This window comes from Phasianus colchicus, chromosome 2, assembly GCF_987193195.1.
Source record: "Phasianus colchicus chromosome 2, bPhaCol1.hap1.1, whole genome shotgun sequence".
NCBI lineage: Eukaryota > Metazoa > Chordata > Aves > Galliformes > Phasianidae > Phasianus > Phasianus colchicus.
This window is the reverse complement of record NC_143437.1, coordinates 9,921,083-10,205,727: the sequence shown is the minus strand read 5'-3', so window position 1 is coordinate 10,205,727 and position 284,645 is coordinate 9,921,083. Positions and strand designations below refer to the sequence as shown.

The 284,645-nt window shown below is 43.9% G+C and overlaps 8 protein-coding genes and 3 long non-coding RNA genes across 24 annotated transcripts in view; 6 read left to right on the top strand and 5 right to left on the bottom strand.

Annotated features, from left to right (window-relative positions):
- The window catches only part of LHCGR (luteinizing hormone/choriogonadotropin receptor), a 25,190-nt gene extending 1,836 nt beyond the window's left edge, over window positions 1-23,354 (top strand). The window contains exons 2-11 of the mRNA XM_090134757.1: window positions 4,555-4,626; window positions 7,496-7,570; window positions 9,310-9,384; window positions 9,913-9,987; window positions 10,076-10,153; window positions 12,119-12,187; window positions 12,671-12,745; window positions 13,712-13,897; window positions 15,590-15,670; window positions 17,636-23,354. Coding sequence (XP_089990883.1) covers window positions 4,555-4,626; window positions 7,496-7,570; window positions 9,310-9,384; window positions 9,913-9,987; window positions 10,076-10,153; window positions 12,119-12,187; window positions 12,671-12,745; window positions 13,712-13,897; window positions 15,590-15,670; window positions 17,636-18,890 — 2,041 coding nt within the window. The 3' untranslated portion in view covers window positions 18,891-23,354. The remainder of the gene's footprint in view (window positions 1-4,554; window positions 4,627-7,495; window positions 7,571-9,309; window positions 9,385-9,912; window positions 9,988-10,075; window positions 10,154-12,118; window positions 12,188-12,670; window positions 12,746-13,711; window positions 13,898-15,589; window positions 15,671-17,635) is intronic.
- On the bottom strand, window positions 3,647-10,512 carry LOC149918841 (uncharacterized). The gene is made up of 3 exons (XR_016463923.1): window positions 9,844-10,512; window positions 4,568-4,668; window positions 3,647-3,868 (listed from the first exon to the last, which is right to left on the bottom strand). It is a non-coding gene; the product is annotated as an uncharacterized LOC149918841 (long non-coding RNA).
- Window positions 23,355-23,443: 89 nt separating the features above from the next.
- Window positions 23,444-35,118, bottom strand: GTF2A1L (general transcription factor IIA subunit 1 like). 4 transcript variants are annotated; one of them, XM_031598521.2, is made up of 9 exons: window positions 35,009-35,118; window positions 34,164-34,265; window positions 33,501-33,624; window positions 31,916-31,971; window positions 30,638-30,731; window positions 28,349-28,953; window positions 26,598-26,879; window positions 25,588-25,677; window positions 23,444-23,720 (listed from the first exon to the last, which is right to left on the bottom strand). In XM_031598521.2, the coding sequence occupies exons 1-9, from the start codon at window positions 35,027-35,029 to the stop codon at window positions 23,613-23,615; spliced, it is 1,482 nt and encodes a 493-aa protein (XP_031454381.2). In that variant the 5' UTR covers window positions 35,030-35,118; the 3' UTR covers window positions 23,444-23,612. The 4 variants fall into 4 exon arrangements, 3 of the variants coding, with proteins under 3 accessions (XP_031454381.2, XP_031454394.2, XP_031454389.2); XM_031598534.2 differs by lacking the exon at window positions 35,009-35,118 and adding an exon at window positions 34,591-34,983; XR_016463920.1 differs by having other exon boundaries at window positions 23,633-23,720; window positions 25,588-25,690.
- Window positions 35,119-40,033: 4,915 nt separating this feature from the next.
- STON1 (stonin 1) lies at window positions 40,034-61,036 on the bottom strand. 3 transcript variants are annotated; one of them, XM_031598502.2, is made up of 4 exons: window positions 60,935-61,036; window positions 50,823-52,792; window positions 43,568-43,770; window positions 40,034-43,229 (listed from the first exon to the last, which is right to left on the bottom strand). In XM_031598502.2, the coding sequence occupies exons 2-4, from the start codon at window positions 52,741-52,743 to the stop codon at window positions 43,155-43,157; spliced, it is 2,199 nt and encodes a 732-aa protein (XP_031454362.1). In that variant the 5' UTR covers window positions 52,744-52,792; window positions 60,935-61,036; the 3' UTR covers window positions 40,034-43,154. The 3 variants fall into 3 exon arrangements, 2 of the variants coding, with proteins under 2 accessions (XP_031454362.1, XP_089990882.1); XR_016463919.1 differs by lacking the exons at window positions 40,034-43,229; window positions 43,568-43,770 and adding exons at window positions 43,777-46,526; window positions 46,679-49,205; XM_090134756.1 differs by lacking the exons at window positions 40,034-43,229; window positions 43,568-43,770 and adding an exon at window positions 43,777-49,205.
- A 66-nt stretch (window positions 61,037-61,102) lies between these two features.
- LOC149918840 (uncharacterized) lies at window positions 61,103-76,266 on the top strand. 2 transcript variants are annotated; one of them, XR_016463922.1, is made up of 10 exons: window positions 61,103-64,153; window positions 64,300-66,171; window positions 67,200-67,312; window positions 68,469-68,552; window positions 69,856-70,107; window positions 70,955-71,028; window positions 71,854-71,956; window positions 72,522-72,583; window positions 74,769-74,818; window positions 76,199-76,266. It is a non-coding gene; the product is annotated as an uncharacterized LOC149918840 (long non-coding RNA). The 2 variants fall into 2 exon arrangements; XR_016463921.1 differs by having other exon boundaries at window positions 61,103-66,171.
- Window positions 76,267-76,309: 43 nt separating this feature from the next.
- Window positions 76,310-79,075, bottom strand: LOC149918839 (carbohydrate sulfotransferase 9-like). Its single transcript, XM_090134758.1, has 2 exons — window positions 78,395-79,075; window positions 76,310-77,125 (listed from the first exon to the last, which is right to left on the bottom strand). Exons 1-2 carry the CDS (start codon window positions 78,477-78,479, stop codon window positions 76,317-76,319), a joined length of 894 nt encoding a protein of 297 aa, XP_089990884.1. The 5' UTR covers window positions 78,480-79,075; the 3' UTR covers window positions 76,310-76,316.
- LOC149918838 (uncharacterized) lies at window positions 76,630-79,157 on the top strand. Its single transcript, XR_016463924.1, has 3 exons — window positions 76,630-76,706; window positions 77,991-78,075; window positions 79,067-79,157. It is a non-coding gene; the product is annotated as an uncharacterized LOC149918838 (long non-coding RNA).
- Window positions 79,158-93,775: 14,618 nt separating this feature from the next.
- EHD3 (EH domain containing 3) lies at window positions 93,776-120,336 on the bottom strand. The gene is made up of 6 exons (XM_031598567.2): window positions 119,819-120,336; window positions 113,302-113,478; window positions 108,342-108,439; window positions 100,576-100,988; window positions 99,353-99,517; window positions 93,776-97,842 (listed from the first exon to the last, which is right to left on the bottom strand). The coding sequence occupies exons 1-6, from the start codon at window positions 120,043-120,045 to the stop codon at window positions 97,315-97,317; spliced, it is 1,608 nt and encodes a 535-aa protein (XP_031454427.1). The 5' UTR covers window positions 120,046-120,336; the 3' UTR covers window positions 93,776-97,314.
- A 403-nt stretch (window positions 120,337-120,739) lies between these two features.
- On the top strand, window positions 120,740-151,479 carry LOC116228122 (calpain-14). 6 transcript variants are annotated; one of them, XM_090134754.1, is made up of 23 exons: window positions 120,740-121,850; window positions 124,283-124,452; window positions 126,078-128,372; window positions 130,739-130,808; window positions 131,725-131,843; window positions 132,439-132,575; window positions 133,754-133,928; window positions 134,632-134,697; window positions 135,970-136,055; window positions 137,287-137,361; window positions 138,002-138,165; window positions 138,875-139,038; window positions 139,357-139,368; window positions 141,713-141,918; window positions 142,432-142,468; window positions 143,299-143,361; window positions 144,370-144,427; window positions 145,896-145,960; window positions 146,400-146,468; window positions 146,582-146,660; window positions 147,648-147,764; window positions 148,440-148,495; window positions 148,784-151,479. In XM_090134754.1, the coding sequence occupies exons 3-23, from the start codon at window positions 128,142-128,144 to the stop codon at window positions 148,808-148,810; spliced, it is 2,076 nt and encodes a 691-aa protein (XP_089990880.1). In that variant the 5' UTR covers window positions 120,740-121,850; window positions 124,283-124,452; window positions 126,078-128,141; the 3' UTR covers window positions 148,811-151,479. The 6 variants fall into 6 exon arrangements, 5 of the variants coding, with proteins under 5 accessions (XP_089990880.1, XP_089990879.1, XP_089990878.1 ...); XM_090134753.1 differs by having other exon boundaries at window positions 125,701-128,372; XM_090134752.1 differs by having other exon boundaries at window positions 124,283-126,286; window positions 128,039-128,372.
- Window positions 151,480-159,767: 8,288 nt separating this feature from the next.
- On the top strand, window positions 159,768-225,781 carry GALNT14 (polypeptide N-acetylgalactosaminyltransferase 14). 3 transcript variants are annotated; one of them, XM_031598579.2, is made up of 15 exons: window positions 159,768-160,225; window positions 182,344-182,513; window positions 196,195-196,293; window positions 203,927-203,994; window positions 205,735-205,800; window positions 207,663-207,784; window positions 211,752-211,839; window positions 212,492-212,576; window positions 213,386-213,489; window positions 215,818-215,944; window positions 217,816-217,908; window positions 219,157-219,240; window positions 220,400-220,544; window positions 224,058-224,177; window positions 224,751-225,781. In XM_031598579.2, exons 1-15 carry the CDS (start codon window positions 160,097-160,099, stop codon window positions 224,910-224,912), a joined length of 1,662 nt encoding a protein of 553 aa, XP_031454439.2. In that variant the 5' UTR covers window positions 159,768-160,096; the 3' UTR covers window positions 224,913-225,781. The 3 variants fall into 3 exon arrangements, with proteins under 3 accessions (XP_031454439.2, XP_031454449.2, XP_089990875.1); XM_031598589.2 differs by having other exon boundaries at window positions 159,771-160,225; window positions 224,754-225,780; XM_090134749.1 differs by lacking the exon at window positions 159,768-160,225 and adding an exon at window positions 174,909-175,059.
- Window positions 225,782-231,903: 6,122 nt separating this feature from the next.
- On the top strand, window positions 231,904-283,153 carry CAPN13 (calpain 13). The gene is made up of 25 exons (XM_090134741.1): window positions 231,904-232,002; window positions 243,635-243,810; window positions 243,894-244,048; window positions 246,094-246,929; window positions 251,150-251,398; window positions 255,332-255,401; window positions 256,236-256,354; window positions 258,836-258,969; window positions 260,566-260,740; window positions 261,697-261,765; window positions 262,777-262,862; window positions 263,494-263,568; window positions 264,352-264,518; window positions 265,765-265,913; window positions 268,150-268,310; window positions 269,916-269,952; window positions 271,293-271,355; window positions 272,334-272,391; window positions 272,800-272,867; window positions 274,298-274,366; window positions 275,142-275,220; window positions 277,057-277,173; window positions 279,984-280,039; window positions 280,950-281,001; window positions 282,889-283,153. The coding sequence occupies exons 5-24, from the start codon at window positions 251,162-251,164 to the stop codon at window positions 280,974-280,976; spliced, it is 2,016 nt and encodes a 671-aa protein (XP_089990867.1). The 5' UTR covers window positions 231,904-232,002; window positions 243,635-243,810; window positions 243,894-244,048; window positions 246,094-246,929; window positions 251,150-251,161; the 3' UTR covers window positions 280,977-281,001; window positions 282,889-283,153.
- The last annotated feature ends 1,492 nt before the right edge of the window (window positions 283,154-284,645 follow it).

Genomic DNA, 284,645 nt, shown 5'->3' with positions numbered 1-284,645 from the left:
CTCTCCCCCACCCTTTCGTGATATAACCCATCACAGAATCATACAGTCATTTAAATTGGAAGTCTTTCCCAGCTTTCTCATTGCACTGCCTCTGTCTTTTCATACTGTACCAATCTCTCTTTAGCTCTCTTCTCCCCCTGCACAGCTCTGTGTATGAGAGAAGAAGCCTCACAAGTTTACTTGTGTCACATTTGTACCTGCACCAGAGGAGCCGTGGTGTATCGTAGACTCATAGCTTGGTAGGGCTTGGGAGGAGCCTTAAAGATCTTTTTCCAAGTGTAGCACTTGCAAATACTTGCTATAATTTTGGGGGAAAAAAAACCCACACTGATCCAGATTGCTCCAGTATGGTGCCCCACCTCCTTATATTGGTCCCACTGTGTAGACCTCAGAGAAGTCGTGCTTCATACAAAGTCTAAATGGAGAAGCACCCAACTCTTCCTGTGCCATAATAGGTGTCGGATCCTTAATTCCTTTCTGCTCCTTTGAAAGCCCCCTTTTATAGTGAGGTTCACCTGGCTGTGTACCCCATGTGCAGGGCTTCTGCATTACAGTGAGCAGCACACGGTGAGTGCCAGGCACCCAACCCAAAGCTCTGGGCCAAGAGCTGAACAAGTGGATGTCTCTGTCATGTCTTCACCGGGGCATATTTGGCTTTGTAGGGACTGATACTGGAATTTAGTTTCAAGGCCAAAATGTCTTTGGTAGGATATAACGTGTCACCCATCATCACCTGAATGTACTCTTTGGCTGTTTGTGAGGTATATGCAGCATCTTAGCTCCCATTGCAGGTAGACAATGCCTGGTCTGCAGGACTTTAATAATCAGTGTCCATAATTTGCATTGCACCCAGAAGCTGATAAAAGTCCTGGGAAAATGGTGAGTTTTCAGTCTGATTTTCAATAAATACTCTCAATTCTTCTGAGTTAAGATCAAGAACACCACAGAATAAAATGTTTGTCACTCAGCAAAAATCCACCTTGTCAGTTCACCTCTGTGGCATTAGAAATATGGATAACCCTATGTGGTTGCATGCCACATGGTGTTTAGACACATGTATTTAGCCTGGCAATTTCATGCCTAGCTGCCTAGAAAACCCAGTGTGAGGCACTGCTCAGTGCCCAGCAGGCTGGCTGGCTCCCTGCTCCTTTCTGTGCACCTCATCTGGATGCCAAGGATAAAACACCTCATGGTTATCTGAAGTCACAATATTGCCAGCCACTGAATGCAATGAGCAAGTACCCATGAATTATTGTGTATTAAACATGAAAGAAACTGACTGGCTTTTCTTAAAAGTACAAAAGTTCTCATCCTTTAACTAACAGGACTCTTTCAAACTAGTGCTGGTAACATGCATTAAAAGGGATGCAGTCCTCCTTTCAAAGGCCATACAAGTCAGTTGAGAAAGCTGCAGGTATGAAAGCTTTATAAAACCCAGTTTGTTCTTTCTGTCAGCAGCTTCTCCAGCTCTGAGATGAATCACTGGTCACATCTGAGCATCACACTCTGAGTGCTATCCAAAATAAATCGATATATAATTCCTGCCAGCATCTGCTTGACTTTCATTCTGTGCTACCAACATCAGTCACGCTCAACAGCAGAGGCCCAGCAGAGGCCTTGCTTTACTCTGGGCTTTGGGCAGAATTAAGGCTGCACCAAACAGCCAAACTCTGCTAACTTAAATGTTTATACACACACACCGCTGGATTTTGCTCAGCAGCTAAAGGATCTTCTCCAGAGTGTCTGGGGTATGGAAAGAGCTATCTAAATGAATTTGTTTCGCTTAGCACAGACAGGGTTTGAGATGCAAGCAGAAAAACTAAAGCAGAAAAGTCTGAAAGCGTTTTTCACCTTTTTGTGAACGGAAGATCCTTGTCAATGCAGAACACTCTCTGTGTGCTACATCACTGTTACAAGGATTAAGAGGGAAGTCCAAATTGCCTTTTTCCTTTGTGCTTGCTGTTATGTGAGATGCTTAATGAGTCAAGGTAATACCAACGCAGATGAGTTCACAGTTTCAGCTATCAAAGTGAACTTGCAAGAATTCAAAACAAAATTAACTATAAATACAGAATGGATTAAGTGCTTTCATGCAATTTAACTACAGTACCTACCAAAGTGCTGGTTCATCCCACCTTGAATTCAGCTCATCAGTGTGGTGGCAAAGCCAGGAGCACTGTCCCAGAGGCTTTCTGCATGTGGGGGGACAGGCACTATGGGGTTTTTTTGCCTTTTTTTGTGTGTGTGCAGACATTGTCACAAATAGGTATGTTCTGTTTTCCAAGCAGCCCTAGCTGATGGTACAGCTCTGAAGAGGTTCTGGCTGCCACAGCTGCAATTTCTCATCTCCTACTTTTTGCTCCTTCCCAAAGGTACCTTCCTGTTGGCTCAGCCTGTTGATCCCTACTGCAGGATTCTCTGCAAATCTCTGTTCCCTCAGGGCAAATAATGTGTGCTCACACACATCACAGTATGGCAGCATCTGTGCAGGGACAGGTGGAGCCCAATCCCAGTAGCGTCAAAAACATCCATATTCTTATAGCACTGTTCCCCTACCTGTTTTACTTGCAGGAAATCAGGGTGAAAAGAAAAGAAGTGACTTGCTAAAGATCATGTTGTATTGCAGCAAGGAATTGGTACCAGTCTCCATAACACATCTAGACTGATTTAACCCCAAACATTACATACGTGTGACAGCCTGCCACGATAGTGTGTAAATCATAGGATGGATTGGGTAGGAAGGGACCTCAAGGATCATCAAGTTCCAACCCCCTGTTGCAGGCAGGGTTGCCAGCCACTACATCAAGTATTAGGTCAGATTGCCCAGGGCCCACCCTACCCAGCCTTAAACACCTCCAGGGTCCAGGCATCCCCTACCTCTCTGGGCAGCCTGTTCCAGCACCTCACTTCTCTCTCAGTGAAAAATGTGCCACTGACATCTAAAACTCCCTTCCTTTAGGATAGAATCTACCCATGTAAAAAAGTTGACTTCTCTCCTGTTTTTAATCTCCCTTAAAATATTGGAAGGCTATAATAGTCTTCACATAGCCTTCTCTTCTCCAGGCTGAGCAAACCCAGCTTTCTCAGCATGTCTCCAAAGATGTGCGCCAGCCCACTGAGCATCACTGTGGCCCTCCTTGGGATGCTCTCAAGCAGCTCCACACCCTTGCTATGCTGGGCGCCCCAGACTTGGATGCAGTATTTCAGATGGGGCCTCACGAGGGCAGAGTAGAGATGGATGATCGCCTCTCTGTCCCTGCTGCCACTCTTCTTCCGATGGAGCCCAGGATACCATTGGTCTTCTGGGCTGCAAGCACACACTGCTAGCCCATACTGCTTTTCATCTACCATACCCTAAGTCCTCCACAGGGCTGCTCCCAAGGAGTTCTTCCTGTCTGTGTTCATATCTGGGATTACTCTGATCCAAGTGCAAAGCCTTGCACTTTGCTATGTTGAACCTCAAGGTCCCTCTGGATGACATCTTCCTTCTGCTGTACCATCTGACCAGGCAGCTTGGTGTCATCAGCAAACTTGCTGAGGGTGCACACAATCCCATTGTTTATGTCACTGATAAAGATGTTAAGGAGTACAGTCCCAAAATGGACCCCTGGGGGACCCTGCTCATCACCAATCTCCACCCGAACATAGAGCCATTGACCACAACCCTCTGGCTGTGACCTTTCAACCAATTCCTTATCCACCAAATTGTCCAGTAAAGTTCTTAAACATTTTAAATTGTCTTTATACAAAGAATTATGACAACAATAACAAAAACAAAAAATAGGTTTTATGAATAGCAAGGGAACATTTCAAAAAACCCTGACAGCAAGTTTTTGAGGATGGCAAGCAGATGTCCCTGTCTAGCTATCTGTAATTTAAAAAACAAAAGAGAGCAATTATCTGTTTGCACAGAGATAATGTCCTGAAGTATGTTAAATATTTTCCTGTGGCTATTATCAGGGAGAGCATGGCCATGGCTGTATGAATTGGCACCACAGTTCAGATGCAGAGCAGGATGGTAAAATGCAGATCTGTCTCCCACAGGACCATTAACATCTCAGTGAGTGTAATTAAAGAATTAAAAAGGGAAACGCACACTTGCTTTTAATCGGCAAATCAGTCTGCTGCAATTTAATGTAAATAATTAAAACATCAGGCTAAACTCAGATCTCCTTTAGCACTTGCACACACAGCAAGTGAGACCTGAAACAAATGTTGTATAGCCTTATGTGAAAGCCACTTATTCCAAAGGAAACAACCTTAAATAGCCCGTAGCTTCACTTGACTGTGAATATAGCAGCCCATTTCCATCAGGTTATACATTTGTTTAATAGTTTATGATTATTATTGATTTGACCATACTCATCTCAAATTTGCTATTAAAGAACTGAGCCAGTAGCCCTCACATTTGTTTCACTAGGATCAATGGTAGGTGGGTCAGGCCCCAGATGTACAAAGATATGCAGGTAAAATAAAGGGGCCCTTTGCTTTATTGTGCTCAGGCTGTAAATAAGGAAATCCCCTGCCTTAAAACCCTTTCTGCTCCTTTCTCAGGTCATTCACTCACCTTCCTGTGAAAGTGATCCCATCACACGCATTCGAAGGACTTCGAGATGCCTTCATCATGTAAGTTGGCAACATTTTCCATAGACTCTTTATAATGTCTTGCTAGAAGTTTTAACAAAACAAAAACAGAAGTCTCTATTTACATTATTGTAAAATAAAATAAAAAAATAAAAATGTGTTGCTAAAAAATGCATTCATAGAAAAGAAAAAAAGCTACCCACACACTCTAGGAAAGAATAAGCTGTTCTTATATACCAGTCATCTCTCGTCAACAATCTTTAAAACATGATTTGAGAAGGTATTGCTTTTTGACAGGGGTTTAACAGATCATGTAATGAAACATTAATCACCTTGGAGAGAACTAGATACAGCTAGATAACTGATGAAAGGCATTTTTGACTGACAAAGGAGGAAGAAAGCTATCATAAAATGTTATCTCTGCAATGATAGCTGTGGTATTCTGTGATTATACAGTTCTGTAGTGCTCAAATAAGACTCTTTTTTTGCTGTTTTGCACTGAGACATAAGCATGGAAGAGGATCTATAGGACTGAACCCTTTCTTGGCTATTACCATTTACAAGCATGGCAACTTTGTACATCAGATTGGCATTGCTTCTCCTTGCTTAACTTTGCATCAGTTTTATAGCAAGGGCTCAACCAGAAGGTTGGGCTGACCAGTCCCACCCTTATCTCAGTCATTATTCCAACTAAAAGATGGCAAGTTTGATTCTCCATTACTTTTTGTTTTATCTGTATAAAGTATTCATTGAAAGGCAAATGATGCACCTGTGCAATTCAGAAGCAATCCCCCCAGTAACTAAAAGCAGCAGCACAGATAATGCCACCTACTACTATTCTAGGTGCACATTTCAAACTTGTCTTCTTCATCTATAAAAACTATAGTATATCAGATATTAAAATACACATTAGATGTTAAAACAGCTATTTTCCAGGAGACAAAAAGAGAATATAAGAAACCCTTTCACAGTGCATTCACAAAGACAAAGAATTGAAGGATAAGGGTGATGCAAATGCCTAAATCCTCAGTTGGACTGGTTTCACTTTTAGTGCTCACTGGTTAAACAGTTTCAGCCAAATTATAAACTTTTGTGTTTCTGCAGCTCTGTGTAGAAAAACTAAACCTAACCTATGTCCATGTCTGTTCAATTAGAACAGAGCATTACAGTTTGAGCTAATGGCACTGCATCTTGCATTCACTTGCTTCTTAATGAGTAATAAGCACTTAGCATTTTTAGATGGGAGATCAACTTAAATCTAATGACTGTCTCCTACCTATATGATTTGCTCCTAATTTTTCCCAGACTGCATGCATAACCCATTCTTCAAGAGGCCGTTTTGTTCATTGACATTTTTCTCTTCCGTAAGAGAATCGACTTGTGTCCTTTTAATACATCTCTCAAAATTAACAGCACAGAAATCAATGTGTTTGTCTGACGTAAATCTATACAGCACTACACAGTTTTATTGAGATTCAGTGTTACTTTGAAAAATGCATATTTTTAAATTGAAAATCTCTAAATCATCAATTTGGCAACTCATCACCAGCTGCAAATCAAATGATAAATTATTGGCACAGTCATAACTTTTTTAGACATATGTAAATGGAAAGCCAGTGGAGAGGAGGAAGGATCTCAGGGAAGAGCCATGAGATCTGGGGTCTCATAATTCAGAGCGTGGACTCGAAAGAGCCTTTTATTTCAAGTCCTACAAATAGTCCCTGATCCAACCCAGTGCATGCAGCTAAGCCCTGAGTCTCTTTGGATCAGGCCATCAAGAGACCACTTGACCTGCATCCATCTTTTATTCATGAGTAACCATTGCACTATCAAAAAAATAACTATCTCACCGAATTCTGATGATGGAGGAAATCATGAGTATTTTTGTAGGAAATATACTGAACGTATAGTTTTTGGTATGCGCTCCCCTTTGCCACTTCAAATAAAAAAAGGTCATTGTGGTCTAAGGGTTTTTATATTAATATCCATAGGAATTGTTTTATTGTAATCACACTTCAAATAAGATAACTTTCAGAGCTGTGACAACAGTGACTCCAATTCTATAGGCATGTTCCAGTTGTTTAGAAAAAGTATTTATGCTTTACTGACAGGGTATAATCTTCAGTATAGCTTCTGTGCTGTTCCAGTCAATTCTGTCAAGAGAAAATGCTGTTCTGAAGACCTTTCCCCTCTCTATGCATTAATATATACTATTTACTTTCAGGAGTCAATTTTGTGTCACTCTCTGAAACTTAATCTAGCAGGCATTTGGCAGGCATCACCAAAGTGATTTTTTTTCTCTGTATGCAACATTCTTAACTGTATGTGTGGAACAGGAGCACTGGTATGTGAAAATCATGTAATGCCTATGAAAACAGTCATGTTGGTCTGTGTAATGATGGAAAAAAGCCACTTCCACAACTTTCCACAATGTAATGAAAACAGCATTTAAGTCCAACAATTTGTGTTTGTACTTATGTGCATTAGATGACCATCACCACGACTTTATGTTTACAGGGCTTCATACAGTTATTATCTACATCCTTGTCCATGCAAACAAACACATTAAGTGGGACCAAAAGGCTCATAGACTTGAGCTGACTTCATTTGAATTAGTTCAGCCTTCAGTCACGGCCTTATCTACAGTGTACTGAGAAAGTGGAGATTGGCTGCTCTGGAGATCCTTACTCCAGAAGGTTGCCATACCCTTTTGCCAAGGCAGCAAAACACTGCACTTTCATGAACCTTACTGGCTTAGTGTTTGGAGGCAAGGCAAGGACATTGCTGCACAACAAAAAATTGATTGGATGCTTAAACAGCCACATACAAAAGAAGCAAATGTAAGTAGAAACTTGGTTTCTGCTATCTCCTCTGTTAATGTATTGCTTTGTGTCTGTCTTTTTCATTACAGTGAAATCTCTCAGAGTGACTCCCTAGAGAGAATAGAAGCAAGTGCGTTCGACAGCCTTCCTGCTTTGTCTGAAATGTAAGCCGTGGTGGAAAAAAGGCATCCACCTTGTGATACAGGATCATCAAGGAGCAGCCAACAGAAGAGTATCCCTAAGCCAAATCTTCCTATGTTACTCTGATTGGCTTTGGATGAGATCTGTGCTGACTAACATTTCTGTATAAAGTGCTGTATAAAGTAACAAGCTCTACGTTGGCTCTAGCCTTGGAGATCTGAATCATGCAAAGACATCTATGTATATGAAGCCCAGTTCCTTTCAGTACCTCAATGACACGATTGGAACTCTGTGTTTACTTCTACCACAGTGCTGAGCTTTCTAAGCAGAGAAATCAGTCAATAAGAAAACAAAATCTTCCTTTTTGTAGATGCAGTTTTCAAAACCAAGTATTTGAATATGCTTAGTATGCAGCTCTTCTTTCGAGCACTGAAATATTACTCAAACAGAACATGTACTAATTTTAAACTTGACCTGCCTAGCACAGGCATCTGAGAGAGCATGTGATTTAAAGCAATTGCTAGGAGAATGCTCTGAAATATTTAGTGAAATTGGGAACTATAAATTTGATTCAATACCTCATCACTGCGTTCTTCCCCACAGCATGATCAGTGAGTGTTTCAACTACAGCGCAACTGAACGAGGACAAATTCATGGGATTTTTTTTTCCCACTTATGTGAATTCCATCAGAGCAAGATACTTGTTCAAAGAAGCAGGAGACAGATTTGTCCACCTCCTACTGGGTCAGATTTCCACTAGAATCAGTGGTGGGTTTAAGTAAGAAATAAAAGATTGAGCTGATGCATTCACCTACAAGTTATGCATAGCTCATCATCTGCCTGTCTGCCAAAAGAAGAAAGCTAAGAAAGACTATTACAGAGCTGCAGGAGAGTAGCAGGAAAACCTGTTTGAATCCTGAACACTCTGCAGGTCTCATGCTGCGAAGGCTTGTTGTCTAAGCTGCAGTCAAGGCCATTTTCATTGGAAGAGCAGGGGCAGTGTGTTCAGTGCAGCTCTTGGCTTTGAACTCTCCTTGCAAATTCATATGCTAAACGACCTCACAGCTGCTCAGTTAGGGTTTGCTCATCTTTGGCAGCCTGGAGACTCAGGTTATTAATGCTAATGATATCTCATTGTGTATGTAGATATAGAAGAGTAAGTTACAAAACAGCAGTCAGTGCATTTGGCCATCAGGTAAGTAATGAAGTCCTGCATTCCCACCTAGTCCCAAGCTGTATTCATATCCAGTGAGGCTCCTCCTAAAACACACGCCCTAAATTGTACCTAATAACAATCCAGTCCAATAGGTCTTAATACTGGGTTGGCCTGAATTTGGTAGGTTATTTAACTGTGCATAGAATGCCAGTGGTAAAGCAGAAGCTTTCTCGGTAAGTTGTTGTGAGCCCAGCATGGATCCCTAAGAAGCAAGAGAACACCAACCCACACCAACAACCAGGATATCAAATCAAGAAAACTCAGTGCAGTGAGCTATGCAAACTCAGGAGACCGTTGGTTTTTGTTTTTTTTTTTTCTAGCTACCTAGCCATTATAACCTTTTGTTATTATTATTATTATTATTATTATTATTATTATTATTATTAGTGCATTTGTAGTGCACTTCTAGAATGTCTGTTCACATCCTGAGAGCTTTCCATCACATTCCACATATGGCAGTTCTCCAGCAAGGTCAACCACCAGCCACACTCGGTCCTTCCAAGTATGTAACAGTTATAACACTAGCATATCTTTCCCTCATTACAGATTAATCCTGAACACAAAAAATCTTTTGCACATTGAGGACGGAGCATTCAGAAACCTTCCAAGGCTAAAATATCTGTAAGAAAGTATTTAATTTCTTTTCTGTTTTATTTTTTTCTCTTTCTATGAGGAAGTGGACAAATCGCAGAAATAAATTATAAGCAAGTTTTTCACACACTGCAGCACATCAAAAGTTCATATATCATTTAAAATAGCCTTAATATGCAGCTTACCAGCAGTAAAGTCTTTTAAAAGGCAAGAAAATAAACTAACGTAAGGCAGAGCAGCAATGGATAAAACAATATCAAAGTCTGTTAATGAGCTCTGTTAAGTGCTTATAAGAGTAAAACTTTCATTCCGATGAGATACAAAAGGGGTAACTAAGACATCTTCTGTACCCTTAATGTGGAAATATGTTGCTTCTCCAGGATGCTGCTTGAGAATGCTATATGTGGTTTTCACAGATCTTAAAAGCACTGTTAGAACTAATTAAAAATTATGTTTACCATTCATTTTAACATACTGTTACATTCGTACCTTTGGGGTTGGCCTCTCCTTGCAACCAGCCTGTTAACCTTCCCTCCTGTAAATTGTGCTTTCCTCTAGGAGCATCTGTAACACCGGAATAATAGAATTCCCAGACTTGACGCAGATCTTCTCCTCAGAAGCTCATTTTATTTTGTAAGTGAAGGCCCACCCCTCCCCACCTGTGAATCATCCCATCTTGCTCCCGTACCTCTGGCAGGTAACTTCTTTTTCCCACCCAAAGGGAGCTGTGTGACAACCTGCATATGACAACCATACCACAAAATGCCTTCCAGGGGATGAGCAATGAATCGCTGACACTGTGAGTAAAGCAGTCCCAGCTCCTTCTGTGAGGGTAATACTGTTGTTCCAGCAGAGCAGCCTCACTTGGAAAAGAATCTTGAAATTAAGCCCCATATGTCTGTACTGTCTCCATACCAAGGCTTTTCTTCTAGCATGCTACAGCCACCTGTGAGATGAGTGGGTTTAATGCCAGGTGAGATGCTCCACCCAAGGAGGGCCAGAATCATAGAATCACTAAGGTTGGAAAAGACCTCCAAGATCACCCAGTCCAATATTTCCCCACTAAACCATGTCCCTTGGTACTACTTACACATTGCTTGAATACCTCCATAGATGGCAGCAGCAGCCCCATCCCTGGCCATGAGGCACAAACACGGCTCTATAAGCACATAAAGCCAAACTTCTGTGCAACACTCCATAAATATTCGTGCCAGCAAATGTTCTTGGCTTCGCAGCTGGCTGGGTTAGGGCCTTCATATCTTCAACACAGATTTGGTGTATTCAGAAACTGATAGGGGAGCTATACATAAATATGACCAAAAACAACCACCATGTGGTATTAAAGGGGAGCAATGGCTTAGCTTACAGCATCATTTCATCTTGTGGGCCTCCTTCCTACCGATCAATTCACAAAATAACTTCAGCAAAATTATGATTCTGTGAATGGTGCAAAAAAAATGAACGTGTCAGAAATTCTACTGTATTCCTAAACTATTAAATGGAACAAAGTCTAACTCACAGTCAGGAAACAACCAACAACAGCTTTTCTCCTGTCCTTTTGTGATGGGAGAGAAAAGAATTACCTTATCAGCAACTTCCTAATTGCAGAGCTACACTGTAACTCCACCCCATGGAATTAACTGCAATTAGCTGAAATAATTTGAATTGTTGCAGCATGGTTTGGTGAAACACGAGTAATTTGTGAGGGTGTAAATTCAGCCTGTGCTGATACTTTGCATTTCAAACAGCTAATTCAGGCTGTTCGTGCCACATGAGGATGGGGATCGATACTATAAACGTGGCTGTGTTTTTTAAGGAAATTGTTAATTTCAGCATTGTGCCAACACAGACTCATATCAAATGTAGCCAGGCACTGCCCAGCTTTTCTCAGGAGCAGGTTCACAGCCCATTTCTGATGCCCCAAAAACAAATGGAAAATGAAAAGTAAAACTTGGAGAGATAAAGAGTCCTCCACAAAAGGCACCAAATTTTATGTTAGGGCTTAATATTAAAGAACATTATATATAAATGATTATATACAAGTGATACTGGAAACATTAACCTATATCACAACTCTTTCTCCATGAAATCATACCCATAAGTTAGATAGCTTAATGAAGGAAGATCCTGGACTGCAGGTGTGGCATGGTCCAACTTTTTAATATCTGGCCCCAGTGTGGGAATCAAAAACCTTGGGCTGGCAGCTAGTGTCCCTGGGCAAGGCATCCATGGCACAGGTCAGGGCTTGCTGACCACTGGATGATGCAAGGCTTTTTCCTACCTCTCTGCACTGCCCTCTTGGGCTCTTGGAAGATATATGTCCACAGAGAACATGCAATTCAGCAGCACCCTCTGGACTTCACAATTGCTTTTCACACTACACTTCTACGAGCCTTGCATCTGTACGTGCTTAAACCACAAAATCCAGGTCTTCTGCCTGCAGGTTGTTGTCCCAGGGCCAAGGCCCTACCTAGAATCACATCTTGTTTCTGGGTCTCATCCCAAGGTGGGCACAGAGATCCACAGAGCAAGGAGAATCTGCACATAAGAAGATGATTTTTTGAATGCTGAACAGGAAGGTGTTCAGGGAATTTAAACTTCAATTTTATGACAATTTCTGAGCTAATGTCAGTTATACTATAGGTATCTATATTCTTTATAAACCAGACAATATAATAATTGAGTACAGCATTAAGATTTAAAACTTGTAGTAAAATAACAATCTTATTTTTTCTTGAATTTATGCATTTTTGTTAACCCTCAGCAAACTCTATAAAAATGGATTTGAAGATATCCACAGCCATGCCTTCAATGGGACCAAGCTAAATCAATTGTGAGTATGTCATATAGAACCATAGACAAGATCAGGTTGGAAGAGACCTCAGGGATCACCTGCTCCAACCTTTCATCCAGACAATACACTCCTGAAGTCAGCAGCAGGGTGGAAAGCGTAAACGTGTAGAGCAAATTCAGGAAACTGCATTTTAAACTGGGATGTGTCAGTAGTTTCTAAATCAATCATGCATGCTTTGGGCCTAACCCTGTGGTTTGGCAAAACTTTTGCTGCATTTGTGTACACGGGTCCTGCTGCAAAGGAACCAGAGTTGCTGTTCCTTGTTTAAATCAGAAGAAATTGGAAACAATCAGAATTAAAAGTAGATGCTAGCAGCCTGATGGCATCAATGGAAGGAGCGGCATAAGAAATATAAGCTATCTCAGACCAGATGCTGGAATAATGGGAGGAAGCTTGAGTGGAGATAGATTGGAAGGAGGTATTTCAAAGGCAGATGTAAAGACCTGACGTTTGACCCCACAGGATTCTGAAGGACAACAAAAACCTGAGGCGGATACACAATGATGCCCTGAGAGGGGCCACCGGGCCAGACGTCCTGTAAGCATCAAGCCACTCTTTACCTGGTTTTGTAGACATCCCATATGAACTGTGTAATGCTAGTGGGCAGCATGTTTGATCTGCTATCACATACATGTAAAATAGAAACATATCAATGAGGTGCCATGAAATTGCAGGGCACAAAGCTCAGCCTGCATCATGACAAATAAACTTACAGCCAGTTTTAGCCTTGGCATTGACCTCTGCCCCTTAGGTATCCAGGTGATTTTAGTTGTATTTGTGTCAGAGCCTACTGATCCTATCTCTGCACTGTATATCCTGGCACTGCAGAATAAGTTGTATTTCGGTAGGATGAGCATGTTCTTACAATGCACTATTTTAGAATCTGGTTATGAAAGTGAACTGGTTGACAACAAGCTATAAGCCAGTGCTGAACAAAACATTATTAGCATCCTTATGCTTCATTCATCAAGTTCATACTAAGGGCTACACTGGTTGTAACTACATGCAATAAAGCCAATGAGTGGCTCTGTAAATAACACTCTGTGCCACACGTGCCATTGTATTCCTTTCCCTGGTGCTTTGCATTGCATAGCCTTACTAGCAACACTCACATAGTTGTAGCCTTTTATTTTTCCATGTTTAATGGCCTAACTCTGAAATGTTTGATCCTATACATGGCCTTTCCTAAAGTTACTAAGCCAAAATACTGAAGTTAGTCCTGGCAAAAACAAGTGGATTCTATTGTGGGTTTTGATAAAATATTCAATCAGTGCATTAGTTGAAACACCTAGAACGAACCCCAGCACAGTGGGTTTTGATTTTCACCACGCTAAAACCAGCTCCTAGCCTGCCTGGGGCTCCTGGGTTGCAGGGAAGGACTCTGCAGCATCACAGAGTACATCTCTGAGATGGATACTGAGTCACTACTGCAATTTATCTTCATGCTTTGGTGAGGCTTATATTTGTATGAAAGGAAATGAAAGCACTCTTTTGGTTTTTCAGGGACATTTCTTCAACGGCACTGGAGTCCTTGCCTAGCTATGGGCTGGAGGCCATCCAGGTCCTCAACGCAGTGTCATCATACTCACTGAAGAGACTGCCACCTCTGGATAAATTCACCAATCTGCTGGAAGCTGTTCTGACCTACCCCAGCCACTGCTGTGCTTTTCGAAACCTGAAGACAGAAAAGTAAGTCCAAATGTCATGCTGTTGTATTGCAGGACTTCAGAAACTCCAAAATGGCAGTTCTACTGTGTTCAGCTGGCCTGTCCTGGTTGGGTAGACGTACCCTTCTTTCAGGGGCAAGGAAACTGTGGAATGCAGCAAAACTTCACTCTAAGCAACAGATCTCTACTGAATCCAGGAGAGGTATTTCCACTCTTATGGAAAGAGAAATTTCTCACATCCTGGGTCTAGGATCAGCCCGCCAAGATATTACATTAAGTTTGCTGAAAACTTACATTTTTCTTGATATCTCAATAAAGTAGCAGTCTGGATATCTTTCCAGCACTTGGAAGGTATATTTACATCAATAGCACTTTGTCCTAAAAAAAAAACGAACAAAAAAACCTTGCAATTTTAGTTATGCAGCATATTTAATGCAAGTGCTACGATAACCTTGTAGCTGGGTTATTCAGCTTAGTACCTTTCAGATGATAGTAGACAGGGTTGTTCTCCACAATTCACAATTGGAAACTGACACACAGAGCAACTTCCATCCACTGATTTGTATGAGTCAATATGGGATAGCTGGAGCTAATTTCTCACCATCTTTTCTTCAACTCTCAGTTGGCTGTAGTCAGCCAAAGCAAATCCTAAAGAGTTTAGTTGAAGTTAGGAGAATTCCACACTTCTCACCTACCCCAGATAAGGCCTACAGAAAAGATGTACTAAGCAGCTGTTTGTGGGACACCTGATCAACATGACTTGATACCATCGCATCAGGACTGTGCTGCAAGGCAGGAATATAATCCCATCCTTCAGCATAGAATAGGTGGTGATGATCTGCTTTCTCTTCATCTTAATAAGTGGTTCCTACTTCTGCAGGAGTTAAGGAAAGACCTCACAGTCAAGTATTTCTATTGCTGTCTCCTCGTACCTCCTTGAACTCTGTCACCCGCCCCATATATTTTCTGTTTTTACTTCCCCTCCCTCCTTACATCCCATTCCTTATCACCTATAAACCGCACCAGATGATCATGGTGGCATGGTCTTAAATATATCTGACCAGGCACGTCTTAAGGCAAATACAGTCTTCAAACCAAATATTCTTGAGATTTGAGTGTGTCATGAGCCATGTAAGAGAGATGGATGGTAGCATTCAGTCCATAAAACTTTCCTGCACTGGACTGAATGTGGGCGGAAAAAAAAGCATGCTATAGCAACTTTTGTTGCCATCCCATTATTGATAAGCATTACAATGGTGCTTAGATTGGCATCTTGAAACTTAATTTCTCTTGTTATAAGTAAAACTTTCTGTAAGTTTCCAGGTGTCTCATTCTCTTAAGAGTACACAGTATTTAGCCCATACCTTTAAAGCCTCAAAACCAAAGTCTTCCCAAATATATGGTCTTGCAATGCGTACTTTTCAAATAGCTTTTCTTTCAGCATGAAATATCTACCTGCAGATCCCCAACAGCTCAAGTTATTTCAGTATAATGAGTACCTCATAAACAACTGAGATGAAGGACAACCTCATATGGTATCGTACGCTGTCAGAACATTTTAAGCTTTCCTACCCCAGCTTTCAAAGTCCTGCATGAGTATCTGCACTGCCAATTCCAGCTCACCTTACATGCCTGTGAAGATCACTTGCAAAGAAGATGAGAATTTGGTCAAAATCCAGATTGAAACTCAACTTTCTTTTCCTTCTTATTTCAGGCAAAATTCCTTGCTTTCCATTTTTGACAACTTCTCCAAACAGTGTGAAAACATAGTGAGGAAAACAACTAGTGAAATATAGTAAGTACCGCATACAGAGGCTGGAAATAGCAAATATGGACTCCCCTCTTGCTACGTGTATGCTTTTTCCAAAACACCATGCCTTCTTTTTTGGTTAATTTAGTCACCCTTACAAGTGGCACAGTGGTAATTTTACTATCACTAAACCAAGATTTGTGATTTTTATGTTCAAAAGGGGAAAAAACACCAAACACAATTCCATGGGCCTCCCTCACTACAGCTTCTCTTCTAAATTCTTGAAATGCTTTCAAAACAGTGACTTAACAAACTTAAGGGCTACCTGGAGAGTTTTCAGAGACAACTGCAGGAGTTTGACTGAATCAAAGAGCTGCCATTGTTAATATGTTTTGCCTATAGATCAAATAATTAGAAGTCTGCAATGTCATCATTTGTGCTAATAGAAAATGGCACAAAGAGTATCCCTGACTTAGAAATTTGGTCAGCCCATGCAGTTTGCATACCTCTTCTGAGATATCTTTTCATATCACCCTGCAGTTCTGTATGAGCTGCATCCAGTGGGATGATGAAAAAGTCTGATATCAAAACTGGTGGGTTAGCAGTGTTGGATATCACAAGCCCTGCAAATGTTATTTCATGGATGAGTTGAAGGATTTGCAAATATTCACACCCCCCTTGCTAAATGGGAGACCTGAAGGCTTCTCTTTAACCATGAAGTCAAATCATAACAAAGTCTTGAAAAACAAAATGCCAACACATGCAGTACAGCTGAAATGTGATTGATTCATTGGGATCCAGATGAACACAGGGTTATGATTCTTAGGCTAAAAGGCTGCAAATTCTAAAGCTTAGGAACCACAACAGAAACTGACTGAAAACCCAGAGTTCTTATTACAAGGAGAACTTGCACATGGTAGCATGTTTACATGGTCTCTCAGAAAAATCACAATTATTTTTTATTAATAAATCAAACATTCACCGCTCTTCCAGTTTAAGCCAGAAAAGCAAAAGTAAGATATTGGGCAATTTTTCATGAAAGAAGAGTTAAGGTAACAAGTTTGGCAATTTACTTAACAAGAACAGCTGAAAAGCAGCCCAGCTTTATCTGCCAGTTACAAACCTGCTCCAGAAAGAAAGAGATTAACATACAGGCTTCAAGAACTGCAGAAGGTTAAGCATGTATTTCAGTTATCCTAAACCTCTGACTTCTCTAAACCACTGTCCTCAATAGGGATGTTTTCCACGTCTCACATCAAAGACTGAGTGCCCACCAAACACTCACAGTTGTGATTACTGTGATACTGGTAGCTATTCTGGCAGGGAATCAGAGGGGACAGCACCTGCTTTTAAAATGTTTCTTCTGTGATAGGCTTACTGACACTTTGATAGGTTTATAGATGACCTGGAGATAAGAGATCACTTTAGAACACCTAAAACATTTACAGTTAGGCATTTTTCCAGTCAAAATTTCATGTATTCCTAGCTGTTGCCATACTCTTATCAAGTTAATGATGCACTCCTCACTTTATAACGCTGCAATCAAGTTTCTCAGCACTTTTCAAGCCACATGTAGTCTCAGGACTTTGTTGAGTGTTTCCTAGGGGAGGCAAGGGAGCAGAACCAAAATCCTTCAGTTATTTTAGTCTCTATAACAATCTGATAAACCCATACACATAAAATCTACGATCCATCCATTCAAGTGTTACTAGGATTTGAACTGCAGTCTACTGGCATACTGAGAAAGATGGCTCAATTACAAAGCAGTCAAGATAAAGTGCTTACAAATAGGTAAGCTGGGTAAGAAAGCATTTCTGTGGATGTAACCTCAACCCAAGTTTACTACCACCAGCAAAAAGCATCCTTACAGGGGCTCTGATGCTTGTAAACACTCAGAAACAAATACAGAAAGTGCTTTAAAACAACTGTCATCTGTTGTATCTTATAAAGAGTGCAAGCAACATGTAACAGATAGCTCACTTCTATTTGGGTGGGTTGTTATTTTAATAGTTACAGAGATGCTTCTATCAACACATCGCTGTGGCCAGCAGAAAAGCACATGTACCCACTTGGAACAGGTGAAGAAACCTTTCCTTATGGCTACTCAACTGTTTTTTATGAGGATGAAACGACTGGCTTTGACTTTGAGTATGACTTCTGTCAGCCCAAGGTACTGACGTGTACTCCAGAACCAGATGCTTTTAACCCCTGTGAAGACATCCTGGGATACAGCTTTCTCAGGGTTGTGATCTGGTTCATAAACATCCTTGCCATCGCTGGCAACTTCATTGTGCTCCTCGTCCTCATAACCAGCCACTACAAGCTCACGGTTCCTCGCTTCCTCATGTGCAACCTCTCCTTTGCTGATTTTTGCATGGGGGTTTACTTGCTGCTCATTGCTTCGGTGGATGTTCAGACGAGCGGGCAGTACTACAACCACGCCATAGACTGGCAAACAGGCAGCGGCTGCAGCACTGCTGGCTTTTTCACTGTGTTTGCAAGTGAGCTCTCCGTGTACACACTAACAGTGATCACCATAGAAAGGTGGCATACCATCACCTACGCCATGCAGCTGGACCGAAAGCTACGGCTGCGGCACGCCGTGCCCATCATGCTTGGTGGCTGGGTGTTCTCCATCCTGATAGCGGTGCTGCCGCTGCTGGGGGTCAGCAGCTACATGAAGGTCAGCATCTGTTTGCCCATGGATATTGAAACAGGGCTTTCCCAAGCCTACATATTGCTGATCTTAGTGCTCAACGTTGCAGCCTTCATTGTCATTTGCGCTTGTTACATCAAGATATACATCGCTGTGCAGAACCCTGAGCTGGTAGCTGCCAATAAAGATACCAAGATTGCCAAGAGAATGGCCGTACTGATCTTCACAGATTTTACCTGCATGGCCCCCATCTCCTTCTTTGCCATATCTGCTGCCTTTAAGGTGCCTCTCATCACAGTGACAAACTCCAAGATTCTGCTGGTTTTATTTTACCCAGTCAATTCCTGCGCAAACCCGTTTCTGTATGCAATTTTCACTAAAGCATTCCAAAGAGATTTCTTTCTGCTGATGAGCAAGCTAGGTTGCTGTAAGAGCCGAGCAGAGCTCTGTCGAATGAACTACTTCTCCGCTTACACCTCCAACTGCAAAAATGGCAGCTCAGCCCCAGGTCCCAGTAAAGCCTCACAGGCATTGCTGCTTTTGTCAGCATCAGAGAAGCTGTGCAAAACAAGATGCTCTACAAAGAAAAGTCAGCCGGAGTGCCAGTAGGTGCTGAGCTCTACGGTGCCAGCTGCACCAAGTAGGGATTGTTTCATATTTTGAACATCTCACAGTAAATAAAGTCATGAGTCAATGCTTCTTACGCAGCATTACTGTTCTGAAGTTCAAAGCGATGTTTTCCCTTTTCTTCTCTAGTAACAATAGGCACAGAAGGAGATTAGGTGAATTAGGTGAAATACTTCTTCAGGGAGAACCAAGGGAGTCCAGGAGTAGTCAAGGTGCTCTTCATATTAATGGGTGCTGTAGTGACTGCAGATCTGCTTCCCTGCAGTAGTGCCTATCTGCCACCCCTCATTCTTTCTTCTCCACTCCTGCCAGCTTTGCTGTCATGTTGGGGGGGGGGGGGGGGGGAATTAAAGAAAGAAGCACTAAAGTAGATGCCTCCTATATTTCATCAACAGAAGCATCCAATTACACAGCCACCTGGTTAAGAACCAGTGAACAAGTTCACCAAGACAACTGGACCTGTTGAGTCTTTGCTGCTAGCAAAGTCACAGTTTACATTAGATCTCACTTGGAGCATACAGGTAATTATTTTTTAAAAAAGTTAACCCACATGCAACCACATATGATCCAGAAATGGAAAGAAAAGAAATGCAATAGCTGCAGAAAGCTGAGTGCTCTACACAGTAGTGTATTCTATGTATCAAACACACCCACACTGGCCATCTAAGCTGTTAAGGGTCTCTATAAGCTCAGCTGCAGGATAGGTGCTGCCTTGTTTTCTCTCCAAGGACAATATAGTGCCCTATTCACATCTGCCCTGTCTCCAGTGTCACTGATGCCAATAGTATTCAGGATGCCCTGGGAACTCCTCAGCCCTCACATTCCAACCTCACTCCCAGCTGACAGAGCAGAGTAGTTACTTTGCAGCAACTGTGTTTTCCCATTGAAAATTATCATTTTTTTCTCCACAGGTTTTCTGAGGCTAATGAGATCCAGATTTGTGGCTGCATTCCCAATTTAAATAGAGTTCCTTTGTTACTGCAGCATAACAAAGGGACTTAGTTATTGGCCTCTAGAAAAGCTCATAGTCCTGTGGACAGAAAGGTATACAATAGCCAGGGTCTGCAGATCAAGTCTCTTCACCAATTAATTACTCTTGACAGGTTGGTTGGATTCACCATCTCTCATGTGAAGAACAGAGAGTGCTCAGTCACCAAACCAAGCTTGTAGCTTAAGACCTCTACACAGTGGCAGTTTGTTTCACAGAATGAAAAGCAAACATTTTATCCAGTTTTGAAGTTTTAGAGTATTAGATAATATTCTGTAGATAAAACTTAAAATACCTAAGGACAGATCCTCAGTGGATCAGTACTTCCTCCAGAACAAATGTAGCCTAACAGCTCCTTGAAAGGGCAGACTGTAGTTGCCAAAACACAGCACTGCAAATTAGATTTGCTTCACACTAATGACAGTGATTCTTTGTTCTACTGACTGGTTTAGCATTAACTTATAATTGTGTTAATTAGAAATAACATCTCCAACCCTCCCTAACCTTCTGCTTAATGCCGTGCTTTCAATCAGTGTAACAGCTCAGGAACAAGTGACATACACATGGGGAACAAAGCAGGACTGAAAAGCAGAGGAGACTATTAGATCTGTGGTTTAGCTAGTAGTAAGAATTCCAAATGAGACACCTCTTTATAGGTATCAGATCCTGAGCTTAGCAGAGATGGAAACAGGACTACCTATAAAAGGAACTGGGGAAAAAACACAAGACATGACAAAACTGTGTGTCCAGTAGACACCAAATGATTTACTTACATTGCAGTTATCACGGTGAAAAGCTCACTCATCTCAAATTTTTTGATACACAAAAATGAACAAGTAAATTATTGGTTTAGTGATTTACTAGTGGTTTAGATTCACACTAAGCTTCTCATATAAGTTACATGTTATTCTATGTCATTATTCCTGGTAAGCTTTCTTTTGTAATGTGAAGTTTTAGACAGCCATTAATTGAAGCATCTTCAATGGTCACAACTGATATTGTGGACACACCATGTCACATTTGCAGCGACGCATTTGCTAGACTGCAAACAGTGACAATCAAAAGCATTAGAGCAAAATACTGAGATCAAAAACACTCTGATCTGATCACTGCTTAAGGCATTGGTTAAAGTAATCAGCAAACTGAACTTACATTTTAATAAGGAACATCTTTTTCCAGTCTAAAAAAATCCCTAACTTCTGATATTTTGAGTTAGCTTTAAGTGTTCACATTCAAAGTTGTCTTTGAATTCATTCAAGAACACTTTAAACAAAACATAAAGGCAATTCTTGTGTGCTTCAATGAAAGAAAATGGAAGTCATCCCTAGTGTAGGAGTACAAGACACCCACATATGCAGTCTACAGCTCTGGACTGGAAAAATCATCACAGGAACCCCTAAGGAACATCTGCAGAGCAGTTTTGTAGGAGCCAAAAGATCTGCTGCTAAAATATGCAATTAGCTGCCATTTTCTCAAATATGTCAAAGGCTCAAAAAATAGAATGAAAAATATCACCAACCCATAAGTCTTACCAGCAGTTTGGAGAGAAAGCAGTATTAAAAATATATCTTGTAATCCAGATGAAAAGTTTCTATAATGAACACACATGGACTACACAGAGTTCACAGCAAGCCGTGGGAAAAAAACAGAAGCACCTCACAGCACATTAAAGCATGAGAAATGTTTCAAGAAAAAAAAATACAAAGGCAGATCAGGCATATAATAATTATGAATTAGGACAGCTTAGAAGAGAAAAAAAAAAAATCATTTCCTACTCCAGTACTTTTATGTCATATCTCAGCACCCAAGCACAGATGAACAAACTGAAAATAGACAAGGAGAGGCAAGATGAGGTATCACAAAGATGCTCATAACACTGACTCCTCACCTTCACTTAGAAGCAGTCTTTAACGCTGTAACCAGAAAGATGCATCAGTTCATTTTTAGAACTAGCTGATAATCCGGTGCTCTTTAGCCAGTTAATCTGTGACTAGCAAAAAGAGGCTCTGTTCTCAGTAGAATCATTCAGAGAGTGAATGGTACATCCAGTCATGCCCTGAAAATTCATCTTTCCTGTGCTGCACTCTTCCTGCTTCCAGGCTTACTCAGCCTGGAGAAGAAAAGGTTCCTGGGAGACTTTTTTGACTTTCCATACCAGACGGAGGCCTACAGGAAAGCTGGAGAGGTGCTCTTTATCAGGGAACATAGTGATAGGATTAGAATGGCTTTAAACTAAAAAGAGGTAGGAAAGAGATATCTCAGTGTCATTTGCACAGTGCTTCACATCATTATGAGCAAAGTTTGGTTTTCTTTTATTTCTTCCCCATATTCCTTCTCTCAAGCTTTCTCATTAGTTTCCTCCTTAAGGCTACAGCATCCTCCCAGAGAGCAGAGAAAATCAGAATCACAGAACGGCTTGGGTTGAAAAGGACCACAATGATCATGTAGTTTCAACCCCCTTCTATGTGCAGGGTCATCAACCACCAGACCAGGCTGCCCAGAGCCACATCCAGCCTGGCTTTGAATACCTCCAGGAATAGGGCATCCACAACCTCCTTGGGCAACGTATTCCATTGTCTCATTACTGTCTTCCTTCAGCAGATGCAGCCAGGACAGAGGGTTGCCAGACCCAGTGAGTGACACTGCCACTGCTCTTCTAGCAGACTGATCCCATTCCAAGTCAGCCTGGCATTTAACTTCTAACATTGCCCCACAAGAAACATGAGTTATCTAGGAGAAAGCTACAGCTATGAAGAGATAGGGCCTGGACCTAAGGGCACAGAGCTGTATATTTTTAGAAGAACAAACAGGAAGCTAATGTTTAGTACTGCTGGGAATGCAATGCCCATGGCAGGGTGAGCTACTGTCACATACACATTTCTCTAAAGACAGTAAAAAAAACCCTCACTGCTAGAAGACTATACGAGATGACTTTTTTTTTTTATTATGCACAATTTGCATCATTCACAGCCTACTGGTCTGTAGTCAGAGAATGTAGTTGATACATGCAGAACCAAAGTTAAATGATTTCACACTGACAGTGAAAATAAATCACATTCCAATGTTAAAAAAACACACTATTCATTGCATCCCAGCAGACAGAGAAGGTATAGAATAAGCAATAATAGTTCTCATATATTGAACTCAAGGATCTTCCACCCAGGTTTCCCAACTTGCATGTAAAATACCTGCCTGTATGCTGAAGTCACAATAACAACAGCAACAAAAAAAAGCAAGGGAGAAGAAAGAAAGGGGAGAAAAATACTCAGCTAAAACAGCCACAAGTTTCATACTTGCACAGACGTTAAATCTCAGTCTCTGAAAATAAGTATCACTTATAACTGTGTAGTTTTATACTTCAGGTCATACTCCAGCTCTTATTTAAGAAAAAAATAAGGAAACTAAATCACAGTTTACTTACATACAGTCACTTAGTATTCTGTGGCTTTCTTGAATTACTAACAAACACAACATTCTAGTCTTTAAAGCTATTCAATTCAACAATGCTTTCTGACTGGAAAAGTAATGAAATAATCAGAAAAGAATATTTAGTAATTAACAGTACTATTTTAATTTGCATGTATTAACACCAAGAGTTTTACATATGTTAGCTAATTGTATGGGTTTTTATGGCAAAAATATAGAAAGTTTAGTTGTTTCACAGATAGTCTGTAAAGGAACAATGCCAGTCTTAACATACATACAACAGTGAGGTTTCACCACTCTGCATCTCCAACAGCTTTTGCAAAAACATAGTCTTTACCATCAAAGGACATCACTCCATCTTTTAAGAAGAACTTCCATTTGTTTTTACTTCTATGTATCTGAAAACACACACACAAAAAAAAAAATTACACCATCCATTAAGAAAAGGATTTTTTAAAGCACGAATTGGTATGCAAAATTTGGTTTTATTTTAAAACAGCTCCAAACATGCAAGATACTCTTTGAAAATGCCACAGATATTCAATAAAGGCAGCGGACATCAATTGTTCATCCCAAATTCCTTGCCCTCTCCAGGGAACGACTGCCTGAAACTTCCAATTTTCCCATCTCCCTTTGAGAACCACTAATTATAAAACAATCCTCTTACCCCCTCATCTACACCATCCAATATAGAGAAAGGAAACTGTGTGAAAGCAGGAAAAAAAATAAAAAGCAACATAACCATTGTACCACTCCCCAATATACTGCACCTTCCAAACAAGTACAGCTTAACTACAATGCAGTCATTTCCTTTTCCCAAGTGCACGACAAAGCAATACTGAATGCACAAAGGAGTAGGGTAAAAACAAAAGGATGTTGCTCAAAAAGCAAAAACTGCCATACAAAACAGCAAGATAGACTTTGCATGTTATTTCTTATTAAAGACCTGCAAGAAGATCCGCACTACAGGATGTTTATGTTTGATAGCAAAGAAGGAATTTTAAACATCTCTAAAAGTTTCCTGTGTTGTTAGCATCAGCTTATCTTCAAACTCAGGACACGTGGGAATGGGAGGAGAAAAGACAGACATTTTGCTTTTGGCATTCTCTTACAGGTAACAAGATAATTTCATAGGTAACTGTTTCCATCCACTTTCTATTGCATCTATATGTTTTATTAAATCTGTGTTGGTAACTTTGTCTTTTCCAACACCTCCCTCAACTTCCCTAACTGCCAATTTCCAGTGACATCTGATATTACATTTCTTACAGATTTACCTAGTGCTGAACTTCATACCAGTTTAAGAAAAATCACTGAACCAATTTTTCAACTCATTACAGACAAAACTTGCTATAGATGTGAAATCCACTACCTGTAGCATTCGTGGTATCAAATTAAGTTATGGTGCTTCAAACCTTTGTGTACTGGTATCTCTGCAACAACACAGGCTCAATTTCCGATGCCTTCTCCACACACATCCCTGCAGCTACATCTTCCAAAATAGCTACCTTCAGAAGCTCAATCTGTTACACTTTAGTCAAGACAGTTTTCTTAGCAGCCCAATGTTTCCTAGAACACAGATCCCTTTAAGGCAGACCTAGCTGAACATACAAGAATTATCACAAGTCTCTTATGAAAGCATAAAAGCAAAGTCAACTTTTGCAAACTATTGGAATCTTATTCCATATTTGCTTTCAAAATAAGATACATACTTTGCTTTGTCAGCCTTTAAGCTATAGAATGTAAATGTCCAAAACAAACCAAGTACTTCATTTGATCTCTGAAAATTCAAAATAAGGCTCTATTTTCAATATTAAAATAGGGCAAAATGGCCCTTAGCAACTGTTTTGTTTTTCAGACAACAGAATTCTTGTACTAAAATCTTTCAAGAAGCACTTCAAAGTGAGAACTAGGAGCAGTACACACACTTGTTTTCTGTTACACATTTCAAAATCTTAATCCATGGCTAAAGTGCAGCCATGCATCCATGGAACTGTTTGTTTTACTTAGAAGTTAAGGAAGCACATAAGCTTTAGCAGGTTTACAAGTCTTAATTTTGTAATATTCGACCTTCTTCTCTTTCCCCCTGATAGGCCTTTATTAACAATTTGATTATCCTCATTTCAGAAAACAGCACACAAATCTTCAGACTACTGTCAGCTAATTGATCTATTACATTCGTTTTTCTTTAAAAGGCACCAAAAGCAGGCCAGATATGAAGATATTTAAAGCAAGTAAGGGACAAAGAAAAAAAAAATACCATACCTTCTCATACTGACAAACTATCACATTGTTGGTGTCAAACAAGTCCGCAATGTCCAGGTCACTGACATCATCATCAGAATTTAATGGGTCCTAGAGAATAAGACTGCATTTAAGTAGAACTTTACACATATTTGCAAATTAGTGTTGAATATACTTGACATTATACACAACAAGAACAGTGAAGTTTAACACTCAAAGAAAGACAGACTTAGAAGCTATGAAAAATTATGCTGTACAAAGCTCATTTATAAGCATCTTCACATGTCTATGTTCTCAAAACAACAGGAAAAAAAACCATGGCAAAACAAACAAAGTAAAACAAAGCAGAGTTGCTAAATGCCAAAGCTGCACCTGGCAACTCATCAATTGATGCATATTGCCCAGTGTTGTGGTTGATGCCTAATCCCTGGAGACTTTCAAGGGGAGGCTGGATCAGACCCTGGGCAACCTGACTTAGCTGTAGTGTCCCTATTGATTGCAGGGAAGTTGGACTAGATGGTCCTCAGAGGTCCCTTCCAACTCTAAGGATTTTAAGATTCTATGATATATTTTAGATCAGATTCTGCAAGTTAATGCTCTTGTAAATCTCAAGAACACATACACACAACAGCTTCTCCTGAGAAACAAATACACTTGTATTACTGTTCTCTATCCAATTCTCTGTAGCTCTCCAGAAGGAAAAATAAAAATATATTATTTTCCTAATCTTACTTCAAACTGAAAGAAGTCAATTCCAGTGAGGGCAGGCTTTCACCAGAGAGTTTTAATTCTGCTAATCAAGTATTTTAACTGATCCAGTAAACATATGACTTCTCAACACCTTGCATTTGTTCACAGTCCTCCTAACAAGCTCTCTAGAAATTCCTCAGCAGCACCTCCTCTTGAGAAGAAGCACCTAACTATGCACTCTCTGCACTGTACTCCACAGGAGCTGTTGTATCCACCTCAAACACTGAGTTACTGGACCTACTCTATTGTAACATCCTTCACAAGGCTTGAAAGTAAATTACCTCCTCAACAATGTCTGTTTGGGGCTCTTCATTGTCACAGCTGCTGCTAGACTCAGAGTTTGAAATACTGTCAGCTTCTTCATCTTCTTCACCCTCCAGAATCTTCAGATCCTCTGATTCAATAATGTCAATGAACTCATTCTCTTCTGTATCTTTTGTATGTAGTCCTTCTTTCTTGGGAGAACCATCACAAGTTCCATCTAGCTGAATTATGCCTTCAGTGTCACTGCAGATACCCCCCTCTGATTGTAAATCAGATTCCACCTGCTCAGTAGGTTCCATCTGAAAAGAATAAAAAAAGACCAGAGACAGCCTCTGAATTAGCACCACATAGCTTTCATTGTTCAACATAAAGCCTAAGATTTTTGTTTAATAAGTGCCCTAAATCTCATTGCTTTAAGTGGGAGCTTTGAGTCCCAGCCTACTTGTAAACCCCAAGTATGTTTGAAAAACCTTGTTCTTACGTCTACCTCAAATGGAATCAATGTCAAATATTCCCTTAGTAACATAGAAATACATTTTCTTAGACTTTTCTTTAAACTCCATTGTAGTCAAACAACTTAAGCTTCTTCAGAAAAAAAGATACTCATGCTGGCCTCTAGAATTTCTACTGCAAAGAAAATTCCAATAACTTAAAGTATTTCTTATTTTCAAGAAAAGCCAAGATGTATTCATCCCTTTCCCTCATTTCAAAATGCATTTTTAAATAAGATATAAAAAGATGAGAGAGTAAATACTTCAGTTCTTCAAGTTACTGCACATAAAACATTAGAATTTCTGAACAGGGAACTCACAGGACTGTAAAAGGGTTTTAACATCTCAATGATCTTTGGTTTCACATTCAATTTTTACTGTAGCACTAAACTGACATCCACATAAGTTTCTAAATCAAGAAAGTAAGACTACATGTTGACCTTCAGTTCTTCCTCCAGTCTTCATCAACTTGCCCAAGTGTAGATGAGCAAAATAAGATGCTTTCTATTTACTGACATTTTTTGTTACTGTCTATTCAATTTGTATTTAATAGATTTGCCTCAATCTCATATAAACAGTACAACTCAAAGTCAGCACACCAGCCTGAACTTGTAATATTTGCAAATGATTGCTGGAACAAAGACTAATGAAGTCAGGACAGAGGCTTGTTAATTAAAATCATTTAAGTTTTCCAACACAGCTCTAGCTGGATTCTAACTTGTCAGGATTTTTTCCCGCCTTGAAAATACATTTCCTTACTGCAGATTTTCACTTATGAAATCTGACTTTTCATACTTCGCATGGACTCTCAAAGTAACTTAATTGCCCTTCATACATTATGAGTTAAAACTAAACTCTGCTGACATTCCAAAAGCAATTTGACTACAACTGGCCACTCTCCACAAGCAGATTCAGCATCACAAAGACACAGTAGTTCTAAAACCATCATTCACATCTGCTCAGAGACCAGAAAAATCTCAAAAAATAGTCTATAAATCTATGAATGCATTACAACTACCTAACACTTCAGTCTTTCAAATTGATATTCTATGCAATCCAATTTTTTTTCAGTACTATTAGTAACCAAAGTTCTAAACGTAATAAGCAGTCAACTACTCTGTTCAAAACAGGCTCAATAGCAAACTTAAAAATTACACATTTTGTTACTGTTCAGCTGCTTACAGATGCATTTGATCACACCTCATTCAAAGCTCGTTCTTCACACAACCATTTACAACAGATGCATTTTCACCACCTTAGAAATAAAAGGCTCCTACCTTGTCTGTGGGAGCCTCGCTGTCCTGGTCTTTCAGAGCAGTGTTATCATCTAAACTTTTGCCCTTTATAATCAGCTCAATGATATCATCAGACACCTGCTGTTGCACTGATTCCTGAGGCTTCATATCTAACTGCCCCTCCACATCTGGCAGCAGCACACTGCCTGGGTCATTTGCCAAGGATTCAGCGGGAGAAAACACTACAGAGGATCCTGAAGTAAACACAGCTGTATGAACATTGCTGTATTGGGATTTTTCTGTTAACTCTGCACACTGATTCAACACTGCATTAGTTGCAATCTCCTGCTGACTCACTGCAGGCTGCTGAAACAGCACAATATTGGTTGAGTTCTCTGGGTGTTTATTCTGTAAGGCACTTGGTTGAAATACCACAGTCTGTTGGACTTCAGTCTTCTGGGTTTGCAATGTTTCAGCAGTTGCCTGGACAGACGATGTTCTCACTGGAGCAACACTAGCAACATTTGTTTTCAGAACTGAAGGTTGGCCAATGGGCTGAAAAATCTGCTGAAGAGGATGTTGCAGAATACTTGCATCTCCTTGGCCATGTGCAACCATAACAGGCATATTTACTTTATAAAGCTGCCCTACAAAGAGAAGGGTAAAGATCTGCTTCATAAAGTTTAACTACAGAGACAGTAGCAAATACCCAGGTGTTTTGGTTTAACCCAGCAGTAGCTAAGCATAACAATCATTCATTCACTCTCCACCTTCCTGGTGGAATGGGGGAAAAAAATAGGAAGGAGAAAAAAAAAAAATCAAGTAGAACATGTGGGTTGAGATAAAAACTATTTAATAAGATAATGAAAAGGAAGAGTGGAAAAGGATCGTAGTTACGATAATTACATATTGAAAATAAGTGATGCACAAGCAATCACTCATCACCTGCCAATCAATATGCAGCCACTCCCCAAACAGCAGCCCACCTGATGAACCCCCCCTTTTTTTTTCCCCCTCCTTAAACTTTCCTTCTGCATGATGCTACATAGTACAGAATATCTCTTTGACCAGTTTAGGTCAGCTGCCCTGGTTCTGTCCCCTCCCTACAGTTTGTATCCCCTAACCACCTTCCTAGCAGGGCAATAGGAGAACCTGAGAAAAATGAAACATCCTTAGCTCTGGGCAGCACTGCTCAGCACCAGAAACATCAGTGTGTTATCAACATTGATTTTCTCCTAAAACAAAAAATGTAGCATCATACCAGATTCTATGAAGAAAAATAACTGTCCCAGCTGAAACTAAGACACTAGGCAAAAAAAAAAAAAAAAAAAAAAAAAAAAAAAAGGAAGACAGAAGGTATACAAAGTAGTACTTTCCCAAGCACAGTTTGACCCAATTAAGAGCTTAGAAGCTTTCTGAATCAAAGCTTCCATCTAGACTACCATGCTTAATACCCATTTATGGTTTGTGCCTCCACAGTACCCTACGGAAGCAAGCTCAATAATTTTAATGAAACAGTAAACTGATCCTTATGTACAGAGATAGTTCATTCTTTTAAGGCCCTTTCAGCATCCCCACAAAAAGAAAAAAAAAGAAAAAACAATGTACAACCACAAAGCACAGAAAGCTTCTAGTTTATCTGTCTTCCCCTTGTATGTCCTTGTATGAAAACTACCCTAAATGTTGAATGCCTTGTTATGATCAGTGTTAGAATTAAGATGCCAGAACTAAGTTCCCAATTTAATTTATACTTGAAATAGACATCAAGTAGCATTACTGCTGGAAGAATGGCTGTTTAAGAAAAAAGTCAACCCATGAAGTTACCTTCCCACTTATCACAACTTAAGCAGTACAAGTAGATTTTGTACAGCACTACAGATGACTTCATCAGTAAAAGAGAGTGACTAAGAAAAAGGGGTAATGGGTGCTAAGATTTCATTTGAATAAGAAATCAATTCAATTCTGAAACACCAAAACACCATTACTAGTTTAAAACAGAAAGAATGCCCCTCATACAGAACACAACTATTTATGCCCAGACTGACAAAGGCATACATTTATCCGCAGCTGTAAAACAAGCAAACAAAAAAATGGCATCACCTGGCAGCTCATCTTAACTGATGTTACAAGTATACACAACTGACACACCAACTAATCAACGTAATTACTTCCTCCATGCAGCAATTACAAGCTACAAAGGAAGAGGAGGATAACTGGCTCTACCCATCTATACTTTAACTTCACATTTATTTTATCTACTGCACTCAGGACCATCTATATCCATATACGGTCAATGCACTCTAATGTATTAGATCTCCTCTTTAATCTTACCAGATGCTGTCTGCAGAGTCAGTCCAGCTGGTACATGGATGGGATAAGCAACACTGGAAGGGAGAGTAAGAGTTGCACCTTTTTGTGAAGCACCCTAAGAAATGCAATAGGTTTATTAAGTAACAGCACATACTTTATTCTCTTAGAGCCCTAGATGTCACAATTCACATGCCCAAAGGAAAAAACAAGTGACAGCCTTTTTGTAATTACCTTTACTGAAGAGTTGCTTCAGATTTTTGATATATAGGCAGATAGTATTAACTGCAAAGATAATGGCTTGCCCCAAGTTCTTCCATTTATCATATACTGAAAATTAACAAGCCACCGGCAGACCCTCAATGAACACATCATCCAGAACGATACCTTCCAACTCACAGCCTTTTACCTAAGCTTATGCACACTGTACAGGCTTTTCACCTAGGCCTATGAGGACACTCGACATCGTTCTCTTTTCTCCTGGAAAGAGTTGGATATAAAGTTCCTTTTCAAACTAGCTGTTCATGGGAAATGCACATTTTAAATCATGGAACTCACATGTTACACAAACATCTTCCCAGTACTGTTTTTCAGCTTGGCAAGCTCATTAGCTGGAGGTTCAGGAGGCACTCAATACATTCATCATGCTCTGAATGATGATAGGGCATCCTCCCCTACCCTAACAAGTTCTGCTGTGCCAAGAGGTCAGAGTTTATCACTCCAAAAACACTCACTTTTGTCCAATTTCTACACCTCACAGATAACACAGCTTCCAACTTGACTAGTGGCAGCATCTCCCAAGCACACATTACTTTTAACACACTCAGTAATAAGAAAATTGTTGCACACATGTACATTTTCAGTACTACCAATCTGTGGGCTAAATCTGTGCAGTACGTTTTCCAGCACACTTCTGGCTCCACTGCTTGCAAAGCCAACTGCTACATCTCTATCCTTTTTCCACTGCTTAGACAGCAAATGAGCCCTCCCTCCATGAGCTCTTAGCTTTTGTATGGTTTTCATCAAAAATAAAAGAGAGCTAGACATGACACACTGAGTTTCTTCAGCTATGGATTCTCTGCCAGTAAGATTCCTGTTTCCTTGCCTATCATTCCAGGTTGTACAGATAAAACAGTTATTAGAAATGCTAACTTCTTCAGCTCCTAAATATTGCCCTAAGGCATCTATGCAGGGGAAATGCTTCATGTTTGCCTTCCCACCAGCCTGTTAACAACTGACAAACTTAAGTATTTAGATTTCAGAATAATCAAAACAGAAGAAAAGTCACTACAGCTACATTACCAGGTCTGCTGCCATGAAATGCTGAAAGCCTCCTCCAGTTGGAATAACTAAAGAAGCTATTAAAAGGGAAAAGAAAAAGAAAAAAAGCTTATTTAGACAGAATGTCTCAGAAACAGTTGAACATTCAGTTATTTACAGCATGAAGCCTAAAACTAAAGCAATCTAACTTCAGTTCATACACATTAGATCAACAAATAAGCACATCTAGATGAAGCTGCTAGATATACTTCCTTTTACATTTCTTCAAGCTTATGCTGTACTCAGAGCATCAGGTTATACCTTGATATGGGAAACTTGAATTTTATTAAAAGTTCATCCTGGAGATTTTGTTGTAAAGATATTTCTATTCAATGAACTTAAGAAGCTGCAGTGTAAAAGCTAAGTATGCCATTTCTATTTATTAATACAATCAACATACATAAAATGCACTGCCTTGGCAACATGAAGAAAATGTATAAGTTGTTTTCTGCTCCAGCAAATATCCAATGGTGCTAACAGTAACATGGGTATACAAAAGCATTAATACTGACTTAAAAAACAAATCAAAGGGAAAACTTTTGCAAACTTTAGGCACAGAACAATCTATGCATCCCTAATTAGTTTGAAAACATAGGACAATTCAAATCCTACTGAAAATAGACAAAAAAAAAAAAAAGTTCCCTCAATTCAACAGATTTGATTGTGCCTTTCCAAAACATAGGATTAATGAAGTTAATTAAAAGTAAAGCTTCCAATAACAAAAAAAGCCCAAATCTATTTCCCCTTTAATAATGTGGGATAAATAAAGTATCTGACTCCAAAAACAGTTCTTTCAAATAAGACTGTAAAAAATAAACAGATGAAAGGTACCCTAACCTTGAAAGGTTCTCCATGAGCACAAGCACTATGACACATTTTCATTAAACAATCACATATGATTTCTGTTCTTTGTCAGGAAAGGTCTTTGCCCGCTCTCTCAGCTGAGTGTTCCATTCTACCATGAGATTACCATATTGGTCAGGTGAACCACTGAAGCCTTAATCAAGGGGAGTTAAGTCCTGCTGGCTGAGCCTGTGTAAAAGGCACATTCTTTTGTGCATTGTGAATGCTGTTTCTAGTACAACTAACTGAAATGACAAACCAAAAACCTGCACTCTCTTTGAGTAAGGGCTTGAATTTTAAGATGTTCAGAACTAGACTCAACTCCAGCATGACAGAAGAGCTCCAGGGCACAAGCATGTCACATAACCCCCAGCACACATCGTGCCATACATTATAAGGGATGCAAAATCTTAACACATCTGGTGAATTTGCAACTGAAGCTTTACATTTCTAGACTAGAAGCAAGAAGACAAAAATTCTCTTCATGTTTCCCTGTTAGAAATAAATGGCAGATAAAAGTGCAGCTAGACATACCTTTACAACTTTAATCAAAGTTTATTTTTCTCCCTTACTGGTTAAGCTCTGATTTCAGAGCGAGACATACTGTCCTGTGTTACACTAGATATATAAAAAAACATGGCAAAGACCATTCCAGCATCTTCAGGTCTTCCAAAAGATACTTAAAACACTGAGCTATACTTAGACTGCATTTGCAGAGTCTGACCTGCTGGAGCCTGCAAAACATGATGAAAATTCTGTGGAACCTGTAGAGTTAAGTGTGAAGAATGGTGTCTGTGTTTGAAGAGGCCTTCTGTTGCTTTAGACTGCATAACCTTGGTTTCCCAGAGCTGCAAAGAGAATATTAAAGTCAACTGACATCAGTTTTAAAACCACTTATCTTATATATGAATCAGGTATTTCTAGATTTTCCAAAAGTAGAGAATCATAGAACATGCTAAGGTAGAAGCTACACAATAGGATCACTGAGTCCAATTCTGGGCTCCACATCATCCACAACCCAAGCCCTATTTCTCATAGCACTGTCCAAATGCTCCCTGAACTCTGGCAGTTCAGGGCCATGCTCACTGCCCTGGACCACCTGCTCCATGCCCACCACCCTCTGGAGCAGAGCCTTTCCCAACTCCCCAACCCTCCCCTGACACTGTTCAAGGTGAGGCTGCACAGCGGAGCAATCCCTTCCTTCAGCCAACTAGCAGTGCTGTAAACCAGTTCTATACAATAAACATGGCTACAATCACTACTAGATTCTGACTTCCAGAAGCCCAGTACAGCATTTACAAAATATTTATAAATCTAAAAACAGTAAACTGACACACTTTTGAAGACAGAGGAACAGTATTTATTAATAAATGGAAAACCAACAAACCTCCTTCAGGTTTCTTAAAACCTGTTTATCTATTCCCTCTTCTGCAAAGAGGTCCTGAATACTTTCAATCACATCGTCAATAATGGACTTGTAGAGTTTAGGCTATGCCAAAAGAAAATAAAAAAAATTAAATTAGGATGAACAGTAATATTTGTAGTGATAGCATAAAGCCTAATCTGGCCACGTTACAAACTGCACAACATGAATCAAGCACTTCAATACAAGTATTCTGCCAGGTGTCTGCAAGTCTACCAAAAACACAGCCCACTTGTTCTTTTAAGCCTATATGACCCAAGATTGTTCACATTGTTTGAGACAACAGCCACGATGCTATACAGCTGCTAAGTTACGGTAATTTTAACTCTTTAGCTATCAGTATATATCATTCAACTTATACTAATAGGGCTGTAACGCAACATTTTATTACTTCATCCCCGTTGTCTTGGAGAGCAGACCAGCCATAACAAACTTGAAGACGTAGCCATTCAGATCAGAATGGAAGTTAACGAGCTTTGGGCAGCGTAAGGCTTACTAATCACAGCAATCACTACCACCTCAACAGCATACTGATACAAAGGGAAAGATGAAGCTAAGGCAGGACTTGCACTAAGCACAGCTTTAGAGCAAGCACAGCTATTTACTACGCTATATACTAGGCAACAACTCTATAAAGCAACTGAAAAACACAATCATTGCCTTCAAATCAACAAAAATAAAGCAGCGACCACGAGGAGAGCACCCTAGGCAGCCCCTGCTCAGCTCCCTAGTGAACACCCGCCCCGGCAGGCCGGGGGCAGCCGCTTCTCCCCATCCCCCCGCTCAAAGGAGCGGCTGCAGCCCCTCACCACGGGGTTGCCGTGAGCCATGGCGGCAGCCTCCCATAACCGCCCCTTCCGCCTTTAAGGCGCCGTTGCCATGGCGACGCGGCCTGGTTGCCGCCGGCCCCACCCGAAGCTGGAGATATGGCGGGAGAAGCTGAGCTGAGCAGCACGTAGGGACCTGCTTTCTGCAAGGTGGAAAGCTAGAAGTGACTGTGACCACCCACTGCCATTAGCTCCTCTCAAAGGAGGAATTAGTAGCATCTCCGGTAACTGCTGGCTGGAGTAATTACTGTTTTGTGAAGCTGTGCTGCTCTTCGGTTATTATTTTCTCTGGCCTTTGGGGAGGGCTTTATGGGTTTTCTCGTGCTTTTGGCTCCTGTTGATAGTCTCACAGTAATCGTGGCAGTGTGGACCAATAGCTAAAGTGCCGATGCAAAAGCAGCCAAGAAACTAAAGCTTTTGTCTGAGCCTTTTCGGTGGCCTAGAGCAGGTCATCTTGCTGCTCTTTGTCTCCATTTCCTCGCCTGCAAAAAAAGCAGTGCTATTGTAAGATTGCTCCCATTGCCTACTGATGAAAAGTGCACTAGCAAAGCTACAAACTGTTATTAGCAATAGCATCAACTGGAGAAGAAAGTGTTTTCAAAAAACCATGCTTTCCTCTGCTCCCATTGAGCTTCTCTTTTCCTCCCTATCCCTGAAACAGCACATAAATTGCCACACACTGGGTTTCAGCTGAGCACTGGTTACCAAACCCAAGTTTCTTCTTTCAGCTTTAGAGGCCAAAGACTGACCAACACCTGGACTGTACAAGGCAGCAGAGGTGCCCAGTTTGGACCCAGAGCTCTAGCAGAACCTTAATGCAGTCAGAAAACCCAGTTTTTGTTCATGGTGGAAAGGAGGCTTAGTTTGGAGAAGTACGGTTGCCCCTGTGGTGCAAAAGTATACCCAGGAAAGCTGGCTATAAAAGCATATTATCTTGCTCTAATAAACTCTGAAGTCATTCTTACCTCATAAACAGGGAGAAAGCTGAAGCTGTTGGTTAAGTAGCAGCAGTCTGGTACAACTACAGAAATTATTGCTTACATTTGCTGCAATCTGTTCACATGTTAATACAGAGATTTACCAATTTAGCAGTTACATCTGGGAAAACGTTCATTATAATCATGTATGTAGCAGAGCATATATTCCAATCTTCCTTTGCATACCTTCCATCCATACCTATGTTGGTGTTATTCTCCTGATCCTGAGAACCTAGAAACATCTTTTTTCTTTTTCCTTTTTCCTTTTTCTATATTTAGGTAGGTACGTAGTGCTGCCTGACTTGTAAAGAGAAGACTTGCTCTTAAGCGCTGATCTTAAGGCTGGCTTACACAATCTGAAGAATGAAAATATTGTAACGAAAATCCTGACAGACCCTTAATTATAAAGCTAGACTAACACCCACAACATAAAAAAAGAAGCAACAGCCATAATCATATTCTAAGTTGCATTTTTACAAATGAGACAAAGAACAAGTGCTATTTGCTATTGAAGTAATTTTGCTTTGTAACAGAAATGTTTAATGATACTGTCTAGATCTTGAATCAAATGACAATTGCATATTCAGCTGTTCTCTACACCCTGCCATCAACACAAGAAAAAGGCAAGCCACGTTGCTTTGCTTATAGAATAATTTGAATAATAGAATGTATTTTTAAAGCATAGTGTTCATTTGAAACTGTCTGGGAGAGCGCATACCAAGAGAGCCATTATTCTCCTGTCTGATTAGCCCTGTTGTGTTAGCAGAAATAGCAAGAAGCCTTTAGGATCTCACTGGGCCCTGAAGATTGCAGATGGTGATCCTGCAGCTGGTTGCAGCTTATTCATGAGACAGATAAACCTGATACATAGCCATCTATCTGCCAGCATTACCATACGGCAGTTTTATAAAGGTGAAAAACATGCAGAAAGAAAAACGTTTATAAATGAGTTTCTCGCTTACTATGATCTTTCATTTATCCAGGGTGTTACAGAGTTCCTTGAACTTGGAACAGTTTGCATATATGACTTCAAAAAGAGGCGCAGACCGGGGAGCTTGGTTCTGAAGGACTTCTCAGCTGTCTCAAATGGGGGCCAGGTTACTTTGGATACACCCACAAGGACATTTGCAGACCATGGCAAATGAGCTTCACCTGCACTTCAGGTTAACAGTGTGTCTCTGTATGTTTATGTGTCTAACAAATCTCACCAGCACAAGGCACTGTAGCCATATCCTGTGTGTTGTAAATACTTCCTTTATATTGCTGGTAAATACCAAAGCCCCACCACCAAATCAGTGTGTGAATTCCCTTCATGCAGGAACAGCACTCTACACCTACCCATAGTATACAGGTATTGCTTAGGAGAAAGTAAAAATAGAGGGTGGGGATACAACTTTCCAAGACACACAGAAAGGTTGCAGTGGGCATTGCATGCTAATCAAGGCACTTGGTTATCACCTGAGGTCTGGCAACTACCTGATAAAATTTCTGTGAGAAATTACTAGAGGAGATACCTTCTCGCTCAAGTGCTGTGATCAGTGTGTCCATTGGGCAAGCATGAAAAAAAGCCTGGTTAATTACATCCTTAAATTAAATCTTTGAATAAGAAAATCTATGAAAACACCCAATAATAGCAGTACTTAATACTAATTAGCTACTTTTGATGTTGCTGATCTTAACACGGTACCAGTGTCCTGCAACATAAAATGCAAGCCTGTCATGATTTTCATGCTTATGCATTTTCTTAACATTTAACCCCACTCTTAAGTGAAGAAATGCACCAGATATTTTGCCCAAGCTCTCATAAAGCGGTTGGGAACAGTATCTACGTTTCATCCATCTTAATTCAGCTTTCAGTCCAGCCCTCCCCACTGCAGTTTCTTTAACAGCTCTCAAGTGTTTTAGAAGCCGGGCTATCAAAAAGATTAGTATGCTGTTCAGATCCTCCTGATTTTTCAGGGTTTTGTCAGCATTTGGGATAGTGATGCTTAAGGGCACCTCAAACATTCATTTACTGGACAGGTTTTAATTTGTAATTATTTATACTCCTCTTGATACGTGACGTCTAGGGAAGATTTAATTTCGGATGATGAATCTTTATTATTCATTTTAAAAAATACTGTTTTCCAATGCATTACCACTTGAAACACTGTCCTCGGCGAACTCAGATGCTTGGTAGAGAATGCCCTCTGCTGTTAAAAATCAGTATTGCTGCTCTTGAGGAACATAACTGCAGCTCTATGAGAATGTTTCTTAAGTTATTATTTTACAACTGCCATCTCGCTCCTCTTGCCAAGTAAAAGTAATCATTCTTAGAAGAAAGTGGCTGCAGAATCTGGGCAGTCCTTATGCAGCAGCCTTGACATGGGCAGAATTATAATTTCATTTTAAAGATATTGTCTAACACGCTGCCTTTGTTTTCAGTTGTTGATTTAGAGACATGGTGCTCTGGTATCATAACCAATTTTATTAATAGTGTGGTTTTATTATGAGCTTCATCATTCTTTTGGAGATCTGAGACAGATAAAGCTGGGACCTGTGATTTGTTCCTCTCCCATTTATGATGTGTGACTCCTGTTTCCTCAGATGACTCTTCTGTTTTTTACCTGATTCAAATCACTTTATCTGAACTGTAGGAAAGACTTTCCCTGAATTCAATTTAATGATAAATTTTCTGGATATTGGGGAGCATAAGAAGAGCTCTGATCTGTAAAACAGCTGTATAAAAATGGCACTCCTGGTAGACTGATTACACCAAATAGCAGCATACAGCTCTGCTCCCTAAAACACCCAGAAACTCATGCAGCATAAGTAATCCTAATTAAGGATGAGATAAGCCTTGCCTTTCCTGAATACTCAACCTCCCTTCTTGTATCATCTTGAAGAAAGATGATAGCTCTGCTCCAAGGCTTCCCAACTCCACTGTGCTAAGAGGTGATTCTTCTAAAAAATTACAGTTAACTTTTTTATTAATTTTACTAATGAAAGAGCTGTAAAATGGCTGAACGTAGCACATGCTAGGAATAAAGGTTTACATGTTTTCACCTGATAAACAGGATAAGTGGCATGGTTATTTTATACTTTAAGGCAATTCCTTGAAGTGCTGCCCCACAGATCTCTGCCTTACTCATGTATTTCCTCACTGCGACTTCACCACTTCACTATGAATTGCAGCTCATTTCAAGAACAGACTTTGAAATTTCTGAAGGTCTTCAATGATTGTCGCTAGGTTATATTCCAACATCCCAGGGAGTTTGGAGAAGCACTGGATAGGAAAAAAAACGTGGTATTCATTGGCTTACTATTGTTATGTGAATGAGGCAAAAAGCCTGCAGTATACGATCATTACTAGAATATGTAGTTCAGCTTTCTGCGACCAGCATCATTTGAGACTAGGATGACATCCCCCACTCATACACACAGTGCAATTCCTTTTTCTAATGAACTGCAGTACTCGCCACTACAAGATCAACCAGTTAATTACAGTAAATGTAAAACAAGCTTGATAAATTTTTAGTGAGGGGACAAGAAACGGCAAGTTTGAAATACAACTTTATTTTTTTAATCAATATGCAATCTACAAAACGTTATTACAAGATCATCAGCGTGATCTTTTTACAGTTAAACTGACAAAAATAAAATTATATTTTCCATTAAGAATAACAGCACTGCTTCAGAGTTATCAAAATTACAGCTAAGAATTACTAACTGCAGCAGTTAGTTACCGTGTTTAGTCAACAAAAAGACAAATAAATGTGAAATAGAGATGTGGACACCAGTACTGCAGCTAAGAAGTCTGTCAAACAAAATAAATGCAACTAGAAACAACGTGTGAAAATACATTTTCAGATGTAGAGTACTTTTGGACAATTAATACAGAGCATAAGGATGATCGTGGCTTGGCATCACATTCAATGGAGCGCACCACAACCCTCATTTCTAAGAGCTGCTGCCCAGGGGCAGCCAGAGCATCATTCCCCATCACTGCAAGGCTTCAGCTTTGACACCCAGTTATGCATCCTTTCCTCTCTTTTGTTCTCTCTTCTGGTTGGAATAAGCACGCGTTGCAGGTTGCTTATTGACCAGCATCAAGAATATTCTACAGTGTTTTCTTTTCCTGCCCATTACAACTATTCATGTCTTTTTTTTTCTTTTTACCACTCCTTTATTCTTGCAGACTTTGATGCAGATTCCATTTTGTCAGTTAAAAGACTTCCATTGACTTCAATGGGTGTTTTTGTATCCAAAATTATATCAAGTATTATCTACGGTAACACAACTAGTATAAGAAACATTAATGCAAAGACATTTGTCAGTTTGAGCAAATACAATACTTTGTAAATAAAGAAAACGCTTTAAAAATAGCTGTTCTCATTGATTTCCATTTAAAATATAAAACATCCCAAGCTCTGCTTCTCCTCTGGGAAAGAAACACAGGTAACATCTAAATACTGCCCTGCAGTAAATTTTAGTGAAGTGTACGCATCTGAAGAGAGCAGAACAGTTGGAAGAATTTCAGTGAGTGCAGGTGCTAGCTGCAGGCATACACACAAACCCTGCTTCCTTGCACCATGCCAGCATACCTCATGGGCTATGTAAAGCTCCAGTCCTCTGCCAGCTGGACACTGAGTACCTCGACATGTTATAGCAACTGTTCTTCACCTCATTCCTCCCCCCCCAGAATAGTTAGACAATTTACTGCCCAGATTTCTAAACAATAAAGACCAGTATGTTTACTTACCATCAGCTACTATAGCATTCATAGAAAATGTGAGCAATTAAGTGTTAAACACTGAGAATATTTGTTCAACTGGTTATATTCAACAGTATCAGAGCACGCAAAAGAAATATCAGAAAAGGGAAGCCAGTGTTTCTGCTTTAGATTGTTGCTATAGAATGGGAAGTTAGAATTTGATGGGTAGAATAAGGTCAACCCAAACTTTTTTTTATTAACTGCCTTATATGTTTCAATGTTTTGACAGTAAGGCATACAATCACCTTTTGAGGTGATTCAGTTTGAGACTGAAGAGGGTAGTTTTTCAGCCTTAGACTTGTTGTGAAAACTATGAATGTAACAGTAACTTTCTTTCATTCCATCTCCGTGGAATGGATTCCCTGTGACCCTGATCCCATTCCTGCTAAAGTGAACAGAGAGTCTGGCAAGCCTTAGATGGAAATTCACAATTGTGCCATGTGGATAAAGCTGTAGCTTGACCTATCTCTGTTAATGAGCTCAATAAGGCGGAATGATCACTTGCACCATACCAGATAGAATTAGGACTGATTACCAGGAAAGGCAAATTTATAATGCAGCTTTGCAGCTCTAGCATATCCATGGACCTAAATGAATCACTGAGCTCTGCCATGGTGCTAAGTATAAAAGTGTTGCCCCAGCATGCGCTTGTAACACTCAGTTCAGTTTGGAAGTAATAAACCAAAATTAAATTTGAATACAATAAAACAGACATGATTTGAAGATGCCAATGGCTACCAAAGTCAAAGGAGGAATGGATGACACAATATCTGAGACATATTTTGGATCCCTACTGTACTCAGATGCTTGCTTAGATTTATGATATCACATCTGCCAATAAAAAGGGATAATATATAAAGATGACAAAATAGCATAATAGTCTTTTTGGGGCTTTGGCAGTGCAATACCCATAAAATCCTGCTCCCAGGACTTACTACAGAATCTATTACCCATCTCATTCTCAGCTTCCAAACAGGGAGAAAAGTTTATCGTGGTGAACTACGTTCACATTACGGCCTTCTGTTTCCTCCGACTGGTAATTTCCTCAATGCATATCTCACATTTTTCTGCTCTGGTGGAATAACATTTTTTTTGTATTTTTACAGTGGTCATATAGACGGTTACAAGCTGTAGAAAAATATAAAGTGAAACTTCGTGCATTACTGTATTTTTGTTCTCGAAACATGTCTGTTCCAAGTAAGGATTACTTTAGGAAAAAATAAAAACATACTAAGAATATTTTTTCAATTTACTGTATTTCTTTTCTTCGAGTGGGAGAAAAGAGCCTGCATAAAATGATTAAGGGAATAAAGGCTGTAAGGAAGTGGAAAAACTCTTCCTAAATTACAATGATAGGACATTAATATATTAATAAAATGTTAGTAGCTATTTGGTGAAGTGACACAGCTTCACTTCCCTTGAAATAGTCTATTCCTGCACTGTTTCCTTCCAGAAAGGCCTTCAGCCAGTGGCATGGTGAAACCTCACTTCCCATGCATGGGAAGACATGCTCTGTGTCTTGAGGCTCCTTCAAGCAGAAGCTCCTGCAGTTTCCAGAGCAACATCTGGACCCTGCATCCTAAAGGAGCAATTGGTAGCAAGTCGCCATTTTTTTCAATCTGTGGGCAAAGCCCTCTGCTGGTGTAAATTATCAGAGCTTCATCAAATGAAACGGGACTGGGCTGCTTTATGCTTGCTGAGGATCTGCCCCCTCACTTGCTGCAGCAGTGGAAAAAAAAGTCTAATGCTGACACAGACAGAAGTGCTGGGAAGGAAACGCTCACTGCCACAGAAAAATGAGGAATATTACTGCAGAAGAACTTTTCCCATTTTACCAATGAAATCACCCTGGTTCTAACTCATTAGTCGAAGCTCTCATAGAGAATAATATTACAATTTGTTCTGCTCACATAAATTGTGGAGAACAGAAATATGGGGGATGGAGGATTTCAAGCGTCACTAAAAAAAATGTAATTGGTCCTGCTGGACCCTACACAGATGCTGGTCTGCATGTAAGAGCCCTGGCAGGTTTTATTGCTGAGTATTATATGTCCAAGTGCTCAAACTCTTTGAGTAGTGCCGTTAGGTTTCAATGTGGAATATGAGATTGTTCCCAAGTCATAGATATGCAAGAGGAAAAAAATATATTATGATCAGTCAAAGAAGTGCTCATAGCTTGCAAACCTTTACAAGCAGACCTTGCCCATATCAGTTTTCCCATGACAGGAAAGTGACTTGAACACAAGCCAATAGAATGAGTGCTGATTTGCAGAATCAAACCCAAAAGCACTTAAAAATATATTCAGTGACTTCTTTTATGTGAAAGTAGGCCATTGCGCTGTTTCTAACAATAGAATTTCCTGTGTAAATACCCTACAATGATGCCCGCTGTTCTCTTTCACTGCATTAAGCAGTTGCCAGCCTTATCTGGATCTTCTCCATCAAGCGTAATCCACTTCTTTTCAATTTCAACCTGTAGTTAGAAAACAAAAGGCAGGTAGAATTAGCTGGAAGCATGATCTGCAGCAATGGCACAAATAAGAGCTTCAGTGCAGAATTAAGACGTTTCCAGATCCAACAGATTTCAAAACCACTGCTCTCAAAAGTAGCTCACTGAGGAAAAACAAGGCTGCATTTACAGTTCTGTTTTTCAACATCATCTTTGATCGGACAAGGAATTATTTTTTAATGATGCCTTTGCTTGAAGCCATTATCTCAAGCAAATGAAAGGTTAGAATACTGCATGGAGGGAGTTGGGCAAAGGAAGAAAAGGGGAAAAAAAAAAAAAAGGAAACACAGAACTGAAGATACCTGGCAATGGTAAAAAGCTTTCTGAATCACATGCTTCTGGGGCTGCACATCACTCTCTAAGCCCAGTGACTTCACTTCTGCTCCTGAGGCACAGGTATCGTGAATGACGAACTGCACAGTGGCGAATGGATACCAGTCAGAAGGTATTTCCTGGTCTGATCCTAGCTCTAGTTTGTAGGACAGGCTGTGTGGATGATCTGCACCTTGAGAAAGGAAGTAACAGACAAACAGAAAAAAAACGTCAGTGAATTATCTTTTTCTTTGTTTGTAATGCACGGTTAATCTGCTGGTAGGAGATCACAGCTCCATCTTTTAGTAATGCAAAGCTATTATGTTGTACATTATCCTATCAACTTTTGCTACTTGGACATATGGAGGCACCTTACTCACTTTTTTCTCTTCAGCACACTTTTCACTGCAGTTCTACAAATTAATTTACATACAATTTATTAGATCTTCCCAGCTTCTGATTAAGAAGAGAGCAGTAAAAATGGCTGCTAAATTCAGACTACGAGGGAAGAATCTCAATTTACACTCAAAAATACATGTCTTACTTTAAATCTCATAGAAGAATGAAAACTGGAAGACCGCAGCTTAGCCAAGGCAGAGATACCTCCCTGTGCCCAACAACCACGTTTTTCAGAGCTTTCTGCTGTAGGAATTTCACTGGGATGTTGATTGCAAGAAATACAGCTATCTTACATACAATCATTTATTACTGGAGGTCTATGGTAGGAAGGTAAGGCACAGCTCAGACTGCAGCTCAATCAAGATGTGGTGCAGCTGCCAGGATACGAGCTGCCTGCACGCCTTTTCTAGTTTTGCTTCTGCTATGGGAAAAGAACGTTTCTACTTCTCCCCAGCGAAGACACTGCAGAATTAACAGCCCTGTTGTAATGTGGGAATGGTAAAGGAAACCATTTCTTTCACCTGGTACACAGGAACACCAGGTTGAAATGCCAGCCTTCCAAATAAGCTGAGATCAGCAGGACCACTGGGCAGGAAAGCAGTATAACATAATGAAAAGAACCCTTTCTATCACATCTGCATTGTCAAATTCTTCAGGGCATAAAGGAGCGATTCTGCCTTTCCTTTCTTCTCCAGCATCAGAATAAACAACCAACTTCCATTTGGCCTCAGGCCAAGAAAAGCAAAGAAAGGATTGGTCGTATTTTGTGAAAGATGGGCTTCACACTGTATATTTGGCTTTTATTCATTATACTGACCGGCACTCAAAGTTTAAGCAAAAAAGTCTCATTCTTTCTTCTACCAGTTCCAGCAATTTTGCACCCAAATGAAGGAAATACTAAAGACAGAAGTAACATACACCAAGCTTTATCCATTCCATCCCATGGGAATCATCAACATAGCACTCCGTATGTAAAGGCCCAACAATGGCCTTTACAACACCCACCACTGATTAAGGGAAACCCAACAGAGCAGCACAGGTAGAAAAACCTCCTTGTAAACTTTTCAATCCACCTACAGCCCCAGTCAAGGTAGATGCTTCACATCCCCTGCACACTTAAGAAACAACAATCACCCCCAAACTGCGGCCCATGATCAAAAGCAGCAGAGCTGTCATCTCCTTTTTGTGTAACAAGTCAACTGCTCAGTTCACTTGTGCACAAACCAAGCTCAGAGTTGTCCATGCAGCCATAAGGCAAGGTTGTTATGGTTGTTAAGTAGGAGTCACTGACTGTGACTTCTGCTAAATTTGGTGCTCCTCACATGTGTGAGACATCACTGACACCTATGAGTACACTATGGGACTGTGTCCTTCACAGCACTAAAGAACATTGATACCCAGTTTACATAAAGGTCTTAGGCAAAGAAATGCAATGCCAGGGGCATGCAGCATGTGGTTAAAGTCTCGGGACAAAAAGACATTACGCAGATAGATAAAACTGTAATTTCAGGTACTTTATTATAGAAATGAAGGAAGGAACACAGTCGGAAGCAAGTATTCTAGCTCCTTGAGAAGAAAGCTGGAGGAGGTCTAAGAAACTGTGAGGAGATGACAGCTGGTCACTTGTACAGTGACAGGCAGGTCTGTCTCCCGCTGTGATGTAGGTCTTGTCCATGATTTCTGCTGGTAATCCCTTCCTGTGGCCATTTCTCCTGTGCTAGCACTCTCTTGGTCCATAATCACTCTTCCAGACTGCCCAGACATGACAAAGCAATCCACTGCTGTGCTAAGCCTTTCCACTCTTCAATCTGCTCTTGTTCCAGCAGTAGTTGTGACAGCAACACCAACAGTGAAGGAGACCAGAAGTAGCACTCCATTCCAAAGCTAAATTGCTGGCTGCCAACTTGTATCTGGCACTGCAATCCACCTGAGCTGTACTCCTCATGGTTTCAAGGACCTGCTGAGTTGAGATGTGCTAACTGCTCAACAGCCACAGGCAAAGAATCCCAGGCAAAACAGCAGTGGCTGCAACACTAAGATGGCACATCATGTTCTCTCTCAGTCTCTTGAGGCTACAGTTGATAACAATCTGAGGAGAAAGAGTTTGTCCAGCAGCATCTTTTTTGGAGTTCATTTATGATGGAAAGAAGAGTATACATCTAGGGCTTTTTGGAAATCAAATTCTTCCTGTTGCGGGAGGGAGGCCTGTGAAGAAACAAGTAGTAATGGGAGTTGTCTGGAAGAGTATTTCGTCTTCTGAGAATGGCAATCTGTGAAATAACTACTGCTTGAAATTTTTCTGGATGAATACATGTCTGATGGTAGATGTCCACATCATCTCAGATGAAGATATAAATGGGCTGTTCCTCTTCTAACTAGAGGATGCAAGAGGATCCTCTTATAGACAAGGCACAGTTGTGGTTCAGATACCACATAGCACCTAGGCTTCTATTCCAGGTAACACACTGTGACAGGCAGAGTGCGCTTGATGCGATCTCGGTGTTGGGGTCTGGTAGGTTCTAGGGCTCTTTCTTTCTGCTAGGTTATAGCCTGCAAAAGTAAAGATCACAGTTTTGGGATCTGGTTAAGGCTTCTGCCCCAAGTCCTCTGGAGCAGCATCCACTTGGCCCTTTTACTTACTCCCAAAACACAGGAATTCCCCCAACACCTACTGCAACAACATCAATGCCAGAGGTACTCACCGTTTGTAGACAAGTTCCTCTGCCTGCTGGTGGGCGCTGGTAGGAGCATCAGCTGTTGGATGTGAAGTGATCAACCAGCACAGCACTCAGAAGATGCTGAGCATTACTTCAGTTTTCACCTAAAATTTGCCAGTCCTCATCAGCTCTGCTCCATTAAACTGATGTTTCCCAGCATAGTACAACACTGGAGTTAGAAGAAAGAGAGGCTGCGTGTACAATACCTTTTTGCAAAAGAAACAGTAATGCTAAATAAACTAGATGTTGGCCAGAAACAGAGAAAATGTGGGTAAAACAAGCAAGCACAATGTAAGCCTGTAAAGTTGCCCAGTGGAAGCTAAGAGAACGTGTTATTCAGATGCTTGTCTAGCTGTGCAAAACATGTCCTTCAGACATCATGGAGACATGGCCATCTGGCCTGATGGACACAAATCACTTCTGAAAGGTAACTGGATAATCTGGGGAGAAAATGGAGCTTTTACTGGCTATCTTAGGAGACAGAAATCCTGGGTCTGAGGTGATCAGACAACTTGTTATAAGTTTTTTGAACTAAGAGACTTAAATCCTACTGTACATCTGACAATCTGGTTCTTATCTCCAAAAAATATTCCAAACTCTTGCTCCAATCCTTTAAAGAATTACAAACAAAAACAAACAAACGATTGTCTTTGAAAAGAGATTCAAACTGTCATCTGGCATTCAGATAGCGCTTCACAGGCTATTATTAATCTAACTTTGCTGCCTTTACTCACGCTACTTAGCACCCAGTCACCCAAGGTAGCATTCAAGCAACCTTGATCTGAGAAAGGCTCATGAATTCAGACAATTCAGGCTACATGCAAGGGTCCAAAGACAGATCTGGCATTGCAGGAAATACCACAGGCAGAAATTTACATAGCAAGAGATTAAAACACAGCAATTGCAAGTGTAGTGTCTCCCAGGCTCCCCAGGCAACAAATGTGCATGGCTTCTCCAGTGCAAAGACCAGCACCAGCACTGTGCTGAAATCACTGAATGTTCTACATTTCTATATATAAAGTTCTGATTTCACAAACAGCAGATTCACTCAATATGCAGAAACTTAACTGGATTGACCTGTCCAAGGCCAAGGATTTTTAACCTTTTGTCAATCTATGCTAACACTCAGGCTCCAAACTCTCCATTTATACATCTAAATAAGCACAGGCATCTTCAAAAATCTGTGGTATCTCAGAGCTAACATAGTGTTCGCTTCACCAGCAGCCCTCTACTGAAGCAATTTAGTAGAACCCAGTGAATACTAATGCATTTCAGTGTCTATAAATGGAATTACAACATGACTGCAAGCAATCTTTCCCTCCTCCCCCCCCCCCTCCACCTTTTTTAAAGCCTTGAACAAAAGCTTTTTGAAAGCAAAAACCTCGGCATATTTTTTCTTGCTGCAATAAACACATTAGGAATGTTTACATATTTCTATTAGTTTGATTTTTAGCACGCCTTGGGACAGTTCTATTTTTAAAATCTTCACTGTGTACAGAATACTTGATAATAAGCTTTAAAATTTGACTGGGCAGAACTACTATTGAAATGTTTTCTCAAACACACGAGCATTCCAAGAATACAGATGATTTTGCAGATCTCAGCCAGAGGAATTATTCAGATGTCCAAGGTTTAAAATACTCCTGAACAACAATGTAAAGCTGTAGGATGCTACAAAAAGAAGGTGCTTATTTTCAAACACCAGAAATCTGAGTTTAATTGTGCACATCTAATCTTACGGTGAACGAACTGCAGGGAATTAAAGACTTAAGAAAACTCATAATCTTCTTTAAAACTGCCTGACTAAAGCTGCTGACTTGATTTTGCAGAAGCAAACCAACACTAAAGGAATATCAAAAGGAATATTGAAGGAATATTAAAAGTGATCCAAAAAGGTAGTCCTGTAAGTCTTGAGAAAACATCCCCCACCCCATTTTTGCTGCTGCGTAGAGCCAAGGGTTGGACTCGATGATCCTTATGGGTCCTTTCTAACTCAGGATATTCTGTGATTCTATGGTCACCTCCTCTCCAAGCAGTCACTCAGATGGGGAGGGAATTGGGACTAACCATATGGCCACAGGTCAAGGCAAAGGAAGAGGAAGAAGTGAGATGGTGTTAACACAGTGCCCTTTCTGAATTTGACCCCTGAAGCATTTGTGTCCTCCCTTCCACTGTTTAGGTCAATAGAAATGGAAAGGCAAAATTGCTTGAGGTTCAGAAGACCTGAATGCCTAAACACGTACAACACAAAAGGCACCAGTACCGCAACACAATGCCATTAGTAAAACTACTAGTTCTAGCCTGCCAACAGCTACATAACACTTATTGCTCACAGCCACCACATCAGCGTGTTGATGCAGGATGCTGTGGAATGGTATTTTAGCACCAAAAGCTATCTAGTTCATCTACAGACTGAGGATACTATTCTTATTTCATGTGCTCCTGCTTCAGTTCTTCTGATGATGAGATAGTACAGTCACATAGTAACAATAAGAAGTATTCGAATATAGAACTGTAAATTAAAAACAAAAAAAACATAATTAATCAACTAAGCAGACTGAACACAATTTACAGTTAGTTAAAATAGAGAAAAAAGTAATCCATGGTAGCATTTTTGCCTTTACTTTTTTTTAAAATTGCTTTGAATATGAAGTCTTGCCTGCTTACACATCCAGTTGTCAGGTGGTCATGTCAAATTAATACTAGCATACCTGAAACCAGGTATTTCAAAGACTAAACCTTCTCTGAACATTTTAAAGTGGTAATTACTCCAGACAGCTAGGATATTACAAAACTAGCCCAATACCATACATATATCCCCTTTTTAGAAGTAGAGATTTCACCCATATTTTAGGTAATTGCTTTAATAATCTTACAGATTCTCAAAGTCTCAAATACATATAAATACCTATCCAAGGAAAGGACCAAGTGCCTTCACTCGGCAGAACTTAAAGCAGAATAATATACTCTTCAAGAGTTTGTATACCTTTAGACAATGACTACTTAAGCCTAGTAATCTCACAGTGTCATAGAATGGCCTGGGTTGAAAAGGACCACAATGATCATGTAGTTTCAACCCTCCTGCTATGTGCAGGGTCACCAACCAGCAGACCAGGCTGCCCAGAGCCACATCCAGCCTGGCCTTGAATGCCTGCAGGGATGGGGCATCCACAACCTCCTTGGGCAACTGTTCCAGTGTGTCACCACCCTCTGTGGGAAAAAATTCCTCCTAATATCTAACCTAAACCTCCCCTGTCTCAATTTAAAACCATTCCCCCTCGTCCTATCAGAAGCCACCCTCGTAAACAGCCATTCCCCTTCCTGTTTATACACTCCTTTCAAGCATTGGAAGGCCACAATGAGGCCTCCCCAGATCCTTCTATTCTCAAGCTAAGCCCAGTTCCCTCAATCTTTCTTCATAGGACAGGAGCTTGAGCCCACTGTCGTCAGTATGACAAAAAATAGGAATTTAAAAACCATATATTTCTATGTTACTGTGTCTCTAAATCATATATTTTTTTTGGCAACTAAAGGGAGCCAACTATTTTATTTAGTGAAATATTAATAATTCCCATGTCCATGACTATAAATCTAGCTGGCTTTATTGCTGCAAATATCTACTGAGGTATCACCATCAGAGAGCAACCAGAATGAAGTGGGAGGCATTCTTTGGCAGTGCAGCTATTGCCACAAACATACCACCTCAATCCACAAACCCATAAAGGAGGCAGTAGATAACAGCCTTTGCAGAAGCACAGTCAAGCTGCTCCAAGTTTGACCATGGCACTTTCTAGTTAAAGATTCTATCTTCCATTTATTAAAAGAGGCTAGAAAGCCACAATGCAGCAGTTCCAATACCACCCTTTCTATTAACTGTGTGGCACTGTGTTGGCAGCACTGTCCAGCAGAAATCTGCGAAGCTTAAACCCTTCCATCTTTTCTTACTCCAGGCTTGAGGTTTACTCAAAATGATGAGATTCACTTCCATGCTACTGTAACCTTATAATTACTGACGCCACTGAATTGGGAAAATGCCCTTAAAAAATTATGCAGACAAGTGTAAGAACAATGCAAAAACCCTGAGAAGACGTGCACCCAAGCCCATCAATTTATAGAGCAAATTATTTACTTGAGTTCTTATCTGGAAGCCTGTCTATCTTCCACACAACAGCCCTGTAGGCACTCTCATATTTTGCCGTTCCAACTGAGACTTGTATTACAGGATCAGATTCGATCTCATGTAAAGAGCCAAGGCACGTTCTTCTATTCATTTTTGCTTTTAGGGACTTCTGCCTTTGCAAGTTCATGGTCCAAAGTGCTTTAACCCACTGTGCAGGAACTGGAAAGTGTATCATAACATTTTCACAGCATTTCACAGAGGGCAACCGTGTTGGGATCAGAGCAGTTGAAGACATATTTATAAAAGCCTGAAGTTCTACATATGCCCCTTGAACCACTACCATTGCCTTCAGAGAAAATGGAAGGTCTTCTCCATGATACTGTGTCCTGAAACGCATTAGCTCCAGCCTACAGGCATCAGGGGGTGTAAACTTGATAATTCGCAATTGCTCAAATTCCTGTATTTTGACACAGTTGTGGAAATGGCAATCAAGAATATTGATCCATTTCTTCTCCACCTCCTTCTCAAAGTAACGCTCATCCCTCTTCTGGAGTTCCAGGTCATTTAGAGTTAGAAAGCAGTCAGTACCTCCATTCACAAAACACAAACAGTAAACATGTGTGATAACAGCACTTTCTACAAGCTTTCCTTCTCCCTTAGTGACTTTTCCCCAGAAGTTATCCACTATTTCCAGAGTCATTTCTTGCTCTTCATAATTTCTCCTTTGTTTAGAAGTAGTAGGAAGCTTCATAAGCTCTTCTTCAACTGTTACAAGGAAATCAGTGAAGTCATTATAATCTGTGGTTCCCAGCTTTAACATCTGCTCAACCTCTGGCTCATGGATCACTTCTACCTTAGGATGATACCTCCTTTTCTCTGTGTAAGATACACATTCAATCTTCACGGTGTGAATTTTTCCTGAAACATTATAGCTCTCCAATTTGGGTTCAGATAGCTTACAGTGTGGCTGAAGCTGGAATTCTTTGAAAGGTTTTTCCAGTCCTTTTTCATAGTACATCTGTAATATTCCTCCAGCTAGGACCCTAAGGTAAATAGGGCCCCATTGCCGAGATGACATCATATTCTTCTTTTCAGGAATCCTCAGCATGAATGGCCATCCATCAGCTTTCCGGCTCCTGAACAGGCTGTGAGGAACAGCTGGGGGATCTTTGTGCCATTCATGAGAACTGGAGATGGGCAGAGTTCCCACAGCATCAGAGCCATCAGCTTGCAGGTGTTCAAGCCTCTCACAGATGTAGCTGAAGGAGCCCTGGTTAAGGCTCTTCTGATCATGGCAAATCTCTTTTTCTTTAGAATGACAAGTGCCTTTATCAAGCACTTTATCCTTCCCGTACACATTAATGTCAGCTGGTGATGTGCTGAGTGAGCATCCTTCCTTCCAAAAGGGACTGGAAAAACCACAGTCGGTCTGGAAGTATGGGAACTGCCCCACTACTGATGACTCTTCTGACTTGTCACAGCTTCCCTGCAGATCAGTGTTTCCTTCATCTACTGATTTGGAGACTGAAGTCTTAACTGAACCATCATTAGTCAAAAGAAGGCTGCTGGGTTTCTGCAAGGCTAGGGAAGAGCAAACCCCAGGTGATGGAGGGTTAGCATTTGGTGGCCATTCAGGAATAGGATAAAGGACATGAATCCCGTGCTTCTGGATGCCTGGGTATTCTCTGGTAGGTGTAGTAAGTGGAGAGTTACTGGGTGGGCCAGGACTCAGGTAGAAGTCAACTACAGGAGATGAGAGTGGAGTGCTACCTGTAGAAGATGATCGACTTGAAGATTCATGCACAGTAGATAGATTGAGTTTCAGTCCATTTGCTTTACAACTGTTCTGATTATGAACCAGTTTCTGAGGTGACTGGAAGAGTGGTTCATCATCAAAGGTAACCCAGTTGGCTGGATTTGTGGAACACATCTTGTAGGAGAAATCTGAAGCACTCGCAGATGTATCACCCACAAACCATCTATGAAGAAACAACAGACATAATCAGAAATCAATTCTCTTGAAAGAAAAAATGTGAGAAATCCAAACCTTACAAATACTCAAACCACACAAAGCTTAAAAATCATGTGCAGTTTACAAGCCATATAGAATCATGAAGTGATTTGAGTTGGAAGGGACCTTATAGACCATCCGGTCACAACCCCTCTGCTTTTGGCAGGAACACCTCCCACTAGATCAGGCTGCCAAGTCCCATCCAGCCTGGCCTCAAACACCTCCAGGGATGGGGCAACCACAGTTTCTCTGGGCAGTGCATCACCACCCTCATTAAAGAAGAATTTCTTCTTTTCATCCAATCTAGACATACCTTCTTTTAGTTTAAAATCTAATGTATTTTGTGTATTACATGTCTTTGCTCTTGTCATAGACAGTATGATATCCCATGGGTGTCAAGGATCACATAAAAAAAATATTTTCTACCGTACAGTTTAGCTGCATAATACAGGCAGAGATTTTTCTATACTATGCCTCTGCTTCCAATGAGGTTTCTTATCTTTCTGTCCATTAACAAACAGTGTTTTACTCAGAATGGTGCAGCTGTCTCCAAGAACAAATCTGGTGCTACACTGAGCTGTAGCAACTCAGTGCTGATGGAAAAGGAGCACATATTACTGCAGTCACGATAAAACCAGTCCACCAAGCTAACTCATGCAATGAACAGCCACTGCAGGGCAGACACTCTCACTGTGTGACAGGCACAGGTGACAGCGCCCATATGAGCATCTGCAGGTGAGAGGCTGCAGAGAGGATGCTGCCAACATCAGAAGCAACCCGTGGCCCACAGCCTGCTCCATGCTCATACCTGAGATGCCTCCTGGATCCAGACAGTTATCATGTCAGTTCTTTCACTTCTGGACTAATACATTAAAGATCACATGTGTCACAGTGAAGTTAGAGAGGGGATGTGGAAATGCTCAAGAATGAGCTAGCCATAAGAGAGCCCTCGTGAGACCTCACCTGCAGCAGTGTCCAGGCCTGAAGCCCCCAACACAATGAAGATGAGGAATTATTGGAATGGCTGCAGAGGAGGGCCATGAAGATGTTTAGAGGGCTGAAGCACCTCTCCTATGAAGAAAGGTTGAGAAAGCTGGACTTGTTCTGCCTGGAGAAGAGAATGCTCTAGGGAGACCTCACTGCATCCAGAGGAAGCTTATAAAAAGAAGGAGACCAATGTTCTATATGATCTAGTAGTGAAAAGACAAGGTGGAATTGTTTTAAATTAAAAGAAGGGAAACTGAGGTTAGACCTTGGGGAAAATTCTACATCAGAGGTTGGTGAGGCCCTGGCACTGCTGCCCAGAGCTGTGGTGCCCCATCCCTGGAGGTGCCCAAGGCTGGGTTTGATGGGCCCTGGGCAGCCTCAGCTGGTGGGGGCAGCCCTGCCCACAGCAGGGGTTGGGGCTGGGTGGGCTGTAGGGTCCCTTCAACCTGAGCCATTCTGTGATTCTGTGATGATACGAATACAATACACCTCTGCTGAAGTGCAGACTAAAAGCCTTCAGGAGAGACACAATGCTGCCAGTCAAGGCCAAGTAAGTAACAACATATGCTATGTACTGAATTGGCAGGCGTCCTGGAAAAAGCACCAGGCTTCAAATCAATTAATAAAACCACACTTCATCAAACAGATTAACTTTGGTAAAGCGCACAGCTAGATGTCCTCTAAGCAGGACATCTATTTACTGGTATTAATTATGCTTGCCTTTGCTGTTTTCAATAATTCACTGAAATATAAACTCATCGTAGGATGCATAATCCCCAGAGTTCTTCCTCCTCACTGCTCCTGACTGGATGCAGAAGTAAGAAATAAATTGCTGATGACTGCAAAGGAATCCACTACAATGAAGCACCACTGGGCCTATATAAACACTGTTCATGTGAGAAACATACTCTTATTGTGTCAGAATGCATTCACATTTGCCTGAAAGCACAAGGAAGGCAGAGTTCATTTACACAAAGCCACCTGCACACGCATTACTCTGTTAATTACACTTAGATAACAATGGCTTAGAGCCATTCTCCTTCATGTACAAACAGACATAGGCTATTTTCTAATTGCAAGGCAAGGATGTGTGCATATAATCATGTAACCACAAAAGCCATTCCTCATCTGTAGTGTTTGGAGAATAATCTGTTTCTAAAGACAACAAACTTCAGCCAAGTTAAATCTTACGCCATAAGTCATTATTGCTTAAAATTTCTCCCTTATTTCTTGGCTAGTTAATAGCCTTGAAGAAATCAAACCGTGACACGAAGCACTCAATCTACTGCTGAACAAATACATGCTTGGCACGGAGACACTCTGGGCCTTCATTATTTTTCTGACCTCTCGGCTTTCTTGTTCAGTAAAAATATTTACGCTATGCCAGTTATTTTATAAGCATTCTCCTGTCCACAGATAGAGAGGGGGAGGAAAAGAGCAAACAAGTTACAAATGGCTATCATAGCTCAGACACACAGCTACTACTGTATCCTTCACCCACTCCACCCCTTCAGCAAAGTCAAGGGGAAGGAAAATCACAGCGGCTTGTTCTCTAGTTTGGTCGTCATTTTCCCTCCTGTTTCACGCTCCCCTCCTCTGTCCCTTCTGTGGCATTAACGACTATTTCTACACATAGCAAGCTTCAATGCTTTCAGCCTTGCTCCATCCGCATCTGGCATTTACAAAAAGCAAGCGACTGCCAGAGAGAGAAGAGCACAGCCGACAGCAAGCTCTTCTTGCCGCACGGGCTCTGGGAGAGATGCACAGGCACAGCCTGACGGAAATGACGGCGAGCTCAGCAGGCTGCCAAACCCAGCCTTGCCTCCCACTGCCGTGTGCTGAGGGGCAAACCACCAACTACTAAAGCTGCATGAACAAACAAGACAAGATTAAGTGGAAATGTAAGCAAAGATGAATGCAGTTTACAGGAAAAAAAACCATGTGTTTTGCATCCTAATTCCTTCTCACACGACAAATGAAGTTTTTCGGTGCCCTGTAATATTTCCAGATGTTATTTCTTTTCCCAGCTCCTATTGCTACTCAGACTTTGTAAAACGTGATGTTGCAGATTATTGAGCGTGCTTTTTCCTGTTGCAAAACACACTCATGAAGTTGTTTGGAGCACACCTGCCAAAGATTTAACTTCAGTCACCACACGTCTGTGAGAAAAATACTCAGGTAGATGGAGCTCTCCTCTGCACTGACAACAGCATTCGTGTTCCTCTCAAAGACTGCAGCTTTCACCTTTTATTACTTTTTCAGAACAAAAAAAAAAAAAAAAAAAAAGGAATACTGTGAAAGAAAGCAAACAAAAACCCCAACACATGCACAAGAAGCAAATGTTGCAATAGAATCATAGAATGGCCTGGGTTGAAAGGGACCACAATGATCATCAAGTTTCAACCCCCTGCTACGTGCAGGGTCACCAACCAGCAGCCCAGGCTGCCCAGAGCCACATCCAGCCTGGCCTTGAATGCCTCCAGGGATGGGGCACCACAACCTCCTTGGGCAACATGTCCCACTGTGTCACCACCCTCTGGGTGAAAAACTTCCTCCTAATATCTAACCTAAACCTCCCCTGTCTCAGTTTAAAACCATTCCCCCTTGTCCTACCACTATCCACCCTCGTAAACAGCCATTCCCCCTCCTGTTTATACACTCCTTTCAAGCATTGGAAGGCCACAATGTGGTCTCCCCAGAGCCTTCTCTTCTCCAAGCTAAACAAGCCCAGTTCCCTCAACCTTTCCTCATAGGAGAGGTGCTCCAGCCCTCTGATCATCTTAATGCTCCTCCTCTGGACCCACTCCAAGATATAGATAGCAGTTCCACTGCTACTGGTCCCTGTTCACCACAACAACCATGGGGAGTGGAGAAAAAAAAATCCAAACAGGTCCTTAAGGGCTATTTTTGTGATGTCATGTTAATACGATGACACGCACCCTCTCCACTGTCACAGGCAGCACCATCCACAGAGCACTTAAATATTTACAGCCTTACCTACTTCACACAGTTTGTTCTCTGATGCCGTTACAATAAGTTAATCTTGTCTCTCGAGTTCTAAAAAGTGCTTCAAATTCCTTCTTAAGAATTAAGGCATTCTTCCTTTAAAAGGCAGTAGAGTCAAGCTGCAAAACAGATTCGTCTGGGCTCCAAAAAGCTCCCCTGGGATGCGTGTAAGCTTAACCCAAGCACTTTAGGCAAAAGGAAAACAGTATGAGACGCCATTGATCTCTATGACCACGTATGCTATGCAGCCCATAACATCTGAATTACGTGCACGTATAGCATCTCATTCAGATATGTGACAGGAAATGCCCTTTTTAGAGTACTAGGATTACAGACAAAGCAGCCAGTTGAAATGACAGTTGATCCTAAATTAGACTCCAGCAAACCCAAAAGCTGAGACTTATTTCAGCTCATCCCATTCTATCCAAAATCATTCTTTCTGTTTATCAGATGAACTCAGTCTCTCAGCATCTAATAAACAGAGGTTGCAGTTTAATTTCTTCATTTTATTACCTCAAGGACATAAGGAAGAGGTCCCCTGTACCAATATTGTGAGATTTCACAGGCTGTAGCTATTAGCAAGTCCTTTACTGCTTCTAAAATCCCAGATCAAATTTGCAGCTAAAATACTGCTCAACTACTGTCAATCTGCTGCTGCAGTGCAAGCATAAAGCTTGCTTGCTGCAAGGGGCAACTCAAAGCATTGGTATGTTTCATCCTTGTTCCTCAGCCACTTGAGGTCAGCAGCCTCCTCCAGCTTTGTCTGCACTGCCCTCATGCACTATGACCCCCATACATCAGCACATGGACATTTCCAGGAACATCTTCATCCACTCTTCACATGCTAACTGGAAATATAACACAAAACTCTCCCTAGTATGCACTGTCCCATAACAACACCATATGAGTTTTCACTGTTTGTTGTACAAATATGCAGACAATTCTTAAAGCGTTTTGCCATAAAGTGTAATGGTTTCATGGGGAGGTACAAATTCTCTGCAGATTAAGCAGATAACACACATATGGTATATAAAATACCCTAACATTCTAAGTCCTTGTAATAGTCAACAAAAATATGACAATTTTATCTCTGAACGTTATAGCCATCTTCCTTGTATTGCTGTGTTGTTTATCACATAACTACACTGAAAAAAAAAAGACAACAAAAGCTTGAAGTACACCTATGAAAAACAGGTTGATTTACGCCGATTTGCCTCAAGTTTTGTTATAAGACTGCATATGGCTGCACTTTTATTTAACTCTGCTCCACATCTCCGAGACATAAAAACATCTTCGACCTATACTGCAGCAAACAAAAGCAAATGGCAAAGCTGACTGGAAACAGGAATTTCTTGGCTTTCGTTTGTGTTTTGGATGTACACATGGAGTCTCCCGCTGCATTACTCATGTGGTAACTTCTCAAAAACAAACTTCTGCTGTAAGGGTCAGCAATACTTCAAAGCGTGACAAAAACTGGCGCTCACATTGCTGGCTCTGCAGGGCACAGGCACAGCTGGGAGAAGCTGTCAGGGTGGAATTCCCTGCTCCCAGCCCCAGCAGCGCATCCTCACATCCTCAGCATGAGGCAGGAGCAGCTCGCTCCATCCCGAGTCATGCAGTTTATTGATACAGCAGCTGAAATCACACCCAGAGGTGTGAAAATATTAACACTCTTAATGGCATCAGCACAGTGTAGCTCCAGCAGAGCTTATGCTTGCGCTGGGAATAAAGCAAACCTCACAGCTGGATATTGTCTGTGCTGGGGGGAAAAAAATAAGGTAGCAAACATACAAACACTGCAACAAGCAGGGGGTAATAAGCTACTGTGTCATTAAAATGTCATGTCTGTTTACTGGCCCAAATGCTTTGTCCCTAGAGAGTACCCAGAGCAGAAGGCAAACACTAGAGTGCTGCAGAGCAAAACACAACTTCTCTGCACAGCCAGACAGGGATGGCCTATCTTTCTGTATATACTAGAAGTCCAGCTGGAAGGGACCTTCAGAGATCATCTCCTCCCACTGCCCAACCACCTCAGGGCCAGCCAAAAGTTACAGCACTCAATGAGGGCATTGTCCAAGTGCCTCCAGAACACTAAGAGCTGCAGGGCACCAGCTGCCTTGCTATGCTGCCCCTTCCAGTGTCTGACCACCCTCAGGGTGAAGAAAAAAACTGCCTCAGAAAGACAACAAAACCACACATGTGACTGGTCCTGCTTAGGCAGAGCTCCCTGTGTGGCACACCATGCTCCAGCCAGCTCATCCTTGTCACAGACAGGATGCCACAGTCAGCATTGAATGAAAAAACTAAATTCAGGGCCTCTTTCCAACATTATGTATCATACTGTGTGCTGGAGATAGAGGTGGGAGACACATTCTGACAGTTTTACATCAGCATTTAAAGCCTCACCATGCTTGGGTGGCTTATAGGCAGCACTGGCCCCTTCCTCAAGAGCAGCACAGCACAGCCAGCAGAGCCCTCTGACACAGCACTGCTGCTAGCAGAGCCACCATCTGCCAACACTGCACCTCTCCCTGTCACAGGGCTTGGGGACTCACACCAACACATCTCCACCGTGTTACTGAATTGGCCCACAGCATCAGAGGTGAATGCTGGTGAAACTGCAGCAGAGGTTGAGCTCTCCTTCCTACCAACATCCTTCTGCATTTATTGCTGTGGGACAAATGGCAGCAGAGGAGCAGTCTGACACTGTGGCATCTGACACATAAGTGCAGATGGAGCAAAGGTGAGTCACTGAATTGCTCCTTGCAGAAAATATGGCACCCACTGACATTCATGGATGCTTGATGAAAGTTTATGGAGACCCGACAGTGAACATGAGCAGAGTGAGGCTGTGGGTGGTGTTTCAGCAGTGGCAACAGCAATTACCTCCACTGGTACAGATTTGCACAAGCGCAGCATGCAGGCTCTTGTTCATCGCTAGCAAAAATGCAGAGCTAACGGCAGAGCTGGAAAATAGTGTTTTGTAGCTGAGAATCTGCTCTATCAAAAAGTGTTCTAGCAGTCTTTGTAGTTTCCACGCAAATAAATAGGAGGCATTACTTTCAGAGCAACCCACGTGCAATTCCTATCAGTCATACAGGAATCCTCATCCAGATTCCTCTCCAGAAGTTCCTCTACGACAGACGTGAGAACAGCCAACTCCCTGAAGCAAAATACTTCAGCTCTCACTCAATACCAATCAGAACCATGAGGCAAGGATGGGAAACAAGAGCAGCCGTGCCCTCCGGCACCACCCGCTGCGCTGCCGTGTCAGAGGTGACAGCCACACGCACAAACACGGCCTTAATTTGCCTCAATTAGCGATCTGGACACGGGTAGCAATGCGAGAAAGCTGCCCCGTTACACTTACACACATCCCATTGTTTTCCCGAGTGAGAGAAAATAACTTTGTGCGGAAGGAGGGGGAGAGGAGAACAACGAGACCCGAGCGCGTAGCCAGGCCCCAACACGGCTTCTGATCAGAGCAAAGCCCAGCACGGCTGCCTCCGTTTCTCCCTCTGTTAGGCACGCAGGAGAGCAGCGGCCTCCAGACGGGGACCAGGGAGCCGGCAGGGAGATGAGCGGTTCCGATGTAAGATCCTCAGCCATCGCCTCGCTCCCGCACCGAGCGGCTCCGGGCGCCCCGCGGCGGGGAGAGAACATCCCAACCCGGCCGAGTTTAACGCAGCCGGCTGCGCTGCTAAAAACCGCGAGAGAGCCTCCAGGAATTCATCCCGCTTCCGTGCTGTACGAAAACAAACCGAGAGCCCAAACTAAGGAAGAATCAGCCCCCGCCGTCCGGCGCAACGCCCGACCCAAACGCAGCCCTGCGGCCGCTCCCGACGGCGGCTCGGGGCTCCCGGCACCCCCAGCCGCGCCCCTAAGCACCGCTTCGCCGCCAGCTAACGCTTACGGACGGAAAAACAGAGCCAAATGTTTTTCAACTCGCCCAAAACAAGAAGCCCACCCACCGGCTCGCCCTCGAGCCCCCAGCTGCACTTTCACGCCAAACTCCACTTTTGGCGCAGACGCTGCCGCCCGGCCCCGACTGCCCGCGCCCCGCTGTGCCCCCCCCCATCCCGGCATCGCTCCAGCGGCCCCGGGAGCAACTCCTTACCCGGCCGCCCAGGACGGAGACGCCGCCGGCAGGAGACGCGGCAGCAACGGCCGGCACCGGCCGGACAGGAGGCGCTGTCGTCCTGCAGGCGGGGCCAGGATCCGCCTCGCAGCCCCGCCCCGGCACGGCTCGGGTGGGGTCGGGTCGGGTCGGATCGGTTGGAATTGGAGTGGCTTCGATGGGAAAGATTGGTCCGGCATGACACGGCGTGGCACGGCTCGGCAAAGTTCGGCTTGACACAGCACGGCGCAGTTCGGCACAGCGCCTCTCGGCTCAGCCCAGCATGGCGCAGCACAGTTTGGCACGGTTCAGCATGGCTAGGTATGGTTTAGCACAGCTCAGCGAGGTTCAGCTCGGCATGGCTCAGCACAGCTCTGCAAGGTTTGGCTCGACACAGCATGGCACGGTTTGGCATGGCTCTTAGCAGCACAGCTCAGCATGGTTTAGCATGGCTCGGCACGGCTCAGCACGGCTCAGCACAGTTAGGCACATTTTGACACGGCTCAATGTGGATTCACACAACTCAGCTTGGCCCAGCAGGGCTGAGTTTGGTTTAGCACAGCTCACTTCGTCATGACCTAGCACAGTTCAGCTCAGAACAGCTCAGCACAGCACATTTCAGGTTGACCTGGCAGGGCTCAGGTTTGGTGGGGATGCTTCAGCCTGGCACGGAACAGGAACTGGAATGAGCCCAAAACCGGAGGTGAACTGAGAAATGGAACCAGAAATACAAATGTAACCAGAAGCAGGCTGCGAACTGGAAGTGGTCACTGAGCCAGAAGTAAAACTGCAGCTGGAAGGAGATGTGGAACCTAAAGAAAACACGGGACTGGAAGCGGAACCAAACCCTGATTGAAGGAGTGGCAGTGAATGGCTAACTGGAAGTGAACGCAGAGCCGAAGTTGAACCAGAAGTGAACACAGGACAAAAGAGGAAGTACAGATGCAATGGAAGCAGACATGAAACAAGAAGTGGAAATGTAACCGGAAGTAAAACTGCAACCAGAAGTGATCATGGAACTGGAAGTGGAAAGGAAACCAGAAGTGAAAGGGGAAGGAAACGCAGAACCAGAATTGGAACCACAATTGGAAGTGGAAGTAAATGAGAAACTGGAATTGAAAGTGGAACCAGGAGTAAAAGCGGATCGGAGCAGAAACGAATCCAAACCCATAAGTGGAACATGAAGCCAAAAGTAGAAGATGAACCAGAAGTGGAAATTAAACCAAAAGAGGAAGTATAACCCGAACTGGAAATGGAACGGGAAGTTGAAGTGGAATCAGGAGTTAAAATATATTGCCCGTGTCATGCAGGCAGTGAGCTCTGGGCTGAGCGAGGTGGCTGCCTGAGGCCTCGATAGGTGTGCCCTAGAGATGCTGGAGTGCACAGTGCATTGTGCATCCACTGTCTCCATGCACAAGCTGGTGTGGAGGCTGTTGCCAAGGCACCAAGCACACCTCACAGCCTGTGGCAGAACTGGAGCAGAGAAAGCTCCTCAAAACACAGGGCAGCACTATGGGTTTGGATGTTCCTCCAGTGTCCCCAGTCAATATGGGGTGCCCCTCTCACTGAGTCATGCACAGATATCGCCATTAGCCCCTCCACAGGCTGACCATCCTGCCATGAATTTTTGGCAGGACACTCCATTCTTGCAGCTTTACCAGGATTCTTCCCAGGCATGAAGACCAATGTTATAAAGCAGGCCGGGTTATTTTTCAAGGAGCCAGCTCCACATACATAGTTCAGGCTCACTGCTCAAACTCAACACACAAGGAGTTGTAAAGGCTGTTTATAAAAAGCAAGGGGATTTCTTTATTTTGGTGCAGTGATGAGGACCTGAGACAGCATGCAGGGGCTGGCAGTGAGTTGGCAACAGCCCTTGAATGAGCAGCCTGGGTGGCTGTGCTTGTTGCAGAGTCATCTTGCTCCAGTTATTGCAGGGGAGGTGATTAATGATATATGGATGTATACATGTATATATATATACCCACAGTGAGATTAAGGCTCACAAGTCAGTATTGCCCAAACAGTTTATCATATGTTCCTGGTTAGTTAGGCTTGGGGATGGGGCAGGAAGAAGAAAGTGATAGTAAAAAGACAGAAAATAAAAGCAAGGGTTCGTTACAGGAATGCAGAGATAGCAACCACTGCAGTTTCACAACATTCCACGAATCTGGGAGGCAGCAGGGATGGGGAATGCAACTTCTCAGTCAGTGATGGGATGTTCTGAGCAAAAAGGCAAGCAACGAAAAAAGGCACAAAAGGATTCAGACAAAAAAGGCGTAAGAAGGCAGCAGTCCTTTGTTTGCAAAGTCCTTATAAATAAATGATCCAGTCTTTCTCTGGTTTCACAAGATAACAACACATTTTGCACATTCGACACTACTGTGCAGCCTTATCTACCCCTGCACAGCCAGGGCCCCTCATCTTAGGGTCATTTCCGTCCACCTCAGAAGCAGAACATGAGCTGGGATCCTCCCCTTATCTTTGTTGCCACTGGCAACCACGTGTAGGCAGCAGGGAGTCCTTTAGAGTCTCCCACAGGCTTCTCAAGCAACTTCTGAGACAAAAAACTTCTTTGTGTACACTCACAGGAGTGCAACACCATCCTCATGCAACAGCAGGCATTGGTTTCTGTAAAACTCAGAGCTGTAGGAACTTGGGCCAAATCTATCTTTGTTTGTTTAGAAATTACCCTGCATTTTTGAAAACAGCATCCCTGCCTATTAAAGTGAGAATGTGATCACTGGAGTGTATTATATGTAAAGAAAAAGCACGTTTTCTAAAAAAAGGAAAGGTTCCATTTTACTTTTAGATAGAAACAAAATTCTTTGATTCAGCTAGATGGAGCAAGGGAGCAAGCAGAATATTAATTGTCTGGCAAATTGTATGTTAAATTGTAATGCTTTGTACTGGTGAGCATTTCACATTTTATCATCATGGCGGTAGGAGATGGAGATCCCTTCTCTAAGCCTGAACTTGGAGTCTTTCCAAGAGAAGGGAGACCCGGGCTGGGGGTAAGCTCTGGGTTTCCCTGGGCAGATTCATTTCTCAGCAGATCCCTTCACGTCCACCTGAGGCAGTCTGCATTTGCTAGGCTGGCAAGCGTAGATATTGCAGCGCTGCTTCCATGTGGTAAGGCCAGCTGGCAAGGGGCTTCAGTGACTTAATGCAACCTTAGTCCTCTGCAGAATAAAAAAGGTGCTCTGCTAAAACCCTGAGGTGAGTAAGCAGGAGGTAAGTGAACTGCTTGGTGTTTTGGGAAGCATCAAGAACATCCTTTTTCCTCCGAAAAATATCCGATTTCTTGAGAAAGTCTGTAAGCAACACATCCCCTTCTCCAAATCTTTTTCTCCAAATCTTTATAGCCAGAAGCTGTTGCTGCTGCCTAGAAGAGATGTGAAAGTGACAACAGGAGCTCTGAGCAGCAGAAGAACAAGAGTGGAACACGTGGTCTCAATCATTTACTGGTCTGTACAACGTGCATCTTCATAGTGCTGTGACTGTGGAATGGAGTTCCACCTGTCACACTGAGGTTATGTGACAAAGCACTATGTAGAGCCATGTGGTTGTTGTAAGGAGGATCATATATTTCAATATGCATTGTACAGAGCTGGTGAGTGCTACTTGGGGGGACATAGAGGTGTTTGGGCTCTATAGTGTAGGTGGGTGTATCTTGTAGGATTATTTACAGAGGCATGACTTTGTCTATGCATAGGACATGCTTAAAACAATTTGGCATACAGAACAATTATGGTCAGATGTGCATCGGTGTGACTCTTGTTTGGAGCAATGGGAGTGTATTTTTGGAGGGTGGTGAGGTGCTGCTGTCTCAGTTCAGCATGGGGCTGTAAAATGAGGCTCTTCATTCATGGTGTGCTTCTTCAGAAAAGATTCTTGTGCATGGAGGTAATATGGGGGGCAGTGTAATATCAGAGTAGCCATGTGCAGTACATAGATTACATGGGAGATGTTACATAGGAGAGAGAGGCAAGCACGGGGGGGCACTGTATGGTGTGGAAGAGTTTTCAATGGTCATTGCCACAGCCATGGGGAAAAAAACTCAGTTGGTGGCGAGGATAACTGCTGGGGAAAGCTTGTGATGTGCCTGTGCCCATTTTCCAAGAGGATAGTAACCACAGATTGTTGGGTTGTTGTTTGGTTGGTTTTTTTTTGTTGTGGTGATGGGGAAATTACACACCTATTTGCCAAACCACTGCAGAGGAACCTTTATACTTCATCTGAGCCAACTTGCCAAAAGAAGGCCAACATGTTTAAAGAGTTTTCTGCCCAAAGCACTTGAGCTGCTTGCTATGTCATTCAGCAATCTGGATGTTTCTGAGTAGGTAGTAGCCAATAATTTGATTATCTTGCATTGTGCTTATTATAGGTGAGGTGAGGATGATTTGTGGATGTACACTTGGAGGCACAGGTTTGTCATGTATTATGGGTGTGTTTATGTGAGTGGATGTACCAGTCACATTTGAGTACTGTGTGAAGCTGGTTGCATGCCAGTGAGCTTTGTTTTGGGAGCTGGGTAGCTATTGCCATGCTTACTAGATGGGCTGTGCTAGACCTAGTTCAGTGAGTAGCATCATGCCATGTTTAATGAGACTTTGTCTGAACCAGCTGGGAGTGGACATACTATGGAGTGTTCGTATTAGTGTTGGTATACTCCTTAAAAAGAATTGTGTGTACTTATTTCACCTTTGCTGCTACATCTGGAGTTGGAGATAAGAATATATAGGATATAAATCATGCTCCTCTTTGAGGTTTCCAGGAGAACTATCAGCAGCCCTACTTTGACTGTATCTTGCGTAGATCAAGTTGATGAGGAAAAACAAATGGCCTGTCTCTTCTGCCAATGTCTGCTTCTCACTGCTAGACCTTTGCCTAAGCTTGCTAATACTGAATATAAATATTGTCAGAGGAGGTAATCAGGAGACCTTGAAATGTTCTGGGATGTAGATCTCAAAAATCACGTGTCAGCATTTAAGACTTCGCCTATATTAAATTATTTATTGAGCAGGAAAAATGAGTGCTTGGTTTCCAGAAAGAAATGTTTGTGAAGACTTGATTGACAACTGTTTGAGCAGGCTTCTGCCAACATTTTTCATGGTTTCCTTGATTTCTGTATTCTCAATGGGCCTACATGGAACCAAACTGGGCTGTGGGGAAGGCGGATGTGTTCCTTGTGCTGTTATGATATCCAAGTATGATCCCTTCCAGAAGAAAATCCTGTATCCTTTGCAATCTGACAGAGTGTGTAACAAAACAGGGATAGATCTAGGTTCTTGATGTGCCAGATGTTGCTTTACATGATTTTTTTAATGTATGTTTCTGCCAAAGCATAAGTTGTCATTTTCAGAATATGTACTCAGATGGCTAAGACACGAAGTTAAGTAAAGTGAACTCTTATGCCTTGAAATCTGGTGTGTTTTCCCCCTGAATTTATACTTCCTCAAGCATGAGGAGTGAGAGAGAGCTAAGACACATGGAATAATTCTATTATTCTGAACAATTGATTCAGGAGACTGTCCCTCAGCTTTGTCTTGTTTGTTATACTAATTCTTTCCTGAAGGAAAATGTATATCAATAGCCAGGTCACACAAGTACTAAATAGCCTCAAAAAAATGTATCTAGAATTTCCCTGTGAAAATTCTGGTATTAGTGGAAAACAGATTTCACTTTGGTATCTTCGTACATTCTCCATATGTTAGGTGGTCAATGAACTGACTTACTGGCAGTTCACTGCCACTTCATTGGGAAACGGCTGACTTAGGCTCTCTGTCACCTACATGTAACTGAAGGAGTCTTACTTTTCGTTAAGGTATTGAGATGATGTTAAAAGACATGTTGTATCCAGTGATACTAGCACCAGCTTGGATCCCTGGAATGAGTGCTGTTCAACACACTGACAGAGGTGAGCAGAATACCTGCTAAGTGAGTGGGGACTCCAATATAATAATAAAGATGGTATGAGGGAAAAAAATCTAGATTAAAGATTATTTTCTATATCCATTAATTCCTCTCCCATGTAGGTAATCAAGTGAGTGATGTGTATAAAAAAAATTATTTCCAATTCTTAATTTTCTAGAATACAGATTATGTAGAAGAGAAAGTGACTCTTGTAAATTATCTTCAGACCTTTCCAGGCTTTGGCAGTTAGTTGGAAGCCTGTCATATAATTCATGTAAAATGTGTACACCTCCATGGATAGAGCCCTGTTTTACCTGGATAATTCCTACCACATCCTCAATGTCAGCAGCAAGGGCTTTGGTCTGAAAGACCAACTTGCCATCCAGCACAGCTTTCCGTGGCTTTGGAGGTCCCCAGGGAATGATGATTGCTCAGAAGTGTGACCTGCCTTCTGAGGAGGAGGTACAGATTCACTGATACGTTTCAGATCAGTCCTGCCTTTGAACGTGTTCTGAGAACTGAACAAAATTCCAGAAAATTATGGAGCATAAGAACTCTTATGTCATTTTTGCTAAACCCTCAGCAGAATCTCCAACTTGTTCTGTGGCTGTCCTATTGTAACATGGATTGTCTTCTGCTTTCTGAAATTCTCTTGATAGCTTCAATTGTGTAACACCTGTTTTACAACTAGATATTCAGAAAAAGCCCAAAGGCTCTAGACAACCTCATCTTATTTCTTACAGTCTCTTGAAAATTCCTGGCCTTCATGACAAATGTCCCTATTTCCTGTAAATGGATTTATACCTCTTAATTCTACTGCTCTGCAGGCTGAACAGAAAAGTAATACAAGGAACCAGTGTGCTTTTGGGTCATCTTTTAAATGGACCTAGTCTACAGCATTAAATTTGGCATGTCTTTTATATGTTTCTTTGGGAAGGTACAGCAACTCGATCTTTATAATGAAGACCTAATTCATTTCAACCAAATATTGGAGGGATCTACTCCATCGCAATGTCAGGATGAGTGTTTGACAGGCTCTAGCTGTCACATCAGGAAGAAACTAATTGGAATTCTGACTTTTGGAGTTGTCTTAGCAGCTTGAGTGATGTGAAGTTAGTCCATATATTTGCAAAACAACTTCCAAACATTTCTTTTAAATAAATTTCTTCAGGCCCACTGTGTGAAGAAACCTCTCTCAGCGACCTGGTATCTTAAATAAGGCAGGAATTAGCATAATGTTATCTTTTAAGGGAAATGTAGTAGAGGAGAAGGGTCTGTAAAATATAGTCTTTGCTTGAATTTTTATATGACTATCAGGACAGTTTGTGTAGGCTTTCCATCTCTTTAACATCTTTTTGAGTTGGCTTATATTCACAATTGAGTATCTAATAGCCAGGCAATTGCTTCTCTAATACCTAGGGGGCATCTTCGATTCAGATTTTTTCTTGCAGAGCCTCATAAACAAAACCATTCTTTTTTAAAAATTAGTGATTAATGCACTCAGTCTGTACTGCATTCACATATTTCACTTCTGCTTTGATACCTAATCTGTCAGAGGGAAGCGTGGCACTGAGCTGCAATGAAAGCTTCATGAGAACACAAATGTTTTTCTTTGCAGGCAGAATTGCTGGAAAAAGAGGGATGTGTATTATTCCCACCAAATTTGGCACCAGCCCCACTGTCCCATTTCTGAACCAGGAAGGTAAATCATCTTTTCAGATGCTGCCTCTCTGACTTTCCTCTCTTTGTCCAGAAAAAAACCCCAAACACAATGCAGTAAAGTTTTCATCATTTGTATTGCGTTTATTTCCCTGTATATTCCCTCTTCATCAGTAGTAGAAATACTGTGACGTTGAAAAATGGACATCTTTGTTCCTATGTTTTAACCTGACTTGATGGAGTGTCAGTGGCATTGCAAGTTCAGATGAATAGTGCATCTCTGTTTCAGAGGCATATTTGGGTTACTTCACCTACATTCTCAGCTGAAAATATTGGCTGAGGTTTGCCATGTCAACTACTATTGAGTTGCAGACACTGAACCAAATTCACCTCACTTGTACACTAGTGGCTAAAGCCACTAGGTACACCAAAGAACATTCATTCTCTCTGTAATTTGTAAGCAAGGTCTGCTAGACACTTCACTGGTTTGTTTATGATTAATTGGATTAATATTCCCTTTTATACGCTGGAGCTCTGGTTCATATATATATACATATGTATGTATACATGCACACAGATGGCTCTGTGTCATTTAACATGTGGTGGGACTGAGATGGGTCAAGGACTTCACACTAAAATGATCCAGGTAGTAATGAGCTTGGACTTTACCAAATGAAGCATTTTTTAAGGCAAATTACACTCAATCTGTAGCATTGTCTCAGGCAGCTTGACACTGCTGCTGGGTGCACATCTAGGGTAACAAATCATAATTAATTCCTCTTAACTGTTTCAGCAGCTGGTTTTCAAAGTACTACTGCATCTGAGCAGGAGAATTAGAATTCTCATCTTTACTTGCAGGTAGATAATGCAGGTTATGGTTACAGTCTAACCTTACAGCAATTTATTGTCGTCCCCTGAAAACACAGTTTGTACATTTGGGTATATTTGTCACATTGCCTTTATCTGTGTACTTTAATATCTTAATAGGTAAAAAGGCCTAAGAACAACCATGCTTTTTCATGGCAATAAAAGGGAAATCTAATGGGGCTCTTAATCCTCTGATACTCTTGTAATTGAAAGAAGAACTTGGTCTCACAATAATGAAGTGAATGGCTGTTGTTTTGGCAAAAGTGTGCACATGTATTCATGTAGTGCTTGAGAACTAGCCAGAAAATTGCTAAGTTTGCCCCATATAGACATGAGGTCAACTGAGTCTCCAAGGAAAGAGAAACTTTTCACTGGAAGAGGGTGGAAGTTGCAGTGTGAACCCTGGCAGTGTAGGCAGTGAATGATCATGCTCCTCTACAAGAAGAGCCACTTATCAATTGTTCTTCTTTGCTCTGCAGATTGCCAGCAGGTTGCTGAGAATCTCCACCTTCAAAATTTACATCAGTTAGACCATCATGAACGCTATACCAAATACCCCCCCAACAGCTGGATCTGTCAGCGTGGATATCAATGGAGTGACCATCCATGTACTGATACCAAGTTATTAAGGCTCCTGGATCATAAGCTGGGGCTCAAGAAGATGATAACTTGCTGTGTATTTATCTATTGCTGAAGGAAAACAACTTTAACAAGGGCTTTGCAGGCAAAGGGTATCTCACAACTTCTGTAACTATCAGGGGGTGTTAGATAACAAATGGCCATATTTTGTTCTAGTATTTTTTCTTTTTCATTCAATCTTTTTGTAGTCATAAAATTGAATCTTTGTGATTGTTCGGAATGAACAGAACAAATTATCTATTTAAATGGCTGACTGTCTTAGTAATTAACAAGATCTTACACTTGAAGCACAATATATTGTTACTCGCAGGTGGTTTGTGGCCTATGCTGTGGAGCCAAAGACTTCTGGGTGTTATATGCTTAGAGCAAACATCTCTGTAGCAATGGCATCATCACAGTTGTCTCTGACATGGGGTGGAGTTATCGAGGCATCTATTTATAGGGCATATGACATTTCCATTGAAAAGGAGAACTTAGTCCTGGTCATTCTCAGGTTAGAAGCAAAAGTAAAAAATTGAAGTACTTCAGGCTGGTTTTATTTTCTGCACAGCTTGATTGAGTAGGCTGAATTTCAGTAAGGATTTTGTTCAGTGTTAGGAGCTCACCTTGCTACACATTAGGGTGACCCACTGCTAGTTGGTAAAGTTACTGTATAAACAAGTGGACTTAAGGTATTCTTTGGAATGGTCTGGGAACTTCTATGCTGTATTTGGGATTCCTCTCTTCTATCAGCATAATCTGTTTTAAAATTCTTTTCAGTTTATGTTTCTCCTACTCAGCAAGCCATCTGCTAGTGAACTTTGTTCCTTTATATATGTGCCAAAGTCCTAAAGGAAATATTGACTTAAACAGAAAATTCTTTGGGACTTTAAACTGTTCTTAATACTACATGCTGTCTTTTCAAGCCTTATAATATTGCTGTTCTCTATTTGTTTTTAGAAGCACGTCAGAGCATCTTAAAAAGACTTGAGCTGATGAAACAGTCCAATCCCAAAGGATCCTGGGACTACCAGGTAAGTAATCTGTCTCTGTCACCAGACAAATGAGCATTGTCAGACTGTTTTCATTGGCACCCCCTGAATGCAGATATATCTTTCTGCATCTCGTTAGCAGAGGTTTGAGGCAAGAGCAAGTGAAACAGACAAAGCTTGCAAGGACTTGTCTCCAAAGCCTAAGTTATGACTGATCCTGGGGCCTGCCTATGACAAACTTTACCAAATAAGTCTGAATTGGTTACCTATATTTCTGTAGATAGGCTCCAGTCCTGGTCAGAAAGAAGTCTAATTGTTTTCAAATTCTTATTCACTTTGGCAGATTAAAATTTCCTGTGAGATCTGTGTTAGCCTGTCAGCAATGGGGTTGGGTTCTATAGAGGAGTGAGTATTCATACTACAGAGGGTTCTCATTTGCATTGACTGCATCCAGGGAGATTCTGGGAGGATTTATAGCCCCAGTCTCTTTGTTGCTCTAATTCAGGGCTATGTGTTCTTTCCTACCTAGAAACATTACACATGACCTCCAAGAAATATTTAAGTGCATTCAAAAAAGCAAAGGATTTGCTACTGGATTTGTAAGAGTGATTCCATAATAGTCACCATCAGCCCTGAGATTCACTGGAAAATAAAAACAACAGAAATAGTTTCAATTGGGTTTGGGAATATAGGGCAGTTTTATCAGATTTCTATTCATAGCTATTCATGCTTTTCATTTCTGCATGGGCTTGATGAAGGGGATAAAACATAAGAGCATTAAGATTTTGATAAGTTGCGATGTGGTGGTTTTTCTTTTGACTATTTGTGGAATGAAATCTGATTTTGTTGTTTGTTTTTCCTGTCTAGAATTCTTGACCTTGGCTATTACTTCAAACTAAGAAAGAGAAGCCATTCTGCTGCTTCAGTTATGGTGCTGCTTGCTCTCAGGTTGAGATGGATTGCCTGACAGGTGACCACAAGATGAGGGGGTCAGCAGGGAAATGGCCATCTGTTTGGGTAAAGAGAACATTCATAGGGAGTGAGCACTGGCTGTCAGCCTGTCCCTAGCTCTATCATTGGTCCAGTGTGGCCTTCTGTCCATTTCCTAGTTATGGGATTTGCTTATGTGAGAGATAACAGCACTGCCTTAGCAGAAAGGAGCAGCAATGTATCAGAATTAAGTAAAAATAGTACTGGAATCTTTTAGAAAGGATGAAGAAATAAGACAATTCATTAGAATCTGACCTTATGCCCTAATGGCTTATGCTCAGGTACAGAGCATTGCTCCTGGCAGCTTGGACCCAATCTGTGCTGGTTCCAATTGAACTCCAGGGAAACTGCAGTGAGTTACTTTGTTTTACGTTAGGGATGAACTCAGTTTAAAAGATAACATGAGCAATTGAGGTTGACATAAGTTGTTGAGCACTGGCCAAGTGTAGGTAGTGGTGGATAGATATATTACTCCTCCTTATATGAAACCACAGTGCACCAGTTTCATCAGCTGTGCTGATTTATTCTTTATTTCTGTCTCTCAGTACATTCATGCATTGTTATGGATTCTGGCACCAGTCTGAATGCAGCCACAGATACAGGACAGGTATGTGAAGCAGTATTACTGATTTCACCATGTTAGAGATCACACTTCTCTCAGGCTTTTCTAAATGAACCATTAATCCTCTTTAGCTTGTGCATTTGCAGATTTTAATTGTGTACCCAGAGAGAAATTTTAGGCTGCCTATGAAAACCAGTTTGACCCGCAGTTAACTGTGCAACAGGCACAGGGTTGTGAATCCAGAGGAAACTAGTACAAAGAACTTATGTATTTTGTGCACTAACAATCACAAAGACGTTGTTCTGCAAATAAAGGTAATAAACACAGGGATGTCTGATATACTGAGATGTCTCGTTAGACATCTGCACGTCCTTACCTAGCAATGCAGTACTGTTCCTTTGCTAACTCTAGGTGTCAGTATAATGCAACTCCAGTGATGCTGCCATAGGATTTAATTCCCTAAGACGAGGTACAGAGTCTACTATCACTGAAATGAGACTTCTTTGAAAGTGATGTTTTCTGAAAGAGATGTTTTCTTAGTAGTGGCCAAAGGGAAAGGGAGCCTTTGTCTTCTCAGCCTGTCAGATTGGGGCTGGGACTCAAGATATGGGTTATATGGAGCCCATCGATGAGACAGCAGTTTCTTGTGTCCTTCTATGAATTGCTGCAGAAGATCTGGGCTGGGAAAAAGAGAAAAGGGAGTAATATAGCTGTGAGAGCATGGAGGTGGCTTAAGGAATGTTTGTGGAGAATCTTCAGAGCAGTCAGTCGAATATCTGTCTCTGTGAGCATAGAGTACAGAGCCTCTTCATGTAGGACTGTGTACGTGCTCCTCACAGCTGCTTTATCAACAAATTCATGTCCTCACTTAACAGCACATGCATTTGTCTGTATGGGTAAATTGCTTCATCTACCAGGAAATACAGTTACGCCACACTGTGAACACAGGAGTTGTACAAAGATGCCAAGTTGTACTCAATAGAAAGGTGAAGGGTTTAGAGATGAAAAGTAAGGATTTAGCCAGGAATGGAGGACTGAGAACTCTGAAGTCATCACTATTTGTTTGTTCTTGTGCAGAAAAGAATAAAAATGCGTGATGAATGTAACCTTCTTTGGATGTTTTTGTGGATAAGAGCATTTGTCCAAGGCCTTGGGCTCTTCATCGTGAAGGATCTGTGCTGCTCACCTGAAGGGAACTTGTACACTTGAGAGCCTGAGATGTACAGAATCCCCATGTTTGGAGACATCCCAACAGGATTCTGTGTGTTCTCTTTGTGACTGCCCAAAGAACAAGGCCACTTATTCATCCAGGATATACCTGGAAGATCTGCAGGCCTTTAACTGCTCGATGCTTGTGTGAATGTGTGATAAAGAAATAGTGCATGCAAACAGAGTAGTTGATTTTTGTCACTCTGGCTTTATTCTGGGTTCAGGATGCTTTTCTGTTCTTTCCCAGAAACATGAGTACTGCTCCTTATTGTAAACAGGAACAGAAGTAGCCTGCACAATGCCACTCTGTTCAGTAGAGAGAACTGAAATAACTTTGCATTGCCAAAAGCTCTACCTCTAACAGAGGCTGCAAGCCTCCCTCTGCATACTGTCTTCTCCTGAAGTTCTCGTTGCCTTTCCTTGGCAGTAGGGACACTACTATGGTTGACACTTTCAGCAGTGTTATTTCCCCAGATCTGAAGTACCAAGATCTTGCATCTGAACTTTCATGTTTTGCTTCCTTTGCTGTTTTATTCTGCCTTTAAACATAATTATGAAATATAATAATTTAACAATAATTAATAATTTATGAAGTAATTATTAATCTAATATTATATTAATAATTTAATATTAAGATATTGTAGTATTAAATCAATGTGTTCCTCAGCTGCTTCAATCAGTGCTGTTCTCTGCAGTTATATACTCATGTATGTATTTACATAGCAGGCCTGCATATACAGCATGAGTTCACTATACTTAAGGCTAAACAGAGTTGCTTACTGCAACTTTTTTCTCCTCTTTACAGTGCCCTTCTGTAGTGCCAGTGATCTTTAAGCCATATTCTGTGCGTGTGTGAAAGGAAAGCTTGAGGAACAAACACGCCCTGTGAAACTAGGCTTATAGCAGAGGGACTACAAGGCAGTAGGACTATAATGGAAGAAAATAATCCATGTTCAGGTGGCTCAATTACTGTGATTCATAGAATTTTCACATTTAATTTCTCAATCTCTGTTTCCTCTAGGAAGGAAGATTGCTGCCAGACTATAGCTGTGCTGTAGATTCAAATGAAGAGTAAGTGGAAAATAATGTTATCTAGATGTAATTGAAAATCCTACAAATTTCATTTAGAATTGCTGCAGGGATGGGAGACACTCATTGCAAGACAGTATGAAATTGCATGGTTATTGTATTGGGGTTGTTGTTTTTTTTAAACAAACAAACAAAACTTGGGAGAGAATTATCACCTTATCACCTATTCTTAGTCCAAAAAGGACTTAAAAGCACTGAACCTGGACAAACAGAGATGCAAAAAGGCATGAGAGACACTGAGGGCTGGACCCTCCTATGACCCCTCAGCACACACCACTACAAAGAGGAAGATAAGCAGGAATTTTGACATTAGCTAACTGTGATGAAGGTCTTACATATGTAATGGCAGTGGTTCAGAGGGAGATCTTAAAATGTGACCAATAGTTGATTTATCCTAAATTAAAGAGGATTGCTTTCTCTACAGCAATCCTAGGGCTATGCCAGGGATTTGATGGAATTTTAGTTGATGTGCTATCTTGTCTTCTCTGATTAAACATGAAAGCTGGAGATGCTAAGGTTTCTAGCAAGATACTGATTCATTTGACACATTCAGCCTATTTCCTTCATCTTTCTCTCATCTTTTGAACACCAGAGGACATCAGAGAAAGGACCTGGGAGGAATGAAATGTTACTGATTGTTATTCCTGAGGTGATTTATACCAGCTTGGGTGAGGGACAGGACAAGGGCAAAGCTGAGGGATAGGTTGGCTCTGGGTGCTCCCTAGGTTCATAATGTTATGGCCTTGCTACCTTTTCAAGGCAACACTTAGTTCTGCTGAAAGTAAGGGAATTGTATATGTTTGGGAACTTGTGGAAAGGTGAAAGGGCCGTTGTTGGCTGGTGAGGATGGACCAGCACTGTGATTGAGGCTGAAGAAGACAAGTGGCTGCTCAGGGCTCCCCAGCAGTGTGACTGAATCTTGGAGCAGACCTGGCCTTCTCAGAGCACAGCAGGGTTGGGAACACCATCAGCAGTTCCCTAGCAGGTCTGACACAGTGCCATCTCACCGGTTTGCGTAGAGTAGGCAGATGCTGGCTGTGCTGCTTTAGGAGTTTTCATTTGTGTGAGCAGGCTTGTCACAAAGAAGCCATTGCCAATGCTTTTGGCCCAAAAGGAAGAGAGTGCCCAGTGTACAAATAGGGAGTGCATTCAGTGCCCATGAGGATGCCCCCAAATGCTGGGTTTGTTGAAAGCTATTCAATCCACCACAATGGATGTGCAGTTTTCTATGCTCCAATGCCATCCCAAAGCCGTGTGTTTCTCCAGGGCTTGGTTCTGCATTTTGTAATGCAACTCAGCAGTGTAAAGGGCCTTGACACCTTGTCCCCAGCAGTGGTCAATCTCAATTCTCTTCCCTTTCAGTTGGAGCTATGGCATGGACAATCACACAGCACAGAGCAAGGGTCTTCAAGAGTTCATCTAGTTCACAGCACTTGAATGAATGCTCTCTGAAATGGTCCCTCCAGATGGAGCATTCCTATCAGCTCTCTGGGGTGCTGAGATGGTCCAACAGCAAGCTATGAGAAAACGGGAAAGCAGAAAGATCCCAGCGGTAGATATGAGCCAGCTGCTGCTTCTGCTGGAGGGACAGCTCGCTGAGCAGCTTCTTGGACAGCCAGCTGTAAGTCCACAGCACGTGTTGATCAGTGAGCTTGGAGAGGTGGCTGTTGGCCTTCAGCCTGGTGTGCTGCAGCAGGTGGCCCAGCTCCTGCCTAAGGAAGCCAAACATCAGCACGTAGTCGTACTGAATGAGGCAGGGCAGGCACAGGCTGACAAGTGGTTTCCAGGCTGTGCCGGCGTTTTGCAGCCCCGTGTCTAAAGCTTCCTGGACAAAATTGCTGAAGGAAGAGCTGCTGTGCATGCTTTGCAGGTAAGCAGTGACCAGCCTCTGGAAGGGATCCCTGACAAAGAGCACTTTGGTGTAGGACCCTATCACAGCTTCTATCGTGCTCAGGTTGAGGTTGCCCAGCTCTGTCTGCAGAGTGTGCTGCTGAGGGTAGGGAAGCAGTGCCGGGAGCGTCCCATTTTCTTTCTCTTCCAGCTCTTCCAGCAGCTCCTGCCATCCCTCCACCCCTGTTGCTGGCACCTGGCAGTAGAGGAAGTTCAGCTTGGTGCTCACCCTCATCCTGGAGAGCAGATGAGCTCTCTCCTCCTGGCTTGTCTGGAGCATGGTGGCTTTGCCTGAATGGCTGCAGAAAGCTCTCAGGCTTTTCTTCCTGAGCTGCTGAACATGGAGGAAGGTGTCCAGTGTCAGAATGAAATCTTCCTTTGCCTTGGGGGCCAGGTCACCTGGGGAACACCATACAAATATAGGAGGTGAGGGAGGCCTTGCTGTGACCCTGAGCCAGCACCCCAGATGCTGTGGGCAGGCTCTCTTCCAGTTAGTGCTGTCATCTCATGGGGTTAGAAGAGGTGGTGGATTCTGTTCCTGAGCTTTCTGATCAGCTCCCAATGACTGTGAGAGCTCACAGATACCCAGACTGTGCTTTTCCCAAGCTACAGATTTTGAGTGGTAATCAAAGCAGTTGCTTTGTGCTACAGATCTGGTTCTCTGGTAAATCCGTATTTTTGTTTTTAACTCCTCTCTTTCAACAGAGATGAGCTTGCCTAAGAGCAAGTAGAATCAGAAGTGTTCAGAGAGATGAAGGAGTCGTGAATTGATTTGTAAATATAAATACACGCCCCCCTAGAATCCACTTTGGATCTATTAAGAGTTAAACATTGGATATTAAACATATGCCAAAATAAGAGATCATTCTCTGTAGCTAGAGGTGATTTAGAACCTTAGCTTCTCGCATCACTTTGGCATATAAAGTTCTTTCTCCTGAAGATGAAAAGGAAAAAGCAAATAGAAAGCTAAAAGCATACATGAAGAGTGAAAGCAAATAAAAGGACAGTTGACAGTTGCTTTGAATTTGTCAAATTTCAGCTTTGCTCCTTACTTTTTATCTTCTTATTGTCAATGTGATGAGGCCATTGCAGGCTTAAGGCTCACATCAAGGCAGAGATTAATATGTTCCTTGTGATGTATGTTTAGCACCAGCACAGCTGCCTGGTGCAAGCATTTGGCAGCCCTGAGGGGAACATTATTTTGATGGTTTCTCCTGGGTCCTTGTTAAATATTTTCCTCTGATTTGGGGATGTTTTTGGACAGGGAAGATAAACCCTTCTCAAAACTACGGAAAAAGGACTCCAGGAATGAAGGAAAAGAATGCAGCAATGCTTGGAGCTACCTTGAGGTAATCTTCAATGCAGACAGACCCAAAACACTCGCAAAATACAGCCATGGCTTTGCCCAGGGTTGGCAGGGACTGGATATGCAGGCAGCAGATGCATTGTCCAGTTCATCCAGCCCCCTCCAGCTTCCCCCAAGAAGCACAGCCTCCTTCCCTCCCATTTCCCCATAGCACAGCTTTCTTGAGTTACTTCCATGAGCCTGACACTTTGTTCCCCCTGACCCTGAGATAAAGATCCCCTCTGGGGACATAAAGCCACAGGGCCCCACGGTTAGAGCTGTTCCTGTGGTGTGGAGCAGCTCGGCCTCGCTGTGAGCATTACCTCCTGGGGTCCAGAGAATCCTCCAGGTCACAAGGATGGTGATGACCAGGGTGGCTACAATGACGATGCGGAGAAGGAAGCGCATGGCAGAGCTGTACCTCAATACCAAGCGGGTGCAGACATGGAGGACGGGTGTCAGGAGCTTCCCGTGTTGATTTAAAGCAAAACACGCTCAGAGCCTGGGTTAAAGTACTGTTTGGGCAGCTGTTTGGCTAAGGGGCAGGGAACACACAGCACAAACACACTTCTGCTTTGCATTTACAAGAATAAATCTGCTTTTTAAATCAATATTTGAACCATCCCCAGCACTCAGCCACGCTGCCCATGCCACATCACTGCAGTCCCCATCAGAAAGGAGCCACAAGCCGGCATCCCCATGCAGAGCCAGGTGGGGTGAGACATCCACAGATTTGTCATTTTCTGTCAGTATAGCTGTTTGGTGAAATGCTGTTTGGGGTGTCGGCAGCACTGGCTATAGGGAGCTGCACAGCTCAGGAGAAGGGTTGTACAGGTGAGTGCAGGGCTGCACGTCCTGCCATGCTAAAAGGGGAACACACACAGGCGCACCTTCTCTTTCTCCCATTCCCTGAGAAGCCTGACTTGTGAAGATGACATCCAAGATGAGGCTGGATGGGGCTCTGACCTGCTCATAGTTGTCTCTGTTCATTGCAGGGGAGTTGGACCACGTGGCCTTCAAGAGTTCCTTCCAACTCAAGTGGTTCTATGATTCCATGAAGACGAATAGGAAAGGGGCTGCAGCAGTATGGAGGTGCCATATGGGTGCATTTGCCTTCCTTGGGAAAATGGAGCTGAGATTTTCCCAACAGAGGGAGCTCTGGGATCCCCGTATCTCTTGCTCAGGAGATCAAGCCTTGTGTCCCTGCAAGCTGTCCCACAAAACTCAGAAGCACAGCATAGCCTGATGCTGGGGAGTCAGTGTGCAGGGCCAGAGAGGAAGGGCCGTCTTCTTCCTTCCCAGCTGAAAAGGTGCATTTAAGCTCAGCTGTTGTGTACACTCCTCCTAGTGCAATGGGTAGACAGAACAGCAAGGTTTGCAGTAAGATTAAATAACAGAAGGGCAGAAGGAACCTGTTCTCTTAGCAAACAGCTGGCAGTTGCACTTGTCTTCCTGCACTAAACCACAGCATTTCGGCAGGGTCTGCCCCAGCTGCAGCCCTGGTGAGTGAAAGTGCTTGAGAGAAGGGCAATTTATTTTTAAACGGACTTGTCATGCATGCAGTCACCAGGCAAAAGCAAAGCAATGTTCTCTGTCTGTAGAAAGCATCCTACCTTTCTGAATGCATGAAGAACAAGCAGCACTTATAACGGTTTGTTAGTATGGATCTCCTAAGAGGAGCACAGGACACAAATGATGCTTGCCATTCTGCAGCTGTGTGCTCACTCCTAGCTCCAAGGGTAGGTGTGAGCATCCTAGCACCATTCAGAGGCCTGCACAAAAGTCATTTGGTGCCTTTCTCCTCACCAGCAGCAGACCACATGCACAGCAGCATTAATCTTGTGTTATTCCAGCAGCTGCAGAGCTGCCTCTTGCATACAGCTGAGACTGCTGTGAAGGTAGGTTTGGGACACAGAGAAGAAAGGAGCCTCTTGTCTCTCCCTCTAACTCGGGCTAGCTATTTATATGCTTAGTACAGTGATTTTTTGTCCCCAAGGCTTTTCTGTTTCTTTTGGATATTTGTTTTGGTGCTGGAAACTTTGCTCAAATGTCTGCTGACACTTCAGACTGGAACTTAGAGGTGGGCTTTCCTCACTCATCTTCCATAGACCTCTTAGAGGCGGCCAACAGACCTCAATCTGAAAGGCTTCCTGCCCCATGTTGTAGAGGGCAGCATTGTTTTCAGACTGGAGTTTGAGCCAGACAGGAAAACATATCCTGCTATGAAACACAGCTGTACAAGGGAATTAGGGAATTCATTTGAAGCTTTACCTGCAAATCTTTATTTAAGAAAACTCCTGCTACTATTAACGTGAGAAAAAAGTTTCCTGATACTTTAAACAAGTGAAAAGATCACCTGAGTAAGGATTTCCAGATTTAGCCTAACCAGTTGCTCAAGCTGTGTTGCCTTGGGCTCACTTTTTTTCTCATAGGACTCAAACCCTTTGGAGATATTCTTCTGTGTCAATAAACATCCTTGTCCTGAGCCTTCTCACATTCCTCCCACACTTCAGAATTTTGCAGAGCATTGTTTTGTGTGACCATGACCTACCCAAAGCACTGTTCCTCCTGATGCTGGCCTTCGTGGCACGCACATGTGAGCGGAGGAAGGCAGGTCCCACTGCCTGCTTGTGGGAAAGTGAGCTTTTCTAGGTGATGACAAATACTGCTGTATTCAGCAAGGGATATTTTTACCTTGGGGATAAAGGAAAAGCAGATTGGAGGCCTTCTTTTTCTCTTGCTTCTTGTTTGGAAGGCTACCATTTGGAAATTCGGAGACAACATCCATGTTTTGCTCATCTCAGAGCAGCAAACAGTGTGAAGTTGGACCAGACACTGCAGAAATGTGGCAGCAGCCAGGGGAGAACAAGCTGCCCTGCTCCCAGAGCATCACTTGGAATGGGATGAGTCTTTTACACTTGGTCACGAGGGGAACAGACTTACTGCAGGTCGTAATGCACACTCATGAGATTGCCCTAATTGCATGGGGCAACTCAGGACAAGGTTTAGCTCTTCACCACCTTGAGCTGGAGCACTTTGACAACACCAGCTCCTTTAGACTTCTGGTAATTTAAAAGTTATAGCCAAGAGCATCCATTTTTGGCAGCTTCAAGTATGAGTGTCTCTTGGTGGGGAGGATTTGGGATGTTTCTCTGCCTTGCTTCCACCAGGCAGGGGTGCACTAGGTCTGTATCTGTATCTTGCAGAACTTATATCCAGTCCTACTGCTAAACCACAGGAAAGGAAAGGGGAGAGGAAAAAGTTTGCGTTGCGTTTGAGGAATGGAGCAGGTAGGACAGTGTTTAGAGGGGTTGTACAACTCCAGCTTCCTGTTTTCCTGCAGCAGGAGCTGTGATTGTCACTTATTATTCAGCTCCTCATCCTGGGAGGAAGACAGTATCAGGCTGCTCGGGGGCAGCAGGATGTTTATGTGATAGGCTGAGTCAGGGTACTGCTTTTAGTACTCTCTGGAGCAGAGTAATTGGGGGAAACATACATTTTAGATTATATTCTCTTTTAAATAAGGGTCATAAATACCTGAAGACCTTTGCATTTGCCATGCAGTATTGCCAGGGCCAAGTACCTGTTCTTTCTAAGGTTATTATGCAAGAATTTCACAAGGTATCATTAACTGTTGGTAATGTAGTGATGGTTCATGTGATTAGCCATGCTAATTGAGTCCATCAGCTGTTAAACTGAGTACTGGCTACACTTACATCAGCACTCATGGTGGTGAGGAGTGGCTGAGGCAGAACCAGGCCTGATTTAACTGCACACTGCTTGGCTGTAAAACACCAGAGCACATTGAGCCTGACAAGTCTCTGAGCTTCCTGGCAAGGAGATGGTGGGGGAGAAAAACATAGAGGTGTTGGGAAGGACATGTAGGATGTAAAACTTGTAGCCAGGCTTTGCTCTTCCCACTGTGGGCCTCAGGGATGGGGAGATGTGGGCTGAGAGGAAGGCAGTGACGTGGAGCAGGGCATCTTGCACATCCTGTGATCCCCCTTTCTCTGAGTCATGGCATTCCTGTCAGCCTGGCATTTCTCTGCCCATGTCAAGACTTAGAGCTGGGGCTCAAATCAGCTGCTCCCTGTTCAACACTTGTGCTGTCAGCTCAGCTTTTCACACCCAGCACTGCCCTTGCCTGAGGTATTGGCTTTGGTCTAGCTGTGGCTGCTCCAGATTCACCCTGATGGACACTGCAGTGCAGGGGAAGAGCTGGGACTGTGAGGCTGAAATACAACTTTGCAACTTTGCAGGAGGCTGCAGCGAACCCTGGACAATTTTAGCACTAGAATGCACACTGAGGGATGTGCTGAGATGCCTGCCCATTGCTCCTCATATTTCCCAAGGGAATGATGCCAAGCTCAGGCTTTGAGATTTATCTTGGAGGCTGTTTGTTTCCATTACTCCTACAACATCTTCTCAAATGCTTGGAGATCTTGGCCTTTGCAGTGGTTTTTAGGGAGGGGCAGCCAGGCATGCTTGGGCTACTCCACATCAGGCTTCGTGGGATGTTTTTGCTGATAGATGAGTAACATTTTTTGGGAACTTGGGAGACTGATCCCAAATATGTTGCTGTCCCAGAAATGGCAGGGGAAAACACATTTAAGATCTGTTTGCTTTACTTTTTTTTTTTTTACCCAGACAATAATTCCCCACGTATTCCCAGGTTGTTTATATTTAGATAAGGCTGTGCAGCATCCTGTGAAAGGAAAATGACACACATCTACCCCTCTGGGGGCAAGGCAGCGTGGAACAAGTAGACCTGACTAAAGCAAAGCACAGCCACCATATAAACTGATGTCACTGATGCTGTGGGTGCAAAAACAGAATCCCCATCCTTAGGCTGGGTTTGTAGGGTGGGAGCTCTCTCCCACTTGACTGTGAAACCATGGGATGCTTTGCACTCCCCCTATTATATGATGCCACCCTTCTGGAAACCAAATGCATACTTGAAATGTCTTTGTGGAAGCTTTATGGGAGCAGCCCACTGTTGCTAGGCACAAGCAGGAAAGTTATTAAAACAAATCTTTTTTTTTTTTTATTATTTTTTAAACTACTCAGAGAGTAATTGCAGAGCCCTTTGCTTGACAAGGGAGAGGTTATGTGGGGAGAAAAATGCATCACCCAGAGGCCCAACAGCCCCTCCATAGCTGGGATGTCTTAAGGGATAGGAATATTCTTGGCACGGGGGGGGGAAGGCAAGCACTGCTCCTTCATTGCCTGGTTCAGCATCACCCAGGAAGCTCTGCTGGGTTCACCCTGGGACAGGAGCTTTGGTAAAGCGTCAGAAGCTTCAGCTGCATCCAGCATCCTCCTCCCTGATCTCAACATGGGACAAGAATGTTCTCCTTGCTATTTTTTTTTTTTTTTTAAATTTCCTCTGGGTTATTTTTATCAAAAAGTGAAGAAAAGAGAAACTTCTCCTCCTATTGTTTTTTTACTATTATTACTATCATTTGGGAAGGAGGAAGAGGGGAAATGATTTTCCTCTCTCATTCAAAGCTAGCAAACGCAGCCAAAAATTACCACCTCCCCCCATTATTTGTTTGATTGGTCCTAATTGTCTGTAAATTGGACATTTCAGTGGACAGTCAGACTTTTAGATGCCCAACTCTGGATACTCGTAAGCCACAGCTTGTGGGGGCTGCCAGGGTCCCTGGGAGCTGCTGGTTCTCATCCACTGCTTTCCTGGGAAGTTGTTGTTAGTCAGAAATAGAGAGGGGATCCAGGGCCTTTTGTGTGACCTCATAGCATTCATTGCTTTGATTTGAATGTGATTTCTTTCTGGTGTAATCAATGCAGTATTCAGTTCTTAGATGACTGTGATAATGTTTGGTGGGATTGCATTTGTCTCCCTGCAGGTGCTGAGGTGCATTTCGTTTACAGTTCTCCCAACAGACTGTGGACAGGCAGCTGTTTCTCATTACTCTGTAGCACTATGGATCCTAAAGGCAAAGAAGTCTGAGTCTGAAAAAGCCCAAATATTTCAGGTGTGCTTATAAGCAGCGATCTGGTGCTCCATGTGCCTGGTGTTGTGCATTCAAAGGCAGGCAATGAATCATAGAATATCCTGGGTTGGAAGGGATCCGCAAGGGTTGTGGGCACATCCTGGGGCTGTGAGCACTGCCACAAGAGAAACAGCTATGACAAACCTTACGTTGTGATTTTCATTTTATTCATGAAAGTAATGCAGTGGCAACTCTGCTACAGCAGCATTACCGCTCCCTTGGTGCTATTTAAGTCAACTGTTTTAATTTTTGTAGTGGGAAAGCCTGTTTATAGAAAGCAGAATAGCAGCTACAGGCTCGGTGGCAATGAGCTGGGTCAGCATAGGGGTCAGCTCTGCGGGTTTTTGTGTCATCATTTTGTGGAGAAGTGATGGGTTTCCATCAGTGTGCAACTTCCCACAGCAGCAGGATGCTTCCTCCTACTTTGAAGGCTTGGATTTTCTCTGAGAGTGGATTCAGTTGAGAGAACTGAGAGGTATTTTTCCTCTTCTCAGGGAAAAACTATGAAAATGTCCCCTGTATGCCACGAGGGAACTAAAAATGTGGTTTTGATGGAAATAGAAACAGCAGGGTAGGGGGAGAGTAGGCAAATCTGTGCTCACTGCACAGCACCAGTTGTCACTGTGTGTGGGAGAGCAAAAGCCCACGCTGGTGCTGTTTGCAGGTTGGATATTAGGAAGATCTTCTCCAAAAGAGCAGTGAGGCATTGGCGCAGGGAAGTGGTGGAGTCACCATCCATGGAGGTGTTCAGGATCCATGGAGATGTGGCACTGAGGGACGTGGTCAGTGGGCACAGTGGGGTTGGGTTGGTGGTTGGGCATGACGATCTTAGTGGTCTTTTCCAACCTTAATGGTTCTATGATTCTCCTGCGCTGCAGGGGCTGTGCCAAGCTGCCAGCTGAGTTTCCCTGCACACTTCACAGGAGTTTGGTTTTTCCAGGGTGTTTCACAAAGCAGCAGAAGGACAGGAATGTGGGAGCTGTCATGGGGAGTGGGAAGAGTGGGAGGGATATCTCTTCTCTAGACCTTGTGTTTATCTCCTCCTTGATGATCCGGCTCAGAGGGCAAGGATGTACCTCCTCCGAGCCTGAGGACTTTGCTGTTTTTTTGCAAACATATACCTGGGAAGGATGCAAAGCCAAATGCCACTACTAAAAATATTTAGGCAAAACAGAGATTTTCCAAAACAGAGTTCCGGAAATGCTAAATTTGGTTGTATTTTATCTGGGGAGTGGGGGGTACAACTGCTTTATATATATATTTTTTCCCCTAAGGCAAAGCAGGAACAATGTCAATGCTGAGCACTGTTGATCCTGTCCTCTCTGCTGCTGCACTTTGAAGAGCCATCAATAACCCCTCAGCTACCGGCTTCCCAAGGAGGTGGCCCCACAGAAAAACAGGAATCCCTTATCGGGCGGCAGGAAATTCTATTTTTATGTGGAGTTCAGAATAAAAATAAGAAGGAAAGATACACACAGGACTTGTGGGCTAAAATTAAACCCTTGTCTTCTCCCCTGCTTCTCCTGCTTCTCTCCATATGGAGAAATCAGTGATGTATGCCAAGAAGGAGCTCACAGTGCTTGGAGGGGTTTGCCCTGCTCATCTCTTTGTGAGTGTGGATTAATTAAAGCACTTTGGATCCCTGCTATGGCCATGCTGTACACCTTGGGTAAACAAGATGTTTTTTTTTTCCTCATCTTAATCGCATGGTTCTCTTTGAGCAGAGAGAGGTCTGGTACCTGACCACCATTTGAGCAGCCTGAACCCAGAGCCAGCCTTCCAAGCATTTCTGTGGCCAGGTGCTCCAATATTTCAGTAGCCATAAGGATGGATGAATGCACCTTTAGAGTCTATCTTGTCCAAGTGCCCACCACTGACAGCTTTAGTTCTGTAGCAGACAGACCAGCATATCAGGGTGAGGTCTGGGTTTTGAGGACTATGACCCATAGCAATAATGTAAGCCCTGAGCCACAATTACCAAATCTATTTCCTTTCATTATTCCAACACTGACAAGTGTTCCCCCAGACCAGGCCAGGCCAAGTTTTACAGCTCTGACATGGTAACAGTGCTGCATATGCAGCACTGCAGATGCACATGCAGTTAGCACAGTGACAGTGCTGCACCACCACTGGCAATGGGCATCCCTGGTGGCACCTTGTTATCCATGTCAGGAGGCAGCTGGCCTGTTTCAGGCTTGTCTACAGTGGCTCTATGGGATTGGGACCTGGAGCTGAAAGACTTCTTGCTTGGCTTGCAAAAATAGATCCAGAAAAGTCACCCAGAAGAACAAAAGCACAGGATAAACATCTCCTGATTGGCCATGCTGGTGGTTTTTGTGTGTTCACATCTATGCTTTAGGAACATGTGCAATCCACTACTCGCCTGGTAAAAGTCCCTGCAAATGGGAAGCAGGACAGCTTCTGAGGTCATCTGGGGGCTTGTTGCTCTACCAGGGAGTTTCCAGCTGTGTGAGATGCTGTAACCAGCTGCCTGGGGGACAGAAAAAGGCTTTGGCAGAAACCCACGGCTTGCTTTATCAGTACGTGGTCAGGAATGTGCATTTTAAGATTTGCACCACAGCATGTTTTGTTGACAGCCTAGAAAACTAAGAAGTGACCAAATAGCAGAGAGGAATGTAGATGTCATTCATCCAGGTGTGTACAGGTTGGGGGTCCTGGAGCTCCCCAGGAACGTGCACATGGAGCCTGGGAGGGCCTGCCTTTGCTTGCCTGGTCCTGCCACCAGCTCTACACATGCACAGCCTTTACACAACTCTTCTGATGCCCTCCTGAGAAGGAAAAAGCAAAAGTTCCTCTATGCACAAAGACCAGGAAGCAGTTTTCTGCAGCGAAGCTTTGCTCTGAGTCTTTGGTTATGAAAGATCCCAGCCTTGCTCAGAGAAGGAAAACACAGGCCAAGCACAATGCTTAATGGGGCTGCCCAAACTATGTGAGACCCTACAGCTACCAGTCAGTGACCTGGCTTACCAAGTAAACGAGGATTTGAGAGCAGAATTGCCTTCAATGGAGCTGGTCTTCTCATTAACACAATTAGAGGCAGGTTTGAAAAGCTGAGAGAGGGTTGCTGGGTTGTGTCGGGTTGTGTTGGTAGCCTGGACAGCAAAGGCACAGAGAACAGGTAGGAAAAGTGGTTGGTCGTGAAGGGGGTGGGTGATGAGAAGGTGTTTGGTGCTGGGTTTGGTTGTAGTTGACAGCCTCAAGCTGGAGGGGCTGCATGGGTTGTTGGTTGCCTCCCTGGTGTGGTGTTTGCCATACTATTATTCCTAGAAGATGGCTCTTTGATACCAGGAGATGGATGGCTGCAGCATCTGTGGTTGCTCTGTTTGTGACTAGCCTTTGCAGTGCTGTCTCTTGAATTTTGATATCACAGCATCAGATGCTTCACCTGTTTTCTTGCCTGCTGAGTCATGTATGTGGCAAGAGCTACTGCCAGCTTGGCTAGCCAATATGGACAAAGAATTAAATTGTGCTGGGCAAGCCTATGTGTGAATAACTGTGTGAGGCTGACACTCAGGGGAATATGAAAACATAAAAAATGCAAGTCAAAGGTCTCTGCTGTATTGTGCAAGTTCTTCTTGCTTCTGCTCTTTACAGTAAGATAAGGTGGTGAAACTTGGTTTAAAGAAGTGATGCAAAACCATGTCTGGCTTGCTTTTGAAAAAGCACTGATCAGAAGAGTGTTCTTCCCCTGTAGGGCATGGTCTCTTTCAAATTTCACAGTTGAAAATTAGCTTGCTTGTGCATAATTTTTTTTTTCCTTTGCAAAACATCTCCTTTCAGTTTTGCCTACATGAAATCAGTTTCAGGCTGTCCAGACTGCTTCTGGGCCTAGAGGGGCTGGGAGGGAGTTTCTGCCTTTGCTTTCTGAGGGGCAGAGGACATGGGCTGCAGGACAAGCTACTCTTACATCCCTTCCTAGAATGGGCTGAATTGCAAGCTGATTATTTTAATGAGATGACTTTAGGGGATTAAATGTTAAAATCCAGGACGTGAATCTGCTAATCCAAGGGGGGTATTATTCATCAGTACTTGATAGTGAACCAAATGTATGTAACGTTTTTCCTTTTTTTCTTGGAATAAGTGAGGTTTGTGTGTCCATTTAACACAGGTGGGTCAGGGGCTGAGTCCTCCATCAAAAGCACCTTGGGCGGGTCAGAATGGGAAGGGTTCAGCTTCAATATGTTCCTGTCCCCTGCTGGAGACAGAGCTGGGTATGCATCTATGCTGAGGCAGCATAAAAGTGAAGCGTGTGAGGAGACAGATCAGGACAGGGCTTGTGGTGTGTGCAGAAGTGAACCCAGCATCCTCAAGCAGTGATGGATTCCAGCCATACCTCCTTCCCAAGTAGGCATGCTTGTCGTTTTGGACTTGGTCCCTTCTTCTCTTTCAGAAGAACAGAATATTTTGCAACACAACTCATTTGGAAGTGGAAAAAAAGATAATCTGATGGCCCTTTCTTTTCCGAGATGCTCGAGAGAGTTGATTTTCATTAAGAAAAAAAAAAAAAAAACTGCACAAAAAAAAAAAAAACAAAACCAAAAAGAATTCAAAACAGGAAACTCTTATCAGCTTGCCAGGAAGCTCTATTGCTCCGTGGAAGTGTTACTGGACGGTCATTGCTACATTCAGTAGCTGTTTGGGAGTAATTTATGGCTTTCTTATGGGCGTCAAATCTTCCATGCAAGCAGGGGAGAGGCCCTAAAGCTGGAAAGGGTAGTGGTAGGAGAAGGAGGGTGGAGGGGAAATACCAGGGAACAGGATTTGTATTATCTCACTCCATATATTTACAATGATAAGAACTTCATTGTTTTCTGTAGTAAATTATGATCCTGGGTTTGTTCTTTATTCAGATCAGGAAACAACAAAGCAAAGTCTTAACCAAGAAAAAAAATAGCAAAAAAAAAAAGCTTAATCTTCAGTGGCTTTTGTTATTCAGCAGAAGTAATCAAGGGAGTCGGTGTGATAGGTGACTTCTTGGAAGGATCATTTCTAACTATTTACCCTATGAACTGGTGCACTCCTATGCCAAATGTCTCTGTGTGTAAAGCTATAACCAACCAGTAAAACCCGCCAGAGGGGCTTGGCTGGCTCTTTTTCATGACCCATTTCTGGTGTGCCCATTGCTTGTGGAGGGCTTGCTCACACCCACAGGGCACGCACTTAAGAACTGTCTTTGGATTAAAGAAAAAAAAAGCGTTCTGCAGTGTAATAAAATATATCTGATTACTCAGTGTGTGTGTTTTACTAAATAGATCTGGAGCTTGCAGTGCAGCTCTGTCAGATGGCTGTGTTGAGCAGCGCTGGCTCCTTGCCCAGAATTTGCTTTTTTTTCTCCTCTGGTGCATCTGTTTGAGTATCTGTGGGTGGCTGTCATCCCTGCAGCCGTGTGACGTTACAGCAGTCCTCACCACGGAGATATCTGGTGTCCAGTCAGCTGCCTTGGGCACGAACAGTGCAGAGAAGGAAGCGTGATGCTACTGCCAGGTTATCGTCTTCATAGCGCTGACTGAAGCACTTGTTTGCTTATCTTTCATTTCTGCTGGCAAATCTCTTTTTAAAAAATAAATAAAACGGAACTTTTGCCTAGAAATCTGAGCTTATGGATGTTTGAGTGGAAAAGTATTTCAGGCAAGCACTGCTTCACAGCTCCTTCTCCCCCATTCCTACGTGCCATTTCTGGTGAAACAGCAGATGGTCCTCATGCAAGTAAAGTGCTTTATGCACCATTGGCTTGGCAGTAGTGGGGCTGGTTCAGTCCTGCAACAGGTAATGTGAATGCAATTGGAAAGCCAGACTTCCAATCTGAATCCCCTTTTGGAAAAGGTTTTGGAACAAATGCAAAGATAAAATTATTCCCTACTTAAAAGGGAGGGCTTAAACCCGGAGCTCTGTCCTAAGATGTGAACACGCTGGTGTTCAGCACTTCTGGAAGATGAGGCAGTTTTGTGATCACTTGAAGCCTTTGGTTAAGTGTAGTTGGAGCAATGATATCAAGAAGTACAATGAAACACCTGCACTCACATGTGAATCCATTATGTCCTCTTTATATGCACTTATCTCTAACAGGGTGTTTAAAGAAATTTCTACAAAACACAGTAAACAGTCAGTAGCCTTTTTATACTTCTTGGACTGCATTCAGGGTTTGCACTTGGACTTAAGTAGGAAGTAAACCGCTTTTTGCTGTGGCTTTAAGAATCCTCTTCCTCCCCTTGTACCTTACAATTTTTTTTCAACTGGCTGTGTTCAGAGCCTTCCCTGTCCCCTAACCTCTCCCCTTTTGGGTATGTAGTTGAATACAAAGGTTGCAATATGCTACGTGTTTTGCATGCTTGTCTCTGGTGAGCTGATAAGAGCAGCCTACCTGTTTCTCCAGTAAAAGAGCCATTGGCTCTGTCTTGCTGAAGTCAGCAGTGGTCAGAGGACAGCTGTGGAACGAGCCTAGTGGGATGTCCCCAGCAGGTCCTGCTGTGGGGCAGTGCTGACCTAGCTGTGCACTGGCTCAGATGGTGCCTGATGCTGATTATCTGAGGTTCCTCAAGAATAATTAAGGCTGTAAGTTAATTGGCATGTCTGGTGGCTTAATTTCAAGTCTCTAGACAGGGTGGCAGAGTTTGTTTGTTTAGCTGGAGAAATGGGCTGAGAACAGGTCTGGCTAGCCCTGAAAATGTGGGAAGCCAGAACTGATAGCTGGAAGAAAGTAGTGAAATGCTGTCAGTCTGCCTTTGTTTGTGTAAAATGATTTGAATGAGTGAGGCAGGCTATCAGAAGCAGATAATTAGAAATATTTGTGACCTTGGATGATCCCTTAGAGGGTTGGGATGAGAAGGTGGCTGGAAAGGGCAATGTGTCCTCATTTGTCACATTAGCAGTTCATCATTTCCTGGCTTATTTATCTTGCTCATGGAGAAGATGTTTGTGTTTCCTGCTGGGTGGGGGACAGCCAGCAGTTGCAGGATGGCCAGGTCCACTTTGTATGGAAGCATGAACTGCTGCCACAAAGCTCTGCTTGCAACAAGCCTGCGCAAGTGTTGCAGTTTTCCTGATCTCCACTAAGTTTCCCTCCTGTCTACTCATCCCCCCTACAAGTGATTGATCCCTTTATGCCTTTGGCAGGTCTTTTCCAAGTCTGGGTTATGAGCAGCTTTTGCTGTGTTGTTTCTGAGGTACTGACAGGGATTGGCTTTCTCCTGGGAGGGAGCACAGGACAAAAGTCCATCATTTCTGTCTCTGTGGTTGTGCAGGGTGGATGGAGGGCTATGCTTCCCCAGCTCCCTCGTGGGAGGAGGATGGTAGAATGTCCTGAAGAGATGCATTGCTATGAACAACTACAAGCACAGGTTGTGACTACTACTTCCAGAGCTGGGAAACTGACAGGTAGAGAAATGCTGCCAAGATTGAGATAATGTGGTGTTTTGAGGTTGAATTGAAATGTAGAGAGTAGAAGGGGAGGGTGAAGCTGTTCAGGCCCAGCATTTGCCAGTCCACAGCAGCATGTGATCTCTACTCTCTTCTGCTCACGTGTACTAAGGTCTGACCACGCATCCTCCCCAGCATCTTCTCTCAGACAGGGAACACAGATGGTAAGACTGGAGAAGTGCTGCAGGCAAAGAACTGGAGTGATTGAATCAGCAGAGCTTGAAGACAAGCACTGTGACCAAACCTCACTGGCCCTGTTCCTGTGAGGTGTTCACTGGAAAAAAAAAAAAAAAAGTACCATAAAAGTTTCATAGTTGCACAGGCAGCTGTAGGCCATGTTTTGTGGCCATTGAGACAAATGGTCCATGACTATGGCTTAATTACCATGGGTCTGGATGCCTACAAGAAATTCAACTACATCTGTTGGGTAGCATTGCTGTTTTTGATGGGTGCAGTTGGCAAGATAGAGAGCACGTATGGCTTAGTCAATAAATGATTACTGGTCAAGTGTGTACTGCCTGCCATAAGCATTGGGCTGAAGCAGGTTGGAAATGGGAGAAAAAAATAAAATAGGGCCCAGTGTATCATCAGTGTTTGACCCACGGCACTGGTGACTGCTGATGGGACCCTGGGAAGCACATGGCTATTTTTGTCGTTTAGTTTGAAGAGTGATTTATTGGAAGAAAGGATGCCCACCAGCCTTCTTGTAGCCTTTGGAAGGATTCACCAAATATGTTATTAATTGAAGGACTAATCTTCCTTGTGGTAAATAGGCTGAGTTTCCTAATTTGCAAGAGGTTTGCTTCGTGCTATAACTGGATCACTGGGTGCTAGTTATTTTTTACGGATGTTTAGACTGCTTAATGATCTTTCTAGATGTATACAGGAATTAACTCTTGATTGCTACATGAAATAAATCTTCACTTAGAGACTGGGTCCTTCTGTCCAGCCAGAACAACTGCTTTTGGGAATTTTACACATTGCTGCCAGCTGGGACTGCAGTCACTCTTCTTTGGTACAAATCAGAGATGCTTGTGCTGGTTGATAAAGAAACCTTAAAGATGGCTGGATGTGAATGCTGATGCTCATTGACACAATGTGTAACGTGTTTGCCATTGAAAATTTCAACAACTTGTACAGGTGTTTATGCTCCTGACTAGCAAAGGAAGCAGTGGGTGTGCCATGGCGAATGTGAGCTGTACTGCTTGGGCTTTCCTCCCCTTTGGGCAATGAGGGACTGTTTCAAATCAGGTTCATCCCACCTTAAATACCGACTTTGTTACTCTATCTGCATTGCCTGAGGGAGCTGGAAAGCTACACAGTAATTGACCTGCATGGATTAGCCTTGAACTTAGCAAGTCAAGTTTCTAAACCAAGGCTTGTTTACTTCAGTCTGTGCAAGGGGAGTGAAGAGGGAAAGGCTTTTATGCACAAGGAAGGAAAGTGTGTGGGGGGAATCTATGTTGTAAAACACCACAAAAGCAGCTTGGATGTTATTATAGTCAAGCTGCTACTTTGGAATAACAGTGCTGTTCTCCTTGGGTGTTTCCAAACACACACCTCAAGCTTTCAAGGACGTGAGGGCTTAGACAAGCCGAAGAAGAGGTTAATCAGTCATGTTCCTTGATTTGCATGTATGTGGAGTCACCTAAACCCTCTTTCTGCAGCCGACCCCATAAGGGGAACACTGAAATAACCCCACAGGAGAAAGTTACCATTGATAACACTGATGCAAGACATGTAGCACGTTCTTAGATGAAATTTGTAGAAGCTCCTCTCCAGTTCTTGCTGGGCGTTGTCAAAACATCATTCTATGGAAGGTCAAATTGTTTGTAACTCTGTGTTCCCCAACCAAAGGCTGTCATATGGATAAAGCATTAAGGAATAATGAGACTAAGTTAAAAGAACAGTTTCCAGACATGAATCTGAATGTCATTGTTGTATGATGTTTACATCAGAACTTCTGATGATGGAAAAACTGATTCTACCTTTTTGTCCGATTCAAAATCCTTCTGAATTCCAACATGCTGGCTAAGTTCCAGCACACAGAGGTAATTGCTTCTAGCTAAACTACACCCCTCCTTAAATTTTATTCAGGGAACTTAGTGTAACTACTGCCTTCCGCTCACGTAAGTGGCTGCATACTGCTGTTGATCCAAACTCTTGGCATTATCCGCAGTGGAGAACTTCATTTTAATGGAGCCCACATATTATCCCTTATACCATGGAGGTTCAGATATTTTTATTAAAAAAAAAAAAAAAAAAAAATCCTTCCCAATAAGGGGAAAGACAAAGTACACTTCCTATCAAGATACAATGGTTTTTTTTTATCCGAGGATGGGAAGAGAGAGGCATGAGAACATCAGAAGAGTGATACCTGTGTATCCATGTGATACAATCTGCCAACCACACCCAATAGCAAATGAATAGGTTCCTCTGTGTAATTTCCTGGGGAAACTTGTTTCAGTGACTGAGAAATGCTCCTAAGAAAAGAAATGCTATTGATATACAGTGGTTTTCAGGAGCATGGTTCTACGAACTGACAAAGAGAACATTCCAAAGGTGAAAAGCCCATGTAGCTGGGGTTACCCAAATAGTCATAACCCCAAGTAAGAAAAAGATGGGGGGAGTGATGGCAGCAGCAGATGCTGTCTTGGAGAAGGAAATGGAGAAATATGTTGCTTTTGATGGCCATACTGAAGGCTTCTAATTTTTATACGGAGAAACTCAGGATGCTTACGTTTCCTCTCACTTCCTGGAGCATTTAATAAGAGTGAAATATGCTGCATGAACTTGTCTGAATATGGAACTGTACATAAACTGCCTCTCTGAAAACAGAGCCTTTCAAGTTGCTGTCTTGATCCTTCCTATAAGAGTTGTTTCTTCTCCTGCACTGCTGTTGAATCACAAAGCAATCATCTAGTAGCTGTTCGTCAGTAAAATGCTTTCACTGGTTTTCCCCTTCAACAGCACCGGGGAAGTTCCGCTCTGACAGTGCAAGTGGCTTTGAGTACATGTTGAAAGAGCAGTGCTGTGGTTTCATTTTGTGTGCTTGACCTGTCCTGGCTGAGTTGTTTGTGCTGTTGTAACTGCTGTGTCTGTGTCCCAGCAGATGCAAAGAGCAGAAACAGGGGCACCTGATGTAGAGCTAATGTGGTGGTGTGGGGCTTACAGCTGCTACAAGCAAGAGAATCTTTCCATTTTCTGTTTAATGGCAGAATTTTCAAGATGGCTAAAACACAGTCAATACAATGAAAAATGTTTATTCCAAGTGTTTTTAACCACTGAGGCTAGTGGTGCCCAGAAAAGCATGGAAAGGCTTGTTTCCTGAAAGCCATCTGATATATGGGATGGATTTTTGGCCTTCTGGACACCTTGCAGGTGTATATTAGAAAAAGACTGAAATACCTCACCCTCTCCTGTCTCCCAAGAGAACCACTCAGCTCCTGCTTCTTAAATGTTTAATTTCAGCACAAAACAATTGGTATAATGCTCTGTTTGAGAGGTTAATAGAAAACCAGCTAGGACTGACCTGAGGTCTTTCAGCTGTTCCTTGTCCCTCGATCTGGAGTCAGATGGATGCAAATCCCACAGAAAAACGTGGACTAGTGCTCCCAGATAAGCATGCTGTAACAACAGTTGGCCACTGGGTAGCTGAAGTGGATTGAAAAGATTGAGTGAAACTGGCAGACTAAATCTGTTTGTTTGCTTCTTGCTCTCCACCCTACGATTTCCTCCCTCTCATCCTGTATAAACATTGAATGGAAACTCTGCCAATCAGTAATGCTCATGCCCTTTTTCTAAGTGCTTCCCCAGGACTATCTCAACTGCTCTCTCATATTCAGTGCACCTCAGTGTTCTAAGCTGGGGATAATGACCACTGTAATAAACATGTCAAGAAAGAGTAATGAAGACAGAAATAAAATGAGAGCCAGCAAGATTTGTTTGTCATCTTGGTGTTGATTCTAGGTCTTGATGAATCTGCAGCATTTTCATCTGTGACTAGCAGGAGGAAACCGTTTCACTGTATTTCTGTTCCTACTGAAGTACTTACTGGAATGTTACTCCTAACAACAAGATGAACATGAACAAGATGAATCTTGAGTGTGATTCTACTAGCTTCAGTGAGCGCAGCGCACAGTTGCAATCAGACTGCCAGAAAAGAGAGAACTGCTAGAGATGTTAGCCAGTCATTCAGCAGTGCACGAGTCCAGCACGGCAGATCTGCACGAGAACGTTTGGGAATGTGGTGATTTACTCATTCTGTTGTTGCATATAGCTGCAAAGACAAAACTGATTTCTATATTTAAGTTTGCCGTGTAAAGAAATAGACAGATCTAGCCTTTCTTTTTAATAATGTTTTAGGACCAGGGTACAAAAAAGGTTAATGCATTCATTTTTAAGACAAGTGATAAATGTAATGCAATAAGCACATCCTACATACACAATATATTTCTCTATATAATATGAACACAGATATAAAATAAGTTATACTTGTCTTGGTTTTTTTATCACAGTAGGAACTCAGCTTATATAAAGTGACAACAGGAATTGGAACAAAATGCTGCGTTAAAGCAACAACAAAAACCAAAAGAGTGCATGTGTGAGTGACTGTGGGGGGGGGGGGAGGGATAAAAAAGGAAATTGAGGGATTTCTGTCAAAATCAAGTCTTGAAAACAGAAATTTTATGAAGTATTAAAAAGAGGAAGGTCTCTAGACTCAGGGTAGAGGTTCTGGAGGGCTTTCAGTATTACTGTGTGGTAAGGAGGAGGGTAGGTGAAGGCTGTCAACATCTAGGTTATAATTGTGGGGGCACAGACAGCGGAACAAGCTCTGTTCTGTGTTCTCTGCTCTTTCAATAGACCATCTATGTGACAGTACTGCATTCTTGGCTTTGTAGTAAGAATGGGACCTCGTAACTTTCACGTATCGCTTCACAGGAATGATGAATACCACCACTGTTTAAAGGTGTTTCAAAGAGAAAATGCTATGCACTTCTGAAATGATCAGAGAGCCTGGGTGTTCTTCCTTTCCAGCCCATCTAAAGTCTGCCTCTAGTGCCTCTTCCTTCTGTTTCCTTTGGGATGATTGATTCCTTGGCCATACTTGGGAAAACTGACCTCCCCCAGAGAATGAATAGGAGGCAGAGGTGCTTGGGAATTCTTAGTGCCTATTCCACAGTCAATAATGAGGAACTCCAGATGCACAGTTCAGAGCTGTTTCTTTTTTTTATTATTATTTTAAGGACTTGCATCTAACAATGAACCAGATTCCTAAAATTTTTAACCGAGGGACTTAGAATTTGGTATTTCTTATTATTAGGAGGTATTCCTTAATTTGGTCAACAGCTTGGAGATCTTTCTGTGATTTCCTCTTCACTGTCAAGAATCTCAGCCCCCTGAGGTTTGCAATACCAGTAAAGAACACAATGTGTGGCCAAAGCTCAGGAGTGGCACCGGTAGCTAGCAGATTTCTATTAGCGCTTACTCAGAGAAGATACAGCCCACTTGAGTTTTCCTTCTATTTTTGCTACTCAATTTCTTCTAATCTCAAGATCCTTTCTTTACCTCCATGTTTACAAACTACACATTAGAAATCGGGGACATTACACTGGAAGAATTAATTGCATATTATCACGAAGATTTGAACTTTTGCTCTGCTTTAGTTTTTTTCTTCATACAGCAGAATAGGTATACATTGAAAGGCAATCTCACATCTAAAGGTATAATTTAAGTAAACATTTCTCTAGATCTTTCTCCCCTCCATTTCCCTGTCCCCTGTAACCTTCCTTTCATTCTGTTATTTTCCTTTTGGATGGAGGGAGGAGATGGGAAGGGAGCTCATTTGGCAGCTCGTGACCCTCCAACTTGACTTTAATGAGATGATTTGCCAAGGCAAACTCCTCATCATCCAGCATGCCATCTTTGTCGATGTCAGCCAGTTTCCAGATCTTGCCCAGCACTGTGTTAGGCAGCTTAGACCTTACCATCTCCTTCTTTGCATTGGCACCAGTTATTTTACCATCGACAGGTGACAGTGTGTAGAAGATCTCATCATACATGGGCTTGTCTCTGGCCACCACCCACTCAGCATCATCGATCCCTTCGCCAGCACCTTCACCATAGCCGTGGCCAAATGGACCATGCAGGGTGCCCTCAAAGGCTCCTCCCTTCACCATCTGGGTAGGCCGCTGTGATTCCTCCTGGCGTACAAGCACCATGAGCTGGGCGATGTCATTAGCCAGCATGTCTTCCACAGTCTCCAGCAGCTTGCTCTTCAGAGGCTGGAACTTGCTAAAATCCTGGGCCTGCAACTGATCCTTAAAGCAGGACAATGGAGCAAGAAGTGAGTGACATGGCTGCGCTCAGGGCAGTAACAGTGCAGAGTCCACTCCCTATCTGCAGTTTGGCTCAAAAACTCCTTGTGTAGAGGAAGAGCAGGTAGAATAGCACTCTCTCCTCCAACAGTCCTGCTCCTTGGCATGTGATAGGGTTTCCCTGGCTAGTCTTGCTCTTACATCCTTTTTAAGCCCTGAAGAGAATAGTCTTCCTAGCTAACAGAGGGGCTGATATGGTACAGAAAGATTGGGGTTTTACCCAAAGGGCTAGATGATGGCAGTAAGAAAGTAAAATAAGACTTCCTTTCCAAACTAAGCTGAAGTCCTCAGCTTGAGGACCAAACTGTTCAAGGCAAACTGTTTGTGCAGTTCTTGCTATGTCTTCTAGCTGGTGCTCTGCATTCCCTATCCTTCTGCACTCTGGTAAGGAGTTGTCACTTTGGCAAAAGACTATTTCACTGATAAATCCTTTGTTATCATCCTGTGCGTCTCTCAGACGCCATAAAGATACTAGATCTTCACAGCATAGCTCAATTTTGGTAATTTTCACAGCTAAGCAAAAGTGATTTGAGCAGGGACTGCAGAAATCTCTTAAGAATGAGAAACAACATACAGCTTTATCTCTTACCTGCTATCATTAAATCCAATGTATTCACTCCTACCGGAGTGGCATAGCTATTTTTGAACATTTAATTGCACACTGTAACAAGCAGTGAATGGGATCTTCTATTGGGTATACTCTATAGATTTCATTCTTAAGAACTTACGGAAAATACACTGTTCTACTAAAAAGATGAGCAGCTGCTGTGTCTTCCACAGGGAGCCAGTAATGACTTCAACAGCTAGTAACTGTGAAGAAGCTTCTGCTTGGATTGAAGCCACACATCAATGTAGCCATGCCCTGCATTGTTCAATTATACAATACAAGGCTCTGATCCAAGGTCCTTCAAGTCTTTGACTTGGATGAACACTGGGTCAGGTCCTAGCTCTGCAGCTCAGCAAACTTGCTTCACTGCTTAAAATAGATAAGGGGCTTTAAGTTTTCAATGCTTCCTTCTGGTTCTTGCTAGAACCAGAGTGAAGTAGAGGGAAAAAAAATACAGCTCCTGAGGAGATGTATATATGTAGGTTTTCTGGGAGATGTGCCTTTTTAATATAGTTTAGCACTTTTCTGAGGCCTGGAGAATCTAAAAATGGAACATGGAATTAAAAACTGACAACATAGGATTTCATCCATTTTCTTAAGGGCTACTTAGGCAAAGACTTCAGAAACTAAGGTAGAGGTAGCTTCACATGACCTTGATGTGCAAAAAGTACTTACGCTCAAACATAGCCTGCACACAGTTTGAGGTTTGCTTCAAGACTGCAACAGGCCTTTTGCATAGGCAACAATAATCAAGGTCTGCATTGTGGCTTCTGTCCTATTTCCCGCAGTTACTCTAACACTTTTTCCTTGTGTGTCTGATGCTTGGGACAAGATGCCACTACTTACCTGCATCTTTCTCAGATTAGGGAAGTCTCCTGGCGAGATCTGATGCTCCCGTTCAATGCGGGCATAAATCTCTCCCAAGTTGTTAATAAGCTCTTTCTTTTTATTGTCTTTCCCAAACACTGAGGGCATTTCCTTCTTTAAGGAACTGATGATGTAGGCATGGACCTGAAGGGCATTAAATGACACAGAATGAAGAAGACATACCAAAGAATTCACCACAAATTTTCTTTCCCAGTGGACAGTGTGTGTGCCTAGGAGCCAACTCACATCACCCCATCCTGAAGAAGTTTAGCTCCTCAGTTTGCACCTATCTGCTGTTTATCACTCCAGCACTGAAGGCTATGCAGAAACAAGACGAGGGCAGTGTAGGATTCTTGGGTATGCAGAGAGTAATATAGCCACTTTCTGGGCATGTGTTTTCCTTCTATTCCACAGGCCACTTCCCAAACCAAACATACAGGTTTTGAAGCTCTCTAGACTCTGTTTAATATTTTACCATGAATGAGTTTTTGACTTGCACGACACTATGATATTGTGTACTCTGTATGTGAGGAATGTACAGACTTGAACAACTATTTTCATAAAACTAAGTTTGTGTTTCTAGTTGGCACTGGTCATTCCAGAAGGCAGAACCTATTCTACTTTCCCCAACAGAAGTAATTAACCGCAGTGGATTTTAAATGAAATATTCTTGCTTTTGTTTTTTAATGGTGTAAGAAGTTTTTTCCCTCACAGTATTCTGAAGAACTTCATTCAGCTTCTTTTAAATAATAAGAGATGGAACTTCTGGCAGTGCCCATAATAGTTATTTTTCCCATGCTTGTGGTAGGCTTATCTGCCATTCTTGTCAGTCTCCACCTCTTCCACATCCATCTGAGGCAGATTTATCTCCTTAAGGCAAAAGACCTACAGACTCCTACTTCCTTGGTGTGTGATTCTCACATATTTTATTTGTCTGAATTCTCAATTTGCTAGCACAGTCTAGCTGCTTTCCACATTTCCCCAAGAGCTACCTTCTTTGACCTGTGGCAGAGGCAGTAGGCTCTTCCTCAAAGTGCATAGGACGAATATGCTAGGCCTCTGAGTGAAATAAGAAAAGAGGAAGGAAAAGAGGCAGGATCCACCAGCTACATGAGCTAGACCAGCAAAAACCACTTCCCCATACTGTGCATACTGTGGATAGCCCAAACTGAATGCCTGAGCTCCTTTATGCTAACACTCACCTTGGCCAGCCGTGCTCGCTTAATAAGATCATTCAGCTTCCTTAGGGCTGCGTTGCGGGGGAGGCTCTGGATATCCCTGAACAGGTCCTGCTCCTCTGCCTCAAACAACTTGCGGTTATCAGGGATGAGCAACGGATGGGACCAGAAGGAGCCAATATAGACTCTGATGACCTCTGGAGTGTTGACAATCTTTCCCAGGGACCACATGAGAGCACCGTACACCCTCATCAGTTGCTGGGTCTCTATCTGGTCAGCTTTGTTGAGAACAACTCTCATCTTGTCCTCGTGGTTCTTCAGGGCCTTGATGACCTCTGAGAATTCATCAGAGATGTCCAGCTTGTGCGCATCAAAAAGGAGAATGATGCGGTCAACCCGCTCTGCAAACCACTCCAATACAGCAGCAAAGTCATAACCTGCAAGGGATGGAAGAAGAGTAGAGATGTACAAGCAAGCCTGGCTGTTGTTTCTGTTTCCTATTCATAGTCAAAAAAGTTGCCCTACCCAACAGGAAAAGGGAATTAATACCTGCTGGGATCTTGGTACATTCCTTGCTGCTATGGTAATGTATCACGTGTTTAGAACATCCCTATGGATTTCATTACACCTACAGATCGATTAGCAGTGTCTGTCTTTCCCAGCTTCTCTGTGCGTTGGGAGATAATCTACTGACAGCTGTCCTTCACTAAAGAGAAAACAAAGCCCTGGAATAACAGTTGGTGATGTTTCAGAGCACTCACAGCAACACAGACTGGAATACATCCTGTGCTGAGAAAAAAACCTGATCCACATGCTTCTCTCACTGGGGGCTCTTAAGTGAATGTATGAGACCTTTCCTTTATGTACTGAGAAATATTTCTCTGTGTGCAGTTCTACCAAGTGCTGATTACACCTGTCCTTACTTTCCTGTATGGAAGTAGCAGGAAAATTAAGGTTTATGTTTTTAAGTGACAGAATTATTTAGAGGAGAAGAGGAAAAACATTGAGTGTACTTTCCCTTTACATATGGTGTGACATGTGGAAAGGGCACGTGGGACAGACCTCTGTTGACAGCTGTTGACTTGGAATCACTGACAGAGCTCTGTGATGGTGTTTTCCCACACACATGCCCAGAGAATTCCCACGCAGAAAATCCACAGGGTTGACTTTTTAGTTTTGCTTTTAGCATATAAAAGAGTAGACTACTATTAAAGCATTTGAATAGCAGAGCAACAGGGTACAGAACTCTTAAGGGAAAGCTATTAGCGTAGATATTAAAAAAAAATAAGATGAAATTAATATTTAAATTTTAGTTCAGAGCTCATTTTTAGAAGACTTTTCTATAGTGTAGAGAACACGGGATGTTTTGTCTAACTTCAGCCAGAGCTGGAGGTGTTCCACACCTGAAAACATACAAAGCTTATTTCATAATTAAATTCAGCCTTACTTCAACATTCTTTTTACCTGGTTTTTATTTCACAGGTTCTTCTGCCACTTTATTTCAGTGTGACATTACATCAAAAACTGATCCTGACCTACTCTCAAATTAGGTGTTCTCGGTCTGAAGTGTCCTCCTCGCTCATTCCACGGTAATGTGTTGTTTCTTTACACCCTGTCTTAGTGTTGTGGAGGGTTGCTAAGGGCTCTGACAAAAGGAGCCAGATTTGGCAGTGTTTCACTGATGAGTGAAGCTATCCACATATTGTAGCACAGTTTATTGTAAAGCTACAGAGCATTTGCAAAGCCATCTGCCAAAGCTGCATACAAGTAAAACCATTATTACAGGGACATTCAGGCAAATGTGAAGGGGAACATTTTCTCTCCAGTGATTCCTGGCTGTATTTCTATTGAAAAACATGCCTATTTTAAACAGTTTGCTATTACTGATGTGGATTCTTTCACAACTTCCAGATAAGGTTGTGAAAGAAGAACAGATCAGAACATGGATAGAAAATGAATCTCTGTAAACTATACAGTACTTTAAGAAAATAGCCAAGACGAATACGATAAAAATTTCCTTCTATTAGACTTTTTTTTTTTCATGGGGACAGATTTCGTTCTAATCGCATGAAAAGCATTTGACAGATTTAACACAAAGCTGACAAGCTAGCAGGGTTGTCAGTAAACTCAGCCCACAGAGGAAATGACCTTCTTGCAAACATCTTGCCATCCAGACTCCCTAAGGCAGGCTGTGGCTTAATGAATACTTATCCGTGAGCTCCCAGTATACCTGGCAGCACATATTTAGTTAAGATATGGCAGGATTATGCAATTACTTTTTGTCAAGCCAGACCAAAAATGACACAGTCTTTATGCTGACTGTGGGAAGATGGATGATACCTGACACAGCATAAAATCTGCCTGACTGTAATGTCTTGAAGCCAGTGAGGGTGCACGCAGTGGTTCAGCATTTCTCACCATCTAGCTATACTGGTTGTTTCTTGTTTCTGGTTTGTTTGCTTCTGTCTGATAGTGAGCATGTTCTACTGGATTTCTCATCTTGGGGAACTGTGTCCACAGACCCAGTGCTTGCAATCAGGTGGGACACAAAGCTCCTGCTTTATAGCAGTTATGTTACAGCTTGCTATTAGAAGTGTTTTACACTGGGCAGCTGTTGTTCTCCTCCCTCTTGCTCAGTTTTAGCCACTGGGAGTTCTCTTCACACCATTTTTTTAACAAAAGCCAGTGTAATCTACAGAACAAAAACCTACCAGGATCACTGTCCATCCCTATGTATCAATGGATAGGTTGGCATTGTGTGACAAGTGCCTGAAGACACCATCAGCAGAAGACAAGGTAGTTAGAAACAGCAAACACTGGCTACCTAGAGAGGGAGCAGCTCTGGCAGATGAGTGCCTATTCCAGACAGATGATTACTTAATCTGTATTTTTAAAGTGAAAAAGAGAGTCTGAAGGCGAATTCTAGATGAGTGACAGCAATGCCCTTCTGAAAGCACTTCAGGGAAGATCCCAAGCAGGCTAAACAAGCAGGTAATCTACACTAGAGAAGAAGAATGTAGCAGGAGGGAGGAACAGCTGCCACCTGAGTTTGGCAAATGGCTGTAAAGGAAGGAAAAGTAACATGGAAATATTACATGGGTTTTGGAAACTTAAAAGATTTCCAAAGCAAAGGTAAAGGGATTCAACTCTACAGCAAATCTGCATAGTGTTCTCAGCTAGGAAAGACAAGCTGGTGTCAGATTTGTAATGCTAACATAGACATGAATGAGTACCTGGAGAGGCACACCATGGCCTTTTGCTTTCATGTTGTTTAGTGCAATGGTTTCATGGTTGGGAAGCAACTGGGAGCCTGATAGAGTTCTTACTTCATGTCACTGGAAGCAAAGGGAGATCTTCCTAGACAAGTTCAGTTCAGGTGAAGTAAAACTGATGAAAGTATTGTCCAGAGCCAAGTCTCCTTACGAAAGCCTGTTTAGCTTCTACTCACACACAGTGGAATTTTTCCTTTCTACTTGTTACATGTTTAGATCATTGTCATTTGCAACAGATGGACTGAGTATTTCCTGGTAACTTGGCCAATCCTCAAAACAGTCCATAGTCAGACTTTGAGACTTCAGAAGGTATCTGAATCCAGGCCAAGGTTTTCAGAGCAGTGCTGATGTACAGACAGAAGTTCCAAGAGGTTTTTCATATAGTGTCCAAACACAAACTGAGCTCTCCCAGTAAATGTAATTTGAATCACAGAACTATAGAATGGTTTGGGTTGGAAGGGACATTTAAGATGATGTAGTTTCAACTCCCTGCTATAGGCAGGGACACTTCCCTCTAGACCAGGTGGTTCAAAGCCCCATCCAGCCTTGGATAGGAGAATCTTGAGTTGATGCTTGAGAATCAGACCTGTGATGGCCATGAGAATTAAGAATCTCCAGATGGCAGACAGCTGCTACCAGGACTGGGAAACACAGTCCTTCCCCATTTTTACTCAGGACAGCAAAAGAGTATACAGCGTGTATAAATTATGCAAACTGAGATACTGATGGGCATGGATGTCCTTCCTTAATGAAGGAGATACATAGGAGATAAGTAGGAAACTTATGGAGTGCAGAGGACAGACAACAGAATGTATAAATGTAACAATTGTAAAAGAAATCAAACTTGTTCAGTAACAAGAATTAAGTTCTTGCCATATATTAACAGGAATACAATGAAAAAAATTCCATCCCTCTTCCCTAAAAACAAACAAAAAACCCATAAACTTTTTTGTTTGTTTGTTTGTTTGTTTGTTTGCATTCTGCTTTCAGGTCAGAAGAGTTAACCAGGCTCATGACATCAAATATTTCTACAAATAAAAGGGGCTTAAATTGTGCAGGTTTTCTGCTCTTTTGCTTTGTTCTTAGAGGAAGCTGGCAGAGTGGCTATTGCACCGCAGTAATGGTAGTGAAATTGCAAGTCACGATTAACTGCTGCCCTTCAGACCTCTCAGGTGGAGTGAAATACAAAATGCAAGCAAACATAATTGCAGGGAACTGTTACAGCAAGAATACGAAACGTCTCCTTTTTAGATGCTTAGAGGTTGTGTCATATTGTTGTCAAAGCATGTGACAAAACTCTTTGGAAAAAGATGTTTTCTTACTGCCATTGTACCCTAAACATTTAATGAAGCGGGGGGAATATTGATTCTCTCAGTACTTGCCTTTCTCCTCCAAACACAGCTGTTTGAAATTCAGTCAGAGAGCTCTGCAATTGCCTAAAACTGATACCTCCTATCATTTTTTCTTTCACTTTCACAGATAGGAGTAACTATCAATTTGAAGTACTGAAGTGACCCAGTGAATACTTCTGGTCACTGGGTTCTTGCTTCTCCCTCCCTTCCCAGAATAGCAAGCAAGGCTAGCATGTTTTTCCCTTGACTATGGGAAGCCCGGGCTGCACTGCAGCCAGCTGAATAAAACGGGGTGGAAGACTGGAATAGTGTGTACTGGAAAGAAAGCTGATGGGGAATGATACTGCCAGTCCTCATCTCCTTGTGTTGTGTTGCTATGACCTTGTGTTCATTGCTAAAGAGGAAAGGGAGGAGGTGACATACATCAGATGAAGATGAAGCAAGTGTTCAGCATGTATTCAGGAAGCATGACCCTGAAATAGCGGTCAAATGCTACTTGGCTATAGCATTGCTGAACTTGGCAGATTTGGATTTGCTTAGGTCTGTGCACGTGTAAGGGACTGATAGCTAGTGGAGTGTGTAAGGATCATTATCCAGGGATGCACTGCTACTGAAGTGCATGAGTTGCTGCTAGGTGGTAAGAGCAGACTACACCAAATGATAAATTATGAGTAAGTCCTAGCTTCTATTTTGGCTCTGCTTTACTACATGACCTGATCTGTGGTCCTCCCCTTTGTCCCTGTTTATTTCACTACAGTTCCACCTTTTCTCATCTTCCGTTGTTGCAGGTGCTGGACTGTCATGTGACATATGTACAGTGCTTTGCAAACCGATAGCATCCATACTGTTACCAAACTGTCAAAGCAGCTGACACTGTGCTGCTTTGGTACAAATACAGCAGTCTGTTGCTGTATGATGCATAGCTGGAGGCAATAAATAAAAACTAATAAATGTAAAAAAAAAAAAAAAAAAGCAGAGTGAGGGATGGAGCAGTGTGATGAGTAATTCTTCACACATGACAGTTAGGAAAAAGACCAGAGGAAAAATGGCTGTTTTCCAAGTAAGAACAATAGAGAAAATAGTGGGCAGGATGCTTTGGGAATACTTCTCACCAGGCTTTTAAATGAAACCTGTATATCCTAGGCACCTAGTTACCACATACCTGCAATACCACCTGCCATGGAGGAGTCCACAAGTCAGAGTTGCTCAGTATGACATATCAGTGCAGACTACAATTACTATTTTATTTATTTTTAACAAGAGTCTAAATGTAGCAGCAGCTGTACCAAGTGCTGGTGATTTCACTGCATGCACAGGGGATGTGGACTTCAGATATGACAGACTACATCAGCCTTTCCTGCTTGACAGGCCTACTTCAGTAGGCAGTGAATTTAAGAATTCAGACAGATGAGAAGCTTCAGAACCTGGTCTCGGGCCTCTGAATCATTCCTCAAAAGGCAGTTTCCTTGCTATTGGTCCCTGAAGTATAACAGTGCACATGATGAGCCCTGATGGAGTGCTAAGCTGGCACTGGGGGTAAGCAGAGCTATCCTGTTTCAGCAGTTAAAGAATTCGAAATTCTCTGGGGAAACCTCTCCCAGCTTTTGCTTCATTCCCAAGTGAAAGCTGAGCAGGCTGGAAAAGTACAGAAAGACAGAAGTATTTTGTTGTATAAGCAGTTTTGGCACTGTCATGTTTTTTTGCCTAGAAACTGCATCGTTGCTCTGTCTGCCTCCAAAACCAACCCACTAATCATGGCAGCTGGCTTGCGAGCTTGGTGGCAAAGGCACCAGCCTCACCGCTTTTTCCTATTTCTCTGCCACGAAAGCCAGGAGGTAAGCATTCCCTTTCAAACACTGGCTTCCCATAAGCCAATGCCTGGCAGCAGCCCTTCCTAAACATAAGCACTTCAGCCCTCTTCAGACTCTTCTTGCTCCCTGGGCTGGGTACCCTGCAGACAGAAATCACTGAAGCTCTTCCAACATCAACAAAGCTATGCTGATCTAAACTGGATGAGGTGCTTGTCCTGTAGCTATTGACAAGCAAACTGGTGTGGCTCATGTGACCAGCTGTCCTTGGTCTACGTGACTATGTAGTGAGATCCCAAACAATCTGTACTTTCGGTTTCTCCCAGATGTTTGGGGAGGTGTTTGCTGGCTTGGGGGCAAAGTGCACCAGTGACTTTCCTAACAGCGTTGCATGCGTGCTCTGGCACTGTTGGCATACACTAGCCTAGCTATAGGATTGGGACACCAAGTCCCCTGGGAGGCTGATGGAGAAAATCTGCAAAACAAGGAGCAAGAAGTGCCAGTACATTTTGCAGAAGGATATTTTTAGTAACAGAAAGAGATGGAAAAATCTTGCAATATATGTCAGGATTTGAAGTGATGAGGAGAGAGATATGGGAAAGCTTTTTTGTGCCTTAAAAAGGTTCAATTTTAACTCATATTTTATTATTTTTTTTAAAGAACAAACATGTTTTATCCATAGCAAATGTTCATCACAATGACTGTTCCAGAAGAGAACTGAGTTCTTTTAGTGTTGTTTTGTTGTTGGCTTTTTTGTTGGCTGAAAAATGTTTACGTAATTCAAGATTTTGTTTAACTCCATTCTAAAGCACTTTCTGCTGAAGGGAGGAATGCTTGCACAGCACGTTTTTTAATCAGATGAAGGTGTGTGCATTTTGCTACCATTTGTAAACTGCTTGGAAGGAATTCATGGGGTCATCCTGAGATACTAAGAAGCTCATAAGAGACTTTGTGTATTCATCAGATCTATTTAGTATCCAGATATGCCGAAAAATTGTCGATGTCTGTGTTTCTCACACCTCATCCAGTCCAGCTTAGATTTAGGAAGCCTGGAAGCAATTGTTTGTACAATACAGACAGATGGTTGACTGACACTTTCTGATGGAAATCTGTTCTGCTGGGGAATACTGGACTGATACAGACATTACTGACACTGTGAGCAACCTTCCCCAAATAGTATTCAAATTCTCTTTAGCAAATAGCAAATCAAGCTGAAGGGGCGTCAGTAGTTGTGCAGCATGTCTGAGAGGCCCCTGCTAGTCTTTCTGTCTAAAACATGTACAGCTTGAGAGGAAACTCATACAGTCCATTTGGTTTTAATTATTATCATTTGGAAGAGAACTGAACCTGGCACTTACCTCTGCTAATTCTCTGCTTTTCTCCAGAAAGGATTCCTGGTGTATCAATGACACTGATGCTCTCTAATACAGGATTAGGTAGCTGGGCACATACAAACCTGTGCAAAAATAAATGTTTAAAATAAAATTGAAAGGTTCTTGTGATACATTGAACATTACAGGCAGTATGGGAAAGTCAGGGCTCTGATATCCCTTAAAACAAGTTTTCAGTTGAGGTTTGGAGCTACTCTTCATTTAAAGAATTGAGCACTTTCTCTGATTTTTTTGGTTCTTCCAGAACATGAGTTTCAGTTATGACCTATGATGTGGGTCATTTTGTGTGTGTGTGTGTGTGGCTCCTATATCATGAATTATTAATGAAAAACAATGTAGAAATCCAAACGTTTTTATTTTCCATTCAGATTTTAGTGAGAAGTGGTATTTCTTTTTTGTCATTTGAGCATTCCCCTGCAGGGACCTGAATTCAAGTGAATTGAAATAACTTCAGTAAATCAACAATGTTGTAAGCTTTTCATCTACTTTTACATCTAGTCTTAAACAGAAAGCATGCTATCTGTGCTGTTCTCACACCATGGAAATCCTAAGTCTGAGCAACGTGAGTTCTCAAGAATTGACTTAGTCTATCCTCCTGCCTTAAGGCAGGACAAATCAGATGTTTATCTGAAGTGTTCTTCAAACCTATAAGGATGTACATTCAATATTCTCAGAATTTTGCTGAGAGTCTACTTATTCTTGAAGAAAAAGCTTATTCTTAATGTCTTATCTAAATCTCCCATGCTACAACGCGTTTTAGTCCAAAACACAGTAGACATGGAAAATGGTTTATATTCTCTCAATTCTGACAAAAGACTCTCTGTTGTCAGTGTATCTCCCCTCGGTGTTTCCTCTAGAGAAAGCTAGATTTTCTTAAATACCTTTCATTCTTTCCAGCTGCTGTTCTAGTTCATTTTCTAAGTTACCAAAGACCTTTGCCAGTTTTCCTTTCAATTCCTCTCAAATTGTTCTACGTATTTCTCCAGGCATAATGCCCCAAATGATGTGGTTTTCCAGCCACAACCTTGTCAGTGATGAACAGAGTGGATAGATTTGTACCTTACATGTGACAATACTGTTTATATCCCTAAGGAAGAAGTTTGCTTTTTTCCTTGCTTGCAATGTGACACTGCTGATTGACACTAGGTTTGTAATTCATTCATTTCACTCCCCTCAACAGCTTGATTTCTGTGTAATTCCTGTGCACTTAGTTGTTCACCATCTACACAAATCACTAGCTAACAAGAGTATCTTATGCCTGTTCTTAGAGGGATGCAGATCTTCAGTTTCAGTTGCTGATAACAGCAAAGCACAGCAAAATCCTATCTATTTACACGGTTCTTGGTTGCATTTCATGGATAGTCTTTTTCTGATGATATTCCAGGCAGCTTTAAATGCGTGCCTACGTATGTGTATTAATAGGCTGCTAAGATGTTGATGCATTAAAAAAATGTTACTGTGGGAAAAAGCAGAACCACATACAGGACCGAGCTGCCACAAAGGCCACTGCATGCAGTGAAGGCAGACAGATTCTCTGATGAATAGCTGATTCTGATGAAGTCCCACAGCTACAAACTCCTGCAGACTATGCTACAGCCTTATTCTCTTTTGTTTTCTTCTGATGAGTAAATCATTATGGGTTAGATAAGCGTCTTCATGCCTTAGCTGTCAGGTATTTTAGCCCAATATTTCTGCTTCTTTCCTCTATCCACAGCCTGGTAGGTGGCAACAGAGCATTTCTGAATGAATGCATAACGCCTCATGCAGAAGAGGGGAGCTAGCTTGACTCTCCTGATGTGTGCCAGGCATAGCAGCAGAGAACAAATGCTCAGGAGGTCATGTTATTCCCTTTCCTGCCAGCCCAGGTTTGCTCCCCATTGTTACAGCCCTAAGCATTTCTTGTAGTCTGACATTTAAATGGCTCAGGCAAGGGGATTTTCCATCAGTTTCTCCAAGGAAAGTACTCCGCAGGAAATTTTAGATAGAAGGTTAGGGGCCAACATGAATAAGTGCTTTCTGGCTCTATGGCAAGGTTGTTAAGGATGCTGCCTTCCTGTTGTCCCAGCAGAACTCCAGTACCTCAGGGAGCACTATTTAGTTCTGTCCTGAACCACACAAAGGAAAGAGGTGTGATGCCAAACCGGACTTTTACTAACCTTAAGGGTAGAGCATGGGTTTGAAAATGGAACCTACTATTCATGATGTCTTCTGTTGATAACAAAAAGGCACTTCTACCTTAAGTTTCCCAAGACAGATCTAAAGGGGTAGGAGGAATCTTGCAATCATCGATCAAGCCAAAGTGATATGAAAGTAATGGCTGAGATTCTTGATTTTATGCCAGGCTCTTGGTGCCAAATAAGCCCTCTGAGGTGCTGCCTGTAATCTCTCTGCTGGGATCCCTCCAAAGCTGGGGTACTGCCAGCAGAGTTGGAGAGTGGAAAACAAGCCCCACTCTTGATACTCAAGAAGTACCTGATACAAGGACAGTGGGAAAAGAGACAAGTTCTGAGCAGAGTACTGCAGAGCTGCCTTCTCCTTTCAGCCCAGGGCAGCTTGTCAGCCCCACCTCTGGCCTTAACCAGGAAGGTATGCATAGGCACTCCATCTCTTGGAAATGGAGAAAGGAGAGGGGCTCTGAGCAGCAAAATTAGTTGTCTCCCAGACAAATCCTGACTCTTTCCTTGCTTCCTGGAAGGTGGCAGACCATAATCTCTACTGGGAGGGGGGCACCAGCTGAGGCAGGATGCTTACTGCTTTTGCACCCCTATTTAGCTCACCAAGAGCAGTAGGCTGTGCACCACACTAGACGCAGTGCTGCAGGCTGCCACCTCTCATACGAGATGAGCATGGTCTGTGCAAACACTGCTGCCTTGTGCTGCTCTGTTGCTTTCCACTGGTTTTCTCACCCAGAGGTGAAATGACCTGCCCATGGTTGCTCTCTCATCTCAGTTCAGAAGAGTGGCTGCTAGAGGTCACTTCCCCTCTCTAAATTTCCAGCTCACAACTTCCTATCTGAGGGCAGTGCCTTAGCACTCACACAGCAGCACGAAGGCAGAGACATCTTTGCACTGTCTGTTGGTGAGAAGATGGGTCTACAACATGAATAAGCATGGGTGACTTGATTAAGCTCAGTGGCTGTACGCTTACATCAGCTACATTTCCAGCCCTCTCTGAGTTACTTCTTGGTTAAGCTCAGTTTCCTAATTGGCTGGGCATTACCATCTGCATCTTCAGCACTGAGATGCTAATACTGTTGAGCTACTCCCTTTTAGTGCGTCATCTTCTGCCAGTCCAGAAATCTTTTTTTAAAATGTGTTTTCAGGAAGAAGGTTAATTAGCTATCCTGACTACCCTCTGCATTGCCAGCAGTACTGCATTTCAGCTGCTGCTGAATCACTGCTGTGCCTCTCTGCCCTCCTGTCCAAGCAGGAACACGCTTGATGCTTTCTTCCCAAGAGAAGAGCAGGAGGAGAGAGTAATACCACAGCATGATGCGGTGAACTAGGCTAACGGACACTTAGCAACAGTAGAAATACCTTGCTGTAATAAAAGCAAATTGTATTTGGAACATATCAGTCAGCCCAGCTGAGCTTGCTTTTTGCCCTCTATGCCTGGCTTTGCTACTCTTACTGTTGCTTCTCTTCAGCAGTGGACTGTTAGCCAGTTGTGGCTGTTACTGCCTATTAGCAGAGCTCTTTTGGATGACATTCTCCACATTTACCATCCCTGTTCTTTAGACAGGAAGCTTGTTGCACCTTCCCATGTAGGGTGTGGGCAGCTACTTGACCTGTCAGCTAGGTATGGATGTTCTGGGCTCTCCAAGATTTTGAAACATATCAAGTCTGTCTAACAGAGGACCATGCTGCTGTTATGTGAGCTTGTGTTCTGAACAGATATTGCTACCACTGTGAGGTTCTCTGAATAAGCAGTGATGAGAGAAGAACCTATTCAAGCTTCTCCCCATGCTTCTCCTTCCCTTGCCTGTCTCACTTCAGTCTACACTAGCATGCCCATGGACAGTGCTGATAGGAGATGCTGCACTCTACAACTCGAAACTCTCAAAGCCTGGAAGTCTAAAATGGAGTCAAAGTCCACCTTTCCTGGTTGTTTGGCTGAGTAGCTGCCATGTTTGCAGTGTCTCCCACACTGTGTTAACATGGATGGGTGTAGTTGGACAGTTTGTTCCCATCTGCCTGGTGGAGCACAGTTTGTGCTCATCTAGGATATGGGTGTGTGCTGCTAGCTTCCTGCAAGCCTAAATCCAAAACTCAGGATGGCTGGAGTACATTTAGGGAATGGAAAGGGTACAGTGATGGTGTCCCAGAGCTGCTGTTTAAAGCCCCAACACTTCAAGACAGTTTCATACGGTAACGTAGTATCTTCTCAGCTGTTTTTTGTTAGTATTTGAGGCTGTATGTATAAGGCCTCAGAATGGAGGAACATCCAAGTAACGTTTAAAAAAAAAATAATGGAGGGGGCAGCTGGGCAAGAAAGCAGAGATGGGGACATTGTGCCAGTTCTGCCCTAGTGACTTCAGGAGTTGTATCTGGTTGGAATACTTATCTTCAGAGAACTGAGCTGACTGCTCAGAAGTAGCAAGGAATATTAATGCAAGGGAAAGTGAAGTATAATTATAATTTATGTCTGGACTCCTACAGCATGAGTATGACAGACTGTGCTTTGTTCTTTGTTTTCTTTGTTCAAGTAAAATTAAGGTTTGACCCACCTGACTTTATTAATCTGCCCTTCAGTGAATGATTGATGTGTACGTGGAAGGACTGGAATGGCTTTGCATCAGCCATGTGGATGGGAGTGGTGAGGAAGGACAGAAGAGCAGTGTCATGCCTTATCCTTTAAAATTGCTAGCTATGCTGCTCATTACATTCTCACTTTATACGCCAGAGCAAATAAGTTCTTGAGTACTGACCTGTTCAAAAAGGCATTGCCAAAGGCATTAAGTTTCCTGAATGGTTTTTTGGGATCCACCACCAGTGCATTTCCAGGAACAATTCCTTCCACATCTCCTTGCATAACAGCTATAAAGGAGTCAGTTGTAGGCTCTGGTCCAATCCTCATTCCCGGGAAATCCTGCTCCAACAGGTACCTATAGGTGAAAAAACAGGGTGCAGGCATGAGACTTGAGCTGCCTAAGTCCTAAGTGAGCCATACTGGAGATCCCAGAGAAATTATGTAGCTTGAGAGTATGAGTCCTTCCAGGGCTATTTTTAGTACTGTCACTGTATCATTTGATTAATGTAGCAGTAGTTTTTCTACTTGGGATCTCCACATTTAAAGCCTCTGCATTTCAGGTGGATTAAAAAAAAATGAGAAAGTTGTACAGCAAGCAATTTTTATCATGTTTTGATAATTTTGTATACTTTAATCCTTAAGACATTTGGAACAGATTTAGCACAGCAAAGTGAAAACAGCAGCACACTGCTATCACAGAGTTAATCCTGAAACCTTACTGGCCTTTGGTGCCAATATCAATTACTTCACTGCAGCTCATTTCAGCAGGCTCATCCAACTAATGTGCTTAGCCCTCAGTCCAAATCAGTCACTTAAATGCCAGCTTCTTCTGTACTTGGCTTTTGAAGTCTCCAGTTTCCCTTCCCGTGCTTCTGCAGCGCAGTAACAAGTTTGCTATATAAACCATTCAAGCATATTGAGCACTAAGCACGTGCATGGCAGAGCGCATCTCAGTATTTGTTACAAAGCTAAATGGAACAATAAGCACGGCATTCCTTATTATTTCTTAAGCTTCTGACAGCCTCTCTGTACAGTTTAGCAAGTTTCAGGGAAAGATAAGTCACCTGTACGCCCACAGGACTTTGAATAGGACCCTGGCAGCACATTCTGACTTGAAATTCATAATAGGTCAATGGTGTGTGCGTGAGATAGTTTCCTTTGGTTTATAAAGGAGCCAAATGCCATCACTGGCAGCAAGGCTGCCTTTGTGTGTGCAGGTGCAGAAAACATGTCTCTCTGTGCCAAGAACTGAGACTGTTTTGTCTATATTGCTTGCAGGAGGGAGCTAGAACTAGTTCAGCCCTCTGTATGGGATGACATTGGCCCACCTGGCCTGGTGACAAGCTCTGGGCTGTTATATGAGGAATATATAACTGTCAGGCTATGGAAGTTAGTACAGTATTGTGTTGCTTATTGACAGTAAACGCTGGCACTTCCTCTTCGGTTCCTTTAATCTAGTTTTTATGATGAAACTAAAAGATAAATACAGAACCACAGTAATGTTAAAAATACGTTCATGGGGTAGAAAAAAAGAAGAGGAAGGAAGAGGTGGGGACTTCTAATGTCTGAGATAAGAACTAGCACTAGTTCACACAAGTGAGTCTTTAGTGAATAAGTGAGTAAGTCTTGAGAGAATAAGACTTCTTATGTGAAGCACTACAGGACAGCTAGCATGAAGGCTTGTGATTACTTTTCCTGCTTTAACCATCACTTCAAAAGAGGTTCTCAGTCCAGTGCTTTAGGAACAACAAAAGCTTTTTGTGCTCATCCAGCAGAGCCATTTACTGACACTATGTCAGTAAACACACCTTTATTTCCCAATGAGCAAGGCAAAAGGAAATGGATCTAAAGATAAAATAAGCAAGTGTACGGTCAAGATAAATTGCAAGTCATCTCTGACTTGATGTGCATTAATGAAGACAATGGCTGCAGCAAGAACAACTGGAGCAATGATGCCCATAATTCCCTCAGTAGTTGACCACCCCTTTATTAACACACTATCATGCATTGTCTTACCTTCCTAAAGTAATTTCCAAGTACTATGCTTACCATACCATCACCAGAAATAACTTCTAATGAGATCAACTCTGAGGTGGAACAGAAGCTGTTTGTTCCCATAAAACTGAAATACTTAACGAAGGGAAGGAAATAGCCCTTCTACCTCCTTATACTGGGGAGGGTATGCCTTATGTAAAACCTACCTGGGGGGTTCTTCAAACTTTCCTATACAAGTAGGTCACTGCTTAACAGAGTCAGTTGGCAGCTAATGCTGCAGAGTGCCAACTCCCTTACTGATAATCACAAAATGCCTTCCTGGCAGCTGCTGTAACCATTCTAGTTTGAAGGAGAAGACACTTCCCTCTTCTCTCCCCCACAACCAAGGGCACTGTAGATTGTGATGCGAATGTGCTCGGCTGAGATCCCTGGAAAGCTCTTCACACTTGAAACAACTGTTTGCTAGGTCAGAAGCTGTTTAGCCAGACGCTGAAAACTAAGCTTAGGTCTCTTGGATGGCAGTACAAAGTGTTACTACCTGATGGACATCTCTGCCATGTTAGTCACTGCTACTGGCTTTCTTCTGCTCAGGCTTTGTACTTTGCTTTTGTTCTGACATTAAATATTTAAGAGTGATACAAAAACAGGCTTCACTGCACATATAGCAATAAATCCTTGAGTTCTCCCCTTGCAAATGCTAGAGATAAAAGAAACAGAAATATTAATAGCCAAGTGCAACAAATGAGGTGCATTTAGAAGCAGATCTTACCCCATGTGCTAGATCTCAGCCTTGCTGAGACAATAACTTGCTTCTTTTATATTGGTTGTGCATGCAATATGGTAGCACTCAAAGTGCCAAGGGAACACAAAAAGCCTGGGCTTTTTGTTTGTTGTTGTTTATAGGCAAGACTTCTGAGAAAGTCTAAGCAAAAGCCCTCTATATTATACAACATTCCTCATCCAGCCAGGCTGCTTGAAATAATTTTATCACAGCTCCACTGAGCTAAGGTTTCAAAGCACTTCTGTGTTTATTTCTTGTAAAAGACGGAAGAAAAATCTCAACAAAAGCCCTCTCATGGAGAAGAAATTATGAGATGTTAATTGACTTAATGCGCAGCAAGCAGTGTGAGACCAGAGATGATGATTTGCACCGTATTTTAAGTAAAGCTTCTCTGGAAGACTTGGATACACTGTGCAGCAGGGTGTCTGTATTACTGATTTCACTGCACACAGGACAAATACAAGAGGATTTATTGACACTTGTCTGGGGGTGGGAGGAGGCTTTTTCTAGGCAGTGACACAAGCTGCCTCTGCTAACAGAGGAAAGATGAACACATGCAATTGTTAAATCAGTGGGGCTCTCTGAGAGAGGACAGCAAACAATGGCTGGAGACACCAACTGCTAAGAAGCAGCAGCTGTAAGACTATTTCCCCTGCGAGAACAGCGTGCTGAGCTACTGGACACCTTCCAGGGCCTGGGGAGTGTCCTCATACCAGGTTGGGAAGCCTGCAGAAAGCACCAGGCAAGAATTGCATATTTATTTCTAGCCTTCCACTTCTTGGAGTTGATATCTGGTTAAGAGCATTGTATTGCCTGCCACCTTTCAAAGCTGTCCTTGTACCTAGTGAAGATGAGGTGTGGACAGAAAAACTGCACAAGGGCAGAGCTGGCTTGACCAGGTATGGTGTGGCATAGAAGCCAGGCAAGGAGATCCCAGCTCTCCAGGCAGGAATGCCTCACAGGATGTGGGGGAGGGAGCCATTTGCTAGTGATGAGTCATGCACGAGCCCTGCAGGATGCTGTGGCAGCAGAGGTGATGCAGGCTGGAGAGGATGAGGAAAGGGAAGGAGGGCAGTAGGAGGAAATGGTGAGAAAGGCCTGGTGGAAGCAGAGATGAAAGGTTCAGGGCCACATGTGGAGGTCACAGAAGGGCTGCCTGGCATAGCTTGTGACAAGTGGTCCAGAGAGGCCAGAACATGTAAATGATTAGCTATTAGGGGAAAGAGTGGCTACACCAGAAAAGCAAGCCATGCTGACAGTCAGTAGGGCTCTGGCTGGCTTGTTTATTTTATTAACAGGATAGCTATACAGAAGCCAGGATTATTTTTAGAAAAGACTACAGAATCTAAGTTAATTAGGAGAGTAATGTTCTATCCCGCATTCCCATCCTCTTACAGGAAACATTAAAAGCAATAACATTAGATGCAGGCTTCAGCAGCATCATCCTGTCCTAAGGAAGTTAACTGCTGTGGCTGTTGGTCACAGGTAGAGGTGGTGCCTTGCCTCCAACATTCAGACCTTTCAGATCCCAGCCCTGCAGAAAGCCAAATGGATGCAGACAGAAACTTCAGTGAGGAAAGAAGATGCAATAGGAAGCAGGAATACAAAAATCACTTGGTGATGCTGCATTTTTTTTTTTTTTTTTTTTTGTATAGCAAAGAAGAAAAGGGCTCAGTTCTCTACATTTCTGAAAGCAGGAGAGAGAATAGCATGGTTTAGCCAATGCTTTGGTCTTGCTTTGCTGACTTTGACCCACACAGTTCACCTCACTCCTCCTCCAGGAACATTTCTGTGTCCTTGACTGCCTTGCTTTTGCCTACTGATAAGAGAGCAGTTTCACTTCAAGACACTGGGTGCTCTCCTCAGAGAGATTCTTTTTTTTTTTTTCCTTCACAGCTTTTCATTTCTTCTTTGCTTTGCCTCAATAAGAAGAAAAGGAGACAAATTCATCTGTAAGGTAGGTGAACAAATTCATGTTTTTGGACACATCTTGTTTCATGCTAACATCAAGACATAATAGTGGTTTCTCTTTCTACTTCTCCCTCCCATTTAATTCTGCCCTGCTTTCTGTTGCTATCTCCCACTCACCTTCCCACAATAACTGGAAGCTAATCCAGTGCTTGTCCCAGATCTCTAACTACCAGTGCCTGCAAGCTCATGTTGGAAGCAGCAGCACAAGCAGCACAGTTTCCTGGAATTCTCTTACTTGGTTCTTGAACAGTTCAACTTTCACCTTCCATGCAATTTTAAGTAGAGAAACTTTTGCTTTCTAACTCATCCCAGGCTTGTGCAAAGAGGACTGAGAGAAGAGGACATAAGCATGAAATGCACTGGTTGAAGAGAGGTTCAGATCACCTTGCTGACCTCAGGGGTTTCTTGCCTTCCCACAGAAGAGAAGAAACATCTCTTCCTTTTGCCTGGAACATGCTTTAAGCACAAAGACTTGCACAGAAGGAGCTCAAACTTACAGAAAAAGGAACACAATTGAGCAAAGGCAGGAATGACTGCCAACCACAGTACCCAGGTGTGAGTGCAGAGAAAAGCTGATGCTGCTGATCCAGATAAGCATTAGGAAGAGATGCTCTAGTTTTATAGCCAACAGCATCCTCACATTTCAGGAAAGTTCTGCTCTGAGGCATTGGTAACTGGGAAGGTAGAAAGAGCCTCTCAGATGCATTTGGTATGAAGTCACAGAACAAAGATCTGAGACGGAATCAGACAGTTGTCCTATACAAGTCAGCCTCTCATTTTTCAGAAGAGCAACGCCCATTCCAACCACATGCCAAATGCTTCTCAGGGTCATTCACATCCCTTCATCATCTACCTGACCTACTCACGTGAGAAAGGCTTCTTCCACTGTTAAATTTTACTTGTCAGATGCATGCCTGACAATACATTCTTTCTTGGCTCCTGCATTACTAGCAAGAATACTACAACACACAAACACCCTGCATTCCTCAAGGTCACTCCTGAGAGGCACAGTCAATTTGATTCACTTCTCTCTACTCTGCGCAGCTCCCTCCTCCACCAATTCATACCGGTAGAACAAAGGCCTGGCTGCTTGTGGCCTCTGTCCAGATATACACTGGGGTAATTCCACAGATTTCAACACAGCCACACCAGAGTAATGCTGGAATTTAATGCTAAGCTCATGAATCACGTAGGAAATGCAGACAGCACAGCTTCAGCTATGATCCCAAGAGAAAGGCTGCTGCAAGCTGAACTAGCAGTGTCTGAACAGAGATCTCTGCAACAAAGTCCAGCTGGAAAAATTTAACCCTCTCCGTGCAGGTTTTGTATCGAGCCTGCTGCTGGCAATTGCTCTCCTTTGCGGTCAGGAATGAACGTGCTTCTGGCACTGCAGCAGGATGCATTGTAACAGAACTCAATTTCAGAGCCCTTACGACTGGTAAGTCCCTCGCGCATGCACACACCTAAACACATGCTAGGCTCTGCGTGTTGCCTCGGGGCACAGAGGCACCAAGGTGAGGCACAGAGCATTACAAACCCAAGAACCCACCCTAACTTCACCTAGGCCCGTGGCTGCCCTACCACCCAAGCACTACGATAAGATGGAAAGAATGAGTCCCATCACGGAAAGAACGGTCTGCCCCGACCCGAGCAGTCACAGGGATTCCCCTCCGCGAGGCTTTCTGCGCTCTGACCGAGCAAGAAGGCTACAAATGACTCACCGCTCCCTGCTAATGCCCTGCCCTGAGCTCTATTCGCCACGTTGGTGTTCTACCAGCTACCCCAGCTGTACCGTGCTGCTGGAGTCCAGCCTGGGAGCTGCTGCCCGGCACCAGGGACGCCGAGAGGGGAGCCGGCTGCGGACGGCACACGGGTACAAAAGACCCCCAGGCAGGGGCGCTCCCTGGCCGCCGCTCGGCCACCGAGGGGCTGGGCGGCCCCGTCGTACCTGATGAAGGTGGTCTTCCCGGTGGAGTACTGCCCCACCAGCAGCACCATGGGCTTGTTGTCGAAGTCGGCATCCTCCAGGGCGGGCGAGTGGAACTCGTGGAACTTGTAGTGCTCCTCCAGGGGCAGCAGTTTGGTTTTGTAGAGCTTCTTCAGACCCTCGCTGACCGTCTGGAACACCTCGGGGTCCTTCCTCCGGCGGTCGTCAGTGCCCAGCCAGCTGAACATCTTCGGGCCGCCTGAAGCCAGCTCCGCTGCGAGCGCCGCGGTCGGGCGAGGGGCGGTGCGAGGGGCTGCGGCCGGGGCTACCCCCGCATGCTCCCTCTGGGGCCGCTGTCCGCCGCGCGATCGGCAACGGCGGTTTCGGTCAGCAAACGCTCCTCGCGGCCAACCGGCGCCGGGAGACGCCGCTTCCCTTCACGCCGCCGGCTGCCGGCGCGGGCATACCGCGGTGGAACGGCGCGAGGGGCGGGCGGAGGCGGCAGCGCCCTCGGAGCGCGACGTTTAAGGGTTGGCCCTGCAGGAAATGGGCAGGAGCCGGAAGTCGGAACTCCTGGCAGCGCCGCCCGTTCTGCCCGGTGAATGAAGCCGCGCCGGGCGGCGCCATGTTGAGGAGGTGTGCGGAGACAGAGAGGGGCTGCGGCTGCACGGCGCGGCGGGGTCCTCCAGCCCTGCCGCCATCTTATCCCGCCCTGAAACAAACTGTGTGTGCGAGCTCGGCAGGGAACCGGGCTCCTTCTGAACGATGCCATCCCAAAGCCAATGGCTGAAGTGGGAGCCCTGTCAGTCTACAGCTCTGCACCAGAGCAGCTTCCTCAGTGGGAGGCTTGGTGATGAGGCACGGAGCTCACCGGGGTGGCTCGGCTGCGAGTCACGTTCAGTCACTGCTATCTGAGCACAGCAGCTTGTGCCTGGAGTGATTTACTGCTTAACTTGGTCGTTGGCTGTGCTTTTATTCCTTCCGCAGTTTGGGCAGCAGGAGGGATGGAGAGCAGGGGTTGGCAGTGCCCATCTATGGCCAGGCCTGCCTGCAATGCCACCCTGCCGGTCTGCTGACTGCAGCTGAGTGGCTCGGACCGAGCGTTTCCTTAAGTGTCGCTAAACAGCTTTTTCCTTTGACTTTCTTCACCAAGAAATGTGGCAAGAAGCAGTCTTGGAAGAGGTCCCGTTGTGTCGTGGGTGCCTGCCCTTTCCCAGCTGTCCGCGTCCAGCACTATTTCAGGCTGGAGAAGTTAGATTTGTTGCAGAAGGAGATGCAGTGAAAGCAGTTGATTTTCACAGAGGAAGACCGAGGTGCACGTGGTCCCGTGTGCCTGGATCTTACTGTTGAATGAGAACAAAGAATAATAAAGTTGTTTGCACTGAATGTGTTTTGCCTTTGTTGGCAGCCAGGGACTCTCCTGGGAACGCACTGGAGGATTTGGGGATCGTTTTCTATGTATTTGACTGTGGATGAATTTTCCTGATTCTACAATTGGGTGTGTTTGCACAGACAGCTTTTCCATGCAGCCTGACCAAGAGGTGGAAGCAATGAGTCCAGGGACAGGCTTTGTTTTTCTGGAAGGAAATAACAAGTTGACTGTATGTTCTGAAAGTCAGGCTCCCCTACTTTGCTGCCAATGCCTAAAGCTGGTCTGAAATGGGAACTGATGTTTTTAAACCTTTTTAAGATTCATTTCCCTTGTTGCTTTAGTTCTTATAAATAGAGTGAGATTTTGGCTCTAGGAATTAATTATTTCCAGTAAATATTCCTGAAAAAAGAAGGACCCTGTAGAAATCAACAAAGTTTGGCAAGAATTCCTTGTTTTGTAAGAAAAACTCGCTTTCATCTTCTAGATAGCTCTCCATTTAAGGACTGCGCTCCTCAGAGGCCATTCTGGTATTTCTCTGGCTATATATGGAGCCTGCTACTCCTCAGTGGTTCCTTGTGATAGTCTCAGGGCTGAGTAAAGGTCAGGCCAGGAAGTCTTTGATGGCAAATCTCCCCAGACCACCTTGATACCCTTCCTGAGTGCCACAAATGGGAGAGAAACGTGAGTAAGCCTTGTGTTGTGCAACTTCTGGGAACTAGTTGCTGCAGGTACAGCAGAAGCACCATTGTTCCACATCTACAAGATGAAGATAAATATTAATGATTAAGCTGCGTTTATTATAAGTATTTATGCCAAAAGGCCAAAAAACATCCTCACAGTCTCTGAAGACAGTCCTTTCCATTTGCATTCATTATTGTCATGGCAGATTGTACCAAACTTCACAGTTTTTATAGACTTTCTTTAGGTGACTCACACAAGTTGCACAATTTTATTTGCTTTTTTGGTCTGTTTTCTTGGCTGATTCTCTCAGAGAGGCTGACTTCCTCAGGGGCTCTCCTTACCTTAGATGTGTAGAGCTTGTCAAAAACAATGGAAAGTAAAATTAGGAAAGGAAGTTTAGAGTACAGTCAGTTTTTATATCTTCTTTTCCTGGTTTCAAACTGAAAATTTTGATTTGTTTTCTTTATTTATTCTTTTTTATTTCTTAAACAGACTTGTTTTAATGTAGAGTTTTCTGTTGGACAGATTGGTCTCACAATGCAGAGTTGTTTTTTTTTAATTCCACATATATATGCTTAAAAATTTTGAAAGCAGAAAAAGAACTAAAGCAATGAATTTTTTAGGTTTTTTTTTTTTTTTTTTTCCCAGACAATGTTTTTTTCCTATAAAAAGTCTCTGCTGGAAGAAGAGCTGTTTTTTGTTTAAAGTCCCTGAGCATTTCAAACCCAAACTCACTCATTTTAATGTCCTGCACATTAAATGCTGTACTGCAGTGCTCAAGATGTGCTGGTACTGATGGGACATTCTGCTGGTGTCCTCTGTTCATGAATTTGTCTTCCTCTCTCTATATAGAAAGATTAAACTTCCATTGGTTTTCAGTTTCAGTTGCTGGTGACATGTGAACCGAACTGGGTGTTCTCCTTTTCCAACAGAGAGACTTTGCTAGAGATGATGCTGCTGGAAGTGAATGGGACTAGACTCCAGTCACGTTGTGTTTGTCTTCAAAACGAAACCTAATGTGTGGGGGCAAAATACGGTGCTGTGTAACTGAAACTTGCTTCACATGAAATCATTACTGTGATGTGTGTTTGCTTATCGCCCCGCCTTAGACTAGACAGGTTTGCTTCCTGTGAAAATCATCTGGGAATGGAGAGATGGGCAAATCTCCGTGTTTGAAAGGAGGTTGTGACTCAGTCAGCGCTGTGAAACTTTTGACAGTCTGAAGAAGGTTATGAGAACGGTGTAGTTCAGTAAAATTCACTTCCTGCCAGGGCAGTTGTTGTCACTGTTTGTTTATCACCAAGTCTGAAAGCCAAAAAGCAGTGTCAAAAGTTCAGTTGATTATGGGTGCAAGAGTGAGTAGCAGAGTTTGTGTGAAAGGCACAAGGGGAGATGGATGTGCAGCAGCCTAGAATTAAACCAAAACCACTAAAATTTGGTAAGGGAAGGAGACTTTTCTCTGGTTCAGCATGATCAGATTTCTCAACTGCCTCTTGCTGTCATGTGGCCTTGGTATTGTCTCCAGGGTGGTCTGTCCCTTTCCTACTCATTGCTTTGTCTTTAGAGCCGAGAAAGCTGCTGCTTTCCTTTCCTACCCTCACTGCTCTCCATGAGAAATACTTCTCATGATGTTTTTCCTGCTGTTGTTCTCAAATGGATGGGTACACCTATGCTGTCTTTTGTCCTGCCCAGTACAAACAACTTTTATTCCCTCATTGCTTGGCGTGGAACCAAGTGCTTGGTACCCAGAAGTGCCACCAGAAATGGGAAATACGGGCTTGGATAATGTATGTTAATGGGAAGCATCCTTGCTTCAAGATGGTTCACTCTTTACCAGATGTAAAGCAAAGAAAGCGTTGTAGGCTACTAAGGGACCTGATCAATATGATACCTGTAATAGTGCCAGAATGAAAAATCCCAAGCCCTTCTCCATACGTAGCCGTCCTTACAGTGCAGAATCTTGGAGATTTCTCATATTCTCTTCGATGGTTTTGACTGACTCTGCCATAGGACATACAGTTTATTTGAACTTACATGTATATTCTTTATAGAAATTGTTCTGATTTGGTGATGGATTAAGTGGAGAGGTGCTCATGGCCCCAGCTGTTCTGAGAGTATGTATTTTTTAAGGGTATTTCCTTTCTGAACATTTCCCTACCTGAGCAGAAATTACGTTTAAATGTATTCAGACACGGTTGAATGCATCCTCCTGTTCTGCTTTGCCAGTGATGCATGGAGTGTTGCAGAGTTTTGTGCTTTGAATAATCAAACAGCATACTAAACAAGGAAGCTGCCTTCTACTTGAAGGGATGAGTCAAACATTAGATGGACTGACCTTTTATTTTATGTCTTATGTGAGATATTTTACACTAGGGTTCTCAGAAATGTTCTGGCATTACTCAATTTGTTTTTTTCCCCGCCTTCTTCTGCAGTGCTTGTTGGATGAGTACTAGCCCTCGGTGTTACGTAGGCAAGGCATATATATATACACACATGCACACAAATGTTCGGAAGTAAGGATAGCATATATGCCGTTTATGAGCAGAGTTCATCACTGCCAGAGGAACAATTATCCTTTGCTGTGAGGACACACCTGGAGAAGGTAGGACATTAAATGCCAAGTGCTACATCTAGAGCTTTGGTGCTAGCATTATTAACCAGTATCCATGTGGGTGGCACAGAGTTAGGATGTCCCAAAGGGTTGAAAGGAGTAGAACTCTGTCAGCACTTGCCAGAGGCATGCTGCTGAGAGGAAGCTGTCCTCTAGGATCAAAAGAGTGTATTAGTTACATGATGCCGCTAGCCACGCTGAACAGCAGCTGCTGCTGTACTTTTCTATGGAAGTGTTAAAGGCAAAAGCAGAAAGTCTGTGTCAGCAAACATGAGAATAATGGGTGTGATATAAAGCAACTAGATGAGCTGGGTCAGCTGCTCTGCATGTCACAGTTCCAAAGCTCCCTGGAAGCATGGTTGGGAACACAGGCTGGTGTTGCAGCAAACCAAAATTTTGTTCACCTTTCTGCTCTCAGCTTTGCTGTTTACAGAAGATTTTGCTGATATTTGGCCACAGAAGTTAAAAGTTTCTTCTGAGATTCAGCTAAAGTTGTGGGCGGTCAGGATCTCTGATAGTTAGGATGATTATGAATATGGATGTTGTAACCTTAAGTGCTAAAGGACAGATCCCAAGAAAATGGGAAATTCGTGCTTCCACTGCTTTTACAGAGCTTGGACAATCTTCAGAGTAAAGAATATATCTTTTAAATTCTCAGCCAGAGTCTTTAAAAAAAGTGTTTTTTCAGGGAGGTATTGGCTGAAGCTCTGAGTGCCGTCCAGGCATATTCCCTATAGGCTTATTGTTAACTTCAGTGGGAGACTCTGGGGCAAGTTCCCTGCATGGCCTTGAAAATTTCAGTGCCAGAAGATGTTCGTGACCTTTTGGGCCAAGAATCTAAGCACTGGAAATTCAGGGCAAGGCTCTCCACCTAACAGTACTTTCATTTATTTTGTGAGAAAACACACGTACGTACTTCTTTTCAGGATATTGTTGTTTGCTAAAGCACCCCCAGAAAAACAGGAGTCAGCATTGAGTTTTTATTTCTGAAATACACTTCGGTGTTTAATTAAAGACTCGAGCTTGTACCTGCAAGTGCAGTTTTCGTAATGTATGTTAAGAGACTAACAAACATTAACAGTGCCCAATACAGTCACTTGTTCATTTTGACTGTTTATTTGTCTACTTAAAGTTCTGTTGTATTACAAGAATGGCTGTAAAAGATGTCCTGGCATCATTTGTTCTGCTCACCCTAAAATGTACTATTTTGCATGCAAACATTTGTTTTATTCCACGCAGGAGTAGCTCCATATAGATACTAGCTCATGAAATCAGGAGAGCTGGACAATGTTGTCCAAGATTAATCCTCTCTTAGGGAAAGAGGCTCTCGGGGAATCCTTTGATGGTCCAGTTACTTGTACTGAAAGTGAAGAATTTTCTGCAGCTTCTTCAGATTTTTATTTTAAGATTGAGGAACCAGACCACTTCATGGCATCTAACATGATGAGCAGGAGAGCACAGGATGCTAATTTAGTGGAAAGAGGTACATCAGATGGCAAATATGCTGACAAGGGTAACGTGCAAAGAATAGAGGATCAAATCCATCCAGCCTGCACGTTCACAACTTCCATCTACAGCTTTTAACCTGTCTGCTATGCTTGGCTCCTTTCCACTAGAAATCATAATGACTGGAAGAGACGTGCACAGACTACTCTCCATCCATACCAAAAGACACGGTGGGACGCACTGATTGCTGACAGTCTAGTTCAGTAACATTGCTGAGTGGAGTACAGGTGATGTATTGTCATATACAGCTGTGTCTGGCTCCTGCTCATACACAGGACTGAGGTCAAACAGCAGGCAGAAGGTGGAACAAGATTTCCAGGTAATTTGGGAAAGAGTTTAAAACAATACAGCTACAGGTAGGGTCAGATGGGAGGTTTTCAAACTGCCCCACCAACTCACAACAGTGTTACAAGTATGGCTGCTGACTGGCTGCTGACTCAGCTTCTTGGGAATAAGGCTGTGTATTCAGGAGATTTAAACCTCCAGTTTTGAAAGCACTTTCTTTTTCATACTGTTTTTTAGTTTCAAAGCCTATTGAAAAGGTTTGGTTGTTTTTAAAATAAAAATCAGACAGGTGTGAACAGGTGAAAGGGTTATAATGATTTGATCAAGTATTAAGGAAGTTCAGCACATGCAATAATCAGTTCTCAGATATTTGCTTTTCACCATAGCTCTGAGTATTTCAATTGCTCACCAGTTCTTCTCCTGCGGAGCAGCGAAATGAGAATTTCTGCTTCATACATGAATACTGAACACAATTGTGTCTCCAAACCATTTTCTGCATTAAATCTGTGTCTCTGTCCATTGTTCATATTCTTGTAGTGAAGGTCAGTGACTGCAAAAAAGACAAGGTTTGTAGGGAGAGCCAATATTTTTCATCTGGAGAAAAAGTAGAGAAGTTGTTAGGCACTTACATCCTAGGTTTGAAATGTACCATGATAATGTCCAGTGGGAAATTGTATTTTTGTTTCCAAGGCTATCGTTTGAAGATTTTTCTTTCATTTGCCCTTGAGAAGCAAGCCTTGTAGATCAATTGTAGAGCAGTTTTAAAACAACTAAGGAGGGCTCCGTGCGGGAGGACAGTGTAATCTGTGTTTGTTTGGTTTCTCACAGGGAATGCTGATGACCTACAACTTTAATGAGAGTAACAATCAATGGTTCCTAATTGAGATCAGTTTCCTAGTGTGCCTGAGGCAGTGACTTGCAGTCTCAGAAGGGAAGGCTTCCAAATACTGTCATTTCAGCATGGGAACCATTTATTGAACTTAGTAGCATGATAAACTTTTTCAGTCAACCTTGTTACTGTTTATGGGCATGATCTGTCTTCTGAGTTTCTTAATCATTTTTTTATTTCTCCATGCAAAAGATGCTCACCTTGTAGCAAAAGGTGATGGCTGCTAATATTTAGCATAACTACTGACATACATGTATGAGGCATGAAAAATGGGTTGTGTGATCACTTTTTGCTGTTTTCAGTGGGAGGATGAGAAACATCTGTCTTGAATGTTCCAAGAAAAAAAAAATCTCAGTATGCAGTTTCATGTGTGAATCTGTGGTCATCAGCAAGATGGAATGTGATCTCTTGGGGATGATTGTATCATTTTTCAGAGTGAGGCAAAGAGGGCAATGACTATTGGAGGGTTTTGAGTAATGGCTTTGTAACGCTTAATGCATTCCATGTTTTGTTAGCTTTTGGTTTGTCTTAATGTTTTTCCTGCTTAGGGAGGGGAAATATTCACATGCCAGAATGTCATTCATGTTTTAGCATGTTATGAAAAGACTGTCATTCATGTTCTAGCATGTTATGAAAACACCCTGGAGAGCCTAGAATAGCCTGGAGAGAGACTCAGAATAGCTGTATATAGCTTTTAAGCCCAGGTAAAAGTCAGTTGGTAACTCATTTTGACATAAATTTGCAGAATGTAAAGCCTTGAAAACACAGTGACAGATATCAGATTAGAATCAGAGGTGGGTCCACTCCTCCTGTGAGTGCCGTCCCCCTCTGCTGGTTAAAGAAAAACGTTAAAAGCTGAGATTCAATTTAGTTTTTACATTTATTTTAATGATCCAGAACTCTTCTGGAGAAGACATACCTCATCCCAATATACAAGGAATTTCTAACAGGACTGGGCAGGGCAAGATCCCTGTAAGCTCCTCAGAGGAAGAATATCGCCATGCCTTTGTTGCCATGCCTGAAAAAAAAGAAGCCACTTGGGTCTTTGGGAAAGAGTATCTTTCAAAAACACAACCCACCTGTCCAGCAGAACTACCAGGCCTTGCTGGAGACGTGCTTGAGGAATAAACAACTGTTCACTGATGAGAGTTTCCCTGCTGACATCAGCTCTATTGGAACGGGAGCAATAGTGAAGAAACTCCCCCGAAATGTACAGTGGAAGAGGCCACATGTAAGTGATTTTTAGTGAATATTCTCATGTAAGAGAGTGATTAGAGTTCATAGACAGCAAGTAGCGATAACATCAAGTGGACTTACTCCTAGACTTTGTGTGCCTTAATGCCTTCAGAAGTGATACTTACTGTAGCAGCTGTCATGTCAGAAGCTTGTGTACATATAGTTTCATAATTGCCTTTAAAGCATTTATTGCCAGAAATCATAACCAACTTTATTCAGTTTATATCCAATAACACTTAGAACAGGCAGAGAAAGCAAATGAAGGGGGTGAGTGGAAGCTAGTGCCCTTGAAACAAGTAGCATGCTGGCAGATGTGATGATTCTGTGGGGATTCTGTGATGTCAGTTCTCGTGGTGACAGCCTCTCTCCCCAGAATTGAGAATCTTAATGTTCTAGAAGATTTCTGAATTTTCAGACCATTCCTAGCCTTTGGCCCCCATCCCATGGACCACATACTATTGTGATGCTGAAAGCTGTTACTTTCCTGGACAGTGGCAGGTGCCTTATCTTCTTGCTGGTCTGTGCTTTTTTTTTGCTTTTTTTTTTCTCTTTTCTTAACTGTTTAGTCTATTCTCTACTGTATTTGTGCTCAAGGTTGAGCTTCTGCCATGACTGCTAACTGATCATCAGTGGGTTGTTTTCAGTTCTGAAGCATTTTATTTGTGCTCGTATTTCCAAGGTCCTTGCTGCTTGCTACCCCACGCTTAAATGGAATGAACAAGACTCCTGGGACCAAGCTGTGATCCCAGAGCAAGTTCCCATAACAAATTGATAGCAAGTCTTGCTGGCCAAGACGGGGTTCTGGCACAGTTAGAGAAGGCCTGTTAGCTCTTTTGCTAGCAGTGACAATTCTGTTCTTACTGAGTCATCGAGGAGCACATTGATACTCTGATCTTCCTAAAAGCAGTCATCTGGGAGATTCAGTCCCACAGACTCCTTACCTGCAGGTAATAGCACATAGCGTCTCCTAGTGAAGTTATTTTCTAGCCATCAGATTTTGTTAAATTTAACCAATTTCTTAGAAGAGCCACGTTTCTGCAAAACTCAAGAAAATCAGCAGGAAAGTAGAGGCACTTCTCAAAAACAAGCAGGAGGCCTTGGAAATAGCAGCCCTGCTTCTAGGGGTTTCATACGTAATTCCATCGCACAGGTAGTCTGTATTGTCAGGATCTGGCAGAGCACAAATGCCATGCTTAGGGGCCTGAGCTGGACTCTGAGAATGAGACAGCTCTATCAGCATAGATGCATTTGAAAGGGAAAGTGATACAAGTCCTGGTCTCTACAAAGCTCTTCAGGTCTGTAATTTCTCTCCACTTCAGCGGAATGGCACTGAAACTTCATCTTTCTCTCAGTCCACACTAAAGCTACTCCAAAGCTTCCTGAAGAAGGTTGCCATTTGCTCTGATGCCAAACTTAGCTCAACAAAGACTCTCTGAGGAAGGATGCTGTGTATTCTTCAGTCCCTTGGCTGCAGAAGAAATGCTAAGATTGTGCCTTCAGTCTTGTAGCTTGCTGTATCTATGCCTGATGGCCTGCAAAATTATGAACATCCAAATTCACCACGGATGGGAGCTGATGTCTAATTACTGTAACAGCCTTTTCAGGATTTGCCTTTTCTCTGCTACTGCCTGAAGGGATAGCCAACAGTGTGAAAATAAACCTCAGCAATTTGTGGGTCATAAGAGTGAAACAAAAGTTTGGCACTTAAGTTATTGAGTTATGCCCCGAAGCATTCGTGAGAAGAAAAGAGTAACAGCATAATTTCTTTCTGGATGGTTAGTCAAGAATCATGTTCTTGTCACATCACCAGAAACTTCTTTAGCAGATATTAGTTAGTCTGTAGCTTGATTGTCAGTCAAATCATGGTGACATTAGCTATGTTAGCTGAAAGTTTAACAGTTCTGCTCTGCCACTGTAGCCTCTTTTGCTGAAACTTGTCAGCAGTTATAGAGGAGGTGGGCTGGCAGGTCTGAAGAGTTGTCTCCTCAAAGAGATATTTGTGAATAACCATACTGATGAGTCTGAGCAGTGCTAGTTTATCTCTGGGACTGCATTTCGTGTAGGCAAAATTTGGTATGCCTAGGCTTGTGTCAGAGTAGCCTGGGTACCTGACAACACTGGCATTACATCTGAACTAGAATAATGTCTTCTTGGAGAAAGCTACTTTAATTATTCTGAAATCAGGCCGAGGGAGTTTTTGTCATATATCCATGAGTTTTTTACATTCCAAATGATGAACTCACTGCATCTCTGATCTCATGAGATTGCAGCTTTGCAGGCAAAGTTCTTGACTTCAAGCTAAAATAGCTCATGTTAGTAACTTGGCTGTCCTCCTCTTCTCTTTGGCTATGTGCTTCCCAGGCTTTGCACAGAACTCCAGTATTTTATGCTGCGAACAGAAAGCAACTTGACCTCTGCCAAGGATTAGTGGGTAAGGAAAAATTCCTTTGTATAACTATATAAGTGGCTTTATACAAAATAACATTTTATATGGGATTTTGACTGAGTCAAATTGAGATAGAATAGGTGTACATGCCTATGTTGCTTCACTTAGCATGGTGTGGTTTAAGCAATTGTTAAGGTGGGACAGGCTCAGTAAAAACCTGGAAAGGGTCAGGGTGGAATTTCAAGCGTGACAGTTGTCTCCACAAGCTGAAATTGCTGCTCTCTGTGTTGCTTTTGTGCCTGCTGCTGTTGCAGTGAGAAGTTACTGTGTGCACTTAGTGGTCTTTAGTGGTGCTGCTTGACAACTGAGCAGAGACCACAGAAGCAGGAAAATCTGAGACTTCTGCTATCTTCATACCTAAGTGCCGGAGAGAATGCATTCTCTTCTCAGCTTTGAAGTTGAAAAAATCATTTTTATACCATGTTACCTGAGGTAGAAGGGTATATTAGCATCTGCAAAACAGGAAATTAATTTTTATTAAGTGCCATAAGCCCTTAAACACAAGGTACAACTTTGCCTGGGAGATCCACTGGAAATAATTTTCCTCTTCTGAAAAAGTTAGTATTTTCAAAGAAAAAGGGAAAGGTTTTGTAATAGTGTGTTTGTACAAAAATGTGTAATGCCAGTAAAAAACAGAATGTTTACACTGACAGCTATTTCTTGTTAAATTTGTCATTGGACCAAACAATATCTAAAGGAAAAGATCATGGGAGAACAATTATCAAACAATCACGGTTTAGTTAAATGAAGCACTTGTCTGGCCTAATTTTCTGTGTATTGTTTGTTATAATTTTAAAGACATTAGCACAACAGCTCTTCTAGGATCTTCATGGAGCTCCTGAATTTGGCTGATAGGTCTTGCTTTTCAGCCAACCACATGTGTCCGTTTGTCTTGGTGCAGGGAACTGCTGGTTCCTGGCTGCTCTGCAAGCCCTAACATTCCACCAGGACATCTTAGCTGCAGTCGTGCCACAAAACCAGAGCTTTGAGAGGAAATATGCTGGCATTTTCCACTTCCGGGTATGTTTGATCCACAGGAGCGAGGGAGGTCTTCAGAAATCCCCTGTCATGTTTTATGTCAAATCCTTGGATAATTTCTACAAGGTTTCCCTTGACCAAGGGCAAGCGGCCAGGGGGTATCCTGGCCTGGAAGGCAGCCCATCACTACTTCCGCAGAGTAATGCAGGAAGGGGGTGAACCTGTCTGGGAATATGCCTCGGTTTGTCCCTTCTCCCCAGCTGGGCCCTATCCAATATTTTAATCAAGACATATGTCTTAACACAGCAGCAGCAGTCATAAAGGCCCTGAGTTTTCACTCTGCTCTTGCTGCAGCTCTGCCACCCTGCAATTGGGAACGCCTTCCCCCAAAGCTCAACTGTTCCTCATTTCCCTATTTAATCCCTCCTTTACACCTGACACACTGTTTTCTCCTTTGTCTGGGTAAGGCTGATGAGTTGAAATCTTTGGATGAGTCAGCACCTCCCACTGAGCTAGTACAGTCCGTAACCCAAGGCAGCTCATCCTGAGCCCGCAGCTAAGCAATCCTGCCTTTGCCCTTGCTTTAAAGGGAGGATCCTTCTGAGGAAAATATCAGTTCATTCCTTTCCCCTGACAGTTCTGGCACTTTGGTGAATGGGTTGACGTGGTGGTTGATGATCGCCTGCTTGTGAACGAGGCGGGGGAGCTGGTCTTTGTTTCTTCAGTCTATAAGAATGTGTTCTGGGGAGCCCTTTTGGAGAAGGCGTATGCTAAGTAAGTGACTCATTCTAAGTTATTAAAATAGTCTCTCTGAAACACGTTGGCTTGTGCCTGTGCAGTTTGTACTTGTTTATAAATGCATCTCCTAGGCCTTGCCACATTTGGAGTGTGGTAAATGGTTCTCATCTCTATTTTTAAAGAGTAAAATCTCCCATTGCAGTAGCTCCTGCCAATTCAGGCCCTTGAGTATAAATCCAAAGGTTTAGGATATGAAATGAAAACAAACGTATTCTAGGGGATTATTCCTTAAGTGGTTTCCTTATATGGTTGGCCAAGGTGATAGCTTAGTGGGTTGGCCAAGGTGATAGCTTCTTTGCAAACACTGCAGAGGAATGGAAGGCCAAAGGTAGAGATTTTCAAAGGTGAATGATTGCTGATGCTCCTCTTGGTCTATTACCAATTTGAGAAACCTCCAAGGAGTTTCATTTTGGGAGTCTGTTGATGAGTTCTACTTTGGTCTTGATAGAAGTTCCTGCTCTGAGATATTACAAAGCCCACAGCTTGTTAAAGCATTCAACAAGTCACATGACATACTGAAAATATTGGCTTCTCTCTTTGGGTTGTTTTGTCTAGGGTGGTTTGTTGGGACTAAGAAGAAGGCAACAAGTCATAACTGATGAGGTTTGTTATTCTTGGGTTAAAATAATCTGAGCTGGGAAAAATAAGCAGAGCAGGAAAAAATCTAGCTAGTACTGGGAAAAAGATCATCCAGAAGGAGAGAAAGCTCAGCTATATTCATTTGGTGGTAGCACTAGAACAAAAAGAGAAAGTTATTCTTCAGTAGTGAAGAAAATCAGATTGGAGGCTGAACTGTTAAGGAGTATCAGATATGGTACAGTGTTTGGTGAGATATTCAGGCAAAATTTGCTAAGGCAGAGTTATCAAAAAAGCAGTGATGAGCATGTTCTTGGTACTGCTTAGTGAGGAGATCAGTAATGAGTGAAGCAGTTTTTTTCAGCCTATGGCCAGTCTTGGACACAATGTGCTAGATTCTCTTCTTTCTACATGCCAAATATTTTCCTAACATTAAACGTGAATTATAGCATACTTAAAAAAAAAAAAAAAAAAAAAAAAGTTGATGCCCCTTATTATATGCTTTCATTGGCACGTACTTCTCAACCTATTGTCTGTGGCTATAAATCCAAGAGTATACTCATGTCTTTTTTTGCTAGACTTTATGGCTCCTATGAAGATCTACAGATTGGGCAAGTTTCAGAAGCCTTGGTGGATTTCACAGGTGGTGTTAATATAAGGATCCAGCTTCCAGCAGCTCCTCCTGATCTGTGGGATATCCTGACAAGAGCAACCTACAGCAGATCTCTCATGTGCTGTCAGACACAGTTAGGGGTGAGACTAATGGTTTCACAGCTACAAGTCTTTCCAGTCAAGTTTTCCTTTGCTCAGCTAGAAGCTGTGATTCCTAGAAAGAAAGCTGACACATATGACTTGCTGTAAAAATCATGTTCTTAAGCTTAAAGATTGCACATGGATTTCTTCCCCCCTGCTGCTCTTCAGCTCCCTTTTGTGTTTGGGATCTTCCCTATTGTGCTTTATCTATCAAAAAGTCTCTATTGAATAAGGACCTGGCATTTTTCAATTTTTATTAAACAACTATTCCATTTTTACAGATGGTGACTCTCAAAAGCAAACGGAGAATGGTTTGAAAGGGGAAAAAAAAAATTGAGCTCCTAATAGCCACATTTTTCCTAACAGCCATACTTTGCTGTATGTTTGGAATTGGGAGTGATTACCCAAGTTCCCTCATAAATTGTGGATCATTGGCTAGATCCACAGTTCACTCTCACTTCTAAAAAGTCCAAGTTAGGTTTTCATTTCATTAGAACACTAGGGTTTTCCAACAGCTGAAGTATTAGCATGAGGTTTGGGAGCCACAATTTGAACTCATGTTCTAAACTACAACCCTCTCCATTTGCTTTTGAGAGTCACTGCTTGCACAGGCGTATGTTTCTGGTATTGGTATAAGCCTGCTGTGTAGGTAGGTTTGAAATAAAAGGCTTATTTTCCTTTTGTTTCTCTTCCCTGTATACAGGCAGCAAAGGTCTTGAAGAATGGACTTGTTGCTGGCCATGCTTACACAGTAACTGGTATTAGAAAGGTAAGAATAGCCCTACTATCCTGGGTCAAGATTTCTTTGGATTTCAGAATTTTTATTGCAAACTTAGGTTAAGCCCTCCATCATGGCAGCTGTGATATCTTCTTAATATTTTCTCTTAGTCTAAGGTTAAAAGAGATGGGACTTGGTAAAGATTCACTTTCAAGTATGTCTGGTTTAGTATGTGACTTTCACAGTGGTCATAGATCAGCATATCTTTAAGAGTGGGAATGAGTCATAGGGCATCACTTACAAACAGCATTTCTGTATGCTGGGAGGATGAGCTGAAGCCTCAGAGTAAAAAGCCTTCTTCTGCAGTCAGAACAGGACCCATAGAGAAGAAAAGGTAATTGAATACAAGGGTCAAAACATGATAAACTGGAAAAGGAGACGTGCCTGAGGGAAGGCAACCAAACAGAGCTCCTGTACAGAGTAGCAGATGGACCCCACTGATTTGTATAAGTGTCTTCGGGGATGCCCTAAAGATATCTGCCTAATGGAATTCGACAGTAAAATAATAGATCCTAAGGAATCCAGCACAAGCTTTCTCCTGCTGGATTCATGGCAGACTCCTCTTGTCCAGCTTCAAAAACAGATTGGCAAGGATTTTCTGAGACTTCAGACAGTGGTATGGATATGGGGGAAAGCAGTGTTTAGCATTTCTTCAATAGGTGCTTGGAAAGCTGGAAGAAATGTTATGAGCTGGATGCTGCATGCCTATGTCTCCCAGATAGAGCAGGAAGGTTTTAAGTACAAGCCTTATTGATGTTTGATGTTTGATGTGTCTGTCAGTTTGGCTAGCTGTGCTCGTGGGATGAAGGGACAGGCAGGAGTTAGAGACCAGCTGAGCTTGTTGGTCTGATCTGAAGTCTCCATTCTGCTGTACACTGCCCACGTAACTCCTAGCAAACCTGCCTCCGTCTTCTCCCACCACAGCATTTAAGTTCAAGAGGCAGTGCTCCATATGGCCACCACATAGGCATAATCTCCCATTGCACTGTGATAGGATTTAGCTTCACAGTAGTAGAGTTCTGCTTCCATGAAACCACAAAATGAACAGATGTTGGAAAGGAGGATTGAGCCTCCAAGTTAGGAATCTGTGAGGTCTCTGGTTTCACTTAGAAAAGGTAAGATAAAGCATCTTAATTTCTTCATGCTTGCATTCAGAGATGTATGTTTGTAGTTTTTATTATCATGCTTGTTAGCATCTGTGATATGAAAAAGATGACAACTGCTGAGATGTTGGCAAGCATAGTGTTATTGTATGTTCTGCAGGTGACCTGCCAATATGGACCAGAAAACCTAGTGAGACTGAGAAATCCATGGGGGAAAATTGAATGGAACGGAGACTGGAGTGACAGGTGGGTTTGAAAAATGGAAGGTTCGATGCTCAATGTGAGGGAAAGTTTCTTAGAGGAAGGATGCTGCCATCTTCAGACTCAAATTAGGAGCTTTAAGGTATGTAGCTGTTGCTTGCCCAGGCTCTCTGGTTTCAAAACAACGATTTGGGAGATTTATGTTTCTCCAACAGTCAGTGCTTGTGTAGATGGCCTCACTTCACACATGCAGCTTCAATAAGACTTGATTCTGCTTTTCAATTCTTTGAAGTGCCAGAGGAAACATACTTGGAAATCAGATGCTGTGTGTGTTGTTTTGATCTAGACGGCATGTAAAGTGACAGATTATAGCTTAACAATTCAGGAGGCTTTAAACAGGATATTTAAGGGACACTCAGCCCTTTATCACAAGTGAGACCAGGCCAAGACCTCCATGTGCTGTGAAGTGTTGGAGTTGGGTGACTGAAGGAGTCCTTCATCCTGGCTGCTTGGGGAAGCATGTAACTATTGAGGCAAATGGGCCATATATTTAATCTGCCTTGACTTTTTTGATGTGAAGGACAGTGGTTTATATTCCAGACCATAAGCAACTGTAGATTTCTAGCCCGATTCTCTATGAATGAGAGTGTGTTCCTTCTGTCCCAACTTCTTTTTTTTTTCATTTGCTGCACAGGCCCCATTTGCTGAGGCTTGGGGATGGGGAAGGGGGAGATGAGCACAGAGAGGTGTTGGGAATATGAGTGACTTTCACCTTGTCTGCGGAGCAGTACTTTCTCTGCATGTCTGCCACATAATGACAACATAACAGCTGTTGCTGGTATGAGAGTATAATGAACAGCATACCATAGGCTTGCCTTTTAAATTACTCCCAGCTGTCTTTTTTGCTGTCCCTTTCATTTGTTATGCCAAGCACTCTTCCTATTATGTCTCTTTTGACAGAAAATTAATCAGCAACACAGGTCTAGATATTTTTATCTTAACTATTAGGAATCTGTGTGTGCAAGTGAATGGGCCAGCTGATGGAAGTGGAGCCCTTCTACTGGAGAGAACTGGAGCTGTTTAGCTATCTCATACCCTGCATACTTGTGCAGAGTCTGAAATGGCTAAAATCAGGGGGGGCCTGTGTTCAGCAAGGGTTAAACATGGAGATCTGTGGGGACAAGGGTTTTGGCATCCTTTTATAGAGGAGACCTATGTTTTCTGTATTGAATTTCAGGCTGCATTTGCTTAGTCACTCCATACTTTTTGCCCTCAGCTCTTACAAGTGGGAGTTGCTGAGCCCAAAGGAGAAAATTTTGCTGAGGAAAAAGAAGGAAGATGGAGAGTTCTGGTAACAGCTCTGTCTTGCCTATCCTCTCTCTGATGGTAGCTCTGGGGCTGTGTCTGCAGACAAAGCAGTACTTTGTTTTCTCCTTATGCCAGCTAATTTATGGTATATGTGACCTGTTTTCTAGCAGACCTGGCTTGCTTGCTCTCCATCTCTGCTTGATTATGTGAGAGGCAGTGCTCTTCTTAAAAAAGGCAGGAGTGAGGGAGAAGTGGGGCACTGCCAGATCTCCTAGGGCTGCTGGGAGACACGGCAACTTTCAAGAGCTGTTGTCTTACCTCTTGTTTTTAAGGTAACTTTAAGAAGCTCCTGCTTGTTTTGCTTGTCGTTTCTCTACAGCTTGTGCCACGAGGTGGCAATGTTGTCACTCGTGTAATTTCACTGCGGTCCCTTCGGTGGCAACATTACTTCAATCTCTGCCGCTGTCTTTTGCAGAAACTTGAGTCGTGAGTTTGCTACTGATAGATGCTGCTGTTGGAGCAGATGCTTGCTTCTTTACTACATAATAAAATTTGAGCATTACCATATGTAACACAGAATGGCGTGGCTTTGAAGTTCCCCGCTCCCTTTCCTTTTCTTTTAGTGAGCCATATGGACTAAACTAAACTGCTGACAAGATGTCTTTTGGCACTCTTTTTCCCAGGATGTCTCTGCAAGATTTTAAGATTCATTTTGTAGACGTTGTGATCTGTAAATTAACTCCAGACCTGGTGAGCCAGGAAGATGGGAAAAAGTGGATGTATTCCCTGAAGAATGGGAGATGGGTTAAAGGAAGCACAGCAGGAGGAAGTCTGGGATTCTCCAAGGGTGAGGGGTGCTTAGCACTCTTTTGGGTGCTCTGTGGTATGACTCTTCTTTGTTGACTTGATTATTAGCACCCTTATACTCCTTAACACAAATGTGACAACAGAACGTTCTCTTATTTCTTAACTCACCACAGAAATCACTCACATCAGAAATAAGCAGCAATAAGATCATTGTCTAGTTTCTGCCATCACAGAAGCTGCATTACTTGCAGACATAGGGCAGAAGGCTGGTTATGATATGAAATAAGCTGCAGGAGTCTTAGGATCAGTTGCCAGTCGGCTTCTTCAGAGCATTAGATTTGTCTGTTAAAATTAACTCTTTGGAGATCATGAGGATGCAGTATTTTAAGTAAAGTGATTAGGAGACACAGAGGCTCAGAAGCCTTCTGGAAGCAGGTTAGGTGGGTTCTGAAGTCAGTTATCCCATATATAGTACATGATAGAGAAATAATCATACATTTATAAACAAAATAAATTTTAACAGCAGTTGGGCAGAAATGAAGCTCCTTGTTCTTGAGCTTTCCTTCAGTCTTATAGGGATTTTACCACTAAACTTGTAAATTGCACCCTAAGATCAAATCCCAGTGAATTCTGGAGGCCCAGACAACTTGGGATTCATTCAGTCTGAGCCCAGGCATCAAATGGGAAGCTAGGAATCCAATCTTGAGATGGAAAATAATGTCTAAGTGTTTTTCTTTTTTACTACTTAGGCATGTTTTGGATGAACCCCCAGTACTGGTTGAATATTTTAGCCAGTGAAGACAGTAAGAGAAACCTGGGTTCCTGCAGTGTGGTTATATCCCTGATGCAGAAACACAGCAGCAAACACCGGAACCGAGCTCCTCACCTCTTCATTGGCTTTTCACTCTACAAGGTGTGAAATATAGCAGGTTCCCTATATATCCAGGAATAAATGGCTGTCACTAGGAAGAGTGAGAGCTTCCCCAACCAATTCTCTGGTTATCTGAGGGTCTTGCAGAACTCCCCTCTTACTTTGAATGGAGCTAGAGCTTTTGTTGCTACTATGAGGTTGAAGTTATTGACAGATGACCATGAGGAAAGACTGAGGTTTCTAAGGGCAAAGGCCCCAGCTGCACCTGCATTGCTACTCCCCACCACAGATACAGCCTTGTTGTGTGTGTGACTAAGAGGTCCCTGTCTGATATGTCCTCTATTTCTTTTCTCCTTGCAGGTGGCCCTACAGGTGAGTGCTTTGTCACCACTACTGGATGTTTGCTGAGAGATCTGTTCTGACAGCATTGAAGGTGTTGTGTTTGCCTTTGCTTTTTTAGCTGACAGCTAATGGCAGTATGTTCAAGCTCACTGGGTCATTACAGTAAGTCACTATTAATGCAGAACTATCAACCTACTCTTTTGAAGAGTAGCCATGTCAGGAGGTCTCAGCGATCTTGAAAAGGGTCATTAATTGCTTAGCATCTGCACTAGGTCTTTGAAGGTGTTGAAAGTGGCATCAGTGTTTATTGGATCAGCAGTATCCCTCCCACCATTTTGGGATGTTATTCCAGTCCTTAGCTGTGTTTGAGCTCCTCTCAGAGGAGCTAGTATCACCTTTTTGCTGCTTCCCAGTCTTGAGGCAGGAACTGAGCCTGTGTCCCACGTAGGCCAGGGATCTTGTAGGGTAGCTCAGCTTCCTTCTTGCCTGAGGATGCTCTGGAGCTGACACTGCCGGTGTTTGCTGTTTGTCCTGCTGTATTTCCCGTATTTTCTCTTAAAAGTATCTTTTTTATCTAAGAAAAAGTTCTGGAAGGTAAACTCTGTTGCATGTCCCAGTTTTTAAACAAATCTCAGAGGATTATTCAAAACAGGGAAAGGCTTAGTGTCTTTTATTTTGAAAGGGCACACTTTCCCCTAAATTACTACTCAAAACACCACTTAAGTTATAATTTCTTTGAATTTTGAGCTGGCAAAGGACTAGTTGGGCTACGATCAGAACAGTGCAGTTGTATTCCAAGTTACTCTATTTCCAGCATGGTAATCACAAGGTAAGAATCCACTCCTTTCTGACTTAAATGTTTTGGGCACTCTCAGGGTTACAAGTGAATTAAATTTCCTGGCAGAGGGAGCCTGAGCATAGCCCTAGCATGCTGCTTTGCTGTACCCAGGGGGAGCTGGTGGCAGCCAGGTGTTTAATTTCAAATTTGTAGTGGTTGCCAAGATCAATATAGAGAGACTGCAAACTGAGAGCATCTAAGGACGCTCCAAGGAACATTGTGAATTCTGGAGCACATCTGAAATGCTTGTATACCAGTGGATGCTTCAGTCCTTTCCCAGGGCTATGATATGGTTGATATCAGCAAGACTTGGTGGGCTGAGTCCCACATCTCAAGTGCTGCTCTTCAGTAGGGTAGGCAAGGCAGGAGAGGTGGTGATGTTACTCTGTATGTAAGGGAGAGATCAGGCATACAGCCCATGCATTTCGGGATGACATGGTAGAGAGTCTCTGGGTGAGGATGAAGGGGATGGATGGCAAAGCCACTATCATTGTGGATGTCCACTACTGTACACCCACCCAAGGTGTTCTATTGACAAGTAGGGGAAATCTTGGAATCAATTGCCCTTGTCCTTATGGGAGACTTGAACTTCTCAGATGTAAACTGAGACTATTGTGACCAGCAAGTCTGTGAACTTCCTAAGAACATGTTGAAAATAAGTTCTTGTTACAAGTTATGAGTGAGACATCTAGGAAAGGTGCCCTGTGAAATCCGTTGCTTGAGAAAAGGGAAGGCCTTTTAGGAGAGGTGACAGTAGGTGGCTGTCTTGGCCACAGTGACTGTGCATTAGTTGAGTTCAAAATTGTAGGTACTGGTCAAAGAAGAGGAATGGCATCTGCATTACTAGGTGGGGAGTAAAATGGCTAAATGTAAAGAACAGCCAAGACTGGAAGGTGACAGTGGTCTTTGCTGGTGGGGATATTTATTTGGCATTCCACTAGGCCCCCAGTGTTATTAATCTCATTTATAATGTTGCCTAGATAAACACTTATCCATCCTTCTTTTGTAGAAAAGTGCCTGTGGAGTGAAACGTCTGCAAGAGCCAGGAATGACAAGTAGTTCGTTGACACAGGCTAGGGATTAAGTTGCTCTTGCACTACATTCAGATCCCAGGTGCTCTGCTACTAGATACCTAGTGCAAAGAACAAACTGAGGACAGAGTGCATGGTACTTATGAGATAAGGGGAGTGCTCTGGATTGTGAGGAGCAGTCTTTAGAGCATTTCCTGCCTGCAGTCTTTTCTGCCAGTATGCAAATTACTTCAGCAGTAACTTAAAGTGGCAGAAGCCACATCTTTTCCCAGTCCTTGCTCTGTTCCTTGCAAGTAGTATTATAATGTTGATAAGGGTGTAGGAAGCACCATTCTTTGTCACTTTAATATTGGGCAGATTGGATGTAGAGTCTTATGGACCATCTTAGCTGCTTTTGCTATAGAGATCTGAAGGCAAGCAACCTCTGTGCCATGAATTTCCTGTGTGTCGTTTGTTCCATTGTTCAGCTGGTGCAGAACACATTTATTCTGTATTTCTTCCCTAGCAAGAGGAAATCAATCAAAAGCTGCCTCCAGCATTCTTCACCCGGCACCAGCCTGTGAACAAGCGCCAGGTCTTCCTTGATGAACGGGAAGTGACTTGTGACTTCCACCTGGAGCCTGGTGTCTATGTGATTGTGCCATCCACTCTGGAGCCTCAGCAGGAGTCTGAATTCATTCTACGTGTCTTTTCCAGGAAGCACATCCTTCGGTGAGATGCTGCGGCCCCTCTGTCAGCACCCAGTTCTCTTGCATGGTGGGACAATCTGGACTTTCTAGTTTAGTGGGGCCTCATAAGAACTGAAGCATGCAGCACATTACCTCTTGGAGAGCCTGATTCTCTCCCAGCTCAGGATGCTCAGTGTCTGAAGTATTGCTTTTTGGTCTTGTCCTTTTGAGAAGCATTGAGCTAGGCCCACAGAAATGATTCTTAAAGCATGCTTATGTTTAAGACTGGAGAAGCACTTAAATGTAGTTTTGCCAGGGGTCTCTGCTCATAGTGGTGGAGGTGTTATATCATGCTTTGGAGACTTTGAATGCCAATAGCCACTGGAGAGCCATATAGACATGGTGGGTTTACCCTAGTGCAGCTGTAACGCTGGGGAAAATACATATGGCAGAGCAGTGGCATGGGGGTCTCTACTTGGGGGTGGGGGATGTCACTTGTGATCAAGACAGACAACTCTGCAGTATCTCCCTAATGTTTTCTCTTTCACATCCGCAGGGAAATGGGTGGGAACACCAGTTTCATCCTCTCCAAGGTGAGTGGATACAGGGGGAGTGGAAGGCCCATGGTTTCAGCTCTTGGATGTTAGTTTTTTCCTGTCACTCTGAACTATGAAAAGGGAGAGTGAGAATGCGAGTGTTCATGCTGCAGCACTTCACAAATTGTAGCTTGGGTTTACAGGCAGATTCTTGGACCTTGTGAACAATCAAGGCAAATTTTTAGACACCATTTTAGTTACTGTTTCACAGCTGTTCTTTTTTCTTTCACTGACACAATCTTACTCTGCAGTCTTTCCTGTTCACAGCTTTTAGAAAACTTCATGTATTCCTCCCCACTTCTTTCAGGCCTTGACAGGCTTGAAGATGCTGTGGGGTCAGAATGTGATTCCCCTATCACAATACAGTGATCCATAGGTTGTTTTAAGAAGAGCGAGGCTCAGTGGCCATATATGTGTGACTGTATCTTGTGCAGGGAGGCTTTATAGCGTAGTCCATTCCCTTGGCATAAACAGGGCCATTCCTTCTTTTGTCCCTTCCATTCTCCTAAATGTATATACTATCTCTTTGGCATGGATTGAACCCTATCCTTTTTCTTCTTTCACAGCTTGGAGTGGAAGAGAAATGTTTTTCTACACTGAGTGTTATCTGAAATTTTATTTCCAAGAGTTACTGTTTTTATGGGGTAGGGAGCTATCTAAGCAGTGAGTTGCATTAGTGATGCAAGACTGATGGCAGTGGGAGGACATGGAAGGAGAGCAGAGCTCAGGAAAAGCATCTTCAAATAAGTGTATCTTGAATGGCCACATTTTTCTTCCTTAAGCATTTTTATTTAATTAATTAATTTATTTTATTTAATATCCTGAAGGAAATTGTTGATAGGTATGAAGGCAAGATCTGGGAGGACTTCTTCACAAAACATTTTGAACAGGTAGGTGTGTGCATGCACCACCAGGGGAAGCAGTGTTATTATGTAGTTCTGTGATAGCAAAAACATCTAACTCTGCAAGGGATGTTTGGATATAGAAGCATGGGGGACAGAGAGAGGCTGTGAGAGGCTGGGCTATGTGTACAGTGCTGATTTCGTGCAGCAGTTTTGAATACAAAGCTTTAGAAATATGTTAACACTGAGACAGGTAAATTCCTGGAACTTACTGCTATGGGACATTGTGGATGTGACAGTATCAACATGCTCAGAAGGCATTAGCAAACTGATGGAAAGCAGATCCATAAACAGATACTAAAGGACTAAGCATGTATGTAACCTTTAACATCTTTATTTCAACAGCCATGGGTGCCAGGGAAATGAGAATAGAGTGTGGATGCTGATCAGACTCACATGCTCTCCTTAAGCATAAACTCCTGTCCCCAGTATCAGGGACAGAACAGTGGGATGCATTAACCAATCCTATTCTATTGGGAATTTCTGCTCTCACTGGGGCAAGTCAGCTGTTAGAAGACAACATGCCCTGAGAAACTTGAGACTTGTCTCCTACTCATTCATCCCACGTTGATAGCAGCTACCTTGCTTTTAGAGCTGAAATACAGTTCTCCTTTCAGAGGGGTGGCTGCATTTGTTCGGTAGCATACCCTGCATTTAGCAAGCACATTTTCTCCAAAACATATTAGCATTTCTGTTAGCAATATTTTGACAGAAGCTTGTCCTAACAAGAAGCAAATGCTTTTGCTTCTTGAACGTGTAGAATTTTGATTCTGAGAGTGGTATGGCTTTCAGATGTGCCCTGAGAACTTAACCAGGAGCAGACTGCAGCTCCTGCAGGCTGAGAATCTTGTCGTATTCAAAGGAAGCCTTTCCTATTGATTTTCACAGTGACGGGAGTGGGGCCAGAAAATTGGGAATTAAGATGAGACATGCTGGGAAGACAAAAGAGGGAGAAAAGAGATTTAATGATTAAAGTAATTCTCCTTTGTATCACAGAATCCTGAAATAAATGCTGTTCAGCTCCAGAGGATCCTGAATAATGTATCTTGGAGACGTAAGTGCTGAGAAATAATTTTTCTGTGAAACAAACCTTTCTAGAGAAAGTCTTCAGCTCCGATATCTGAAAATGAAGATATTGTGAGCAGATTCAAACTCTGAATCTGATCTCCAAACCCAACATGACCTCAGCATTGATTCTGAAACCATCTCTCATTTCATCCTGTGCTACTGCCACAGTGTTGGCAATGCCTCTGCTAGAAAGTGAGCCTGGTCTGTAGGCAGCCGTGCGGTGCAAGGGAATTTATCTTGATGGCTGTGGTTCATATCTGCTGTTCCTATGCTTGCTTACTTTTTTTGTGTGCACAGGACTGTTCCTTGCTTTGTCTTAGTGTTTGGGAGACAGGTAGCCTGTCTTACTCATGTTTGGGACTGTCTTTGTCCTGAGGTCTGTGACACCTGCTCTGTGCCGGTAGCTGTTCAGCAGTGGCTGCTTCCCCTGAGCAACAGTAATGGTGTTACAGATACAGTGATGGATCCAGTTTCCTTTCCCCGTTTCTTCAGTGGTATCAACCCATGCACAACACAAAAATACACCATTCAGTCATTATGGGCAACAAGATGAATAAGAGACTGATGTGGTGACAATTTCACTTAGATCTGCCCTCTTTTCTGCAGAGGTGTACTAAGATAGCTCTCTGTCTTGGCAGAGTGACCCATCAGGCCCTGTCTTATCTGTGAGAAGACTGTGTTGAACGGTCTATTTTTTGTGTGTGATCAAGGTTAAGACATGAAAAATGTTACATTACTTAATTCATATTTAATAAACAGGGCTATTAACAAGATTAAAACATCTTCACTTTCTGCAGAGAAGGCACTGGTGAGTTATGGTTCTGTCTCTTGCTCCGTGGAAGTCTGCATATGATCTAAAGTCACAATTTGGAGTGAGATTAGAGTCTCTTTCTGCTATTCTTCATTTAATTTATGTATGAACCAGGAATGCTAAGCTTGGATGCAACATCATGTTTTTTGGTGATGTCTGTACTTTTAATCATATTAACAGAGCTGGCAGTGCCTCTGCGAGAGAGGGAAGAAAGGATGCTTAGCATGAGGCAGGGAAAGCAAGAGAGAGATGTTTAGTGCAAGGGCTTCAATTAATGTGCAGTACAACTCCCCAGAGCTCTTCAGGTCAAGTGACTTTGCTCGTGATCCTGCAGTTTGGCATTACAGGTTTGGAAGTCCTTTCCTTCCATTTTCTTTAATAGCTGGAGACAGTGTGCTATGTTTTACTCTGTATTACATGCCTGCAGGGAGCTCATGTTGGGTTTTGTGAGACTAGCAGAATCCATCCTGTTGCATCATATTTTAATCATCATAAATGATGCGTTTTCTCAAGCGGCTGAAAAGTTACACAAGGGCTTTGGGGCCCGAGCCATCTCAAATGAGAACAAATTCTGTCAGAGTCCATTTTTCTTAGTGATATTCAATGTGCTCTCAAAATAGTCTTTTTTTTTTATCCTCTCCAGATTTTTGGAGTTTTCACCTGAATTTCAGTCTGGACGCCTGCCAGAGTATCCTGGCACTCCTGGATGTATCCTCCTTAGCGTGAATGATGCTTCTGGCTCATTTAATACTTCACCGGAGCATTATTTCTTAGGGCAGATTGAGTGTCACTTTGGTTTCTTAATGACTGGAACATGGCCGTGCTTTTCGAACTTCTCATCTTCCATAATAACACTTCCATTGTAGCAGAATGGGATGGGTTTGAGAAAGGGTTGTTTCCTCCAGCTTCTGATATCAGCAGCCAGGCTTCCATTGATTTTAGGGGGAGGAGAATCAAGTCTATGAGCTAAGGTTTGTTGGTTAAGAAGTCGTTATCTTCTTCACATTAAAACTGTGTGAATATTACAGTGGCTATGAATTTTCAGTCAGTATTTTTTTTCTTATTTTGTGTTATTATTTGTACTTAGTTTTATGTAATGTACATTCTCTCATGTTTAAGATATTCTGACCTTAATTATTCCATGAAGCTGAATGCCACTGGCACGCTGAGTATCCAGGAGTTCCGAGTCCTGTGGAAAAGGCTGCTTTTCTACATGGTATAGCAATCATTTCTGTGTACCACTGCAATATTCTTCTACTCACAGTGCTTTTGTTGTCCTCTGCTGTTGTTTAAATATTTGGCTTTTGTTTGTTTGCTTGTTTCCACCAGGAAGTTTTCCAGAAAAGAGACACTAACAGATCAGGAAAGCTAGACCTGGTAGAACTGCGTGCAGCTGTACAGGAGACAGGTGCGTGCCACAGCACATCTTGGTGAGGCTCATCCTCTTCCTCAAAAAGGGAAAAAATTGAACAGGAAAAAATCTTGACTTGTTGGCAGAGCCCGGAGAGAGTGGGAATTATCACAGGCTGCATGGTATTAGCCATCTCTGCTTTCCTTTTTAGCTAGGTAAAAATATCTGAGAAGTATTTTGCTGTGTGGTAGACTGCTTAATCTTTGCCTTTATCTTTGGTATTGTACTGATGACATGTCAGGGACTGAATCTGGAAGTCTGGGACTTGCACAGAGGCAATACCAGTGCCAGGCTTCACTAATACATCATCTTGAGCTTAAAATAGAAATGAAGAACATACACAAAGGTCCAAATACCTGGACCAAGGTCTGTTGTGCTCACCATACTTTGAGTAAGGGTTGGTGCTCAGTCTTTTACCTCCTTTTGCAGTTTTAGAGCTTAAATGTCACTCATCTTTTTGATGTGTGGTTCACCCTGTTCATCTGTGTTAAGAAAAGCACAGTTAGAAACCCATGCAGACCTCTACTAAAGCAAATTAAACTACCAGGCCATGAGTAGGAAATACTCCTAGCAAATTGCCTGCAAATGTTGCTTGACATGCTTTCTTTATCGGCTTCCTCTGGATTTTCTTTGTCGTTTCCTCTCCTACCCTCTTAAACACAGCTGCTGTTACTGCCTTCCATTCACTCATGAGTGAATGATGCCCGTTTGTGTTTTATTACAGCTCTAACAGGAACAGGAGTATAGGTGACCAGATTTGACCCCTTTAGAGTTTGAAAGAGCTGTCTGCACCTGAGGGGCTGGTTTGGGCTCGTTAACACTTGACAAACGTAGGGGAGGTTTGAAAAAGCAAATGACTGGGAAAGGGACTGAGATCAATGAGTCATGTAGACACAGAAGCATATACATTTAGCTGCCCACAACTGGGACTTGCCCTCTCATAATATTTTTCATGTTTTTATTTTTTTTCCCCCTCTCCTGAAGGCATTTCACTCAGCAATGAAGTCTGTAATTTGATGGCAATCAGATATGGTGACCCTGACTTGAAGATCAGTTTTGAGAGCTTCATGTGTTTCATGCTTCGAGTAGAGATCATGGGAGGTGAGGCTCATGCTATGCAACTGGCCAGGGAAAGCTCTGCTGCCCAACTAAGCGCTGGCCCTTCCAAGACTGTTCCAGCTGGCAGTAGCTAAGTGAAAACAGAAGGGTTGGGTTTCTTCTCAGAATACACAAAGGAATTTGTTTAAAGCAAGGGACAGAGGAAATTGAGCTCTATATCTGTACCTTTTTGCCAGTCTTTTTCTACAGAAATCAAGACTGTACGTATCAGAGTGATTTAGCTCCCTGCAGAGAGCAGCTCTGCACCAGTCTCTGTAGGAGGCAGGAAAATTACAAATGGAAGCTGCTTATTTTCCATATACCTTTGGTTGGACTAATTGTGGTGGTGAGACAGGTGATACTTTGGTCTGTGAGTTCATGCTGCGGACACCTCCCACGTGTCTGAAACTGGAGCTTGTGAGGCTTGGGACATCATGCTTTTGGAGACACAATAGCAGCAGAAGACAAGTAGATGGACAGAAAGTAATGTGCCTGTCTTTATTCAGGATTCCTGGTGTTCCAGTGCTCAGGGATCTTCCAGTGAGAATGGGGGCTTACATGCATTTGTGAATAGATTATAAACTCCTTCTTTTCAAGTCTTTCGTAGGACAAGGGGTCACAAGGTAGTGCTGATCTCTTGGCTGTCAGGTTAACACTCCTCACTTCCTTTTTTCACAGAGGCCTTTCGCAACTTAACACAAGATGGTAAAGGGATATACCTGCGGGAATCTGAGGTAAAGCCTTTCCTGACTGACAAATGCAGCTTCTTTTATTGCAAGCAGCACTGTATGGTTTGTTCTCCAGCCTTAAAAAAGGTATCTCTATCTGATCACTTAAAGAGTAGGTTAGAAACAAAAAGGAACACAGGCTCTTAAGTCCTGTGCCTCCATGTGGCTTCTACTCCTTCTACAGACAAAAAAAAAAAAAAATCTCCAATATTCTGTAGTTTGGTTCAGTTCTGGATATCACAGGGCACTCTTAGGAATGGGTGAGTTTATCCTACTTTCCTCATTATTTTACAGTGGATGATGATGACACTGTATTCCTGAAGGAGTTCTGCAAAGGAGGGGACAGCAAGACCTGTACTGCAATAGGAAAGGCTACTTTCTATCAACTTGCTGTGTACGTTGGAGTCTGGGCTCTTCTCTGCAGTTTACTTCATAAGCAGTCTTCCCCTCAAGCAGACTTGACCTACTGACCACAGACCTGTTGCACTGATATTTTTGTAATGAATACGTTTATTTGAGTCCTATTGCACTTCAGACAACCCTTCTGAGAAGAGACTGCTGGATGCCAACTGCTATGGGTGCACCATGGAGCATAGAGGCTGAGTTGTTGGAATCACCTATTTAATGCTAATGTTACTGTGTTACTATTATAATTTGACATGTGCTGTGGCAGTATCCAAAGGCTGTGCTTGATGATGCAGCTTTGTTGGGGCATGTAACTCTGAATCTAGGAGAGAAACAGCCCCTGCCTGAACTGTGTTGTCATTTAATAGAGAAAATCCATATTCTGTAGTTGCTTGACCCATGATAGAGAGCTGGAGTCTGTGTGCTTGTCAGGGCAAGGGGTTGGGGAACTCTTCCTTGGCCATGACTTGGAAAGATCATTTGCAAGCATTCAAATCATCTCTTTTGCTTTCATGCATCAGCATAGCTCTATTGAAGTGAACCTAAGGTGATCTGACCAGTTTGTGGATCAAGCCTCCAGCTCTTAGTTGAGATGGAGCTTGTGATGTTTGCAGATTTAGTTAAGAGCAGGGGGTTATCTCCACGAGTTGGAAAGCACAATACAGTGAGAAATAAATGAATCCAATGTTATCTTTAAATCACTGGAGACTGGCGGGGAATAGATGTTCACTGTAGCATAATACAGACAGGAGCAGTCTGGCAAACAGACTGGTAAACCATTTGGGTGTTTGTTGGTTCTTTTTGTGAAGCAGAATGAGAGAGTGTTTATGTGTGAGTTGTTAACTGATTCAGGCACATACAGGCTGTAGTGTTAGAGAACACACTTGAGGCTATTCCCACCAGACTCTGTGTTGAAGTTAGTTGATGCATCTCTCTGTAGGACCCTTCTTCATTTTCTTACTATTTATTTATTTGGCCTGGAAATTTCCACAGTAAGTGCCTGTTACAGGTTGCTGCTTTGGCTTTTGCATTCCAACGGACAGCGCAATTGTTCTTTCACTTGTGCACAGTCTCCTTAGACCACTGAATGCAACAGGGTTCTAAGCAGGAATTATTATATAATGGAAGAAGATACTGTAGTGCCTTTGTGGGAAGGAGTTGTAACAAGTTTGCATAGGCTTATGCCTATACATGAACCTGAGCTCAGGGATGTGCTTCCTACTGCACTGAAGCCTGTGCAACAAGCGTATTTAGAGAGAAACTCCATTGTCTATGTGTTCCAAATCAGGAGGCATTAAACAGCACAAACAACAGTGTGCTCTTTATTCGCCAGAACAACCTGTTCCTAAGAGTATTATTTTCATGCTCTTTTTATGAGAAAACTGTTAGAACCAGATAAATAGCTGTATTTTTCGCTGTTTATAACATGGCGTATTTACCACTTATTGTGCTGTGTTATTGTCTGTCACTGGAGCCCAAGGGTTCAGAACTGTGGGGCATAACAAGTCAGAAGGAGCAGGGACATCCAGGATCCTTGAGCACATGTCATGGTGCTATCATCTTGCTGGGCTTGCAAAGAGGCTATTACATTACAAAGCAATGCCCTTTCCCAGTTGCCATGCCTCTGTTCCCTTTTGTGACTTGCAGCTGAACACAATGGAGCAAACTAAATAAGCCTGATTTAATTTGCACTCAGCTCAGTGGGTGATGTTATAAACACTGATTTACTACATGTAGGAACAGCACTAGAAGAACCAAAAAGGTTGTAGGAGAGAACATAGGTCTTGCTCTATCAGCGTGCTCTGAAGGAGATGAACCCAATGAGGGTGGCCCTAGGCTGACATGAGTGTCAGCGTGCAGAGTTCTCAGCAGTGCTCTGCTGGACATGATGAGAAGTAAATCTGTCAGTCCCAACTGGGTTTGCAACACAGTGCTTGTTGTCAGTGCTGCAGGAAGCATTCGTGGCCAGAAGGATGCTGGACAAAGCTTCAGTAGCCACTGCCCCCAGCCTTGTGCAGAACTGTGGTGCAGGACACCCAGTTTCACATGACAGTTCATTTCAATTCTGTACACATTGTTTTCTATATATATATATATATTTATATATAAGATTTTGTACTTATTTGCTTCATACCTATTCAATGCAGAGCAAGGAGATTATTTTGCTATTGATTACTTGATCCGGGAAAGAAGCAGAATTTGTGCCATGCCATGAATCACTAAGCACTTGCAGCAATAAACTTTATTGAGCCACGTGACTTGCTGTTACAGAATTATAAAGAATGCTTTACTGGAATGATTATACCAAACCCTGTACAATTCAAACTGAATTATCTGGCTCACAATAAAAATGTTTTTGGCAATGGCACCTACTCAGACACTGTGAGGCTTTTATATTGCTAACAGAGTAACGTTTGCTGGGCAATTCTGAAGATATATTACTCTTCATTTACAATGTGCGTTGTAGGAAAGAGTGGTTTAAAAGGCTGCTGAAGGATGCATTCGTTTGTAACCACTGTATTTATAGAGATGCTGAGCTATGCAGTGGGTGGCATTGCTCGAGCAAAAATAGAAGAAAAGTGAGGCTGGTATTGCTAATAGAGGCTTTTTTGGAGGGAAAGACAGGCGCAAGTAACAGGAATAGCAAACAATGGCTGAAATGCGAAGAGGAGCTGAATAACAAGGCATGCTGCAACAGTAAGACTGATGTGAAATTGAAAAGAACTCTGCAGACAAAATACTCGGAGCAGGATACACGCTGCTGCACACAGCAGAGGTTTCCTGGATGAACTTGGTGCAGCTGGGGCAGGGGCTGGTCATCCTCACTGCGCATGTCCTGCATTTTTAGGACTTCTCTCCAGATGAGAACAAGCTCTAATCTCAAGCCTAACAAGATTTAAAACAGGTGAACGCTGAGAGCTGTGTGACGAGCCTGGCTGGAGTCACTGTAAAATGTGGTCTCAGTGGAAAGCTGTGGCAGAGACCTGACATTTGACTTCAGGGAAAAGAGAGACCATCCTGAATCAAAGCCACTGCCACATCCAAGTGTTCACCTGCTGCACCTTTACTAGGAAGCTGAAGTAATGTAATAGGATTCCAAGTCCTAAACACAAGGTCTTTTATCTCTCTGTGAGCTTTTCAGGCTGCTTCTAGGCTTTCCATCCAAGCAGGTAAGGCTGGAAGACTCTTCTCACTCCTGTAGAAGAGGGGTGAAAGGCCCTTGCAGGTATGATGCTTACATCCTGACTCAGGACATGAATGATGTGCTACGATACCCTTTGTTCTATTTAAATTGCTATGGTCCTTCCCATAGCCACCCTCTTCCCATACCCACACGCCCCATGACAACTTGATTCTATGATTCTATGAACTTCCTCAAAAATAGTTGAAATATTGTACTGAGAAAGAGAAAAATATATTTTGTTTTTTTTTTTTTTTTCCTCTGGTCCTCACGAAACGAAATGCTGATGATTGCCTTTGCCTTTCCTTCCTGCTGTGTCTTACACTGGATTAGACCTGAAAAGCCGTATCACCAAGCTTGAAGTTCAATTTATCAGTGCAGTCAGGATTGATTTGTTACACTACCTATTCTGGGGAAACAAATGTCTCCATCGCTCTCCATTCCAATCCGGGCAGACCTTTGTTTTGCTCAGATCAGCTGTATAATGTAGGAAGCTGATGTTCCATAGATAAAGGCAAAAAGCCTTGCAGAATCCTGACTAATCCTACCCAGCCTGGCAGTGCCAGAGACTGGTGCTGCTTGCAAAGTTCTCCCTTGTCATGCTGGTGGCTGCAGATATTGGGCAGGATGAATGCTCTTTGCCTGCACTTGTCCCCTGCTTTGTTGTTGTTGTTGAACAAGTAGCAGAAAGTCATAGACAATGATTCTTGGGTGAATTACGTGTCCCTTTCATCACTAATAATGCTGTAACCAGACAGTCAGCTTCGTCCTTGGAGCCCAATTTCATAGCCAGAGTCACAGTGAAGACAGTTGGTTTTTGTACAAATTTTCAGCTGCTTTGTGAGACAATGGAAACAGACTTTGCTGCTGCTATTGAGGTTAATAAGTTTTTCAACAGGAATTTGCACCTGTAATCTAGCACAGGAACTCTCAATTAAAAGAGCATGCAGTTAAAAAGTCACTTTTTTCCCCAGACTCGCTGGGATGGAATATTTGGAGCTAATCAGGTAGAAGTGTGAGAATTACATTTTCAGGTTCAAAAGACCCAGAAGGTGATCAATAGGGAGAGTCGTGTTCGAGCTGGACCTCGTTTTTTCTTTTCATATGTTATGTTTGTGTCACGTTGAGGAAGGGTTAATGCTGAGCAGTCCTGCAGATGTGCTGTGAGAACAGCAGTGTCTACTGCTGGTGCTCATTCTGTGAGATAAAATGAAAGAAGTCATTGCTCTGAAGGAGCTTTATTTCCTCAGGTAAAAGCAGGATTTCTTTCTCATAAATATGCTGCAGCTAGACACGAAGCACTCACTGCCTGAAAGCAGCTCTGCTCTCAGCAGCTGAAGCTCACAGGTAAGAACTGGGGCCTCTGCAGCCCTGGCTTGGGTGCTGGCAGCTTTGAAGCTGCTTGTTGTCTGGGCTGAGGCTGTGAAAGACTCTTAGCTCTGAATTTGTTTGGGGAACAAAGCTGTGTTTGGGTTAGGCTCCTTACCAGCCTCCCTCTTCCTGCTGCTGCCTTCTAAACCAAAGTGCGATCTAGGAATTCAGCTCTCAGAATCAAAGGGCTGCAGCACTTTGGGTGTGAGATTTTACGTTGTCCCCTTCTCTGTAACCTGACAAAATATATTGTCATGAAGTTTCTTTTAAAAGGAAAAAGAGAACAAGCTCAAAGTTGCACGCTTCCTACCTGAAGTAACCCTGAGCATGTCGGGAGCAGCGTGACCTGAGAACTTCCCCATTCCTGAGCATTGCTGACAACTCGATTTCTAATCAGGCTGCCTTTCTGCCCCCTGGCAGGGCACAACGCAGAAGTAAGGCTGGATCAGTGTTTTCAAATGTTCAACTTTCCAGCAGTTTAAATTGCTGAGTTTTGCAGAGCTTTAATTGCATCAAATGCAAAAAGAATGGGACGCTATATCAAACTAACACGTAGCTAAGCACATAAAGAATGTAGGGGCTGAATTAACAGAAAATAATTCATATGATGCAAGCATAAATTGCTGAGTGCAGCGGAAGAGAATCCCTATTTCTTCTTCATCTTGTTTCTTAATGGTGAGCAGTGCCTGGAAATATAAAATTGCAGAAGTGTGGTGGGCTATGTGCAGGGTCACCAACCACCAGACCAGGCTGCCCAGAGCCACATCCAGCCTGGCCTTGAATGCCTCCAGGGATGGGGCATCCACAACCTCCTTGGGCAACCTGTTCAGTTTGTCACCACCCTCTGTGTGAAAAACTTCCTCCTAATATCTAACCTAAACCTCCCCTGTCTCAGTTTAAAACCATTCCCCCTTGTCCTATCACTGTCCACCCTCGTAGAAACCCAGTTGTCACTGGAGGTCTTACCCTGGCAGTAGATCTACAACAGATGAATTATTTAAAGCAAATAGTGGCAACAAGTCCTTGTGTGGCCCCACAGTGCTTCCTGCCTGTGGAAGCTGGGATCAACTGGGGATGTTTCCCTTGGCTTACAAGAAAAGCTGAGCTGCTCCTGGCCCTCCTGGGACCTGTCCTGGTGAGAGGTCCTCCATGTCCCCGTGGGGAGGGACTGAGGAAGGCTCATTGCTCCAGCAAAATGAAGTGATGAGAAAAACAAAGCTATACCCACTAGAAAAATGTGATAAGGCCAAGGACAGTGGGCATGAGGAGCGGGCAAGAGTGAGCTGTTACATGCAGCCATGTTCTAGGTCTTTAGGCAAAGCTTGATCTTTTCTATAAACAAATAACGCACTTATTTACATGAATAATCCCCATTTCTCATGCAAATGATTTCCCTACTGCCACTTCTGCCGCAAATAATTTTCAGCATAATTACCACATTTATGTAGTGAACGTGCATTCCCAGGGTAGCTAGTGCTCTGTCCATGGATGCTCCTCACCAGCTTGAGCCGCCAGCACTGTGCACCCTCCTCTTTCTGTTTTTGTTCTGATAATGCATTTGGGGACAATTTTAGTTGTCTCAGCAAGAGCAGAAGGGTGCCAGCATCATGCCTCCATCCCAGGGAGAGGACCTACTTCTGCAGGAGGCAGCCCCCCAGCCCCCACCAGCTAGCCTGCTGCTTGGGCTTGAGCTGACTGTAACGAGGCAAGGCACTCTGAACAGCAGCTTTCCTTTGGGGATAAGGCTATCTTAATTTTTTTTGTGTGTTTAAGTTGGTAATTGCTAAGGAATTTGAAAATCTTCCAGGTTTTACCACTCTTAATTATGTTCTCATGCATATGCATCATCTACTTGCATGCTCATTACTGCAAAGAGATCAGAGCCTGGAACTTTGGAACAGTTTCCTTCAATTATCTCCCATACACCATTTTTTCAGTGAAATATCCTTCTTGCATGGGACAGCCTGATCTGTTCAGAGCCTGTCTTGCTGTCCAGAGCTGTATGCAGTTAAATCAAGATGCATTTCTTCCTTTGTGTTTGCCTTGCTCCTGCATGGAGCTTCCCCTTGCTCCTACCACCATCTGTTCATACTCCCATTTGGCAGGAGGCATTATGGTATCCCAATGGAAATATTTCCACTTTTTAGGACTCTGACTGATTATTTACCTGCTCTGTTTGCATCAATTGATTGTTCTGGTCCAACAAGAGCCTCTGGCATGGACAAATTCTAACATATTTGAAGGCATTAATGAGGTGTTTCGTTGGGAAGAAAAAATAATGCTGTTGGGCTTCAAACTTGTTCTTGCTCAATAACAGTAGAATAAATGCATGTAATTAAGTAGTGGGAAAACCAAGCCACTGCTTTGCTTTCCAACCAGCAACAATGGTGATGGGAAATGAGATATTTAATCCACCTGAGTGCATTCAGTGCACAGGATTGTTCCTCCTGCAGGATTCCTAGCACTGTGTGTCTACAGAGTAAGCAAGGACCTTCAGGTTATGTCTGCTTTCTGCACAGTGTAGCTGCTCTCTTTTCCCTGTTTTTCAAAGAGATAAGGAGCTAGTTGTTTGCATGTTTTGCTTTGAGAACAGGAGATGGCCTGATCAAATAGCAGTCACTGTCTTTATACTTAAAGCATTTGATTCTGTATAGAAGAAACATCTATTCCTGCACAAATAATGGGGTTGAAATCTACAGAAGTTAGGTGATGTGTGGCTCATTCTTTCTGATTTTAAATCCCTTGGGGAAGAGAGGGCTTAATAGTCAGGGATTTTTTTCCTATGTAAATCTTTCTAGGACAAAGAGGTGGGTAAAACTTGGCATCCAGCTGTGAAAATGCTCCTTCCAACAAAAGCCTGGTGCAGCACTGCATACTGCCAGCTGTGTTAATGGATGCCTGCATTCTGATTGGCATCTGCCCATGCTTACGTGTCACAGAAGTCAAGATTTGGCTCTGAAGTCTGCTTAACACCAGCACACGTAAAGACAGAAGTATTAAAGGTGACATAAGGACAAGGCTTCCTTCAGGCTAATCGTTCCATCACTGATCATTGACTTGTTCTCTATTCTGCTACGAATGCCACCTGTCCAAACTGCAGTTATGGTCCTGAATGTGTTGAAGGGGCACAATCCTGCAGCAGGATAAAAGGACTGATTAACCACAGAGTAATAGAGGGGTTGGTCCCTTTGCTGGCAGGGTTCTCTGCTTCTCTCAGAGATGGACGGGGCCATGTGTTTGCATGCCACAGCATCATCTCCCAGAGCTCACGGTCATCTGTCACAAATTCTCTGCACAGAGTGGACTCCTCCAGCCCCCCAGTGGCCATGTCTGTGCCTTCCATCCATCAGAGCCACACAGGCTTGGCTGAAGGTGGGAGCTGCAGGTGAACATCTCGGAGCGTGCTGCTTCCCTTCTATTTGCAGAACAGCTTGTGTTCCTGCAGCTGACTTGAGAAGTTCAATTAACAGATGCTATTAATACTAGTAGCTCCCCTCTTTATTTATTTATATTTATCTTATGCATAGCCTTTCCTGACAGCTTAAATCTTTAATTAATTGGAGATGCCATTGTGGAAAGTGTGCTAGAGAAGAATGCTTGTGACTTAATTAAAAGGGTAAAAAATGTCCTTTACTATTACTGAAAAAGACCTACTTGCAATTCCAGTGGTGGCAGAAAGCTCACAAGAATTCCTCTGCTCCCCTTTTTGATGGTAGTGGTGAAGTGAGAGGTGATACCATTTCCCACGTGGAGAAGGTGAGTGCATGTTTGAACTTTGAAAGTTTAGGTTGCTGGTGTAAGGGAAACTACTCTTCTGTCACCTCAACAGGGCAGAGGGGACAGAAAACTAGAAAGCCCATACTATTTCCTTAACTAAAAAAAAAAAAACAACAACAAAAAAACCAACAGCAATCCAAGAACTTTAACTGAACTCTCCTGGCACTTACCTGCTACAGAAGTGTAGGATAACCCTCATGTGGGGTTGCTCTGTGCTGCGGGACGCTGTGCTGCCCATCAGGGCCTCCATACCACTTTGAGTTGGGGTGAATTTTGATCCTTTCCTCTGATCGCTTTTCAAATGTTGTTGTTTGTGCCCTTTTTAGCTTTCCAGGAATGAACACCTGACCATTCCCCATCCTTTCGGGAAGCAAAGGTGTTTTTCTCTGTGGGTGGCATCTCACATGTGAACAGGATGCTCAAGCCCAGGAGTATTGCTAGCAAAAACTGCAGCGCCAGCCTGTTTGGTAGAGCTGGTGTGATGATGTCTGAAAATGTTCTTGTCATGCTTTACAGATCCACTCTCTGTACTTGAAGTAGCAAGGAAAGCTGCTCTTTTCCCCCCCTTTCTGCCTAAAGGCAGGAGCCCAAGGGCCATCACCCCACGCTGTCCCTGGGAAAGGTCCCCCACCACTCCAAAGTGCTGCCCTGGTTTTGCTCTCACCAGATGATCCCTTTGCATCAATTCTACAATACTGACATGAAGAAACAAGCTGACAGCTTATCCGTGCCCACACCTGCACACAGGAACCCCAGCTTTCTTTACCACTCACTGTGCAGTGCTGTACCTCCACAGACACCCGTTTCCCAGGCGCTGGTGCAGGGAGTTGTTCATCATCACGCCAAGCCCTGCCAATAAAGCTTTCCCTCAGCAGAGGGAGTTGTTTCTCAAGGTAATAAGAGACCATTATCTGATTGCATTTTTGTCAGGTCAGCCTATTTATTATCTTTCCTGTAATCTAATTTGTAATGTATTTTCTTGATATTTTCTGTATTTCCTCCTATATTTTATAATAATTTTCCCTGAAAGTCTGAGCTACAGAAAAGATGAGGTTTTAAATCCACCTCTTAATGAAAACAGCCAGATGCCTTTCTCTGGAAAAGCTTTTCTGCTTTCTAATGTGGGGTGCGGTCTGGAAGGAAAAGTTCAGCCCCCTCTGCAGACATGCTGGAGGGAATGCTGCATGACAGAGCAGCCAAGGTCACCTCATCTGGGCCAGCAGAGCACCAGCAGCTCCCTTCTGCTTGGGGCGAGATGAGCCCTTGGATCTCCATCACCAAACTCTGTGATGCCACTGGGGTCTGGATCTCCATCACCCGGATCTGGGGTTGGAACTAGATGATCTTTAAGGTCCCTTCTAACCCAAGCTATCCTATGATTCTGTATTTTTTGTTTGAAAGAGATTCCTGCTCCGGAGGTAAGAGGTAAGCCAGCCCAAGAGTTGGGGTAGATGTGAGATGAAAGGACTCCAAGCCATGTGAAGAGCCATCAGTGGTGCACCTCAGCTGCTGGAAGTTTATCAGGTGGCTGTGGGCATGTGGCACAGGTGGTCTTTCAGAAGAAAGTGCAAAGAAGGGTTTGGGGAAGAGAGCAACAGCAGTACCCACCTGCGGGCTCCTTCCAGACTTTGGCAGAGATATCTCATGGCTTAGTGGGCATGGTAATTGGGTTCAAGCCCTGGAAATCCCAGAACCACAATATATCCCGAGTTGGATGGGATCCACAAGAATCATCGAGTCCAACCCTGGGCTCCACACAACACCACCCCAGACCCTGTGTCTGAGTGCACTGTCTAAAGCTCCTTGAACTCCAGCACTGGGGCTGTGCCCACTGCCCTCTGGGGCAGAGTCTTTCCATCACTCCCCAAGCCCTCCCTGATACAGCTCCATGCCATCCCCTCAGGTCCTAATAAATCAGCAGCAGCTCTGACACTCACTCACTTCCCAGCATTTGACATATTATCTTCAATTCATTCCGTATGTTACTTTATGCACAGGTTCCTGCTTTTATGGGGTTTGTTCTACAGTTTTCGTACCAACATAAACGACTCGCATCTGCTTCGATAGTTAATTTATTCGCTAATGTCTTCTGCAAGGGAAAGCTCAGCTGCTGCAATGCTTCTCAGCAGTGTGGAAGAGCAGCGGGTCAGGTAGGTGAGCAGGGACGGCTGGGCAAGGCAACTCTTTCCCAGCACCGTACGATGCTTGATTTCTCTTGGCAACGTGTCGGTACTCCACTTGGGTCTGCGCTGTTTGGGGCCGGCAGGGAGCACCCCCGGGGCAGGGCTGACGGTGCACCAGCAGCCTCCCAGCTCCGTGTCGATGATTATGATTTTATTTTCTAAGTGCTCTTGACAGCTCTGGAGACTCGCATCTTCTCATCCAAACGCAGTAATTAAATTCCACCTACCTGAATTCCCCCTGCTGTTTCAATTGGATAAATTAATCTTCCCATCATGTCTGAGCCTCCTGTGCGTGCTGTTAAACACCGGTCCACCCCCCGGGCCGGGACCGGGATGAGGAGCGCTGCTCCGGCGGGGGCCAACTCGGCAGCGCTGCCGGGAGCGGCCCGGTGTGCGGGCGGGGGGCACCGACGCGACCGCTCCCCACGCAGGGGGGCCGGGCAGCCCTTTCCCGGGGCGAGCGGCTCCGGATCCAGCACCCCTCCCTCCCCACGGCGGTGCTGGTGCCGCCTCTCCCTCCTCCTCCCCTTTCCTCCCCTCCCCTCCTTCCTCTCCTCCTTCTCCCTTCCCTGCAGCGCGCTCACAGCCTGGGACTCGCATCGCCGGCTCCAAAGCAGGCGGTCGAGACTCCTCTTTTCTCCCTTTGCCCCCTTTTGCCTTTTTCTGCCCGCCACCCCAACCCCCGCAGCCATGAGGCGCCCGACCCGCCGCCTGGCGCTGTCTGTGCTGGGGGTGCTCTGGATCGCCGCTCTCCTCCTCCTCTTCTTCGGGGCGAGGAGGAAGCCGGAGGCGGAGGGACCCGAGGGCCAAACTCTAGAGGTAAGGGGGCACCGGGCGCTGCGGGGAAACCCCCGTCCCTTTCGCGCTACATGGAAAGTTTAGCTCCGTGCCCACTGCCGAAGTCTCTCCGGCGGGGAACTGATGCTCTGAGCAGAGGGAGATCCCCGCTGTGCCGCTGCCGAGCCCGACTTTGCTGCTGAGATGGGGCACGCAGGCTGCCTCCGACACAAGGCACCTCCGGGCACCGCGCTGAATGGGAGGGTAACACGGGATGGGCAGCGCCGTGCCCGCCTGGGAGCCGAGCGTCGACCGCTTCGGTGGTAATTGTGGTCATTTTGTGTTTGCTACCGTTGTTTCTGTTTGTTATCGTTGTTTCTGTTTGCACCCGGTGTGATTTGTGTTCGGAAGGCGATCGCGTCTCAACATCTCGGCGCTCGCGTCTCGGTGCGCACCTCCAGGCGCAGCGACAGCGCAGGAGTAACGCACGGGGCATCAGACCCAACGCAAAAAGGGAAACCGAGGAGCCCCGTTGCCCGAGTGGTGCAGAAGGCAGGGACGCTGTAGGGCTCCCGGGGCGCTGCTTTGATGATGGCTGCGAGTCGGCTGGGCAGGGCGCAGGGCTAACTTTGGAAAGCACCTGGATCGGCTCACGCTCTTGGCGATACTGCTGTACAGCTCGAGGAAGTGAATGGGGGTTAGGCTGGATTAGCGAACTGAAGGTCTGCTGAGGTGGGTGCTTATTGCAGCAGCGATGTTAAACCCCCTCCCACCCCCCGACCCCCCCCCCCCCCAAGGCAGCTGTGCACTACGTGCATCCTCACCATTCTTCCTACGTGTGTCATCTCTGAAGCTGGGAACTGACGGCTTTACTGGGGGGAAAAAATTGAGCTCATAAAGCTTAGTTTGATTTTTATTCATGTGAAGGAGTGATTGGTTTTTTTGTGGGTTTTTTTTTTTTTTGGAAATAAAAGTGATGGAGTGGGTTTTTCAGGCTTTCAAAAATCTTTGCCCCAGCAGAGGGGAATGAATCTGTGCACATTTGGGCCGAAAAATAAATAGTTGTATGTAGGTACATTTATTTATTTAAGCAGGGAAAGGTAATAAGTCACTGAACTGGAAAGCTCCCTTAACCGTAACCATGCTTTTATGTAAATAGGTTTCTGTTGGAAAAATCTTCTTAAAAACCTGAAAAATAAAACCTGCCCTGTTGAGGGGAGCTGCTGCCTTCTCCTTCACGTGAGCCCAGCTTCTGGCTCAGCCCCAGCCCTGGCTGTGCCACTGCTCTGTGGGACTCCTGGCAGAACCCCCTCCCATTCACTGCACCCCAGTACTGTTTGGGCCAGCCTGATCCCATCATCCAGCAGAGCAAACTTCAGCCCCCCAGGTTCTGAAGCTGCAAGCGCCAAGTTGCCGTAACTCCGGTAATTTGACTGCTAGAATTGCCTCTCCTTCATTTCCTCTGAATTTTCCATCAAAACAGTTGCATCCCCTCGAGATTGATAGAGCACAGATTTTCATTTTTGTCATGCATTACATTTTTGGCGTTGGGAACTGCTTTGGAGTGGCATGAGTGATGTGCTGCTGGCTGCAGGGATGCAGTGCCGCCTTGGTTAACTCCTTGGAGCTGGGGCTCACTCTGAGGCCAGGACAGCAGCAGCCAGAGCTGCTCCTCCATCTCCTTTCCCAGTGCAGCCCTTTCTTCAGCTCTGTGACCACCATACACCACCCTGGTGTGGGTTTAAGCTTTGTTCCCTCCTCATCAGGCTTACATCCAGTGCCGTGTGCTCCATTTAGGATCATGGAGCTTGTTGTTGCAGAGAAGCTGTTCATAGAACAAATTCTTCCTGTTCTTGTAGTGCTGTTATCTGTCTCCCCACCCCAGTGGTGTGCTGGCTGGATGCACTGGAAACCAGAGAAGTGAACCGGGCTTGGTGTCCTCCAGGCTCTCAGAGACCTCAGCTCTCTTGCCAAATGGGTCTGCAGGGAAGTGGGAACATGTGGCCCGTGCTCACCCAGACCCTTTGCTCTGCTTTACTTTGGAAAGGAGGGAAAAAAAAAAAAAAAAAAGAAAGAAAAAAAGAGAAAATAAAAAAAGACAAATTAATAATTTAATTGCATTAAGAAATAATGAGAGGAGCTGATACATGGGATTAATTACAAGGAAATTCCCAAACTGATACGTGCATGTGGAACAGTGGTATTTCACCCACGTGCCAGCTCCTGCCAGTGGTTGTGCAGGGCTGGAGCAGCCCTGGGGGTGCAGATGGCAGCTGGGGGTGCAGGTGGCAGCCCCTTGGTCAACTTGCCTCCTCTGCAGGGGGAATCTGCTCAGCTTTACATCAGAGCCCTGCCACCCTGGGGGGCTTCAGCTCCAGGGCTGGAGGAGTAGAGGGATGTATTCAATGTTGGGTTTGGGATTTTTCGTTTTTGGGGGGTTTTCTGTTAGGTTTTTTTTTTTTTTTTTTTTTTATTGTCTCATGCATGCTGGCTTGTTTGCTCCATCTGATGGATGGCTGAAGCACAACTGAGAGCTCAAAGCAGGTCATTTGCGGGCTGGGTTGTTGCAGAAAGGCTATGGATGAAAAGTTTCTTCTATTGAACAGGTGACCTAACAAGATGCATGTGTGGCTCACCTCGATGTTTGCAATGCAACAGCTCCTTCCTGACTCTGCTCAAATGCAGCGTAGGGATGGCTCCCAGGGCAGGAGGAGTGCTGCACCCTCACCGCCTGCTCCAGGTGCTCAGGATGCTCAGCACCCCGTGGGATTTGGTCTCCGTGCAAAAGGATGCTTGTGTTTGTATGCTTTGTAGCAGCCTGCATTTTCTTCTGCATCACTGCCATCGAGAAAGATTCAGCACCTGGAGCTCAGCTGACGGTCTCCAGATAATAAATCCCTTTCAGTTTTATAGCAGCGGAGCCACTTAACAGATTAAAATAACTGTATGCTGCAAAAATTCACATCTTATCCATTAAGGGATTGCAGTGCCAAATCTCATGAGAAAGAAGGTGGAACAGAGAGGTTCATGCTCGGTGGGCTCAGTTGCTGGTTTGTGTAGGTCTAGAGAGGGGCAGAAGAGGAAAGTAGTGCTGTCTGAGCATGAGCACGCTCTGAAGTGTAAAGGAACAATAAATGATAACTGATTTTTTTTTTTTTTCTGGCAATGAAAACCCTGTTAATTCTTCAGCTCTTTGTAAGAGCTGGGCACTGCTGGCTTGACCACATGGCTGGTTAAAAACATTGGGAAGCCTGAAGGACTCAGAACAGTGTTATCCTCATAAACCCCCAGAAATGGGGAGAGGCAGGGAAAGGAGCAGGAAAGCTCAGCTCATCAATGCCTGCCTCCAAGACTGGAGCCTGCTCCAGAATTTTTGGCTTTATGACCGTGGAAGGGTCTTTGAGATGAGAGGTCTACTGCACGCCTGTCTTAATGGGGGAAATGTCTCTTGGCACATAAGCTGGGGAGACTGATGAGAGGGCTTTAAATTAGGATTGATGCAGGAGGGGGTCAGCATCAGGAGAACTGAGACCAAGCTAAGGGAAGATATGGCACCATCTGAGGGTGACAAGGTTAATGAGAGCATCTAAAGGATGCTCCAAGGAGCACTGTGGGTTCAGGAGTGCATTTGAAACATTTGTAGAGCAACACATGCCATAAAAGGAACAAATGGGATGAAATCTTTTCCATGATAAGAGTGTCCACTTGATTTATTTGGATGTAATCAGAGCCCAGGGGCTGTTCTGGCAGGATGTGCATCTCCTGCTCTTCCCAGACATCTTTTTGGTTCCAAGTGTGTTGTGCAGTCTGTGCCTCACTGCAGGTAAGTGGAGCTAAGCCTGCTGGGCAGGAGTTATGGCAGTGCTGAGTCCATGGGCATGCCACAGCACTGAGACGAGAGGTTTGCCTTTCCTCCTCAAGCTTAGTAGTTAAAGTTTAGGGCAGAGTACAGCAGGACTGGTGCACTGAGCTACTTCTGCAGGCATACAGAAGGAGAAGCACCATTCTGGGAGCACCAGAGTTGCAAATAGCACAATTGTACAGACCCAGGGAAATCAACAGGATGGAACTGCCCCACTTGTTGAGGGAAGCAGCGGCCTGAGGTTGGCGTGCCTAAGCAGTGCTGGAGAAGACAGCACACGAGGTGCCGGGCCCCATTCTTTTACATCATTTTAGCTCGCTCATAAAACACCCCAGCCTTCCCTATGGGATTATGTGTAACTGCACACAGGAGTTCTGTGAATGGTATTGGAGCTGGCAGCCCACGGGATGCCAGCGTGGTGCTTCTGCATGACTGGGTGTGAGCTCTGCCGTCATCGCCAGTGGAAAAGCAATTCTGGGAGAAGCCATAGAGATGCGAAAGCAATGTACTGCAACTGTGAGGAATGCTGCCATAGCCAGCTCCCTGCACAAGAGCAGCCCAGCAAATGAAGCCCATTACAAGGATGTGTCTGGAGAGAAAGTCAGATCTGGTTAAGAAAGATGTTTGCGTGAAGTAGTAATTATGTGTAGCGTAACAACAAAGGGTGCACTGGATTGACTGTTAATTGGAGCAGCTCTGGCACTGGCTGTTTGCTTCTTGCTGCCTTCCTCCTGTTTAAAGGAAGGCGTGAGGGCCAGATGACTGTCACACGGGTTTGCTCTCAATCCGCTTTCTTGTGTAATAAAAAAAGCCGTGTTCTCCCCTTTCTCTCACAGTGAAAGGCTCAGATTTTGCCAGTGACACTTAGCACAGTTGCTTACTAAGCTGCAATTAAATTGATTTCCCACCCTCCTTGCCTCTGATGTCTCAGCAGGAGTCGTTTCTGTAGGAAGTGTGAGCCAAGGAGATCGTCAGGCCCGTCTCTAAATTAGCACTGCTCTGCTCCTTGTGTGCATTCCCAGATGAGCCACGTGGCTGCCACCCTGCCCATAACCCCCGACCCTCCCCTGGCACAGCTCCATGCCATCCCCGTGGGCCCTATCACTGACCCCAGAGAGCAGAGCTAGCGCTGCCCTCCGCTCCCTGCATTGAGCTGCAGCTGCCGTGAGGCCTCCCCTCAGCTGCTCCTCATCTGCATCCTTCTTCATCTCCATTGCCCTCCTTCGGACTCTGTAACAGAGTGACTGAGGGCTTTAAGTCTTTACCTCCTCAGTTTTCTGTTGATGATGCTAGCAGTAAACCTGATTGGGAAGCGATATGAGAAGAGCAGGGCTTATGTGCTGCGAAACAAATGGACTCTGAAATCACCTTCTATTCTCTAAATATTGTTTGCAAAGCGAAGGAAATAGAGACACATGATTATTATTTTTTGAAACTGCTGAAGGAATATGTCCAAAGGATGTAATTTGGCCCCGCTAAGGAGAGCAAGGCTGCTTTGTCCCGGCTTTCTGAATGGCTTTGTCTGCATTTAGGCACACATCATTTCCTCCTCAAGGACCACTGCTGGCATCAGACAGTTACAAACACACCTCATAGCACATTATTGAGGTGCATGGCTTGCAAGTAAGAGGAAGGCACGTTCAGCAGGGCAAGCACTGACTGCAGCCCCCTCATGCTCAGAATGATTTGTACAGACCTTCTCATTTTTGCACATTTAATTTTCCTTAATTGTGATTGGGTACAAGGGAGAAAATATTGGGATTAAAGGTAAGAGTGTGCTCAAGGCTTTTGCCAGTCCTTGTTATTAAAACATTATTTTGTTGTTTGGTTTTTAAGCATTTTTCCCTTTGATTCGGGGCACTCTACTCTGCCTGATTGGTAACTTGGGGTGCTTTGGGATGACAGTTGCTGTGTACTTGTGGAGTACATGGAATACAAGACAACGTGGTTTAGTTTCTCCTATGGAATTAAGCAAAGACAAATTTTCATTTTACACTCTCCTGCATGGTGGTGGGGAAGGAGTGGGGATGAGCTGCTGTGTTTGCAATGCCCATTGTGTTTTTCTCTTATTTTTCTCCTTACCTCTCCCTGCTGACCCTGGATCCTGTTACTGAGGGACAGCATTATTCACTTCCATGCAGGCTGCTTGATGCTCTGGTAGCTGAGAGCTGCATAAGCAGTAATAATTGCACTTGCACAGCTTCCTGGGTAAATAAGGGCATGCATCCCCTTTGCAGAGGTGATACATGGAGAATTTGGACACAACTTGAAGCCATAGGACAATCAAGCCTACAAACAGCCTGCAATCTGCAGAGACCTCACAGGTCTGGCCTTGTGCATTGTGTGTTTGTGCAGAATAGGGCTTAAGGCTTCTCACTTTGCCAAGTTTGCTGATATTCCTGAGGCAAAACTAAAATATCTGAACTCAGTGGAGAAGCTTTTACTGCCCAGTGTGCAGTCACTGCCCCAGGACTCAGAGAAGGACTGATATCTAGAAAGGTCACCAGGGTTTGCTATCGGAAGCAAAGCAACTTATTCCTTCCCTTGTTTTGTACACCTGCTCCAGAAGCCCCCTGGCTTTTTGAGCTGCCCTCTGTGTGTAGGCTGTGGTTGCTGTCCTGGGGCAGCAGGCTGTACAGCAGCACCCATGGGTTCAGCACAGGGGTCTGTCTCTGCGTTAGCTGGAAATGAACTAATCCAAGTGTAATGTACGTCATTTAATCTCAGTCATGCCTGTGTGGGCACACTTATTTGAGAGAAAAGATTATTCTGCTTCAATTAGTGTTATATCAATATCAGCTAAGTAATTAAAGGTGTGAGCAAGATGCCAACGATTTATTTCCTTTCTCTATAGCACGGGCTTTACTGAGACTATGGTGGGGATGAGACCTGGGCAAGCAAACATGAGGCCAGCCAAAATGTGTGTGATCTCACAGCAGAGTATTAGGAAACATTTATTCTCAGAAAGAGCAGCGAGGCACTGGCACAGGATGCTCATGGAGGTGGCGGAGTCACCATCCCTGGAGGCGTTCAAGAACTGTGGAGATGTGGCACTGAGGGATGTGGTCGGTGGGGATGGGTTGGACATTGACATGATGACCTTAGTGGTCTTTTCCAACCTTAGTGATTCTATGATTCTATGTTGTTCCCATTTTGGAAGGGATGGCAACCTTTGCTGTATCAGGAAAGATAAAGCAGAGTAGCTCCCACTTTCCTCCCCATTTCTAGAAACTCTCCTTTGAAGCCATAGGCTGTACTTCCTATCTGTGGGAAATTTTTCAGGATGATATTCATCCAACGACAAAGTAAAAATGTTAAAGAATAAAGGTTAGTTACGGATTTTTTTCCTTGAAAACAGGCTAACATTTAAACTGAAAAGCACAATATTTTTTTCTGAGAAGCATTTATATTTATACAGTGCCCAGAAATGCCCTCCCACCCCAAATCCTTCTCATGTGTGTCACAGGTGCAGGGATGTGGAAATGAATCTGTTGAAGGTTTCAGCATTTCCACACTTATTTTCTCCTCACTGGGGCTGATTTTGGATGCTGCATTAGGGAACCCCGTGAAGCTTTATCACCTGGTGGCCAGGGTTAGTGCCTGCGGTCGTGCTGCCTGCCTGTGCTCTTGCATGGGAGCCACAGCGAGATTACAAGGGCTGTTAAGTGCCTGTAATATTCATGCTGTTAGAGAGACCGTTTGCTCCTGCGGGCTCTGCTGTCTGCTGCTGTTTGCAGAAGTATTACGCTGATGATTAAATTGCCAATGCTAGACTGCATAGCATGGGAAGCCCCTCCAGCCAGGAGATTTAAAGGCAGCATTAAATCTCTCTCTTTTGCCCATCTCCTTTTTTTTTTTTTTTTTTCTGGGTATCTCAAGTGACAGAGGTTTTTTTTTTCAGGAAACAAAATGTGGAGGAAAAGGGTTCAGAGCCATGACACGAGATAGGAGACAAGCCCTTGCAGACAAGTTAAGAGCATGTTTGCTGTGAAGAAAAGGAGTTGGAGGGAGGGTCAGGTTAACAAACCTATGGTGCTGCTGCACACAGCGTCTCCTCTTTTCAGATGGCAAGGACACTTGGAGGGGCTCTGAGGACATGCCTGAGAGAACAAAGTTAATAAAAGGAAGCTGCACGTAATTCTTTTGGTGCTTGGGGTCAGGCCTAGACTGTATCTGCTGCAAATCAGCGTGCTGAGCCAGGGACATGTGGTAGTGCAGTATGTGGGGTGCAATGGCTTGATAAAGCTTTTTGGGCTGAACCAGCAGTAGACTATCATAAAAGTGCCCCAGTCCAGCCCAGATTACCTGTGCTGCTCCCCATTTGTTCCCTGCAAGCAAGCTCTGCTTGGTGTTGGCTTTGGGGAGCACCCTTTACCTACTGCATCCACCCCACAGAAGTCTGACATCTCCACAGGCGCCCTGTTTCCCTGGCTTTCCTACAAGGGGTCTGGATGAAATAAGCCCTGATGAAGTGATCATTAAGGAACCTCTTGGTTAATCACTCCTGTTGGGTTTGGTTAGAGAGAGCAGTGTGGGGAAAAACCTGGCTGGGTGCTGGCGGGAAGCTCCCTGAGTTCAGAGCTGCTCACACTGCGGTGCTGCTTGTTGTGAGACTGAGAGCAGTGGATGCTTATAATCATGGTCCCAGTGAGGACCCAGGTTTTAGGAGAGAAGGCAAATGAGTGGCAAAAAAAAAAAAAAAAAAATCTCATGGCAAAGAAGGGATCTCTCAGTAGCAAACACTGGGAGTAATCATCACTTGCAAGGAATTTGCTTGTAGCCAAGTGGTGCAGTGGGCATCTAGTGTCAGAGGTGAGCAGCAGTGTTACTGCAAGTGTCTCTGTGCCCTTGGCAGCACAATTGTAAGTCCCACGGAAATTTATTCCTGGTGGCGATGTTGCTGCGTGGAGAAGAGGGAACTCCAAAGCTGAGCTTTGTGCTTCTCAAGAGCCTGCGCTCTCTGGGAAGGGAGAATCAAATCCTGTTGGTTTCAGTCACAGTGAACGGCACTGCAACTCAATTTCCAGCCAATATCTGGATGAAAAGATTGGCGTTAAATATCCTTTTACCCATTGCTGTTCAGACACACTTCCTACCTGTATTTGAGCAGAATACAACTGCACAGAGCAGAATTGCTGAGTACATCCCCTTCCAGCTATTGGGTTAATAAAATCATTAGGAGCCAGGATAGCAGAAGATGGCATTATTATGTCTCAACAGCCTGTTAAATAGAGCTGATCATTTTCGTACAATACTTTCATAAAAGCAAAAAAAAAACAACCCAACAACAAAAAAAAACCAAACAAACTCCCAACCCACTCCATAAACTGCCTTGTAGCTGAGATTTTGTGCTCGCTTTTCAAAAAGCAATTCCTGGCCAGGTGGAGGATGTAGAATCTTCTCCCGCCTATTGCCCAACCCCAGCTGCCACAGGGATGGGTTGCAGAGGCCCTACACTCGTTATGTTTGTGCAGAGGCAGCAGCTGACAGCCAGCTGCTCTCATGAATAGCTCAGTCTCAGTGGGCAGTGCGTGGCTCACCTTCCAGTGTCATTACCGGTCTCGCTCAGATTATGATGAATTAAAGTATGCTGCTAATGCTATTTCCATTTTTTCTCCTTTCTATCTAAGCTTTCTTTTGCGTTTCGCTCCGTTTTGGCAGTGAAGCTGCTTTGATTTTCACTGATAGGCACTTGTACTTTCCAATTTCGACTCCCGCAACATGATGTTGTTACATTTGTTTTTGTAGCGTGTGAGGATGCTGTGATTAAAAACAAAACAAAGCCTCGCTCACTGAAACAAGCAATAAAAACAATGGGTTAAGGCTTCTGCTAGAATTAAGGGCCAATATATGTGCAAATTTAGTGTTTGAGATTGGACAGAGTTACCACGGGAGGTGCAGCAGCTGATGTGCCTTGCGGAGCAGAGGGGCATCCTGTGGCTTCTGGGGCTTTATCAGCTGACATGTTGGTGTCTGCCTGGGAGGAGGAAATCCATGATGCTTTATCTGACCTTTTAGAACAGGCAAAATAATATGAAATCTCACAGTCTCTGGAAATGTTCCTTTCTCTTTTGGGAATTTCCCACTGACTTTTTCCATTGAAGCTTCAGTATGGGCTGAACCCTGCTGGGAGCTATGTTGCTTTTACCTCAGCTCAATAGACTGTCTCTAGCCACTCAGTGCTCTGCCTGGGGATCACCAAAATCCTCTGGAATCAGCTGCTGGTGTTTTTGGTTTGCCCTTACTGCCTAGTGTGATTTAGGAGTCTGGAGGAGTTCAGGAGCTGCATTTGGGGTGGGTGAATGCAACTTTTAGTGGCAGGACCTGGCTTGTGGCAATAACATCACAGCCTAAATTTCTGCCTGTCTCAAAGTTGTTAAGTAGAGTTGGGGGTGGGATCTCTCCCTTCTTGCTGAGGTTTGTGCTAACTGTGGATGCAGTTCTACTGGGGATGCTCAGGCTGTGAGCATCAGTCCTCCCCGCCTCATTCCTTTGTAATCATGAGAGGCAAACCAAAAAAAGCTGTGTTTCAAGGGAAGTAAAGGAACATTCCAAACGAACAACCATAGCAAACATTCAGAGCAATTTATGGCATCGCTATTTGTTTGCCAGGCTAACAAGCAGCATGTGGAGAAAAACATCAGGCTGTGCGTGGGATAATTTTCTCCTCCTATTTCTACAGTCAGTCCTTCATTAAATAACTAGAGCCAGTGTAAAGACTCCAAAACTCAGCTTGCAGCAGTGCTGGGGCAGCACCCTGTGCCAGCCCCACTCCTTGCTGCCGAGGAGCATGGTTGGGGAGCAAAAATCTTTGCCATCTGCTGTCCCTGCTTCAGGGCTTAGAGCAACGTGGTGGCTCCTGTGTAAGGCTGCAACAAGAGCTGTGCTCAGAGCAGGGCTAAAATCCCTTTTCTTTTGCACATCGATTACTTAATTTCTATATTTAATGTATTTGCTCTTCATGAGTCAACTGACTTTTTCTGTAATATTTTTTGCTCAAATATTAATTTGCACTGGCAAAGGGAGTGTTTTAAAATGAGCCTTGTAGAGCTCTCCATAAATGTCCTGGTTGCCTTCTTCATGTTCCCAACCCCAACAATTCTGTGATTCTCCTGCTGCTTCTGGAATGCTTGCTCACCTGTGATGTCCCTTGTGCTTTCACTGCTGTCTCTGGCTCAGACAGCTCTTCAAAACCTTCTATCAAAGCATGAAGAAGAATTTAACTCCCTCTATTCACATTGCCACTTGTGTCTCGGGAGATAAGGGGGTGGTGGTGTGTCCTGGTGGTGGAGCCCATCTCAGTCTGTGGGTCTGGCCAGCTGTTCTCCAGCTGTGCTTCCTATCTTCATTGGGGTGCTGGGCAGAGAGTAAGAGGTGAGACAAAGGCAGATTGCTGCAGCTCAGGTGTGCTGCTGGAGGTGGCATTTCCCCTGCACAATGCTGGGTTTTGTTTTTCCCTTCTCAATTTGGGGGAATGTATTGTCCTGATGTGCTTTGTTCCTGCTGTGTTGGTTCACTTCAGCACCTTGCATTCGTATTTTAGGATAACGAGGGTTTTGCTGAAAGCCTGCTTCTCTTTCTGCAGTCAGGAGGCAGAAGATAGGGTCAGTGAGGAGAAATGCATGGTGAACCCTCTCTCATCGCTGAGCCTTCGAGCGCTTTGCAAATATAATTTTCACATGACTCTGAGTGAACCTTATTGCTCCTGCTTTAGAGCAGACACAGAGGTTGCTGGCAGACCAAGAGAAGGAAGGCTCCACAATACAGATGTTTGACAGCTCCCAGCTGAGCTGGCACAATCCACCATCACAGTTTTTATTTCTGTCGAGATGTTATTCCTTCCATTGCAAAAAAGAGGGATGCACTCAAACGCTCAGCTGTACTCGGCGGCTCTGCATTACAGCTCTCTCTCTGTGTGGGAGGAAAAGTCTCGGTTTGTGCAGCAGGCTATTTCTGGTGCCTCGCCCCAGACATCTGTGTTGGTGTGGGCAGAAACATCTGCTGCAGGCTGTGGTGGGACTCCCACAGCCACCCGTGTGCCGCTCGGTGTTTCGGCTCAGGTGCTGCCCTTCCCGACATGCAGCGTGTAGGGCTGGGATGAGGCCAAGTGTGGAGGCTCGGTCCCACGTCAGCCAAGCAGTAACTGCCCATCAAAGCTACATTTTCTTGATTTATTTCTACAGAAGTCCTGCGTTCCTTATTGCAGAGGACTGTGTGTCTGTGAGAGAGAGTCGGTGCCAGACTGGGGATATTTGTTTCAATAACAACAAAGCTCAGTGTCTGCTTGCTGGTTTCTGTCCAGATCCCCATGCTTTTTGGAGGTGTTTGGAGTCTGCTGCACCACGTAACTCAGCAGTAGGCTTATTTTTCAGTTTTTGAGTGGTTTGTTTTTTTCTTTTTTTCTAGATATGTGCAGAACTATTGATCGCATTCAGATGTTGCCAGCATGCATAAAAAAGGAGGAAGGCTAGAAGATGCTCTGGACTTTGTGTCAGGGAATAGGTGAAGCAGGGGATGTTCTGGTGCTGGAGCAGAGCTGAAGAGTGTTGATGAAGGGACAAGGCAAAGGCTGGGAGAAGAGGACTGAGTAAAGCAGGCACTTCTGCTGGCCTCCAGCTTGGTGTGCATCTATTGCACCAATTCTCATGTTCCTGCTTCATTTTTTTGGAAGGAAAATCCTTTCCACTCTTGTCACTCTAGGCAAGGAGGTGTTTTTTGCAATGCTAGAAGGGAGTCTTTGCTCCAGAATAAGCTGTGATTTTCCCAGCACCATCTCCTCCCTCCCTGCAGGGATGATTTTACAGTTGTAGAGGAGGCTGTAAGGCAGCCAAACCTCTTTGGGTCACCCCCTGCCACTGCTGAGCTTGACACTGTCCCTTGGCATCCCTGCAGTGCCCAGCCCTGGAGCCAGCGAAGGCAGAGTCTGGCAAAATGCTTTGTGCATTTCTTTCATGAAATACCTTGCTGTCAGGTTATTTATTATTGTATTTATTACCTGCTGGTTTTTTTTTGATTTTTTTTTCTTCTCTTTGCCTCCTTCTCTGAGGAAGGCAGGATAGCTTATGTGTGTCATAAAGCAGCACCTTTTACTGCAGAAATACCTGATATACCGTCTATATCAGGTGCAGGTTCTGGCAGATGGTTTTCACTGGCCTCAAGGTGCACTTTTGGGGCAAATCTACCCTAAAATGTTTCTCAGGCGTCAATACAAGCTTTGGTCCCTGCTGCCAGCCCCATGTCATCCCTGGACTGTCCTGCTGCATGGAGCTGGCATGTCTGAGGTTCTCCCTTTGCAGCCCTTGGCACTCTTCCTTCCCTGCAGTCCTTTCTGACCAGGTTTATTTATTTTCTAGCTCACAGTACCTTGCTATGATGCATTCCTCAATAGCCAGGGTATTTTTTACCCTATTACTGAGCTGAGATGGATGAAGGTTAGCCTGACACACATGCTCTAAATTATGCCTCTGTATCTTTGGTGCTGTCACTCACATTACTGCCAGCTCCAGGATCTTGCAAACACTCTGGCAGCAGGTACCCAAGAATCAAAGGTTTAGATCAGTTCTTGCTGTCACAAATGTTTTATATCCAATTCCTCCTCAAGGAGAGTTCTGGGGAGGATGGGCTACTGGTGATGGTATGAGTGTCCTGCAACATGGTGGCATTGACCTGAGCTCCATCTGCTTCTGCTTGCATGTCGAGGATTGGCTCTGTACCCAACACAGGTTACAGAAACACTTGCTTCTGAGCAAAATGGCTGTGTCTCAGCTCAAAATTTGGGTTAATCCCAATAAAGGGTTTTCCAAAGATGAGAAGAGGGGAGAGGCTGGGAATTACTCAGCAGAATGGTGCTCAGAGGAGTTAACAGTAGGGACAAGGAAACTGAGCACAGCTGAGGGGACTTTGGGGCTTGTCCAGAGCTGGGAATTGAGTGTAGGAGCTTTGATTGACAGCATTTCTTGCTGAGCAATGGCTCAGGTGGAGGTGGTTCTACCTTGGGTGCCCACCTGGTAAAGCTCTGCTCCTCAAAAGCAATTGGCTGACAGGGATGTGGGACTTTCTGTCAGTTTCCTGAGGACAGTGAAATAAATGCATATAAGTGCCTTGTGCATTTGCAATTATTTTATTTTGCTTGAATATCTCTTCTCTAATCTCCACTTTCCCTCCCCACCCTGTCAGAATAAAACCAGGTAAAATAGAGGCTAAGCTTTTCCTCCCTTGCAGGCACTTTCCCTTATCTGGCAATGATGCTTCACATGTGGCTGCCACCAATCACCCTTCATTGCTGTGTGGTTTGGAAGGGGAAAGATAGCAGCATTAGTATCTAAAGCTGTGTGAAGATCGCCATGGAAGCAATTACTGGATGGATTACCACTGCCTTTGCTGCTGTGAAGAGGCCACACTGGGTCACAGATGCCAAGCATGTGAGCAGCAAGATCCCTTCCCAAAGCAGGCACAGGGGCTCTTGATAGGGGTCATTTCAGAACAGTATAGGAGCTGCTGGCTTCTTTGCCCTCCCTTTCCTGCTCTGACCCTTGGCTTTTATGCAGAAAGAAGAGCAAAGCTCAGCTGGAGAATGAATGCAGCTGTGGGCTCCTAAATACTAAATCAGCTGCCATTCTTGCTGAAGCATGGGAAGACTGCTTTGACCTTCATGGCTGGGAAGCAGCTCCCATAAGCCCTGAAATGGCTCACAAGAAAAACAAATGTCACCTGCCTCTGCAGTATCTCCTTTTTGCTACCCTGCTTACTGCCCATGGGTCTGCACTGTTCCCAAATGCCTCTGACTTCTGATGATGCCAAGACTGAATGTGGCTGGCACGGGGTGGGAGGCAAGGGTGGATTCTACCTTCCTTTCTTTCCCAATTAAAGCGCTGTGTAATTGCTGCTGACCTTTGGAGGACCACCCTAGTGCTTTCCTGCCTTCTGTCCCCCTACTATGTAATATCCAGCTTTTCCTCTTCTGCCTTGGAGAGAGTGCTGTATGCATCGTTTGCCCTGGGCTGTGGGAGGACAGGTAAGTATCAGATTCTTTGCAGCAGTGACAGGTATCCCAAATCTTATCCTTGGTTGCTATACTGAACTGGTCTTGTGTGTGCCAGTGGGGATGCCTGGATGCTATGCTCCCTTTGAGGAGGGGCAGAGGTGCATCCAAGGAAGATCACATTGGGAAAAACTTCTCGAGTCAAGGGCAGATTTCTGTGCTGAAATCAGACTTGTCTGTGGTGAGATGTTGTTTGGGTGAGTGTCTGCAGCAGCTGGCTGTGAGGCAGGGCTGCTGTGGGATGAGATGGGGGACCATGGAATTTGAGCAGCCCCCTGCCACAGCAGGGCAGGATAGAGACACTGAGACAGCCCTGGGCAGCACACAGCTGCTACATGCACTGTAGCTGAAGGCAGCTCACTGATCTGCAGTGTTTTGCAGCACAGTGGTGATGTGAGTCCTTTGCAGAACATTCTCAAACCTGTGGCAGAGAGAGGAATGAAAGCTGCACTGGGACTGCAGGGTGATTTAACAGGCAGGGTGCAAACTGCCTCTCCTAACAGCAGTGCTGCCCCCCAGCATCCCACAGTGATTTCTGTCTGAGCTGAGGGAGGACCTGCCCCAAGTTCATTTTTCCTAATTGCTGCTGGCAAACCCATTAGTAAGGGTTCACAGGTGCCAGCAGGCACTGACCTAGCTCATCCTTTCTGGGTGGGTTGTGGCAGTGCCTGGAAGAGCTGTGTTCTGGAGGATGTGGTGTTATTAAAATTAGGAAAAAAAAAATTCAGCTTAGTGATGGGATCAGTACCAGCCACAAGAGCTTGGAAAGCACAAACCCCACTGGGAGAGGGATGGGATGAAATAGGGCTGCAGACATGAGACTCAGGGAAAAGCTTATTGAGAAAATCTCTGCCCAAGCACACATAGTTTAGAATGAGCAATTGAGCCAAGCAGACCTGAGGGGTCTTGAGGGAGCAGCAGACAGAGGGAGACGACTGAAAATCCTCTCCTTCCTACTGTGTGCCTTCAGGCACAGACAGAGCTGGGTATTCTCTTTTCTCCAGTCAGCAGCTTGGTTTGTGCTGACCTCCTAAATATTCAGCTCATTATACAGTGTAACGTATAAATAAAACAGAAGCAGGCAGCAATATTCTCCAGGAGCATATAATCGGCTTCCTTTCCTTTTTAATTATACAGGATTTGTCTTCATGTGTCAGGCTAGCCTTTGAACTAATTTATTATTTTAATGAATTAAAGTCTGATCTTTGTGCAGCAAGGTGCTCCTGTACAGCTGCACGTGCACACCTGATTTTGGGGAGCAGTAGAGGATGAAGAGCATCTTTTGGACTGGGAACTCAAGGGAGTCAATAGCTGTGTGTTGCTTCTAGAGGTCAGCAGTGTGAACCTTGGGTTTAGGAGAGACGTACAGAGAAGTGGAAGCTCTGTTCTTGCAGGTCTACTGCATGTTGCCAAAGACTGGAAGAAGAGTTGACTTCTTAGTGTGATTTTGGCAAAGGCAAAGCAAGTACCAATCCCATCTGTGAACCCTACTGCCTCATACATAGTAGGGGATGCAATAGATAAGAAGACAGGGGAACTATCGAGTTTTTGCTCTTTGAAGGGAGAGATATGAGAGACACTCTTATGGGAGACTCCTTCTAGGCAATGAATAAGTGAAGATCTGATGGAGAATGGGAAAATACAGGAGATAGAACATTCATAACTGAATGAAAACAGGGCTGGAAAAGATTACTTTCTTCCAACAAGACCAGAAGTTTGTTCCTTCTAGAAGGTTTAGGAGAGAAGAGTGGAGAAAGGCAAATGCATTCTTCTCTATCATCACAGAGAGGCAGAACATTCTGTTTCCATCATGCTGGAAATTACAGAGGTCACAGAGGGACTTCTTGTGATCTGGGGTGTGCAGTGCATTGTCTCTGCCCCATGGAAGCAAGAGGATGACAGACAAGGAGCACTGTTCACGTGTGAAGCTCAGGCCCAGACTGCCTGCAGGACATGGGGATATATTTTAACCTGGCACCACTGCTGGTACTGCAAGTGCTAGTTCATGAGCATGGGATGAAACCTTTCTCCTTAGCAAAGCCCTGGAAACAAAATCTGGCCTTTCATCAAAGAAATGAATCTGTCATTTTTATCTCCCTGCAACTTAGAGTCTCCTGATTTGCAAATAAATTCCCCATGTTGGTGGCAGCCCTAGCCATCCATTTAAAATTAAAGCTTTGGTGTCCTTACTGGAAACTGCATCAATAATCCTCTGGCAGCTCTTTGTGCATTCATATTTGGCTGGTGAGTTTGGCAAATATAAGCCCCTGAAGGGTGTTGTGAACCCTGTGCATCATTTATTGAAGATACAAATGGAAAATGTACAAAGTGCTGGTCCTAGCTGTGATCTACCTAAACACGGTCCAGCTGCCTCAGCTCTGGGATGGCTCCTTGTGCCACATCACTGGCCAGCAGCCTATGCTAAGCTCAGATAAGCATGGGGACACTGAGATGAGGCACTGGGAATCCAGGTCAAGACCCAGAACAGGAATATTTCCATCGAGGCAGTGCTTACAGACCTAAGTTCTCAAAGGCCAAGTCCTTTGCTATGGCCATTTTCCAGCAAGGGTAATGACAGCATGGCCCTGGCTTCAGGGCCATGGGTAAGTGGGACATTTACTGGAAGGTCCTCAGAGACTCGTGCTCCTGCTGAGCTAGCAGAAAGGAGGCAATGCTCTGTCTTTTGAAGACAGCTGTGCGTGTGAGACCATGCACAGGCAGGAAAAGGTCAGTTGCAGCAAGCTCAGTGATGAATGATTAGAGATCCTCCAGGGACCCATGTCAGAGGACAGACTTTGCTAGAAAAACGCTTTGTCTTAATTAGGTATTGGTATTTGATCTGGTATTTTGCTGTCTTTCTTCCCCCACCTGAATGGTCTCAGCTCTGCTGAGAGATACTGAATCACCTCCAAGCGATGGGAGGTCCTCGGCTCTGCTCTGCATCTCACCTGAGGTGGCCCTCCAGGGCCTACCGCACAGAGCTGCCACCAAGTGCACCTGTGCCCAGGTACTTCAGCAAGTGTCACAGCCCTCAAACTGAGCAGTTGGAGCTGAAGTCTTCACGGGGCAGAAGACTGTGAAGGGCAGGTGACAGCCTGGGATCGGAGCTGCCTCTCTTTCCGGCACGTTTTTGGTGTCAGCACAAAGCCGATGAAGAAGGCCCTGAGCCAAAGAGGTGCTTAAGCAAAATGCTTAAGAGTTAAGCGTTTAAACAGTGACTTCTGTGGGCTCACACAAATGGCTAACTTTGTATTGAAGTGCTCGGATGGCTTACAGGAGGGTAAGCAGAAGGAGGGGTGGGTCCTGTGCCAGTCCCCCAGCTGCTGCATGGTACCTGCAGCTCCTCGGAACGGCACTGTGGGCACAAAGCCTGGTCTCAGGGGATGGCAGCCTGCTTCTGGGACCACCACGTGAGGCAAAGAGTGTGGCCTCGTGGCTGTGCTTAGTTTTGGTCCTGCAGGTTGGGATGGGGCTATCAGGATGTGGACTATAGCACAGAAAAGTATATCCCAAAGTGTGACTTGCACCTCGATGCTCAGCTTTTTCAAGTGCCCCATGTGCGGTCCCACCTTGCATTTGAGCCAGCCCCATTGGGATGTTTGGGAGGTGGGGAAGAGGATGGAGGCAGCGTGATGCCCTGCTGCTTTCCCCTGCCGGGGCTGCTGTCCCTCTTAGTGCCTGCTTGGGCACTAGGGCACAGGGAGGGATGAGCCCTACTCTGTTTGAAGTGTTATATATAATCCCTTCAGATGGCATTAGCGCCTTGGACAGCAGCAGCCCTATAATCAAGCCTTCCGCTCGCAGGGGCCCAGCGCTTTGGCATGATGTTTAAATCTCATTTGTGTAATGCCTGGCTGCAATTCCTGCCAAAGGATTACCCTCTTTCTTTGGTGTCCCTGAGCAGCAGCACACAAAGAGCTCAAATTGTTGTGGACTGGAGTGACATGCCTCAGGACATCGGGGTCCCTAGAGGCTGCTTGCGCCAAATGGAGAGGAGTTTTCCCTTGTTTACTGGAGCTTCTGCTAGGCTGATGTATTTTTATATTTCTCCTGTCCTCCTTTTTATTAATGCCCAAGTCCCAGGAAAGCCTCAGAGATGAACACTTGGTTAGGGATTAGGGAGGCATGATCCTACCTAAGGAAGAGAGAGGAAAGGCCTCGTGGCAGCTGCAGCTCCTCACAGGGAGCAAGGCTTTCTGCTGATGTGCTGAGGTTTATGACCCTGTCCCAGTGTGATGACATGCTTTGTTTCTGCTGGTGCTTCCAGCTCTCCAAGTGACTGAGCCAGAGCAAGAGGGAGAGCAGGCAAGAATGCCCTTGTGAAACCCTGTGCATTGTGCCTGTCCTGCTTGTGTGAGTCTAAATGAAGCCAAAACAAAAACAACTTTTATTTTAGCAAAGGCTTATGTTCTCTATTTTAAGCTGGTAAACATCGCAATGGAGTGAATCAGGAGCCACTTTTAGTTCCTGCTGCCCACTGCCTTTCCTCCTTGGCACCCACCTGGGCTGGATGGAGTGCCTTCCCTGCTCTCCCAACTACTTTCAGCTCAGGGAATGATCTATTTAGTGATTTTTAGTGGATGATTTTTTTTTCCATACCTATTTCTTTATGAACTCTCCAAGCTCCCTGTTCTGGACAGGACAGTTCATTTTGCAATCCTTCAGCCCGTATCTGGGGGCAGAACTGTCCTGGGGGATGCCTCGTGCCCTAAGCAGGCAGGGAAGCTTGTTCCTCCTTCCTGCTCCAGTGATCCCTGCTTTACTGTAATCACACAATTATTATGCCATTAATATGTCATATTTGTGGAAATCCACATAAACAAAGCACTAATGGTTGCCAGAAGATTGTATTCTTAGTCGCTAATGACCTGCTATTCCCCCACAGCACAGCACCACTCCCCCTTCTTTTGTTTCTGATCCATGATTTAAGCAGCAGATGACAAAATACACCTTCGCACCCAGTGCTGTTGCAATGGAAAGCCAGCCCTGTGCTTGCTCTTGGTTTGTTGTTTGACCTGTTATTTGCAGTTGTTGGGATTTGGGGGTGTTTTTGACAGGAGAAGGTTCTCCCTGATCTGCATTTTCGCTTGGGAGCATCCCTGCCACATGATTGGATGCAGCTGATGCTCTCTGCAGTGGGTAAGAAAATGCAACGGAGGCATCGCAGGGTGCAGTGTGGAGGAGAGGGTGAGAGCTTCATAGCACTTGTGGCCAGAGCTACTCATTTTTTTGATATCTTTTTCCACTCTTTCCTGTGGATTCATTCAGTCTCTCAAACTCTTTAAGCATTGACTGTTTCCTATAATTAATACTAGCCATTAAATTGCAGTGCTAAAAGAGAAATTACCTAATTCCAAGGAAAAACAATGAAAATTTATTACTTGTACATGAGAGAAAATGAATATGAAGCTTAGGGAGAGGAGCTCTGTGGAAGACAGAAAGGCAAGAAGAGTATTGACTTAATTCTTTTCTAGTGCAGGGTAATTTGGCTTCTAAAGTGAGTTAGATCACAATAAATTAAGTTTAGATTTCTGCACATCAGTTAAGTAATTCCTAAGACAAGACTCTAGAGCAAGGAAGAGGTGATAATATGTGGGGGAAATATTACAATTAAGACCTCATCCAGTGACCCAGAACTGATGTCCTGTCTCTAGGAGGGTGAAGCAGATGAATCAAAGTGGGTTGGTGAGTTTCAGGAGGAAATGTTGCAGGGGTTTTGGGTGTTCACCACAGAGATGCTCCAAGTGTGCAGCTGGGCTGGGGATAGCTAGCAAACAGCATTTTCCTAACCCACAGCAGCCTTCTCACTCAAGCTTGGAGCCTTTCCTGAATGGTGTGTGTCCAACTGCTCTGAACCTATTGGATTTAATTGACATTTAGATATATAGAGAGACATCTAACAGCCTTATGTGCTCTGTGACCACTTTTAAAATCCTTTTCTCATATCAAGTTTGATTTCTTTTTTTTAAAAAAAAACTAGTTTTGCTTTTCTTCCTACCATTAAAATTTAGGTGGCAGTTGTTTTAACAGAGCAAGTCCCCCCAGGCACATCATGAAATCTTTATAAACTTGAGGGCTTTGGTGGACCTTTGATGCAATCGGCTTGCTTTTCCCTCATCTTTTATGTGGCAGTAAATCATGTTTTGCAAGATGCCTCAGAAAAAACATCAACAATATTTATCACCCCATCTACATCGGTCCTCCTGAAAACCTGCAGATGGTTTACGTATGTTCCTCTCTCTGCTCGTAAACCTGCTGGGCTGCGGTGACCCGATCATTTTAATAACTCTCTCCCAGTCTTGGAGGGCTTTCTCCTGGTCCAGTTGGTGGTTCAGGGCTTTCTTTGTGTCTTGCAGCAAGATAAGTTCTGGAGGAACTCCAAATACAGCTGTGAGGTCAAGCTACAGGGGAATAACTATCCCATACCTACAAGGCCCTGTAGCCCCGGCTCCACCAGCATTTTGGGGAGAGTCTGTTGAAGCAGGGTGCTTGTTGGGTACTGTGCTCTGGGAATGCCCTGCAGCAGTGCTGAGGGTTGGCTGGTGAGCAGCAGCTGGGGCTCCCTCCTCCCTATCCTGTTAACACAGCGAGCGCACTGTCACATGTGAGTAAAATCAATTACAGGATAAAAATCACCCGTCTCAAAAGCTTCATTTTCACTATTAGCAGGCAAAATCTCCTTTGAGATGGTGTTAACAGAAGTTAAAAAAAAAGGAGGGGGGAGGGAAGGAGTAAAGATGAATTATCGGATAAGATCACAATTTTCTTAGGGGCTGAGACATCTGTAAATGTTTGAATCTCCCTGCATTACGTGTTGAGATCAAAGAGCCTGTGCTGCTGGAATGATGCGATCTTATCTGCCTTGCACTCGTCGGCCTGGTGCCAAAAAAGCTTCTCTGTGCTTTTTGCTTGGCACCCTGGGAGGGCATGGCGTGGCAGGGCTGCAGGTCTGTGTCTGCGTTTCCTGAGACCGTGCTACTAGAGAGTGGGACCGACCAGTGGTGAGGGTGTTTGGTTAGAAATTAATCATTTCAAACTCAAACGACCAAATTCTCTTTAACATGTCGCTACAGGACTGCAGGGAAAAAGAAAACAAGAAAAGAAACAGAGAAAAAAAAAAGAAACCATAAAAAACAAAGGCTTAACTAGGCTCACTGTTAGCATCTTCCAGCAACGCCTGGCTCGGGGCTGCCCAACCTCTGGAGCGGGGCCGGGTGCTCCTTCCTATCTCTAATGGGGCTGACTTTGTGCGCGCAGGGCTCGGAGGCGGACTGGGACGACCTGTGGGATCAGTTTGAAGAGCGGAGATACCTGAGCGCTCGGAAGTGGAAGGGCGGAGAGGACCCGTACCGGCTCCATGCCTTTAACCAGCGGGAGAGCGAGAGGATGCCCAGTGACCGTGCCGTCCGTGACACCCGCCACCACAGGTTCTGCCCACAATGCCCTCCCTCCCCTGGGATGCCAGGCACTGCGGGGGGACCACAGCTCTGCCGGGGGGGTTAGGGCAGGGGCACGGAGAGGTGTGCACAGCAAGGAGATGCGCTTGCCCCAATGGCTTGCTGATTTTATTTATTTATTTTTTTTTGCATCCAAAAGCAGGGATAGGATGTGAGGTAACGGCCTTAGGTTGCATAGAGAAGATTCACGTTGAATATTAGGAAAACTCTTCTCAGAAAGAATAGTGAGGCGGTGGCGCAGGCTGCACAGGGAGGTGGTGGACTCACCGTTCCCGGAGGTGCTCAAGAACCACGGAGATGTGGCACTGGGGGACGTGGTGATTGAGTGATATTGATGGTAGGTGGATGGTTGGACTAGGTGATATTAGAGGTCTTTTCCAACCTTAGTAACTCGATGAGTCTATGATTTAAGGGAACTACTGGGCATCCGAGGATTCACAGAGAAATAGGGAGAAGTGGCAACGGTAATGTTATTCAGTCTTCTGTATTTTCCTCATCTCCTTCAAGAAACCTTGTTATATGGGCAGACAGTAGTGTTCTGCTTCCTTGATTTAAGGATGTTAGAGGGGGATCTGAGCTTTTTGACTGGGTTTCATTCTGGCTGGGTTGTATTCTTGAGATTAAATATTTCACTTTAATTGATTTATTATCAGGTGTAGTAATCCTGAATCTTATCAATTAAAAACATTACTTCCCATGTAAACGCATTATTCCAAGATCATAAGAAGAGAAAAAAAACCTTTTTTTTCTCTCCAGAAAAGCAGGAATAAGTTTGTTGGATATAAAGCTGCAGCAGTGGGTGTGCAGGAGCACATCACTGTGATGGGCATAGCTTTTGCTGGTGCTGGGTTCTCCTGTCTTGTGAAGGAGGCCCTGAGATGGTGCAAATGGATGGCTCAGCAACTGCTTTCTTCTACAGAGGGAGGAATTCATGGGGGGCTGTAAGAGTCTATTGTAGAGTGAACGGGAGAAGTAAGAACTCGCTGGGTTATTTCTTTTAGCAGCTCCAACATCATGGTGGCAAAAAATATCCTTTAGCACCAAAAAGTCTCCTCAACACTTTGGCTGAAATGCTGAAATTACAACAGCTCTCCAGCCCTATAGTAGTCAATGATGCTCACTTATTTATTTATTAATACTATTTATTTTCCTAGCCCTTTTTCATAGTAAGGAGCAGAAGCTCCTTTCTCCAGAATGGGGCTAACAGCCTTGATGGACACCTATTAGAGTAGATCAGAGAGTGAGCGTGCTATTCCTGGAGAGAATTAACCCCAAGGTTATTAACCATCTGCCCTACTAAGAAAGAAGGTAGACTCAGTTGCCCCCTGGCTGCACCCCAGCCGTGGTGGCAGCCACCTCATTCCCCCGGCATGTGGAAAGAAAAGTTAAGGAAGAAGCGATGGCACAGCATGTGGGAGGGGCTGGTGCTAATTGCATTTGCTTTCAGTTTCTTTAATGCAGTAAATGGATTCTGATTTCTTGAATACATCTGAGCAGTGCTGTAGATGTTGCATGATTTGCCAAGGGGTAGAGAGCAGCTATAGAGGAAATGGCTGCTGGAGACCTGGAGATGTGGGTGCAGAAGAGGCTGATGGAGGAAGGGGGAAAGGTCCTGGCGTGGTGGCCTGAGGGAATATGAAAATGCAGAGTGCAAAACATCCCACACAGAAGGAAATGTTTACTCAGAATGCATATGATTGAGGTGCTGGTGCAGCTGGTGCTTCAACTGTTCATGAGGGAAGCTGCATCCTACAATGTGCCTTGCTCCAATGCATCACTGTGCAAAGAGCCATGCCAAGGGGCTCCCCAGCTGCCATCCCCAAAGAGGCTCATGTGAGGGGCAGGAGGCCTTAGGGACACTTGCTCACCTCTGAAGCATGTCCTTGGGGTAAGCAGGTCTCCTACAACCTCTCAGCCAAGTGTTGGTGCCCAAAGCAGCATGCTCTGCTCTCCCACCAGGTTTTCAGGTTTTCCTTTAATTGCATTCCTGGTTATGCACCAAGCAAGCTCTTGGATCACATGAAGAGATGCCTTTCTCAAGGAGAGAGCAGTGCAGCATCCTGTGATGATTATCCCATCCCCACCAAGAGTCAAGACTAAGAAATTCCCACGCTCACAACACCAGCTTGAGCCCAGGTGCAGGTTGCACGTCTGAGCTGTGCATGAGCATTGCTTGTTGCTGTGGTAGGTGGCTGATTCCCTTTAGCTGTTGTGGTCACAGGCTGCTTGGGATAACTCGCTGCTACTTCTTACCTTTAGCAGCAGTTTAGTTGCCATTATATAATTACAGAATGACTTGGGTTGGAAGGGACCCTAAAGCCTTCCTGACTGTAACCTTTGTTGTGGTCAGGGCTGCCCCCACCAGATCAGGTTGCCCAGGGCCCATACAACCTGGCCTTGGGCACCTCCAGGGATGGGGCACCACAGCTCTGGGCAGCAGTGCCAGGGCCTCACCAACCTCTGAGTATCGTGCATGCATCTTAGGTTTTCAGCATGGCTCAGTAGTTTTGGAAGTTGACAGGGAGTGTGCCTTACCCAGAACCAGAAGAACTAGCCTGAGCAGGGATTTCTGCTCACTGTTGAGAGTGAAGCAGATAGATAAAACCGGGGACAAGATCAACAGGTCTGGAGATGTAAGAACTTCCAGCAGACTTTGCTAGCAACTGCAATGTGTTTAAGTGTGCAAAGGATATCAGCCAGCCTCAGGCATCCCTTACTGCCTGTTTTATTCTATTCCCCCTGCTTCTACTTCTGCAGCTCTGATACAAGTTCTGTAGTGTTGTCTTGAGCTGGCAGAGCATGGAGGACAAAGACGGAGCCCTGCTCAATCCTGGCACAAGGCAATAATCCTCTGAATTTCTGAAGCTGCCTGAGTCCCAAGTGTTTTATGAGAGGCCATATCTTCCCAGCTGAGCTTGAATTTTACAACTGCTGGAGGGGGTATATTTGTGTGCATATGTGCATGTCTGAGAGAAAGCAAGCAGCTGCTCAAATCAAGTTGTGGTTGAGAAGAGAGCCTTGCAGGCATGCTGGCAGGTTTGGAGATTGGACATTGCATCATCTGCTGACATGGAGTGTGTTCTTACAGCCATAAGCTTGATCACATGGACTTGCCCCCCATAAAAATCTTACCTTGCAGTCTGTCATATTCCCTTTGTTGCCAACGACACATGCTGTAAGACTTTCTTGTTTTTGATGACATGGCCTTTGATTTAATCTTTCCAAGATCTCCTTGCACTTTTCACATTACCTTGTCTTCCTCCAACCTTGTTGCCCTCTAGACCAAAACCATGTTGAGATGACCCAGCATTTCCTTTGATTCTCATCAGTTAGAAGTGCAGTTCCTGTGCAGGGATATAGATGTGTCTTGTCTTTTTAGCCCCCAGAAGATAAACATAATGCCTGGAGAATACAGAAATGCCTCTATGTTTCTTGCTTGGCTTGTTTTAGAGCTCAGGTAAAGACCTGTGTTGGGCCTTTGCACCTGCATTTCCTGGCTGACAGGATGGAGATGGGGTTGTGCTCTGCTCTGCTGTCCTCATTGGTACCTGAACTCAAGACCTGAAAAGCAGCTGAGTAGCTAGCATGTGCCTGAAGCTCTTTAACTTCAATCTGGATGTGGCTGGATGCAAAGGGGTACGGCTGTCTTCCTGCTTTTGCGGTTCTTTATTACCTATAACTTATGATGTCCAAAGCCAGAATGCTGAGAATATTGAGATTTGCAGTTGTTGGCAGCTAAGCAAAGAGGGCAGCACAGGCCTTCCTTGCTATTAATCAGAAATAAGCACTTCATAAAATCGTAAAATAATTCTGCTTGGAAGAAACCGCAGATCAGCCTCCTGGCTATGAAATCGGACCAGGTTTCTTTGCTGTTGCAGAAACCACCGTGACCTCTAGGTCTTCTGCCTGTTGTGTGGATCAGTGTTTTGCAACACAATTTAAAAACTTTGATTGCAGCACATGTAATTTGTAGCTGCCTCTGATTTGTGTAACGAGCTTTGAAGTTGCTCGAGTAGCCATCCTTACATTACCCACGTCTGTCCTGTCATGCAGACACTGCAGTCACTCACAGTCAGTGCATTTAAATGAGAGAAGGAGGTGGTACACATCAAAGCACTCTTGATAAAGCTTCTTGTCCTCACTGCCTGCCGTGCAGTGACTGCACTGCAACAACTGCTCAGCTCTGCTGCAGATGAGGCTTGAGAAAACTCAACATACATAATGTCCTCGTCTCCACTCTGTGATGCTGCCTGAAAAGGGGAAAAATATTAATTTTAGCTAAATTTCCCATTCTCCTGCTTCTGTTGGATCTGGCCTGGAGGTGCTCCACAAAAGGGAAGCACTTTGTGAGCAGCATCCCTAAATAGCATCCTGGGCTTAATCACCTTTGAGACAGTTGTAATGTAGGCAAGCCCCACTGGCATCACAGGGAGATTATTCGGTTTCACACTGATATCAAAGAGATCAAAACCTGCTCATGGACATTCAGGCTTTCTGAAAGCACTTCTATATTGGTATAGCAGAATCACTCAGCATCAAGCCTTGAGTGAAGTGCTTTGAAATACTGGAGGTTAAAGACTTATCTTCTGCTGCTGTATCACCCAGGTGTGGGAACACCTGATGGGTCTCCCTGGGGACCTGTGGGCTGTGATTTGGGCTGGAAGCATGCAGTCTTGGCCAAAAGCTGGTTATGCGTCCAGGCTCTCATCCTGGGAATGGCTGTGGCCTCACTGGTGTGTGACAGCATCTGTGATTCTTCCTGCCCTGTTTTTGCTGTCTGGTGGAGGAGACCTGATGGTTTCTGAGGCAGGGGCTGGTGGTTTTAGGGGACAAAATTCAGTGAATTCAATCATCTTTTTCAAATATCTATTTTTACTTTATATCATTTTAGAAGGTTTTTTTTTTTTTTTTTCCATTTAGTGGAAAGAAGTGTTGAGAAGGGGCTATATAAAATGTAATTTAGTGGACTTAAGCATTGAAAAGTTGTATGTCCCCTAAGACAGCTTTAAGCAGAAATGGTATTGGGATAAGATGCTGCAGCAGGGGCAGTGAAGGGACTGGGCTGGTTATGAAGTGGTCACAGATACTGTAGGGAAATGGCAAATGATGATTATTCTGCAGTTGTGGATTTAAAGTCCTATTTCTCTCCTTTTTCTTTCTCCTAAGTGAAAAGGATGAGGGTGACCCTTGGGAAGGAGTTCAGAAGTGAGATAGGCTGTGTAAGGATTTGATGGAAATATATAGGCGAATGTTCTGAATGCATGAGGATGTGCCGCTTAAGGGGCTGTTACTCATTTCTTCTGGAGGGCAAAGCTAGTCCTATCTGAAAGTACAGGAAAGAGCTGTGCTGGGAGAGTGAGTTATGGCTCCTGTCTGTACAGCAAGGAGAGACTGCTCCTGAGCTGCGTGTTCTTGGCTAAAAGCTGTCTGTAGAACGTGGAGGATCAGCAGAGCCTGCCAGGCCCTGCAGACTCCTGTTTACAGAGCCCAGATCCTGGCAGAGAGGTGATTCTGGGCTGACCTAGCCAACACTGGGTGATAACAGTGGATTTAGCATCTCCTACGCCTTATGCTCATTCAAGTTGTCCCCTGTGCCAGCTCTGCATTCCTTCGCTGGATACAAAGAGTGTCAGCAAGGGACAGACATCCTCCTGAGAAGAGTGGAGGAGGCACCTTTAATTTATTTGGACTAGTATTTTGCTTGCCAAAAACTGCTGAGAAAAACAGATGAAAGCAGCTTCTGCCCCTTCCCCAAGTGATAGATTTTCTTCACTGAGGTTATTTTTGTCTTATTTCCCCATGAGACAGCTTTGATTTTGCTTTGGAAATTCCATACCCTCCCCCACCGTTATTATATTTTGCCAAGAAAACGTGCACAAAGTACTTCTGGGTCGATAGAAAGCGATTCTTTCTTTGTTATTTTCCAATTTCTCCATTCATTCAAGAAAGGTGAAAAAATAAAATAAAGAAGTTTACATCCCTGTTCAGTTCTTAGCAGCCTTGTGGGGAGATGATGTGCACTGAATCCTTTGATGAGGACAGCTGGGCATGCAGTGGATTGGGGATTTTTTTGTTGTGCAGATGCTGGGGAGCAAGGAGGCTGCTCCAGCACAACCCCAGCTGTGGAGCCCACAGACAAAGTGCTGGAGCTGGTGCTGCTAGGCTCTTGGTTGAATCCCAGTGCCTCATTTTAAAGCGCTCCCTGTCACTAAGGGCACAGACTAGGAAGAGCAGAGGATGTACAGCCTTTGAAGCAGAGTTTTTCCCATGTTAATATTCCCCTGTGAGTTAGTGTTGAAAAGCAGCTGTGGCTTAGATGTGCTGTCAGCCCAAACTTGAGGTAGTGGCCATCCATCCATCAGTGCCACATGTCTCTCCAGCCTCTTATCTCTCACTCAGGCCCTCAGGAAATGGATGAGCTGGTACTGCCAAGGCTAATTATTCCTCCAGACAGAAGACATGATAAAATATTAACCTTTTTCAACAACAGAGCCCCAGTTAATTAGATCCACTTCTGTGACACATTCACCCGGAGATAAAAGCTCATCTCCAGGAATCTGCCTGTGTGCAGCGATCTCTCTGCGTGTCATCATGGGAGGAGGAGGTGGGTGGCAGGAGGATGAAGACAGCTGGGAATTTAATAAAAGCCAGTGACCTGCCAGTAACTGTGCCCTGAGGAGGAACCACTCCATTTTGATGTGAGGATGTGATCAACAGAAGTGCCACTGCTTTCATCCAAGACGCTGAAGCTCAGCGTGGAGGCAGAGCAGGGGCTGGTCGGATCTGTTCAGCTCACCTTGCCTGGTTATGGCTGTGTTGTCAGTCTGGGGACTATGCCAGTGGACAGGAGTTGGCCAGGTCGGCTGAGTAACTGTGTTTTGCTTGGTTGATTTTTAAAGAAAAATTAAAAACAGGAGTTAGCTGTTTTCAGGCTAAACCGAAAGTGAAGCTCTTAGGGAATCTGACAGTAAAAATGCAGGAAGATGTAAGGCCTAACTGATCTGTTTTTCTCACCAAGAGAAATCATTTAGATCTCAAATGTTTTTGATGCTCCTAGTCATCTAAAAATGACAGGCTGTATTTAAAGGCAAGCAATTTCTAAAATCAGATAAAAAGAATGTGTTGGATTTCTAGGGAACAAATGATGCAGTGGAGCAGAAGCAATGCTGTGATGCGTGCTGGGTCCCCAACATCTGCAGGAGACGTTGGTGGGGAAGCAAAGCACAGCTATGTTGTACTGGGGAGGGCTGGGAGGCCCTAGGGACCTTTTTGTGGCAGGAGGTGGTGGTGGCTTCTGGTGACTCCCAGTGGGTGGGTTTTTAGCACCCATTCCTCTACGGAGACATAGTGTCTCCTCCTTGACTCCAGAAGCCTCCATCCTTATGAGGCAGAGAGAAGATTCTATATTTTTGGATGAAAGAGAAAGCATGCCATAAACCATAGCAGGGCCGAGTGATTTCAGAGGATGGATATTGCTGCATCACCAAGTGCTTTGGTGCTCCCAGGCTGCCATGGATCACTCCCTGCTAGAGCCTCCCTCTTCCTTTGACTGCTATAACGTATTGACTACTTGCCTTATAATTATTATGTGCCATTGATTACTTTGATAGCTTGCTCTGAGCAATTCTGACAGAATAAAGTTGTTTGTTTTAACTTTCATGCTTGTCGCAGTGTTTCTATTGACCCGATATGTTTACCTAGACTGAAATCGAAGTTGGGTATTAGCAGGCAACAGAACTAATTCTCTGAGGTTGGCTACGGTTGATAGTTCTGGCTGCAAGCAAATTCTTCTTTTTTTTCCCCAGCTAACCAGAACTATAGAGTGCTACTCCATCAGCTGTATCAAAAGCACCATCACAACCAATATCTTTGGGCAATTTGGTTGTATTTGTGCTATAAGCACTGCATACTGTGTTCAAAGCCACCCTATGCTGTGACAGCTCAGGAATACTTCAGTCAAGAACATATACTGTAGTGTTCCTGAGCTATCACAGCATAGGGATGCTTTTGGACTTCTCCAGTTCTGGCTAAGGTGAGATCAGAGTCCTTTTCTACTTTGGTTTGCTATGCGGTGCCAGGAGATTCTGGTTGGAAGGCATTCTCCCTGATGAATTTTCACTCAAATGAAGACCTTCTTAAATGTAACTTTAGGTTGACTTGGCTTGTTAAGATCTTTAGTAAAGGATTGGTGGCTTTCCAGAAAGGTGCAAGGTGCTGGATTTTGCTTTTATTTCCAACAGGTGAAATCCTCTGATGTTGCAGTAGCATGACATTAGAAATTTGGCTGCTGTTTAAAATGCTAGGGATATCTAGGGATGAAAAGGGATTTTCTTTTTTAATTTTCTTTTTTCCCACATATATTGCTTTTTTTTTTCCCCCCTCCTCATTGCCTCAATTCGAAGAAAGGAAGGGTGGTGTCCTGGTTTCATCTGACATAGAGTTTATTTTCTTCCTGATAGCTGGTACACTGCCATGTTTTGGATTTAGGATAAGAATAATGTTTTTTTACTTGTTGCTGAGCAGTGCTTGCATTAAATCAGGGACTTCCCAGCTTCTCATCCTACACTGTCAGTAAGGGGACGTGGGGTGCACAAGGAGCTGGAAGGGGACAGAACCAAGACAGCTGACCCAGACTGGCCCAGGGATGTCCCCAACCCTGTGGCATCATGCTGAGCAATAACTTGAGGGGAGTTGGCCGGGGAGGCTGTCACTGCTCAGGGACCAACTGGGCATCAGTCAGATAGTAGTGGGAGTTGTATTGTTTATCACTTGCTTTGTTTATTCTTTCTGTTGTTGTTGATTTTTGTTTTTCTTTCCTTTTCTTGCTTTCTTGTTAAGCTGTCCTTATCTCAGCTCATGAGTTGTTTTTTTTCCTGTTTTTAGCTCATTTCCTGTTTTTTTTTCCCCCATCCTCCTGCATGGGGAGGGGAGTAAGCAACTGGCTGTATGGTGCTGAGCCAGGTTAAATCACAATGAGTTGGAGAAACAATATAGGCCCTGAGTCAGTGTGGAGGGCCCAAGAATCCTGAAATATTCATGAGCTTCTTTGAAAATCAAGATGTACAATCTTGTTTAACTTGGTTTTGAATGCAGCTATATTATTTTCTCCTTCCATTTGAATAGATTCTTTTTATTCTCCTCCCCTTTTCCAAATAAAATCCAGTGAATTGTTAATAAATTATTAATGCATCATCTTGTCTGTCAGTTCACAAGCAAGCAGCACGTCACGTGCACAGAAGGCTTTTTTTCCGTCTTGCTTTTCTCCCTTTCTTCAAATGTAGCTGTTGGATTAATTCTTTTGTTATCCATCTCTCAGGGAAAAGAAAGAGAGAAAGGGAAGGAAGGAAGAAAAAGTAGGAAGGAAAGAAAGAAAACCAAAAGAGGGAGCAACTTAAAAGAAGTACTAATTGTGCACCAGCTAAACGTAACACTGCTGCAACTGCCAGAAGCTACGTAAGAAAATCTCCTCCTTGTCCAACCTGCTGTTTGAGTTGAACTCCAGTATCTTTTGGAACTTCCTGGAAACAGTGTGAGTGATGACCATTCAGGCAGCTTTGATCCCCTGCTAGTGCTGGTGGCTCAGTAGTACATCTCCCTCAGAGGCTGAGGAGACCTTCATCAGTGGCAGCGTCTTCTAGCTTTGGGAATTGTTCTTTATTGTCCATTTTGTAGTGTTTTTATGATCCCTTGAGCCAGGGAGGGGTGAAGCATTGCCTTGCTTGAACGTGTTCTTCTGGGAACTTATTCTACAGCCCAAACTGGTTTGGGACACTGGCAGTGTTTTCCTGATGGTCTTCCTTAATATTATCCCACTGCATCTAGTTAACGCATACCAAATAATTCCTTGTCAGCTCTGATGTTCACCACTACTGAATATTTATTGCAGGTTGCACTGTGCGTTCTCACCCTTACTCAAACCTTTTTGCATCCCAAGTGGTCTGTTTGACCGGGGATTTTCAAGAACAACAAAAAATAGTTATGGGGGTGACATGTCCTGAAGAAGGCAATGCTGACCCTTCTGTGTGAACAGGTGTTGTGTGCACACTGAACTGGCACATCCCAGTGGGTGTGACTCATATATTGGCTGTAATGTGAAAAGCATTGTATTTCCCAACTCTGGAGGGCACAAAGTGGTGACTGTTTGAAAGAGAGTTGTTACCAAGGTGCCTGCGTGTCCTACCATCCCTACGGGTGTGCTGAGTCTGGACATGTTCAGTACTGGCCATGGCAAGACAGCTGGGGCTTTCCTCCCACCTCCAAGGTCACTGTTTGCTTTCCTACACCAGGTGGATTGCTCCCTCCTTCTGCAGGGGGAAGGGATCCATTTTTCTCTAAGGGATCCATTTTTCACACCTGGTTGGTTGTCAAGACTCAGTTCTGTTTCCTCTGTGGTCCTGGAGAGAGGAATTACAGTGAACACACCAAGCCTACAGAGTGCTGAGCTAGTTTTCATGATAAAAATCTAATAAGAGAAAGCTCTTCTTGGCTTTATTCTTCACTTACGGACTGCTACTGATTTCCAGAAGGGCTCCCATCCTTTTGGTAAGGTACCAACTTATGTGTGAATGCATCTAATTTGAGATGTCAGTTGTCTGTTCTCTGGGTTGATGTGAGAGGGTTGATGTGAGCCCCATGGCTGCAGCGTGGAGGCAAACCCAAGCAGTCTGAGGTGCATGCTGGCTAGACCATTCTCCCACACGTTTTCAAGGAGAAAAGAGGGGGTTGCACAATGTGTAGTTCCATCTGCTGCTCAAAACTAATACATAGAGAACACGTTGGAAGTGAATGGCAAGTGTCAAGAAAAAAGCACACTCCAAATGAGGCTAGGAATGGACCAAGAAAGGCTTAGGTGCAGAGTTGGTCTCCAGTCATGCTTTACCACTGAGCTGCTTGCTCTGTATTTCCATGACAGGCTTTGGTGTGTGTTGAGGAGCACAAACACAAAATGAGTTGAAATGCTCTGGAAGTTGATATGTTTCCCCTCAGGCAAACGTCTACGTATGCAGGGTTGGCTGTGCATTGAGTCTATGTGAGCGTTTGATAACTTGACCAGGAAGGAGCAGGAGGGTGAAAACAAACCAAGAGAAATGTCTTCAAACAATGTCTTTGAAGGTCTGCGAGGTGCTGAGGTGCCCTCAGCTGTAGCACTGCCCAAGTTTTGGATTTTGCAAGAGGTCTTTGCAGCTCCTGTGATGTAACAACTTTAATTTTGAAATTATTTCAAATGGGAATGGGAAATAAACCTTAGAAAAGTGAAACTTAATATTAAATGAAAGCTTGACTTCTTGGTTTCTGGGATAATGGCAGACTAGTCTGTGCATGTGGATGCTCTCTCTTGGGTGGTTTGAGTCCCTCCAGCTCCACTGAGCGACTGCAACTCCCACCTTGCAGGCTGCTAGCACTCGCAGTGCTAACACTGCTCCCCAGTCCTGCTGCAAGACTTTAAAATTCAATTTTAAATGACTTCAGCCTGTAAGCTTCGTCACATTGCAAAAATAAGCAATGCGGTTATTACATTTTTGGGGAGGGTTATTTTAAGGAACAATCTTAAAAAAAAAAAAATCTTTCAAACTTTCTTTCTTTGTTTTCTGAAAACGTTGTGGGTGGGGTTTTATGCTTCTTTTTTTTTTTTTTTCTTGTTGGCAATTGGGTGACCTATGAAATACCATAAGCAGCACAAAACATTTATCCAGTGACAGCCTGAGGTAGCACAGGCAGCTCTTAGCAGGTTTATTTTCATTATTACAGCAATTTTAGGGCTGCATACTGCAATTTGCACTTGCAGTGAGGTATTAAATTGAAATTACCCCAGATGTAATTGTCACACAAAATAATTCTGGACATGGTGGATTTAATGCTTTTCCAAGCTGTGGTTTTTATTACCCAAGCAAGCGCCAAAAAACCACTTAAGCTGAAATCTGCTTTCTCAGGAGCCAGAATGTGTAGCTGTTGTTAAAATGGGGGGGGTGAAAAGCTGGAAGAGGGCCAGCGGGAGGAAACAAATGTCGTGTAACGCGGGGCGTGCAAGCAGCAGTGACCATTGCCTACGCAGTAGTGGCAGCGCAGTCATCCATCCCATCTTTGGGATGTTACAAGCCTCATTGAACAGAAGTTAGGGGCGAGTCATAGAGCTGGTGACCAAGCTTTGGATGTGCTCGTGAATGAAGCTTTAGTGCTTTCTGCGTGCATGAGGTCTAATTGGGCTGACGCAGCATGTAGAAATCTGGAGTTTTAAAGACAAGTTGCCTTGCAGAGGGAGCTCTCAGCACATCGCTATGGGCTCAGCTGGTGTGCAATATCCCCAGCTCTCCCATGAGTGGCTGAAACATACCCTGGAGCATTATTTATTAGCTTCTTAACTATTGTAGTAACGTACTGATGGCTCGGTATTTTTTACCCTCTTCTACTCTTCTCCTGAAATAGCTTCCCTTGTTAGCTACGCAGACTCCCCCGCCTCGTGCTGGAAGTGAGTGGAAGGACACACAGCTCAAAACAGCTGGGAGATAATTGTGTATAAATAGCACATGGAGAGCAACTGGTACCGTCTGTCACCGCAGCTCTGCAAAGCAAATGAGAGCCTAGCCCATGCACAGAGCAGCAAGAGCAGTTTGCTTCTTGTGATGTCAGGTTGGGAAAACTCAGCCGCAGTGCATTACTGAGCGATGCAAGGAGTCAATGAGATGAGTAGCTTAGAATCATTAAGGTTGGAAAAGGCCACTAAGGTTAAGTCCAACTGCCAATCCATCCCACCGTGCCCACTGACTGTGTCCCTCAGTGCCACATCTGAGGTGTTTCTTGAATACTTCCAGGGATGTGACTCTACCACCTCCTTGGGCAAACTGTGCCACTGCCTCACTACTCTTTCTGAGAAGAATTTATTCCTGATATCCAACTTGAACTTCGCCTGGCACAACCTGAGGCTATTATTTCTTGTCCTGTCACTGTTATGTGGGAGAAGAGGCCAACCCCACCTCAACACAACCTCATTTCAGGTCACTGTAGAGGTCAATAAGGTATCCCCTGAGCCTCCTCTTCTCTAGACTGAACAATCCCATTCTATCAGCTGCCCCCTGTAATGCTTGTGCTCCAGACCCTTCACCAGCTTCACTACCCTTCTCTAGGCACACTCCAGCACCTCAATGTCTTTCTTGTAGTGAGGGGCCCAAATTGAACACAGCACTTGAGGTGCAGCCTCACCAGTGCCAAGTACAGAGGGATGATCAACTCCTTAGTTCCGATGACTGCACTATTTCTGATACGGAAGGGCATAGCCTGGTGCTGGTTAGTAATTCAGAAACATATTTTGCATCCCTGAGATGTAGCTTTGATGGATGAGGGTGTTGCCATATGGAGCAATGTTGATAACATTGCTCCTGCATGCAGAGTGGACGTGCACCTTTGGGGTCCTTTGAGGATGGACATTGCATTATAATTGGATAAATGATGATTTTTTGGGAGGTTGGTGACTGTGTAGTCATGAGAAATATGGCTTGGTCAAGCGAAGGCAGGATTTGGAAAGTGTTTGAGTGAAACAATAAGAAAGCAACAACTGAGTTAGTGTGTGCTGGAGAATGCTTTGCTCTTCTTGTGTTCATGACATCCCACCTTGTATTTCAGCACTTGAAGGCCCTTTTCCTCTTTCTCTCCTTAGGTGTACAACTCTGCACTACCGCCAGGATCTTCCTCCCACCAGCATTGTCATCACCTTCCACAACGAGGCCAGGTCTACTCTGCTGAGGACCATTCGGAGGTAAAAGCTCTCTGTCTCCAGAAGCATAGCTGTAAATGCTTTTAGAAAGGGTGAGTAGGCTGTAGGCTGGAGCTCTCTGTGAAGAAAGGCAGAATGTGCCAGCATTCACTGCAGCAAAGTGAATAGACCCACCAGCTATGATCACAAACAATTACCAGGGGAAATTAGCATGAGTTTTGGTCTCTGAGAAGTAGGTTTTATAGAGAGGTGCTCGGGAAGCAAGTATTTGTGCTTGCTGTTCAGGGTCTGGTATTGGGCTCTCTAAGGGGAGAGGCAAAAGATGATTACAGAGCCTGGAATAACAGCTTTTAAATGCAGCTGGGTCCCAGTGATCAGCTCTGTGCTGTCCCTGTTGCCTAGGGGTGGCCATCGTTCTGCAAATCTCTGCTCTGGTATTGCTGCTTGAGCTTCTCCACTGAGCCATCCAATGCCAGAAAGGCTTTACTAATTGAGAAGCTCTAATAGTACACATGCAGACAAGATTTTCAAGGATGGTTTCTGTTCTCTTCTGGGTGCACTTTGGAGTGCTCTGGGAACGTGGCCATTCTTTAATTTGTCGGTTTGTTCTTGGCTGGATTTTGCTGTAGTGGGTTAGAGACAAGGCTTCATTTTCACTGTAGACTTTAAAAATCAGTGTTTAATCCCAGCATGTGCCTTGCTGGAAGCTGTCTTGAGGGAAGATGTAATGAAATGTGTCCATCACACCTTCGAGAGGCCTGTGTCCAGGTCTCAGCTGGTATCTTCCTTTAAGGAAAGCTGGGATGTTCTCTGCTGTCTGCCAATAATAAATATTTTACAGCTGTGTTCCATGCTCATATGGTGAGGACTTGGTTAACAACAAGCTGTAGGCTCTAAGGTCATGTAGATACATAGCGGTAGGTCTTGTTTGCCAAGATTTCAGTCCTGCCGTGTTCACCATCATATCCTCAATTAGCACTCCTCTAGAAGCAGCATCCATCCTCAGGTGGGTGCACTCCATGCCACAGGCGAGTTTGACAGTCCTAAAATTGAATTCCTGTTCTCCTTTATGGTTTTCTGCCCAATCCCATCTCCTTCAATTCACACTTAATAACCTATTACTGCTTTCTCTGTCTAGGGTGAGTGGATTTTGGGTGTGCACAGCACTGACACTTCATATTACGTACCAGGTCCTTCATGCTGAACCTTTTCTTTTACATTTGCAGTGCCCTGCTTGGGGCTATCATCTTCCAGACTCCACTGTAACAGGGATGGCAAGGCAAAGTCAAGCACAATCCTCTAGAGCATCTGTAATGTGGGAAGTGCGGGGACAGACTTTAGTCTCGTCTCACCCATACCTTGGCACTTCACTCTCCTGGCAATTATGATCAGGAGTGATGCTGCCACATAAGAGGTTAGACATTATGCCTGGGTTCCCCCTGCCTCTCTGTAGTTGTCATGCTGTGCACTCATAAGCTGGCCTTTAGGAAATGGCACTTTTTCTCCTAGTCCCTGTGGTTTGAAGATGACCTCCCAGCAACAAGTTTTCCTGTTTTCTTTCTGGAAGCAGCTCTCTGGGATTTGCTGTGATCCCTCCATCCCTTAGTAGCAAGTCTTCCTTGTGACACGGCTCCTGCCCTGCTCCCCTTTGGCCATGACTGTGCTTGTATTGCCATCTCTCTGCCTGTGTTTGGACCCAGCTGGGAGTTCATCTGCCTCTTCATCCTCTGTGGGTTCATTTGTTGTGCCTTCTGACTGATCTGTAGAAGCAAATGCTTAGTTTAATTAGATCTTCCAGATAACTCCATCCCATGGTGGCTGTAACAACATGGGTAATTTTCCATTGGCCAGACAAAACAAACCATGTCCTCCGGTAGTTGCTTCATGCCTTTTGGAACAGTCTGTGACTAAGTATCTCAAAACACTGCCAATCACTGCATGCAGCAGTGGTCCACATTCTCATCACTACGTCTCCATGGTGCACTCTTGATATAACCCAGGTGGCAAGTGAGGAACAGAGAGGTGAATTAGTTGTCAACTGGTGGAAGATTTGGGATTACACACCTGGTTTCCTGAGTGAGTTAAGTTTCCCCCTCTGCTGCAAAATGAACACTGCCTATTAACCTCAGTTGCAGGAGGAAGGAATTGTGCCAAGGGTGATCGTTGAGCTTGTCCAAACCAGGGCACCAAGGGAGCACTTCTCACAGGACCATGTATAAAGAGGAGGGATGGTGCTATTCCTATAGCTTAACTTGGGATCCCAAAAGCCCAACACACGCTGAGGCTGAGGTGCATAGCAGGTTCCGTGGTTGCACTTGGCTCCTGATAGGGATGGCAGTGCTCTAGCCCATGACGCAGAGATGCCAGCATGCAGCCTCTGCAGCAGCCCTTACACCAGACACGTCACAGGCATTTGCTACACTTTGCTGATGAGCCATTTGCGTCATCCAAACTGCTGAGAAAAGCCAGCGGGCTGTGTGGAATAATGGATTAATTAAAGGTTTCGTGATTTTTTCTCTGGCCATTTGCCAGTTGGAAGAATGAGAAAAAAACAACAAAAGCTAAGCTAATGGTAAGCCCAAATCTCTGCAAATGATGTTGTCAGCATCTGTGAATGTGTATGCAGCTATGCTTGCTATACATGAAGGTGCCCAGGTAGTAAGGACTGAGTATCATAACACAGGAGAGAACTGGCCAGAGGGAAGGAGATGGTGAATAGCAAAGTGGTTCTTCATGTTTCTGGAAACTACTGCTGGGTTCTTATTGGAGCTGCTCACTTTTGGAGTGACCTCGAGTAAGTCTCTTATTTTGCATCTGTGTTCAGTTTCACCTATGTCCAGCTCTGAGGCTCATTGCATTAAAGATGGTGACTCTTCAGTAGCATGGAGCAGGACTGCATGGGTAAATCCCTGGAGGAACGAGAAAAAGAAGCAGCCATACAGAGACACCTTTTAGGGATAATTTCAGTGTCTTTTTCTCCTTCTCTCTCCACCCTTCTCCAATGAGGAGATTGATTTATTCATATATTTATTCCTCAGATTTGCAGCTGGAGACCTCAGAGCAGGAACAGGGAGGCTTCATTATTTACCTTGTGCTGACAAACCAAAGCATGTCCTTTGGCAGGCGTCCCAGTGCGAGTGCTGTGAATACCACATCCAATATTTAGATCCCTAATTAGAGGGTAGAATATTACACCTGTCACTTTTCTGGCGCTTGCAAGAAAGAAGGGCGATGCTCTGCACCACCAACACTTCACTCCTGCTCACGTGCAGATACCTTTTCTGCATTCCAGTGCTCTCAAAACAGGGAAATAGCAGAGCCAACACCTCCTTCCTCCAACAGCATGTAGCACTGTACAGATTCTGTGCTATAAGTGAAGTGAGGCTGATTAAAGGAGCAAAAACAAGCCAGGTGTTGCTCAGAAACTGTATAATTAGCACTTTGGGGTATTTCGTTTATTTATTTATTTATTTATTTTGCTTAAGCCCTGGACTTTTTTTTTTTTTTTTAATTTGCTAATCATCTCTCCCAGTGACTAAGTACACAGTGCCAAGAGCACTTTTACCTTTTGATGTTAACATAAGAGAACTCTTGAATTTCAAAGAGTGTGGTGGGTATTTGAAAGAATAAAATGTGAGAGCTGCAGTGTAATCAAAGCTCATTATGGTTATTCTTGGTGTGATGTCTCTCTACCTCCATAATTAGTCATTTTCAGTTATTGAAGCAGTTCATTTTGGCGAGCGTTTCCTCTCCTTGCTCTCGTCCTGATTTTGATAATTGTGACCTTTGGTCCCTCCAGGGCTCAATTTTACTCCCAAAGGCTTTCTCTCTGTCTTTCTCCCTTCTCTTTTTATTTTTCCCTAAGTCCCACTGTGTTGCCATGGAGAGAATTAACAGGTTCAGAGGTTAATGTCCACAAGCCACCTCTCCAAAGCAACTAGTGTTTTGGGTGACCAAAAAAGAAAAAAAAAAAAAATGCCAACCTTCTGTCAGAGAGTTTGAACTGCTCTGTGAAAACAATTTTTATGAGTCAGGATGAGATTTGCATGGGTAGCTGTTTGAAATGGGAGTTGTTGGATCTGATGCTTGTCTCTAGGCAAACTGGAAAGGATCTGAACAAAATGTTGGGGATATTTTTCATTGAGAGAGTGGTGAGGTGCTGGCACAGGCTGCCCAGAGAGGTTGTGTGTGCCCCAGCCCTGGAGGTGTTCATGGCCAGGTTGGATGGAGCCCTGGGCAGCCTGAGCTGGTGCCTGATTTAGTGGTTGGCAACTCTGCCTGTGCCACAGTGTTGGGACTGGATGGTCTTTGAGATCCTTTCCAACCAAGCCATTCTATGATTCTATAAGATGCTGAGGAGTAGAACTGGATTTGATTGTGAAAACTTAGCGTGAAATTCTGCACGGTTGCAGCTGCATAATATCTGCTCAATCCATTGAAACAAAGAAAATTTCCATACTAACTTTGCAAGATAATTCAGCAGAGAATCCGTTCTTAATGGATTGAATAAGCTTAAGCACTAGAATCCATGATTTTTTTTTTGAGAGCGGTTTAAGAAAGAAAGTATTGTGCTCTCGAGCTCCACAGAACTTAAAAGCTGTTTTGATTTGCTAGAATATGTCCATCACTGCAGCAAATCTACCTACATTTGATTTCAAGGAGAAGAAAATCTATAAATAATGGAAGGACTTCAAAGCACTGTAATATTGTCTTGGGATTTTACCCATATAAATGCAAAAGAAAAAGAAAGTGCACACACACACACACACACACACAAAGGAAGATAAAAATATAGAATAACAACAACAACAAAATCAAAGCTAAGCAAAGTTCCATGAAGTAGAAAAGCTGGTATTAAATTTTTAAAAATGCTTTGTACACTGTCTTTAAAAAATTCCCATAATGTCAAAAATGTGAAGGATTCGGTATCTCTGTTTTCCAGTCTTTCCTGAAGAAGGTAGAAAATGTGGTGGAGATGTGAATTTGGCTTTGCTGGAATGCCATTTGGGGCTTGCAGATGGCTTTGGACATATTGGCAAGGGTGGTAATGAGTCCAGAGCCCACAGAAATCAGCGAACATCAGGTCCCTTAGAGCCATGACAGATCTCTGGAACACACTCTTCAGAGCTTTCTTAGTTGGGTTTTAGGATGGTGTCACTCCTCCAGATCAATTGGAGGGGGTTAATCACACAGGGAAAACAAACAGAGGTCTCCACTTGACTAACTTCAGCTGGGGTGATCTATGCTAAGAGGTAAACTTGCTGGAGTCCCAAATTTTAGATGCCTGCAGTTAACTGGAGGAGATCCCACCACACCTGTGGCACCCTTTATGGAGACTGCATGAAAAATAAAAGCAGGTGGTGGTCAATGGCAAAGCCTTCAGCTGTGAAACCTGAAGCATGTGAGAACTTAGTTTTGGGCAGGGAGCCCCAAGGTGAGCTGAAGATGCCCAGACAGGATACAGCGGTGACCACCACTGCTGAAGGTGTTGTGCACAGCATTTTAGGGACACCCTCTCCAATGTATGGGGTGGCAACCTGAAGAACAGGGTTTGTCCCAGGCTGCTGGCACTGCAGGCACTCCTTGAAAGCTGTCCCTTCTGGTTCTTCTTTCGTAAGTGGGTGCCCTGGGGTAATTTTTCCAATGCACTAAATACTGCTAAGTGCTCAAATCTGCAAATCAGCCCAGTGTAGTGGCTTTCATTGACTTATTCTTACAGGCATCACCTGCCTGTAGAGTTCAGCCCCACGTTGCACTTCTGGTAGCCAAAGCTGCAGAGGAGGCTGGGTGGATGCAGGCTTTGGATATTCATGCTACTCACTCCTCCCCGCTTCCACTCTCAGCAGGCTGTTTGCTGGCTTTTTTACAAGGCTGCTATTTTTTTTCCTGCAGGTTTCACCAAGTTAGGTTTCCAGGCAATCAGCGCTTGTTAAATATTCCACTGAGCGTGATATTGCTCTCCTGTTTCTCCCTTGCTGACTCTCAGCCGTGGTAATTTGCTGAACTCAGCTGTCACATATGGGGATATATATATATATTTTTTTTTTTTAAATAACAAACCTATTAATAAGAATAATTAAAACACACTTGACAGGTGGGAACAGCACGTCTATCTGACTCTGTGTACCCTAGCTTTCTTTCCCCCCCCCTCCAACCTCAATGAGAGAAATGTCTGAAGCGTGGGAATTAGTGGACATGGTGGCGATGGGTTGATGGTTGGACTAAATGATCTGAGAGGACTTTTCCAACCTTAATGATTCTAAGATTCTGTTGAAAATTGTGGTTTTGTCCATGTCCTAAAACTGGGTGAGGCTGAGAATATGTTTCCGGAGTTACTGCAGGGAAAGTAGTTCTGGGCTTGGAGGTTGTCCTGGTTTTGGCTGAGATAGGGTTAATTTTCTTCATAGTGGCTGGTGTGATGCTGTGTTTGAGGTTTAAGAGAAAAACAATTTTGATACACATGGGTGTTGCAGTTGTTGCTGAGCAGTGCTTGCATGCTTGCACAAAGTCATGCATGCCTCCCAACTTCTCCTACTACTCTGTCAGCGAGGAACTGGGGGCTCAAGGAGCTGGAAGGGGACAGGAATAGGACAGCTGCCCCAGACAGCCATAGGGATGTCCCATACCATATGGCACCATGCAGTCCTTTTGATGAACATTCTCAGATGTCCAGTGCTGTGAGACCACTGAGATCCCTGTGTTTTCTGCCTTCTGCAGCACTCTTCACTGGGTCTGGAACAGGAATACAGTTTTCCAGATTTCCCAGCTCTTTGCTGGGGGTTTGGGAGCCTGAAAAGCTGCGAAACCTGTTGATAAGAGTTTGCATGTGGCAGTGTCTGGTGTTACCAGTGTCCAGACACAGCATTTAAGAGATTTTGGGAAGCCCAGAGAGCAGTGCTTCAAGAACTCAGCCTTAACCCTTGATAGCAATGGGATTTTAAATATGTGTAGTTCTGACAGAACTATATATATGTATAGTTCTGTGCTGTGCTAGAAAGGGGAAGATCAGGTCCAGTCATTTTAATGATAATACAAAAAAAACCACCTTGATATAATTAAGGGAAGGTTGTAGCCTTCAGGCGCATCTTGCAGTGACTGTACATGTGGAGGGAGCTGGGGACCCCATCCTCCAGCTTTTCTTTCATGGAGCTGGAAGGCTACAACTCTGCTCTTACCCTCTCTGCTACCCTTGAAGCACCACTAGGTCAGTGATAAAAACAATTGCCCTGCCATGGCTGTAAGCTGTGTCATGATGTTTTTAGCTGGGTTATTTTCTCTGTGTTGGCCTGGCTGGCATTGGGCTGTCATTAACCCAATTAGAGATGTAAAGATGACAGAAAGGGAAGTTGGTGCGACATGCATGTGGATGAAGCCTCTTCTTCCAGGTGTTCTGGGCTGCTCTCTTTTGCTCACCACGGTGATAAAGGTGAATGCCATCTATTTCCCAAGAATACCAGATGCTTAGCAGCTGGATTAGGCTGTGGGCAGCTGATAGCTTGGCAATGCAGGGTACAGAAGCAGAGACCAGTTTCTGGGTCTTCTCTTATATACTCTTTCTAGAAACACAAGCCTGGCCATTCTTTTGCAAAGACTGGTTCCCAAGCTTTTCTTCCCCATCTTCTGAGCTGATGAGTTGGTCAAACACTGCCACAGATTTTCTCTCTTTGTCTTTTAGTGTGATGAACCGCACCCCAGTGCATCTCATCCATGAAATCATACTGGTGGATGACTTCAGCGATGATCGTAAGTGACCCCCTGTTAGAAGTGGGCTGCCTAGCTGAAAGGGACTGTGTGAGGTCCAGACTTTTGCTGAGAGGGGAGAGAGTTTGTTGAGAAGAAATTTAAAGCCCTGTAGGTGTGGATAGGAAATCCTGTTGCCCCACGTCTGCATAGCTGCGTGAAAAATTCAAATCCCAGATGATCAAATTTGTTCTAAGGATAGTAATACAGGAAAAGCACATGACAAATCATTCTTATGCCTAGTAGATGTGAATCTGATCCATACCTGGCTGTATTGTGCTGAAGGTATGATTGATCTGGCTTTCAGCTGCAGCCAGAAGCAATTTTGGGCTCATACCACTGGCACTTGGGCATGCATCTGTTCCCTCCATCTTTCTCATGACTATTTGGCCCCCCAGCATATATTCTGCACACGTTTTTGTAGGTGGCCGGAAGCTCCTGATTGATTTTCACTGCTGTAAACAGGAGTGGAATGGGATTTTCTTCATGAGCTGCCAATTTCTGAAATGCCTCACCTATAGTGCTTATATGACACAGCCCACATCCTCTTGCTGCTTCCTGCTGGTTAATAGGGTGACTCCGGTGAAATCAATAGGTCCAGTCTCCAGCAGAAGTCCATAGCTGAGGCCGTGTGAGCTCTCAGGGAATGACCCTGGTTGTCTTCAGCTAAAGAACTTGATGGTGTGATGAGCAAATGGAAGACCCAGCTGCAAAGTAAGAGCTCAAAAAAAAAAAAAAAAGGTCTTAGGCATGAAAAGGATAAGGCATTACATCTTGATTGAGTGGTCTGTGGCTAAGTCAGTACCACCTTGGAGGATGTTAGGAACAGATTTCACAACAGACTCACTTACTGGCTATCTCTGGCATTGATGCCTTGCCTGGGAATCAGCAAAACAGTGGCCAACAGTGGCTGTGGTGAGGTTGAGAACCACTCCAGCAGATTGGAGGCTGGGCTGGGCAAGTCTGGGAACTCTTTGCTGCATGAAATCAGCAGCTCTTCTCAGCTGTCTTGCATCTGGCCCCTTCTTTCCTGTGATAGTTTGAGCCTCCTAGTATATGTTTTGCATACATTTACATAAAATGTATGCATTTGCATAATATGATATAAACACATGGTCAGTTTTCCCTGCAACACACTCCAAGCAACAGGTGCTTTTATCTCGTGCCCAGTGGTGACTTATTTCTCACCACTGTCAGCCTCTCAGAATATTCTGAGTTGGAAGGGACCCACAGAGGTCATGGAGTCCAACTTTTTGACCTTTTGTTCACTGGGACACCATTGTTCAACATGAAGATGTCACATGCATGTGAGTTCCCACTATCCCCATCAAGTTTCCATTGTATATATGTAGCAAATTTCTGCTGCCTTTATTCTTTTGCTGCGTGGAGATAACCTCAGCTCCATGTGTAAGTTGTGGTAGATGCTGGTATGATGATGTATCTGCAACTAAAAGATTGCTGGAGTAGGAAAAATGTGTTTGGAGGTGCATGCATGGGATGTGAGTTCAGAGTGCTGAGCTGGGTGTTCCTGCGCGTGTACTCAGCCCAACTCCTGCTCAGTCTTCCTCTCCCATGCTAATGGAAAGTCAGCCAAGGAGCAATGAAGGCAGCTACATATGGGATCACAGACCTCAGGTCTGGATGGTCTTGGGGCTGTTGCTGGAGCTGCTGCTCAGGGTGTGGGGGCCATTGTGACCACCTGAGTGCTGATGGGCGATGTTGCTTCCCTCTCTGCTTCCAAAGCTGATGACTGCCGCTTGTTGGCCAAGCTACCCAAGGTGAAATGCCTGCGGAACAGACAGCGTGAAGGTAAGGGCCAACATCCTGAACCCTGACTCACCCTGGTCACTCTGGCCTAGGCGAGGAACCCAAGCTTTGGGAGATGAGAGAGTGATGGAGCGGGTGGGCAGAGAGGGCAGCTATTCCAGTGGGTGGAGCACACAGGGCAAAGCACTGATAATAGGAGACATGAGAGAGGGCTGGGAATTGGTATGGATTTTACCCCCCTATCCCTGAAAAAAAAAATGGATCTATTAAGATATCTGAGATGGCTCAGCTGTAGCTTATTACCCAGAAAATTAGAACAGGCGAAACAAAGCCTCCAGTCTTCTTTTTAAAGATGTTCGCACTAATGAAAGAGATGAGAACTGCTCCTGCTGCTTCTGCAGGAATTAAAAAAAAAAAAAGTAATTAATTATATTTTAAAGATTAAAAAGGGCTGTATGGAGGATGAATGTATGCCCTACTGGGCTGGGCTACTTCTTGCAGCCTTTTGAGTCTGCTTTTCTTTTCCCTCCTCTGTGATTTGGGTACGTACTCATATGCTTACGTGGTCTTCCTCAGCACTGGATGGAGCTGGAGGTATTAGTACTGCACAACCTAGTCAGGGTTTGGGAACTCAGCCTGAAGGGCTTCCTTGAACCTGTTCATCTTTGAAGCTGCCTCCCTCAGGACCCCACCAGTATTTATGAAGGCACAGGGTGGATGCAGTGTCTATGTGCAAGATCTCAGAATCCACACAGCAGAGAGCACTGTGGGGACAAACTGCATCGCAGGAGCTGACCTGGGCAGACATGGGATTGTTCCAGGCTTTGTTATCTCTGCCCCTCTTCCTCCTACTCAAAGATTGTTCCTTGGTCCTTTTTCTACACGAAATTTTAATATGAAAGTCAGTGACCTTCCACACAGCCCAGAAGTGTGCCCCCTGGTAACGCCCATCTCTTTCTATTTGCCGCTATCTCACCTTACATTGCCCCTGTTTCTCCTTAATCAAGATGCCTTTCTCCCCTTGAGCACCCCATTATATCTTTATTTTTGCCAGTGGATCATCCCCTTCAGGCTCACTTGAGAACTGGCCGCAGGGCAAGAGAAATGATGGAAAGCCGACTGATTTCTATATTACTAAATGGGTTTCTCGTAGAGTGTCTTCAATAACAGTGATCTTGCCAAAGAGACCAGTCTGAAATTCATATGGGCAATAATGGGTTTTCTGATCTCCCTCTTGTTCATTCTTTCCTCTCAAACTCATGTAGCAGTCCAGCTCCTAAGGTCCTTGCATTCACCATCAGGGTCCTGTTGAGCCAAGAAGGCTTTTAGCACCTGGAGAGCAGATCCTCTTTCCTTGGCAAAAAAGATGTTCCCATTGAGCTGCAGGTCAACAGTTCCCAAACTGGTAATCCAAGAGAGGTGCAATTCTGGCCTCAAATGGTCCCACCCTCATCTCCTCACTAAGAGCTGTGTAGGGGGGTTTAACACAGGGATTAGGGGCATTGGAAATCATGGTCCTACTGTGGGATTGGTCTCACCACATGTGAGCTGGTGATGAGTAGGAGAAAGACTTTAGGTTCCCTTCTGTCTTCTGAAGACATTCTGAAGCATTTCAAGTTCTGTTTTGCCCTGAAACAGTGGAGACAGTTACACAATTTAAGGTTTGGCATGAATGCCATAAATTATTGATGCAAGTGGAACTTTTTATTTGCTTTGGTGACACTGGGAAATGGCTGGCACAGCTCATGGTGCTGGAAAGGGGGGTGATGAACCTGAACCATATTTTATCTGAATGGGATTTAGATGGGTCAAAGCCCTTGGGGGTGTGTAAAGAGCCTCCAGAAGACTATGTGAGGATACTGCCCAGACAACTTGGAGAAAGCTGATATGGTGTCCCTGAACAGGTCTGATCCGGTCCCGCATTCAAGGGGCAGATGTGGCTCAAGCAGGAGTCCTGACCTTCCTGGACAGTCACTGTGAGGTGAATAAGGACTGGCTGCTCCCACTGTTGCAGAGGATCAAAGAGGTGAGTGTCCCAAGGGACCAGAACCACCTTTAGGAGATGTTCATCCCCTCTTCTCTCCAAATGGCCATCACCACCCAACTTTGTCCAACTGCGTGCAGGCATTGAATAAGAAAACAAAGAGCTTTTGGGGTGCCAAGTAACCTTTCCAGGTCTTTTTCCACCCAGCAGGCAGGTGAGAGTGCATGTGGTCAGGTGGGATGGGGGGGGTCTCCTGGGGCAGTAGCACTTGGCAAGCATGGATTGAGCCTTGAAAGGGGAATAGCTGGGCTGGGCTCCAGCAGGGTTTTTAATTAGGCTCATGTAAAAATGCTCAGTGCCAATGATTTAAAGGAGTGACGGCTCCTTGAATAGGGGCCGAATTTAATTTCATGCAAATTAAGCACTAATAAATTGATTTAATAGGATTTAAATTCTGCTGATTTCGGAGCAGACAATGACACTCGCCTTTCACCGAGTCGGCAGCGCTAGCTGGATGTGCATGAGGAGGCTCAGTGGTGCCTTGTCACTCGAGTCAGCACGAGCCCTGTGCCGGCAGCCTGGGGCACGGCAGGGTGTGAGAAAACCTCTAGCTGTGGTATGGATGGATGGTCATGTCCCTTTGCTGTGCCTTGTTCCTCCACTGCCACTTCATCTCTTGCTCCTTATTGCTAGTATTAGCTACTCAGTAATTTTACAATTAGTGAATGGTGTTGATATAGGGGCAGCTGAGGAGCAAAGGGATGAAGCAAGGAAGGAAGCCAAGGCACTGGGTTCTGGAGAAATCTGAACAGCATCAGGTTAGGGCCCATTGTTGGGCAAGGGTTGTTGGTGTTGCTGGCACCCACAGCACAGAACAGGTCCCAACTTCAGTTAGAAGGCTGTCCCATCGTACTGCTGTTAAATAGTAATGGAATCAAAATGGCATTTTTGTGTTATTTGTATTATTCAAGAGCATGAGCTCTTGAAACCCAAGTTGAAAGCCAGCTTTCCCATGTAGCTTTGTGGGGTGGGTGAATCTAGATACCATTGCAGCTTCTTTACAGGGATTTTGATGTATCGTAGTAGCAGTGGTGCCATTGCATCTGACAGCCAGCATGGAAAGTATTTCTGAAAGGGTTCTTTGCTTCCGTTTAGTCCTGCTTGTTTGCTTTTTAATTGCTTGTAGATGCAGCAGGATGAGGGCAACAGGTCCTTGCTTTCCTCCTGCCCAACCCCACTGCACTTGTCCTTGCCATCAGGGTTACATAGTGATCAATGGGCTGTATGACATGTTACTGCTGCCACCTTCAGGCTGTGCCCAAGAGATGGGTCCCTGCTGCGATGAGGATTAGCCTTCTTACAGGAGCATTTTCTTACCATGTCACAGGTAGGACGAGTCAGCTTGGCTCTGGAGTTTCAATTAAGCCAGCAATAACCACCTTGAGCCGATGCTCTCCCCATCACCAGTCACCCTGCGAGTTGCTTTGCTTTTTCTTTCTCGTGCAAAGAGGAAAGAGAAGGCCCAAGAGCTAGTGAAAGGGTCGGGGTGAGCAGAGGTGCAGGCATGTTCCTGCTTCAGAGGTGTGCGGGTCTGTGCCCAGGATGGTGCATGTCCAAAGAAACCACAGCAGCTGTGGCTCTTTTGCAAAACAACATGTTTGTGAGTGTATGACTGTGAGTGTGTGGGCACATCTCTTTTGTTTTTACTCAGGGAACAAATATATCTGAAGCCATTAACGTCACATTTCAACTGAATAGCGTGGCTAAAGCTATAATTATTGAGCCTACGATATTTTTATGGTATGAATCAATGAGCATACCTCAAAACTGGATTTGCTAACATTGGTGGGATGTGAATGGTGAATGGTGACCTCCCACTTCCAGCTCCCACAATTTGGTGCTCTCCTAGGGTAGAGGAGGCAGATGAAGGGCAACCTTACCTCCCTTACCCTCTCTCCTCGCTCCTTTTGTTGACCATTGGAAGGAATGGGTGGCTGCCATAGAGCTGCAAGACAAGCTGTAGTCATTCTCCTCTACTGTTAAAACACCTTGCTTTATTTTAAGGAAGTTTTTAGAGTCTTGTGCTGTTTGTTTAGTTTCATAATGTTGTTTGAAATATACACTGAAGAAATGCATTCTTACTTTTTTGAGAGTTTCACGTGAAAGAGAATGGAAGATTTGAATGTTGTAGATCTTAGCACATCCTGGTATGGCAGTGATCCTAAACTGTAGAGCAAGTGAAAACCATAAGGTTGGAGCTACCTATATTAAGATCTGGTGTTCAACCCCACGTAAATAACAGCAGCAGCACTGTGCTCCTGAGCACACAGTGCTTTTTGTTTGAGGATCAGAGACACCTTCATGGAATGTGAGCAAATATAAATGTCCTCGTTATATGGCAGGGAAAGTGAGTCATGGAGAGGGCTGAAAGTCAAACCTTTGCAGTATTTTAGGCAGTCAGAAGGTAAAGGGGATTTTCCTGTAAGAGGCTGTGCCATGTAATGAGTAGGAGTGGAACTGAAACTGGGAGTGAACATCGGCTCATCAGAAGTGCTCACTAAGTTGTTTGAGGTGCAGTTTTTAAATGATCAGATATGATCCATTCCCAGTGCTGTGCATACAGTAATTGCTATTCTGCTACACTGTCTTTGTTTAAAGCCTTACCCTGCCTTCAACCAACACGAAGGGTGTGCTGAGCAGTGTCACAGTATGACTGCAACTATGGGGTTTTGGCTGAGCCGTGTGCTGGTCAGGAATCAGCAAGATGGGGCAGAGTGTCCTTGTTGGGGTGGGGACCACTCTTTGTTCCTCCACACCATGGCCTGTGTTGGTGTCCACGTGGGTGGACAAGGACAGCTAAAAAAGCTCTCATGGTTTCATTGCTCTTGTGTGCGAGTGGCTGGAGCTCCTTCACACAACATGTGGGTACAGCAAACTTCACTGCTTTGGTGGGTTGTTTGCCTTGTACAGGTTGGCCAGGTTGGATGGGCCCTGGGCAGCCTGAGCTGGTGGGGGCAGCCCTGCCCATGGCAGGGATTGGGGCTGAGTGGGCTTTAATGTCCCTTCCAACCCAAGCCATTCTGTCATTCACAGTACTATGATTCTAAGATCTCAGCACAGCTTGTGGTGTTCGGTTCCCTCTTCTAGCTGCACTCGAGTGCTTTCTGTTAGGAGCATTTTCTAAAACAAAGCCTTTTCAGAGGGTGAGAGCAAGGCTATGAGTGCTCAGATGCTTTCCTCTGCATAGCTGTGAAAAATGTTTTGATCTGGTGGGGGTGAGAGCTTGAAGTTTGAGGTATAATTGGAAATTGGGATTTTTGAAAAGGAAAAGGGAGATAAGAGAGCAGCCAAAGCTGTCAGTCTTCCTCCCGTAGCTGTTTTCGTTTGTAACTGTTTGTATAATTTCTTTGCCCATAAGAAGATGTTAATTAAATCACCACCAACTATTTAAAATAACTTGCAGTTGTTTCTGTGTTGTTGTTGTTGTTGTTTTAACCCTTTCACACCTCTGGCAAAACTACGACTATATCCCTTTAATTTGTATATTCAACAGTTTCCGATGCTTACACACAGTGTGGTTATGCTGCTTGGCCAGTTGTGGTTTTTTTTCCTCATTTCAAATGCCCATTTGTTTCCTGACTTTTGAAATTCAGTGAAGTGTACTTGAGGGAGGTGAGAGGGGAATACACCAATGAATGTGCAAAAGGGAGACAGAGATTTGCATCCTGCAGAGGCTTTGCTAGCCTTGTCTCTGCCCAGGTGCCCACCTGCTCACCCTCTCTTGGTGACATGCCCCGAAGCTTCTCTGCTACCATTCATTCCTGGCTTGAACTGGTGTGACAGTGGAAGAGGAGGCAGTGATGGGCACATGTCCATAACAAGTTATCAAACCACCAAAATTACCACTGAAGTTTCCATCTGCTTGGTGGATCCAAAAGTGTGCCACCCATTGGCCAGTTGCTGAATGGTGTGATCTGAACTCACAGATCCTTTTGTTTCTGCTTTCCAGGACCCCACACGAGTGGTCAGCCCTGTTATTGACATCATCAACTTGGATACTTTTGCCTATGTGGCAGCTTCCTCAGATCTCAGAGGCGGTGAGTGAGCACCACAGGCCATGTCCCATAGTATAAGTGTGGCTGTGTGAGCTGTGCTGTGGGTTTCAGCTATCCTGCTCAAGGTGTGTCTGAACTCTTCAGTGCTCCCTGTGCCATTTTCAGGCTGGCTTAGAGATGGCGTGAGGATTATTGTTTGCTACAGTGGAAAAAGTAATCAGGCAGGATAAAGGGTCATTTCAAAACTGCCCTTTGCAGCACTGAAAGCCCAGTTGCTGAGGAAATGGGGGATTTCTAGGCAAAAAACAGAGGATGCGACTGTAGCACTTATTAGTATGCTTGTGCTATTTGTAGCATGCAGTATCCATGACAGTGTGCATCTGTGTGCACAGGAGGACAAGGATGCCTTCTAAGAGCAAGGTTTAAACAGCAGATTTAATTCTGACTTTTCCTGCTTTTCATGTGCTTGACTTTGCAATTGTAATGCAAAGTGTTGTTTCTCTTTCATATGTAGTATGAAATACATTAGTCATTGGACTCCTTTCCCAAGAGCTCCATCTCCATTGGCTTGAGACATTTAAAAGTAGAGAAAATATTTCATCCAACATGGATTCTGTAGCCTGAGGGATTGAATTGCTTCCTAGTCCATGCCCATTTCTAATTTCCCTAAGGTATTTCTCTGCACTGATTTTAGGTTTTGACTGGAGCCTGCATTTCAAATGGGAGCAGCTTTCCCCAGAGCAGAAAGCCAAACGACTTGATCCTACCAAACCCATTAAGTAAGTCAAGAGGGGTAAAGAGGAATGTGGTCAGGACAGGCATCTCGTCCCAAACTGGAGCCCTTGTGCCTATATCCCCAGCTGTGAAGTGCTGTGGTGTATGGCAGAGGGGAGATCTGGAGCTGGGGTGCTCATAGGAGTGCAAAGCTCTGCTTGCTTTGCCCATGCAGGGTACTGCAGAGACTTCCTTGGTGCAGCAGCCTGCATTAAGGCATCCTGAGTGCCTGTGTCCCATGAGATGAGCACATGAGGATGAGGCTTGTCCCAGCAAAGAGCAAGTCTCCTCTAGGTCTGCCCTCCCGTCCTCCCCTGTGCCATCTCAGCACAGATTTTCTTAGCTCATCCAAAGAGTAGAAAATAGCCCTGTTTTGAAACACAGACCAAACAGCTAGCAATGGCTTTTAAAAAGCCCTTCTGAGCTGGCTCTGTCCTGCCCTCCCCTCTGGGATTGTGCTCTTAATGGGCTGGCTGCAGGCAAAAAAAAGCCTGTGAGAGTACCATCATGTGAATAACCCACCAAGCGTTAAGTGCATTTCTGATGCTGAAGCCTGCAATCATGGCTGTGAACTTCGGGCTTGTAGGAGTTGTGCTGATGGGTGCATTAGCCAGTTATTAAATGCCAGGCAATTTATGATTGACAGCAAAATACTGAGACAGCTGAAAGAAAGGCTCTGATGCTTTTTGAGGTTTATTGTTCTCATTTGGTAAGAAGGAAGTACACAGTTAATGTCCTGATGATGGAAGAAGAGGCTAAAGGAAGAGCTTCTTCTGCACATCCAGGCACTTTTCTTGCTTTCCCAACCCTGCAGGACTCCCATCATTGCTGGGGGGCTGTTTGTGATTGACAAAGCCTGGTTCAACCACCTGGGGAAGTATGACAACGCCATGGACATCTGGGGCGGGGAGAACTTTGGTGAGTCACCCTTCTTTCTCCCACCTTTGCAAGATTGGTTCTATTTCCAGAGTCATGCCAGGTAGACATGACATCAGTTGGGGCTTTGCTTTGAGTGCTCCACATGGTTTCCCTCTCATTCATAGCTTGCAGTCTCAGATGGGTAAAAGATCTACAGCCATGTAAGTGAGGAGTTGCTTGGTGCGTAGGACTCCCTGTCTACTCCTTTGATTTTCTATAGGGAAATATCCTGAACCACAGAGTTCTCAGCTTTTGTGTTATCAGCAGATGAGAGCACACCACACATACTCCCCTGTTTCTTCCTGATCCTATTTTCTCAAGAATAAAGCTAAGATGTGTCTTATTCTGATGTCTGATGATAGATAGCACTTCAAAGCCATGAATTGAGGCATCGGTGCCTCCCCAAATTTGCAGAGTGCCTGAACCAGTAACTCTAAGGGCACATTGCAGACTGGTGTCAGGGTATTATGGCTCTTTATCCTGGATTGCTAAGAGCTTGATCAGGCCAGACTGTTCTCACTTTGCAGCCGCAGCAATGCTGCAGATCAGAGCAATAGACTGCCTCTGAGAGGAGGAGGAGACACTTGATGTCAGAGAGGCAGATCCAAATCTGGCTTTAATAGCTCACACCTCTGGGGAGCACAGCTAGCAAGGAAGGCAAAATCTTCTTTCTTAACACATATAGCAGTGCTGTCAGCCATCCAAGGGAACAGATGCTGCCGCTTTGCAGTATCCCACCCTCTGCCTGGCACTGTTGTTTGCTTCACACACCTTTTTCCTCCAGCATATTTTATTTATTTATATCTCACTGCTCAGTCGGTTTGCTCTTCCTCATCTTTTCTCTCTGTGAGTGGGTGTATTGCCACTGGTTTGACCCAAAGCATCTGTTCCTCCAAGTAAACCAAGGGACTGACTGCAGACCTCCTGCCTTCCTCGCTGGATTGATAGCCCAAAAATAGCATCCAAGAAGGGAACTGTAGATGTAAAGATGTGCTGCCTCTGACCCACTACACAACTCTGCTTGTTGCTGGTCTCCAACAGCAGCCAGCTCCCTAGGACATCAGCAGTTCTCTTCAGGAATCTCAATCCCAGCAGTATATCCAGTGCTCCTTATGCATGGTTATCGCTCATCCTATGTGGCATCATGTGGTGAAAAGGAATTCATGGTTTTGGAGCAGACACTTTTTCTGTATAGCTCTATACTGCCAACAGATCTCAAAACAGGATATACAGAGCTGCAGAAGCCTTTTTATTTCATTTCTTCTTTGTGCTGGTTCTAAGTATGACTGTCTGATGATACAGCTGCAGATTCATAGCTTCCCAGCTGCTGGGACCAGATGAACCCTGTAGAGCAACCATTCTGCTGCCTGTGCCACCTCGCAACTGGGATCTCATCCAGCTCCCTGCCAGGAGCCCTGTAACTTTTGGTGTTGATCAAGGATCATGCCACAAGCAAGGTGTTCTCTAGCAGGGCCCCACTGAACAGCCAGGGAGCAGTTTGGGGACACCAGAAGATGTTACCCATACTGACAATTTGTCCAGATTTTTGGAATAATCCTTCTTGTCACTGGCCTCAGCTCCTGCAAACATGTGCATCTTGTTGATCTGCAGCTAGGCAGGGTAAGCTACTGCTCTTTTGGGGGCAGGTGATGAATGCTCTGTGCTGTTCACTTTGTACAATCAGCCTTAAAGTCATAAAGATAATGACCCACTGCTGTCATTGTTAATGCACAGAATTCATGGCCTCTCCAGTAATATTGGCAGTCCCATGAAGGGAAGCTGCACTAATGTGGGCAGTGCAGAGGTCATTTTGGGAGTGCAAAACTGCAGGATGGTTCTCCAATGTGAATGGGGCTATATGTAAAGGGACTCCTTACTGCGATAGCACCTGGTGTGCTACAAGCAGATTTTGAGTGTGTGAACTTCAGACAGATTGCAAGAAGCTTTTAAGTACACTTTTACAAGAGTTGAGCCTATGAAAGCCCCTCTGGTAATTGATTTACCCCAGTTTAATATGGCAGAGGATGAAATGAGAGATAACACCAGATTCAGACTGCTTTAGGGCAAGAGGGAATGACCTCAAGTTGTGCCAGGGGAGGTCAGTTTGGAAAGACTCAAAAAGAGTGGTAAGGCACAGGCTGCCCAGGGAGGTGGTGGAGTCACCATCCATGGAGGTGTTCAAGAACTGTGGAGATGTGGCACTGGGGAATGTGGTCAGTGGGCATGGTGGGAGTGGGTCAGCTGTTGGATGTGATCATCTTAGTGGTCTTTTCCAATCTTAACAATTCTATGACAGAAACACAAAATGCTGAAGCTTCTCTCTTGTAGAAATCTCCTTCCGTGTGTGGATGTGTGGAGGTAGCCTGGAAATCATCCCCTGCAGCCGTGTTGGACACGTCTTCCGGAAGAAACATCCATATGTCTTTCCAGAGGGAAACGCCAATACATACATCAAGTGCGTGTTTGGGGTTTGCTTCATTTTCATGAGGAATAATAAGCTGCTGCTTTGCAGGGAGGTGGGGAGGAAAGCTTGATTGAAAAAATGTGAAATACCCATGGGCAGGAATCTTATGAGCCATAGTGAGCTGGTACAACTGTCTCCCTTAGGATTTCTAGAGTGTTGAGAATATGACAGAAGTAGGACACTGACGCGGTTCCTTTCATCACCACGGAAATGAAGGGACAGGCTCTGCAGCTCTCTCAGCCCTAGCTACTGCAACAGCAAATGTTTTAGACACTAAGGTCATAAGAAAACATTTATAATGCCCTGAAATCAGGCTGCCAACCATGTCTGTCAGTACCCAGTGACCTTAGCCTGAAGCTGAGCGTGACTTAGCTGAACCAGAAAATATGGCTCCCAGTGCCTCTCAGCAAGGAGCAGACAGATTGAGTAGGAGCTTGATGGGCTGCACCTCCCAGCTGAAGGGGACCTGGCCTCACACCCAGGAACAGGGACTGAATCCAGTGCTGAAATGAGTGGTTGAGATGGACTAAAATCCTGGAGGGAGTAGGCAAGGGGAGCAGTTGCTTAAGACAGAAAGGATTTCCTCCTCTTTTGGAGCTCAAGGATGAAGGCTATTGCTTAAGTAAAGGACAGAGTAAAATGCTGGGGGCACTCAGACATAATGCAGAGTTGCTTTTGTATGTACTTAGACACCAGGTGTTCCTTTTAGAGTCAGTTTCTTGGTATTTCACTGAGCCAACAGGATTTATGAGGACTTAGGGTATTGCAACAGGGTTGCCACTGACCTGATCCCTCTGCAGCTCACCCATGCATTGCTTACGACAGCAATGTGGGAGGAGTGAAATCAACACCTCCCAGTTACACCTAATACAACATTTCCAGCAGTATTTGGGGCAGGATGGGGACTCTTCAGCTGAGCGTGCTGAGGTAACCCTGTCACCTCACTTAAGAAAGACAGACTGAGAGGCACAGGGTAGGAGAAGGGCACAAATCTGGGTCACCACAGGATACTCTTGGTTCTAGTTGTGAAAGAAAACTCTTGCAGACAAGGCTGGATGTGAGCTTTGGGTAGGCCTGAATCAACACTGAGGAGCAAGTCTTGGTGTTTATTCCCATATTTCCTGTAAAACCTTCTGAGATCAGGAAGGCAGGCAAAAATATCCTGAGTTATGCAGATTGCTAGATCCAGATGTAGGCACTGTGACAACCATCTTTTGGACAAGAGCACTTAAGCTACTGCAGGAGAATGGGAAGCACCATGGATCAGCAGGGGATTGAAAAGCAGTCTGCAGAAATGTATCCATAGGTTTTCAAAGCTGAGTTGTGGTTAACTTTCTGATATCTCTCAGACTCAAACTTAATGCAGTAATATGTAGACTGAGTGGAGAAACTGCTTCTGGCAACCTGATGCTCCGTGGTATTTTTGATTAAACAGAGATGTTAACTAAAAAAGCAGGAGAGTCCTTACAGGAACGACACAAATGAAATATTTGGTTTCAATCCTTGGCACGTCTCGCCCTGGTTTTCAGAGCTCATTCCCGTTCACAGAATACATCCTCAAGCCTGGGAGATGGTTCTTAAGAGAAAGCACACTTCTGACTGTGATGGATGCAAGACATCCAGCGGAGTTGAGATGGTGAATTCCTCACCTAAGACGTGGCATCTTAGGTTTGGTGCCTGGAGAAATGGGAAGGAGAGGGAACTTCTCTGGTAGTGAGGGCTGGACAGGTGGTTTGTGTGAAGCCATAGACAAAGTTGAGGTTGGGAGGAGAGCATCTTGGAAGTGCTGATGCCTTTTAGAAAGTGTGGGCATCACCTCAGAGGCTTCCTTGGCATCAGCTGTCTTTCATTGCCTCCTTCAGAAACACCAAGCGCACTGCGGAGGTGTGGATGGATGAGTTCAAACAGTACTACTACGCTGCCCGGCCCGCGGCCCAGGGGAGGCCTTATGGAAAGTAAGTGTCCTCCCTGCTGCCATCACCCTGCTGCAGGAAACCTGCCCGCGTTATTTCTGCAGTAACGCTGAATTAAATACTAATGGTAGGCAGAAGCTAATGAGCAGAGTGATGAAAGTTATAAGCAGGTCGTATGTGGTACTCGTGTATCTTGATGAGCGAACAAGTCACGATAAGGGAAACCTCCTCTGCCCGTGTCCTGCCCTTGGTGTGGGTACAAGTACTTCAGATCCCACAGCAGAGTTTGGGGGAAAGTCCAGAAGTCTTGTTAGCAGTTGAGAGGCAAGAAAATAATCCAATTTTGGACCTGGCAAGGCATTATTGGAAAAGAGAAAGTGCTTTATATTCAGGGAGTTTGCCATTCATCCTTTGAACCCTCAGATACATCTCCATATCAGGCAATGTGTATGTACTCGTGTTTGTTTCTCATTTTCTTATAATCTTTCTTTCTTTAGAAGATTTCCTTTGGATCACAGCAGAATCCAAATCCAAACTAAAATTCATTCTGGCTACTCTTCCATTTCCATGCTAAATAAATTGCAATCCTAGAGATTAACCTATTTCCTCTGCATTTGTATCCTCTTCCCATCCTTCAGCATGGGATGAAGCAGCAGTTCTGTCCCACTCATATGAATGAAGGTGCAGGGAAGACAAACTATGTAAAAGGAAAGTACTGGAAGTCATACCAGCTCCAAACAAGCATCAGCTGGCCCAAAAAGGAGCTGAAGTTTGGGAAACATCACTCTGCAGTATGATACCTCAGCAGCAGAAGTTTAGCCTTGATTAACATAAGAAAGAATGATATCACCATGTGATTAACTTCTAGTGACTGAAAGCTGTATTTAAGTGCCTCTGTGAATCAAGGCCTTCTGTAATTCTACAAACTAAGAGTAATTTATAATAGCATATATTAACTTCCTAGCACATTACTATATTAAATTAATGCTTTCATTGCACGTAGTAGATAACATACATTGGTTACTAATCATTTTTTAAATAGCTGTGCTTTTTTACAGACTTTTTCATTGCCTAAACTCCAGGCTCCTTGTTAAAATGGCAGTATGTCATCATGGCATTTTACTAAGTGAGATCTCCAAAGAGACAGACATCAAAGTGACCAACCAAGCTCATGCAGAGGACAGCAGGAAACAGTGCTGCTGATGCTCTTGTGTTTTACTGCTTGTGCATATCTGTGGGATTTTGGGGGCCTTGGGTTTCACCCTCATGATCTTCACTGTACTTTCACAGCATTCAGAGCAGAGTGGAGCTGCGGAAGAGGCTGAAATGCCACAGCTTCAAGTGGTACCTGGAGAACGTTTACCCTGAACTTCGGTATGAATGTCCGACCTCCAGCAGGAAGCCCCATTCCTACTGCCCCAGAAAGTTCTCCTTCCCTCCAGTCCCACACCTCCCTCTTGCCCAGACACAGGCACCCCACCTCCTCCCTTGGGCTTCACAGGAGAACATGGTGAATTTTGTCTTCAACACCGCCTGTTCATGTAATGTATTTTGTTTGTGATCCTGCTTTCCATAAGCAGTCTTAGCTATGGATTTCCGTGGTGCGGGACATCGCTGTTATCACACTCTCAGTGCCAGGAGTTGATAACATGTATTTGCAGAACAAGGGGAAATGGTTTTAGGTTGAGGGAGGGGAGATTTAGACTGGATGTCAGGGGGAAATTCTTTACAGAGAGAGTGATGAGGTGCTGGAACAGGCTGCCCAGAGAGGTTGTGGATGCCCTGTCCCTGGAGGTGTTCAAGGCCAGGTTGGATGGGGCTCTGGGCAGCCTGGTCCAGTATTGAATGTGGAGGTCCTGCATGTGGCAGGGAGGTTGGAGATTCATGATCCTTGAGGTCCCTTCCAACCCTGGCGATTCTGTGATTCTGTGATATGGGTGATTCTGGCTTACTCTTAGCCTGATGCTTTCATTAATACACACTTCCACAGCTGCTTTTGTCCCCCCAAATAGTCCAGAAACCATTGCACCCATTCTTGCAGTCACTGCCAGGAAACATAGAAAGGGTGCACAATTTCTGGAGCTGCCTCCAGGGACCTGCTGGTGCAATGACTGAGTGCACGCTCACAGTGTGAGAATGATTTACTGCTGTTTTCTGGCTTTTTAGCCACGTGTGGCATTGCGTGGCAGCATTGAAAAGGAATGCCAGCACTGTGCAGTCATTTTTTATATAGTTTCCTGCTCCTGTAGGCTGAAAGCTGACCATCAGCTTGCTCACAGTCCATTCCTTGCTCCTCTGCTTGCCTTGCACAGTTATTTATTATTCCCCTGTCAAAGGCTGATCATCTATCTCTGAATGCTGCTTCTGCAGTGTCCCTGGCCATGTACTACTTGTAGTGGTTTGTTGCTGAAATAGATCTCACCAGTCCTTATCTGAAGGTGAATGGTATGGCAACACCTTCTTCATCCCATTCCCTTGGAGCACACTACTTGCCAGAAGGCGTAGGGCTGCTGTTTTCACACTGTTCCCACAGGATTCCTGAGGAATTGCTATATCAGACCGGGATGATCAGGCAAAGGCAGAGCTGCTTGGAGTCACACAAGTCTGAAGACCAAGAGCTACCCATCCTGAGCTTAAATCCTTGTATCACCAGCAAAGGCACGTCAGCAACAGCACAGGTGAGAAGGCTGGAGAGTCAGGCTCTGTGGAGCTATGGGCTTCCTGTAGGTGGTGGGACAGTCATTTAATCTCTTTGTATTTCAACTGTCTACATAGAAGAAGAGGAAAATACTTTCCTCCTACATTTTTTGTTGGGCATTTGGATAGGTAGTCTTTGAGGTAAAGCATGCGAGGGCTGATCAGAGCTGGGACCTTCCTTGTCGCTGTCCCTTGAGACAGTGCATACCTGCTGTAGGGAATCTGCTTTAGCATGGGGCTTGGACTTGGTGATCTCTAGAGATTCCTTCCAATCCCTACAATTTGGTGATTCTGTGGCAGCAGATCCAAGGTGATTCCCTCAGTTTACTAAATCCCTCAGTTGGATTTACCCTGTTGCCTTTCCTGAGAGAGTGTGCCATTCACCTCGCTTTGTTGGAGGCCCTGGGCAGCAGCAGGGATTGGGGCAGAAGCCCCAGTATAGGCTGGACCACCTATTTCTGAGCTAGCCTGAGCTGCTGCCCATCTGCAGAGATCAGAGGAAGACAAAGAGAACTATAATTTCCTCTCATCTTTCAGCCTAATTTCTTTCAAAATGCACTGAATTGCAATGGTATTTATAACTTCATAGTCTGTGTTCTCTCAATGTTAGATTGCCCATTAAACTATTGAGAATTTAATGAGGATGATCTTGTTTTTTTTTTTTCAGTCTCACTGAGACAAGAAAAAGCTGTGTGAATCAGCATGCATTCTCCAAACCATATTCCAGGAAATGTTAGAGCCGAGAGCAGGCACGTGTGCCTCGCAGTGGAGTCACTGGAGTGGGACCCTGAGGATGTGGCTTCAAAATCTGCCTTTGCTTCAGGCTCCCACTGTGATTTGGGGCATGTCAGAGCATTCTCTCATTGTTCCCATTTATAAAGCAGGGAGGATAACAATCACTTGCTTCTTTGGGGGTGTCATGTAGGAGTTGAATGTGCAGCAGTGTGCTCGCTTCCACTGGACTGTACATCCCTAATACCAACAGCAAGAGAAGCAAGCTAATGAGAGCAGGTCATCACGTTTTGCAGGGGCAACTTTGCTGAAGGAAAAAAAAAGAAAAAGGTGTTTTCTCTGGGCTCGCGTTGGGCTGCTTCTTGCTAGGCCTGGGGGCTGCCATGCCAAGCCAAAGGTCACATTTTAAAATAATTTCCTTGTTTCTGGATGATGCAGAATAGCAGTGACAGGTGCCTGCTCGAATGACACTAAAGCCTTGAAAAAGAGTCGCATGCCTCAGATGTGGGTTAGAGTTAGCTGAGGTTGCAGAGAATTGCTGGCTGCGGTGTACAGCTGGTAGCTCAGCTTTCCCAGTGCACCCCTTACTCCTTGCTCTGCCACCACTTCAGCAAAAGCTGCTTTGTCTTTGAAAGGGCAGAAAACATTGGTCTCAGTTTCACCTCTTTTTTCTGTTTCCCTGTGTCAGTGGTCAGCTCACAACCATGCTGGCATCTCTGCAGGCTGACCTGCACTCCTGGGGCTGTGTTAGCTCCTTAAACAGTTCTGTTCTTAGAAGGACCCTAGGGCTGCCCTCTTGACCACAACAGAGAGGCTCTGCCAGTCTTATTGCTGAGTAGCCATGGGAGCACTCAGTGGGTCAGAGTTTAGAAGACACCGTAGTTTCTCATAGAGAGTAAAGCAGTATTTTTCATCCTGACTGGCAGAAATAATGGAAGAGATGGGGTGAGATAAAAAAATGTGCATGGCCACTTGCCTGTATTTTAACTCAAAGTTTTTAATGCATTCTGCAGCATTTGAGTGTCTTTTTTTTTTTTTTCTTTTTTTCTTTTTCCCCTGGACTTTCTTAATTTTAAGCATTATTTCCTCTGGCTTTCATTTCAGGCTGAAAAGTGACAAGACGTGATTAGAAGTGGATAGAACATTTTCAGCAGGACTCGCTTCCATAAAAAGCCGTTCTGTCAAAATAGAAGAGTTTTGTGGAAATCTGTCAGTTTAGATAAAAGAGTAGCAGGACATCCTGAGGGCAAGGGTGGGGGATCCAATGTCAGTTGTTGAGCTAATGCACATATCTAGCTTTATAGGCCTGGCTTCTTAGGATTAAGAACTTAGGAGGAGTGTTTAAACCATCCCATGTATCCCATGGAGCCTTGAGGAATGAGAGGATGGTCCTTCCTTGAGACAAGATGACTAATGGGATGGCATGGGCAGTGTCTAGTCTGGAACTAAGTGTGGAGAACGTCTGGGAGAAGCACTTCTCTGTGAGATGCCCCTGAAGCAAGGTTACAGATGCCAGGGAATCCACTCCTTGAATTATGTGAGGGATCCAACACAGACACCAGTTGCTTGCTGGTGCTGAAGAGCCTCACAACCATGGGTTTGCTATCAAGCCCTGTTCTGAACTAAACGATGAGCAATTGGTTAAAATGTAGAATAGTTTTCAGAGCAGGTTGTAGTAACATGGGTGTCAAGAGCAGGTGTTGGAATTCGCCCCTTAAGGCTTGGTTCTTCACAGATGCAGGACTAATTTGGCACAATTTCCCAGAATGACAGTGTGCACAGTTGGGATGTCTGGAACGCCTTCTCTGTAGGATCAGGTGAACTCTGTTCCATCTGACAAAGAAGAAGTAGTTGCCAGAAAGCCCTTGAGTTGCAAAATGTAGCTCTGAAAATGAATTCTTGTTCTGTGTGGAAATCTTGGGCAGCTCTTGCTGAGAAACCTGTGGGCAGGCTGTTCAGAAAGACAGGCTCAATTTCTATTAGCTGGTGGGGAGAAGTAAGCTAAGAAGCATAGGATGCAAGGAGCACAGTGTGAAGTCCCTGTAGATCTGGGTCTGCTGTGCAAAAATATATTTTCCCTTCTAGGTGGCTAAGGACCTGAATGAAGCGTGATTTATATTAAAGGAATTAAATGCCTGTACTGTCTGTTTTGAAGTCAGGGAGTGAAGTTCAAAAGTCATAGCAAATCAGTGCTGCAAGCATTTGGAGTTCAGTCTTGTTGCAGGTGAATGAGAAAAACAAGATCTTGTGAAGCTAGCCTGAAGAATTTATTAAACATAATCAACAATTAAACTAGAAATGGTGATAAAGCAATCTGTTATAATTTCCTAGTGATCAAACCCTCACCTGCTTACTACGTGCTTAATAACTGAGCTATCTTAATGTGCACAACATGTTACAGGCATAGAGGAGTGTTGCTTACCTTGCTGTGAACATCAGGGGAAGGGATCTCTCAGCTTCCAGGAATAACCTAACCCTAACTACAGCCCAGTTCTGCCTATCTTTCCTTGTGAACAGTTTTCTTCTAGCTACTTTCAGGGACATTTGCTTTGGTACAGCAATCTGCCAGTGACAGCTGCAGATTTAGAGAGGCTTGGAGCATCCCTAGTGACATGTCCTGGTGCCTCTTGAAGCCAATGAGTTTTCTGATTGGTTTCAGAAGGGGCAGGATCCAGGCCATAGTGTTTGTTTTCCAGGTTGAGAAATAACAACAATCAACCTTGATTTCTCATCTCCTTTCTCTCTTTTATTTCTCTTTGCAGGAGTGGACATACACATACAACCACCAAGTCCGTCAGCAACAGCTGTGCTTGTCTGTGTATACCCTGTTCCCTGGCTCCCCAGTGCTCCTGTCACCTTGCAAAGAAAGTGACAACAAGCAGGTGAGCCATTTCACTGACTCTCTATTTTCTTTGAAGCTCCCTTTCTTGCAGCATAATATCACTGCACATCAAATCACTGTGATATGCTCTGACTTCAGGGAAGTACAGTCAGTCTGGGAGCACAGACTTTAGCCTGTTCAGCCCTTTACCTCTTAAATGAGTGTGTTGATAAGGATGTCTATTAGTGCAGGTGGTGATCTGGATACTTATCTGCAGAAGTCAAACTGAAACTGGCAATTTAGTCCACATGGGCTGCCAGTCAGCCAGAATAGGCTAACGTTTCTCTGCAGTTAAATCATTGAGCTGGCATTTGAACCAGTGACCTGGAGAAAAAGCCATTAGTAATACATTATCTTTCTAACGCCAAGCAGAAGCTGAGCTTAAATGAGTGCTTCAGATGGGAGAACGGCTCAGCATGTCATCTGCTTGGCATAGGCTGGGCAGACCTGTGCTTCCCTGTGTCAGGCCAAAAAGTCTTAGTGACAACTGTATCTGGATGCTGAGCAGCATAATAAATGCGTATTGAGGAGGAGGAAATTTGTTCACCCGTTTCTCCTCTCGTGTGTCTTTCAGCAGCAATGGGGTAAAGTTGGGTCACACCTTGAGCACATAGCTTCACGCTTCTGTTTGGACACTGAGACCGTTGGGGACACGAACGAGAGCACCAAAGAACTCGTCATCAACCCTTGTGAGAGCACAGCCATGAGTCAGCGCTGGGACATGGTGATGTCTTGACCTGCTTGAGAACTTACCCAGCTGGACTGGGCGCTGAGACTTGCTACACACAGCCAATATGCACCAGATAGAGCTCAAATGCAAAACCACTGGGGAGCCTTATGTATTATGGGTCAGGAGAGGAATCAATCAAATAAAAGCACGGCGCTGCAGGTTGAAGAACAGACGTTGATCGCAAGGCATGTAGGTGTTATTGGTCTGTTGGGAGTCACGTGTTCCAAAAGAAGGGATGGCAAGAAACCAAAATGACATGTTTTAGAGGGACACTGGGGCTCCTGGGATGGGCCCTGCAGAAGTTGTGTGTGTATAGTATTTATTAATCTCACTGGAAGAACAGATAGAAGAGCCTTGGAGACCCAAAGGAGACTTGGACTCAGCAAAACAAGCATCTTCATAGCTTTGGGGAGTGAGGCAAGTGCATGAGGAGGGATGTGCCAAGGGCTGCTAAGATATGACACTTGGGAACAAGTGGAAAATGTTGAGTTATCTTGCACTTTTTATTGCTGTGATTGAGTTTGTCTTCTGGTAGCAGTCTGGGTGGAGCTGTGTTGTACATTCAGATCTGTATTTGATTCACGGATATGTATAGGCACACACAGGACAGTCATTTATGGCTACAGCCAGGATCAAACTGGCAGGTAGCAGAGTTGTTCTAGCTCTGTGCTAACTGGAGTGACTGAATCTCCAAAGTCCAAGCAAACAGAGGGTTCAGTGTGAGATGAAAGTGTACAAACCACTGTGAAGCTGGGAGCAGAATTATTCCTGCTCTCTGAAGGCCATGGGTGAACCTCGGTCATTGAAACTCCCCTATAATCTCACTATGTATCTCTCACTGCTTCGTGTCTGGAATAAGTCAAATTTTAAGTCTTCTTCCATAAAAATAATATTTTTGGTAATTTATGGTGATTGTGTCATATTTGTGTTTCCCAATTTCCTGGCTGCAGGGAAAGGAACTCCTGTGATGTCCCACTGCCAAAAGAATGGAGGGGGCAACTAAAACTAGAGATTGCTTTGAGAAAGAAGGGGCAGGTGAAGGAATTACATAGTTTTGTTTCCCAAATATCTCATAGCACCAGATGTAAAGTACAAAAGAAAGGACTTAGGGCTCCCACAATCATACCTGTGAGCAGAGAGCCCTGCATCACAAAGTAACTCTCACCACAATTCTTTCAATTGAAATGATTTGGCAGAGGTTATTTCTTCGGGTTTTGATAAATGAGTAATTAGATAAATTATTAACTAGTGGTCATGTTAAGTGCTGTGGCTGCCAAGGGAGAAAAGTACAGAAGACCTCATAAGAGGCCTCTCCACGAGGAGAAAACCTGCTGATCCCTCACAGCAGCAGGAGGTGGGCAGTGAAGCACCAACCACACACACAGCTCTTGTGTGGCAACAGCTCTTGGAGAGAACTTGCATAGGACTGTCAGCATCACTTGAGAAAAATACAGTTTGTGCCCCTAAGAGCTCTTGGGTTTAATGAAAATCCTGTCCTTTGGTCCCGTGCTACAAACTCTAGGTAAAATATCGCAAGCTTTGAGCCCTCAAGTGCTTTCTGCATCCCCTCTTGAATAATTGCTGGCTTTCAGGATTTTACTGCCTCAGTTTCTCCTCCCTCAGCACTGGAAAAAAGCCATATTGCTTAAATCTCCCTGGCTTTAAGAGCAGAACCAGCGTAAGTCTTTATTTACAACGTGTCTCAGGGTATAAGTGCTTTCTATGTGCTGCAGTGATTACTAACCTAATCAAGCTCCCTTGGTGTGAGCCTCAAGGGCTTCTGTTACGGAAGGACTGGAGTAAGCTGTCATTTCACAGCAGTAGATTGCATTGTTTCCATGTCACCAATTTGAAAAGGAAAGGGGAAGCACTTAAAATGGAATGGACTCATTCCACGAGGGTTCCTACTTAATTGAACCAGGAAATATCACACCTACTTTTCACGGTGGTGATGACAGCCAAGCTGTAATAATTCCCCGTCTAGCAGTTGCAAGGAGAAGCACTTCCCAAGAGCTTGCAGCTTAACGTGTTCACACCTGTGCAGGCCTGCAGCCTGGGTTTGCCAAGCTGCTGGTGCCAAAATGCTGCTTGCTGCCTTGCAGCTGACCCAGCTTTAACTGTATGGCTTCAATTTTGAAGTCCAGCACCCTGTAGGTACACTGTGAGCAGAGCTTTGACCTGTCTAGTTTTATGGTTGTACACATGGGACAAAAACACCCCTGCTGACAGCCAAAACTGTCTAAACAGGTAATGCTCCTTTTTGCCTTAGCAGAAACAGCTACCTCACTAGACTTGCATGCTTGAACACTCAGACCCATGCTGCAGGGATATATTCCAGGAAGAAACTATTTGAACTATTTCACATTTTGTGAAACCTGAATGCTATACCAAACCCCTTTCAACTATTTGAAAGGGTAGAAAATAAAAAAGGGAAATGGTTTTGAGTTGAAGGAGAGAAGATTTAGGTTGGATGTCAGGGGGAAGTTCTTTACAGAGAGAGTGGTGAGGTGCTGGAACAGGCTGCCCAGAGAGGTTGTGGATGCCCCATCCCTGGAGGTGTTCAAGGCCAGATTGGGTGGGGCCCTGGGCAGCCTGGTCTAGTATTAAATGGGGAGGTTGGTGGCCCTGCACGTAGCAGGGGGTTTGGAGATTCCTGGTCCTTGAGGTCCTTTCCAACCCAAGATATTCTATGATTCTATGAGTCTATGACCCCTTCTATTCTAAAACTGCAGTATGGTGATAACTTCTTTGTGATAGTGGAAGGCAAGCAGTGACATCAGGCACAACATTTCCTACCAGCAACAGTAAGCTGCACTGTTTGGCTAAGACTAATCCCAGGGAGCTGCAGGTAATTGTCTTACACGTCTGTTGGCCATAACCCTTAGAATATAGCATGTTTTATGCTCTAGGAAATGAAATTAGCCCTATGCAATCAGCAAGGTTTTCAGAGAAGCCTGAAGTATCACCTGGGAAACTTAAGATAAGCAGGCAATGAACTGGCAGGCTCCCAAGTTAGCCACAATATGGCATTTAGCAAATCTTCTGCTTAGCATCCCTAAAAGGAGACCCTGCATTGTGTCAGGGGAAAGGTTAACTGCTGCTGAAATCCAACTCACCCTTTTAGTTTATTTAACTTATTAAAAAACTTATTAAAACACACTGGAGCCAGATGAGTGTTTTCGCTTTATATTTGTTCACTCCCTAGACATTTATTATCACACTGTGATACCTTTTTATCCCTAATGTCATTTGGTGGTAATGCTTTTGGTAACATGTTGCATTTACTTGAACCACTGAGAGATAAAGTAGGAAACATGGTTCTAATCCTGGATGTTAGGTTTTGTGAAATGCTTTATTCTTTTTTATTATCATAAGCTCTTATGAGTCACTTTTTCTACCTTGAGGAAAACCCTTGGGAAAAGCAGAACAGGAAACTCAGGGCTGGAACTACCACTGCCTTTCTAAGAGCCCAGTGAGATTATGCAAAGACAACACAAAGCACCTTATACTTCCCTTCCCGAAGGCAATCCATGTTCCAGAGGGAACAAATTTACATGGTTGTCATTGGGCTGGGGGAGGTCTTACAGATCCTACCTTGCTGTTGATCTGATTTCCAGATACTTTGTGCTCATCCTCTCTCCGTGCCAGCATAGTACCATAAAATAACAATGTAAAGCATCAGTGGCTTAAAACATGCAGGTGAAATAATTCAGTTGTAAAGAGAAACAAACTGAATTCAGACGTCTTTGATCACCTAATGTGGCAACAGGAAAGTGGGGCCAGTGAATGGAGACTTGGAAGACTGTGCTTGAAGTCCTGAGTGCCGAACCTTTCCACTGCTTCTTGGAGTGACTTGGATTCCTCAATTTCTCAAACTTTTGTTGAAGGCTGAATGTTTTGAACAGAGAGGTATCTATGTATTAATTTTTGCTGTGCATAGCCATAGCAGCACCGGGCTAGCGAAGGACTGACAACCCTACTATCTTTTTATCTGTCTGTACAGAATCTGGTAGGAGTGAAGTTAATTTTCATCATAGTAGCCTGCACCGTGCTGTGTTGTAGTGACTAAAGCAGTGTTGCTAACAGACAGCAATGTTTCCACGATTGCTGCGCTTGCACTGCCTCAGGGCATTCTTGGTCTCACTCTGCTGTCCCAGGGAGCAGGCTGGGTTGGGCAGGAGGTTGGGTGGGGACATAGCTGGGAGTAAGCTGACCCAAGGGATATCCCCTACCATAATGTTACAGTCAACAATAAAACTGGGAAGAACTGGGAAGACATGTTTCCAAAGTAGAAACTGGCTGGGCTTTATTCTGCAGGTGTCAAGTGATTCATTGTCTTTGCATTACCTGTTGGTTTGTTTCGTTTTTCCCTTTTCTTCAGTAATTAAGCTATATTTATCTTAACTCACACGTTTTTGTCACTTTTGCCCTTCTGATTCTCTCCTCCCTCAAGGTAGTTGGAGCAAGTGAGCAATGGGGTAGAGCCCTTGGCTGCCCTAGGTGACCCAAGTCTGTAGACTTGCCTCCTTCATGTCTGTGACTCCGACCACAGCTGTGCAGCAGGACCTGTGCTGCTTGAGCTTCATATCTCAAAAGCTGTCATGAACAGCTGTGGGCTTGGATTTTTGTAAGGCAGTAAAGGAAGCAAAAATCAAGCAGATTGCAATCTGCTAATAACAAATATTTGTGGTAGAAGAAACTGTAGGTCATTAATTTTCAGGCTAAGTTAATTCATTTGAATGGTCAGCCCAGCCCCAGTCGTAATATGATGTGGCTGCTTTAAATGCCAAAGAGTTTAAGGATGTCTGACATGAGTGGCCAGCTTACTTTGAGATGTAAGGGCTGAAACCCAGTAGAATTATTCCAGGCTTACTGATGTTCCCCAAATGTCCACTGTCCCATTTCTCACTGGAAGTGCTTAAGAACCCTGAAAGAATAAAAGCCTGACTGATTGCAGTGACTGATTTTCCTGTGATTTATGTTAAAGTAGTGCATAGGCAATACTTTGCCAGTGCACAGAGTTAAACTTGCTTGTGAAAACAACCAACCTATCCTGGAGGAAAAAAAAGGCAAAAGGAGGATTGAAAGCTTACATGCAACCTGATACATAATGAATAATAAAGGAATATGGCAAAATCAGGATTGTTTGTGGGCCACAGGTGATGGAGTCAAGTAGAAATGAGTTTAAGCGTATTTTTAAGAGAAGGGTAGAAAAAAATGGTTGCATTGCAGTAGAGTAGCAGATGTCTGTGCTGCAATGCTCAGAGTACGCAGGGCACCTTAGCGCTCTGGTATGGTCACCTACAAACTGGGAACGTGATCCAGCCATCGGCCAGAGTGGCTGTGCTTTGTCTGAGTGAGCTGCAAATCCAGCCCCAGAGACTCAGTGCTGCGACACGGTTTGTAACAGAGCACCAGAACAAAGTCCCTTCAATCCTCAGTTTTCTTATTGAAAAGAGCACATGACTCTGCAGTGGTCCTGCAGAGCGGCTGTGTTTGTATCGTGTACTGAATGTGCACTACAGTCTGCAAACTGGCTGTCACCATGGAGACACACAACAACCCATATCACTTCTTGCGTGTCTCTGCAGGAGAGATATCCAGTTCCATGCCTTCTCATCGCTTTGGAGAAGTTGCCTGAGCCCATTTTACTGGTGGTCATCGTCCTGGTGGCGTAATGCTGTTGTTGCATTTGAAATGCTTTTAGATAAGCCTGTGCTAGAAGTACTTCAAGCAGTTTTCATGAATCGTGATTCTGTTGACGATTTCTGGATCTCCCCCATGAACATCCAGCTTATTTTCTGTAGAAATAATTTTCTGTAGAGAGAGAATTGTTTTTTCTAAACACAGGTCTCAAAACTGCATGCAGGCACAATGTGCTCCAAAGGTGTTACTAACATTGCTCCTTACTAAGCCAACACAATTTAGATAGATATCACAGGCTTTGCTGGACTTGAGCTGCCCAGAGCTGCTGGAATCAAGGGCACAGCTCAGAACAGTCAGCAAAGGATGCATAGCAGTGATAATTTCAGTTTGTACAAGTGCTCCTGATCCTCTCCTAAAGTTGCATTCACCGCCTTAGCAGTCCTTGGAGAGTGGAGTTAGGAAGGCTGTGAACAAGCTGGGGTGAACAGGAGATTTGGCACTGATGGGACGTACCAGCAAGGTGGTCTGTAGACACAAGAACAGCTAGAGGGCAAACATGGTGAGTTCAGAAGATGCACAGCGAGTTATGGAGCTGTGAGACCTGCTGCAGCAGGCCATGTAAGACTAGGGAGTAATGAAGGATGTCACAAATCATCTGAGCATGAAATCACCTACATCCTAGGACGAGGAAGGCCTGGTAGGTGTTGGGTCAGCATTCTGCACTTTGAGGGTTTTTTATTTTCAAGGACAACTGATCTAGTGGCTTAAAATTGCTACCCTAGAATGTTGTAAGGGTTAAAACAAATTGTGTGTCTGCTTACACCATATTTTCATTTCTGCTATGGACATTGTTAGAGTGGCAGAGGATTTCTCCATATCTTGGAGGTCAAACGTTGATTTGGACACAGTGCATACACTGACATGGGCATTACTTGTCATGTCTCTGCAGTTTTGCATTGCCAAACACTTAGTAAGTTTGCAATGGATCTTTAGCTTGAAAGATCACAGCTGCTGCAACTTGAAATTGATTTTCTTCTGCAGAGAGATGCTTGAAGCAAAAACCAATTTGGTTTGTATAAAGTACATTAGATATAAGAAGATATCCTTCAGAGTACATAGGATCACCTTTGAAGCCATTTTCACCCTACCATGAATAACAAGTTGCACAATAACAAGAATTTCTTACAGCCAATCTAATCTCTACTCAACTGTGAGTTGGCTTTGAAATCAGATAAGCCTATCTGTTCTGATTCAGGACAGGTGTATCTTATTTCCCAAAGACATTACAGAGCCTCATGAGGCCTGGTAGTGTAACCCAGAGCATTCTGTTAAGGTAAGTGAAGCAGCTCTGTCTCCTTAGAGGGGCTTGCTTTATGAGTTAGATGCTAGCCTGCTCCTGGTGCTTTCAGGAGGAAGTAGGGAATTTTGGTCCAGGAGATTCCACCTGATGGTAAGTGTTGTCTCTGGAGAACTGCAGGTGTACCCTGCTTTTTTCTCTGGCTAGGCTTAGTATCTCGTATGTCTTCTCCCCTCCTCCTGTTTTGATAATTATTGGCTGTGAAAGCTAATAATTCTGTCCTTAGAGCCTATTCTTTTTGTATAGATTCTTCCACCCTTTGAGCCTTCTGTTTTGAAACAGTATTCCTGCCACCTTGGTTTAGGTTTTCTTGCGGTTAACCCACTGAGAGCAGTGAAACTGAATGTATGTTTTAGAGGGAAAAGCAGCAAGGAAGAAAACACACAGTAGCTGCCCCCAGGCTTCTTTGCCTTTTGTAATAGCAGCTGCTGGTGCAGTAGTGTCCTGGTGTCCAGTAACATCTAATTTTTAGGTATTCAAGAGGTAGCAGGCCTTAGGATGGTCCTTTGGTGCTGGAGATAGGAGTGCATTTGCAGTAAAATCCCCGTGTAGTATCACTCCCTTTGTTCCCTCAGCACAGTGCTGCCAACCTCAGCTGTGTTGAGACTAGATGTTTTGTGGGTACTGTGTGACCACTGGACTGTGGTAACTGGACTGAGGAAGGAAAGGTAATGTGACCTTAACCTGACTGCAGCTTTCTGTAACAATAGCAGCGGCTGTGGGTGAATGGATGGATGTAGGTGAAGATCACTGCTTGCTAAGTGATCTGGCTGGCCCTGAGTTATTTTGATGTGAGGCAATGGTAAGTTAAAAGCTCTGTTTTCTAAATCTTGTGTTCCACGTGTTCAAACGTGGCACTGCTCCGTCACGGCTGTGCTGGGGCCTGGGAAGACGTGCAGGGTGCCTGCAAGGTTTTCAGAGTCTTCCTGGGCTTCTGCTAAAAACTTTTGGAGGACTCCAGGATTCCTGGAGGTAAGCTGTGCACGCGCCGTGTTTGTCATACCTTCCTCATGTGATGAGACTGCGTCAGGGGAAACCCATGTCAGCCTCAGCAGAGCTGGTGGGAGCCCATTTCCTCTCAGTGATACTCTGATGGAGTGAGAAGTTGGATCTGTTGAGGCAGTAATTCCATGGAGGCTGCTCTTTCCGGGGCGCTTGGCTTTCAGGAGCATCCTGAAATCTATTTGTATTATAAACTAATTTAAAACTACTCAAACAAGCCCTTATGAGTGCACAAGACCAATGAGTATTCATGGATGTAATGATAACGATGAATTTATGAGCCACTTCATAAACCAAATCCTCGGGAGCTACTGAGATCATAATTAGATTTGAGGATAACGTGATCCTTCATCACCCCCTCCCCAGCCTTCTTTCTGATAGAAAATCAAAAGCAAAAATTATATTACTCAGCTTGTTCTGGTGGATTCAGTGTGGCCACAGGCACTTCATTCAGTAACACAAAGGGATTACAGCTTGGTACCACGCAGCCTGGGTGAAGTGCACGCGTGGAAGTTTGTGTGTGTTTCTTTTGTATGTGGCCCACCAAGCCTTAAGAGCAATTAATAATGAAATCAATTAATAACAAGATCTGTAATGTGAAGAGAAGACTCTCTGGTCTCTCTCTGAGAGGAAATGAGCAAACCAGCAGGGGACATGTTGGTTGTGTCTGATTCATGTTGTCTGTACAATCCCAGCTAAAGTTCTAGCAGCCCAGGAAGATGAATTACTCACTTCAACAAACAAACGGATCAGCATGGGGTTTATTAGGAGCAGGCTATCATTTAACAATGTCAGGAGTGTATTTATTATTAAACAGAATCTAAATGGAAAACCATTACTCCTCTTTAGACACCAAACAAGGTATGTCCATTACATCAGATGGCCGTAATATTGCATGCTTGCATGAATGCAAATGCTGGGTCCATTTTGCTGGACCGCAGGACTCGTTAAACCAAAAACACTGAAGTGACAGAGGATGAAGCTGTATACTGCATAGTCATTTTGAATCATAAAGCTCCCCAGTGGTTCCACCTTAGTGACCTGATAAGAAACTAGAGACGGGATTCTGGGTACAGAACAGAGAGATTGGTTAAAAGAGATTGCCCATAGGCCAGGGTATGAAAAACGTTCAAGAAAACTGTGCTAGAAACACAGACTGTCTTCTAAAGTGTATTTTTAGTCTAGAGATTGCTCATTTCTTCCTTTTTTCCTTGAAACTGCAGTCCATGTCTATAAGAAGACCAATCAGTAAATCATATGTTAATACACGGCAAGCAACATGGTTTCATTTATCACTACATTAAGTTACCCTACAGGAAGCATAAATAATGTAGATCTAGAAGATTAGTACTCAGCATAGCAGTATTTCAAGCTGGATTTATGGGGAAGGCTTGGGGGCTGGCCATGTCTTTAGTGCAGTTTTGCAAAATCAAAGTATTTTTGTAGGTCCGTTGAACACACAACCCTATCAGCCTGTAGCACACCCATACAACCCTATGAGTTGGTTTTGCAGTTCTGCTACTGCTGTGCAGTGAAAATGGCAATCATGGTAACAGTCTTTTGTTCCGGGTATGGGGAAGAGTTCCTAGGCATAGCTGTCTGATTGATGTAGCTGTCTGCGTTCGTGGGCTGACAAAATTGACTTTGAGCATCACACAAAAAAATCAACAGATTTTCTCAGCGTATTTTTAGCGCGTACTTATAACTGCCCTGATGAAAGAAAGCTTGAAATATGACAAGACAGATTTTTGACATTTAGAACCCAAGCTACAGAATAAGCTGAGAGCTGAGGCAGCCATGGAGCAGGTATGACAGACTACGTTTACTTATCTGCCCCTCACCCCTTTTTAAAAATTATTTTTAAAATCTGGAAATACCATATTTCAGAAGTTTCTTCAATATTATACAGATTTCTTAACTATCTGTAATATCAATTTCAATTCGTTTCTTTAATCTCTCAAGTTAGGCATTTGTTCATACACTAAGCTGGCAATGCAAGATGTAGGTTAAGCGAAGTTAACGCATGTCTTAAATCTTACTCTTCACCAGAAGTTGCTCTTTACCAAAAGTAAAACGAACGAGTTGATTTTTCTGTTCTTGTTTCTTGTTGCGTATCTGGAACGGGGAAACATCGAATGTCCACTTTACTCTGCTGAAAGCTGATGCCAGTCCTTGCAACAGGTTCTGTGAGGCATAAGATCTGCTGCTGATGTGGGTCACAGATCTGAAAGGTTTTCCTATAGCATGACTTCTTTCGGTTTTCTTCATTTGTTGTGCTCAATTTCTTCTGTTATAGTCCTTTTCTGTTTCCTTGCCGTTCCCATTAGGTCATCCCATCACTCAACAGCCTGTCAGTGTTCCCTGGATTCCCTGTAGCCATTATTCACCATCACATCATAACAGCAGATTTGATATCATCTCAACAGGAATTAAAAATACCTTTGCTTTTAGCCATGCATGATTTTTACATTAATTATATCATAACTGTTTAATTGCTGCAATTAACAACGTTGCTTTCACTGAGCCATCACTGTCATCGTATGGCATTACAGCAAACTCTCACTTCTGCAGCCAGACTATCACCTGTAGGGGCAGTCTATATTGCTTTTCTTATGAGATGTCTGTATAGGAAATAAAATACGCTGTCTCCAAATGGCAGGTCCCACTGTCTATTCCAGTGTAAGAATAAGCAGGAAGATTAGAGGATAACAGATAACTGTATTCAACTACCAAGAGAAAGAGAGAACCTGAACTTACCTCTTTGAGGGCAAGGGAAATGTTTAAAACAAACAAACCAAAAACTTCTTCAAAATATTCCTTGTTCATGTCCTCTTCGTGCAGTTGGGATTCCTACACAAAGTACAGGGAAGCCAGAATTGGGTCTCCAAAACTGAAATTGAAAGAGCTTCATAGACTGAATTCAGATGTCACCATGTCCACTCATGAAATGTCAGTAATTCTCACCTGGAAGTGGTGAAACTCATCAGTGCTGCATCTATATGGGAAGCTGAACATGCTGGTCTCATTATGGGTGCTGGCCTCAGCTTTGTAAGAACTTGGGAAGATCCTACTGTGATGAACCAAATGGAAGCATCTCATTCATTCAGGCACAAGATCCTTTAGTTTTACTTTACAGCAAGCCTGAGCAAAGCCCCAACTCTTATGTCTGCAGACTACATCTTCACTGTTTCTAACTTTCTGAGCTACAGTTTTCAGTGTTATCTCTTGTCAGTCTTCTGCATTAAACTAAAATCCATCTTAGCATACGTCAGAAGGATGCAAGTGCAACAGGTTATTGAAAGCTACCTGGACTGGAGTACACTCATGTTATTAGCCAGATACCAAAGTCCATGCTTTCATCCTGCTGAAGAAAGGGGCTTGTTTCTTTGAAATAATTGCTACTCTGGCTAGCTGTCAGGGATTAAACAAATTAAAACTACTCTCTGACACTTGGAAGCAAGCTTGGATCTTTAAGAGGGAGTCATGCTTTGTATTGTGATGCTTGGGCTCAGGAGGCTTCTGAATGAACCTTCTCTTCTACTCGGCATTAAGCTGTCTTTTAACAGCACCATTAGCTATTGTTACTGCATGATGTCTATCAAGCAATAAACCATGGTGTATATTTAGCAGCAGGAGGTCATTATCTAGTAGCAGTGTTCTTTGTGCCTTCAGACGTTCAGCCTTAAATAAGGGTCAGCCATCCTGGCAACTGCCTAAAATAACTTTACCCTAAATACAACTGCTGATTTTGAGTATGAGTGGAAGAAATGAGACTTCAGAAATGGCTTTTAATTCTCAGTCATTTTGTTTTTCTTTTTGTGTGTGTGTAATCAAAAGTGCTCTGTGTGTAATCAAAAGTGCTCTGTGTGTGCTTTGGAGATTTTTAGTATTATTATTTTTTTTTTGCAATAGCAATTGCTCTGCTGGGAGTTCTTATTATTGTTACATTCATTTGAGGTTGCTTACACAGACAAAAATCACTCAAGCGAAATCACTGCTGATCACCGTGCAAGTGGGAAAGATATTAAGGTGACAGTTATATGGGCTTAGTTGCATTGATATAAACCATCTCCATTGGTTGGAAAAGCTGCCTTGGGACGCACTCAATCGTTTTGTGTTTGCTTTCAAGTGCTTAGGAAGAAAGGCAGCAATTACAGAACGCGGCATAGGGTCACTTGAAGTCATCCAATGATGAACATTTATGCCACGTCTTGCCAGCTTTGGAGAAGGCGCTGTTCTGTGTCAGTGGTTACCCGCTGTATAGGTAATTGCAAAACAAACTCTATAGTCCAGTTGATGTCTTTCTAATTACATTTCACCTTCATTAGGCTACTGAAGTGATAAATGCTGGAGAAGACATTGGACTCCAGTGAAAACGCTCTGTCTGTGGCATTCACTGACTGCAGTGTGAGTTATTTCCTTGGGAGACCAGCAGAACTCAGTGCAGCAAAGCCGTGAACAAAAAAGGAGCAACAACGACGAGAAGTCAGCAAAGTAGAGCTCAACTAACCAGAGGGCATCTGACAGTAAAGCCTATACCTGGCATTGAACTGCTCTGCTGGCTGGGGCTGATGTGCCAGCAGCGAGTGGCAGGTTCTTTTCATTTGAATTGGACCGGTGCAGGGAAGAAAGCAAGTTCATTTTGGATGTGTTTGGGAGGCAGAGCTGCCTTGTTTATGGGTCAGTTCTGAGCTGGGGGCTCACCGAAGTGTCAAGGGGTGCCAAGAGGGGTGTTGTGGTGGGCCCATAACTGCTCCTCTCTGCTGCTCCTGCCTCCTACTCTTTCCTCCCTGCTCCATTGTGGTTCCCTCTCCAGGGGATGCAGGGAAATCTCTTGCACCTGCAGCCTTCTCCCCTCCTCACTGTTTGCAGATCTGTTCCACACACTTTCCTCACCCCTCTGTGTCTTCGTGCTATTTTGCCTTTTCTCAAGTATGTTTCTGTAGGGCAACTGCTATGGCTGCTAAGAGCATGTCCTGCATTGTACCCAGGCTTGCACAGCTGCTCAGGGCTGATGTCTTGAGAGACAAATAGCCGGGGTTTCTCATGAGCGCAAATCATTCTCCAGAGGACAGCCAAAGTCATGTTGCATCATTTCTGATCTTCCTACAGACAGATTGAGTGCTTCTCCGCTGTATTTGCTGTCTGAAATTATTTGCTGAATACAGCCATTACTCGTTTCTGATTTATGAATTTTTCAGTCCATGAGCAGCTCCGAGGAAGGTATTTGAGATTCAAAATCTTACTTGTGCTGATGCATTGATTAGCTGGTCTGAATGCATTAAACCACTCAATATGCTTCCATTTTCTGACTGAAACAAGTTTGACCTGTAAATGTTTTGTGCTACTGAAAATAAGAAGTCATTAAAATCCTTGGTAGTTGGCCTGTGCCTTAAGAATACAGTCCAGAGTTAGGAATAAACATCTGTGAGCTGCTTATTGTTAAACTGTAACAACAGACTTTCCTTCAGCTTCTTATCACACAGGTAGCTTTTTAATTTGCTCACTGCCCATCTATATCAGAATATCTTGTAGAATTGTCACACACCAAGACATTGGCATCTGTTATTTCTTTGCTTTTCCCAGAAAACGAATTGGATGGAGTGGGATGATTTGTTTTGAGATTGATGCCTTTTTTAATAAGTACCATTACTACTGAAGTTTTCTGCATCTGGTTAGCAGGCTAACAGACCAGACACAGCACTGGGTAGAACATAGTCTATTTGCTGCTTGGAGGTGTTTGTCAGGTGTTTTGCTGAATTAAGATTAAACAGATCTGTGTGTGAGTCAAATCCACTCTCGGGCTCAAGCCTGGCATTTGATTTCAGTGCTAATGAGATTTTCTGGGTACTGCAGTAGATCCTTCTAGGGAACAGAGCTTAGTCTTTGGTACCTACAGTAAAGGTTCACAGCAAAACCTGTTGACTTCTCTGTGCTTTCGTGACAACCAGACATGATAATATGGGTGCTGTAGAGGAGGAACACAACACCTGGTAATAGTAAGCAGGCAGACTCAATGGACCCAGTCTTAGCAATATTTGCTCTTTGAGCACTTTTGATACAGCTGGCTGAATATGAGCCAGCAGTGTGCTCAGGTGGCCAGGAAAGCATCATGGCTTGTATCGGGAACGGTGCAGTCAGCAGGAGCAGGGAGGTGGTTGTCCCTCTGTACTCGGCACTGGTGAGACCACACCTTGAGTAGCGTGTTCATCTTGGGGCCCCTCACTGGAAGGAAGATATTGAGTTGCTTGAGTATATGGAGACAAGAGCAGTGAGGCTGGTTAAGGGACTGGAAAAGATGACTTGTGAAGATAGGCTGAGGGATCTGGGCTGTTTAGTCAAGAGAAGAGGCTGAGGAAAGACTTCACTGCTCTCTACAACTGCCTGAAAGGAGGTTGTAGTGAGGTGGGTGTAGGCCTCTTTTCTCAAGTAATAAGAGATTAGATGTGAGGAAATGGTCTCACTGTGCCAGAAGAGGCTTAGATTAGATATTAGGAAAAACTTATTCACAGAGAGGTGGTCAAGCATTGCAGTGGGCTGCCTAGGGAAGTAGTGGAGTCCTGATGCCTGAAGGCATGGAAGAGATGCGTGGATATGGTGCTACAGGACATGGTTTAGTGCTGGGACTTGGTAGGTCAGGTTGATGGTTGGACATTGGACTTAGTGATCATGAAGGTCTCTTCCAGCCTCAAGGATATTATGATTCTGTGGCTTTGCACAGATACAAGAGGGAAGGCAGGCATTAGGGAGGTGTCAGAAGGACAAAGGGGAGTGGTGAAAGTGGAAAAAGCAATGCCAGGCTGGCAGGGAGACATCTTGTGCTAGACTGGTTGATATGGACTTACTGGTATGATCAATAGAATACACTTAGTTGGAAGGGAACGTAAGGATCACTAAGTGCAACCCCTGCCTTCCCCAGAAGTCCCTTCCAACCTCCATGGCTCTGAGACTGTGAGGGGTGCTGCGTTGGAGCCCAGTAGTAGTTAAGCCAACAAAGCCCTTCTCAGTAGGTTTTTATCTGTACAGCTGAAGAAAGCAAACTTTCAGGCATTTAGGGCTTTCTTGGGGTCTGAAACAGAAGTTGTCCTATCCAAAAAGGTTAGTGAAAAAACATTATTTACCAGATGATCGTTTGCAGGTGCCTGTACCCTGGCAGCCTGGATCAAAATGCCTTTTTGAGCTGGGGATGGGGAGAAAGGTATGTGGTGTGGGCTCAAACTGTGCCTTGTTACTTTGCATTAGGAACAGACTTAGGCCCCTGATGTCTCCTGTTGTATTCAGTAGCAGGGATGAAGGTTTGGTGCTTGCACGAGGTGTGGCCCCAGGCACACTAGGTTGCTGCTTGCCCCAGAGATGTGCTTCAAGGTCCATTGGAGTTGTTGAATTAGCCACGTCTGTGGCCTTTGGATTAGATCCTGAGGAGCAGAGGCAGTTGCACATGGTTTTACTTGGAAATCCAGGCCCTGCACTCCTCCCTGATTAGAGAAGCAAAACTTTCAGATATTTGAGGCAGACTCTTGATACATAGATTGGAATTCATTTTCCAGCAAAATGGTTTCCAATTTCACTTTAAATAGTCTCTCTGTGAATGCTTCCTCTGGCAAAATTCTCTCTTTGTTGCTTTGTGGAGTACAAATGCACAACGGGCATAAAGCACACAACTCAAACTCCCGGCAAAGCGGAGGTGTCAACTGGTGGGGAGCAGCTGTTGCTCTCTGCTTTTCACTTATTGCTCACTGATGAATGCCATTACAGGGTCTAACTCACCTCCAAACCGCCACCAGTGGCAAAAAGGGCGAAGGGTGCATGCTTGAAAGGAGGGGAAGTAGAAATAAATGAGTAAATACGACGGTGTACCTGCACTGTAGCTCTAAGGCATGCTTTGCAGGCCTGATAACACTACAAGTACAATAAAGTACAAAGAAATCTGCATAAAGCATTTTTTATGATAATGACTTGGCTTTTCTCCTCAGAGCTGCAAACATTAATGAAATTCCCAGAGATTTATTAAGCCAGCCCAGTTTATTAAAAAAAGCAAAGCAAAAAAAAAAAACAACCAAAAACCAACAAAACAAAAACAATTAAAGATTAACAGTTCTGCAATTTCCCTGTGTTTCTTACATACCTGATTGTTAAAACACAGTAAATGTTCTTAATCATTCATCACTCTGACACGGAGTAATTGTTTGTTATTACTGTTTGGATTACAGAGTACCTAGAAGCTCTAGTCAGGGATCAAAGTCTTATTGTATGAGGCACAGTACACACATAATAAATAGCAGCCTGCAGCCCCAAATAAACTGCAGGATGGGCTTGCTGTACTATATCACTTTCAATATGTTTCTCCTAGCAAAGTCTCTTCTTTCTCTGTGGCAGTCTGGTTAGTCAGTATGAAACCCATCTTCTTGACTTGTGTGATGCTGCAATGCTCTCTGTTGTATGGTTAATAGGAATATCCCCAGTGCTTTGGCAGAAATATGGAAAGGGAGGAGAGAAGGGGAAAGTAATTCTTTGTTCTAGGAATTCAATCCATCACAGCCTGCAGTATTTTCTCCCCACTACCTTTCTCTGTCACTCACTAGGATATATTGGGTCGAGTACATTATAGTTTGATTGTCCAGTTAATGACAACAGAGGCCTGCAACAAGCACAGCAACTGGAATACAGGCTGTGGGAGAGAAATAGCTTAGTCTCCCTTTCAGTACATCACATGCATGCCTATACAGAGTTTTCTCTTGGATGCATTAAATGAGGAGATCGATTCAATATTGCCTTATGGTCTCATCCCACGTTAAGGAATAAAACCTGACAACACAGACAGATCTCAGCACCAGTTGGTATCTAAATGCAGTATCTCAGCTTTCTTGCTCCAGGGAAGAAACTTTTTGATTCAAAATCTTTTTGGTCCACTGTGGCAGGTTTGTCCTTGATTTGCTCCTGGGAGGTGCTATGATGGAGCTGCCTCTTCTTTTCCACTAGAGAGTCAGAACTGCTTTGTTGATTTCTGCTCCATATTCATTCCCTTTCTGCATCTCTGCGTGGCTTACCAGCATTAGAGTAGCTGGCAGCAAAGAGACAAGTGGGAGAAATAAGGCCTTCTCCTCAGGCTGGAGTGTGAGGAATAGGATGGCTCCTCACCCAGCTCTTGCTCCATCTTCAGCCCTCTTTTATATCAGTGCTCTGTATTTTCACCCTGTTTCTATTTCTGACTTACCCACATGCTTGACTGTGACTTTAATAGGCTTTAGTCCTCCCCATTCTCCTTCACAAAGAGGAAGTGGGTATTTAGAAATACAGTGGTTAGGTTGGAAAAGATCAGTATAATCTGTGGTGAGTTTCCTTAATCCACTACATAATATAGATAACCAAGAAGGAGAATTAGTTGAAATGTCAATGAAAAGTATCAAAGTGTTCACTAGGGACCATACGCTGTTCTCTGTTGTGGAATCCTGTTCTCCTTACATGCATTAAGCCCTAGTTAAATGGCTTATCTATCGTGCTGAGCCCTAGTTAAATGGCTTATCTATTTATTTAAGGTATTTAATTAATAACTTGGATACAGTACCAGTCCTCATTGTTCTTTGCTGATAGAGCAGAGCCAAGAGAGCAAACCTGTGTTATCAAAGCATGCTGCGCAGCTCTAAGAAGAGGCTTTTGACCTGAAAAAAGAGCTTGGAGCTGGAGCTGCTCCAAAGCTGCTCTTGCATGTAGTGTGCAGGAAAGGCGTTTCAGTAATGAGCTGGCATGGGAACTGGCATGTCAGCCAGGCGTGTGGCAACAGGCTGGAAAATGAGAGTGAACGCACAAACCTTTCCTTTTCAAAGCCCTCAGCTAAAAAACAAAAAACAAACAAACAAAAAAACCCTGTCTATTTTGCTAGAGGAACCCACTTTTCTGGAGCATTTTTTCCCTTTTCCTTTTGAATTTCAGATAAGGGGTGAAATTCTCCATTGTTTTGATCTGAAGTAATGCTACTGAGCAGAGGGAAAATTCAGCAAAGAAATTCTTTACTCAGAGGTTGGTGAGGTCCTGGCACTGCTGCCCAGAGCTGTGGTGCCTCATCCCTGGAGGTGCCCAAGGTTGGATGGGCCCTGGCAGCCTGAGCTGGTGGGGGGCAGCCCTGCCCATGGCTGGGGTTGGGGCTGGGTGGGTTTTAGGGTCTCTCCAACCTAAGGGATTCTGTGCCATTCTGTGAAGAATAAGCAGAGTTGCCTTCTTTGTGGGTGGGATATTGGTTTTCATTTAGTATCAGATGAGTAAGCTCAGAGATATCCTTATGACTTTGTAGCCAGATGAGAAAGTGTGACTATACCCAGGCCAGTAATGTTTATTTGTGTATTTTTAAATACCCAACCCTATGATGCTGAAAGTCATTCACGTTGTTAAGAAGGTCATGAGGTGGCTCTTTTCATGGCCAAGGTTGTTCTTGAAGGCTTAACAGGTCTTTAGTGAAAGCAGGTCCAGAGCAAGCACTCCATTTTCAGAAGGCTGTAGTAGCAGCAGAGCAAGGAAACGATTGTATGTCTGGCTTCCAGACACATCATGCTCTTAATTCCAGAGTTGACAGTATTAAGGTTTTCCTTTGGTTAGCTTCAGATCCCTTCCCTTCTCCTGCTCCGGTTTGGATACTAAGCGCAGTGTCAGTTTTGGGGTGTTTGCTGAAGAACACAATACAGGGACAGCTATCTGGCTCTTCTCAGATTGCAGCCTTCTCTATCTGCAGGCCTGGGATTTCTTGTGGGAGCAAGGAGGAATGGTAAATAGCAAGTTGCCTACCTAGAATACAGACAGCATGTCCTTGCTGACATGTGACAGATGGCAAGGTGCCAAGTGAGAAGGAGCTCTGCTGTGCAATATGCCCATCTCATCAGCAAAGGCTGTGAACCACAAATGCCTCTGGTAAGCTATCTGTGTATCATCTGCAGATCAAGGATTCTTCGTTAAAGCGTGGCAGAAGTGTTTCACATTTGTCTGTTTTTCAGAAACCATTGCAGTCAGTTCACACCAAGACAAAAACAAAGTGTGGAATACATTACTGATACCAACAGGGCTTTTAGAAGGGCTGGATGCAGAACTTCCTAACAAGGGCTAACTGCTGCAGGAAACAAGAACTTCGTGCTGATGGCCCTCCACAAAGGTCTGATTCTAACAGCTTTTTTCAAGCAACATGTTGAATTTGTTGCATAATAATGATAAAGTGATGTTTTTTTTCTATAAACCAAAAAAAAAAGAGACCATTCCAAAATCAAACTGGAAGCCTGGTGGTGCTACTGAAATGTATTTTGCTTTGCTCGTGGTGAGAACTCATTGGTAGTGGCTTTTGTGTTTGACAGTCTGGCATTTTCTGAAGGAAGAACAGTCCACGGGGAAATATCTAACCAATTGTAGAGCAAACATGAGAATTTGTAGCAGGCTGCCTGCTTTTTGTTTCTTTGTTTGTTATTTTCATTCTTCAAGAACTCCTACTGTACTTCCCAAGTCAATGGACGTTTCTTGAAAACATGGCTCCAGAGAGAGAGGCTTTTGACACCAAATCCCCCTCCCCAAGTGGCAGTGGTACTGTGCCGATTCGCTGTGTACTGGTATACAGCTACCACATTTCACTTCAGCAGCAGTTGTACTTCATTTATAAGCAAAATGATTCATCTGTGAATATGAAAAATATGGAAAAATAATGCAGCTCGTGGCTAATTTCCACTAAGGGGGCAGCTCGTGGGTGAGGGCTGGGTATAAGAAGATGCAGAAGTTGGTAATTACAATTTTAACTGATAATTTTACAGTCCTAAAAGCTTGTGCTTGTGAAAGGGGAGAAGTTTGAGTGCGTATACCCAAAGTGAACAAGATCTTCTACAAATAATATTTTTCCTGACCTTCTAGCTAGGAGAAGCAAATTAGTGATAACACTTGACTAATATACAAAATTATGAATGAATAAAAGAAACTGATTGATTTTCCATTAGTCCTGTCATACAGAAGCAGCAGAACACCTGACCAAAGTGAATGCAACAAATGCGAAGGGTTGAGGGGAAAAAGAAGTAGTTGGCTACCCTGGAAATATCTCCTGCCTCCTTTTTATTTACCATGATGTCAATTAGGAGTACCTCTGTGAAAACAAATGTGACCTTCACAGGGGTAAAAACAATGGAAATGGGAATTGAAGGCATATGTCTGAAGTGTTGCAGAAGACAGCAACCAAACCTTCAGCATGTAAGCTGTGTGGGTGGTGTGAGGAGAGCTGCTTTCCTTAACGCTTCCAGGATTACTCGGGCAAAGTTATTCTGTTCTTTTTTTCCCCTTGGAAAGATGACAGAAAACACAGAGATTCAGAGAGGCTGTGAATAATATTTTAAGTGCACCCTCAGTAAGTTTGCAGATGGCACCAAGTTGGGAGGAAGTGTTGATCTGCCTGTGGGTAGGGAGGCCCTACAGAGGCATGTGGGTAGGTTGGACTGCTGGGCTGAGGGAAATTGTATGAGCTTCAACAAGGCCACGGGCGCTTTGGTCACAACAACCCCATGCATTGGTACGTGATTGGGGCAGAGTGGCTGGAAAGCTACATGGAGAGTAAGGACCTAGGGGTGTTAGCTGACTGCTGGCTGAACATGAGCTAGCAGAGTGCCCGGATGAGCAAGAAGGCCAATGGCATCCTGGGTTGTGTCAGAAATAGAGCATCCAGCAGGAGCAGGGAGGTGATCAGCACTCTGTACTCAGCTCTGGTGAGGCTGCACCTTAAGTGCTTTGTTCAGTTGGAGTGAGCCCCTCGCTACAAGAAGGACACCAAGGCCCTGGAGTGCGTGCAGAGAAGGGCAGCAAAACTGTGAAGGCTCTGGAGCACAAGTGTGATGGGGAGCAGCTGAGGGAGCTGGGATTGTTCAGTCTGGACAAGAGAAGGCTCAGGGGAAACCTTATCACTCTCTACAACTGCCTGAAGGGAGGATGTAGCCAGGTGGGGGTTGGCTTCTTCTCCCACATGAGAGTAACTGTCCATGTAGAAGCACTTTGAGTTTCCAGTTTCTCTCAGCATCTTCTGCTCATGACTGGAATAAGCTGCAAGAGCAAACCTTAAGTCAGTGCAATGTTGCATCTGCCAGAATCAAACAGGGTAGCACTGGCAGAAAACACTCCTCCTCTCCCAACACACAGCCCTGTGTTTTTCAGTCAAATGCCTGTATTTTCTTGCAGGACTGCACAAACACTCGGGAGGAGAGCAACTAATCCAAAGGCTTACTGCCATGTAGAAATCTCTGTGCCTTCTGGATTTCTTCCTCAAGAGCCACTGTGAGAATGGACACATCAATACAGCCTTCTGCAGGAAAGCTGACACTCTCAAATCGGTGCCGTGCTGCAGTAACTGAAACCCCCTGCCAGCTTGGTGATGGTGCTTTCTAATCAACTTTGCAATGAATATTTCTTAAATCATGTTAATCCTCCATTTAAGCAGAGATAGCAGTTCCAGACAATAAAGCACCGTACCTGGAGGGGAACATACCTGCTGCTTCCCCAGAGAGGAGGCAATTAGCAGTGCGAGTGATGTCAGATGAGCGAGCAATACCAGCATTTATCACCCCAAGCTCGTTTCCTGCAACTAAAAGAATCTTCACACTCTGCTTCTGTTGCAATCAGCTTTTATTTATGTCGTGGTTGTGGAAAGCAGCTCTTAAAGGAAAAGTGAAGCTGCACTCTCAGGAGCAGTTTTACTCTGATCTACACAGATGCATTTCCTGCTGGAGTATGCTGAATGCTGAATTCTTGTGTGGAAATGAGAGTCCTAAAATGAGAGTAAGCAGGATGTAGTGCCCAGCTTTTAAAATCCAAGCCTGGAGACCCACAGACCTCAATTAAGCATTGATGAAGAGACTGAGCAGCCCTTTTCATGAGTGTTTTCATCTTTTCATTTTCCCAAGCTCCTGTGGACCAGCTGCTGCAGGAAGTGCTGGCATCCCAGCCCAAAAAGACTGCAGTCCAAGCAGAAGGCATTTCTGAACTTGAGATGTTGTTATGGAAGGAATGATATACTGGTATGTTTTGCTGTTAAGCCCCAAGCTAAGCTTTGGGAACATTCACTACAGAGGAACTGCTCTTGATGAATTGGTAGTGGTAGCTTGAAAAAGAGAGGGTAATTTCTTGGTTTAATTATCTAACCTGCTGTGTATACACAGCCATAACCTGGGCTTGCTAGCTCAGATATGCCTTAACACAGTGCTTGCAGTGAGCTAATCATGCAGGCCCTCAGGTGGCCTTTGCAGCCACTGTGGACTGTTGTGCTCCTTGTGAAGGTAACCGAGCAGGCTTGAAGCCAGGCTCATTGCTATTGCATTAGCTGCAGCTTCAGAAGAAGAAACAAAGGGATATTCATGTGAGAAGGGACCTTCAAGTCCCATCCCTGCTCAAAATCAGGTCTGATTTGGAAGATATTGCTGATGGCCTCATCTACCTGAATGTCTCCATGGGTTGGAGATGCTCCAGCCTCCTCATTCAACTATTCCAGAGCTGAACCATCCTGAAGTTGTTGTTGTTGGTTTTTTTTCTTTCTTATCACATGTTGTTTCCTTTGCTGTTGCTGGTGTCATTTGCCTCTGCTCTTCTGCTGCCCCTTTAAGAAGACTCTGGCTCCAGCTGGTCCTGGGAGCCCTTTATAAAGAGGTGACTGCAATGAGGTTCCTTTCTCCCAGTTGAACAGCTTGACTTTTAGCCTCTCCTCTGGTTCCGCGTGCTCCTGCACTCTGACCATTCTGGTGGGCTTCTGCTGGATTTACTGTGCTTTCAGGGCCAGCCTTATATTGGGTAGCCCCAAACTGGACATATTACTGCAGGAATGGACACAAAAGGGCTGTGCAGAGGGTAAGGATCCCCTTGATCCCTGGCTATGCTCCAGCTCATGTAGCTCAGGATGCACTTGGCTTTCTTTATTGCAAGAGTACATTGCTGGCTCAATTTTAATATGCTGTCTATCAGGATGCCAAAGGCCTTTTCTTCAAAAATGGATTTATAGTATGTAGGAATACATTTAGGATTGCTGCCAAGCAGTGTGTCTCAGAGGATATGCTGCATGCCATTCCCACCGCTTTTGGGCTTTAGATTCTGTTTCACCTTCCCAAAATGAAGAACATTCTCTCTTCCCATATAATTCTTAGGATCATAGAATATCCTGAGTTGGATCATGGAGTCCAACTCTGAGCTCCACATAACATCACCCACAGCTCTGATAACGTGTTTCTTGGTGAGTCCTTCCAACCTATGCCCAGTGTCACTGCTGCATTTCCTGGTACAAGAAGGATAACCTGGAATTGTCGTGTATGCAAATGTTTTCCTTCTAAAAATGGCTGCATCTGAAACCACAGTAAGCCATGGGAAACTAGACTATCAACTTTTATACGTACATAGAGATTTAACTGTGTCTGGCAGAAGAAGTGCATCTGTGTGTGTATACACGTGGTATCTGTATGAAACGCCTATGTCGTATTGTTTGGTTTTGGCCTTGAACTTGAATTCAACCTGGTTGTGTTTGCTAAGGGCAGGGCAAAAGCTGCCCTATAAAGGAGCACTGGGATAACAGCAGCCCATCTGTCGCTCTCTTGGATTTGGCTGCAGGGTTCCACTGGAGGCATTGCAGGTAAAACATCACTTTGCTATTTTACTTAGTATGAGATAAAGCAGGTGAAATTCAAGGAACAGTGCTGGAAAAGTACCACAGTAACACTGAGAGGGATTCGTCTTGGGGAGACAGAATAAATTAGAGTCCCTGTCTTTAATGTTGCATGGAGGGAAAGAAAAAAAAAATATGAATCTGCCATCCTACAAAATGCCTAACAGTAAAACAGCAAGTTGTCAGAAGTAATCGGATCAGGTGGGAGCAGAGATCCTCAGAGGAGGAGGACTCTATAGTTACTGTATGCTGCTGCTAAATGAGGCAGAAAAAAAGGTAACTGGAATGTCCTTATGCTATGTAGGAAAATAAATAGCCAGAAAGAAGTACTTCATAGACTAGTTGGAACAGAGGGTTGTATCAGATACTATAGGGAAAGCAATTTATAGGAAGGTTGCCAAAGTGTCTAGCTTTGTGCTTGAATTTTCTGGGGGGAGGTGAGGTGGAGCTCATGGCTGCTGTATGCTGTCTGTCTGTCAGAGGGTTTGGGACACCCAGGTTCAGGTCCCTGCTCTTCCCGTACAGTTGGCTGTCACTGATGGCAGTCTGCTGAGAACCAGCATGCTCTCATTTGTTTTTTCTCTGAGTGCAAGGAGAGCTAATGAACCCCCACTTTCCTTCATTATAAGGCCATTTTGGAACTGATTACTTGCAGTTTTTACAGTACTCCAAATACATGAGTGACAGGGTCTTACAGGAAAAGAGAGCTTGCATTTCTGTAGCATGTATCGAATACTGTGTGTGAGATTAAATTACACACTGACGTTTTGGAGTGCTTGAGAGGGAACAGAGGAATGGCTGATGGCCTTTTGGCCTTCCTGGGATTCTTCTTAGCTCTTGATGCAAATACAGCAGTCTTAAAGTACAGAAACCCAGCTGAGCCAACGTGTATCATAAATGTTCTGAAAAAAGTGGATGGAGAGGAGAAGGTGGATAGCTCAGTGATGAAGCTAATTGCTTATTTCCACTTCCTACTCAGTGAAAACTATCAGAAGCCACTGAAGGAAATAATGCGTGTACTCTGACATAAATCTTTGTGCAAAGTGTAATTAGCTGTCAGTAGCATTTGCCACCACTGAGTATCTGATTATAACAGTGGTTTGACATCTTTTGTGAATGAATGCAGGAGAGTGAAGAGACCTACCCTTTGCTGGTGGTTCTTAAGTTGTTTAATGCAGAAAACAGTGGGTGCTTGTGGTTCCCCAGTTAGTTTCCGCCATCCACACGTCTCATGACTGGGAACAGTCCAAGGGCCAAGCATTGCGTTACGGCTTTGTCCCTTTGTAGCCTTTCTGCTTCAGAGTTCAGTAACTGTAAGGTTCTCACCAGGCAGGCAACGTTCTGTTTTAAAAGCTGTTGTGATCTCTGCTGTTGCTGTTGCACCTGTGGGAACCAAGCGAAAAGGATATATGGCCAGGTCTGCTCTGAAAGGAGTGGCCAAGTGGGGGCACAGTGCTAGCTGGGGAGCACTGACCCCATCAGAGTCAGAGCTTGTGTCTCTGTGCACACGTACGCTGAGATGCAACACCAACAAAGTGATTCTTGGAAGGCCAGAAGTAGTTAAACGTATTATTTTCTTCAATCTGGTTGCCAAATTATTTCGGATATGTTAAGCAACGTAATTAAACGCGCACAGACATACGCTAAAAGCTCGTGTTCTTTGTCAGAAGAGAGGGAGCGCGTGTCAGCTCCAGCCTTCAAGCTCTGTTAGTTTTAATTTGAGTTTTGGAATTAGTAATCAGTTTTGCTGGAACACTGTTGCAAGAAATAGATCTTTGCATGCATGGGGCTCGGGCACAGTTTCAAATGAGTATTTGTTAAGAAGAAGCCATTCCCTTGTCATGTTATGGTACATTACATGAGATTTATTTCCATTGTATTAAAAACTGCAAGCCCAAGGGGAATGTTCTCTCATCTTGTTGGCTAAGGGTGATTTCTGAATTCTATAGGACTTCTTTTTTTTTATTCTTCTTTTTTTTTCTTTTTTTTGATGGGGCTTTTAATTAAGATAATAGAACACAAAACCTCCTTGTTTTTCTGTGCTGTAGTTACAATGCGAGATGGCCAAGGGACCTGAAGCACCAAGATGGGTGGTGGCACTAACTGTGAGGCAAGGTGCCTGGGTCATTCCTACACTGGGGCTGTTCTGGGCTCAAGAAATCCAAGGCTTAGCTCTTATTGGAGCCTTCTGCTCCCGTTGTACTGTACCAGCAACACACCAGATCCAGCAATCTATTTGCTTGATAGGAAAGAGCTTTTTACCTACTAAAAGAAATTTTTAAAGCAATGGCATCCAGTGACTTGAAAGTGAAGCTAAACAGCAGGCTAGATATTAGCACAGCAAAGTTAATTAAAGGAGGAGGATGCCTCGCCCAGGGCATGTGGTAGATTTTCCAGTGCTAACTGTTAAATCTGGCTGGTGTAGAATTTCACCATATATATGTGAAATGTCCACTTCTCCTAAGTGAATTATACCTTGCCTTGTGAATTGTATAAATTAAAGCATTTAAAAAAAGAGGGGTTCAAACATGCTTCAGGGCACCACTTCAGACTGGATAGCTAATGGTTGTCTGTGTCTCTCCTCCTTCACAGGAAAGGGGCACAATGCTCAACCTCAGCTCGGCTCTGAGGTTGGAGCAAGGCATGCAAACAGCAGGGACAACAGGAGGCCTCCAGAACCTGAGGAAATTTAATAATCAGGACTTTGAGCACCTGCGATCCCTGTGTCTGAGCCAAGGTCTGTTGTTTGAGGATGACACCTTCCCTGCTGATGTCAGCTCCATTGGTCCTAACCTGCTCCCAAAGGATAAGCTGCAGCAAATAGTGTGGAAGAGGCCAAGGGTGAGTTTTGCTAGCCAAGGTGTTTTGTGTTACTGCTGCTGGATGTGGGTGCTGATGCCTTCATCTTGGGGGGAAAGAGGTCTGTGCTAAGCAGGGAAGCGTAACCCAAAGGGAGCACTGGGCATGCAACACTGAAAGAAAGCATCCTTTGTTGTGCGACATGTGGGAGGAAGTTGACCTATTGACAGTGTCTTCTGCATGTCTAGTGTGTGAACTGCCGTTTGCAGACCAGGGGAGCAAGGAGAGGGATGCTGTAAACACCTGAGCAAACAGGGAGGCTTGCAATCAACCCATGGAAGAGACCATTTGTTCAGCTCCCACCTAAGCAATCAGGGCATGCATAGAACGACTCCTTTGTTGAGGCTCTGCTGTCTTCTACAGATTCTGGGGCTCACCAGCTGCCCCTTCAAGTCTGCTCCTGCTCCTGCTCTTGCCTTGCTTCCAAAAACCTTCCTCGATTTAATCTGCACTTAACCAAATACTGGTGTCAAATCAGTTGAGATTTTCTTTCCTTGTCTACACATTTAAAATGTGTAGATTCTGACCTTCCAGTATGACATGCTCAAATGTCTTCACCCACAGTCACAGCTCTGTATGGCTTACAAAGCCAGAAAATCTCAGTGACATCCAACTCTGTGGATTAGCATTTGTAACACTAATGTTGTCATTGTGTATGTGTCTGTGAACCTTACTAGAACTAGTGCTCCCATTTAATCTGCTTCTAGACGACTCTCAAATTCTACTAAAGATCTCATTTGTGTAATCTCAGCCAACGATTCAGCAGTACCTCTTTGAAAGTTCCCCATTCAGATTTAACAGGCTATTCCCCTGATGCAAAAATAATAATAATTCTGGAAATGTATCTGTAACAAAAATGTCATTTTGGGCCTATTAGTTTCTTAGCTTCCATCTTCTGAGTCATACAGCGTTTTGTTACTTACGTAGCAGATAGCTCTGATATAGCAGTTGAGCAACACCACTCTGACAATTTTACCTTGTACACTGCTGAGAAAATGGCCAATTATGTTCAGAGCTTGAAGTCTTCATATCTGGGGGTAATGTAGAAAGCGGGAAGAAAACAGACTGATTTTCATACAGCAGGAGTCAGTGGTAACAATCAGTACCAACTTGTTTCGAGCTGAAAAGTGAGCTGATTTGGGATGGGAGTTCCTGGAGGGGTAGGTCATTTGAAATGTCCCTTTTCCTAATTGTGCAGTAGTTGTGGCTTTCCATTAGATGGGAATTGCTCCAGACCTATTTTCACACCAAGCCCTCATGGTAGAGATTTTTGCACGTGGTGCTTCTAGCATGAATCGTCCCTTAGTGAAGACTTGGGGAACATCGTGCTACTGCACTTAGTATCTAAAAAGCATTGGGGAAAACAGTAAAATTTCAGACAATGCTTTTGTTATGGGACTCACTACTTATTTAAATCATAGATGTTTCCTTATTTGATACAGTCATTTTGCAGAAGGGCTTTCTCACATTTGACCTCTCCTCCTCCTCTGCCCTTTGCAAAGCAGGTGCAGGTACTTCAGGAACAGAATGCTTATCGTAATTCTACACTGCTTTGGGTGATGCTTTGTTTATTGGCACTTTCTTTAATTCCCAGAGATTTCCCGGAAACGGCATCAACATTAAAGAAATCTAAGCACACAGAAATTGAATAAACAGGACCGAGCCCTTAAAAGAAAGTGTTTTGGAATTAGGATCTTTGCACACAGCTAAGCTGAGCTGCAGTTCCTGCTGCATCAATCTTGGCTTATCTGTAGCCAGAGGGGAGAAACAGACAACTTCTATTCAGACAATAAAGCAGATGGTAGTTTGGAGTTAACCTAAAAACTTAGCTTTAATGGCATGGGGGAGGAATGCAGGAACACCTATCAAATAGAAAGAAATAAAAATAGAGAAAACAAACGTACATAGTCATGTAAGCTGCCTTAAGCAAACTATGGAAATGTGAGGTTCCCTTATATCCTGTTCATTATTTCTCCTTTCAAAGTCTTGAGGTTCGTCCCGTATTGACCTTCTTTGTTTGCAGTTGCCATTGTGTTTTAGTGCTGAACCACACAAAGGAGTTGCAGGTGCAATCTGAATGGGTTTCTGCCTCCAGTGATGGTTGTTTTCTAGCAGGGCTTTCCTCTCACACTGGTGGGCTCCCATTTGTGCAGTCCAAGCACCTCTATCCCTGTTGTGACAGAGAGCTGGGGCAGTTTTTTGAAGGCACTGAGGTATTTGTGCTGAAAAGATGTGAACGGGAATTGAGTTACCCTGCTGCAAAGCAAGAAATAAGTTCTGGTGGTGCAGGCAAAACCCCTTAAGGTCAGCCTGTTTTTTCACATCTAACTGTTGATAAAGCCTCCAGCCAAGAAAATCCTTCAACCACCAGTGGATGGAAGATATATGGATGTATGCAGGAGGAGCATTAGGAGGAGGAGCAGAGCTTGCTTTTCACCACCCTGTCGGACAGAATTGCAACCTTTGGTCTGAGCCAGCGCTGCTCATTCCACGTTCTTCCTTCCCTTGTTAGTCTCACTGGTTCATTTCTGTGTTGGCTACTCTGTGGAGGTTTCCTGTGGATTTGGGCGTGCAACATCAATGTATGCCTGATTCATCCTCAGCACAGAGCTGGGGAATTCCCTCAGCATGGAGAACAGCAGTAGCAGCTTTGCCTCTTAATCCAGAGCAATGCTGTGACAGGCACAGCAGTGAAGCTGAATTAAGATTGGTCTAGCTGAGAGGAGAGTTTAGCTTCCAAACAACACCAATCTTTTTATTATTCTTCACTTCCACGACACTAATAAGCCAAAAATAAAAATATATCTTCTTCAGAGTTAAAGTTACAGCAACAGATCAAGCTGGGTGTTTCTGAGGAAGGACTGCAAGCAAAGAAATCTCTAGGCAGTTTTGCCCTTACAATCTACATTCCCAAGCCCTCACCTGGCATTCCAATAGTACCAATAGCTGAAAGTTTTTCTGCTCTGGATTGGTTCCATTCATTGTCTCTAGGTGAGCTGTTTTCTCCTGTCTGCAGGGCTGTATGACTGCTGATGGCTGTGGTCTGTCAATACAGTCTTTCTTAATTTCTTATTTTCCAGTTGGAGCTGGCTCTGTAGCCTTCCTTACTTGTGTATGTGTAAAAGTTCATCAGTCTTAGGTATTAGGCTTCTACTAATTTAGCTACTAGTGCTAAGCAGATTCTATACAACATTCCATTATACAGGTAGTGTACCAAACACTGAAATGGAAGAATTCAGGGGAAAATGCTATGAAGCCTCATAATAGTTTCTTGTGAAACACAGCAAACTTTCTGGAAACATAAATCTAGCTTCCGTGTTTATCATTTGAATGTTATTTGAGTGCTAGTGCATTGTAAAGTTCTGCAAAGTCAATGTGCAAAGTAACTAGGCACATAGCTATGCTTTGCAATAACAGACAGTAGTTCCTGATGCTTTATGACCACTATATTTCCTTGGAAGAATGAGGAGCTAATTGGAGACTTCCTTTCCTCCCTTTCCTTCTGTTGGAAAAGGGCTAGGTTTCTAAAGTGCTGCTCCCATCACAAATGTAGAGTAGACTAGAATAGAAGAATAGTTGAGTTGAAAGGGACATATAGATGTCATTAGGTCCAGCTGCCTGACCTCCTCAGGGCTAACCAAAAGTTAAAGCATGTTAATGAGTACATTATCCAAATGCCTCTTCATCACTGACAGCCATGGGGAGTTCACCACCTCACTAGGAATCCAATTCCATGAAAACTGTATGGTTTGGCAGCTGGGCACAGAGCCCTCTGAAAATGTTTGTAGCATTAGACAAACCCAAATGAAAAACCAGTAAGAGACTGAGTCCAGTAAGGGACTCAGAAAGGGGCAGGAACTTGTGGCTGGCAGAGGCTGGGTCCCCACACTTCTCTTGGCATTTTCTTTCTTTCAGGAACTTCTGAGAAACCCCTTTTTGATAATGGATGGAGTTAGCAGATTTGATATTATTCAAGGAGAAATAGGTAAGGTTATTCCTGTTTTGGAAAAGATTGACAGGGAGCAATAACCTGTGCTTGTTTTGTAATAATCTGAGTTCTTGGAAAGGCATGAATCATGGTAACCTCAGTGAACAGTATAGTTCACTCCAGACTGCTGCAAGTCTGCATGCAATTTATTGGAGATATTTAACAGGATTCCCAAAAGCAGGAGCTCTAATCCCTGCTACTTTAGTATACTTGGCACCCACTCTCTCTATATAAGGACAAGGCCTATATAAGAACAGGTAGAAACTTTGAATACGAGGGTCAAATACAATTACTGGGTAAGCAGGTACAGCTCCAGTACGTATTTCATCCTAACATCTCCATCCGGTCACTCTTACTGTTTTGTGTTTTTTTCTTTTCTTATGGTACTTCTGTCCATCTTCTACACTACTCAGACAGATATGTGTCTGCATCTCATATCAGTTCCATCTTTTTCTTCCAGCTCATAATCATCTTTGACTTTGAGAGCAGCTCCCATACTGTAAGAGCTGTCTTCCTGTTTCTCACCTCACTGGGAGTTTTGAAGGTTTTCTATACTACTTTCTAGACTGCAGATCTCAACATGACCACAAAAGATATGAGAAGTATGAAAGTAGCCAAGGACGGCTAAGTGGCATCAGGGCTCCCATGGGCATTACTGGTGAATGCTAGGTTGCATTTCAATGTTTTTGAAGGACAGAAGGAAGACAGGAGAATGCTGCTTCTTTTAATAAGCTGCTTCTTAGATGTCTAAGTCTGTTCTTCTGAGGAGTCAGTTACTGTCCACAGCAGTGAATAACTCACTGAGCGTACTGGGTTTTTCCCTTCCTCGAGGTGACTGCTGGATGCTGGCTGCCCTGGGCTCCCTGACAATGCAGAAGCGATTTTTGGAAAATGTTTTACCAAAAGACCAAGGATTCCAGAGTGATTATGCTGGGATTTTCCATTTTCGGGTAAGTAATCTGCCATATCTGTACTCCTCAGCTTGGCTGGTTGGACTATTTAGGGATCTGAACATATTAACATCCTTGAGTGCTTTGGTTCTGAGAACCAATTAAGAACTCTGCAGTAAATCCCAAATTTTCTAACGGGTCCTCCTTTTCCAGGTGGTACAATCAAACTCCAGGGAATCTGAAGCCCTTTTCTGAAAGTTCTGACTTGTACCCAACTCCAGAGGTACAGATACCAGTTGTGTGGATGGATCTGCATACACAGATAGTCTAGATGACATTCTGGTTTCTGCTTTGATTTTTTTTGTGGCTGTCAGTGCACTTATGGTTTTTATCTACTTGGACTCATTTTCTGTTTTTCTAATAGCTTTCCCTATTAGCTGGGTAGAATTTACTTGAAATTGCAAATCCTGGGAGAGAGGTCAGAGGAACAGATTCAGAGAGAGGAGCAAAGTTCTGTTGTAAATTTCATTTCCTACCAAATCTTGATATCCTCTGAATCTCTCAGGTAAGAGACAGGGAGATGTGAATGACTGTCAGGCCCTGCTTGCTTGCATCTGAGTCAGTCAAATATCTTATGGGATTAGAAGCATTTGCCATACCATTAAGCTCTGAAAGCTGAATGGGAGGTAGAGAGAATCAGTAATTACTTGGCCACTCATCATGTTCCTTTTTTCAGAAGTCTGTTTTGTTATACACAGAGAGCTCTGGCAGTGGCACTTCTTTTACCCCTTGGAGCTCTCATGGAGCAGCACCAGGAAGATTATCTCATAGGCAGGATAAATTTCTGTTCCTTTGCTCCTGTGAATATCAGATGTTTCTGCCTTGGCCCTTTTCCAACACGCGGAGGTGCACTACGTGAGGCAACCCAGCTGAAGGGATTCTAGACCACTTAAATTAAAAAGATGCAAGCTAAATTTTCTCTCATGAGAGCTCTGAAAGGATTAGTTAGGAACAATCCTTAAATCTTAAGCAATATAAATACCTTACGGTATTTGAAAATGTTTTTCCTGACATCTCATCTGCAAATCAATGCAACTGTTTCTGGCTTTCCTCAAGTAATAAACCCCTGAGAAAGATACTCGGAATGGAAATGACTTCTCGGCAATGTCTTTCAATTACTCCATCAAAGACGTTTTACTGCCATCCACAGGCAAAGCCACCAGTCCTCAGTTCAGTGAAGAATCTCAAGACAAATCATAGAAGCTCCAATTTTTATATTAGCATAATATTTTCCTTTATGGATCTGGAGCACATTGCCTCAGCAGTACGAGGGGTTGCTCCACAGTGCTGGCTGCTCATCAGCAAGAATTAAGAGTGTTCAGCATTTCATCAGCAGTAGTTAAGATGAATAGCATTTTTGTCTAGAAAATACTTACAATGACTTTATTTCACCAGGAATGTTTAAAGAGCTATGTAAACTATGCAACTGGGATGTCAGGTTCCACGTAACCTTCAAAAACTTAAAGGACCTACCTGGATTAAGTTAGTCTTGTGTTTTTACAGGAATCCCTTTTTCTGCTACATAAAGTGATACCTCTGAGGCAGGGTCTGCTGCATGTGAGCAAGGAATAGCTCAGCCTGGGAAAAGAAACAGAAATGTTCCTCAGGGACTACAAGGGCTTATGGCAGAGTGCATCAACTTAAAATGAGAATCTGACCTGATCTGGTCTTGTCCTTTTCTAAAAGAACAGCTCACTTTGAGGTTTTTCATTGGCCAAAGCTGGTGAAATAAAATGGTAGACTAAATCTATTGCTGGCGTACTTCCACTGGAGGCCTTAGCATTACTGCAAATAAGAACTTGGCCTCTTATGACTGTGAATCATGCTAAGGTACATTAATCTGCTAATGACTCTGGAAATGGCTCCTTTAGGCCATCCCCACGGACCTCCTTTCCAGCCTTCTCCATTAAAAGGTTCCATCAGCTGGAAACATCTGCTCTGTCCACTACCTGCATCCTCCTCATCTATCAGGGAGACGGATAACACCTCAAAACGATCTTTAGTCACTATGCTTTCCCTCTCCACGACAGCACATATCTGAGTCTTAACTGAAATATGGAGAAAGGGAAATCTAGGGACTTGATCTTGACAGAGACTCTCTGGCCAAAGCTGTGTTGCAGGGGAAAGTCCAGGAGTGAGGCTCACCGAACTGTCTGCTCAATTGTTTATCAGCTGAAGCTCTTGCTGTCACCCAATAATATTAGCGTAGTTCCCATATTGAATCTTTCCTCCAACTGACTGCAGGACTGTTTGTTTCCAAATGATATCCTCTGCTATGGAAAATACAGTCACGTGGTAGCTTGGTCCACAAGTTAGGCCATTAGCCTGAAGTAGTTTGGGAGAGAATTTGCATGTATCCATGCTTTAGATTAATTCCTGTGCTGCTTCAGGAGACAGTTGCTTGGCATGAATATAAGCTCTTAAAAAAGGCTCATTCTTTTCTTTCTCTTTTTCTTTTTTTCTTTTTTTCTTTTCCTTCAGTTCTGGCAATTTGGAGACTGGGTGGATGTAGTGATAGATGACCGGCTGCCTTTCCTAAATGGGAATTACCTGTCTGTACACCCTCGAACATCAAATGAATTCTGGCCATCCTTGCTGGAAAAAGCATATGCCAAGTAAGTCAGTTCTCCTACCCAGTGCTTTATGGGGTGGCTTCACCCCCTGCTTTACAGAGATCACAAAGGGAGGAACTGAGGCTCACAGCTGCATGTGTTGTCCTATGCTTTTGTAAGAAACTGGCTGTGTGCAAGCACAGGATCAATATAACCTGGAGATGTAGGTCTTATGCTGAGGACCTAAATGTACTCTGTCCAACTCTGGGATGTTAGTGTCTGAGAAGTAAAATGGAGAAGGCAATGACTAGCTACACGAAGGAGGTGGGCTTCCCTTCATTATTTTAAGCAAACTTCTTCACTTCTGTGTTCCTTTCTGTATTTTTCTGTTTAAAACTGCAGACTGCGCAGGGATTACCTCTGTAGTCACCAAGAGACCACGCAGATGTTGGGTGGAGACAATGAGATCAGAATGTTATCCTTTAGCGTTTGTAACGCTGCCTGTTATTAAATACTCTGAAGAGAAATTCCCATGCTAGAGTGAAGTCTGAAGGGCTGGGGCTTGGCAGACATGCCCTGAAACAAACTGTTGTGAAGTACAAAATGGTAATGAGAGCTAATTATTTCAGCAAATCCGGCTGAGAATCAGCAAATGCTAAAGCAGCATTCTGAGTAACTCAAGAATAGGATTCTTTTTTTGCCCTGAGATATTTCAGAAGAGTTGTCTCGGGAGCTGGTACCAGTTTGCTGCACAAGATTTTATTTACAAAGCAAAGCAAACCTCTACTAAATTAAATTTGCAGGGGATGCTCTTTATGAGATTCCCACTTGAGAAGCTTCTCCCCAGTGCCCGTGACTAATTCTTTTCATCCGTGGAGGACAAGGACAATTCTTCAAAATACAGTTAGCCACAGACTTCATTTGATTATATGCATTAAATACAGTGTGCGTAGTGAGGTTTAACAGCATGATCTACCTCTTCTAAATACAACGTGTTCCAGCTTATTTGCTGCCTCTATAAAAAGCGCATGATAAAGACAGAAGAACTGTGGTGACAACATTAAATTATTGCCCTCTTGCACTCTAGCAGAGTAATTTGGGAACAGTGCTGAAAACTTTTTTTCTGTTTTGCATTGGAAATACAGAGAAATAACCTCTATTTTCCAATTGCAAAAGGAATTCTGGTTGTTTCTGTGAAGAGCCATGACAAAGTATTACGTAGGAATTAATAGCTTGCCTTCATTTAGCTGAAGCATCCATTTAAACTAGTTGTGTTTGGCTCCCTTCTGGTTCAGAAGAAGAAAAACTGAATACTTCAGGATGAGACTCATCTCATCTCCTTAAAGTGTGTCTATTGGAACAGGATGCACCTTACATATTTCCCACTATCCATAATGACTCTAGACAGGTGCTCCAGGTCTGGGTGAATACACTGAATGAAGTCCCCTGCTTCATTCATCCCAGAGGGCATGTGTTTATCTGAGCATTTATTTCAGTCATGTTGCCTTTCATTACCTGACCTCATTATCTGGCCCTAACATCTCTGGCTGCCCCATTTTCACTGTCTCAGTGCCTGTGTTCATTTCAGAAGCCATCACTGTATGCTGTTTAATAAAACCATGGTGTAAGGACTACTGAATTATTTTTTTTTGTTCTCAGGTTGCAGGGCTCCTACCAGAACTTGCACGGGGGCTACATTTCTGATGCTTTAGTAGACTTCACAGGTGGAGTCCAAATGCAGTTCTCATTAAAGGACCCCCCTCCTGATCTGGAGGACATTCTGAAAGCTGCTAGCAAATCTCAGTGTCTGATGGGATGTAGCACCTCAGGCCGGGTGAGTCACAAGGCCAGAAGCACATCTTGGTTTGCTATGTTTGCATCAAGTTTACTCATTTGAGTGAAAAAAGGACATCCATAATCACTCTGTTTCATGGTCACAGCTCATGGATGCCTGGTGAGATCTTGGCAGCAGAAAGTAAATAAGGTTATGCAATGTGGAATGTAAAGGCTTTTGGGTAGATGTAGATGGTTTGAATGCGGATGTGATAACAGTTGTGGATGGAGGGAAGATGCATATCCCTCTCTGAGGGGCCTTCTTCCCATTTTGACCTTGATAGAATCAATTACTCAGCTGTCTCTGAGCTGTGTGTGTCTCCTGGCTAATTCCACTGTGACTGAGTGCTATCTTCTTGCAGCAGGGCTGATTTTGGTCTTATAGCTTTGCGATTGATTCTAGCAAAGCCAAAATGTTCCTGTCTTCTGTAAGGGGATACTGTTATCATATCATGATTTGCAGGCTACTGATATTAATGCTGGGAAGCTGGAAAATATTTTGTGATGTATTAAGTACTTTTATTAAAAGACTTGACAAGGGCTTATACAGCATGTCAAGGAAAACTGCAAGGCATGTTCCATTGCTTCCGTACTGTCTGGTTTGTCAGGACAGAAAGTTTGGCTATTGCAAACTGGTGAAAGACAAACCTCTCAGGTCAGATGCATAACACTGGGCTGTAGTGAGATGTTGAGGCTCTCATCCTCCCAGCAGCCCGATCCACATCATGCTGTAGTTGCACCAGCTCTGTACCATTCAAAATTTTCAACTGTGGGAAGACGTGTACTTTTGTTATATTTCCTGAACTGCTCATAGCTGCAGTCACGTTTCTCTGGAGCTGATACATCTGAGATAATGCTGAAATTAAAACTCTTTCTCCCATGCCAGTTCTGGGGGTCAACGACCATTCTTTTGCAGTATGGCAGAGAGGTATAAGCTGTATTTTCACTCTTTTGCAGATGAGAAACACAGTATTAAGGAATGGGATTGTGCAAGGTCATGCATACACTGTCACAGGAGCCGTGAAGGTATGATTGTGGAGTTGTTCCTGCCTAGTGGTCTCATACTGGTTGTCCACCACAGGGATGTGGAAGGCAGCCATACTGCTGTTCCATTCAGAGTAATTGTAATGAACTCTCCACCATTAGGAGAGATTTCTGAAAGTATTTAGTTCAAATTTTGGCAGATACAGAGGTTCTAGCACAATGAGAAGAGGATATCTGAATCCTGTAATTTTTCCTGATGAGAAGTTTCTGACTGGCCCTCCCCAGGTTGGGACTGGAAGGATCCCAAATCCTGTTGGAGAAAGGAGAGGTCTCTTTTAGCTTCCTGCTGCTCATGATATGTGCAGAAAGGAGAGAATGTATGTCTCATTTACAGGAGAGTCAAGCCATCCCATGTGCTGCAGGGAAATGTTCAGGAGATTGCCCAGGCCATTGGATCTTTGCATATGGGAAGAGAGTGTCGTGGCATTTTTTTTTCCCAGCACTGTCAGTGTGTGTAAGGAGAGCCAGAAGCAAAAGTCTCCTTTCCACTTCTGCCATTTCATTTTCACTCTGAAGGTGTGTTTCTTCTGTCTTAAAACAGTGACAGCAAGAGGAAAGCACCAGAAACTCCAGACAGGGGAAGCCATGATATTGTAGAAACAGAGAGGCAGGTTTTGTTTATCATCACCTCTCCTTGCTGACTGTCAACATTTGCACGATGCAGTCAAGTGGCCTCCTCTCCCAAAGTCATTGCTAGGACACAGTCTTAGATGTGCAGAACTCACATTGGACTTTCCCAGAGCTGCTGAAGTTGTGGCACAGCAGCAAGGCTGCCATATCTGTGTCAACTTTCTGCTATTTGCTGTCCTCGGGAAAGGAAGGACATCTCCATCACCACTCCTTTACAAGCAGGAAAAGGCACTGTCTTTTTAGCTGCAGTTAAGTCAGGCTTCCATAGTACAGAAGATGTATTTTATTTCCCATATTTTCACTGAATATCATGCTTATGAAAAGCTGTGACTGAGATTTGTTTTGTTTTTTCCATCTTTACAGATACAATTCAAGAACCACTGGGAACATATCATCAGAGTCTGGAATCCATGGGGCCATGGGGAGTGGGAGGGGCCCTGGAGTGATGGGTATGGCCTCAAAACTTTCATCTCCTAAGGCAAATCACTCTTGTATAGGCTTATTTTAAAAGTACCTCTACCTCACACCCATTATAATGAAACAAACGCTTCTAAATCAATTCACTGTAAGCCCTGATTCCAGTTGCAAAGAAATCCAGCTGAGAAAACTCATGAAGCATTGCTTTCATATGTACTCATTGCTAAGCCTAGCTCAGGTCTATCTTTTTGTCCATGTGTGCATTTTTCTCAGCGGGTAAGCTGCATAGATTGAGTTATTGATTATGTTTATCTTGCATTCAACAGAAAGTACAATCCTCACTTAATTATAAACATGCTGCTTAGAAACAATACATCCGACTGGCTAATGTGCCCTCTGCACATTGATGTGATATCAGCACTGAGAAGCATTAGGGGCAGAGGGCAGAGACAGGATTTCCCATTCCAGGAAAGGTAACCCTAAGCAGAACAAAGGTGCCCTATTTGCTGGTCTTGGTTATGAGAATCTTAACACAATTCTGTTCCCACATGCAGTTACCTTACCCCTCTTGATCCCTCTCAACTTGATGAACTGGGTAGAGGAATAGACTGGCTGGAAAGATGGAAACTTGTACCTCTCACAGCTGTTTGTTCCTGTTTGCAGCTCTCCAGAATGGGACTATGTTGAGCCTGAAGTTAAGGAAGAGCTCTACAGAAAGAAAAATGATGGAGAATTCTGGTATTTCCCAACTGATCCTTTTGTCTATCAGGCTTTCTCTTTGTGTTTGTTATAAAAGAAGGGTCATCTGGGCATTTGTTTTCTCTGTTCTTAGTAATGGTTCAAAGCACTCCTGTGTTAGCTGTGGGCAAATTGTTGCAATGGTGTCAGAGGAAACAAGGCTCGAAGAAGTGAAACTGGCCAATACTATGCAACAAGCTGATGGGAAGAGGTAGTAGTAGTGAAAATCCAGCTTGGTGAGACCTAGTCAGTCTCTCCAAGTGACCAGCTTGAACTTCAGACTGCTCAGAGGAATAAGTAGCTGAGGTCTTAGGGCTCATGCACCTGACTGCTCTGCAAGTGCTTGTGGCTTTTCACAGCCTCTGGTTATTCTCAGATCCAGTTAGCCATGGGTTAGCCATTCTCTACAAAAGCTCTTATTCTTCAGAAAGTGCACACTTTCCCTGAGAAAGATGGGAATGAACAGCAAACTAGTCTGGGATGGACACTGCAGGCTTGAGCAAAGCATGGAAGGCAGGACAGGACACAATACAAGGCACTATGGCAGGGATTTGCTGGGGATAGCAGGACTCCATCAAGGCACTACTGAACGTGCCCTTTAGTTTTGCTGGGGCTCTACATGCATTTAGGGCAACCCAAATGCACTAAGAGCTAAGTTCTACTGCAAAATGTCAGCCAAGCTTGTCTGCACCCTGTACCATTGCTCTGTAACCCTGTTTTAAAGACACTGAGGAGGGGTTGAACAGGAATACCAACTGAAAGATGCGGCTTTCTCCTTTGCAGGATGTCCTGTAAAAACTTTCGGGAGCAGTTTTCCTGGCTGTGTGTTTGTAACTGCACCCCAACGTTTCTGGACTTTGGAGATCAGCACCACACAGGATGGTCTGTGGACAGACACATCAACCTGTGGAGCCCGCTGCTCACTACTGGCAGGAATGACTGGTCCTCTGGTAATAAATACTCCTTGCAGTCACCCAGTCCTCTCCTCTACACCAGGGCTTACACTGAAACATTCACTACAAGCACCAGTTAGCAGAAATATTGATTGGTAGTTGTTGATGCCTGCTCTTTCTCATTACAGCACCTATCAGCTAGAGAAACAGATAGAAAGAAAGCAGTGGCACTGGCTGCTGAGTTGGGGGAAAGAAAAAAAAAAAAGGAGGCTTGTGATTTAGAGATCCTAGGCTGCCTAAAATCAAAATGTGCTTGTCTATGTTCTTTCAGCCTGTTGAAGTAGGTGCTACAGGGGACCTCATCAGAAAGTCTGGTCTGGCAAATATGTGACTGGTCCCCCAGAGAAAGAGGTACTCTGGAATTAAATAGACATGGAATGAAAGAATTGTGCTACAAAGCTCAATGTTCAAAGGTAGAATATCTTTTGACCAGAAAAAAACATGCATTTTTACTGGAGTGCCTGAAACACAGCATAACCATCTGATCAAAAGAGGTGATTCTCCCCTTACACTTAGTGCTGGTGCACTTCTGGACTCCACAATACAGAAGAGATGTTAAGGTCCTTGAAAGAGCCCAGACAAAGGCAACAAAGCTGGTAACAGGGCTGGACGGCATGTCCTGTGAGGAGAGGCTGAGGACTGGTCTGGAGAAGTTTTCAAGGCCACTCAAGTACATGGCTTCATATCTAGGCTGACTTAAGTAGATGCTGACACCTCAGATCTTTTCCTCCAGTTTCACTTCTTGTCAGGGATGCTTTTTTGTTAATTAAACCTTTGACCTTTTTGTTCTGGCCCTCAGCACTGTCTTCTGCATCACAAATGGTACTAGGTAGGAAGAGGAGGATATCTTTGGATCATTTTGTGTTTTTCATTTACGTGCGTATGATCTCCAAAACGCAGTACTTTTCAGCTCAGCCACAGGTTCAGCCAGGGGATTGAAAATCACTGCTTTCCTGCTTGGGGAAAGTTTGCCATGTAGGTGAAACAGAGGTGGGTGGGTGAGAAATCTGCCTGACATTTATGACTTTTCCAGAGATTTCTAAAATGATCAATGGGCAATTAGTTTAACTCTAGATTCCTCAACCACTGCTAATAAAGTAGGGACTGCAGTGCTTTGTTGCATCAAAAGCGTTTTGGAGAAGTAATTAGCTCTTCTTCTGAGTCTTTATAAGCAAGTTCTAACACAAGAGGCTACTACTGGGATATCTGAGTGGCTATTACTAATCTAATAACAATTCCTCAGCAGGTGCAGTTTCAAAGAACCCTCAGTATTTCTTCAAAGTAACAAATTATGACCCCAAATCCTACAATGTGGTCATTTCACTCATACAAAGAAATGCAGAGGGTATGCAGGATGCACAAAAATTGAAGATTGGCTTTTTTATCACCACGGTAAGCACAAGTAGATATTATGTAGATACTGTTGTTTGCTATGTGGCTTATTATACCTGTACATGTAAGTGAAGGATTTAATTGTCTTTGGACTGTCTTTTGGAGAGAAATCTATGTGGAGCAAGTTTCTGGATGTCTTCCATATTAAGACAGACCCACACAGGAAGGACGCGGAGCTGTTGGAGCAGGTCCAGAGGGTGGCCACAAAGATGAACAGAGGGCTGGAGAAACTCCACTACGAGGACAGGCTGAGAGAATCGGGGCTTTTCAGTCTAGAGAAGAGAGAACTCCAGGGGGACGTTATAGGGATCTTCTAGTACTGAAGGGAGCCTACAGGAAAGCTGGGGAGGCTTTTCTTCAGTGCCTGGAACTTACTATCTGTATGCAAGGAAATCCTCTGTGTGGTGCATCCGTCAGCCCTCAGTGTGCCAAGAGACCAGCCATGCTGCTCAACTAAATCTGCCACTGTTGGTAAATGGGAAACCCAGTCCTTCCAGCACCCTCATCAGCTGTCCCCCAACAATCACCAGACATGGAGATCTCTGTGTGCGCTAGTTTGGTGCACGCCAATCTTGATTAGTCACTCATTTTGATAAAAAGGACCTTTGGTGGGTTGTCATGGTATAGTTCTATAGACCACTGGAAAGAGGTCTTTGTTTAGTCAGGAAGCAGTCCAGGCAAAAGGTTTGGTCTGTTTTCATTTTGTATCTAAAACTTGCTTTGATTTTCATCTTTCTTCCTCTCCAGTTGATGCTAAGTGGTTTTCATTTTGTTTTGCTCCCAAGGTCAGATGAAATTTGATGAGTGTGTCACTTCTGGCTGATGTGACCTCTGTGAGGTGTCAGCCCATGGCTCGCCTCAGGCTGAAGTTGACTTTGGCTCCAAGATGCTCCCATGCAGGAGCTGAAGGGCAAGGTCAGAGCAGCTGATTACCAGGGCAGTAGGATTTCTGTGGAACACCTTGGTAATGAAGGAAAGATGATCTTAGTGCTGCTACTCCTTCAGTTTATCTCACGGTGTCTCCCTCAGTGCCTGAGAGTAGTCAGAAGTGACATCTTAAGAGGGGGCTCTTTTCAAAAGGAACATGCAATTGCTAAGATTTACGTGGTTCGTTCTTCCCCCTCAACTGCTTTTACTGCCATTATTCATCATCAGCATTATTCGTTGTTGGGTATCATTTGAGGTGCATCACACTGTCATTGTTAAGGGTATCATCCATAGGTAGGATGAGAGGGGAATGCAGCACAGGCAAAGATGCAAACCAGAATGGATGTAGCTGGTAGCTCTATGAAGCCTTTAATTAGGTATTGATGTGGAGAACTAATACATAGCTGTGAGGGAAGTTTAATGTTGTGTGATGGAGCTGAGCAATGTATAGAGTCTGATTCTTATCTCACACCAGTTTTGGCTTCTTTGAGATATTAATCTGCTTCTGCTTTTTACCAGAAGGAATGTAGAATGAGACACAAAAGTAAAAAAGGATTGTGCCATTTATTTCTTCACAGCGCTGCCCATTTCTATCTGCTCAGTATCTGACCCATAATATCTGGCAGTCTGCATACCTCCCAGTCCTCTGTAACAGTAGTCATCTTTTTTCTCCCTCCCGGAATAGCAGTTTTATGCTATTTTTCTCCCAAAGGCATGGCTCATAAATAACCCTGCCACGCTGTACAACCATTCTAAATGGAATTTATACATGCTGAAATATTTGGGGGAATGTGTTTAGTAAGGGTTTTTTATTATGCTATCTTTACATGTCATCATAATAATAGCTGTTGCATTATATTAGTTTCATCTCAGCAAACATACTGGAATAACAGAAGAAAGATGAGAACGTTCTGTTTCCTTGTGACACTTGCTGGAAGGTTTGAGTTGTGATCCTTGAAGCATTGTTATCAAAGTGAGATGCTTAGCGAGCTCCCTGGGTTATGCTAGATCTCAGGAAGGTTTTAGTAAGAGCATCCTTACTGTTAATTGAAGTTCTCTTCAAAGCCACTTAAGTATATTTTATTTTCCTTTTTTCCCCACTTCTTCCAACTTTTTGTATTATTGATGTGTGCTTGGACAAAGTTTGTCTCCTGTTCAACCTTTCCATGCCTCTGTGAAGGCTGAGGCATAGTAGATGCAGTGTAGATCCAGACAGTAGTGGGAACATAAGGCTGCTCTGGGTACGCTTACTGATTTACTTTGATTCCTGGCATGGAAGGTGAGATAACCAGCTTTGTTTTTCTTTTAGGAGAACTCCAAAGTTCTGAAACAATATTTCTCCCTTGCACGAGACGTGAGCAGCTGCTTTAATTTGAGCCCAGGAACTTATGCTGTCATTCCCGCTACAACAGAGGACCGAGAATTTGAATTTGTCTTACGAATTTTTGTAAAGAATCAAGACTACAATGAGTAAGATAATGACAAGTACTCCATACAGGCCCCAGATTTGCTGTATGCCAGGATTTAACAATTTAATGTCGAGAAAACTGATGTAGCAATTTGCTTGTAATGTACTCTATAAATGTGCTGGGACGGCACAGCTAAGTGTTGAGTACTGTGTTAAGGGGGATTGTTTGTGTACTGACAGATGCATAGGTGGCCATTGCAGAGCAGGGCAATAGTTCATCAGTAGCCATCAAAGATCCTAGCTTTGGTACGAAGAGCAGCACGAATAAGCAATCATTGTGGAATATGTCCTGTAGCTTGCAAAGAAATCTCTCTTTAATAGAAGAAGGACTGCAAGCTTCTTTTTCCTACCAGCCATTATGCAGTTTTCTATGTTGTGCCAGCTGGACCCTACATGGATCAGGTTGTTGGCAAAGAAGCAAAAAGCAGTGGAAGACTTGGAATCCTTCAACCAGTCATCAAATACACAGGCCAATAGGGCTCCCCTCCATAAGAGAGGGGCCTTGAAGAATAAGTGTGGTAGAAAAATAGTATCACAGTTCCTGCAAAGGCAGCTTTTATTGCATTTGCATATAAATATCTGGGTGTGCTTTATTTAAAGAGCAAACCTTAGAGCTCAGAGTTACCAAATAACCCTTAGGGATCAGATGTGCAATGCCTTTCCTTCAGTAAGTTTTGCAGTATAGATGACTGCAGCTCTTATGTCACAAGTCCATATCTTCATAATGAGATTGTTTTCTAGGTTTTGGCCTTCAGTAAAAATGGCTCAGAACCAAATAAGGTAACTCCTTAGTTATGGATAACAAACATGAATAGTCTGTGCCATGGGCTAGTCTGCCTTCAGCATGATGATTCATGCACAAGAAGGTTCAGCCCTTGGATGTAGGTCTTTCCAGGAGAGCTTGTGACCCTTACCTTACTAAGCTAGGCAAGGCATGGGCATGCCCTTCCCATGGGTTTTGCAGCACTCACAGCATTAAGAGGTTTGTTCAAGGGAGAAGGGAGCATCAGCACCATGTGATCAGAGGGCACTAGCTGGGCTTCCGTGGTCACTGTCTGGGGACAGGTACCTCCTTGTGAGGCCAGACAAGCTTTAGAAATGTCATAGACAACTGACTTGCCTGATTTCTCTACTGAAAGCACATCTCCAGTGTTAAATGTTAACTGCTACTAAGTGAGACTCAGAAGGAATGATGATCCCCAAATCAGTGTTGCCTTTTACAGCCTGGATGCTATGTTTATCCTTGACTATTAAATTTTTTTTGCGTGGCTCAAGGAAGGACAGCCCCAGCTTCTGTGTGGGGAGATTAGTCCTGACGTGCTCTGAGTGAGACCAGTTATCCTTTCTTTGCTGCTGCCCGGCGGCGCAGATGAGGGAGGGCAGCAGCCCCCGAGCAGGCTCTTTGATCTGCTCATATTTAGTTGCACAGGGAGGTCTGCGACCAGCACAACAGAATTGACTGAGCTGAGGCAGGCCAGGAGGTGTGAGTGCTGGGCTGTAGGCTGGGCAAACAAACTGGTCGCTGCCTACCTCCTGCAGTGTTTGCAGAACAGTGCTCTGGAAAGGCCCATTTTCTCCCAGTGTGATGTGACTCAACTCTTTTCTAGGAACTCAAACTCTCAGCTCAACCCAGTGCTGCCAATGGTAAGAGTCCTTGAAAACTGATCCTGATACTGGTGGTGATAAGTGTGGGGGGGAAGTATTTCAAAGACAATTGGTCCTTGCAATGTCTGTAAAATGGGTATGCATCCAAGGAGGAGAGAGGGAGAAACTGATTAAAACTCCACGGCTCAGTATAGCCATTTTTCAAAACACTTCACAGCTGAGAGCAGAGTTGTACATGCTCTCCCCAGAGGAATGGTGTTTGCATTCTATAAAGAACAGTTCAAAGAGGTAAGACACAAAGCAGATTTCTGCAGATTTTCACCTAGGTATCTTCACAGACGTAAGGGAAACTGCACTTCAAATCTGGGTGCACCTCAAGTTCAACCCACATTTGTCTACCCAATTACCATCCAGTTACCATTGGCTATTAGGAAAAAAACTCTTCTCAGCAAGAGTGGTGATTCTATGGTTCTGTAATCTATTGCTGGACTTCCTTACTGTAAACTAGTGTAAATTGGTCCAGTCCATGCTGCTGTGTCACTGGTCATTTGTAAAACCCTGCCACTGAGCAGGCTGTTATTTATAGCAGTGTAAACTCAATGTGGGTCTATGAAGCCAGAGGTGCTCCAAGAGAATGGGAAATGGAGTCCTTCCCTTGTGATTCATTTGCCAGCCTGCAATTAAGCCCCGTTAGAGAGGTAGCATAAATGGTGGCTTATTATCTCTTCCCACTGACAAGCTGTCAGTTTACTTGGCTGTTGTCATTAGCCAGTGTTTTGACTTTGACAAATTATGGTACCCACAGTTTCTGATCTTATTCAGGCAGTTGGACTTTACTAGTATGAATAAAACTGAAGGCATTAGGGATTAAGCTGAATTTTTTTTGAAACTTTATGAAGTTAAGGATATTTCTCTATATTGGCTCCATAGAGAGCTGCAGTTGTTCAGATACTGCCAAGCCTGCATTGGGGTAAGAGAGAAGGGAAAAGTTAACACCTTGCTCTGTTCTCTTGGTTCATGCCCTTCCTGGTGCATCTTCCCATGCTCTGAGCCAATGGTTTCAACCAAAGGCCATCAATAAAGATCAGTCCTGGTATTTGTATTCTCGTGTATTGACTTGCTGAATCCCACCCCAAGATGTTAAAGCTGTCTTCCCCAAGCTCCCTCCCAGCTGTGCTAAGTGACAGCATCCTAACAATGTTTCTTCCTTCATTGCAGTAGCTTTCTTACTCCTAGTCCACTTCACTTTAGGGATGTTAAAACTGAATTTCTACTGTTGATTCTCTAGCCCTCTCTGAAGCATTGTTTGATCTTGAGACTGCTGCTTCCAATTGTTTTGTAACTGAATTATTTATGTGTGCATTTCTTATTTCATCTAGGATGTACCAAGACAGAAACAGGACGGCTCCTATAAGGCTATCTTCCTAAAATATGCGAAGCAGGTACACTGTCTAAAGCATCTTGCTGAAAAATAATAATGTATATATAAAAAAAGGCACGTGGACTTGCAAAAAGAAAACTAATCTCCAGTGGTCATACTTGACCCAATTATAAAAATGTTCTTTTGGAAATGTAGCTTCATCCTTAAGGGCGCACCCTGAAAATGGTATTGATTTACTTGCCAAAACGCCCCAGAAAAACAGGAATTTAGCTGGGACAGATTGGCTATCCCCAGATTTCAGAGGAGGATTGGAGATTTTGGACTTGCATGTGTACTTTTTTTGGCTTTGGTTTGTTTATGTACAGAAAGCAATTAGAAAGCTTTGGGTATTCCCTCCTCTCATCAGCATCATTTTCCATTTGCTTTTGCAGCAGCTGGAAACCAAACATCAGTGAGTGTTTGAGTAATTGATTCCTGCTTTTTCTGAGCCAAACTGTGTGCGTTCACAAGAGATGCGTTTAATGGCTTAATAAACCATTATAACAAAACTGCTTGACTTAGGAGAACAAAAAATATATATATATCACTGCCGAAAGTTTTTGCACAATGGATCTCTTGCAGTTAATAGTTGTATCAATGCACTGAGGTGAAAATGAACAGGGCTGCCCTGCTGAAAGCCCTGGCGGTGTTTCAGGCAGGGAGGCATTCTGGTTTGCTGATGGTTTGGGTGGCTTAGAGAGAAGCAGGCAGTTGCTGAGGGTTTGGTGAAGAGAACGTGGATGAAAGGAGCAAGTGCTCCAATCACTGAAAACTCTCCATGGCAATGGAACCTGTGGCTGCCATGCAGACCCTCACGAGGAAGGACAGAGAATGGCCCAGCAGCACGTAGGGCTTTGGCGTGCTTCTGTGCAGGCACGGTCATGCATCCATCTGATAGAGGTCCTTCTTAGTTGCCATGGTGCATGAATAAGGATATTTGGGGCAAAAGTGAGGCAGGAGTAAACTTTGCTCTCACAGATCTCTGTTTATTCTGCATTAGGGCTCAGCTATTGATGCTTTGCAGTTGCAACAACTTCTTAATGACGTGGTCCTGCAAGGTAAGGTTTTTGCCTTTGGTGCTTCCCTATCCTTAGTTAGCGTAAATTAGAAGATTTAGTAATATCTTTATGTATTATGTATGTGTGTATGTGTGTATCACACTTCCCCTCCCAGTTCAGTGCTGGGACAGCCTTCCTCATCACTGCCATTTCACTGATCCTTATTCCTAGAGCCTTCTGCTTCCAGCAGGGTGAGTAGATGGGTCAAGACAGTGCAGAACAGCTACCTGTGAGCACCAAATGGGAAAAGAGGTGGTGGAGGTTTTCTAGAAGGATCAGACTCCTTCAGTGGACCTCTGGGGCTGTGCAGTTTATACGTGCCTTCAGACTGGTGTCCTTCCCCCCCAGTGGTGGCCTGGATATAGGGCTTGCTTTTGCTGATTCTGTCTGTTATGTCAATCCTTGCAGATGAAATGACCAGCCTGGGAGGAGAGTTCAGCTTTGATTCATGTCGAGCCATTTTAGCTCTGATGGATGTATCCTTTCAGCAAAAGCAATAAAATTCCCCAGTGTTGCTCATCCTTGCCTTGAGTTATGGCTGAGCTGAGCATCCCAGTGTGAGAACCTGCAAGTAAAGATTAGCCATATTCCTCAGTAAATAGCTGCCACAGCCTATATGCAGGACTTTGCTATGCATGCCCTGGCTCTGGGAGCATCTCTGCTGAAAGGTGAGAGTCAACCTCTGTTTTCATACCTTCTGCCAGCAACAAATTCCTTTGCTCTCATTTTCCATTCTGTGGGGCCCAGGGCTTTGCTAAGCTTCACTCTCAGATGCAGGCCCTAGGCACAGCTTGGTGCAGTCACAGAAGCTCCTGATGTCAGCTCTCAGAGCTTGCCAGCAGAGCTGTGGTAAGGGAAAACACTGTCTTTGCCCAATCACAGCCATGTGCCTGAGACTGGCAGGCCATTCATCCTTCCCAATGTGCCTTCCCTATTTAGATGGATCCACAGTCATTTTATTGTTAACAACACTGGAAATACATTGCTGGCCATTGTAGAACAAGAAGACTCCTTGATGAAAACATAAATCCTCCCTTGTGTGTTTTCTCCCAATTGCTGGCTCTCCATCTCTTTCCTTCCATGCCTTGGAATAATTTTGAGACATTTTCAGATCTTTAGAAACTGACAAGGAATGTATAAAAGTGCTGTGCAATCCCTCTCTTTCCAGGTTTCTCCATCTTGCAAGCAAAAGAAGTTTCCCCCCTTTCCAAAGCAACTGCTAAGCTAAGTGGGCACTGTGAATGCGTGGCACGTGCAAACAGCTGACAAAGCCACTGCTCTACTTTGATTCAAGGTGGATTTTCATTCTCTGGGCTGCATACAGCCCACATACAGTGTGACCTATCGTGGCCTACAAAAATGATAGCAGCATTTTTTCAGTCAGGTTTCACTTGTAGGCTCATGTAGCTTGTAGTGAAGTGTTTTCTTGCTTGCAGCATCTCCATGGCTTCTGAGAACAGGCATCAGCTCTGTGTGTTCTTGGCTCCTTTACTGCCTCTTCTCCCAGAAGGATCCAGCCAGAGCTGATCTCATGCTGTCCCATGCAGAAGAGCACGTGTGGACTGGAGCATAAGGTTCTGCTCCTCCTCAGCAGCTGCTGTGCTCAGGGGCCCAATGTCAGCTGCAGAGATTGCTTCAGGAACCCTTGTGGTTAAAGACATCATAGAAATAGAAACCTTTTGTTGTTTGGGAGCATAGATATGAGCAGCTGTACAAATTGCCAGAAAAGGCAAATTTAACTCTGAGCATAATTGGGACCAGAAAAGATCTTGTCCTTCTAAACACAAAGCAACAAACAGAAAAGGCTGCATCTTAAGACTCCCTTTACATGAAGGCAGCATCCTCAGCAATGAAGGCATCACCAGGTTTAGCTCATTAACTGCTTGATTCTTAACTAAATGCACAGCTCAGTTCAAATGGACAACTCACGCTGCAGGAGTTTGGGAGCCTCTGGCGAAGTGTCATCAAGTACATGGTATATATGGGGTTGCTCTCTCTTCTCTGCCACCACCATACTCCTGTTTTGTTTTGGTTTTTTATCAGCAAGGTGCAGACACTGCAATATCAAAGTAGCGTGGGGAAAGATGTTGCCAAGATTGCATCTTTAGTAGGTCAGATTTCCATCTTCCCATGCAAAGGCTGAGGGCAGGAAGCAGGAATGTGTGGAATGCTGTGAGCAAGCAACCAGGGGCTTTCTGAAGTGGAAAAATGCAGGAAGGCCAGTTAGTCTCAGGATTTGATGCAGATCTATAGCCACCACTGGGTACTCTTTTCTCCAAGATGGGCAGACTGTGCTTTGTTCGGTCACTCTCGAGAAAGTCTGTGCCTACCTAGAACAGCGGGGTGCCAGTTCCCTGCTGAGCAGCAATGCCCTTCCCATTGACAGTACCTTAGGTTTGTTGGGAAAGATGACATTCTGGGACATGGGGACTCCCGGCAGATTTAATGTATTACAGACAATGTGCTTTTGTCAGTGGAAGTATGAATATTCCTATTGTTGCCTGTGCACATAAACCAGGAAAGTGAGCAAAAAGGCTTTAACCCACCCCAAAGTGGAATTTTTTAATGTTATAATATACTGACTGAGCCTTCTGGAAATGGTCTGTCTTGTCATGGTCACCCTATCTTATCTGTTGACTTCCTTGCAGTGAATTTATTAAGGAAGGAAAGCATCCTACCTAATTAGATGTAGCAATACATTTGAAGAGCAGTGATGAAGGCCTGAAATCTGCTTTTCTACTGTTTTTCAGGATCTCTTCAAGAGAGAAGACAGAAATCGTTCTGGATTTCTTGATATATCTGAACTGAAGAGTGCAATACAGACAGCAGGTATGTCCAGGTGTGCTGAGCAGCTCCTGTCCTTGCAGAAAAGGATGAAAACAAGAAAGGGCTTCAGGAGTAAAGCAGTTTGGAATGCACAGAAGTGCCAGTTGGATCACAGCTCTGCTCAGAATACTGCATTGTTTCAGGGCACTGAGACAGAAAGCTCATTTTGCACAGAAAGCTTTTCTTTGCTGCATGGCGCTGTGCCCACCTGCCCCCACCCATACAGGAGCATCCACCCTTTGAATCACAGCAAGGGAAACAGCAGAGATGCAGAGAAGCACAGCCTGCAGGGTCTCTCTAAGTCATAGACAAAAAACACAGCCAGGGAAAGGAGCAAGGAGCTTGCACATAATCCAATTCCTGGAGTTTCTCAGGGAGGCAGTGACTAAGTCTATTATGGCAAGCCACAGTGACAGGCATTTATTTAGTTTGCACTGACCTCTGTTGGCTACACGAATGCTGAAACTTGCAGTGAGTGCATAGTATCCCTTTGCACAAAGGAGGTATTATTGCTGGGTTACCTCTTCAGAGACTTAGTGCATGAAATATAGCTCACAGACAGCAAACCTGCTGGTAATCGTACAGTAGAGAAACTCCATTTGTATACCTGGAACTTGGAGTGGGTGCTGTCCTGGGAGGAACGCGGTGAAGAAGCCCTGTTCGTGGGAATCATCAGCTCAGAATGGATGTGTAACTTTTTTGTTGCTGAGAGGTAAGCAGAGCATTTGCATAAGCCTGAGCAGTGCAGTGCTAATGTGCCAAATGGCAGTGAAGAAGCTGCCAGGCCACTTCTGTTAGAACTGGGAGAAGCAGCAGCCAAAATGGTGCAGCTATTGGAAGGGATAAACACAAATGTGTTTCCGTTACATAACTATTGGACACTGTGTGTGAGATTCCTGCTGGGGACCTTCTCCAGGTAGGCTTGTGCAAACAGGGTTTGTCATTGTGCTAACCCACCTCCATTAGTTGCATCTCTCCCCATAAAGCTGTAGAGAAACCATTCCCTTCTTTTCAAACTAATTTGGCTTCATTATGAATTCATTTAAAACCAAAAAGTCTCGAACCGGTTGGTAAAAGGGGGAAAGGTCCTTTCACTTGCCACTGAGCTGCTAAAAACTGGAGGTGAGCAAATGAGGCTTTCTGGAGTCACAAAGAATGCGTTAGCCTGAAGCTATCAGTGCATAACATTTCTCTTTTATTTAGTAAATCAGCTTTTAGACCAAAAAATATTTAAATCATGTCTTAGGTAGCCGGCATATTTAGGGTAGTTCTATTTAACTTACAAAAGAATCATTCTAATAGGCAACTTTTGTTCATTCAGTTGAATACCAATTTCCATCCAAATAGACTGTGACACAAATACTGAATAATCAGCTAATATAAAATGAAATGCACCTTTCACCATTTTCTGATACAAGAGAAAATGTAAAAATTAAGAATCCTGGGCATGCTGTACTGCATAATAGCAGTACGTCCTATTCCTGCTTAGCAGAAAATGCTGGTGGTATTGTGAGCGCTCAGACTTTAGCAGTTATGCACCACAGAAAAGAAAATCATCATTTATTAGAGAAAATAAAAGCTAAAAATGCAAAGTAAGACAACCCTAGAATCTTGAATTCTACAATAACCACAGTTCATGTGACGAGAAGGGCTTGGATTCCCCACTACCCTGCCCCAGCTCTTGCTCCCACAGCTGGGGGAAGGCATCTTCTGTGTGGGGGCCCAGAGGGCACCCAGTCTGACAGGGAGGAGGGCTTATCTGTAAGAGCACGAGGCCAGCAGGGCCAGTCTGTCACCCTGCAGTGACCCCAGGTGCTGTCCTTCTGCTCTCCCCCACAGGCTTGCCGGTCAGTGAGCAGATCCTGCGCCTGATGGCCCTGCGCTACGGCAGTGTGAACAGGAGAATGGGCTTTGCTGACTTCGTGAGCTGCATGCTGCGCCTTGAAACCATGACCTGTGAGTCCTGGAGCTTTACCACAGGGTGCCTGCAAAGCCGGGCTGACAGAAGGAGGCAAGGGAAAAACTGCCAGACACCATAATACAGGCTTACGGAACTGCATGGGCCAAAAATCTGGGCCCAGCCATCCCTTTGGACTTAGGCTTATCCTGAGAGCTCCCGTGCACTAAGACAGGCTAATTTTCCCAAATGTCCCTGCATTGGTGCCCTTTCACAAAAGCTTGAGCATCCTGTTTTGCACTAGATCTTCCTCTAGACTGGCATTGCCTATACCACAGGAGGGAGACTGTGTTCACTCATGCCCAGTGAGTGTATCAGGGAACTGTTAAGGTTGGAAAGACCTCTAAGATCATTTAGTCCAACCATCAGCCCATGCCTGAGACCGCTCCAGAGCACATCCCTCAGAGCCATATCTCCGTGGTCCTTGAACACCTCCCGGGATGATGACTCCACCACCACCCTGGGCAGCCCATGTTCCAGTGCCTCACTGCTCTTCCTGAGACAAATTTGTTCCTAATACCCAACCTGAACAACCCCTGGTGCAACTTGAGGCTGCTGTCTCTCATCCTATCGCTCTTACCTGGGAGAAGAGGCCAACTCCCACCTTCCTATGACTCCTGTCAGGCAGCTGTGGAGAGCCATAAGGTCTCCTCTGTGCCTCCTATGAAATGGAAGGCTTTCTCTTTTTTATTTCTGTTTCTTTAACTGGAGAGGTATTCCCTCTGTCTTCAGCACAGTTCTCCCAAAGTTTTGGTAAGGAGAAGGCGTGAGACCCTTTCAGTGGGAAAACAAATGCATTTCCTCTGTTGTGTCCTTGTATTGTCTGGCAAGGAAGGGAGTGACTGTAAATGAAAGTGCCTAATTCTGTTTTATAAAAGCATAGCTTTTACTGCTATAATTATAAGCATTTGGACTGGAAATAGCAGTAGTTAAAGAAATCCAGCAATTGTAACCCACATGCTAGAACATTGCTACAGCAATTTAGTTCATCTTTGGAATGAGCTGTGTTTCAGCAGCACGTGGAGTTGGGGGGTTATTTTTTGCCCATGTTTTAGCAGTGATGTTTTAGGAATCACCAGTTGTCAGCAGATCTGCCTGGGTGATGAGACTGCCTAAAATTCCATTTCAACAGAACACAGAAGCTGCTCATATAGTCAGAGCATGTCCCAATCTTAATACTTTCACTAAAAATACAACTTTTAAATGTCTTTATTTCTATGATTATGTCACTTACCGTAGATGGGAATTCTTATGCCTAATGCAGTCCCGGAGCAATTTTTTCATCATAAAAAATGTCCTTTTATGTTTTAAGTGCCAGCGTAAAGACAACTCCTTTAAATCCATTTGGACAAGAATCTTTAAAAATCTCATTGCCTCCTGTAATGAGTGTCTAAAGATGTTCTCGAGCCTTTCATTTATTGCTTTACAGAGGGTTTAATGTGTAATGCATTTCCCAATCTTTTCAATTCACTGTAAGATTTTTAGAGGAGTGGATACGGGAGCCAAGTGGAAAGAAAAGACATTCCACCTTTATGGGGATGTGAATGCAGCAGTGGAGACAGATCTGTCTCACTGAATCATTACTCATCCTTTCAGGATCGCCAGAGATGAGACCCAAACCAAAAGCAACAGCTTCTTTGCAAATTCTATTTAACTGGAGGTAATGAAGCAGTAAAGGGGCACTTCTGCTCAGAGGAGGCAACTTCAGCACTGCATTTTTTTCCTAGAAAGACTGCTGAACAGAAGCTGGCCTGCAAATACAGCCTTGCTAAGGAGCTGGGTGCAACGTGGGCATTTCTTTGTTCTATGCACTTTCTTCAAAGCAGTATGGGGTGGCTGTTCTTCATTATGTTGATTTTCCTCCCCCCCTTCTCTCTGGGTCATATAGGTAACTCTGGTTGCCTTTGAGCCCAGGAAACCTTCTTGTCCTAAGGGGCTGATGAGCAGTGGGGCTTTGTGCCCTGTTCCTACGCTCTCCCAGCAACCTTCCATTTCTCTAAAGCTGGGTAGGTTTTGAAAAATGCTCCTAGAGCAATTTTTCATTCAAGGACAGACAAACTTAGATTTAACTTTTCATTACTGTTTATAACTGCACATTTCTAAGAGAAAAGTAATTTTGAAATAAATAGGAGCTCATAATGCCGTGTTTTTGTTTCATCCAAACACTTAGGTTTCCTATCACTGCTTCTAGACAAGCTGAAATAGAAATGTGCTTTTAGAATATCAGCGTTTGAATGAATTCAAATTTTCTGATGGCAAAGGGTTCTGTCAGAAAATGTTAAGCAACGTTAATTTCAAACCCGAGATGAATAACAGCAGCATCTGCATTTCTATTCCCTGGAAAAACCTCGTAAGGCATACTAATGACATCAAGAGAATCATTTTCCTCAGGGCACATTGTAATCACTCACTGAAAGGGAGGGTGGAAAAGGACCAACGCAAGTTTCCCTGGGGGAAGATGTTTCATTAGTCTGCTGTTCGCCGTCATCCTTCAGGCAGGAGGTACCACTGAAACAAATCACAGGAGGAGATGAGAGCAGTCACGTGGAGTGCTCCTGTTCCTATATTTTTGCTTAATTGTGGATGTGCAGTTGGGATGCTTCACTTGCTGTGATGCCAGGGCCGAGGCACAGGGGGTGCCCAGCACAGAAATATGATGTGGCCCGGCAGGACAGTGTATGTGGGCACTTGAGTGAGGCAGAGCGTTCCAACACGAGGACCACAGCTCTGCTCCAGGGCTTATTTTGCAGTTTGTGTTGCATTCTTGCTTCTTCCTCCTGAAATAAGCTTTTCTTTGTTCTACTCCTAGATGCATTTCAAAACTTAGCCAAAGGTGGACCACAAGTTTTGATGACGGTGATGGAGGTAAGGATGCTCCTTCCTTCTCTCCAGCTCCACAGCAGGACCACAGAGTTAAGTTAGCAGGAGGATGATGCTAAGGGGGTTGTGTCAGTGCTGTGGGTGTTGGCAGGAGCTTTGCTGCAGTGTGGGTTTTACCTGGCTGGGTGTGCATAATGGACCTCAAGAGGTATTACCTGGGGATCTCTACTCACACAGCCTTACTAGTATGAGGACAGCTCAGTGGTGGCCAACCACATCCAAAACACCGTCCCTTCTCATGCACTCCCAGTTCTGTCACTGGTGGAAACGTTACTTATAGTGGCTTTGAGGAAGTGACAAAAACAAACAAGAAAAATCCGTGCCCTCATTTCATACTGCCCCATCTGTTAGTTCTGGACTGCAAAACAGCTTGCTTTTATGAAAGAAAGAGCAGACAAGTGCTTGCTGTTGCTGTTTGTCTTACAAAGCACAGCCTAGATAGCTAGCTGAATGGGGATATAGTGAGCTTTTCATCAGCCAATCTGAAGCAAAAAAATCCTGCTGTGCTCTACAGCGATGTGCCTGAGTGCTGCATTTTATCAGTCTGGAAGCTATTTTTTTTTCTGACAAAACAGTGTTTAAAAGGTTTTATTAAAAGGATAACCACATTCCTGGAGCCTGCTACCTCTTCTGCTCGCAGCCATGCAGGTGCCATCCTTTCCCAGCAATTGCTCCCACTGCAGCTGCTGCAGTAATTTATCATGGAAAGTAACATATGGAAGGTGTTTCTGGGTCTGAATTGTAGTAAGGGAAAAAGACAGCTTCAAAACCCCTTAACTGTTCTGTGCAGGACAAAAGGACCACAGTGACTGGGTTGCAGCCTGAAGGTACTGAGACACAAGGCTGAAGACTTAGTGCAACATCACTATCTTAATATGCCTTTTTCTTTTTCCAGTGGCTGACTCTTGTCATGTACATCTGAAGAGTTGTCAGAGCTCAATGTGCTGGTGAGAAATCTCCTTAGTACTGTACACACTGAGAAGGGGTGGTGCCCTTAGGGAACACGAGTCTGGGGGGGGCTTTACAGACAGCTCACCCTGGGCTATGGTTGGATTAGAAAGGAAGAAAAAAGGTGAGAGCTGCAGTGTGAGGGTGCTGGGGAGGGATTGCAATGGCATCTAAGGGCTGCAAAGGCAAATGGACAGTAACTGGACTTCTGGCATTTTTTCCTTGGGAATTACTGATGGCACTACAGGGTGCTCAGACTGCCAATGGCTCAGTTTGCCCTTGCCCTCTTTCTCCACGTGAAGTGACACATTTACAATAGATCAGTTAGTAGAACTTAGCTTTTTTGTCTGCCTCTGAGGTCTGAAATTACTTCTGCACATCTTACCTAGAAGTGGCAACTTTAAAACCAACTAGAGATGTGATCTTTTTGTTAGTTTGATAGCCCATTTTTAACTGTATTACATAATTTAGTTTATTTTTGAACAACAATCCCCACCTTGTGTTTCATTCGGTGCTTGCTTCCTCCATGTCAGACCTGGAGAGAAGCATTAAGTGCCCCCTAAGTTTACTTAAATCTTCCAGCTTTGCTAGTTGGTTCTAGAGAAGGACTGTACCTTTCCTACAAAACTTGTCCCATTAATAAACCACCTCAGCCATCATACTTTGGTTAATCCACTGGGATGCAGCTGTTCCCAATTGCAGTGTTAAAGCATTAGTCTGGTTCCAAACAGCTGGCACTGAGGAGAAAACAGAGATGAAAACCAATCCTTAGAGAAAGGGCATGGTGAAGAACCAGAAGTGCCTGGCTGATGTGCTGAGGTTGGACCCAGAAACTCACTGTGTACCTTTGGGCAAAGTCACACACTTGCCTTATCAACCCTGTTCAAAATCTGAGTGGAAAAAAAAACCAAACCAAAACCAAACTCAGGGTCTTCATTGGAATTCAGAGACTGCATCCATCTGAGGCTTTCTATAGACAGATTTTGTGATCATAAATAATACATAAACAGAACGTCTGGTATCTCACGTCCTGTTTCTGAAGGCAGTTGACATTGAATGCCAGCTTCAATGAGAAGTTAGAAGGGGAAATAGACAATAAATCCCAATCCCAGGGGAGACAGAGAGATGGATTCAGACCCAAGGCTCTGTGCCTTTCACCCTTGGCTCCAGGACAGTCTTCATGCCCAGCTGCTCCCCTGCCTTGGCTGCTAATTGCAGCTGCTGTGCTCAGCTGCAGCAGGAGCTGGGCCTCACTGCTCAACACTGCGATGCTTTCACCCCTCCAAGTGTGTTTGTAGTTATTTACCTGAAGGTTTGCCCTTTGCAGACTTGCCTTGGACAGCACACCTTCCCTTTGTCACAACAATGCTGTATTTTGGTGTATTCATGCTGGGTAGAAGCAGGTTATTAACAACACAGCACCCACCCCTTGCACCACATGGTGCTATTAGGTAAATATGAGACTAGAAGGATCTCACTTTGGGGATTAAGTTGCTTAAATTACTGCCTGCAAATGATATTCATAGTCTATTTAGTCTCCTTTTCTCCTTTCATGAATCATTCATAAACCGATCATAACTTCTGCAAATAGATCATTAATCATAATTTTCACTTACCAGTTTTGAATGAAATTTTGCCTGTAGGGTGTTTGTAAGCTTTCACTTCAGTAGTTCCCCACTTGCTTGCAAATGGTGATTGGGCAGCAACAGCACGGGCCCCTCAGAGGACAGAAACTCTTCAAGCTACAGCTGGACAAATCATGAGTAGTGTGGAAGAACACATGGATTGTGTTGCAAAATTCTGATGTGCAAAATAGCCTCAATGATTTCCAGAGCTTGACCTCCAGATGTCTGTGTTCTGAGCAAGTCTCTTTACCTCTCTTTCAGGTGGCTTTTCTCCAATTTGGTATGAGGCACCTCCAGGTCATCCCATTCAATCCCATCCATGGGGCTCTAGAAGAACCAAATGCTGGAGGCATGAAGCTGGGTTTTCTTATTTGCTTACGTGTCACGGTACTTAAAACTGAAAAATATCTGTAACTTCTCAGTAACCCCCACACAAACTTCACTTCCTTTCTTTAAGCACGATGATAAAAGTGATCTGATGTTCCATTCTACTCATCTACTGGGGCTAGCCTGGCATTTTTTTTGGTGGTGGGGACATCACCTTTTGTAGCACCCTGGGGAAATGTTATATGCTATAGTTTCAGAGCACCTACCCAGCTCCCTTCCTCATGGGACAAACTGCTACGTGAGGCTGATGCTCATTAAACAAGGAACATAGCCATCCACTTTAGAAAATAGCATTTCCTTGTTTAATATGCCATATATTAGATTCAGTGCTATTCAGCTCCAAATGCCAAGCTGCCACTGAATCAAACCTGGTTGTGTGAGAAGAAAGATTGCTGTGCGAATAGCAATGTGTGTTTAAGAGGAATGCATTTAGGAAAGGAGATGGGGGATCTCTGTAGGAGGAACTGTTTGACCATTCAGGGGCTGCAGGCATCCCTTGAAGCACTACATGTGAACATTTGTACCTCAAGGCGTACAGCAGGCCACAGCTCCAGCCCTCTCTTTTAATGCCCATTTAATAGAAGCAAGTGCTAGAGAAGGCAGATGTCAGCACTCACTCATCTCTGCTGCCTGGAGGTGGAAGCACGACTTTGCAGATACTTCTTCATAGATAGAAGACACTTTCTAAAGCCAAAGTTCAGAGTATGGGATAGAGGAATTCAGTTTCCATTAAATCACATCAGGAAAAATCACTTCTGTTTTTCTGGTGCAATTTCATTTGTTACAGCTTTGGGGGGGGAGGGGGGACAGGGTCATGCTGTTGGGAATGACTCAAGATGTCGTTTGCAGTCCATGCAGGCTCTCCAGGATGTGCCTGCAGTGCACGTCCTGCTGGGCCAACAGTGGCCACATTCCCAGTGACCTGTATTAGAAGCATTCAAAAGTTGCTCATAAAGGCATAATTTACCTGATGAATGGACTGAGATGGTGATTTTGTGTGAGATGTTAAGCATGAGCATCTGGATATTTCAGTATAATGATGCATTTCTGCCATACCACTAACCAAAAATCACTCCATTAGGCATCTGTGGCTTTCAAAACACTTTGTGGGTGAATTGGTTCTGTTGTCTTGGTGGGGGAACTGAGGTGTAGAAGAGTTATTTCTTTCTCTAAGTCAATAGCAGAGCAAAAACAAGATTAAGAAAAGGGCAGGATTGCTGGAAAAAAAAAAAAAAACCATTTAATTTTGACTGAACAACTGGAGAGCCTTTAGGAAGGCCTAGGCTCAACTAGGGAGGCACACGGTTAGTGGGGATGGACATTGTGATCTTAGAGGTCTTTTCCAGCCAGTGATTCTATGACCCACTCTTTGGAGAAACAGCCAAACTCCTTAATGTCTTCCTGGACAAAACCCCACAACCAAAGACATACAGAACTTCAGCCAGTTGGAGTTGCCAGGCCAAAGCAGCTGAATGAAATTATTTCTCCCTTTCACATGTAAAATGGATGGTTTGGAGAAGAACCCTTGAGAAAGAGCACAGCTGTAAACCCTCCTCACTCCTGATAGGGCAGCACACCCCTGAGCTTTATCTCCTTTTGTGATTTAAGGTGTGTGTTTTAACGACTCAATT

Coding starts and splice junctions, on each gene's coding strand:
- GALNT14 (XM_031598579.2), top strand. CDS start 160,097: ATGAGGCGCCCGACCCGCCGCCTGGCGCTGTCTGTGCTGGGGGTGCTC. Junction 182,514..196,194: donor CGTGACACCCGCCACCACAG/GTTCTGCCCACA, acceptor TTCTCTCCTTAG/GTGTACAACTCTGCACTACC. Junction 220,545..224,057: donor GCACGTCAGCAACAGCACAG/GTGAGAAGGCTG, acceptor TTCTCTTTGCAG/GAGTGGACATACACATACAA.
- LOC116228122 (XM_090134754.1), top strand. CDS start 128,142: ATGCCTTTGTTGCCATGCCTGAAAAAAAAGAAGCCACTTGGGTCTTTG. Junction 134,698..135,969: donor CAGTAACTGGTATTAGAAAG/GTAAGAATAGCC, acceptor TATGTTCTGCAG/GTGACCTGCCAATATGGACC. Junction 143,362..144,369: donor TCACAAAACATTTTGAACAG/GTAGGTGTGTGC, acceptor TTTGTATCACAG/AATCCTGAAATAAATGCTGT.
- EHD3 (XM_031598567.2), bottom strand. CDS start 120,045: ATGTTCAGCTGGCTGGGCACTGACGACCGCCGGAGGAAGGACCCCGAG. Junction 113,479..119,818: donor GGGAAGACCACCTTCATCAG/GTACGACGGGGC, acceptor TTTCACCTATAG/GTACCTGTTGGAGCAGGATT. Junction 99,518..100,575: donor AGCGAGCACGGCTGGCCAAG/GTGAGTGTTAGC, acceptor AATGCCCTTCAG/GTCCATGCCTACATCATCAG.
- GTF2A1L (XM_031598521.2), bottom strand. CDS start 35,029: ATGGCTCACGGCAACCCCGTG. Junction 26,880..28,348: donor GCGAGGCTCCCACAGACAAG/GTAGGAGCCTTT, acceptor TATTCTTTTCAG/ATGGAACCTACTGAGCAGGT. Junction 25,678..26,597: donor AAACAGACATTGTTGAGGAG/GTAATTTACTTT, acceptor CTTATTCTCTAG/GACCCATTAAATTCTGATGA.
- CAPN13 (XM_090134741.1), top strand. CDS start 251,162: ATGCTCAACCTCAGCTCGGCTCTGAGGTTGGAGCAAGGCATGCAAACA. Junction 251,399..255,331: donor TAGTGTGGAAGAGGCCAAGG/GTGAGTTTTGCT, acceptor TCTTTCTTTCAG/GAACTTCTGAGAAACCCCTT. Junction 274,367..275,141: donor GAAGTGTCATCAAGTACATG/GTATATATGGGG, acceptor ACTGTTTTTCAG/GATCTCTTCAAGAGAGAAGA.
- LOC149918839 (XM_090134758.1), bottom strand. CDS start 78,479: ATGCGCTTCCTTCTCCGCATCGTCATTGTAGCCACCCTGGTCATCACC. Junction 77,126..78,394: donor GATTCTCTGGACCCCAGGAG/GTAATGCTCACA, acceptor GGTGTTCCCCAG/GTGACCTGGCCCCCAAGGCA.
- STON1 (XM_031598502.2), bottom strand. CDS start 52,743: ATGTGTTCCACAAATCCAGCCAACTGGGTTACCTTTGATGATGAACCA. Junction 43,771..50,822: donor GCTTCCAGATAAGAACTCAA/GTAAATAATTTG, acceptor TCCTTTCTCAAG/GTGCAGATCATCCACACAGC. Junction 43,230..43,567: donor AAGCTTTTTACCATTGCCAG/GTATCTTCAGTT, acceptor TTCTAACTACAG/GTTGAAATTGAAAAGAAGTG.